We start from the raw sequence: 283531 nt of genomic DNA on the forward strand, positions 1-283531 counted from the left end.
TGCCCTCAGGGACTAGAGTTCTAGTTAGCTTTTACTCAAGAAAAGGAACAAGGTGACTTCAGCCAGTGCTAGGAGGGCCATGCAGCAGAGGGAGGCTGAGGTGGGGAGGCGTGTGGAAGGGGCCTCTCTGGAGATGCCATCTGTGCTGAACCCTGAATGCAGAGAGGAACCTAGCCCCCGGGGGGAGTGCATCCAGGTGGAGGGGACAGTGAGTGCAAAGGCAGGAGTAAGTGTGAGTGTTTGAAGAGCAGGCAGAGTGTGGTGCGCGAGGTGGGCAGCGGGCTGCCGTAAGGAAGGGTTTGGGAGCTGGGGTCAGAAGCTGGGTTTTATTTAAACTGTAATGGACAGCCACTGGGGGGGGGGGGCATTAAGCAGGGTAAAGACATGGTTTGATACAAGTTTTTAAAGATTTTTTGGATTGCTTTGGGGCAAGTTGGGCTCCTTACCTTGCGGGGTCCTCCTGCCTGGGAAGCCGCACAATTACTGAGTGAACTGCATGTGTGGTGGTAAAATGTAACTAGTGATCCTGGAGCTGGTGTTCCTCGCACCCTGGGAGGCCTTGGGTTGTCTTCTCAGGAACATGGGACCCTTCCCACCAAATGTTCCCACCCTTACTGCTACTTCCCTCTCCGTGACTTTGATATTTCTGTATGCTGACAGCAAAGCCACCACCCGCAGGTCCAGTCAATCATATTCTACCCTACCCACAAAGCCATTGAGGGTTATTCCTGACGAATGGGCAGCCTTGGACCCATGAATCCTTCAGCCAGCCCCGGCCTGAGCGCTCAATCTCTCATAACTCTGTGTTAAGGATGCAGAGTGACACCCGAGACAGCCAGATAAAGGATAAAATAAGACACCTAGTAAGTGGGATTGATGGCTGTCCTTGTCCAGACTGGGCTGGGGGGAGGGCAGAAGAGGACCCTGGAGGCTACAAGGTGCAAAAAGGGAGGCCTGTGGGAGGTGGGGAGGCAGGAAATGAGTCCCATTGGAGGCAGAGAAGACTCTTTAAACACCACAGAAAACTGAACCAAACTGGTGTCAGCCCCAAAGTGTACACTGAACTGAAACCAGTCCACGGCAGCTGCTGCTCTCTGGACAGGACCATGAAGGAATTCATAAGGATTGCGGGGGGGGGGGGGGTGGGGGGGGGCAGGAGGTGGTTGGAAAGAGTGTCTGTTCCCTGCAGGCCAGTCTGGTGTTCAGAAAATTTAGACCAGTGGTTCTCAACCTTCCTAATGCTTCGACCCTTTAATACAGTTCCTCATGTTGTGGTGACCCCCAATTTCATTGTTACAAATTGAACATAATTAAAGCATGGTGATTAATCACAAAAACAATATGTAATTATATATGTGTTTTCTGATGGTCTTAGGCGACCCCTGTGAAAGGGTCATTTGACCCCCAAAAGGGTTGCGACCCATGGGTTGAGAACTGCTGCTTTAGACTCATTGTAAGTCGCCAAGGCCAATACAAGCACAAAGCCTGTGATGTGTTCATGTGCAGCGGGACCTCATTCCAAACTGGTGCCAGCCTCAAGTCTAGCATAGCCTCGGAAGCTTGGGGCCAACCCTCAGACCCTCAGTGAGCCTAGCCCCAAAGAGCCCAATCTCATCGCTGAGGGCCTAGCCCAGTCCTGAAGGGCAGAGCCCCACAGACCCCAACCTGGTCCCCAAGGGTTGAGCCTACCTCCTAAGAGCCAAGCCTAGGCCCAAAGAGCCAAGCCGAGCTCAAAGAGCCAAAGCTAGCCCTGAAAGTGCTCCCTCTGGTTCAGAAGAGTTGTGCCTCGCCCCAAAGGGCTGAACTTAGTGCTGACAGCCAGTCCCGAAGGGTGGAGCCAAATTCGGAGGAGCGGAGTCCCCAGTAGCTGAGCCAAGCCCTATGAGCCAAGCCTAGCTCCTAATAGCCAAACAGCCCTAAGAGCCAAGCCCTAGTTCAGTGATGTCGAACCTTTTGAGCTCGGCGTGTCAGCATTTTGAAAAACCCTAACTTAACTCTGGTGCCGTGTCACATATAGAAATTTTTTGATATTTGCAACCATAGTAAAACAAAGATTTATATTTTTGCTATTTATTTTATATATTTAAATGCCATTTAACAAAGAAAAATCAACCAAAAAAATGAGTTCACGTGTCACCTCTGACACGCATGTCATAGGTTCGTCATCACTGCCCTAGTTCCTAATAGCCAAACAGCTCTAAGAGCCCAGCAGTAGCCCCGAAGCAATGCCTGTCCTTCCAGCAGGACTGCCGGAGCCTCTTCAGTGCGTGCGGGGTATTTGCACAGCAACTTCTCCCGAGAGTCAGCAGGGTGGCCCCAGCAGTCCAGTCCCTCATCCCACTGGTTGGCCCAGTGGTCAGCTAAAGTCCTGCAGCGACTCTCATTGACCCATCCCTGACCAATCACTGAGGTGTGGTGGGGCTGGCACCAGTGAATGCCCAGGCCTGGGTCCCTGTGCCCCTGCAGCTAGGGGAGGGAAGCCCCACCAGATCCGCAGGGACTGATGGGAGGTCCCACTGCTATTTCCAGAAGAGGAGGCCTAGAAGCGGAGCAGGCAAGGCAGCATCCTGCAGTGGCCCTGCAGTGACTCTGCCGGCTCTGCATTGCTCGGCATTGCTTTCCAGATACACCTCTCCCTCTGTGCGCAGAGGTTCCCTTCTGTGGTTAGCAGGTGCTTTATAAACCCTGCAGAACAAGTGTGGCTTGAAATTCGATGTCACCTCCTCTGACATGTATCCCCATTGCTGCGAGGAGGCCCTGGCTTCCTTGTTAGAGGCCCTGGTCTTTGCACTTGCTGTTCCCTCTGCCTGAAGCACTCCTCCTGCAAGTCTCTCAGCTCCTCTGAGGGGCCGCCCGTAAGTAGTCCCACCACAAACATCGCCATGTGTTCATTAACAGGAGCTCACCATGCTCCCATCACTTCCTTTGCTTCTCCTGATGTCACCCCTTTAGAATGGTAAGTTCCAGGGGAAGAGGCCCTTTGTCCGTCTTGCTCCTGGATGTGGGACCCTCAGGGCCTAGAAGGGTCTCCAGCACAGAGCAGGTGCTCAGGAAAGGCGCTGACAACGGCAACAGTGAGTGAATGGCCTCACGGAGTTCGCCTGCCCTGCTCTGGTTCCTCAGTTCAGCAAGTCCTTCTCGGTGTGTCCCACCCTCTGTGTCGGGACCTCCGCTTGGCAATCTGACTTGCTTGCAGGCCACCAGCCTTTAAGTTGAGCTGCTGGGACTCCAACCACAGCAGGAGGCTTTTTTGCAAGCAGGTGTGACCTGCCTGCTGGGAGGGCTCATCTACTGACTTGCAGGAGAAATGTGCCAAGAGCTCATCGGTGTCACCAGTGTGGCCCGCAAGGCGGCTTGTGATGGGTTTGGTGGTGGCTGCACACTGCTGCTCTCCTAGGGTCCCTGCGGCAGGAGGGGGTGGGATGAGGGCTTGGCACCTGCCTCTCTAGCATTCAGGTGTCTTAATCTGTGGCTCTGGGGCCCCTCAACTCTCTCTGCTGGTGCTGGAAGAAAGGGAGGTGCCTAAATCTCTCCTGAATTACTCCTCGGCCCTGCCCGTGGCCCCACTTCCACCGCCACGGATTGCTTTTCTTGGGCCCTCCTAGCCTTTCCTTCGGAAATTACTACTTTCCTCACCTCACACTCATTTCCCTATTCTTAGGAATTTCTCCTTCTCCCCTCTCTGCCATCCTAGACCCGAGGAGAGAAATGATCAGTCAATTCATTTCGGCTCAGGATCAAACCTGGAAACCCCTGAAAGACAGGGCCTGAGTTAAGAGATGCTCCCTGCCCTTTGCCCAGGGAAGAGGTGGAAGGTGAAGTCTAGGGCGTTTATACCACACAGGCGAGGTCAGGAGGAAGGGGTGAGGACAGTGGCACACCCAGAACAGAATACAAATGCCTTACAAAGGCCTTTGGCGCCCCTGCTAGCTGCCCCCACGTCACCCCCGTACCATGGGCCCCAGCTCGCTGACCCCCTGGCTCTGCTATCCCTCTGACAGGCCCTCTTCCTGGTACCCCAGGCTCATCACTTTGGGTCATTCAAGCCTCAGCTTACACACCCCTCATCACTTCACGATCCCAGGAGGGCTTGCTGAGCCCTGATCACTGGGCGCCCCCAAAAGTCCCTGGCCCAGCTGGTCTGGGCGGGGTGTGGGAACTGCATTCCTAACAGGGTTGCAGGGACGTTGAAGCTGCTGGTTCACATGGCCTTTGACAGTGTGAGGCCCTCCAGTTAAAGTCGCCCGCTGTCCCCCACCCTGCCTTTCTCCATGACAACCCTCTGCTTAGCTTCCTTTCTTTTTTCCCCGGTAGCACTTATCTGTGATTATCTTTTGGGTTTTGTTTGTTTGCTCGTCCATCTGAACAGCAGACTAAATAAACCCCATCAAGGCAGGGGCAGGCCGTTTTTCCCAGCTCCCGAGTATCATAGCGTTGGGAACAGTGCCTGACATAGTAGTAGCTCGATCAATGTGCGTCGGATAAAGAAATAGTGAGCTTCCCCCACACTGTGATGGCCAGGGCTCCCTCTGTGCTTAGGAAAAAGGTCTTAGGAAACCGGCCTGAATTCAGCACCGCTGCCAGGATAAAAATTCCTGAGTTGAATGAACGTTCCCTGCCCTCGGGCACACGCCCCACTAATGAGCCAAATGAGGCTATTTTCAAGCAGCCAAATGTTGCTTTTTCACCAACCAGCCTATAATTGTGCTTCTGACGCTTCCTTAGACAATGCGGAAGGTGTAGGCAAACTTGTTGTTGCTGTTGTTGTTGTCTAATATTTATTGTACACATTGTGCAGGATGAGCCATTTCACGCCTGGTTTCTATCCGTTTCCCATTCCCTGAAGATAACCTTGTGAGCAGCCCGAACGAACCCACAGAGCTGGAGCCTTTCAGCACATCTGCCGGGAGATTGAGAGTCGAGGTGGTTTCCAGGCCCTGGGCTGGCCAGCCAGGGGCCCTGGAGGCCTGGGAAGGAGCAGAGGCCAAGAGCGCCCACAGTATATATTCCTCACCCAAGGATATTTTTCCCATTGATTTTTAGAGAGAGTGAAGGGGAGGGAAGGTAAAGGGGGAGAGAGAAACATCGATGTGAGAGAGACACCTTGATTGGCTGCCTCCTGCATGCACCCTGACCGGGTTTGGGGATCAAACCTGCAACCTAGATACGTGCCTTTGACCGGGAATTGAGCCTGTGACCCTTCGGTGTGCAGGCCGACACTCTGACCCTTGGGCCACACAGCCAGGACACAGGCTGTTAGAAAAGCTCATCAAATTATAGAATGTGGAAGAATTGGACTTTAAGTAAATGATTTCTGGCTCTCACTGCTTTACAAACACCCGTGCCCTAAAGTCTTCTTTAAAACCCAGTAGCAAATCCCACACACAGACCTACGGCAGAGGCCGGACCACAAACCCTCGGGGAAATGATGGCATCTGTGTGTGCCCTTCCAGCAGGGGGTGGCAGGGGGGAATGGAGGATGAGGGTGCAGAACAGGAACCTGCAGCCTCCATGACACGCCCACACTCTTCACCCCACCCAGGAGTGAGAAGGGATGACCTGGGGTCTGGGGGAGCTTCCACAGGAGACACACATTTCCTGCCTAATGGGTGGCGGTTGGGTTGGTAATTAACATTCCTGCTAATTTGGAGAAATGATTTCACACCAGGAGGAGCTGGGGAAACATCTGAATAGAGGTGGCGGGCCAACCTCCCCCCCACCTCCCCCGCCAAGCAGCAGCTCAGAGAGCCTTCTACTGTTTGGGAATTTGGATCCATCACTCAGGGAGGGACCAGGACACTGGGCGCTGTCTCCTTTGGAAGGAAGGCAGGGAAGCAGCCACCAGCCCAGTGTCAGGAGCTCAAGGGAGGGAAGCCACAAAACACAGGTTCACCCTGCCCTCCAGGCTGGTGTGGTAGATGTATGAACCTCCGAGCCTCGGTGAGAACTCTGTGAGGGTCACAGCCCAGCCACCTGGCCAGCTGGACACTCACCTCTGGCCTCAGTGTCTTCCTGAGTCACAAGGATTAAACAGAACAGTGAGTGGGCAAGTGCTGCACACATTTGCTCCCCATTCAACAAATATAGTAGATATGAAGCACCTACTATGTGCCAAGTATCACTAGGGCACTGGGGGGGTGGTGTCTGGTGGACATGCCCACTAAGGTCCCTGTTCACATGGGAAAGAGAGAGGACAATAGACAGGTAAGCAAATACAGGAACAGGATAGCACCAGGTACTGTGGTATAGAATATAAAGCAGGGAGATGTGTGGAAAACGCCTGGGGCAACAGAGTGGGGGGTGACACTTAAGTTGTGACCTGAGAGATGATGAGAATCTGGGGGAAGACCGTGCCAGCCAGAGGGAACAGCAGGGCCAGGGCGAGGTGGGAACCAGCATAGAATGTTCTGGGGATGAAAAGAAATGACTGAAGCAGAGGGAGCAAGGGTGTGAGGGGGAATAGGGAATTCCACGTTCTGATGACAGAATCCCACCCAGGTGCTCTTTGGGATTGGAGAGGATGGGTAGGAAGTGATAGGAAACTCAGAAGACTGAGAAGGGCGGGGGCCAGGGCCAGGGGTGGCCATGGGGGAGGGAACTGGACAGGCGAGGGGATGGTTCCTGGGTGGGTGGGTGGAGCCAGCAGCAGCTACAGATGGATTGGTGCAGGCAGGGGCTGAGGTGGAGGATCTGGAGCCCGAGCCAGTCTGGGAGGCAGGGAAATGTGGGGGAGGAAAGCAAGGAGGCTGCTGGACTCCGGAGTCAGAGGAGTGGGCCTGGGAATCGGTTTTTATCATGAGCCGACCCCCCAGGTGATTCTGGGGAGACTGAGCTCAAATTCCAACTCTGGAGGCTGAGTTCTATGTGTATAAAAACAGAGCCGGAGGCTTTTGTTGTCAAGTAAGGGATCAGAATACAAAGGCTTAAACATTGAAAACACACACATGACTACTCTCTCCCCACGAAGGCAGGAAAGGGAAGACCCCACCCAGAGTTCCCTCCCTTAGCAAGCATGTGGGTGCCCTGTCCCGGGAGCCCTTCCCTCCCCAGAGGCCCTGTCCTTTCTTAACCCGAGATTCGGAAGATTTGGGGATCTTTAAGGTGCCTGCTGCCTGAGTGTGAATGGAGGACACTCTCGGACAAGAGGCCAGCACCTCCAAAGTACCCATGATTCCAAGGGTCCGTGCAAGAGCTCAGCTCTACCCACAGCGACGTAGGAATGGTGGTGAGCTGAAAGATGGTGGCCTGCCCTCGCAACGTTCATTTTCTCACATAAAACAAGTCTGGGGGTTGGCATTCTAAGCCTGATAAATGCACCTGTGGTTATCGGAGACCCAGTTCCTTCTAATTGTCTGATGCCGCTTTCTAGCATGTGGCTTCTATCCTAAGGTCACTTCATGGTGAAATATGGCTGCTGGGTCTCAATGGTCACGTCAGGTTGGAAGGAGACATAGTTTAGAGCTCACATTTCATTAAATTTCAGACCTAGTGCTTATCATACCTACCTGCAGAGTAGGCTGGGAAATGTAGTTTTTAAGGCTAAGTCCTTTGCCCAGGACTCTGTAGTGAGATAGAAAGGGGAATGGATGTTTGAAGGCAGTTAGCCACTTCCATCCTAGGATATTAATAGTACATAGGACACCATGTAAGTAAAGTCAAGGCATCCCCCTGCTTAAAACTCTCCCTGAGTCTCCAGTTACCTATAGCCCGTCCACCCAGGCCACCACAGCCCTACTGGATCAGGCCCCTGTGCTTCCCCTCCTAACACCTCTCCTACTGCTCTCCTACTCCCTGTCTACTCACGACTTCAACACGTCAAGTTCATTTCCACCACAGGGCCTTTGCACTTGCTGCTCCCTCTGCCTATGTCTTTCCCTCAAGATCTTCGCACAACCAGTTCACCACATCTGGCTCAAATGTCCCCTCCTCAGAGAGGCCTGCCCCCACCTCCCCTGCAAGGGCACTCTCAATCCCATTAGCCTGGTTTATTTTTTCCAAAACACTTAGAACGATCTGCTCATCTCATATGTTTTATGCTTGCGCTCCACGCGGGGAGGGAAACTCACTTTTGCTCACTGCGCTGCACACTGCTTGTTCATTGATGGGTGTGTATGAAGATGAAGGATAAACCTCAATTTGCATTTTCTTCTGTGGGGCGGCCTATGGGATCAGATGTCAGAAGGTGCTTGCCAAGAGGCCCAGCTTCAGTGGCCGTTCTCGTTGGGACCAGACTTGGTCACCACCTCACTCTGAGGCAGACACACCAGCTTCCTTGCAGAGGGCTGGCTCCTCTGACTTTCACGGTACCTGCCTGTGCATCTGGGAGGAAGGGGTTATGTCTATGGAACCCTGGGCTGTGGGCGGCCACAGGTGCTCAAGCTGTCTCCCACCTCTGTCTGGGGCTCAACAGATCTTTGGGGGTCCCTTGTCTCTGTCATCTAGGGATTCCTTGGCCCTCTCCCTGGGCCAGATCTCCTGATCCCATGCCTCAGGTTATTTTCTTTCTTTCTTTTTTAAAAAAAATATATTTTTTATTGATTTCAGAGAGAGAGAGAGAGAGAGAGAAACATCAATGATGAAAGAAAATCATGGATCGGCTGCCTCCTGCAAGCCCCACACTGGCGATCAAGCCCTCAACCTGGGCATGTGCCCTGACTGGGAATCAAACCCTGACCTCCTGGATCAAAGATCGATGCTCAACAACCACTGAGCCATGCCGGCTGGGCCAGGCTATTTTCTTTCTTGCTCTGTCTACCCCTGCACCCCCTCCCTACCCTGCTGTCACGCAGTACAGGCTCTGGGGGCTTCTTGAGAAGGAGCGGAAGAGAGTTCAATTTTCTAAATCTTGTGTGCCTGCAGATGTCTTTTTCTCTCCTCTCAGTTGATAAATAGTTTACCTGGGCATAGAATCTAGTTTGGAAATAATTTCCTTTCAGAATTTTGAGAGCTTTACTCCATGCCTCCTAGTGTCTCTGGGAACTTGTAGACTCCTTTGTCCCCAGGCTTCTGAAATTTTGCAGCAATGTGCTTTGGTGTGGCTCCCTTCATCCATCATGGTCCACAGTTTGGGTCATTCCAGTCAAAAATTGTTTGTCCTTCATTCTTGAGAATTTTTCTTGAAGTGTTTCATTACTTCTATCCTCTTTCTCTAACTCCTATTATTCAAACATTGAATCTCTTGAACGGATCTTTCAGTGTTCTTATCTTTCCTCTCCTCTTTCCATTTCTTTGTTTTTTTGCTCTATTTTCTGGGAAATTTCCTCACATTTGGCTTCTAATCCATCTATTCTTTTCTTTAATTACTTCTTTCTGCTTTTAATTTCCAAGAACTCTCTTTTAATTCTCTATTCTCCAAATGTTCTTGCTATTGGAGCTTAATGGAGTAATCTCTTATCTTCCTGAGGGTATTAATAATAATCTTTAAAAGTTTTATTCACCTGCATGGTCTCTGTTTCTTGCACAGTTTTCCTGCTTGTCTGCTTTGCTGTCTTTATTTATTGAGAGGAGTGTCCCTCAGATGTCTGGTGATCTGTGTGGTTCACCAGATCACGGTTGAGTACCACATGGCTGGTTAGAAACTCTGAGATCTCCATGGACCCGTGGTTGGGGAATCCAGTGTCGGTACCTTGAGGTCTTTCCTTTGGGGTTGGACAGATTTCCTAGGGAAACTTCTTCAGTCTCCTGCCTGACCGAGATGTCTGGCCTGATGGCTTCTGGAGCTGAGTAAGGGAAGGGACCTCGTTGGGGGCCCCAGCATTCTGTACCCCTCTTTTCAGAATAGTGGCTAAGCTCTTAGCTGTGCCTTACCTCCTCCAACCCAGAGAATAAGCCCTGGACTTGTGGTCGGGAAGGGAGAGGCGTTACCCAGCAACCTAGATTCTCCCAGGTTGTCAAAGACTGCTCTGCTGTCTCTTGATTTAACGTTCACCCATCCCCATTTCCAAGTGCTCCTGGGGCTGCGAGTTCCGGAGGCTTTGTGGGCTCTGGGCTAAGAACAGACTGGAGTCCCTTCTACAGGATCAGACAGACTACTGCTCTCTACTACCCGGGGCCTCTCAGTCAGGTATCGCTCCTCCCTGCCTTCCAGCTTCCAGAATCGCGTTGCTGCCATCTTTCCCCTTTTATCCTTCCTGTTGAGTGACATCTTTTTAAAAAAATCATCTTTTCGTGGGGGCCAGAGGGCGTGCAATGAGGGATGGTGTTCGGTCTGCATCTGGTCTCCCCCTCCTCATCTTACGCACGAGAGGAGGTGGGCTTCCCCTGGAGACGAACAGTAGCGGCCACCGGAACCCTGTCCTGTGTTCATGGAGACCCTTACTTCAGAGGCGCACCTCCCCGTGGAGACTGAAAGTGCCAGACGCTCCGTCCTGTTGTCCCCAGCAGCCAGGCTGAGTCTGTGCCCAAGCTCAGCCCAGGAGAGGCTCCTCACCCCAGAGCTGGCTCAGGAGCTGGTGAGCAAAGAAGCAGGGCTGGGGGAGAACCTTCTGGACGGGCTGGTAGCCGGAGCTGTGCTGTGTCCTGTGCAAGCTGTGGTGGCCAAATCAGGGTGCCGGCAGCGGCGTTCTCACTGGCCTGGTTCTTAGCAGGATTTAGACCCTGATCAGCTAAGAACCCCGAGTGGGGCACACACTGGCCAGTGGTAGGCGTGGAGCAGGGCCGAAGGCTCTGACATGACACGTGTCCTCCCCACGTGTCAGTCTACTCAGCCCCTTTGAAGCTGCATCTGAAGCCTCCCCAGAGGGGACCTTCCCTGCCTGCAAATGTTTCACAGCCTCAGTCTCTGGACTGACCCTCTTCTGACCTTCCCAGTTCTTGACCCTTGGCCTCTTGTTCCTTATGCAAAGGTGAGCCCCACTCTGTGGCTGTCAGCATCTCTGCACCCAAAATCAGACTGTCTGGTTGCACACCTCCACCTGCTCTGGCCATGCCCGCTGCTCCTGCTTCAGCCAGGTCCACACTCCTGATGCCCACAGAGCAGTGCCCCAGCCCTTGGCCGCCAAAGTCATCTCACGCCATTATTTAAATATTTAAAATATGTGCTATTTCATATGTTTATACCTTGTTCTTCCCACTAGAGGTATGTCTCATCCCTTCACTGCAGAGCACAGGGCCAGGCACATGCAAAACGCTGAATAAAGATTTTCCCACTTCCCTCCTTTGTAGAGGAAATAAAGTACTTATGAACTCATGCATGATTTACAGACACGAATATTGGCAGTGAAAATTATTTTCTCTTATCTGAGCTTAGTTTTCTCCTGGCTTTTATTGTAAAAACAAAATAACGTGAAGGAAATTTTGGAAAAAGGAGGTGGGAAATCACCCATACTTCTGCCTGGCACAACTACTAGTATTTTCATTGTGTGTGTGCTGCCTTCAAGCCCTTTTCTCTACGTGTCCTTCCAGTCCTAACATCACTGCCTGTAAATCCAGCTAAAAGAGCACTTCCCAGACAGCCTTCTCAGACCCAGAGTAATTCCTTCCCCTTCGGCCATTGTCTTTCTCACCCCGAGGGTTATTACTTGTTTTCAGGACTCTCCCAGTGATCGGACCAGGAGTGTGTGTGTGTGTTGGGGGGCGGGAGGGGGGGGGGGGGTGGTTAGACAGGGGGGAAGGTCAGGAATTGCCTTCTATGAGTCTGTGTCCCAACCACAGGGCAGGGCGCTCCGTGGGTGTTTGTCACGGTCACAGTTTTGTATTCTGTGCTGTCACTCATTGTGCATAGGAACAGATGCCTTTCCCCCTGTTGCTCTGTAGTTTTCAGAACGATAATTTTTAACAGCTCTAGAATATTTCATCAAGCGGATGTTTTATAACTTAGTTAACCAGTTCCCTATTGGAGAACATTTGGGTTGTTTCCAGTTTTTCCCCCCATTCCTGTCACAAAACAAAACAAAACAAAAAACAACAAAAGAACATGCTGCAAACAACTGTCCTTGCGCAATATAGTTTTTTTCTCCTTTAAGTTAATTCAGAGAATCTCTGGGTCAAGCATGTCCCCAACCTTTAAGCCCATTTCAACCTCTCAACAACGGACTCAGGGGGTCCCAGCTCACAGGAGGGACACAGGTGCCCCACACCTCCCTGCGTAAACACTTCCTAGGACCACAGGATCTGTGTCCCCTTCCCCCATCAGTTCCCTGCCCCCTGTCTCCCCTTCCATGGACTTGCTCTCTTTCAGTAAATGGTTACTAAAGTGCTATTCATCTTGGACTCTTTGGAGCCTGATATAAAATCTGGCATGTCTGAAGTGCTTGCAGCCTGAGGTGCGTGCCTGCCCACGTCTGTGCCCCTTCCTCTGGCATCAGCTCCCTGGTTTCCCCTAGGGAACCACCCGCCTCCTGTGCCCTGTTCCTCACTGATGCCATTGCCTTCAAAGCCAGTCCTGTACCTGGGCTTCAGGCCTGGCCAATCAGAGCACTGCATCCCTGCTCACGGGGATTGGCTCAGGGAAGGTCACATGACCCAGTCAACGCCAATGAGCTGCAATATTGGGTCATCTGAGAAGCCCTTTCTTCCCATTGAACAAGGAGCTGAGAGGAGATGCAGCATTGATGATGTCATATTGTAAGATGTACTATTGACCATGAGGTAATATTGATGGTGGGACACTGGAGCTGCCTGTAGGCATTTTGCCACTGTATAGGGAGACCCCCACCTGAGAATGGTGCCAGCACAAGGAGAGTAGGATTAAGAGAAGCAAAGAGGGCTTGCCTTCATTTATTCCCTCTACATTTTTTTGTTCAGTTGTACTCTGTGCTAGGCCTGGCCCTGGCCCTCGGGAAAGAGCTGTGAACAGGACAAAGTCTCCATTCTCACCCAGCTCCTGGACATTAGCAGGGAGAAGCAGTCTCTACAACATCAAGCATGTAAACAGACCAGTGAATAAACAGGACACTTTCTGGAAGTGGCAAGTGCTTTGAAGGGTGAGAGCGAGTGGTCCAAGGAGGGTGGTTGCTTTGGACTGGCCTCAGGGGTGCCTGAGGAGTTGCTGTTGGAGCAGAGACTGGAAGGTGTGAGGGATGGCAGTCCAGGTGAAGCAGCCGCCTACAGGCTCCACCCAAGGTGGGACGGGGCATAGTGCACAGCCCTTTTTTTAATCTTTAAAAAACTGTGGTAAAATAGCCATAACATAAAATTCACCATCTCAACCATTTTGATGTGTACAGATGAATAGATGCACAGGCGTTGAAGACATTTTTGACCCCCTGGATCCTGGAGTAACTGAAACAGCTACTCCCCCCTGATTTTTCAGTTACAGGAGCCAATAGTTGCCCATCTAGACCAAGTTCGAGCTGGATTCTCTACCCCTGGCTCCCTGAGGCCTCAACAGTCATTGTTGTGGAGTGATCAAGTAGCTAAATGAAAAAACAGGAGCCGGAAGTCCCTAGAAACATATGCCACCCCCAGCAATGCCTCGGTAGCTGTGTCCCTGCAGCCTTGTCAGCACCGGGCATTATCACCAACCAGCTTTCAAGCCTGAAATATGAAAGCTGGGGAGGACAACTGGGACCAGCCTCACCTCTCTTCCCGTGAGTTCTCGGCACTCATCCACGCACAACCGGACTGGGCCGCTTCACTCTCTGCCCTGAGCTGTTGTCGCGTGGTGGGTCGTGACCTTTCCACCTGGAGGTGTCTCACTTATTGCTCTGGGGACGTATTTATTTGTTTGTTTAAAGAGAATTTTCTTGGCAGTCTGTGTCACCAAGGCCTTCGGGAGCCCCCGGCAATATGATTCTGTCTGAAGAACAAAGAGGCAAATTTGCAGCAGATCAAATGCAAAGCCATCTCGAGAGAAGGAGAGGCTGGGAGTTACAGATGAAACGGTGCCGGGCCCAGCCCAGATCTGTGTGTTTTGCCAAGATCTGAGAGCCCTGAATAATGGAGAATTTACACACAGCTCGGGGTACATGACTGCTGGGGGTGTGGGAGGACAGGGGGCTCCCCCACCTTGTGGAAGACACCGCCTTGCATGAGGAAGAAGGTGTGGCACCACCCTCCAGGCAGGGTCAGCAAAAGAACTGGGAAGAGAGAGCATGGAGCTGAGGGACCGAGTGCCCTCAGCTACGGGGACTCTGTGTTGCAGCTATTGCTGCATGGGTGTGATGGAAGCTCAAGTGCAGGGAAAATGCAATTCCAGTTTCCCAAAGTGGGGTCCGGTAGCCCTGGGAATTTAGGGAAAATGCAGAGGTCTTTTGTTGGACCTTACTGGCCTGTGGGCCTTTTCTACTGAACTCAGGAAGGCGCCCCTGCAGCCTAGTTTTGGGGGCACACACTCTGCTCCTTCTCCTGGGTATCTCCCTGTGACCTCCTCATCCTCCACACCTTTCCTTAAGGCTTAGCATCTCTTCCTACACTTCCTTTTCCTACTGTCAGGTCCCAGACCCAGCCTCTACCCTCCTCATATTCCTCCCAGCCTCCCCATTCTGTTCCCCCACCTCAGACCCTCTTCCTGACCCTCTGCCTAGTCTTCCCTCCCACTCTTGGAGCTCGCAGGCCTCTGGGTTGGCTTCCCCTCACATTCCCATAGTCTGCCTGCCCACCGGGTCCTCCATGGGATCACAGCTCTAGACCCTTCTCTCTGTGCAGCTTTGTCACCTCTGCCTCTCCCCCCTCCGCCCCCCCACCTTTGGGTAGTACTGTCTCTCTGGGGATGTGGTCCATCCTCCTGTGAGTGGACTCTCATGCTTTCTGGCCACCCAGTACTAGAAGCTTCTTCCTGTTAAGGAAGAGCCAGCCTTCCTCTGTATAAGTTGAAATGCTGGACATTTGCTCTGCAGGCCTCACTGACTGTGAGGGTCCCCCAACCAGCCAGGGTCGCAAAGTGGCAGAGCACCCAGAATCCCAGAACCTGTCTGTCCCTGGGCGATGGTGGTGGCAGCCTCCTCTGGCTCCAGAGGGAGGGGGAAAGGAGCCAGGGCCGGCCGGGCAGGTTGGGGTGTCAAAACCAAGGGAAAGGGCAGTGGTGGCTTCTTCCTGAATCCTCAGCCTCTAAGCATGCTCAGTCCCCCCAGCGAGGGTCTGGGATCCAAACACCCCTTACAAGTGCCCTTTCTGCTTACATCAGCCTAAAACATTCCTACTGCTTTGAATTATTTCTGTTCTATTGTATTGGAAGGCCCTGACTTGTCCATTACTTTTCTCAATTTCTTTTCTTCGTTATTCTAGTAACATCCAGATATGACTAATAACTAATATCTATTTTTAAAAAGACATCTATGAAATTTAAAAAACAAATTGCTGTAAGGTAAGATATTAAGTAAATGAAAAGGTCTTTCAAATTGTGACTTAACAGTCCAGAAGCCACAAAAGACTGGACAATAGTTATTACAATTGCAAATGCATGTATCCTTCAGCCCAACAACCCCACTTTTGAGAATTGATCCTACACCTATCCTAATCAATTCTATAGCCTAGAGCAGGGGTTCTCAACCTGTGGGTCGCGACCCCTTTGGCTGTGGAATGACCCTTTCACAGGGTCACCTAAGACCATCCTGCATATCAGATATTTACATTACGATTCATAACAGTAGCAACATTACAGTTATGAAGTAGCAACGAAAATAATTTTATGGTTGAGAACCACTGGCCTAGAGAGAGCTTCCTCATCTCCCGGCTCCTCCTATTTTTTCTTTTTTTCACGGCGGAATATTCCATGGCATAGAAAGGCCCTGGTTCAGTGAGCTGGCCCCCTCCTGGTGGGCACCTGTGCTGCCTTCGTTCTCCCGCTGTCATAGTTCAGTGAATGCTGCTGCACACGCACGTCTCTCAGGTACAAAGTGGAACACCTGTGCAATATGTCAAGCGGGAAAATAAGATACAGAACAGCCTATTGGACATGTTGTGATTTGCACAGAAAGAGGGAAAATAAGAATCTGTCTTTATATTTGTTGTACTTCCATACAGATACGCCGGAAGGACAGACAGAAAATGGGACTGGGGGGGGGGGGGGGGCGGCGTGGGGAGCAGGATGACGGGGCAGAGGCAGGAGAGACGCCCCCTAGCCTCTTAGCCTTGCTTTGCTTTTGGAACCACATGACTGAATTAACAGTTTGTTTTTTTAAACATAAATGAGTGCAGAGGTGACACACAGGTGTGACCCAAATCCTGAAGGTGGCCATGGATGGCTGAGTTTGGGAACTCTTCATGTTGTGGCTTGGGGCTGTCTCTTACAGCCAGACTATTCCTTCAGCCACAGGAGTGGACAGGGGGCTGGGGACAGCGTGGGGTGGCCCCTGCAAGTGCAGCCCCTGCCGGCTGTGCCCAGGACTGCCTGTCGCCGGCATCCCCCACGGCGTCCTGTTTCTCCTCCACCAAGTCTGGGGGTGTTGATGTGTGGACCTCTCTCTAAAACTGGACACCTCAAATCCTGCTGCTCTCCCAACTGAGAAGACCCTAGAGGGCCTGCGGGGTGAAGGGACTGCCCTGCGACCGGCCATGTTGGCCCGGTTCCCATACTGATAGAGCCACCTGTTCCCGCCGTGCAGCCACACGGGAACCCAGACAGCAGCCCACAGCTTTGTCCCTGGGCCTGGCACCTTGTAGAGGCTGCAGCCAGATGAGGGCCTGGGATCTGGGGAGAGAGCCAAGGCGGGCGCTGGGGGAGGGCCGTGCACCTCCGCTGTCTCCAACTGCCTTTGTTTGCGAATAAACACACCGTGGCCTCCTCCCCCACCTGAAAGCCGCTCCTGCCAGAGAGAAATCGTGTACAATCTCTGCTTTAGATGCACAGAAAGTCTGAAATTGCTTGGAGACCAGGCGGGAGGGAGCTGGGCGAGGCTGGGGGATCCGGGCGTGTAATTGCGGGTCATCTATCTGTTTCTGTCAGTGCACAGCGACTGCAGAAAGACTCCTCCAATGTGTTGCTTCCCATCTTGCATTACTTACTCTTTCCTCGGCAGCTGTAAAACCTTTTCCCTAAAAGTGCCCTTAAGTGTAATGAACAGCAGACTTTCAGAACCGGGAAGAAAGACACCCCTGAATGCTGTACTTGGCCTTTCTCAGGGTCCCCGAGACGAATGCACAGCCGCTGGGATCCGCTGTGGGTCAGTGGGGGGCTTCCGGCTGACCTGAGCGCTGCAGAGAGGACACCAGCATCGGGGTCTCAGTCACTCCGGCCTCCATCCCGCTGGCTGGTGTCCCCAGGGGAGAGGTGCAAGCCTCCTCCAAGTGGGCCGAGGGGTTGCCAATGCACCTACCTGTGTTCCTCTGGTAACCCCACAGTGCCCGCAGGAGGCAGGGGTAGGGGGTGATGCTGTAGCAGGTGAGACACTGGGGTGAGCAGCCCAGCTCCTGGGGCGGGACAGGACCACTGAGCAGCCCAAATGTGGCTAATGAAACCAGAGTTCCTCTCCTTGGGGGCAGGGTGGGAGCTGTGGCAGGGGGAGGCGGGTGTGCCCAATCCTGGGGGCGTGACATGGAAGCAGTGGAGCTCTGGTCCTGTCACTTGCTCATTGAGCGACTAGGCCACGGAGGGCACACTCTGGGGATCCCCACAGGCAGTGTGGGGGCCCCTGAGTCTGTGGCTCCGTCCCAGAACCTCTCTAGGACTTGGTTTGCTCGTCTGCACAGTGGGAGCGGTACTGCCCTCATCGCCACAGGAAGTAGTTACTGCTCACACAAGGCATGTTAGCATGGCCTGAGCGCTTTATGCCGAGGGGTCCCCTCCTCCTCCGGCCCAGCTGGCCGTGTCGCCAGGCTGTGCAGTGCCCAGCTGAGCAGCGCCCAGTGTATGGGGCTGTTTATAAATGACAAGCATTGCAAGTCTATACAGGTTCTTATTGGAGATGGAGATGGAGACTTGCAGATTCAAACGGGTTCGGTGAGACCATCAAGGCCCCGCCCTCTTTCTCATCACCCCAAGCTGATGCCCAGCAGGTGCAGGTCCTCTCCTGGCGTCACACAGAGGTGGGGTGACCCTGGGTGGGGATGCAGGTCTTTGGGCTGGCTGCCTGACTGCCCTCGTCTTCCCTTTCTTCCCAGGCCCCAGAGTGGGGCTGGCCGTGGGCACAGGCCCTGCACCCTGGGTCTGGGAGGTGCGGTCAGTGGGGGGAGCTTCTGACTGTGTGGTTGTTCCCCTCCGCCCTTGACCCTGGTGGACATTCAGTCCTTGGCTCCTCCTGGCACGGAGCCCTGGGCCGTGCGCATCTGTAAGCCCCTGCTCTCCCCCTGAGAATACTGGAACCATCCAGTGGCTGCCTCTCCCCCTCAGCCACTCAGCCCAGAAGGGCAGAATGGCATGGTAGGTGGGGTGAACCCCAGATGTGCCAGCTGGCTCATCCCATCCATCCCAGTGACCGGTGGAGGATGGAGAGGTAGCTCACGCCGCTTGCCCATGGGGATAGTCATGTCACAGTATGAGTGACCCTGTTCCTGGGACCTCACCCATTAGTTCTAGAGGTGACAGGGGTGAGGCCCTGCTGTGACCCTCTGTCACATTAGAGGAGGGCTTACGAACTCCACGGCCACAGCCAAGCCAGCGGAGAGGGAGGCGGCAGGGCTGACCCCGTGGGTTCTGCCTGAGGGTGGTATGTGCAAGGCAGGCCCAGAGTGGTGGCCACACTAAGCTTGGGAGAGGAACTGGAAATCTGGACTTTTAGGATCGAACTACCCTGCCTTTTAGGGACTGTGTTGGTCACGCGTGGCCCTGGAGCCACCAGGAGTCTTCGTGGAGCAGGTCAGAGGTGTGGTCAGAGCTCGGAGGCCCCAGGCCCTGTCGGGGGGTGGTGCTGTGGCTCGGGCAGGGGAGGCACTCGCTTTACCCACACACGGAAGGCTCCTGTGAGGAGGCTCTGTGGAGGTCAGGGGTGCGCTGAGGCCACAGGCTGACGAGGCTCATTTCCCTCTGGAGCGTTGGCCCCAGGAGCTCCCCCTGAAACCACTGACTGACCTCCTGGATGGGCTCGCCCCTGCCCCTCAGCCCCTCTCTGCCCCAGATGGAGCGGAGGGGCAAGAACCCCAGACGTGGCCAGCACACGCCAGCCCCCCTCCTCAGTGGACCAGCTTCCTGTGGGTCTTTTGTCTTCCCATCATGCCTTGGGCATCAGCCTGCTTTGCCCTGGCAGTTGCTGGGCAGGATCCAGAGCAGAGCACACTCTCCTCCGGAGCCCAGGGGTCTGGCTGGTCTCTGAGGGCCCCGTCCCTCATCAAGGCTCCCGTCTCCTGGCCTGTAAAAACCGGGCCAACCACCTATGTGTTGCAGGTCGCCCCCGGGAATACAGAGGGCTCTGCAGGGACCAGCGTCTTCTGACAGGAAGGGAATAGGGTCCAGGCAGGCCCACTGGCCTGGGCCTCGAGTTAACAAGCCTCAGATTCAGACCCCAGATGAGATGATATGTAGACTCAGAGACACTCTGTCAGCATGGAGAAGAGAAGACATTCATCACTCATGTTAACTGTTGTCATCCTCGCCTGCTCTCTCCGAGCCCTACCGAGGGCTCTCAGCAGTCCCTGTTAGCTCTGTCCTCAGGATCTGTCGGCACCCACCCCTGCGCCCCTCCGCTGGGACCCCATAGGGGAGCGGGGGAGCACCAAGTCTCAGCTTCGCCCTCCCTGCACTGCTCTGCTCCAGCCACGGCCCCCTTGCAGGCACCGGCCACTTAGAGCCTCTGCCTTCACTGTTCTCTTTATCTGGAAGTTTCTCCTCACAGATCTCCATACACCTGACTCCCTCTCCTCCTGGGATCTCTGCTCAAATGTTGCCTTATCAAGTGTCACCTTCCTGAACCAACCGTAGAAAAAGGGCGGCCCTCCTTCCCAACCTCTGCACCCCTCACAGTCTTGGTGTGGTAGAACAGTGTTCACCAATAGACTTGGGAAACGAGTGTTCGCAGAAGACTGTACCTCCCAACCTCCTGGGAATGTGATGGGCCACATCACTACATCCCGTCAATGACAAGTGACCAGAAGCCAGATGTGTGTCACAGGCTGAGGCTCTGCAACATCCACGTGCTCTTCTCCGGCCTCCTCTTCCCCTGAAGCAGCAGCTGACAAGGCCATGCGTCTCACATGCCGCTAAAGGGTGGCGACCCCTCCATCTGCCTGGGTCCCTGAGTGACTGTGTGGAGCAGAGCCCCCAGCTGCTTGCACTGGACATGTGGTGTGAGAAAGAAGTTAACATCTGTGTGGGAAGCCCCTGGGAACGGAGGCGTTAGTTACTGCGGCAGAGCTCAGCCCGTCCTAACCTACACAGAAGGCAAAACACTGCCCTGACTTCCGAATGGGAAGAGAAGTCTCCTGATGTTATGTGTTGGGCACCAATTAAAAATAATACCCAATATAGTGCAGGCCACGCCAAACCCCTCTGCAGACCAGGCGTGGCCTGCTGGCACTGGTTTGCAACCCCCATCTCTGGCTCTGCTGTAGGGCCGTAGAGACCTGTACATAGAACATGAGCGCTTTTTTTTTTTTTTTTTTTTGCACTTTTCTAGGCAATCTCATATGCTCGTGGGCGTAACAGGACAGAATGAGACTCTCTGGTCTATGATTAATGGAAAGAGAATGCCAGGTTACAAACACAGAGAAAGAAGGCAATACTATGGCTCTTTTAAAAGCTGCAGCATTAAGGCATTTAAATGCCCGTGACAGCAGGTGCGTGACACTGACTGAGTCAGCCTTGAGCAAGGCAGGAAACGGTGATTAAGAGCACAGCTCTGCTACTTGGTGTGCCACCTTGGCCAAGTCACCCACCTCTCTGAGCCTCTGCTTCTCTGTGGGGAAGTTAGGGTTTGTCGTAGAAGCTGCCTCGCAGGGAGGAAGTGAGGTGTGTGGTACAGCGCTTGGCTCTCAGGAAGGGTGCGCTAATGCCAGCTCTTGTGGTTCTTATTCTCTTTCTGTCATGGCAATCAATGGCACAGCGCTGGCTCCCCTGGCATGGCCCCTCCCTGCCACTGGAGGAGGCGCACCAAGGAAGGAGCCGGGATTGGCCTTCCTGAGCCGTCATGAGCTCAGCACGCTGGGCCTGGCCAGCTGCACGCTGTCTGTATTTGTGGCCTGTGGCTGCTGTAACAAATGATCGCAAGCTGGGTGACGTTTCCTCCTCGTCATTTTCATTGTGGTAGAGAAAACAACACAGCAGCTAAAATTTACCATCTTAACCATTTTAAAGTGTATAGTTCGGTGTCAAAAAAATATATTAACATGGCTGTGAAACAGGTTTCCAGATGTTTTTCATCTGGCGACACTGAAACTATATCTTGGTAACTTAAAAAAGAAACAACAACACAAATTTATTCTCTCACAGTTCTGGAGGCCAGAAGTCCAAAGTCAGTCCCACTGGGCTAACGTCAAGGTGTGGGCAGGGCTGGCTTCTTCTGGAGTCTTAGGAAGGAATCTGTTTCCCTGCCTCTTCTGGTTCCTGGGGCGCCTGCCCACGGTGGCTTGCACCCCTTCCTCACATCGGGCCGACCTCTGGGGCAGCTGCTCCATCTCCTACATCTGTATCCAATCCCCCTCTGCTGCCCTCTTATGAGCACACTGTGATTGCATAGGGTCACCTCCCATGTCAACACCCATAACTTAATCACAGCTGCAAAGTCTCTTTTGCTATGGAAGGTCACATTTTCACTGGTTCCAGGGATTAGGATGGGGGTGTCTTTGAAGGCCACTACTCAGCTACCACACTGGTCATTGCAATGAGCTCAGGGCCTGCGTGCTTTCCCCGGCAGCCAGGGGAACAGGATCGGGGAAAGTGCCTCAGATGGGGAGCTTGTGGACTTGGAGCAGGAAGTCTGGCTCTGGCCCTGCTCTGGCCCCGACTCTCTCTGAGGTCATGGCAGGTCCCTTCCTCCCACTCTCAGCTTCCTTGGGGACCATATCTACCCCAGCACCAGTCATTGAACCAAAAAGCATTGGGGATTCAGACCAAAGTTGCTTCTCTCATGATGCCTCTGTTCTTGTTGGGAGATGGAGAATGAAGGAGACAGATATGTAGAAAGAGAGAAAACAGGACGTGCTAAGGAGAAAAAGTGAGCAGGGACAGGGAGAGGAGGATCAGACAGGTCTCCTCTCTGGGCTCCACACAAATTTCTCAGGCATCTATATTATATGCCAGGCGCTGTTCTAGGATGTGGCATCCTGGAGGACCTCCTGTTTTAGCAGCGGACAACCCAGGAAGTAAACGGGCGGGATAAATTTAGATGGCAATAAGGTTATGACAAATCTAAATGGCGCCCTGAGTGAGAGAGTGTTGGGGCAGCTTCAGATGGGGTAGTCAGGGAAGGCCTCTGGGAGGAGGTGACCACTGAAGAATGGTCAGTGTGTGGAGACCTGGGGGGAGAGGGCTCCAGGTTGAGGGGACAGCAAAGGTACCATGGAGGTGATGCACCTAGAATGCCCAGTATACAGTGTCTGGGTGGCAGCTGCTCAACAAACAGTGTTGTCAGTGATGAGGAGTTTGATGAGGGAGGGATGGGGTTTTGCTGGGACAGGACACCAGGTCAAGGGCTTCATGGTCCACCTGCTGTGGCCAGGGATTCTAAGCTGTTGGTCCCAGCGCTGCCTGCACCCGGTGGCCCCCTTACACAGAATGAGTGAGGGACCCAAGCCCCATCTGGAACCACCCAGGCCTGGAGGAGCCCTGCCAGGAAGGAGCCTGCCTTGGTCCCCCCACTCCCACATGGAGGCCTGTTCCCGAATTCGGGCTGGGTTCCTTAATGAGACCATCTGTCTGGCTTTCCTCACTCGGCTGGGCCTGGTGAGGCCATCCATCTCCCCTGTCCGCATCCTTGTCTGTCTGTCACCGCCTGCCTGGCCCAGCCACCAGGCCTGCTGGCTCTGAGGGGGGCCATGGCAGGTTTGGCCTCTGGCTTTCATGTTTATTCTTCTCATCTGGTCACAGCTGGTCTCCGTGCTGAGTCACTTGTTCCATCTGCCCATCCTCGCTATGGGATGGCGGCTGTCTCTTCCTGGCTCTCCTGGTGCTATGTGGCAGCCCACGCGTGCAGTGGGTGCCAGGGCCTGCACACACGTGGAGATGGGACTGTGTGCAGCTCCCGTGCCAGCCTGCACGCCGAGAGTGGAGGGCGGGGGGGGGGGGGGGGGGACGACCCACTTCAGGGCCAGCCTTCCTTTGAGGGTCCCCGCAGCCCAGAGGGTCACCTGGTTCATTTGCTGAGTCTCAAAGAGGGTGGCCCTGCCCAAGGCCACAGCCGGGACCAGGCTTTGCTCATACCAGAGCCTTTCCATTTTGCATCGGAGCATGGAAGTGAGGGAGCGTGGGCATCTCCACTCAGAATTCAAATCCTGGCAGGGCAGTTCCCAGGACTAAAGCTCTGAATTTGGTTCGGTCATTTAGTCTTTCCAAGCCTGACTTGCTTCATATTTTTTGAAAAACAAACAAGTTGCCCTGACTGGTTTGGCTCAGTGGATGGAGCGTTGGCCTGCGGACTGAAGGGTCCCAGGTTCGATTCCGGTCAAGGGCATGTACCTTGGTTGCGGGCACATCCCCAGTAGGGGGTGTGCAGGAGGCAGCTGATCAATGTTTCTCATTGATGTTTCTAATTCTCTATCCCTCTCCCTTCCTTTCTGTAAAAATTAATAAAATATATTTTAAAAAAAGAAAAGAAAAGAAAAACAAACAAGTTGAGCTGAGGTAGTATAATGCCATCATGCATCCCATGGGCCTAGCACCTAGTCTCCCTCTTGCTAACAATGGCATCTTAAATTTTCCCTATGTCCCCGACCCCAATTCCTGTGATTTAGCAGGGCTGACATCAAGCTGGACTCCAGGAGAGGGTACATGACCAAGAATTAATCAGAGCATAGCAACACCCTTCTCCCCGCCCCCCAGTATCCCCATCCTTGATTGGGCTGGGGTCAGGTGGGCATCAAACCGGGCCCATCAGGGGCAGAACCTTTGCCGAAACTTTTCTAAAGAAAGGGGTGCTCCTTTCTCCTGGGTCTGTGAGCAAGCAGGATTCGAGGCCAGAGCTACTGGCAGCTGCCAAGTGGAGAGAGCCAGCCAGTGAGGGAAACCAGAGGCGAGCAGAGCCAAAACATGAGAACGAGAGCGGGCCTAACAAGCCCCTAGATTCAGCTGGGCCTGAGCCAGCCCCACCTCTGGACTTTCCCATGACCAATGCCAATACATTCCCTTCGACAATACAGTTTGAGGTGGTTCTGCCACGTGCAACCAGAGAGTCTTATGTGATAGATTCCTGAAAGGGGCTCCCAGCTGCCTGATATGTGGTAGATACTCAATAGCTATTTATTCTAAAATAAACACTTTGTGAGTGAAGAAAGCCATTCTCAAGAGCTCACGTATCATAAGATTCCATTTACATCCCATTCTCGACATGCAGCTAGAGAGATGGCAAACAGGTTAGTGGTTGCCAGGGGACGCTGAGGAGGATGGAGGTGGCGGCAAAGGAGCAGCACGAGGGACATCTTTGTGTTGAGGGGACACGTGTGTATCTTGATTGCTGTGGTGACTTCGCAAATCCCCACAGTTGATAAAACGGCAGAACGATACGCACACAGTGTACCAGTGCCCGCTTCCTGGTCGTGGCCTTGCACCAGAGTTATGCCGGATGTCACCGCGGAGGGCGGGGAGAGGGGGGAAGGAACCTCTGGGTGCTGTTTACCTTGGCAGCTTCTTTTGCAAAGTTCTTTGTAGGCTGCCACAACCAACAGCACTTGGATCCTAAAGGGCAGAGAGCATGGATGTTGGGATCAGAAGGACCTGAGTTCAAATCCTGGCATGGCCATTCACAAGTTGAGTGACTGGAGGTCCCTCACGTCTGTTCTCTCACCCTCAGTGTCCCCGCCTGTGAAACGGGGCTTAGCTTGCAGGGTGGTTATGGAGAGAAAATGGACACCGTGATCTGCCTAGCTCAGGGCCTGGCATATGGCAGGCACTAATCAATGGCATAGATGCAGAAGCCGTTTTTATATCGGCTTTCCAGGGAGAGCCGGCAGTGCAGGAGTGAGGCTCTGGGCTCTGCAACCAGCTTCCCGGGGCTTGAATCCCAGCGCTGTGGCTTCTGACTGGGGGACCTTGGCCAGGCAACTTGACCTCTCTGCACCCCACTTTCCCCATCTGTAAGTGGAGAGAAAAGAGTTTCTACTTCATAGTCTAGTTTTGAGGATTAAGAGAGATCATGCACCTGAGGCCCTTAGGGAGTGCCTGGCACTTGGCAAGGACGGTAAACAAACCCAGGTGGGGAGCCTGGCTCCTGAGGTGGGGTGGGGGTGCCTGGCCAGGCAGCGGGGTCTGTAGCAACTTCGCCCTTGGGAAGCCCCGACTTCCTTGGTGTCAGCCCTCGGAGGTCCCCAATGATGATCTCACCCCTGGGCAAGCAGGGAACCTGGCCCTGGGGAAAGCAGGGGGCATCCCTCCTTCCCTCTCTGACCTCCCTGAGGAGGGTGAACTGGACTCCGCACAGAATGGACTTTGAGGTACAGCCTCCCAGGAGGAAGGGGGATGTAGGGTTTGTGGGCAGTGAAATTATGGGGATACTGGGGCCTGGGTGGTGTGGCTTGAGCGGGGGTGGAGAAGTTCCCTTGTCCCTAGTCATATATTTCGTGGTTTTATTGTGGCTTTAAAATGCCTAAAATTCCATCATCACCAAGCCTGTCCTTTAGCTTAAATGTTGACCACTCTTACGTTCTGTTCCTCTCTTAAATCTAAGTCATTACTGTCTGAATTAATTTATGACAGGGTTTGGGGTAAGGTGAGCTAAAAGTAGTCGGGGGGAGGGGTACACGTGAACGAGGGAGAGAATAATGCTGAAGGCAAACTTCGCCTGCCCTAGCTGGCGCTTGGAGATAATCTATTTAAAGGCATCCCCTTGCTGTCCTCGTTGATGTAGATCCATTTGAACAGTTTCAGGGCTGTAGTCTTTATTTAATGCAGCTCTGAGCCTGGCTGCACAGGGGCCCAGGGCGGAGAGGAGGCCGGCTCCTGGCAATGCTTAATAGCAAGGTGAGCGTGTGGCGCTCCGAGTCGGAGGAGCAGCTGGGCCAGGCGGCAATGGCCACGGTGGATGGCCCAGTGCTGGCTGTTGTGGGCATGCTGGAGGCGACAGTTCCCACCCTGGAGCCCGGCAGGGGCACTTTTGAGAGGGGATGCGATTTCAAATGAGCTGGTGATTTGTTTCGATGGAAGAGGCTTCATTAAGTCGTGGCTGAGAATAAGGCAGGACCCAAGCTGCTTCAGCAAACAAGGGCCTATGCTGGCTCATGTGGCAGTCTGTCTTCAGATCTGGCTGGATCCAGGATCCCCGGTGAGAACATTCAGCAGCTCTGAAAACCACATGCTCCCTGTTTAACCTGGGAAAAGGGCTTATTAGGGGCCAGGCATTTCCTGAGATTCTCCCTGATTGGTCTGGCTTAGGTCACATGCCCACTTCCCAAACCAATCCCTGTGGCCGGAGGATGAGATAGATTGATTGCCTTAGCCGGCTACAAGGGGCCTGAGAGGAAGGGAAGGTGCCAGTTCTATCGAACCCTTACAGAGGGCACAGGGGGCCCAGAATAGGGCCGACCTGGCTAGGAACCAAGCACACGTTAGCTCGTAACCATGGCCCAGCCTGTGTTCACAGGCTTCCTCCAACTTACCTTTCTCAACGGCCTCTGCAGAGACTCTTCTTCCCATTTGACAGATGAGAAGACTGAGGCTGAGGAACTTGCCCAAGGCCCCATACCCAGAGAGGGATTCCAGCCTCCTTCTATTTTATTCCAAGTTCCTTCCAACCCCCCTCGTGTAGCCTTTCCCTTCCCCCCACCCTCCTATTCCAGAGTGCCTAGACTGCTGGATGTGGGAGCTGGGAAGGATCTTAGAGCTCATTGCTTCAAATCTCCTTCAATGACATGCTCAAGAGCACACAGCCAGTAAGTGCAGAACAGAAACGAGAACCCAGGTCTGATGGTCACTACCTCCCACCTGTCCTGCTGCTTGGGAGCCGGGTGTTCCCTGCGTGGCCCTGGTCTGCGCTGGTTTGCAGCCTCGGTTCCCGCCTCTCCTTTCGTTTCCCTCGTGCAGTTCCCTGCAGCTCTGGCGCATTGACTGAGGGGCTGTGCTTTCGTGGGTCTCAGTGCCACAGCTATTTGCACATCTTCCTCTTCCTCTAGACCAATTTTTTTTCCCCTTTTTTACTAATTGCTTTGCACCAATTGGGCAGAGGTAATTTTCTTTTTTTACTTTATTTCTACAGTTAACACTTTCCAATTAATTTCTTAGCTCTTGAAAGTTCTCACATAAGTTGCTCTAAACGCCCTTTTCTTCAACTGTTGTGTGTGTAACCACGGCTCCGGCGGCCCAGTCACCTGATCAGGGCTGCCGCGTTTGAGACTCTTGGCACATTGGTGGCACTAGACCAGTGATGGCGAACCTTTTGAGCTCGGCGTGTCAGCATTTTGAAAATCCCTAACTTAACTCTGGAGCCGTGTCACATATAGAAATTTTTTGATATTCGCAACCATACTAAAACAAAGACATATTTTTGATATTTATTTTATATATTTAAATGCCATTTAACAAAGAAAAATCAACCAAAAGAATGAGTTCGCGTGTCACCTCTGACACGCGTGTCATAGGTTCGCCGTCACTGGACTAGATGCTCATAACAGACTTTTGAGAGTAGCCCCATTTCACAGAGACGGGGAAACTGAGTTTCTAGGGGCCCTGCTGTGAGCAGCGCTGGGATGTGAGCCGCCACCCCCTCCGCCATCCTGAGCTTCTGGTGCAGGGGGAGCGGGCAGTGGGTCCCAGTGCCCAGGTGCACTTCTGACCTTGCAGGTGGCCTTGGTGGCCATGCTGGCCCCACCCCTGGTGATTCCCGGCCCATCCTGGGATCCTTCGGGGAGAAACTGCCCAGCGGGTGGGGGGACGTGAAACCCAGGGGAACACAGGGTCTCAGCATCGGTGCACAGACAGGAAAAGACAGTGGCTCCTCTCCCAGGGAGAGGAGGGGAAAATGCAACAGCAACTACATTTGCAGAGAAATAAAAAATGATTTCAAATTCTATTTTCCCGTCTCTCAGCACATCCCCTGGCGCTATTTTATCTAGTAAATAGGAGGCCTAGCTGTTATTCTCAATTATGATATTAATTCTCCCGGTGACCCTGGGCTACTTACCTCCCTGCTCCGAGCTGGTTTCTCTATCTATCACCACCTGCTCAAGGACAAAAAGATGTTCTCGCAGGAAGGGAGCTCCTGTGTCTGGAACAGACCTGGGCCCTCCTTACCCAGCAGGCCCTGCAGGAGGGGCCGCGGGTGGCAGGCAAGGCGTGGACAGCATCTTTGCTCCAGGGGCCTGCTCTCAGTCTCTCTCTCTTTCCTAACCACAGACCCCTCCCTCTTAACTAGATTGTACTTGTTAGCTTTGCAGACCCTTCTGCCAACCTCCCTATCCTGTTTGATTCTGGAATTTTCTGTGGCCTCCCCACCCCATGGAGTTGGGGGAGAGATGGTAGCAACTTCCACCATCCTGTGGTTAGTTCCATATTATTTTCATATTTTTTCCAGCCATCTCCCTTCCTGGTGATGGGGGCGGGGGGGGGGCAAGGTTGCTACGGTAATTGGACTCGAATTTGTTTACCTCAGCGCTCCACACTCCCCCTCCCTCACATCTCTCCCTCTGTCTCCTCCATCCCGTGGCGGCTCCCTAAGCCATCTGGAATCTCAGCTCCCTCTCCCCTCCATGGGAGCCAGAGCCGGCCAGTTTGAGCACCGTGTGGGAGGCCGCACTTCCCTGGAACATGGGCAACTGGATTTTGAAAGCAGCTCGTCAGTGACAAACGAAAAATACAAATGACGAACAACAGAGACCCCAGGCTGGGGTTTGGCAAATACAAATGAAAGCAAGCCTGGGATGGAAAATTCTAATGATTTTTGCTCTTGTTCAGAACTGAAGGCTAATTCTGCAGTATTGGTTGTCAGGGAAAACGGGGTTTGGGTGGGGCTGGGGGCTGAGCCGCCTCTAAAGGAGCCGGAGAATTCCGTGGCCTGGGAGGCTCTGAGCGCTCACGGCAAAGCCCGCAGGTTGCCAGCGAAGTTACCTGGAGGAGCGTCTGTGAGGGAGACAGGAAGCGTTAGCCTTTGCGGTTGGTTCTGATCGAGAAGGAAGCTGAGGCGTAGAAAGGATTGTTTCCAGGCAGATGCAGGTCCAGATATATGACGGGCTGAGGCTCCCATCCGGGTCTTTCTGCCGAGCAGCCTCCGGGGGACAGAGATTTTCGTAGCTTACGGAGGACTTCAGGTCAGATCTGTGCCAAATCCTCTCCTGAAACTCCGGTGACAGTCAGAATAATTGGCAACTGGATGGGCCAGACGCTGATCCATCAGAGCTGTGTCCAGCCATGAATTGGGGCAGGTCCGGAGGGCCCCGGAGGCCCCCGAAGTCAGAGCGGCCAGGACAGAGGAGCTGGGGGCCCCCGGGAGCTGGAGGCAGAAACTGCTCAGTATTTCAGCCACCGGCTCACATAGCACGTGGCCAGGTGAGCCTTGGCGCCTGTCCAGCTGTACGCGGACACATATCCCACAGACGCTCCCTGTCCTCATTGCTGCAGGCCTGGGAGGAGGCCTGGAGGAAGGTGGCCTCTCTGGCCTCAGTTTCCCTATCCATGGGTTGGGGGCAACTTCAGCACCTGGTGCTCCAGAGCTTCGGGCAGAGATGACGACCCTTGTCCACCACTTGGCCTGCAGCCTGGCCTGAGGCTGTGCTCGGTGATGCTTGCTGAACTTCCGATGTCCAAACCCGCTCTTGCGTCCACCCAGCTCCAGTCTTGTGAGAAGTGTGGCCACAGGCGGTGAGAGGAGCCACGGCAACCAACAGAGGAGCATCTGCACATCTGGACAGAGCAGGGCGGTCGCAGCCACACCTGCCCTCTCTGTCCCAGGCCCTTCTTCACAAACAGCCAGCTTATGCAGCACCACACAGAGCGCAGCATCCTTTTTGGGGGTTTCCAGCCAGGTGTGGGGGTGACGGGAGAGTTTGACCAGATGCCTTCCCTTCCTCCATTCCCTCCACCCCATCACCCCGCAGGGAGCTGCCCAAGGACTTTCAGGTTCATCCACTGACAGTGCAAGCTCGCCATGGCAGCAGGGTGGGAAGTGGGGTGGAGGTGGAGGTGGAGGAGGATGGTGGCTTTGGAGGGACCGTGGCAGTGGCAGTGGTGGCTCCTCTGGTCTCTGGCCAGGACACCCCCGCCCCCATCAAACTGTGGGGCTCCCTGTAGCTCCCTGTCACTTAAGCGATCCTGCAGAGCGAGAACCACTGAGGCAGGGCTGTGAAACCGACCTTTCAAAGGACATTCCAGAGATTCTCTTGCTTCGAAGTGTTTGAGACCCTCTACTGTAGACTAGCATGTCACAATCCTGAGAACACAATAGCCCCTTCACTTCCTCCTCCCCTGCCCAGACTGCCTGGGTCTGAGCCCCATCTTTGCCACTTAGAAGCTGGGGAGTTTGACTGGGCCCTTTATCTCCCTGCCTCACCTGCCTCGCCTGCCTCCTCTGTGAAATGGGAGAGAAGCAGAACCCACCTGCTCTGTTCAGCTTCTCTGAGCCCTGCTTGCACGGGGGCGGGAGGCATCCTGTCTTCGAGCTTCCTGAGAGCAGTTCCCACAGGACCTGTCGCAGATGTGAGCCTGTCCCTGACCCGGCCCATCCCCATCGGGTACCAGGTGGTGGGGGCTCTGTCAGGGGTGGGAGCGGCTCTGAGCCAGACACAGCATTCACCGCTTCCCGCCCGCATGATCTCGGGCAAGTCCCTTCTCGGGGCTGGAACGCAGCTCTCTCTGATGGGCAAGGCCCCTGCTTGCACAGGGTGAGGACAGGCAGTCCACTCACACACACATCAATGAAACAAAATGACTGAAAAGAGTGATACTGTGGTGAAGGCAAGAAAGAGGAGCTGGTAGAGAGTGACAGCTGGAAGGTGGGGGACCGCCTCTCTGGGGACCTGAATGCCAAGTGACTGGCCTGCTGTACATAGTGGAGCTTCCCAGGCAGAGAGAACAGCAAGTGCAAAGGCCTGGGGGCAGGAATGGCATAGCTGCAAGGGGAGCAGAAAGATGGCTGACGTGGCAGGAGCACCGAGAGGGAAGTGGGGGGGACGATGGGGTCAGAGAGGTCAGCAGTGGGCAGATCTTTCAGGGTCTGTGACATAAGGTCGCATGATGACTTGGAGCCCCAGGTCCTCTAAGGAACTAAGATTGTTTCCGAGTCTGGGCATTGGGATCCCCTTTGAGCCCATGTGGATGTGCTCACTTAGATCACTGGCTTCTCTCTGCCTCTCGGCCAGGGTGTGACAGCAAAGAGTATTCCTTCTCTCTTTTGTTTCCTCAAACCTGAAACCCAGCCAGAGCTTTTTAGAGCTCTTTTCAGGTCCTTGAATGTGGTGCCCCGGGGCCTGGTCATTCTGGGGTGCCGGCCCTGGTGGAGCTGGGTGTCTGTGAGGATGGACAGACTGGCCTCCTGCCGGAGGGTGCGCCTCCCTGGAGGCCTGGCTCTGAGGACAGGAGTGGGCTGCAGGGAGAAGGAGCAGCAAGGAAGGAGGCTGAGGCTTGCGGGGAGGGAGGGCGACTGTTGCCATGGAAGGAGCTGCAAGGTATTCTGGGATCAGAATTCTCACTGCAGGGGACTCGTGTGTGTGTGTGTGTGTGTGTGTGTGTGTGTAGGGGGGTGCTTAGGGAAGGTGATAGGAAAGCCAGTATCTTTCTTTTGTCCTTGGTGTTTTCCTGCATCCCCAAAGATAGTGGGTGGTCCCCCTACGCCCCCTGAGCTGCCCCATTTGCAGCCGACCCCCAGCAGTCCCCTCCCTGTCCTGCCCATCCGCCTCATGTACAGAAGGCAGCGAGTGGCCCCTTTCCAGGAGGCCTGCTTACCAGCACAACAATGGCAAATGAGTGCTCTTAAAAGGCAGTCGGCATTTATCCTGGCAAGCAACTCGCTGCAACGGGGGCCTGCGACGCCTTCACCCCAGAATTTGCTGAAACGGGGTTTGCTGTGCATCTTAATCAACTTCTTTCCACCCACCACACTAAACACATTTAATCTACTCTTGCAAATGGCTAATTTTGAAAATCCGCTTATCAGAATTAGGTCCTCAACATCCATATTTATTTACTTTTCATTTTCATAATCTTTCCCCCCATGTGTATGACTGAATCCCATTTCCCATTGTCTGGCTCTGTCACGGGTCCCGGGGGCTGGGAGGGGGACCAGGGTCAGGTAAGGCGCAGATTGGAAAGGGAACATGGCAGGGATGAAAGGAGTGGGCTTAGGAATTCACTTCAAGGGTCGGGAAACGGGTCTCTCCCTGGTGGGAACCATCTCTGGGAAATTACAAAAAGCTGAGACTTGAGCAGAACCAGGTTAAGAAGACGAGACCATCTCTACAGGTGTGGGGCTCCGGGGCATGCCTCTGTTTTACGCAGAGGCATGCAGAAATGTGCAAGAAAGGGGCTGAGACCAGCTGCTATTCCCGGTGCCTCCTGGCTCCCAGGCTCATGCTAAGTGTCTTGTGTACATCATCCCCAGCGCTCATGTCAACGTGCCAGGTGAGCAGGGCACCGGCTCACAGATAAGAGAACTTGTGTTCGTGTCCAGGCTGCATTCCCTTCCGCTTTGTGTCATAGGGGCAAGTGTGCAAGGAATGCCTTATCCATGAAGTGTGTAATAATGAGCACAAGTGTGCTGGTGCAGGACCCCGGCCTGTGAGAGATACACTTGGGCGGGGAGCGGGGGGAGGTGGTTCAGAATCTGGAAAGTGGCTCATCAGGTTGCAGACGGTGCAACCAGGAGCGTGGGTTTTGCATGTGGCCTTTCTAACCAGATTAGAGACTCTGAAAGTTGGGTAAGTCATTAAAGAGCTGTGAGGAGTGGCCAGGCCATTTGACCCCTGAGGAATTATTCATTCAGTGTGATTTTTGTCATTGACCATCTCCCCTTCCCCCTTATTTATGAGCTTATCTGGGACAGCGTTTAGAGCAAAACCCTGTGTTCTATTTTATTTATTATTATTATTACTTTCTCTTACCTGGATTTTATTTTACTTCATTTCCTTTGGACATCGACTGGGCACTTCACATGTGCCAAGTAATGTTGTGCAGAGCACCGAGAAAGAAGGATGATTCAAATATATTTCTAGCCACGGGAAGCTCACATTTAGTGAATTTTAAAAGAAAGGCTCAGAACAACAAATTATTAACACGTACACACGAGATAATTTTATTCTCGCAGAGAACAGCTCAGTTATTTTGTAGCCACCTGCTCTGGCAAAATAAGTGGAGATTTTCAGATCTAATGGAAATTTCAAAAGCGTCAGGCATTACAGCTTGGTGGTTATGATTAGGACTGAATTGCAGTTCAAGCTGCAATTTTGCCACATTCACTGTGTGACCTTGGGCAAGTCAGAGCCTCGGTATTCTCATATGCAAAATGGGGTCATAGTAATGTCTACCCAGCCTGGGGTGCGTTAGTGTAGCATCTGACCAGGACGTGCACCCAACAACTAAGCAGTAAACATGGATCAGTGGTTTTCCAGCATTGAAATCCTGTTTGTAAAGCACCTGGGAAGCAAATCAAACTGTCAGTGGGGTCTCCAGGTCCTGATGCCAGGTACTGGGTGAATGGGAAGGTGGGCCAACGATTTACCCACGATCAGGACCCCTCTCTCACTTCTCCACCCCCTCCTTCTCCTCTCTCGACTTCCTGCCCCTCTCTGGGATGATGGCTGTAGGATAAACCAAAGTGAGTTCCTCCAGACTCCAAGGAGCCTGTATTTTATCCCCCCACCCAAGCCCCCTGAGAATAAAAACTTGCAGAAATTTCCTCCCCTTCCATGTTAGGGGTGTGTGGGCACACACCTGCAGGGAGGGAAGCAGTGGAAGTGTGTGTGTGTGCCGAGGCAGGGGGTGTGGGCAGGTGTGTGCACAAGGAGACACCTGTGGGCGTGGGTGTTTGTGAATGAAAGAGCGTGTGCATGTGTGTGCACCGGGCGGGGCGTGTGGAAGGCATGGTGACTAGAGGGGAGTGCGATGCTCAGGATAACCATTCTTCCAACATCCTCCTGCCCTGGTGGAAGTGAGCGCGTGTGAAGGGCGAATGCTCTGTACAGTGAGGCCGGCAGAGAGCAACTGCAGCTCCCAGGGCTGGATGCCTGCACAGGCGGGAATGAAGGGTGTTCTGGGAGGATGGGCGTAGCTGGGGACAGAGGAGAAGCTGGTAGTGGGGTGTGAGAGTTGAGCAAGGTGGAAGGTGGGGGCAGAGGGCTGTGTGAACACCAGGGGAGATGACCCAGCTCAGGGGTCGCTGTGGCTCCCACAGACCAGAATGAGTGGACAGTGGATGGCGGCCACAGAGGGCGGGGGAGCCACCCACACAGTGGCTCTGCTCTGGCACTGAGGGAGGCGGCGAAGGGGAGGGTGGAGGAAGGAAGAGGATCCTCAGTGACAGAGCTGCACAAATACTAGGTATTTATAGTATTATCTGTTGACTCCGAGAGCTGAGTCAAGCTGCATTTAAAATATGAGATTACATATCGGAGGAAGAATCAGGTCCCTTATTAAAAGAAAACAGGGAAGCTGCAGAAGGAGGGCCTCCCGGGGTGGGGGTGGGGTGGCTGAGCACAGGCAGGAGGCTCTGGCGGGGGCTGCCCCTCCTGTATTCACACTCCCCTTGAGTCCGTTCTGTTCCTCCTGCCATGGGAGCTTCCTAAGATGTGGCTTTCTTGCTCTAAAACTCTGGCTTAAGCAGAATTAACAACCTCCCCTAGCTTCATTTAGCTGAGTAGGGCTGAAATTTAAAAAAAAAAAATGTTTTGCACTCATGCATGCACGCACACAACCCTGCTCTCACTTGAGCCTTCGGGAGCACAGGGCGTCTCTCCATCTCACTGTGTTTACTGCCAGGCCATGTGTGCATGTGAGTGACAGAACACCCACCCCAACCGGCTCATGCAAAAGAGGAAATGCATCAGCTCTCATAGCTGAAGGCTGGAGAGTGGTCTTCAGGCACAGCTGGATCCAGGGCTCAAATGGGGTCTTGGGGACCCAGTTTCTCTCTCTCATTCTCTCTCCTCCCTCTCTTTGGGATCTGCCTTCCACTGGGCTGGCTTCAATCTCAAGCTCTGTGTGTGGGGGGGGGGGGGGGGGGGGGGGGGGGGGGGGGGGGCGGGCTCAGAGGCTCTGGGAGTTCCTTTGTGGTGGCAAAAGGGCTGCTGCGCCCTCATGCTCCCTTCCTCTTGGAGTCACTTCAGAAGGAAGATCTGGCTGATCCTGAATGTCATTGGCTGAAATTGGACCAGACACCCCTTTGCAGGCCAATCTCTGTGCCTGGGAATGGAGTGACCTGACTGGCTGGGGTCCCGGTCACTGCCCACCCCCAAAGCCCAGAGGGGAACAGGAGAGGGAGTGAATAGCTGCTGTCCAGCCACACCTCAGGCGTCCATGACTGCCATGGAGGAGGCTCTCCAGGACACCAAACAAGGTGGGCCCCCCGCTCCACAGTTCTCCTCTCCTCATCCTCTCCTCATTCTCTCCTCTCCTCATCCTCTCCTCATTCTCTCCTCCCCTCTCCTCTCCTCTCCTCATCCTCTCCTCTCCTCATCCTCTTCTCTCCTCATCCTCTCCTCATCCTCTCCTCTCCTCTCCCCTCCTCATCCTCTCCTCTCCTCTCCTCATCCTCTCCTCTCCTCTCCCTCTCCTCTCCTCTCCTTCCTCTCCTCTCCTCTCCTCATCCTCTCCTCGTCCTTTCCTCATCCTCTCCTCTCCTCTCCTCATTCTCTCCTCTCCTCATCCTCTCCTCTCCTCATTCTCTCCTCTCCTCATCCTCTCCTCTCCTCATCCTCTCCTCTCCTCTCCTCTCCTCTCTCCTCATCCTCTCCTCTCCTCATCCTCTCCTCATTCTCTCCTCTCCTCATCCTCTCCTCATTCTCTCCTCTCCTCTCCTCTCCTCTCCTCATCCTCTCCTCTCCTCATCCTCTCCTCTCCTCATCCTCTCCTCATCCTCTCCTCTCCTCTCCCCTCCCATCCTCTCCTCTCCTCTCCTCATCCTCTCCTCTCCTCTCCTCTCCTCTCCTCTCCTCTCCTCTCCTCATCCTCTCCTCGTCCTTTCCTCATCCTCTCCTCTCCTCTCCTCATTCTCTCCTCTCCTCATCCTCTCCTCTCCTCATTCTCTCCTCTCCTCATCCTCTCCTCTCCTCTCCTCTCCTCTCCTCATCCTCTCCTCTCCTCATTCTCTCCTCTCCTCATCCTCTCCTCTACTCTCCTCTCCTCATCCTCTCCTCTCCTCTCCTCTCCTCTCCTCTCCTCATCCTCTCCTCTCCTCATCCTCTCTTCTCCTCTCCTCTCCTCTCCTCTCCTCATCCTCTCCTCTCCTCTCCTCTCCTCTCCTCATCCTCTCCTCTCCTCTCCTCTCCTCTCCTCTCCTCTCCTCATCCTCTCTCCTCTCCTCTCCTCTCCTCTCCCTCATCCTCATCCTCGTCCTCATCCTCATCCTCTCCTCTCCTCATCCTCTCCTCATCCTCTCCTCTCCTCATCCTCTCCTCTCCTTTCCTCTCCTCATCCTCTCCTCTCCTCTCCTCATCCTCTCCTCTCCTCATACTCTCCTCTCCTCTCCTCATCCTCCTCCTCTCCTCATCCTCTCCTCTCCTCATCCTCTCAACTCCTCTCCTCTCCTCATCCTCTCCTCTCCTCATCCTCTCCTCTCCTCTCCTCTCCTCGTCCTCTCCTCTCCTCGTCCTCTCCTCTCCTCATCCTCTCCTCTCCTCTCCTTATCCTCTCCTCATCCTCTCCTCTCCTCATCCTCTCCTCTCCTCTCCTCTCCTCATCCTCTCCTCTCCTCATCCTCTCCTCTCCTCTCCTCATCCTCTCTTCTCCTCTCCTCATCCTCTCCTCATCCTCTCCTCTCCTCTCCTCTCATCCTCTCCTCATCCTCTCCTCTCCTCATCCTCTCCTCTCCTCTCCTCTCCTCTCCTCTCCTCTCCTCATCCTCTCCTCTCCTCATCCTCTCAACTCCTCTCCTCTCCTCATCCTCTCCTCTCCTCATCCTCTCCTCTCCTCTCCTCGTCCTCTCCTCTCCTCGTCCTCTCCTCTCCTCATCCTCTCCTCTCCTCTCCTTATCCTCTCCTCATCCTCTCCTCTCCTCATCCTCTCCTCTCCTCTCCTCTCCTCATCCTCTCCTCTCCTCATCCTCTCCTCTCCTCTCCTCATCCTCTCCTCTCCTCATCCTCTCCTCTCCTCATCCTCTCTCTCTCCTCTCCTCATCCTCTCCTCATCCTCTCCTCTCCTCTCCTCTCATCCTCTCCTCATCCTCTCCTCTCCTCATCCTCTCCTCTCCTCTCCTCTCCTCTCCTCTCCTCATCCTCTCCTCTCCTCTCCTCTCCTCTCCTCTCCTCTCCTCTCCTCATCCTCTCCTCTCCTCATCCTCTCCTCATCCTCTCCTCTCCTCTCCTCATCCTCTCCTCTCCTCTCCTCTCCTCATCCTCTCCTCTCCTCTCCTCATCCTCTCCTCTCCTCATCCTCTCCTCATCCTCTCCTCTCCTCTCCTCATCCTCTCCTCATCCTCTCCTCTCCTCTCCTCTCCTCTCCTCATCCTCTCCTCTCCTCTCCTCATCCTCTCCTCTCCTCTCCTCTCCTCACCCTCTCCTCTCCTCTCCTCATCCTCTCCTCTCCTCATCCTCTCCTCATCCTCTCCTCTCCTCTCCTCATCCTCTCCTCTCCTCATCCTCTCCTCATCCTCTCCTCTCCTCTCCTCATCCTCTCCTCATCCTCTCCTCTCCTCTCCTCTCCTCTCCTCTCCTCTCCTCTCCTCTCCTCATCCTCTCCTCTCCTCTCCTCTCCTCTCCTCTCCTCTCCTCTCCTCATCCTCTCCTCTCCTCTCCTCTCCTCACCCTCTCCTCTCCTCTCCTCATCCTCTCCTCTCCTCATCCTCTCCTCTCCTCTCCTCTCCTCTCCTCATCCTCTCCTCTCCTCATCCTCTCCTCTCCTCTCCTCATCCTCTCCTCTCCTCTCCTCTCCTCTCCTCTCCTCTCCTCTCCTCATCCTCTCCTCTCCTCTCCTCTCCTCACCCTCTCCTCTCCTCTCCTCATCCTCTCCTCTCCTCATCCTCTCCTCTCCTCTCCTCTCCTCTCCTCATCCTCTCCTCTCCTCTCCTCTCCTCTCCTCTCCTCATCCTCTCCTCATCCTCTCCTCTCCTCTCCTCTCCTCATCCTCTCCTCTCCTCTCCTCATCCTCTCCTCTCCTCTCCTCTCCTCATCATCTCCTCTCCTCATCCTCTCCTCTCCTCATCCTCTCCTCTCCTCTCCTCATCCTCTCCTCATCCTCTCCTCTCCTCTCCTCTCCTCTCCTCTCCTCATCCTCTCCTCTCCTCTCCTCTCCTCTCCTCTCCTCTCCTCTCCTCATCCTCTCCTCTCCTCTCCTCTCCTCATCCTCTCCTCTCCTCTCCTCTCCTCATCCTCTCCTCTCCTCATCCTCTCCTCATCCTCTCCTCTCCTCATCCTCTCCTCTCCTCTCCTCTCCTCTCCTCTCCTCTCCTCATCCTCTCCTCTCCAGTGCAGCTGACGAGGCAGGCGGGGCCTCACTGAGAAGCCAGCTTCATGCTACCACACACATGTGCTAAGTGGAAAGTGGAAGCAGAGAAAAGGGAAGGGAGGAAACAGGAAAGCAGCGCTGCTGACTGTGGTGGCCATGTGTCATGTTCTGGCCGCTCAGAACCCATCTTCTTTATGGGTATCACCCAAGTTTCCCCTCTGAATCTGGGTGACTCAGGCAGGGCAGAAGCAAAGGAACCAGGTTTCCCCTCCCCCACCCCTGAGGCAGCCAGGGTGCAGGTCTAGGGCCTGTGGTCCCATCAGCTGCCCTTTCCCGGGACCCTGACCCTTGATCAGGTGTCTTAGGGGACAGTGGGGACAACAGGAGGGCCCATCCCACCTCCCCAAGGCTCTGGCACTTTGGTGGCTCCAGCGCCACTATGACAAGGCTTTGAATCATCTTCTAGGCTTCCTGCCTCTTCCTGCTCACCCCCGGCCTGGCCCCCCCAGCCTCCTTCTGATTTCGGGAGGCCCTGACAGCCATCCAGTGATTCCCTTTTACTTGCATTAGCCTCAGATCCCTCATGACACACTCACAATGTTCGGGTTTCTGTTGAGCCAGGGCTCCACTCCAGACCTGGTCTAAAGGGAGGCTGCCCCAGACCTGGAAGGGAGAGACTTTCACAAGCTCCTGGCCTGGCCTCTTGCTGGCGGCTCCCAGCCAGACCCGGTTGGATGGCCCTCATGGCCAAGGTCAAGCCTTCCAAGGGGCTTCCCCTCTCTGGAACTTCCCAGCAGCCCTTGTTGCTCATCTGAGCGACCAGCTCCTCCCTGGCTCACTGGTGGCCAGCAGCTCTGTGACTGAGCTCACACATTGCAGTTTTCACCAGTGTGTTCAGCTCCCACTCACCTACCTCTGCAGCCACCGAATTTCTTCCCCTGCCCTGAGGGTGTCTTTCCTCTCCCAGCCTCCACAGCCCAGCATGAGTCACTTGCTGTGGAACCTGACTTCCAGGCTGCAAAGGCTCAAGAGCCACTGGCCCAGCATGAGAGGAAGATGCTGATGGACGAGGGGTTTCGTGTTCCTGGAGATAAGATGCTGGGCTGAGGCTGGGGGCAAGGGCGGTGGGAGGGGCTGAGATCCTGCGCTGGAGGGCATCACGTGCCTCCCTATCACCCCAGCACCCCTTCCTTGTTTCCTCCTGGAGGACCGCTAGGTCACGTGGAGGCTGAGGCGCCCTGAGTGGTCTTGGTCATCACCAGTGACCATGCGTGGTCAGCGGTCAGCTGGCTCCCCATCGGGGCTCTGGATAGGAGTGACGCTGGTTTGAGCCCCAGGAATCATGGCCAACCCTTCAGCTCCAGCCCTCCTCCAGAACGGAGCGAGGGGCACATTGAAGGGGACAGAGGCATAAAGAGGAAGAAGTGTCCTGCCCCAGCCATGTGGGAACAAGTTTGACATCTCCCACAGAGCCGGCACGACTGGACACAACACCCCGTCGCGGGCTAAGAGCTTGCCCTGTGCAGCTAGGGAGCTAGGTGGGCTCCCTGTGGGAAAACCCTTGATTCTCAACTCTGGCATCTGTACCAGACTTACACGTCCAGAAAAGGAGGGACGGCCCTGGCCGGTTTGGCTCAGTGGATGGAGCGTCGGCCTGCGGACTGAGGGGTCCCAGGTTCGATTCCGGTCGGGGGCATGTGCCTTGGTTGCGCGCACATCCCCAGTGGGAGGTGTGCAGGAGGCAGCTGATCGATGTTTCTCTCTCATCGATGTTTCTAATTCTATATCCTTTTCCCTTCCTCTCTGTAAAAAACCAATTATATATATATATATATATATATATTTAAAAAAAAAAAAAAAGGAGGGATGGTGCAGTCACACGTGGAACCCAGCGAATTCACATTTATGTTCCTCATCAGCCCCGTGCCCGGTGGTGAGGCTGTGCCTGTCACTCGCATGGTTCCACAGCAGGCAGTGTGAGGCCGGGTGCTGACCAGGGTGGGAAAGTTTCTGAAAGGACAGCCCAGAGCACTGAGTCTTGTGGCCCAGCAAACCTTTCCTGGAAACTCCAGAGCCAGAGGTCTTCAAATCTGCCCCTCAGGTGTCTCAAAGGCTGTGCCAGAAGTTCCCCGGGATGGCTTTCCCTCGGACCCTGAGCTCTCTGCAGATGGTGTGACTCGCCACCAGAAACCCAGTGCCGGGCAGTAAGCCAGTGCTGCGCTTCTGCCATCTCTGCACCAGTTATGGTCCAAGGCCCCAGGGGCTGCCTGGTACCATGGGTGGTACCGAACCTGGTATATACTGTACCTTTTCCTACACTGACATGTCTTCTCACTTAAAGGCAGCACTTTCTAGCTTCTCCTGAGCTTATCTGAATGGTCAGCATCAGTACTCTGCACTTGGAAGCCATTGTGAAGTAAAGGAAGGGTGACTTGAACACAACACAGGAACTGTGGTACCACGACATTCGATCTGCTAACTGAGAAGGCTACTAAGTGACTAGCGGGCGGGGAGCTAGTCTACAGTGGACAGACACTGGCCAAAGGGATGAGCCATGTCCTGGGTGGCACAGCGTAGGATGGGTGAGATTTCATCATGCTACTCAGATGGCATGCAATTTAAAACTTATGAATTAATTCCTTTTTAATCCTCACCTGAGGAGTATGTTTTCCCATTGATTTTTTTAGAGAGAGTGGAAGGGTGAGAAAGAGAGAAGAGAGAGATAAACATTGATGTGACAAGACACCTCAATTGGTTGCCTCCCACACACACCCTGACCAGGGGCAGGGATTGGACTCGCAACCCAGGGACATGCCTTGACCCTCCCGTGCCCAGGCCGACACTCTAACCACTGAGAAACACCGGCCAGGGCTATTCCTAGATTTTCCATTTAATATTTTTAAATCATAATTGCCTGGGGGTAAAGAACCATGGAAGCAAAACCGTGGATAAGGGGTCTTTGTTAATATTTGCACAAGAAATGAAATGTATTCCTAAAGAGACAAGAAGGGGTAAGTTAATTACTGTCCGGCACAGAGATGACACACCTCCTCAAACATATGAGTTGCACTGGTCACGTAAAAAAAAAAGAAAATCAGAATTAAATCTATCCAGTTGGCACAGTTTAAAAGATCCAGTGATATATTGGGCTGGTGGTTTCTTTTATGAAACAGCTCTAAAGCGTTACCTATTTTTCACTCGGAGCTCACTTTAAGTGCGTTCCATTTTGGACTTTATAATTTATTTTATGGCTCCTGCTGTATCTTTGCTCTCTGAGTCTGGTGATGGCTCTGGGCTAAAAGCAATAACCAACCACAGAAGAAGAAAGAGAGAGGCTCTGCATCGCAAGAGCACAGCCTCTGAAAAAAACACAACATTTTCGGGACCTCAGGTGGCATCTGCAGCAAGTTGCCTCTGTCTGGGGGGTCGGCTTAGGCCACCTCTCACCAAAGGCTGCAGGCACTTCAGCACAAAATCAACCCTCAGCCACAAAGCGGGAGGGTTCTGCTTCTGCGTGGGGACCCGTTGGCAGTGGCCCACGATAATGAGTAACGGCTGAATAATGCCGGGGCCAAGCTTCCCAGCCAGTGCGTGGAGGCTCGGGTGTTCTGCCTGCACCTGGTAGGCTTGGCCGCAGGACCAGAGAGCCTAGGCTGGGGGCTGCTCACAAAGGATCCAGGGGGTCCACACACACAATAAGCATTTAAAATTATAATTGTTATTTGTGTGACTTTATATCTAAAAAAATGTCCTAGCGCAGCACACCTGTGGCTTCACACACAGTATTTTTAGGGTGAGGCTAAAGGTATGTAGATTAAGAACAAGTGAGTCAACTCACTGGAAGCATGTAAGGCAGTAATAGTGCAAAGCTCACGTGGGTGACGGAAGCTTGGGGAGGGTGGCCGTGGCTGCGTGGCTGCGTGGCTGCTGTCGGGGAGGCCTAAAGGCACAGACCCCGAGCTCCCTGCTTCCACCTCCTGTCGCAGGGACCAATGCTTCTGAAGCCAGGGAGCAGCGCTCCATACGCATTTACAGTGGGATGTGGAGGCAGGAAGCTGGGAGGACTTTTTTGGTCTCAATAACCTCCCCCCCCCCCCCCACACACATACACACATTGTTTGGTTTCATGTACATAGAAGGGGATAATAGAGCCATGGATGACAGATCAAAAGGAAATTAAGACCACATGGTGAAGATCAACCCTCTCACCCATTTCGCAGATGAAGAAACCAAGTCCCAGAGGTAAAAGTGACTTGATTCCATGGTAAGTTGGAACTGGCCTCAGAAAGCTCTTCTAAGGCAAAGACAAAAGCCCAAATCCCCAGACATGTAACAGATGTCTACAAATCAAGAAGAAGAAAGACCCAGTAGAAAAATGGGAAAGGATTTCAAAGAAAATACAAACGACATTTAAATATCAGGAAAGATGCTTAACCTCATGCATAACAAGAGAGATGCAAATTAAAATTATATGGACACATCTGCTTCTAGCTATGATGGATTAGCTTGTATCAGACCAACCATTCTATCGGGAATAATTAGCAAAACTGGATGAAATTTTACAAAAACCACCTGTTTGAAGCTATTGGAGAGCTATCAAGGCTCCAAGTCCCAGAGAGAAGGGAAGCTCTGAGAGGGGAGCCTGGTTTCTGGCAGTGTCCACCTCTGGAGGCGAATTCTATTCTAAAGCAGGGACTGAGAGGCTGAGAAGAGCCTGGCAATTTCAAGGACTGGGGAGACAACAGCTGGAGTTCAGAGTCTCTTAAGAAGTAAGGGTACTATTTGTATAGCCATGTTCATTGCCCAAAGGTAGAAACAATCCAAGTGTCCAGCAGACGAGTGAATAAACAAAATGTGGTGCGTACACACAATAAAATATTATTCATCCTTAAAAAGGAAGGAAATTTTGACACATGACACAACATGGATACACCTCGAGGACATTATGCTAAGTGAGATAAAGCAGTCACAAGAAGACAAGTAGTGTATGATTCCATTTATGTGAGATACCTAGAGTGGGTGAATTCACAGAGATAGAAAGGAGAATGGTGGTTGCCAGGGGCTGAGGGGAGGGGGGAATGGGGAGTCATTTAATGGTACAGACTTTCAGTTTTGCAAGATGGAAAAAGTTCTGTGGATGGGTGGAGGGGATAGTTGCATATAACATTAATGGACTTAATGCCACTGAACTGTACATTTTTAAAATGGTTAAGATGGCCCTAACCGGTTTGGCTCAGTGGATAGAGCGTCGATCTGTGGACTGAAGGGTCAAGGACATGTACCTTGGTTGCGGGCACATCCCCAGTGGGGGGTGTGCAGGAGGCAGCTGATTGATGTTTCTCTCTCATCGATGTTTCTAACTCTCTATCCCTCTCCCTTCCCCTCTATAAAAAAATCAATAAAATATATTTAAAAAATAAATAAAATGGTTAAGATGAAACATTTTGTTATATATATATATATATATTTCACCACAGTTTTAAATATATATATTTAAAATATATATATATTTCACCACAGTTTTAAAAATTGAAGAACCCAGTAAACAACCTAGGCTTTCATTTCAGACCCCGAAGGACTATACACTAGGAGTAAGTGACCCAGAACTAAACTGGCCCTCTCTCAGGGACAGCAGGCCCATTTCAAATCATCTCAATTCCTGATTGGATAAATGCAACCTGAGATGGATGGTGCTCCAGGCTTAGGCAGAAGTAAAACTCTCCTGGAGGAAAATAACAACACCCAGAGTCTCAAATTATCTTTCATGTTCCCCTCTTATGTCTGATAGTCAATGAAAAACAGAAATACAGAAAGAATGGGACGAAAGTAAAGAGAAAACACACACATTAGCAACATATCCATGGGCATCCAGATATATGAGTTATCAAGATTGGACTTTGAAATAACTAATTAATATAATCAACAAATTAGACGACAAGGTGGAGAATTTCAACAGAGAACTGTTGAAATATCAAAAATAATCAAATGAAAGTTCTAAAAATGATAAAAGAGGATGATAAATTTGACAAAAGATATGCAAGACCTGCACATTGCTGAGAGATTAAAGGAGCTATAAATAAACAGAGGAATATATTGTGTTCATGGATCAGAAGACTCAGTGTGGTTAAGATGTCAATTCTCCCCAAATTGATCAATAAATTTAATGCAATATTTTTTGTAGAACTTGAAAAGTTGATTCTAAAATTTACATAGAAGTACAAAGGACATAGAACAGCAAAACATTTTGAGAAGGAATTTAGGGAATCTTACACTACCTTACTTTAAGACTCATAAAGACTGTGTAGTATTGATGTAAAGATAGATATAGAAGTCAATGGTGCAGAAGACTGAGTCCAGCAGGAGACCATATAAGTTGATTTTTGACAAAGATACTAAGGGAATTAATGACTAAAGGATACCATTTTCAACAAATTGTGCTGGAACACTTGGATAACCATATGAAAAAAAAGGAAACTTCACTTTAACCTCACACTGTAGACAAAAATTAACTTGAAATTCCTTATAGATTTAAATGGAAAGACTAAAACTATGAAACTTCTAGAAGAAAATATTGGTGGTCTTGAGGTTGGTAAAGATTTCTAAAGATGTTACAAAAACATGAACTATAAAGAAAAAAATCTAGAAGTTGGATTTCATCAAGATTAAAAATGTTTACTCTTCAAAAGACACTATTCTGTCTGGCATTGTCTTAAAAAGTTCAATATACACTTACGACATGACCCAGAATTCTACTCCTAAAAGAAAGTCTACTTGAAGAATTGCATGTGAATAATCATAATAGCATTATTTATAATATTTCTAACAATTGGCAAGGACTCAAATGTCCATCAAATGGTGAATCCATACATGGGCATACTATTCAGCAATCAAAAAGAAACGAGTTATTGATAAATGCAATGTGATACATTCACTTCAACAGCATTTTACCAAGTGAAAGAAGCCAGGTGGAAAAGAATATACGTTGTGTGTTTTTATTTACATAAGATTTTTAGAAATGGCAAAAATGCAGATACAATAAACATATCAGTGATTGTCTGAGGTCCATGTTGGGGTGAGGAGTGACTATAAACAGGCATAAGGGAACTTTGGGGGTGATGCAAGTGTTCTAAACTGGATTGTGGTGATATTTACTAGAAATCATTGACTTGTACACTTACAAGGGGTGAATTGCACAATATGTAAATTATATTTTAATAAAACTGTTCTTTGTGGGAGGAAAAGACAGTGTTAAGAACACTAAAAGGCAAGCCACAGACCAGGAGAAAATTTGCAAAGCATATATATAAATACAAAAAGACTTGTATCTAGAATATATTAAAAACTATTACCAAGTAATATTAAGAGAAGCAACTGAATTTTAAGAATGGGCAAAGTATTTATTTGGACACTTCACTATAGCAGATATATGGTGGTCAGCCCTAGCCGGTTCGGCTGAGTGGATAGATTGTCCGCCTGCAGACTGAAGGGTCCCAGGTTGAATTCCGGTCAAGGCCACATACCTCTGTTGCAGGCTCCTCCCTGGTCCAGGCCCTGGTTGGGGCACGTACAAGAGGCAACCAATCAATGTGTTTCTCTCACATTGACATTTCTCTCTGCCTTTCCCTCTCTTCCACTCTCTCTAAAAATCAATGGAAAAATATCCTCAGGTGAGAATTAAAAAAAAAAAAAAAGATATATAGTAGTCAAATAAGCACTAAATGCTCAACATTAGTCATTAGGGAAATGCAAATTAAAACCACAACGAGATTTCACCATATATCCCTTAGAATGACTAATATTAAAAATACTGATCATACCAAGTGTTTGTGATGGTGTGGAGCAGCTGGAACGTTCATACACAGTTGGTGGGCATGTAAATTGGTACACTTATTTTTGACAGTGATTTGCCAGTTTCTTAAATACGGAAACACCCAACTACCATAGAATCCAGCCATTCTACTGCAAGGGATTTATCAAGAGAAATGAAAGCATGTGTCTACACAAAGACTTGTACGTGAATGTTCATATTAACTTTATTTGTAATAGCTAACAACTGTAAAAATCTCAAGGCCAGCAATGAATAAGCCCATTGTAGCATATCCAGGCAATAGAATACTTTTCAGCACTAAAAAGACGTAAACTATTGATACAAGAGGAATGATGCATATTAACATAACATGTATGAATATAAGAAATAACCATGCTGAGTTAAAAACAAGCCAGACCAACAATAAATACATATTGTATGATTCCATGTATATAAAATTCTAGAAAATGCAAATAAATCTATAATGATAAGAAACAAACCAGTTATTGCCTAGGAAAGGGGATAGGGAGGGTGCAGATGAGTGCACGAGAAAATTGTGGAGAGATGGCTAGAAACGTGTGGGGTAGGCAAAAGTAGATGTGTAGTTGTGAGTACTCAAAACACAGAGTTTATTCTTGTATTATTTATTTATTATTATTATTAACCTACTTTTGTCCACCCCTGTATTCATTGTGGTGATGGTTTCACAGGTGTATACCTAGGTCAGGCCTGATCAAAGTGCACACATTAAATATGTGCAGTTCTTTATATATCAACTATGATCCAACAAAGCTGTGTAAAGTGGAAAAAATAATTTAAAACACAATAACTAAAATCAATAACTAAATAATTGGGTTTAGAAACAGCCAAAGGGAAGATTGTAGAACTGTAAGATAGACCAGAATGATATCGCAGACTGAAGAATAAAAAGTGCAGAAAAGAACATAAGAGACATGTGAGTCATGGGGAAAGGGCCAGTGTAATAAGTATTTGGAATCCAGGAAGAAGAGCAAAGAACATAGAGAGAAGAAGAGCAGGCAGAAACAATATTTGAAAATATAATGGCTTGGAATTTTCAGAAAACCGTACAGAAGATACTTGTCATAGATTCAAACAGAGCTAGGAAAACCACACTTAGGTGTATCAGTGTAAAACCACTGAAACCAGAGACAAAGCAAAATCTTATAAGCAGCCAGAGATAAAATGCCAACTGCTTTCAAAGGACAGAAATAAGACTGATAACTGACTTCTCAACAGAAACTTTGAAATCAAGAAGATTTTATTTCAAATCTTGGAAAGTGCTGGGAGAAAATAACCCCAACCTCAACTTCCACTCATTACCAGCAGGTCACTAGGAGTGTTTTCAGGCAGGAGGAGAATGACGCCGGTTGGGAACATTGGGATACAGGAAGGAAAGAAGAGCAACAGAAAACGTAATATTAAGGAAAATTGAATTATTATTGACTCTATAAAACAACAAAAATGTCTTTTAGGGTTTAAAACAGATGATCAAAATAAAAATGACAAGAACATAAAGGTGGGAGGAGAGCACTTAAAATTGAGTGCCCTAAGGTCCTTGTATATTTGGGAAGTGACAAAATTATTAATTTACATTAGACTTCATTAAGTCAAGGATGAGATTTTAAGCTGTTTGCTAAAGTTAACAAGCTAATAGAGAAAGGAAAGAAAATGAAACAAAATAAATATTTAATTAATACAAAAGAAGGGATAAGTAACAAAAACCATAAGATGGTAGATTTAGACCCAATTGCATAAATAATTACATTAAATGTAAATGAACCAAATATTCCAATGAAAGTGAAATGTTTTAATTATTCCAATTAAAATCCAACAAATATTGTCAGATTATATATTTTTTTGAAAAAACATGCTATTTACAAGAAATAAACCTCAAATATAAAAAAGGGAAGAACAAAAGAATATACCAGAAAATGCTGCCAACAAAAATATGTTGAGGTAGTTACATTAGGATCAGATAAGGTAAGCTTTAAAGCAAAATATTTCACTAAGTATAATGAGGTACATTTCTTAATGATTCAGGTTAAAGTATAATAATTATATATTCATATGCACCTAGTTATATAGTCTTGAACTACACAAGGCAAAAACAAAGAGCACCAAATGGGGAAATGGATGAATTCACAATCATCATTGGAAGATTTTAACATACTATTCTTACTAATGCTGAAAACAAGCAGACCAAAATATCAGTGAAAATATAAAAGATTTGATCAACAAATTTAACAAGTTTGACCTAACTGACATATATTATACACTGAGCCCCACAACTTCCGAATGCACCTTCTTTTTATTATGCATCTGGAATATTTATCAAAATTAACCATATGGTATGCTTTAAAGCAAGTCTCAACAAAATTCATAAAATTCCTGACTATACTGGATTTTATATACAAAAAAACAATAAAAGTATTTGTTCAAGAAAATTTCCAAATTTTGAAAATTATAAAGTAATCTAAATATCCTTGGCTCAAAATTAAAATAATTATGAACATTTAAAAACATGCTCAGCATAATGATAATGAAAACAATATATCACCTGGCCGGCGTGGCTCAGTGGTTGAACGTCAACCTATGAACCAGGAGATTGTGGCTCAATTTCTGGTCAGGGCACATGTCTGGGTTGCAGGCTTGAGCCCCAGTGTGGGGCATGCAGGGGATAGATGATCAATGACTCTCTCTCATCATTGATGTTTCTATCTCTCTCTCTCCCTCCCCCTTCCTCTCTGAAATCAATAGAAATATATATGTTTTAAAAAGAAGATATAAAATATCAAAACCTGTGTGGGTATAACCATGCTTAGAGGAAATGTACAGCCTTGAACAAGGAAAAGTTTAAAAGGAAAAAAGATTGAAAATATTAATTTAAGATGAAAAAGAACAGCTTATTTATCTTTTTTAAAAATATATTTTTAATTTCATAGAGGAAGGGAGAGGAAGGGAGAAGAGAGAGAGACAGAAACATCAGTGATGACAGAGAATCATTGATCTGCCTCCTGCACACCCACTACTGGGGCTCGAGCCCGCAACCTGGATTTGTGCCCAGGAATTGAAGCATGACCTCCTGGTTCATAGGTCAATGCTCAACCACTGAGCCATGCTGGCCAGGCCATATTTATCTTTTAAAGAAATTTAAAAGAAAAGAAATAAAAGCATAATTAATGAAAATTGAAAACAAATTTAGATAGAGAGGACCAGTAAGTCAATTTTTTAAAGGACTAATAAAAGTTACACCCTTAGGAAGCCTGATTTTTTTTAAAAAAAGAGCAAGATAAGATACAAATAACTAATATCAGAAATAGGAAGGGGATGTCATTACAGATCCTACAGATAATAAAAGATCAAAGATATTGTGAACAACTCTATGCTGATAGATTTAAAAAATTTAGATGAAATGGAAAATTGGTATGTAAACACGACTTACCAAAATGGACACAAGAAGAGACAGAAAACTCTGGAAATGCCTACACCTGTTAATAACACCCACAACTAAAATCCTTCCCAGAAAGAAAACTCCTGGCCGGTATGTATTCATTGAATAATTCTTCCAAATATGTAAGGGAGAAATAGCACCAATCCTACACAAAGTCTTCCAGAGAATAGAAGCCAGCATAATCTTCATACCAAAACTTGATTAGGAAAAGCATAAGAAAGGAAAATCTCCCGTATAAACACACCAATTTCTTTCCTGGACATATACTACTAAATCAGTTAGTAGTCAACCAAATCCAGAAATACAGAATAATACATGACCACCAAGTTAGATTATTCAGGGAAGGCAAGGTCGGCTTTAAAAAAAAAATAAATGTAATTTCACACACTAACATAATAAAGGACAAATCATCTTAATAAATGCAGAAAAAGTAACTGATAAAATTCAACATTCACTTAAAATTTTAAAAAGCTCTTAGCAAACCAGGAAAAGATGGAAACTTCCTTAATATGATAAAGCGAATATACAAGGAAGATTCAGGAAGCACCATACTTAACGATGAATGTTAAGCATGCCTGAGATTAGCTGAGACAAGAGTATCCTCTATCTCCACTTCCCTTCCACATTGTACTGGTGGTACCAGTTAGTTCAGTGAGGCCAGTTAATGAAATAAAAAATAGAAGAATTGAAAAGAAAGGAATACACCTATTATCATTCATGGATAATATGATTTTCTGTGGAGAAAATCCACAGGAATCTATAGACGAGACATAGGAATTAATAATTGAATTTAGCAAGGTCACTTGGTACAAGGTCAATATTTTTATATACCAGTAAAACTTTCATTTATTCATTTATTTATTTATTTGTTAATCCTCACCTGATGATATTTTCCCATTGATTTTTAGAGACGGTGGAAGGGAGGGAGGAAGGGGAGGGAGGGAGAGACAGAGACAGAGAGACACAGAGAGAGAAACACCAATGTGAGAGACACATCATTGGTTGCCTCTTGCATGTGCACCAACCTGGTGCCGACACTCTAACCACTGAGCACACTGGCCAGGACTGTTTGTTTGCGTTTTAATTTGGGAAGTTTCTGTTGCCATGTCTTCAAGCTCATTGATTCTTTTTTAAAAATATATATTTTATTGATTTTTTTACAGAGAGGAAGGGAGAGAGATAGAGAGTTAGAAACATCAGTGAGAGAGAAACATCGATCAGCTGCCTCCTGCACACTCTCCACTGGGGATGTGCCCACAACCAAGGTACATGCCCTTGACCGGAATCGAACCTGGGACCCTTGAGTCTGCAGGCCGATGCTCTATCCACTGAGCTAAACCGGTTAGGGCAAAGCTCATTGATTCTTTCCTCTGCTGGGTCCACTCTACTGATAGCCCATCAAAAGCATTCTTCATTTCTGTTACAGTATTTTCAATTGATAGCATTTATTTTTATTCTTTCTTAGAATCCCCATCTCTGGTTATATTACCCATCTGTTCTTTTCCCCCATCGCCTTTTATCCCCTCTATGCCCTCTTCCACCTCTACCCATCATCTTCCCTCCCCACAATCACCACACTGTGGTTACCCATCTGTTCTTGAATGCTATCTACTTTTTCTGTTACAACCCTTAGCATATTGGCCACAATTAGTTTAATCTGATAATTCCAACATCTCTGCCATGTCTGAGTTTGGTTGGATGCTTGTTCTGTCTCTTGTGTTCTTTACCATTTAGTTTGCCTTGTGTTTTTTGTTGAAAGCTGGATATGATGTACTGAATAAAAGAAACTGTGGTCAACAGAACGTTAGTTACGTGGTGGTAAGGTGTGGGGTGAAGAGAAGCATCCTGTAATCTTGTTATTAGTCCTGTCTTTTTGGAACATTAAGAAATTGGAAACAAAATGAATATCCATCAAGAGGGAACTGATTAAATACACTGTGGAACATTCATGCAATGGAGACCTATCCAGATGCAGAAATGCACCAATATGAAATATTCTCCAAAACATATTGCTAAATGGGGAAACACCCACCAAAATAAAACAAAACAAAGGGAAAGGATGCATCTAGTACACTGCCCTTGTAACAAAAAGGAGAGGGCTGATATGAACATATTTTTTCATGGTGCATAAACTACCTCTAGAAAGATAAACAAGACACAGATAACACTGGCTGCCTTTGCAGATAGGAGCCAGGGTTCTGGAAACAGTGGTGTTAGGGAGATTCTCGCTATATATCATTTTCTGCTTATTTATTTATTTATTATTTTTAAAAATTTTTATTGATTTTAGAGAGAGAGGAAAAAATAGGGAGAGAGAGAAAAAAAAAACTTGATGTGAGAGAAACATCGATTGCTTGCCTCCAGCACACACCCTAATCTGGGCATGTGCCCTGACTGGGTATTGAACCAGTGACCCTTTGGTGCATGGGACAACACCCAACCAACTGAGCCACACCGGCCAGGGCAACTTTTTTATTTTTAAATTGTGGAAATACATTACCTGGGTGAGTGAATGAATGAATGAAAAATCTAAAGAAAGGAAGGAAAGAAACCTCTTCTGCAACTTGGAGGATAAGGAGGTTGTGAATGGAGAGATCCACACGTTATGGAATACCTAAACTACTTATATGATGCTCCCAACACCCCCGGAAGGTAGGTGGTTTACACCCATTTCACAGATGAGGAAGCTGGGGCTCAGGGAGGAAGAAGCTTGCCGGAGACAAGCTGCTACCAGTAAATTGCAGGGCCCAGCTGGTGCCCAGGTCTGACTCTGGCTGATCCAGCTCATTTCCCCACGGGGAGTAGACAAGGCAGCTTGACTCCCTACATTACAGTGACAAAAGCAGATCAGAACTGTTGGGTCTCCAGGGCGGACTCAGGTTGCTCCCAGGGAGCCCAGTCCATGGTGTGGGCAGAGCACCAGTACCTTCATGTTCACCTACTCCCCAGGCAGAATCCTCTGGTTCCTTCCCCAGGGATTTTAGCTGCTGGATAAATCCCAGGGTTCTTACTTTCTCCACCTCTGAAAACAAGATCCAATTTAATTCAGGGAGAAAAAAATTTCACAAAAGCCATAACACTTAGTTTATCCCTTGAAATGCAATCAGCTGAAGGAAAGAATTAATTTTTAATTCCATCTTAATTACTCAGAGAAATAATTTATTGGCACAGCCTGGCCCTGGGATGCCCTGCCTGAGCTCTGCCTGCTGCCGTGGCACCTGAGCTCCCTCCAGGCACTGACCGGAAGGGCCGGAGTGGGGGCCAGGGCTGGTGCTTCTGCACAGGTAGCTCTTGCTGAAAGAAATGTGAACTGAAGAAATTCATGCATGATCTTTCCTTCTGCCACCTCTCGGATTCCTTTAATAAAGCCATGAGAAGTATTTCTCGGAAATGCACCAAGGAAGAGTCTACAGAGTGTGCCAGGTCATTGCGACCCTGGACTGAGGGGATGGGGGCTGTGTCTTCCTCATTATTTCCCTTTTGTTAAGCAAATAGTAATGGAATACCTACTTTGTGCCAGGCATCTTGTGGGAGCTAGGGACCCAACACAACAGGTCCCTGCCCTCATGGAGCTGACATTCTTGGGAGAGGGGACACAGACAGTAAACCACAAGCAAATAAATAGGATCGTCTCAACTGGTAAAAAGTCCTGCGTGGAAAATCAAATAGAGCAGTGGGTTGGAGAGTGATGGGCGAGGGTTTGCAACCGCAGACAAGGAGTCAGAAAATCTCCAGAAAGGGGATATTTGGAGCCAAGGGCGAGGTAGAGCATGCCAAGCAGGGGACAGAGCAAGTGAAAAGGCCCGGAGGCAGGGACAAGACCACGTGTGCAGAGTAGAAAGGCTGGTGTAGCTGGGGTGGTTGAGCTGGGGACGAGAGTGCAAGTTGATGACTTGTCCCAAGGAAAGCCACTGCGTGCCAATACACACACATAGTAGGTGCTCAATAAGTGCTTGCTGCGGAAACCGCACCTCTGAACTGACAGCGTTTTGGAATCCATTTGTTGACATTTTGTCCCTGCTGCCAAAGAAATCCAGATAACTGCTAAGGTCCAGGAAGCCGCCCTCCGCCAGCCCTCACCAGCACTGTTTTGATGTGCTAACAACTCTTAATGAGGATCCTAATGAGTCACTAAAAATGGTATCATTAGGTTGAGAACAGAACAGTCTACACAGGCAATGTCCAGAACAACCAGGCCATTAGCCAGAGAGCAGGCACTGCCCCATCCTGCCCATGGGGGCAGCCGCCCCCTCCCGGGAGCCCTGGTTCTGCTTGGCTCTCCCTCGGCTGAGTCTGCGCCCAGCACGCTATCACGGACCATTTTGTCCCTACCACGTGAAGCTGCTCGTCTAAGAACAGAGAAAATGCAAAAAAAAAAAAAAAAAAAAATGGTGCAAGGGCTTGCTCGAATGTATAAGTGGATGTGAAGACGTGGCTTGAGGCTGGTCAGGACTTAAAGTGCTAATGCATCAGGACAGAGGTTCTCCGCGAGGGCTGCAGGCGAAGTCTGACTGTTTTATTTGGCCTACACAGCAGTTACGAAAAATTTACATCACTTTCCTACTTTAAATTATTGGGAGAGTTTACATTAAAATGTGATGTTCGGCTTCTCCTGAAAAGCCGGAAGCTCTGGCGGCCTGGCCTCGGGGCTGGGCTGGGTAACACCGTCCCTCGGAGATCTGTCCTCTTTGTCACAGTCCCAACCAGCCCTGGATCTCCCCACCCGCAGGCCAGGTGTCAGTTGCCATTTATCATTATGTTTTCCCAGTTGATGTTCTCTGTGGAGATTTAAGAAGAAAAGGAATACATTTTTCAAAGCTCCTTTTATCAAAAACAGGCAAACAAAACACAGATCAAGAGAGAAAAGACGGAGAGACGACTTTTTGAGGAAATAGAGACAATTCTTACATGTTTAATATGCAAACAGAGAATCCAGGGAGAGGCATGGGAATCCAGCCCCAGCAGACCCCCCCACATCCCAAGCTGGCCCCCCGAAGGACCCAGGGGCTGTTGCTACTGCGTGGGCAACCCTGAGAACTAAGTTTTCAGTATCGGGACTTGAAGTATGTGACTTGCTGTGAGTCCGCTGAAATATTATGAATATTGTGAGTTGCATTCTTAGTGAACCTGAAAGTTACCATTTTTCATTTGAATATGGATTTCAAACCCCATCAGCAGGTCCTTCTTGACACCTGCTATGGCTCTAGCTGTGGAACCCACTAAACTTTAGTGACTAAAGACACAGCCAAACTCTGCCCTGGGGAGCCGCCGCTCTGACCAGGACCTCGGCTAAGGGCAGTCAGTGAGATGACGTGTGCAAACAACCTCTTGAAGGTGCCCAGACAATTGGTGTGTTGGATTACTTATTGCTTGAAGCTTGTCAAAATAGTAAGTTGTGTTCTTGGGAAAGAAGTCAAACAATACAGAAAGGGTTATCATGAAAAGCAAGTCTTCACTGACCTCGACCGCTGGTCTCTTGGCTTCTCTTCCCAGTGGCCTCTGCTCTCCCATGGAGCTGGAATCTGATGTGAGAATTGATCTCATTTTACTATTGACTATGTTCTGCTAGAAAAGATTTTGGTTAAAGGGTAGAATCGAGTCAGACTTAAGAATTCTACGAAAATATTATTTTTATAATGAGAAAAAAGAGATGTTCCCTAAAAAGATGTGCCCGTACTCTAATCCCTGGTACCTGTGTAGGTGATCTTATTTGGAAAAAAAGGTCTTTGCAGATGTAATTAATTAAGGATCTGGAGATGAGGAAATTATCCTGGATAATTTAGGTTGGAGCTTAAATCTAATAGAAATATCCTTATAAAATAGACACAGGGACAAGGAGGAGGCAATGTGACCCTGGAGGCAGATACTTGAAGGATGTAGCCACGCTGAGGAATGCTGGCAGCCACCAGAAACTGCGAGGCAAGGAATGGATTCACGTGGATTTCAGACTTGGAGCTGCCAGAACAGTGAGAATGAAGTCCTGCTGTTTTCAGGCACCCAGTGTGTGGAGATTTGCTATGGTGGGCATAGGAAATGAAGGCAGAGTTTCTGCCCATCTCTGTATCCCCCACCCTCATTTTCACGTCAGTTACTTCCTCTCGCTCTTCTCATTTAAGTGGGGCTTGAAAATCTTTCTCACGGAGAGCTACTGTGGTCTTCTTTAAGCTTGCATGGTATTCCACCATATGGATGTACCATTGCTTGGCCTATCCCTTCCCTTACTGATGACACAGATTGTTCCCAGTCTATTACCACCACCAATAGTGCTGCGACTGGCGTCTTTTCCCACTCAGGTGTGTGTGTGTGTGTGTGTGTGTGTGTGTGTCCCCGCGAGCACAAGACCCACAAGACCAATTCCTACAAGTGGAATTGCATCCTAGAGCATGTGCTTTTCCTATTTTCATAGGTGTCACCAAATTGCCATCCAAGGAGGCTCTGTTGCAGATTCCTTTTTAAAAGTACATTTTTCTCATTATAAAAGTAATCTTTTCGTGGAATTCTTAAGTGTGATTTGATTACACCCTGTAACCGAAATCCTTTCTAGCAGAACGTAGTCAATGGGAAAATAACATCAATTCCCTGACGTTTCCTTGCCAGCCTGGCTGGGTTGGCTCCCTCCTGTTAAATGGGGATGCTTGGGCTATGTGTCTGTCTGCTACACGGCCTCTGTCTGGACTCTGAGGCGGGGTGCAAGGACGTGGCTCTTTGAGCCTGGACAGCGGTCTGAAAGGGCCCTTCCCTCTGGTCATCAACTAATCCCAACCTCCCATCTCCCAATCCCATGGTCCTTCTGTGAGAAGAGGAGGAAGGGAAACAGACCTGGATGCTCCTATACTGAGTGTTGAATGTCCGGCTTGTCCATGTTTCTCATATCCCTTGACAGGCCTTTGGCTCAGGGGGCCAAGGCCGGGAGGAGGAGGGCCTGGTTCCCTGAATTGCCACTCAAACGCCATTCTACAGGCAGAGGGGCAGGCCCCTCTCTCCTCAGCTCTTGTCCTGGACCAGCCACCAGGACAGATGGCCTCCTCTGGGGCGTGCCCACCCCCATAGCTCCCCACAATGGCTTTAGAGCTGGAGTGTGCCATCTGCAAGAAGGCCTGGGGCCACTAGAACGGAGGAGAAAGGCACGGAACAGATTCTCCCTCACAGCCCTCAGCAGGAACCAACCCTGCTGACATCTTGAATTTGGACTTCTGGCCTCCAGAGCTGTGAGACAATAAATATGTGGTGGTCAAGCCACTCGGTTTGTGGTACTTTGCAACTAAGCAGCCCTAGGAAACTAAGACAGCAGGGGGACAAAACCCCCAAAATATTAGCGTCGCCGGAGGCAAACGATAACTGGGAGGCAACAAGGTCCTTAAATAGGGAGAAAGGCAGGAGCATCAGAAGCAGAGAGATGGCAATGGGAGGCTGCCCTTGAGGCTGGAGGAAGGGACCACAAGCCAAGGAGTGCGGGCAGCCTCTGGAAGCTGGAAAAAGCAGGGAAAGAGATCCCCCCTGAGAGCTTCCGAAAGGAATGCAGCCCAGGCAACACCTCGATGTCAGCCAGGGAGACTCACCTTGGACTTCTGCCGTCCAGAACTGTAAGAGAAGAATAGGTGTGTTCCAAGACACCAAGTTGGTGCTAATTTATTACAGCAGCAACCAGAAGCCGGTAGAGCACCCTTTCCCACCCCACACCTTCCCATCCACACCCACTCTCCACTCTGCCCCTCCTCTCAGCGCTGATGCTCATGCCCGCACACCCAGGCCGCACCCGTGGGAGCACTGGGACCAGAGCTGGGAAGCAGGGCCCGCTCAATAGGCGCCCATCAGATGTGCTCAGGGAGCAACAGCAGACAAGGTGCCTGGTATTGTGAAGTTCTGGGGAGCATGGCCCAGAGGAACTCAAAATCGGGGCAAAAAGTTTGGATTGAACTCAATAGGCTGCTGTGAGGGGTTTTGAGCAGAGGCGGCTGGCGGGGGGGGGGGGGGGGGGGTCGTGGAGAAAGAGAGAAGAGGGGGGATTTAGAAGGTTAAGGATTCCTGGCAACTTCCTTTGGAGAATTTTTCAAAGCCATCTGTGCCGTTTTTTTTCTTCTTTGTGCAAAAAGGGGAAATAGAGGTAAATAGAACTCCAGAAGCAATTTATTGACAACTTGGGTCCTGAGAGCAATTCTTTCCTGGATAATGTGTCTTTCAGGTAGACCTCTTTGACAACCGGGGGTTCAGCAGTGGACTGGGAACAGGCAGGTCACCTTGCTGATGCTCTGGGGAGGGCACCCCCACCCAATGTGGTCCTCGGATGGGGCTCCCTGCCGCTGTGCAGGGCACAGCTTGTACAGTTGTATTGGGAGAGCCAGGAGGAGGGCATATGGGGGACCTGACTTACAGCGAGAGCTCCCTACTTCTTCCCCTCCGGGCATGGAGATGTGTGGGCAGCCTGCCTTCAGGCTCCTGCTCACTAATGGTGTCTCATCCGTTCCCTTCTGACAGGAAAGGCAGGAAAAACCTGAGCCAGTCAACAAAGCTGCACAAAGCCACCTGGGAAACAAGGTGGCGGAAGCCATGCCATCACTTCAGTCAGAGTGTAAGCACGTTCTGCTCCCCTGGCTCAGGGTCTGGCTTGCACAGAGGCGCCAGTCTCCTCTCGACCTATTAATCCTGCTATTTATCTTGTCTGAAATACCAGCATATCTATGACTTTGGCCTCTTGTAAACTATTGTCACTGTTATTTCCTTAAAATTACTTATTTGGAATACTTTTCTGTATTAATCAGTACTTTTTTGTTCATCAGAGTCAGTACCTCAACTCAGATAGGCTCAAGAAAACAAGGGAACTGAGAAGTCAAAAGGTATGAGTGCAGCTTCAGGCATGGCTGGATCCAGGTGTAAAAACACTTCATCAGGACTCTGCTCCCTCCCCCGACATAGGTCAGCTTCCTCTGCATTGGCTCTAATCTTTGGCAGCATCTTTCTCCACGGTGTCCCCAGTACCTCGAGGCTTATATTCTACAGGCCAAGTATGCCAGGAAAAAAGAGAGGGCTTCGTCTCTAATGCATGTGACAAATGTCCCAGAATGAAATTCTTTTGGCTTGTTCAGGGTCATGTGTTCACCTTAACATCACTGTGTCGGGGATCACAGGCTCCGGGTTGGCAAGCCTCGGCCAGGTGCCTGTCCCAGGTGCCCACCTCCTGAGAGGGGTGGTTCCCGAGGGAAAGTATTGGGGCACAGAGAATGAGGAGAAGGGGTGATGCTGGGCTGGGTGGTAGCGAAGGAGCTGCTATGTTCACTCCTAATTTCCTCTTCAATTGCCCAATGTGCCTGCTAATACAAGAAAGTCTGTACTAACAGATCTCATGTAAATGATTCACCAGAGAAAATATCAAACTTCAGGCCTGGCTAAATTGGCTGAATTCTTTCTCACCTTCCTGGCAGCCAGGGCCTGGGAAAAGTCACGATATGGACTTTAAGAAGCAGGGCAGAAACAGCAGGACTCTTCTGCTCAAGGCAGTTGTGTCCAGAGTGACAGACAGCAGACTCTCTGAAAACACCTCAAAGACCCAGCCTTTCACTTGTAGAGGCTGTAAAAAGACAGAGCTGAAAGCTCAGGTTCAGGCAGGGCCTAGGCGGCTCCATGGAAGGAACGGGGGAAAGACCATTACCCTTTCAGCTGGTTCCCTAACCTGCCATATTATTCAGAATCTTTTGGCTGCAAGTGAGAGAAACTAAATTCAGACTGACTGAAGCAAAATAATAATAGTGAAATTACTATTCACAATATGTAAATCATAATCTATAATGATAAAAGAGTAATATGCTAATTAGACCAGACGTCTTCTGGACATCATTCCGGACATCATTCCTGATGAAGTCAGGGCCAAGGGAAGCCAGCCCGGTCCCAGGTGCCTGCGGGCGGCCGGAGGAGGGAAGCCCGGGTCCAGGTTGCCAGAGGGAAGCCGGTGCCGGCAGCTGGGAGAAGGAAGGCCTACCCTTGCACGAATTTTCATGCATCAGGCCTCTAGCAATTATATAATAAATAACATAATTATATAGAATATAATTTGTATAATAATATACTAATAATTATTATTATAAACAATGTTATTTCTTGGCTCATGTAACTTCAGGCATGGCATCCAGGTGCTCAAAAAATCCTCAGGAAGCTGTGAGTCCCCACCAGGTCACTTTCCTGTGTGTTGGCTTCATTTGCAAGTGCTCTGCAGCATCGGGCTTGCACCCTCAGCTCAGCAGTCCGAGCAGAAAGAGAGGACCCCTCCCACAACCCCACAAATAGGATTTGGGTTCCCTGTCCATCTCCAAACTCTTCTCTGTGATGAGATATGCTGATTGGCCAGGCCTGGGGTATGTGCCACCCCTCTCCTCCTTGAGTGACCAGCTTCTTCCAAACCTTGAGAACTGAGCAAGGGGTGGGGGGGTCCCACAGAAAAGGACTGCTGGCTGCAGAAAAAACAGCAGCTGTCCCTCACGCTGCGAGGGAGGGGGAGTGTTTGAAGTACGGAAGGCAGGCTGCCAAGCCAGAGAGGAAAACTGTTTCTGGGAGAGGAGTCCGAGTGAGGAATGGCGGTGAGGGGGGTAGAGAGGCTGGGGAGCAGGTGTGGGGCGCAGATGGCAGGGGTCCTCCACAGCAGAGCTGATGGGCAGCCTTGAAGGCAGGACAGAGACCGAAGCTGGGGTCGCAGGCCGAGAGGAGAAGCCCTGCCATCTAAGGCTCGCAGTCTGACACCCGACCCTGTTGGCAGGCACGCCCTTGGCTCCCAAGGCTCTTCACTGCTGGGAAGCTCCTAGTGGGCTACGGGTCCTCCTGGGGTTGCCCCCTGGGCAGGGGTGAGGGCAGAGCCCCTCTCGGGGGTTCAGGGCTGCTGCTGGGAACAGATGTGGTCCCAGCCCTCAGGAGCTCACTTTCTAATTGGGGCCAAGGACAGGCCGTGCTCTTTTGACTGGGCTCCGGCACAGGGTCTGGCTCACAGAGGGGCCTCGGGAAATGTTTGTGGAATTAGGGCAGCAACTCTCACTGCCACGGGAGAGAAGCCGCTTTTAGTCGTCCTAACTATAACTGCCTGGGTGACCTTCACTTAGTCCAAACCCTCTTTGGGCCTCCAGGTCTCTCATCTGTCAAATGAGAGGGTTGGAATAGTCGGTCCCGAAGTCCCCATCCAGCGCTAACATTCCCTGGCTCTCTGGCCAGCCCCCACGCAGAGAGGACCCTGCTCTGGCCTCCACACTCTCTCCATTCCTTCTCCTGAGCCCCAGCTCCTGCCCTTCACCACCCCGACGGGGGGAGAGGCATTCAAGGCCCTGTAATTATTGTAAAGAGGAGAGTTTAAATGTTTAGTTTTATGAGGTAGCCGGCCCTCTCTGTCAGCAGAAAGCCGCGCGGCTCCCTGGGTGTGAGTTAATTTCCTCCGTGGCTCGTTTCCTCGGCCGCTGTCATTTTTCCTTGGCTGCTTTATGGCTTTCAGGGCCTTTGGAGCCGTGTGTGGTGGCGGTGGCTCTGCACACTGGAGCCAGAAGCCTCCCGGGTCACCCCCCATCCTGAGCCCATGGGCCACTGGGCCTCGCAGTGGACAGTGGGGCCGGTGACCTCTGTGCTGGATGAGACTCGGAGGCAGCAGGCTGGGAGGGAGGGAGGAGAATGAGGCTGGCCAGGCTGGCCCCAACCAGGCCACGGCCCCTGGCACCTCCTTGTCAAGCTTGCAAGGAACAAGTCTAAATTAAATTACAGCCAGGCCAGCCTTGCCGCCGTCCCAAGTGCCTCAATTAAACAGCAGAAGACTTTGCCCTCTGGCTCACAGTGAGCCAAGGAGGCGGGAATGTGTCAGCTTTGGCCTCAGACAGACCTGGGTTCAAATCTTGACTCCACCAATGCCCTGTCACCTGGACCAGGTGACTTCACCCCTGAGCCTCCCTTTCCCGGCCTGCAGGATGGGGATGTCCACGGCACCTGTCTGGAGCTAAGGGGATGAAGGACAGTCATACATGCAAAGCACCTGACTGTGAGCGGGCTGTCTGAGCCATGCTGTCACTTGGGATGATTCTCCCCTCCTCTGCAGGCCCAGGGGAAGTCATCCCTATGCCAGGAAGAAGCCAGGTCCTGGTGAGCAGCCAGATGACCCCTAAAAGACGCTATGGGTCTACCGAGACCAAGAGCAGCCTCTCACTTGCATTAGGCCAGGCCACACACACGGAATTGCCACAACAAGGAGCCGTGGAGACCCGCTAAACAGCCTTGCAAAGGAAGGATTATGGGTTGTTAGTCCCATTTCAGGTTGAGGACCGAAGCCCTGGGAGGTGACATCGAGCGCTGAGAATCACTGGGCTCATAGGAAGCCAAGCCGGGTGCCTGGCAGTCCCCAGGATTGTGTCCTTCTAAGGCCCAGCAAAAACCGGCTCCCTTTCAGAGGCCTTAGACGGGCAGTTCTGTGACCCCGTCAGCTGGCTGTAAGGAATGATGGCAATAGAATAAAGGAAGCAGCTCCGTGTGCTGCAAAGAAGGGCTTAAACCCGCTGTGCCACTTTCGACCTCGAGCAAATCATGGATTCTCTCATCTGCCAGATGGGGATGGCAGCTTCATCCCAGGTACACGGGAGGATGTAATTAAACGAGATGAGCATGTGGACTGGCTTGCACACAATGAGAACGTGGGTGGTGACACGGGGGCGGGGGAGTTGGGAGACCAGGTTCTCTTCTGGATTTTGCTTCCAGCACTTGTTCAACCTCAAGCACATAGCTACCCCTCTCAGGGAACCCTGTAGGCTGCAGACCCCTGGGAGACTCATTAAGCTGTGGGTACTTTGCCCAAACAAGTGCACACACAGGAGCCCACGGATTTGACAGATTCCTTAAATCTGTCCAAGGATCCTTGCTAAGGATGCTAAGGATCCTTGGTTAAGGCCCCTGAGCTGATGGCTCCTTCAGTCCTAACCGTCTATGTCTTTGAGGGAGGGCGACCTGGAGGTGGTCTCATGCGGTTAATCGTGTCCTTTCCGGGCCCAGCATCGCGTCACTCACAGGTTGGCCCCAGCTTATACCAGCACTCAACGGCATCCTGGGAGGAAAAGAAGCTGTCATAAAAGTCCAATGAGTCTCACAGTGGCCCGCTTGCCGGACATACCTCTCCCATGTTCAGGATATCTGTGGCTTCCCCCAGTATCCTTCCCTTCTTTCTCTGGAACAGTCCTCCCCAGAACTCCCCTTAGGAACAGCCTGTGACTGGTGAGCTGATTCCACACCCACCCAGGGGCAAACCCCGATTGGCTGCTCAGCATTTCCTCCCCCCCCCCGACTGTGGCTATTGGTTTAGAGACGGTCAGGTAACCCAATCAGAGCCAATGGGGCATGACAATATTCCCAATGTTTCTGGGAAAGCAAGGTCTTCCTTTGTCTTAGGTGGATGTCTGAACGAGCTCTTCATTGTTCTCTTAAATGATGCAGTATAAGATAGGAAGGTGAGCAGTCATTTTGCTACCAGGAAGCAATAACCTGGAGATGCTTAAGGTGGGGGTCAGGGTAGGCTCTGTGAGGAGCCTGAAGTGAAACTCACAACATGGAAGTCAGACCACAGAGATGGCGAGAAGCAAGATCTGGTGACAGCTTTGGAGCTGCTGGACCAAGCCTCACTCGATGCTAACACTGCTTGCAGACTAAAACTATATAGCTCAATAAACTCCCCGTGATGTAAACAAGTGGACCTGCATTTCCTGTCACTTGCAACATAAAGCATTCTAACTAAAATTCCCTGCGGGCTGGACCAGACAGAGAAAAGATCGGGACAGTGAGCTCAGGAGTCAGGAGGACAGAATTCTTCCAAAGGATGTGGGAGATGAGAGTATCCAGCCACCCCCCTGGTGCTGGGAAAACTTCAGGCAAAAGCCCCGGCTGAGGGGGCGGATGGAGTTTTTGGTATTATTAGTCTGGACAGCAGCAAATGTTGGCTACTTGGAGTTTGATTAATCACCAACTCCATTCAACTCCACAAATGTTTCCTGAAAACCAGTCATATTGGGACACTCTGCTGAGTGATGGAAGACACGTGTACAATCGAGACAGTCCCCACAGCGGGGAGCTCCTAGTCAGGTGAGGAAGACCGGCTCAGACAAAACTCACAGTGATGCAAACAGGATCAGTGCTGAGACTGAGACGTGACCCCCAGGCCCTGCGAGCCTGGGGGCAGGATGATGCAGGAAGGCAGGCTCCAGGGGACAGGGTGTCTCCTCCACCCAGAGAGAGCGCCTTTTCCCAATTGGCACAAAGACACGTTAGGCACTAGAGCGGCCATCGGGGGAGCAGTTTCTCCACACCCAACCCCACCGAGTTCTCTAGATGGACGTTCCCCAAAGTGTGGGACGAGGACTAGGGCAGGGTTGGCTTTTAGGAGCTAAGAATGGAGTTGAGTCTCACTCGGATGGTGACACAGTTACTCCCTATGCAGTTCCCTCTGAAACCTTCTGCCAAGGACAAAGTCTCGGTTTGGTGCCTCTCGTGCGCTGGCTGACCGCTCCTCCCAGCAGAGAGAGAGAGCAGGCCTCAGCCTTCCACAGGCAAGAGGCTCTTGCTCACATTTCCTCACACTGTTTTATTTTTGTGGCATTTATTTTAACAGTTGTCTTCTATTTATGGCAAGTAATATTGGCTTTCCCTCTATGACAGTGATAAAAAGCTTCCTTTCACATTTCATTTCTTAAGTTTTTAAAAGGTGCCTGGTTGAAAGACGAATATTACATAGGACAAGTGGGACAGAGATATAACCACAACTGCGAAGGCGGGCTGTGAATGACCCACGGCCGGGGAATACTCACTGCACAAACACTGGTTGCCTGCTGGGTGCAGATGCAGGGAATACAGCCAAGAACCAAGTAGGCAAAACCCTGCCCTCATTGAGCTTACAGTCTAACGGGGACAGGAAGCAGGGAAGACGTTACCAAAGTAAATAAAATGCACGGTGTGTTCGATGGCGGTCAGCGATCTGTATGCACGTGAATCCGGGAAGGGGGTGCAAACCCGCTAGGTCAGTCTTCCCCGAAACCTGGCAGCGAGTGCAGCTTGCCTGTGAGGCGGTGGCCTCGCAGACGAGCCAAGAAGGATGACAGCAGCTGAAGGAACAGAGGAGCCCAGTGAGCTGCCGTCCCTCCTGGTTGAGGCTGGTTTTGGAGACTCCTGCTGGTCCTGACGAGGCACCATAGGAAACCCCACATCAGGGCGCTGTCCCCTTTTCTTGAGAAAGAAGAAGGAAAGCAGGATCTGCAGGGAGGAGAGGTGTAGCTTAGAAGGCAGCCCCAGGGCACAGCAGAGTCACGGTAGCTTTCTCCTGGCCCCACACTGTGCACAGGAGTGGCCCCACGCGTGGGATCAGGACCCAGCACGGAAGGACCCCATGAGGCTCTGAAATCATCGCCTTCTGAGTCATCAAAGTGCCATTGACTTGCAGTCAGTAACAGTATGGAGTACTAAGTGCACTTATTATTCCACTTGTTTGAAAATTGGTCATCTGTCTGTGGTCCATCTGCAGCGTGGTGGGCAGAAAAGCTGGGAATCTGAACCGTGGCTCCCGTGCTGGTGAGCTGTGTGCTTCTGGGCGGGTCTCTTTATTCATCTGAGCATCCATTTTTCTCGCATATAAAGTAGGGTCACGCATTAAATGAGGTCACTTGTCCTGCTCTTGGCACGGGTGGCCAGTCACTAGTTGTCCTGTTCTCCCATAGACCTAACCCTGGGTTACCGGGACATCCCAAATCCCTTCCACAAACGGGAGCTGGCAGGCGGAGGAGATGGGCAGGAAGCCGTTCATCCATTCAACAAGTATCTATTAGTCCCACTCACTGGAAGTAAAGCAGCAAAAAGCTAAGACGGATCATTTCCTGCTCCTGTGGGAACATGTCATCAAAGCAACACATGAGATGTTAGCTCATCACAAGGAGCCAGATCAGTTCAGGCATCCCGGAGGTGTTTGCAGGAGAGGTGACACTGGGACAAAAAGTGGTGACCTTTGTAAGGGTTTTCGAGAAGAGAGACCTCCAGGCAGAGGGCAGAGAAAAATTTCCTGGGACTTGTCTTCGGGACAGAAAGGAAGTCTGTTGCTGGAAGAAGTGGGTGCTGGGAGTTTAGTCTGAGAAGAGGGGGTGTCCGCGCCTGTGGGAGAGGCCTGGGGGATGGCTGTGTGGGCTGGGGGGGGCGGCGGGGGTCAGGAAGGCAGCAGTTCCCACTGGGCCCTGGAGCCCCTTTGACAGCATCTTTAGAAACCCCCCATTTGAGCTAGACCCTGGGCTCCCACCTGCCAGGCCGGGTCCTGCCTGCTGTCCCCACTGCCTCTGGGGCCTGTGCCACCTTTGACCAGACCCCCAGGGCACCTGCCTGCTGGCTGAATCTCCCTCCCTGATTTCCAGCTCTCCTGTGGGTTGGAAGAATCTCTGTGGTTTGGATAAAGGGAGGGCTGAGGAGGGGGAGAGAGCAAAGTGTGTCTGCTGGCATCAGAATCGCAGCAGAAGCCAATGCTGGAAACCATCCCAAGTAGTTAGAAATTAAAATAATAAAAGAAAACTGAGCATATGGAGTTTGTAAAGTGCCGTCCATCTTCAAGAAGGGATGTGACTTGCTCAGAACTCATGGGGGAGCTGGGATCTGGGAGGATGTGTCCGTGGGGTAAGGATGGACATTTGCCTCCCAGGTGGGGACATGTGGCAGGGCACGCACTGCTCTGGGCCACGCGGAGTGTGGGAATCCCCTTTGGTTGTACTTTCGGAGGAGAAGAAAGAATGTTCTCTATGTCCCCTTCCTAACCTCACGGGAGTCCCCAGTCCTCCCCCAGCTCAACTCCAAACTTATCTTCAATTCTTCCTCTTCTGTGTCCAACACCAGAGCAGTCCTGTACACTCAACCTCCAAAACACCCAAACCCAGCTGCTTCTCACCTCACCACCTCCACTCCAGTCCAGCGGCCTCTGCCTGGTCTCCCGATGCCTCTTCTCCCCACCTGGTCCAGCGTGTGCTCCCACAGCCACCAGATGGACCTCTTCTTAAAAGGCTTTTTATCCCACTTAGGGTAAAACACGGCTCTTCCCCAGGCCTTCAGGTCATGCAAGATCCAGGCCCTAGCTGCTCCCAACGTCATTGCTCTTCCTTCTGTTTCTCAAACAGGCCACGGTCATTCTGCCTCAGGGCCTTTGCACATGCAGCTCCCGCTGCTGGGAACACTCTTCTCCCGCCCTTTTGATGACCAGCTCCTCATGCAGGTGTCATCCCAAATGCCATCTCCTCAGAGAAGCCCTCCCTGGCCACCTCATGTAGAAAGTCACCTCTCTTGCTCCTTTTTCTTTCTTTTTAATCCTCACCTGAGGATATTTTTCCATTGTTTTTTAGAGAGAGTGGGAGAGGGAAAGACAGAGAGAAACATCGATGTGAGAGAAACACATCGATTGATTGCCTCCTGCACATGCCCGGACCAGGGCCTGGGCCGGGGAGGAACCTGCAATCGAGGTACATGCCCTTGACTGGAATCGAACCTAGGACCCTTAGGTCCGCAGGCTGATGCTCTATCCACTGAGCCAAACCGGCTAGGGCTCCTGCTCCTTTTGATATCACTCTATTTCTACAAAATCATTCACTATCTAAAACTCTCTTGTTTGTTTGTTTGTTTGACTTTTCCCTCTACCATGTAAGCACCTTTCCTCTTTCCTGCCGTGTCCTCCATGGGAACTGTGCTTGGCCCAGGGTAGACCCTTCACAGACATCTACCAAATGGGAACTGAGTGAAGCCAGGCCACCTGGTTTATTTGTCTATCAACTGGGTGTTTAGGTAGCACCACACGCAGCCTTGCAATTGCTGAGGGGCAACCATCACCTCACTCGGGCAGAACTCATGAGGTTCTGGTGGAGCCCAGGTGGTCGTGAGCCAGGGCACTGCGGTGCGAGCCAATTCCCAGCCAAATCACAGGACACCCAGCATGTGCTGAGCGCTCCCATCCAGACAGAGCGAGAAAACCTGGCCTGCCACTCCCGCAGCTGGGAGCCCACCTGGGAGGCCCAGGTGCCTCCCTTCACCCCAGGTGCTCTGGTGTCCCCTGTGCCAGGCAGCCCAGTGGTGCAATCCAGAGAGGTGAGCTGGCCAGAAGATATGGGCAGCAGGGTGAAGGGGAAGGCAGGTGTCCTGTGAGCGCCTTTAGGGTAGGAGGCCTGCCAGCCTGTGGGCCCTGAGGGTCTCTGAAGGCTCTTGAGTGCCTGGTACAGAGGGAGCCGTGTGGACACATGAGATGCCTGTGGGGAAGAAGCAGAGAAGACCTGTCCTAGGGGTGGCTGGGCCTGGGGATCCGAGTGGAGGGTCCCCTCCCCGAAGCCCCTCCTCTTCTGTCCTTCTCCTTCCTCCCCCTTCGCCTGGCTGCTCCTCTCCCGTTCTGTTGCATGCTGGCCTCAACAGGATGAGCTTTCCTGGCTGTGCCAATCTTGCTGCCACCTGTTCGCTGTGCTGGAGCCAGCAAAGTGGCACAGCTTCAAACCCAGAGCAGCTGGGAGAGCGAGTGCCAAGCCTCGTCATTTCCCTTGCTCCCCTCCTTTGTTGCGACACAGCAGCTTCGGCTCCTGTCACCTGCTGTCAGCTGGGCAGCCCCTTCTCTTCCCCCACCGTGCCCCGCCAGACTCCTCCAGGCCTCCTAGGCCTCAGCCTCTCCGGGTGAGGCTGCAGAGCCGGGCGCAGGCTGGGCATTCACTATCGCCCTCACCACCCTGCCTGGCCCCCCACCCAGCCCCGGCTCGCAGTCCCCTTTCCTTCCCCCACTTCCTGTGGGGTCCCTTAACTTCCTGCTCCCAGGAGCCTCCAACAGAAGGACTGAAGCTCGGGTCAGGGTCTGAGAGAGCCAGGAGGTGTCCTGTTTTACCCGCCGCGCCCATGACAGAGCACGTGGCCAGGGACACCTGCAGGCAGAGCAAGTTCTAAACCTCCAGGAGAGGGAGAGCTCCGGAAACTTCCTGCAACAGCAATCCCACCCACGCCAGCGGCTGAGTCCCAGCCCGGCCCCTAAAGCTCACTCGCTGGCTGCATGACCATGGCAAAGCCCCTCTGAACCTCAGTGCCCTTGGATGCCAATGGGCAAGGCCACTGCCTGCCCACCCAGTGCCACTGCGAAGAACACACAGAGGACTGGTGCCTTGAACTCCTTCGGAAACAAGGTAGGGATATAATTAAACATGCGTGGGACGGAGAAATGCAAACTGGGGAGGACTGTGCTGCTGCGGAGCTGATTCTGCTTTCTCAGGGGGTGTGGATGGGCTCCCAGAGAGGAAGCAGGCCCTGTGGCCAGAGCATGTGTATGCCAGCCTCTGGGAGGAAGATGCGGGCTGTATCTGTCTGCAGAAATACTGGCTCCAGCTGAGGGGGCATCTGATGGCTCAGAGAAAGACACATCAGAAGATAGAGCAAGACACGGGCAGACAGACAAATAAACACAGATGAAATAGCCGGTGAGGCCGATGGCTCTCCTGATGGGAACAGACAGGCTGTGGCTGGGTTCCCATGGCCTGGGGCCTTTCTCTGCTCCACCAGGGCCCTTCCCTGCCTCCTGCCTTGGGATAGTAGCTCTCACACACAAGGACCTGTGGGCATATGGGCACAATGTCCCCACGTCCTGCAGCCATGGAGGACGGGGGTGGGGGAGGGGGAGGGGGGATGGTAAAGGGAGACCAGGATCCTCCAAGTCCTGAGATGCTACTGAGAAGGGAAGTCGTCTCTGGCATTTGGGGGAAGAGATCTTCACTTGGCACAAATGATTTGGGGTCTGAGGAAGTGTACCCTTGTCGGTGATAGTAACAGGAACGGAAGACCATTTCCACGGGGGTCAGGGGGCAGTTATCTGGGGCTGAGTCATCGAGGAGAAGCTGAGGAGGCTGGTGGAGAAACCATAGTGACTGCTCAAGGTTGTCAAAGGGCATCTCCCACCCCCCACCCCCCATCCCGATGCCCAGAGCTGGGGGCTGCCGTACTCTCGCATTGGTGGGGGTCAGCTAAGTTGGGCTGGGGGGTGCCAGTTCCAGCAGGATGTAGGCAAGGCAGGGGCTCAGGCTGGTGACCCTGCTTCCCCTGTGCCCCTGCCCTGCATCCTCCCACAACTGCCGGACTGCTCTTTCGAGAATGGTTATCAGATCTGTCTCTTCCCTGCTTACTGCCCCTTCCCATGACTTCCCATTGCACACATAGTGAAGCTCAAATTCGACCACGGCTTACAAGGCCCAGGATCTGCCCTGCCTGCCTCTCCAACCTCATGTCCCAGCGCGTCCTCACTCACTGCCCTCCACCCATGCTGGCCTTATTGTTTCTTCAGCCTGGTCCCCCCGCAGGGCCTTTGCGCTTGCTGTGCTCTCTGACCGGGACACTCAAACCATCAGTTCTTGCCTTCGTTGCTTTCCTCTCTTCATTTAGGTTTCAGTGGAGAGGGCTTCCCACACCCTGCCTGGTTAGTGCTCCCTCCGTCCTCGAGGCCCTATCGCATCTCCCTGGCTTTTGCTCATCTCTGTTCTGCGTAGCACATACCCCATGTGAAAATATTTCTTCTGCATGTTTTCAGTCTGTCTTTTCCCTCTAAAATGCAAGCTCCTGTCTTGTTCACTGCTCTTTCCCATTGTCTGTAGCAGAGCCTGGAACACAATAGGCAGTTAATAAATTCCTCCATGAATGAGTGAGTCACAGAGGAAGAGGCCAAGTGGCCCTGGACAGGGAGCACTTGCCCAAGAAACTGAACAGGACCGAAGGCAAAGCAGCTGGAGGAGGGGCCAGGGCCAGCCAGACCTCCGGGGGCTTATGATGCCAAGGCCCATGCTACCACCTGCTTCCTTGGTATACCTCATTTATGTTCATCACCTGAAGATGGTATATTATTAGCCCCATTTTACAGATGAGGCAGCTGAGGCTGCACGTGTCCAAAGGCACACCACTTATAAAAAAAAGAGTGGGGTTGTGACTCCACATCACACACTTTCTCCTCCGTGGCACTTGGCCTACCTGCTGGTTAAGAAAGGTCTTAGGGCTGAGTCCCTCTGACTCCCTGGAATCACTCACAGTCACCTTCCTTAAGGAGGTTAGCCTGCTGGGGAGGGCAGCAGAGAGAAGTTGCGGACAGAAGCTTACAAGGACCCCAGGCTGAAGGGGGCAGTGGCCAGGAAAGAGAGGCCAGGAGGGTGGTGGGCAAAGGAAGGGTGGACGGAGGTCTGGCTTTGACTGGAAAGAAGGCCCTGAAGGAGACCTCCAGGATGGAAATGACCACAGGCTTGGATGCGAGTCCTAGCCCTGCTTCTGGCCACACATCTCACCCCTGGCTTCACATCCTCCTTTGTGGAATGGAGATAATATGTCTATCCCCCCCCCCCCCCCCCACCCTCACAGAGTTGCTCTAAGAATGAGCCAAGCCCTATGCATGAGAATGTTTTCATAACCCTTCAAGAGTTGTACAAATGTGTGCCGAAGCCGGTTTGGCTCAGTGGATAGAGCGTCGGCCTGCGGACTGAAAGGTCCCAGGTTCGATTCCGGTCAAGGGCATGTACCTTGGTTGCGGGCACATCCCCAGTAGGAGATGTGCAGGAGGCAGCTGATCGATGTTTCTCTCTCATCGATGTTTCTAACTCTCTATCTCTCTCCGTTCCTCTCTGTAGGAAATCAATAAAATATATTTAAAAAAAAAAAAAAAAAAAAAAAAAAAGAGTTGTACAAATGTGAATTGATGAGGACTCATTGGCTTCAAGGGTCAGAAATCCACCTCAATCTGGCTCACACTCCAAGAGGTATTCATTGGCTCTTACAACTAAAAGTCCTCAAGGCAGGGGAGGTTTGGCTTCAGGCATAGCTGAATCAGGGTGCTCCAGCAGAGCAAGTCTCTCTCCTCTGGGGGGCTCCCGTGCTAGTAGGCTTTCACCAATGGGTGGCCGTTAGCCTCTCCAGGTCCCCGCTGACAGCTGACCAATCCCACCTGAAAGGGAGCATCGCCTGTATAAGCCCCAGCGTCAGTCCCAAGATCGGTTCTCATCGGTACGAACTGGGGGCCCAACCTGGACCAACACTGTGGTGGCTAGGATACTGGGAAACTCTGATTGGCCACCCCTGGAGCTAAGGGTAGAACTGGCTCCACTTGAACCATAAAGACACTGAGTGATGGTGGCGAAGGCTCTCCAAAGGAAAATGGGGTTCTGCTACCAGAAGAGAGGGCCTGGGAGCCCGGCTGGCAAACAACAGACCTTCATGACAAGACCGTGGTGGCATCGTCCGCCTTCCAGCTGGCACTGCAGAGCAGCACTCTTTAAGGCCCCAGGTCCCAGGGGGCTCCACTCCGCGGCTGCCTGAGGAGGCCACTTCCTTGGGAGCGTATTGACTAGAGCGGCTGTGAGAGTTAAACAGAATTGTTCTGCGAATGTGATTTGTAAACAGTGAAAACACCCTCCAAATGTTCGAGATTGTTCTTAACGTTGTTTTAAAATAGGAGCAGGGCGGGAAACCGCAGGATTCTGGAGCTGAAAGGCGCTTAGAATCGTTGGCCGTCCCACACCCGCCTGTATAGTCATCACCTCAAGGCAGCCGGGAGAATGAATTTCAGATAAAGATCACGCCCTGTCACTCCCCTGCCTGCACCCTCCACTGGCTTCCTTTGCTCTTGGAATAGTTGCCATTCCCCTCCCGTCTCAAGGGCCCTCGCCCACCATTCGGACTCCAGCCGCCTTATCCCCTCCTGCCATCCCCATGTGCCCCACTGTGCTGCCTTTCCTTTGGTCACACAAATACACTGAGCTAATGTCTTGGATGCTTTGCACTTGCTGTTCCCTTTGCCCAAAACACTTCCCCCCCACCCCCATCTTCAAATAGCTGCTACTTTCTCGTTACTGTTCGTCTCCACTGAAACATCACCTTCTCAGAGACTCACTCCCCTGGTCACGTTTGGATTGGACACCCCCACACCTCCCGCCACTCTCTCTCGCTTTACCCATTTGACAGTCTTCTCCGGCTGCAGTTATCTCATTGGTTTCTATGTTCGCTTATTTGTTGTTCGTTCTTATCTTGCCTGTCACCCGCCCCCGCCCCCCCCCCACCCCCCCCCCCCCGAGGATAATCAGGTCCAAGAAAACAAGATCTACACAGAGGACAAGGGCCTGGCATATAGTAGAGGATCGAGAAATACTTGTTGGCCCTGGCTGGGTCTCAGTTGGTGGGAGCATCATCCTGTTCACCAAAAGGTTGCAGGTTCGATTCCCAGTCAGGACACATACCTAGGTTGCAGGTTCAATTCCTGGTCAGGCCCCATACATGAAGCAATCAATCGATGTTTCTCTCTCATATCAATGCTCTCTCTCTCTCTCTCTCCCCCTCTCTCCAATAAATATATCTTCAGGTGAGGATAAAAACAGAGAAGAAATACTTGTTGAATGAATGAGTGTATGGATGGTAGGTGGGTAGATGATTGAGTGGATAGCTGGATGGATGGATGGATGGATGGATGGATGGATGAGTGAATGGGTCAGTGGGGAGATAGATGAGTGAATGAGTGAGTGGATGGGTGGATGGGTAGATGGTGGGTGGACGGGGGCATGGCTGGGTGGATGGATGGGGGGAGATGGGTGGATAGGTGAGTTATTGAGTAAATAGGTGGATAGATGGCTGCACTAAGCTCATGTCTTATGTTTCTTGCCCTTTAAAAAAGTGTGCCCTGCCCTAACCCGTTTGGCTCATAGGATAGAGCGTCAGCCTGCGGACTCAAAGGTCTCAGGTTCGATTCCAGTCAAGGGCATGTACCTTGGTTGCGGGCACATACCCAGTGGGGAGTGTGCAGGAGGCAGCTGATCGATGTTTCTCTCTCATCGATGTTTCTAATTCTCTATCCCTATCCCTTCCTCTCTGTAAAAAAAAAAAAAAAAAAAAAAAAAAAAAAAAAAAAAAAAAAAGTGTGCCCTGTTTCCCCCTTTAGACCAGGAATTTACTTGGAGCTCTGGTAGCTAGAGACCCTCCAGACCCCCAGCTCACACACTGTGGCCTTCGTGCCACCTGCTCCATTCTCTGAATTCAGCTGACTTCAATGCCCATTAAACTGATCATTAGGAGGTTAATAAAACCCCTTTCCCTGCTTGGGCACACTCTGCCTTCACCTGCTGCCCACTGCCCATCAGCTGGGCCTGCTCCACTGTTGCCAGGAGCTGGGAGAGAGCTTGTCTGCGCCACCCCCCCTCCACCACCACCACCTGCCTGGCAGCCATGCAGGTAAGCGTGGTCCTCACAGCAGCCTGCAGGGAGATGTGTCACTCAGCCCTGTCGCTCCAGGACTGTTTGGGGAGGTGAGAAGTGGAAGGTGGCCTGTCTCTTTGAGGACTCCACACCTGAGCTGGGGGGACTGCGAGGTTGGCAGGGGGTGGCTGCTGAGGGGGCCTGTGGCAGCCTCACATGCAGGCAGCCTTCTGTGAGCTGCCCTGGTGCTGGTGTCTTGGCGACAGAGGCTGGAGGGGGAGGGGCCTGCTGTGACCTTGGCTCACTCTGATCTGAGAACAGGGTCCAGGGGACATTTGGGCCGGCAGGACGCGGGCGAGGACCCTGTCGGGAGCAGGATGACCCACTGGGCTGAGACCATATGCAGAGGATGCCTCGATGCACGTCCCAGGCCATGCTTAGCACGAGGTCCCGAGGGCCAGGGAGGCTCCTCTTCCTCTCTGGGAAATGCCACCTCCGTGATGTCTGATTGAAGAAAACAACTCCCCATGTCATTGTTTTTTGTTGTTTTTTTAATGTGTGGTTTTTGTTCTGTGTGTGTGTGTGTGTGTGTGTGTGTGTGTTTGGGGGGGTGGGGGTGGGACAGAGCACACTGCATAAAGACACATACAGTAAGAGGCCATGTTGTAAAAAAAATCTAAAACCAAACAAAGCAGTGTCTCGTTATATCCACATATACACCTGTGTGCATTCAGCGAAAGGCCCAGAAGGCTACACACCAGACTTTCACCAGCGGTTCCCCCCCTGGAAAAAACTGAGATTTGAAGCTGAGTTATTTGTAGCGCCACCCCCCCCCCACCCCCCGCTTTTTTTTTTTTTTTTTTTACAAAAATAAGGAGTCATATTTTATATGTAAAATTTTAAATTAATTTTAAAAGATATTCATCAAGGTTGTCATTTAGAGTGTGAGGGTCAGACCTAACCCTGAAGGAAGTAGCAAGAAGGGTCATGAGAGGGTTCCCACTGGCGTAGCAGCCCCTCTGCCCCACCTCCAGTTGGGCCTTACTGTAGACACACCCTGGAACTTCCCTGGGGCAGAGCACCTCTGGCTGCCTTCCCAGACCTGACCCTCCTTGCAGCTTCCCCGCCTCCTCCATACTCCCCCCCACCCCCACCCCAGGTGGCTGATGCAGAGCCAGGAATCAGTTCCAGGACTACGGGAGCAGGGAGAGTGGGGAGCCAGGCCGAGGAAGCCGGAGCGTTCTGCTCCACTGACCCCATCGCGCCAGGGCTGCAGCATCTCTGCTTCCTCCGGCCCGCCCGGCGGAGTGACAGCATCCGCGTGCTCATGGAAGGGGGTTATTTTATTAACCAGATAGATTAAGCATCTCTCCTTCTAATTACCAGTTTAATTAACCTTGGCACACAGTATGTACCAACCCCCGAGGGACTGAGTCAGAATTGCCACGCTGGCTGAGCACCACCCATCTGCCGTTCGCTGCCCTCAGCTGGCCCTCAACGGGCCTGGGCAGTGGGCTCTGAGGACCAGGGGGGAGCAGAGAGAAATGTGGGTAGGGGTTGTCAGGAACCTCTTAGGAGGGTCTTGCTGTGGGTTCCGGATTTCAACATGGCTGCCTTTTCAGCAACCCTTCTGCAAGTGACCCTGAACAAGGTGGCTACAGAGAACTCAGCCTGGGCCACCCCGCTGAGGTCTCCCAAGTGCCCGTTGGGTAGCAATGTGCCCTGGGCAAAGCCTGGAACTGATTAGAAGACTTCATTCAACTGTCACTTACTGGACGGTGATGCTGCAGGTGCTGCCTTAAATGCCCCGAGCCTCAGTGTTCTCATCTGTAAAATGAGCACAATAATATGGTAATAGGTAGGACATGGGACAACTTATGAGGTTTAATTAGAGAAAAGAGCTCAAGATGCCTTGTAAACGATACCCATCCATCCATCCACCCGTCCATTCAGCCAGCACATATTTTTGCAGCGTGCACAATGTGTTAGCAAACGTAAGCGATGATGAACAAGGAGAATTTAGAGACCAAGTACCTGGCTGCGAACCCAAGAGTCACCCCTATGTGCACACACACCCCTTCCTGACCAGTCGCCCACCCCCCATTCAGCACCCTCTTCGCACACTTGCACACCACACACGGGGCACACGCATTCTTCTTCACAACCATGAACAGAACACACAGCATCTCAGAAACCGCCCACGTGCATGAAGACGACTGCCTGGCTTCTCTGTTCTCAGGAAGTGAGGAGGCCCCGGGAAAGGGTTTTCTATATTTATTTATTTGAAAGCTTATTAAAATCCTCACCTAGTCTCCTTCACTAGTGCAGTGTTATTGGAGCCTCCCAGTGTCTGTGTGGGAGGGTGAGGACGGGAGCATGTATATCTGCATATACGTGAGAGAGAAGCCTTTCCATGTAAGGTGCACTGGCCTGTGTGCATCTGTGTGTGCATGTGTGTGTCCGGGTGTGGAGTGAGGGGTGTATGTTATGCTCATGCTTCTTAGGAAAACCTATTGTGTTTTCCAACCTATTTTTCACTATTGCCCATAAGTAGCCCAGAAAACATGTTTTTTTCCTAATCGCCCCCTCTCTGAGATTGTAATGGCACAGACACCCTGTATATCTGTTCATGTAGATCTGTGCGTTATATGAAGAAAGTCAGATTTTTTCCACCCACCTCCACCTTCAAAGAACCAATTTCTGTCCCCCTTGGGGGGAAATATTGCCCCTTTTGAGAATTCTTGATGTAGAGCAAGAGTGTCTGGTTGTAAGGGCCTGTGATTCTGGCATTATATGCCATGATTCCCAGTCTTAGGGGCCCAAGTGAAACCCCATGAAAATGCAGGTTCCTGGGCCCCACCTGGAGATCCCAGAGTAGGCCTGGGAAGGAGTCCAGAATCTGGGTTTAACAAGCTCCGAAGGGATTCTGACACCCTGGCTGAGGGAGGACTCTGGGGCAGAAGAGGGTTTAGAACAGTCCGGGGCCATCTAGTCTGAGAGGAGAGTGCCTGTCTGGAGCCCTCCCAGTCCCAGAGAACTTGGGATAACCCACAAAGGCTGTGGGCCTGGCCATCAGAGACCCCTGTATCAGAGCTGCCCCAGGGCTCCCCAAAAGGAGATTTGGTGGCTGGCCCAGGGCCCATCATGCTGACCAGGACTTAGAGGACACATGATGAAGAGTATGTCCCCAAGACCAGGACCATGTGGCTTGAGTCTAGAGCACTGACCCTGTGCCTGTACCCCATTTCCATCTGTTTGATAGAGCCACAGATTCCCCTCTCCACAGACTGGAGCCTCCCTTCCGGAAGCCCCAACCTCCCCCCTTTCCTGGGGATTCAATGTGCCGGGCACTGGGAGAAGAGGCAGTTTTTCGCGCCCTGCCCACCAGACCAGCCCTGGAATTGGAACTGGAGCTCCAAGCTGTCAAGGGTTGGAACCCCGTCTGGGAGTTGCCAAGGAACTGGTAACAAATTCAGTTAAAAACAGAGACCTCCTACCTGGCCCGCCCTTTGTGGGTGCCAAAGAAAGGCTCTGCCTCTTTGGAGGACTGGACTGGTACCAAGCCCAGCCCTGGGTGTCTGAATGATCAGGACAGAGGGGACCGATTGACTCGCTGTGGGTATCGGCTCAGTAAGGGGTCACCACGGGGCAGACGGGAGCCTGGAGGAGGGAGGGAGGGGCCATGTGGTGGCTGAGGAGGGAGGTGGGCTGGGGGCAGGAGTCAAGGCATGATGGCAGGAGAGGGGAAAGTGAGATGAGAGTGGATGGGAGATGGAGATGGAGGAACCTGGAGAAAGAGCAGGCAGAGGGGGACACTGCAGTCTGGTGGGGAAGCCAGGAAGGCATCCTTCTTCCTCTCTTAAGCTTTTAGAGGCACCAGAGCATCTTGCTAATTGTTCATCTCCCAGAGACGCTAATGAAATTAACTCTGCAAAATGCTCATCAGGTCATCTGCAGAGGGCACGGTGCCAGATTTCCATTTGGTCCAATCCCGTCCTCCTCCTCCTCAACAACTCCTGCCCCTTCCTGATAATTTCCCGCCCCCTCCTTTTCACAAGGCCCCTCAGCAGGAAACACCTCACCTCCAAACCTGCCCGCGAGTGCCCACTAGAAATGGGGGCCGCGTAGCCAGGGAAACCTGAGTCTGAGATGCCACAGAGCTCAGGGAGCTGGAAAGGTTGTCTCTGGGTGTGAGCATTTCTCTCTCTGTGTGTGTGTGTGTGTGTGTGTGTGTGTGTGTGATAGCATATATATCATAGGAGCATGCATCTCCAATAAAACCATTTGTTACACTGAATATTCCTGCAATCACTCAGCAAGCATTTCTAGAGCAGCATTTAGATTTAAATCCTTGTTCTGTCCCTGACCAGCTGAGTGGCTTTAGGCAAGTTACATCCCCTCTCTGTGCCTCGGTTTTTGTATCAATACAATGGGGACAATAATCACATCTACTTCATAAGGGGCTGTGAGGATTGAAAGAGATAAATCAGGTAAGGAGCTTAGTCCTGTGCTGGGCACTGGGTAAGGGCTCAAGAAATGCCTGGCACTGTCCTTGGTCCTGAAGGCTACAAGCCACAATCTCAGGTGCTGTTCTGAGGCAGAGGCCCAAGCATGGATGTGAATAATCTGTGCAGGAAAGAAGTAGGGGCATGCGGAAATGTTTTTACATGTATGTAAATATATACAGGGAAGTTATGCATTTTTAGTGATTGTGTTCAGTTGCAGGTATATCATACACATGTGTGAGTTGGGTGTGGGAAATGCGTTTATGTTAGGAGCAGAGACTTGGTGTTGGCATGCTGTGTGTGTGTGAGCGTGTGTTTGATTCAGGGTATTGGAGTTGGGTGTTGGGGTTCTGTGTACAAAAGGGACTGGTCCAGATGTTGCTGGAGGTCCTCTGAAAGGGTTTGTTTCTAGTTCTCTTTTCCCTCTCAGTCCTCAAACATTCTTCACTTGCCAGGTCATCAGGCAAGTGAAGAATGTGTGGGCGTTACACCCTAACTTACAACTGGGAGGATACCTGTGTCCTCTCCCACAGGCTTCAGCTTCCCCCACCGGGTAGCATTGAGCCTTGTAAACAATATGCACTAATAAATGCCTGCCTTCGCCCGGGAAAGGCCCTAGAACAGGCATCTAGAAAGGATAGCTCTGTATCATTCTCTCAGGTGCAAATAAAAGAAACTCAATGGGCTTAAACAATAAAAAAAGAAATATACTGACTCATGTAACTAGAAAAGCAGGGACATATCTGACAGCTTCAGGAGCAGCTGGATCCTGAGTGATAAACCAGGGCTCAGAATCTGCTCTTCTCCTCCCATAACGGCAGCTCCAGAACCTCCTTTTCCCTGCTCCAAGTCCAGCAAGAGAAAAAATTCTTTCTCTCCTTAGTTCCAACAGAAGTCTTAGAGATGGGCCTCCATGGCTTGGCTTGAGTCATGTGTGCATCCCCGAAAGAATCCCTGTGGTTCAGGGATGTGAATGCTGAGTGGCCAGGACTGAAGCACGCGCCATCCTCTGGAACGGGGGTGGGGTAACACCACATGAATCTCGAGCACTGACAGCGGGGAGGGAACACAGGGGGATGCTGCTTCCAGAAGACAGAAGCTGGATGCTGAGCATTGGGTAGGTTTGAATGTTGGGATCAGGGCAAGGGCCATCAAGAACCAATGTGGGCTTGCCAAAAGCAAGTCCTGCCTGATGAACTACCTTCCTGCTGGGCTGGGTTATTGGCCTGGTGGATCAGGGCAATGCTGGAAGCTCCTGGTCTGGGGCCCTGCAGGGCATCTCCATTTATTTTGTGGGTGCAGCAATGAGATGTGAGTTGAGCGATGGTGTGGGTAGAGGTTTCCCAAGTGGATGAAAAGAGCAGCTGACTTACTGCCCTGGAGCAATTTGCAAGGTAGGCTCTGTCCTTGGTCCTGCCCTCAGCCACCTGTTTAGTAAGGCCTTGGTGGAAGATATGTATGACTCCTAATCTTGTCTGAGGGTGACAGGAGGCTGAAGAAAATAACAAGGACCCTGCCTGCAGCCTCCACGCTCTGAAAGAGCTCCATATGGAGAAGAGGAATTAGTCGTATTACAATGGAATAGAAACGTGATGAAATGAAGTCTCTGCATTTAAATTCAGAAAGCCAGCAACTCAACAGCAGACGGGGAGCACCCAGTTGTTGGCAGCACCTATGGCAAAGACCTAGGGCAGTGTGCCTCAAAGTGCGGTCTTCAGATCACTGGCAGCAGTAGAAATAGCCGGGGGAGGGGGAGGACTTGATAAAAGTACAGATTGCTAGATGCCTCCCAGGCATCATCTTGGGATAGGGAGTGGCCTGGAGATTTGCATGGTAACTAGCATCACGGGACCTTCTGGCACACCTCTAAGTCAGTGATGCCTCGCCACAGGCTCTGAGGTCCCTCAGTCCAGTGGGCATTAACAGTGCGATGGCATGGCCAACAGCTGACTGGGACACTGCTTGCGCATCAGCCACGTGGGCAGGAGATGTGCCAACCCCCTCCAAGAAGTGCCTTATGAGGAGCAGCCTTGCTGTAGAGCACCTCAGTGCTCCAGGGTGTCCAAGCCAGGGCCCCAGAACCCAGCTGCATTGCCAGTGGCAGAAGCAGAACTATTTGGCCCAGAGGAAGAAAATTCATGATAGACCCTGACTTTGTGTTCTGAAGTAAAAGAAGAAAAGGTCTGAAATAACAGAAGCAAAAGAGGTAGCAGACATGCTTGATGGGGTTCCAGAAAGTGAACCCAATGAGAAGCAGTTTCTTGTTCCCTAGAGAGAAGAAACTCCTGGCCAGCAGAAGGGTCAGGTGAAACCTGTGCCCTGTCACTGGGATTTTGCAAGAGGGCTACAGACACTTGTTGGCAGGTACCACTTAGATGGGGTTTGGCCCCTCCCTCTCTTCAAGTCGGTGGCTCAAGGGAAAAGGAGGTGGTTGGAGATGCCAGGAGCCTTCCTTCCATTTGGCCACCTACCTTCAGGTCTGAGACAAGTCCTTCCTGACAGCCCTCCTGATTCTTAAGCAGAATTCAAGTGAGAGATGTGTACTCCCCATCTCTGCAAGGACATCCTGCCCCCTTTCCTGACACTCCGTGAGTACCACTTGGGAGGGGACAGCTGAGCTGAGATCTGCACGACTAAAAGGGACCAACATGTGACAATCTGGAGACAGAGTGTTCCAGGAAGTAAAGCAAACGGGAGGTACAAAGGTGGAGATGAGCTTGGTTGCTGGAGGAACACAAGGAAGGCCACAGGCCAGGGCAGAGCTGGCAGGGCACAGGTCGTGCTGGGCTTGAAGCCTGTGGTCATCATGAGCACCACTCTCCATGCATTTCAGGTGCTGCCTTCCAGGCAAATGGCAGGATTGCACTTTCTGACCTTTTGGGGGTCAGGCCGGGGGCCAGTTCTGGCCAATGGATTGTGATTGGAAGTGACATGTGTCATTTCTGGGCTGAGCCATTGATTGCTGGTGGGTGTACTTCTAGAGCTCCCTTTTCCTGTTCTTCACTGACCAACAGGGTTCCAGAGAGTGGCTGCTTCGTCAGCCTGGGCCGGTGAGTGAGGGTGATCTGGAGCAGCAGCCCCATAACGGACAAGTGAGAAATAAACCTTTGTTGATTTAAGCCACTGATATTTGAGGACTGTTTGTTACCACAACATAACTGCTACATAGCGAAAGAGAGAAACAGAGAAGTGAACAGACCAACCAAACTTAACAGAAAAGGAGAATCTTTGCTCTCCTGTACCTAATACCTTACTCCCAAATTTTAATCCTAGAGCAGAAATTGCAGGAGGAAATGTAAGGAGGGTGGACATTGAAATCAAGCCTCCCAGGGACCAATCTCAGCTAGCCCTGGAGTCATGGAATAAGGTTGGCCTTAGGCATAAGGCACTTTCCTTCCCTCAAGCCCAAGTTACCTCATCTGTATAATCGGAAGAGAATGTTTATTTATCAGGATTGTATGTAAGGAACAAACCAAATTATAAATGCAGGAAAGAACATAGCGGAGTCCAGCACACACCATTATGATATCATCTCATATTCCAGCCCCCAATCTCAGTCCTTCAGCCTCAACCACCCCCTACCAGTGCTCAAATCCTGGTTACTAATCATTTCCCCGCCTAGGAGCCCAAATGCAGGTTCTGCTACTGTTTCACCTCTCCTACCCACCTCTTCCCTGGGAGCATGGTGGGGCCCAGGCAAACACTGCTCCCCCCCCCCCCCCACACACACACACTCACCAGTGGGCTAGATCAAGCCCTCCTGACATGGAGTACAAACAAGCAACCCCCAAAGCAGAGTGCAAAAACCAGAGGCTGGTGCATATTTATGGACATTTTCATCTGGGCTCACATGAAGTTTAAATATTTTTATTTTTCAGTTAAAGATTTTAGGTCAGAAGATTTCACATGCAATGGCTTCTATTGAAGTCTATGGGAAAATTGGAAGATGTGGCCAGTGCTGAGCCATATTACACACACACACACACACACCCCACAAACGGCACCTGGAGCAGAAGAGCCAGCTGTCTCTAAATTTAGCTGGGATCCTGTGCCCAGTTCCCAGTGCTGGTGTTCCTCCCTGGCACTGAAGCCGAGTGCCTGCAAATGTGTATCTGGACACTGGCTGGTGGTTTTTATATAGAGTTAAGAGAAAAGCAAAAACATTTCTCATAACTCTTTTCTATCAATACTGGGAAACAAAAGACAGACCGAGAGAGGGCCTCGTGTTTCAAGAAATATAGTAGACCTCATATCTCTTTGTGGAAGCCAAGACCATTCTTATACCGCCCAGCGTGCAGTACCAATATGTATTATCTTCTGGCCGCTGTAGGCGTTTTAGTTTGCGACTCTGCCCTCTCCTTTCTCAACCCCCTCCCGACCCAGCGTAGGGCCTCTTTTTCTGACCACTCGCCCCATGCACATGGTGCGCGTTTTTTTTTTCTTTCAAGGCAACCCTCTGTTTATTTTAACCCGAATAGGGAAGGGGGTGGGGGACAGGAGCCTCCAGCAGCGGTCATTAATGGAAGGCTTCAGGAGACAACGTGACTTGCCCAAGGTCAAAGAGCTAGAAGGCGGAAGCGCCTAAGCCGTACCCCAGGTCTCTCTAGCTCCCAAAGCCCACCTGGTTTCTTTACGCCCACATCTCCAGCGCTGTGCGCGCTCAGGGCGCAAACACCGCGCGCCCAGTCAGCTATGCTGCGCCCTGCTGTTGTTTTCCTTAGGCGAACGGCACCGTGGCTTAGGGAAACCTTGGGGAACGCTGAGGTCCACCAGCCTACGTGCTTGGGACTGCGGGTGGCTCCGACTCTGGCCAGCCAGGGCACCTCTGCGGGCTGGCCGGGAATCCGGGCGCTCTCCCGCAGTCCCCTATCCAAGCCGCGGGCTGGTGGCATACCGCGGCGCGCTGGCGGCCTCGGAGCGCGGCTGGGAGGCGGGAATGGGGTATGATGGAGGAAGAGGACTGCAGTGGAATCTGCCCCGGGCACCCCTGCCCCGGGCCGCTCTCTGCAGGCTGGGGCTACTTCTCGGTCGCCGCAGTCTTGGGCCCCTCCCGAGCCACCTGTGCGCAGGCTGGCGGGCCCGGGAGAGGCCGGATCCGAGAACCGATCCACTCCGGGTTTCAGACTTCTGTCCTTGTCCCTGGAGATCGCGCAGGGCGGTGGGGGACCTTCTCGCCCACTACCCCAACCCGTCCCCCGGGAGAGCCTAGGGCACCGCCAGGAGGGACCCCCGGAACTGGCGGTGGCCCGCGCGCACAGCGCCAGGCGGCCCGGCCCCTCCTTTCTTTCCCCGCCCCGCCCTGCTACCTCCCGCTCCGATATTCCAGTCCGGGTTTTGAGGCGCGCGCCGGCCCGCTCCCGGGCTGCGGGCTCCGCACGGCGGCTGGCTGGGTGCGCGGCGAGGCTGTCGCTGCGCTCCGCCCTGGCTGCATTGCTGCGCTCCGGGTGCCCAGGGGAGCCACGCGCCGCGTGCGCCCCGTAACCGGCCGCCCGTGGGAGCGCAGTCCGCTGGCATGGGCCCCGAGGGCGCCCCGGGCAGGGGCTCTGGGCTGAGGCGCTGAAAGTCGCCCTCCCGCCCGCGGGGCCCCGCGCCCGGCTTGCCCGCCAGCGGCCATGGCCGTCCGGCCCGGCCTGTGGCCAGCGCTCCTGGGCATAGTCCTCGCTGCCTGGCTCCGCGGTTCCGGTGAGTCACATGCATGCTCGGGGGAGGTTTGCGGGGGACAGTGTGCGCGAACGCTCGCTGCTCTGGAATTGGGGAGGGGGGTGTCCCTGACCCGCATTGCCGGACCCAGTTGGGAGCCCCCCGAGGCCAAACTTTGCGAGGCGGGACGCGGGGGCCGCCTCTTATTGTTGCGCAGCTTCCCCGCGCGCTTCCCCGGAAGCCTGGGTTCTGCCAAGTCCAGGAGCAGCTGCTAGCGCGCGGGGCTGGCGAGTGTAGACGCCCCACGCCTCAGGGCGAGGGAAGTTTGCTGGTTGCCGGCCCCAGAGCAGGGTCAGGGGTTTGAATCAACGCCCCCGGGGGAGCCTGACTCTGAGGGTTTTGACCACCCCCCCGGTCCCCAGGAAATCAAGAAGGGCGGTTAAGATACCTCTCCTGGTAGCATCTGCCTCAAACAGCTACTCACAGTTCCTAGCTTGGGCACCTGGCCTCTGCCCACGTCCAGAACACAGTGTCCTCCTCTGTCTCCGCCACACACGCTCGCACACGTACACACTCAGGCGTGGAGGCGCATACACCAGCCCCCAGCCCTTGCAGCCTGCACAGAGCACTGCGGGTCCCCCACTGGGGCTGTGGCTCCTGGGCCCCCTGGTTTGTGGGGGCCACAGTTGTGTATGGTGGATTCACTGCCGCTTCCCCCATCTCCCGTTTACTACACAGCCCTTCCTCCTCCCTTTATGTCCCATTGGCCACCCTAACCTGCTTGGTAACTCAGCCCTCAACCCACCTCCTTTGGGGGGGCGGGTCCCCTGCATCCTTTGTCTGCTCTCCCTGAGCTTCCATTCGGGCTGAGCTGTTGAGTCCTCCTGATCTCTGCCCCCCACTCATGCACTTAGCAGAGCTGAACTTATTTATGAGTGTAGGGGGAGGGGGTCATATATGTGATCATGGGGCTTGCCCTAGCAATTCTTGATTCTTGCTGCCCCAGGAACCTGTGAGGTGCCCCCTCTGCTTGGCCAGGCCATTTTTAATCCCAGGGGTGTCAGGAGGGAGTGTTGGGCTTCCTGAGATTCAAAGCCAGACTGATCGAAGATCAATGCGTGATTGCTCAGAGACCAGTCAGATGATTGAGGCTGATAGCTGTTTCCTTAAAGGGACTCTGTGTAGCACATCCTGCACCCACCGCTGTCTGGCCACCCTACTATGCTGCCCCTCAGTCCTCCATCTAAAACATCCCATCCACTCTATATCCCTTCTCTATCATCCCATCATCCCCCCTCACCCCCCCCCACCCCCCGCTGCAAATCCTCACTTTAACAAACCCTTCTGCACCGTGACCTCCCCTTCTAATCCTGACCTAGCTGGGAGACTGCACTGCCTCTGGGTGTGTGTTCATATTGCACACATGTGCATGTTAGGAGTATATGTGCCACACTCAGGGTGCAGCTGCACCACTAACCATCATGAGCTGCAAGCGTTCATGTTCCCCACTCAGGGAAGGTGTCGCCAGATAACGAGTAGGTGCCCAGGGGAAGGTTACGAGTCAGACGTGCGAGAGGGCTGTGTGGTCATATCTGCATATTGCCCATGTAAGCATGTGTGAGGGCTGTGAGTCGGCATGTGTGTCCTGGTGATGACAGGGCATGGCAGTGTATGCAGCACTGGTCTGTGTATGGCCTGCCGCACATGTGTGATTGTTGTAAATAGTTGCACAGGTGAGCATATGTAGGTAAGGGGGTGATGGGTGCTGGTGAAACAGAGAACCATAGCCTTGGGGGTGGGGGGTGCCACATGGATTCCTCAGGAGGCTGCAGAGTAGGGGGACTGCATCCCTGGTTGGTGGGACACCTGTTGAGGCCTGGCTCACGGTTGTCCAGGGAGCTGGCTGGTGGGCCCCTGTGCCATAGGACTGCCCTGGAGCAGAGCCTCCGGGCATCCACTCACAGGCCTGTGGGAGGAGCTGCTGAAGGGCACAGAGGGCCTCTCCTTCTCGCCTGGGCCCCTTACTATTGTCCTACTATTGTCCTCCACAGGCTCCAGTCACTTGTACCCAGACAGGCTGGCCCTACCATGACCCCTGCTCCTCCTGCACCACCCATCAGCTCCTCAGCAACATCAGCCAGGGTGAAAAAAAAAAAAAAAAAAATGTGTGTGAGTGGCCAGCAGGGGGCGCCGGGGGGCCAGCACAATGGCAGCTTCCTGCTCCCCAGGCTGAGCGTCCACCTTGGGTCACACAAAAGCCTTCCCTTCAGCACATGCACCCAGTAGGCCCTTCTCTGTGCCTTTGAACACAGACCCATCTGTCTTACAGGGTTTTCTCATTCATATCCAGTCACACAGCTGGCACCTGCTTCCCTGCCCCTGTGGGCCATGCACACCTGTAGGCTTCTCTTCACACAGATCTCTGCAGTCCTGGGGAAGGGGCTCCATGGGGACTTGACCCCAATAATTTGTCCTGGTGGCCTGGCCGCAGTGGCTCAATGGTTGAGCGTTGACCTATGAACCAGGAGGTCACGGTTCAATTCCTAGTCAGGGCACATGCCCGGGTTACAGGCTCAATCCCCAGTGTACAGAAGGCAGCCAATCAATGATTCTCTCTTATCACTGATGTTTCTATCTCTCTCTTCCTTTCCCTTCCTCTCTGAAATCAATAAAGATATATTTTTTAAAAATAATTTGTCCTGGTGGCTTCTTCCTCAGGCCCCACCCCTATTTTCCAGGCTGGTCCTGGACCCCTCTGTTCACCTCTCACCCCCCAGAATGGAACAGTTGGTTGGGGGGATGGTGTCTTAATTCTTTAGGGCTAAGAAATACCCTGCTCTCACTCACTCTGCCTTGGGGATGGGGTAGGCTAGGCTTTGGGGCCCCCCAGGTATCCCCAGAAGAGGTCTGGTCTTCTGACCCCCTTTGCCTGTGTTGGGAGGGGCTTCCCTTAGGAGCCCAGGGATTGGCATTGGTTCAGGTACCAACCCCTGCACCCCCACCACCACCACCACCACCAACCAAGAGGCATGGCCTGGTTCCTGGGAGCAGCCAACTTTGGCCTTAGGCAGGAGCCAGCCGCCCCAAACTCCTAGGGCCCCCACCGTCTTCCATCTGGTGCTGCTCTGGGCCACAGATCTGCAGACTCAAATCATTCAACCTATAAGATGGGGGACCCCTTCTCCAGGTGAAGGCCCTGTGCTGGCCTGGGCTGCGGCCTGGGAACACATGTCCACACACATACAAGCTTGGGCCTGCTCATTCCAGGCCAAACATCTCCTGCTGCCCCTCCCTCCATGGGCCCTGTCCTCCCCCTCTCCCTAGTCCCCAAGCCCAGGGCTGAAACCTTAGCATCTCCCTCAGCTCTCCCTTCTCCTTCACGCTTCATTTCTAATTTGTCACCAAGTCCTCCAGCTCAGTCCTACTTGTGACATTGCTTGTGTCCCTCTCCTCCTTTGTCACCCCCCCCCCCCCCCCCCCGGCTCCTTCCTTCCTCACCCTCTTACCTAGACCAGTGCCATAGCCACCCCAACTCATCCCCCTCCTGAGCCTCCTCCAATTAGACTAATGCACCCGGTGCCCAGGCTGGAACCTGTGCCTCCCCAGTGCCTGCCTCCAGTACCAAGCCGGGAAGGAGTCCATAGGGAAGCTCCGAGTAACCACGCTTCACTGGGCTGATCCACTGGGAGGGAGGTGTCCTCTCTGGCTCTGCTGCTGGTGGGCTCTTCCAGACAAGCTCCAGTTTCCTCACTGTAGCTCCCTTGCCTTAAAGAACCTTGTGCCCTCAACCCTGCCAGCCACACCCCTCACCCCCCACCCCAACATCCTCAGCTCTATCTGTACTGTTCTGCTTATCTCAGCCCCCAGCTTTAATCCAGCCCCCTCCAAAAGCCTCCTCAACTCCTTCCAGGGCCCATGCAGGGGCCAAGGCATAGTGAGGAGCTCTGAGTGGGCTACAGGACAGAGGTACTGGTTCCTCGGCCCTGGAGAAGCACACAGCCTGGGGCAGCTGCCGGAAGCCTCTGGCCTGAGCCACCTTGTTCACTCCAGTCCCTGCAGGGGATGGTGAGTGTGCAATTATTGCCATTGTCTATGGCACTGGGACCCTGCTCTCAGCCCCCAACATGCTCCCGGTCATGGCTAGTCACGTGCTTCTTTTTTCTCTTTATTTCCTTTTACTTGAGTTTGGGTTTTCTGGCTAGGCAGGGCGGGCTGCTGCAGCTGGGGAGGGGGAGAGAAGTTTGCCCTCCCCCAGCAGTCCTCCCTATCCCTGGCCCCGAACACAGACTGCCCTGCTCCAGGGTGACTGGAAATGGCACCTGTCCAGGGCAGGGATGAGCAAGGTGAGACCCCCACCATGGAGTAGCTGTGCTCCGGCCCCTCACACTGACGGCAAGCCAGCTCTCATGAGTGTCCATGTCTGTGGGTTCTTCACACAGGTTCTATGTCTGTGTCTGTTGACTAGGAACCTCCCTGCTCATCCCACCCCTCCCAGGTGTAGACATTCCCAGATGGGTGTCTTCTTGTGCAAATTAAGCCATTCTGGGCCCAAGAGCTGCAGACTCAACCCCCTGAAAGGTGGAGCTGAGGGGCACTGAGCAATGGTCTTACTCATCCTGAAGGGACACTCTGTCCCACCCCCATCCTCAGGGCTGGAGTTGACACCAGACTTGGTCTGCTCTGTGCAGCACTTACTTGGGGCTCCTGGTTTAGGCTGAGCCCCAGGAGAGCCTGTCCCCAACCATCCTTTCCACCGTTGAGTGCTCAGCTTCCTGTGACCAATTGTACCAGCCCACCCCTTTGTTCTTCTTGTCTGCTCCATGGGAGTGGCATTGGAGGATCCTCCGGCCTTTTGGGGAGCCCCAGCCCCCTCTTCGTATCAGATAGAGTAGAAAGGGCAGGGGTTTTGGAGGCAGATGGGCCCTGGTTTCAGTCTAAGCCACCTGACAAATAACTTCTACTCCCCAGCCTGTTTCAGATCTGTTGAATGGGATCACCTCTGCTTCCTGGGGTTATAGTAATAAGCTGATGGGCAACATAGAGAGAGCCCCCCAAGGTGGGCCCTGACTTGGAGCAAGCACCTATGGCTTATTTGTCTCCTTCCTCCATTTTCCTGGCATTTGAAGAGGCACAATTTAAGACTGGTGGGGTCCAAAGCTGTGTCGGGGCCCAAGCTCAGAGATAGGAGAGAAGGTCCCTCTTGTGAACTGCTTCACTTCTTACTGCTCCAGCCCCAGGCAGGAGCCCTAGGCTGGAGTCATTGCCTCCACCCCCAATCTGCACACTCACCATCCCCTGCAGGGACTCAGGCCTGATTCAGACACAAAATCCTCCAATGTGTACAGAGCTTTGTTAGGGGGTTCTGTGAAGATGATGATTTGGGCTCAGCTTGTCCTGGAACTGTGTGCTGGTGATCATCTTTGACACACAGAACATGGCAGCAAAGGGAGGGTGGGAGCCCTGGATGAAACTCAATTCTAGTCTTGACTCCACCATTTTATTACTTTGTGATTTTGGACAAATCACTTGACCTCTCTGGGCTGTTTGCTTCTTTGTATACTAAAGGATTGGACTTGATGACTCTATTGGGGCAGAGGCTGGTGCCCAGCGAGGTTGCCTTGGGAGCCTGGGGTAGGGTGGACTGTGCACTCAACAGCAGGTTCCCCCAGAAACTGCTCACACCTGCCCAGCACCTGCTAAAGCCACCAACCACCCTGGCAGCAGCTGCCTGCATTGCCTTAGAGCCAGCTGTCTGCTACTGTGGGACTGAAGGTGGCTGAGGGGTAGAAGTAGGAATTTTGAGTCCCTGCATCCAAGCCAGGAAACAAGGTCCTGCTTTGGCTGATGAACACCTCCCAGTGGCAAAAACAGCCCTTCTTAGGGCCCCCAGAAGGTCAGAGTGCCAGTGCCTGAGGCCCACCCCTTCCCCGGCACTAATGTCAGATGTAGCAAGCAGCCTTTGGCCTCCGGAGCCAGAACCCAGGCATGTGGAGGAGGTGGTGGGCTGAGTTGGCAGGCTCTAAGGTCTTAGTCTGGACCAAGGCTGGGACCAGGGCGAGGCAAGCGAGGTGCCTCAGGTGCAAACTTTAAGCCATGCAAGTGCAGGGTCGGCGCCTGAGAGTAAGTGCCCTTGGCAACCGCTATGCCTCACCCTAGTCCTGGCTGTGGATCCACGCCTCCTTATACGTCTTCAGTTTCCCCGCCGCTCAAGTGGAGTCATTAAAAGGTAGTTGTGCAGATTACACAGCCTGATGCATGTCAGTCCTAGCATACAGCAGGAACTCAATAAATGTTTGCAGTTGATGATAATACGGCAGAGGGCACTGTTCTGTCCCTTCCTTGGAGGAGTGGGATGGTCCTTGGTGTCCTCTTTGTGGGAGAGGGTGCAGCTAGGGGTTCAGGAGGGAGGACAGAGGCCTTAGGGAAGGCCTCCATTTTGGGATGAGGACAAGCCTGGTGTCTTTTCTCTGCCCCTTTGACATCCAGGGGTGGGGCATGTAGAAGCCCTAAGTGTACCCCCAAGTGTGGTTATTGGCTGGCCCACCCAACCCTGTTTGAAATGGGGAAAGGGGAAGACTGTAGAGATCAGGAAAGGCCTGAGTGGCAGCTGCTTATCCGTAGAGTGGGTCACAAAGGAGCAAGTTTTAGGTCCCATTCAGGTGGGGGAGGGCCCCTGAAATCCCTGCCTAGGAGTGGGGCCATGGTAAGAACCTGGGGTGCCAGCATCCTGATGGGTGAGTCCCCAACCCTCCCCAGCCCCTCCCAGGCCTGGATGTCCAGAGCTGTGTCTGTCTGGAAGGCTCAGGGTCACCTTGAGCTCCAGGCAAGTATGTGGCTGGGATTTGGGGAGGGCAAGGCAGTCTATGGACTGAGCCTGAAGGACAGCTGCAGGGTTCCTGGGGAGGGCTTGGACGCTGTGGCCCACCTGTGCCCTACACCTCTCCAGCCAGCTGGCAGCCTGCAGGAAGGTACACCCCGAATTAGACCCTACCCCTCCTCACTGAGGCAGAGACCAAATGGAATTGAGGGGCTGCTCGTTTTTCCCCAGGTCTGCATCTTTCCAGCCCCCCGACCCTCCAAAAGAAAGGGGTGGCGCCTTTTTTTGGAGTCCTAACTTAGCGCCCGTGCTAGCCCAGAGCCAACCTCCTCCCTAAAACTGCCCCACCCCGCTGTCCTTGTACTTGGCGGGCGGGGTCCGGGGCTAGAGGGAGGCCTCCGGCCAGGTGGATTGCGGGATGCGAGAGCCGCGGTGGGGCGTCCGCGCTTGAGCCAATGGGAGCCGGAGTCGGGTGGGGGCCAGCGCGCCTGCCCCGCAGCCCCCGCCCTGGGAAAGCGCGGTGAATTCGGCAGCGGTGCGGAGAAGGGGCGGGGTCCCTCCGCCCGCCAGCCCGCCCGGGGCCGCCCGCCGGATTAGCGGCTCTTTGTTCGGGGCCTGTTAACAAGTTCCTGGCTGAGCGCTCGGCTGCTACCCCGGGAGCAGGCGTCCAGCCTCCAGGCAGACGGCTGTCGGCCTCTGCCGTTCCCGGTTCCCGCGCCAGCTGCAGCCCCCGCCCCCTCCCCCGCCGCCTTCCCAGGCCCGGCGACGTGGCTGGGCAGTGGGCCCCCTGGCAGCCTGGGGCGTGTAGGATTTACCGAGCCCCGACTGACCTCGCCACAGGAAGGGAAGAGAACGCCCCATCCTCGGAGCATCTCCTATATCAGGGGCTCTAGTGCACCGAAATGAGGGAGGGCAGGCGTCCCAAACTCGTGGCCATCCTGGGGTTCCAACCCAGGTCCTTGAAACCCAAACGCATTCTCCTGCCCAGAGGGGAGAAGCCTGGCGCAGGAAGAGCAGGAGCCTTCCGTGGCTGTCACTTTTTATTATTATTATTATTATTATTATTATTATTATTAATTGTCTTGGTGGTAACCCTGGCGTGCTAGGTGAGGGTAGTCCCATTTATCAGATGAGGACACTGAGGCTCAGAGGTAGCAGGGCTTGTTACTGCTTGGCCTGACCCCTCCCCCACTCTGACCCCTCCCCCGTGGCTATTTACTCTCAGGGCCTTGTTTGGTGCCGGACAGACTTGGAAGACCTTAACTCTGGAGCTAATCCCTCACCTCCAGAGTCTATTCCCCCTCTACATCCTGCCTTCTGAACCCCACCCCTCATTTCCTAAACCTGGGCAGGGTTGTTGTCCAGATCACAGGAATTTTTATTACAAAACCCCTGGGGGTTATCTTTCTGACTTAAAGCCACAGGTCAAGTTCCAAGCCACTTTCTTATAATGAGGGGGAATCCTTCCCCATAAGCTCTCCCAAATGGCTCTTGGCTCATCCTTCTGGGGCCACCCAGGATGGCTTCCCCCTTCTTATTTGTTTAAGACAGAGTTCCTGCCTGGCACTCCAGTCTCTCAGCTGTTCCTGGTGTAGCATGGTTCTAATCCAGCTGTGGGCAAACTACGGCCCGCGGGCCGAATCCGGCCCGTTTGAAATGAATAAAACTAAAAAAAAAAAGACCGTACCCTTTTATGTAATGATGTTTACTTTGAATTTATATTAGTTCACACAAACACTCCATCCATGCTTTTGTTCCGGCCCTCCGGTCCAGTTTAAGAACCCATTGTGGCCCTCGAGTCAAAAAGTTTGCCCACCCCTGTTCTAATCCCACCCCCTGCCCACCCCCCCACTCCCACCTCTACCCCTCACATCCTTGTTACCTGCCTCTGGATGTCAATCCTAGGAGCTCATCCCACTGTGACACAATGGTCCAACATGGACTACTAGACTAGTATAGGATATTAAGTATGTCTGTTGCAAGTATTAGAAATCCCAACTCCAATTAGCTTAAGGCAAAAAAAAAAAAAAAGACAGACAGAGAGAGAGAGATTTATTGGTGCATGTAACTGAAAAGCCGTGGGTAGCAACTGTGACTTCAGGCTGGTGCCATTCTCCAGCAGCCTCTCTCCTCAAAGTCCCAAGGTGATTGCCAGGAGTTACCAGAGCCACATCCTTGCAGGCCCAATCTGGGGGGCGTGGGGAGTGAGGAGATGGCACATCGCTTCCCTGGGCCATCCAACAGATGTCCAGGTCTTTCCTCATTGGTCCAGCTCAAGTGCTGTGCCATGTGTGAGCCAGTCCGCACAGCCCGGGGTTATGGTTATGTAGTTGAGCCTGGGCCCAAGCCACCAATGCCACTGCCCTGTTATTCAAGCTGTTGGCCACCACTCACAGCTTCCTGTCCACTGAATGGGGATGGGCACATTGTCCTCAGATTTAACCAGTATGTCATCAATACATTTTGGCCAAGTATTTAATAAAAATGTTGAATAGCACCCGGGACACAGCCTGAGGCTCAACGATGAAGACCAGAGTCTGGATCCACATGGGCTATGCTAGAAAACAATGCCGGGCACTCAACAGGTTTTGCATTCCCTTAAACGTGCTGTCATCTGGTTCATGCATCTCCATTTGCTGATCCTGAGATATGTTATCAGGTGCCTGGCTGAGGTCCAGACACACTGTTCTGGCCATGTTCTGCCAGATCAGTAACCTGTAAGAAGGGAAGCTGGTCTGGTGTGTGGGTCCATGGAGGCCCTAGCGTGACTTCAGTGTCCCTGCTTCCCTTGGTCATCTGCCGCTGACCAGGAAGCCCTACCGGAATCGTGCCTGAGGTTTGTATCAGGGTCACCAGGCTATGGCTATTCCAGTTGTTGGGTTTTATATCTACTCAGCATTCATTCCCAGTCCTGCCAGAATGCCGCTTAGTGGGTATTTGGGGGCCCCTTCATCTCAGCTGCAGGCACCATGCAAGACAAGTCAGTCATTTCCCCTGTCCTAGCTTCTTTTCTGCTTCAGAGCCCCCTTTTAAGCCTCTTTTTCCTTCTCTTAACAACCCAATTTCTCGCCAGTACTTTCCCCTTTTTGCTTAAATTTATGAGAATTGGTTTGTGTTGCTTGCACTCAATGAATCTAAATGATGCCGTCACCAAATCCAACTCTCTTTTTTGAAAACTAGACCGAAGCTCACGCATCTCCTGCTCCATGACGCCTCCCACCCCGCTTCTCAGAGGTCAGCAGTGGGTTCTACAGGCTCCCAGCCAGGACCTGGTGATTGACCAGGACCAAGAGGCCTGACCTCATTCAGGACAACCACTCGCCCGTGCTGCCCTCGCCTTCTGGTCTTGAGTGCTTTCTTACTAGAGTTTGTCCTCACTCTCCACTTCAGTGTCCTCAGGTGCAAAATGGCGGAGTGGTGAGGCGAGCTTCCCAGTGCCCCCGACCCCCGCCCCAGTCCGCAGGCCCACCCTTTCCTGGTCCCCTTCCTCCAAGCCCCCTCCGCTCCCACGCAGCTTTTGCATTTCCAAGCCTCAACCTTGCTTGATCAGTTCTCTAGTCCCTGCCTCTCACTGGTGACTGTGTGCTTGGTTTCGGACCATCTATCCATGTTGAGCATGTCTGGCTGGACTCTGAGCCCACCTAGAAGTCTTGTAGCTGCCCTGACACTTTTCTAGACTCCTTCCTCCAGATCCTTTGGGATCACAGAGCCAGAGGTTCAACTTTGAGACCTACTGGTCCTCTCAAGTCCCTTTCATGACCCTGGCTCCACTGGGGGCTTGTCTTTGGTGTGAATTGCCTGAAGCCCACCTCCCATTGGTCAGAACACCCTTCTGAGGGTGGTCAGCATTCCTTCCCAGCCAAGACATGCAAGAGATTTTACCAGTGGCTCTCTGGGAGGACCGGGGGACCAATTTTCATGGTGTAAATTCTGCCGCCGTGGCCTATTTCAAATTACCAATGTAATGTCGACCGCTTGCAAAGTTCCAGAAATTTTAATGATGGGCTTTCCTGAGCCAGGCTGAGCTGGTTCCAGCACATTGCTGTTCTCTGGTCATAGGAAGAGTGATAAAGGCTCCTTAAACTTCTACCTACATGACCCATTGGCCTCCTCAGGCTTGGAGGGGATGCTCCCTCCAGGCACCAGGCTTTTTGCTGGGCTGAGGTGTGGGGAGTCGGTTAAGGAACAAAGATTTGTGGTTGAGAAGCAGAGCTCTAGAGCTGATGGTATAGGTTAGAATCCTAAAGTGGGAGACCTTAGGCAGGTAATTTCTGCTCTCAGTGCCTTGGTTTCCTCATCCAGAAAACATGGGAAAAGAAAGGCTCCTACTTCAGAGGGTTTCCAGGATGAAATGGGTTATTCCATGCCAGGCCCATAGGGGTGGTCTCCATGCTGTGTGGGTAGCAGCAGCTGTGCTCACTTTTGTCCTCCCTCTGTGACACACCCCTGAAGGGAGGGAGGGAGGGAGAGAGGGAGGGAGGGAGGGAGGAAGGGAGGGAGGGAGGGGGAGGAAGAGAGGGAAAAGAGGAGAGAGAGAGATCAGAGAGTCTGTGTGGGTGTGTCTGTGTGGGTGTTGGGGGGTGTGTGTTGGAGGGGTGCAGGGTCCTTGGTTGACAGCACTGGCAGAGAGCGTCAAGGGTAGGGCCTGAAGGTCTGGAATCTTGGGAAGTGCTCATTTTGGGGTGATGAGCTTTCATAAGAGGGCTTGAAAGGAAGGTTGACTTGGTAAAGGATGACTCACCCAGAGTGACTTGTTCAGGTATGACTCCTGACAGCCTGGAGCCAGGTGAGTCCCCAGGACTTGCAGGGGCTACAGTGACATTGAAGAGCCCAGACAGGCCAGCAAGGACAGCCTACATGCTGGCCTGCAGGGTGACCTGTAGCTTCAGGACTAGTCCCTGGCCAGCCTCCCTGTCCTCTAATCCCAGGTCGTGGGGGCTAAAGGCCAGAGGAGGATAAGGACTCTGCCTAGGCCTTGGCATGTGGTGGGATTGGGCCAGAAATTGAAGGGAGGGGGAGGAGCACACAGGCATTCGGTGGACAGCGTGTGTACGGGGAGCTGGGAGGCACGGCCCAGTGGGGGCAGATAGAGCCTGTGGGGGACCAGCATTGACAGGGCTGGCTAGGTCGTTGAGCTAGGGGGTGACAGGCAGTGAGCAGTGTTTAAGGAAGATTTATCTGGCAGCGCATGGAGGATAGATGGGAGCAGGGAGAGGCTGGAGGCAAGGAGACCAGCCAGGAGGCTGCGGCAGTCATCCAGGCAAGAAATGACGAGGGCTCCCTTTCCAGCAAGCGGGCAGCAGGGATGGGCTAGGAGAGATGGATGTGGGAGACTCTGGAAAGGAGGAGCCTCTGGATGTTGCCTGTGGGGGACGAGGGACGGGGGAGAGACAAACATGATTCAGAGATTTTGAGCCTTGGGAAGCGATGTCAGAAACAGGAAATGATCAGGGAGCCTCGATGAGGGAAAAGCGGAAAGAGCAAGAGGGCTCTACAGGGGGGTGGGGGGCTCCACTGAACTCCCCCTGCCAGGCCCTACCAGAGCATGTCCATCAGGCAGGGCACTTTGGCCATAAGCAACAGAAAGTGGTTCTGGCCAGGTTAGGTCAAGGGAATGTAATGGTGGGGAGAGCTTGCAGATGCACCGGGTAATGGAGGGACAGATGTAAAGTCATGTCCTAGGAGAGAGGTCCTCAAAGGTCAGGGTGGCAGTGGGCTGTCACCCTGCCTTCAGGGCACCGAAGGCAGGAGGGACATGGATTTGCTTTGTTCTGTGTAGCCCTAGGGGGCAGGGCCAGGGCCAGCAGATAAGACAGGGGGCTAAGGAAGACCTTCCTACAAGCAGAGAGCAGTGGGAGTCGGGGAGGAAGGGGAGGCAGCTGTGAGGAAGGCTGTGGGGAAAGGCCACACAGCTGAGACCTGGAGGATACCTGCGCCCATCGGAGGCAGGAGGAGCCGCCTGAGGGTCAGTGCTCAGAAGCCTAGAGCCAGCGTTTGGGGAACTGGGGAAGAGGTGGGTGGGCAGGATGCAGAGGCCACTCGGAATTTGTAGAGCTGGGATGGAAGGCTCTCAGAGCCACAAGAGGCTGGGTCCCTGAAGGCTCCAGGGGAGAAGGAGCAGGAGAAGTATGAGTGCTTAGCGTGTGCAAAGCACTTGCACATGAGCTCCCCGTAGGTAGGCTTGGAGGGGGAGTGACTTTCTCACATCGCACGGCAGCAGCCACCTTAGAGCCCGGTCCCAGCCCCAACCTCTCTGGGCATCCATCTGTGCAAGGGGCTGGGGTGGAAGGCCCTGGGCCCCCTGAGCTTTTGAGGGAAATGGAGAGGATGGGCTGGGGGACAGGGCTAGGTGAGATGGGGCACCTCAGTCAGGAAGTAAGCACTGATGGAACCCCTATTGTGTGCCGGGCCTGTGTTAGGCACTGTGGATACGCAACAAGGCGGGCACCATCCCCACCCTTAAGGAACTCGTATTCTAGTGGGAAGAATAAACAGTTGTCAGAGTCAGAGAATGAGTACTGCTCTTCAGGAGTTGGAAGGCAAACAGAGAGGGCCACGTGACCATGTGGCCACATGTGAACTAGATGTGGGCATGGTGGGTGGCGAGTTAAGCAAGATAGACTGCATGGTCAGGCCTCTCCGAGGAGGTGGCATGTGAGTTGAGACCCAAGTGACTGGAAGGAGCCACTGTGGGTACAGCTGCCTGGTTACTGGAGGGTCCACATGGTCTGGGCAGGGGAGGTGCGGAGTTGGGTGAAGGGAAAGTACTAGTATAATGACTTATCGCTGTGCTCATTTATACTAATGCCCCCTCAACTTCCAGAAGGGTACAGAGTTGCTGAGGCAGGTCTGGTAAGGCCAGTGGGTGTAAGGAAGATGACTCAGAGGTGGGGGTGCTAGGTGAGAGGGCCCAGGTCTGGGATGGCAAGACACAGCCCTGGACAGGGATTCAGGAGTCCCGGTCCCAGATCTGCTCTGTGTTCAGAGTCTAAGCAAGCCCCGGACCAGACACAGTCTCGGACTCATTTGTGAAATGGGGAGAATGATCTAAAATGACTGCGTCTGAGCTGTCATGGAGCAGATCCTGAGGCAGGGGCAGGGGTGAGGCAGGGACGGGGGAGGGTGTGGGGAGAAGGCAGGACTGGCCATTTCTGTGCCATCCTGCAGTCTCAGTGCCTCTGTCCCCACCACCTCCCAGTATCAACTACTGGCCTGTATAATGAGCTGATGTGCAATGGTGTCTCACCTTCCTCTCAAGCACTTGATGCATTAAGTTAAATTTATATAACATAAAATTAACCATCTTAAAGCCTACAATTTAGTGGCATTTAGTACATTCACAGTGTTGTGCAACCATCATTTCTATCTAGTTCCAAAACATTTTCATCAACCCAAAGGAGACCCAATCACTCCCCATTCCCCCCTCTCCCCAGCCCTTGGCAAACACCAACCTGCTTTCTGTTGCTATAGATTTGCCTCTTCTGGGTATTTCATGTAAATGGAATCAAACAATATGTGGCCTTTTGTGACTGTCTTCTTTCACTTAGCATGATGTTCACACATACTGTTGCCCCACAGGGTGGCATGTGTCAGTACTGCATTCCTTTTCTTGGCTGAGTAATATTCCATTGTGTGGAGAGACCACATCTGGTTTATCCATCATCTTCCACTTGGGTTGTTTCCATTTTTTTGGCTATCGTGAATAATGCTGCTTTGAACACTCACGTCCAAGTATTTGTTTAAACACCTATTTTCAGTTCTCTTGGGCACATAAAGTGGAATTGCTGGGTCCATGTGGTAATTCTAGGTTTAATTTTTTGAGGAACTGCCAAACTGTTTTCCTCAGGAACTGCACCCTTTTATGTTTCCATCAGCAAAGCACAAGGTTCCCATTTCTCCACATGCTTATTTCTGATACTAAATTCTTGTGAAAATTATTTTTATCCTCTCTTGGTGCTCATGCTTTATAAGTGCTTGGGTCTGGGGGGAGCCTGCCACCAGGCCACCCAGCCCCGCCTGGTATGGGTCTCATTGTCCAGGATTGGCATCAAAGGGCAGGTTGGGGGACTGGGGCACCTGGGGGCATGAGAGTCTACTCACTCTCCCTGGCCCTCTAACCTCAAGCAGTGGGTCAGGCTGGCTGTCAGGGGACGGCTGGGCCTCTCCTCTCCTCTGGGACCCTTGCTCCCTTCCCCCTTCCCTCTTCCTCCAAATGCTCCCAGCCTGGAACTGCCCTCACTGCCCCCCTGCTCCGTCTTGTGTGTGTGTCTCGTCACCAGGATAAATGTAGCTACAAACAATGCGGCGGGCTGGGTGCTAATTTGTCAGACGCAGTGCACGGCTGTGATTCCGAATACATTAACATTTTCACATGAAATCATTTCAATTTTTAGTGATTAAGAAGTATTTGTTTTAAAGCATCAGGGTGATTTACTGCAGGCCTGGGGGGCAGTGGGGGCAGGGAAGCCCCAAGTGTGATGTCATTCATGGGCACCAGCGCAAGCAGAGCTCACGCCAGTCACTCCCCTGTGCCCGCTGTGGGCTTCCTGGGTATGGGGCTGGAGGTGACAAGGAGTGGGCAAGTCACAGGACCTGGGGTGGGAGGAGAGTGTATGGTCTAAGGGTCTCTGGAGGGCACTGGGTCCCAGATGCCTCAGCCCCCACGCCCCATCTTCTTCCCTCTTCTCCACATCACTCAAGCCTCACTCTAAGTCACTTCCCCAGAGAGGCTCCCCCTGGCCCTCTAACCTCAGGTAGCAGCCTGACACTCTCTGTTTTAGCTTCTTCATGGCACTTTCCAACATTAGGAATGATCATTATTGACTTATTTACATCTTTATTTTCTACACACCCCCCCCCCCATTAGAACATAAGCTTCTTGAGGGACTGTGGCCTGCTCACTGTTGGGTCCCCGTGACTAGAACAATGCCTGGCACTAGAAGCTCAGTATTTGTTGGCTGGACAGACAGATGGATGGATGGGTGGGTGGGTGGGTGGAGAGATGGGTAGGTAGGTGGACAGATGATTGGGAGGGAGGGAAGGTAGATGATTATTCAGGAGACACAGAAGAACCTCACCATACCACGTGTCCTATCATCTTTGAGTCCAGCGCCCTCTGGGACTTGAGGAACCCCAGCCCTACGCAGGCAAGCGACCTCTGGCATGCCAGGCTTCCAGGCACCTGGGAAGTACAAGTGCATTCGCAGCAGGGCTGGTACTCACAAGCTTCCACCCCTCACTCCTCCTCATCACCCCCACTCTTCAGATCCTGTCTGTGCCTCCCTCTCTGGGTGGAGGGGAGTTACTGAGGGGTTCCCTAGGACTCTGGACAAACCAACTCCTCCAGGTCCCAACTGCTGCCAGCCTTCCTGGCCAGGAACCCCCTCCGTCTCTCCTGGGAGCTCCCAAGCAGGGTGGCCCTCTCCAGAGCAGCTCACAGGACAGCTAAGGTCTGGGCATAAAGGACATACCGCAGGGGCACATGTGTGGCGTGTACCTGCCTGTGTGCTGGTGCGACAGGATGTGCTCAGAGCTTTGCCGCAGGACAGGCTCCTGCAGGCCTCTCTGTCGTGGCCACACAGAAGGCCCTTCTTCACCCTCTGGGCCTCCCCAACTTCTGTGGCCCTGCACCCCACCCACAGATCAGACCCCTCCCGCCACCGACCCCAGTGAAAGGAAAATAACTAGAAGCTTTTATCGTTCAGCAGAAGCAACATCAGAAAACAATTATTGTTTTAATTACCTGCTGTCACATACAAGACAGCAAGGCTGTAAAGTACGATAAAACCTTTCACGTTAATGGACTGCCAGTCTGGCCCAGGGTGCGATTTAGGGGACTGCAGCTGGCAACTCCAGTCAGCTGGTATGGAGTCCCTGGGCCCCTTTTCCCTGTTCCAGGGGCCAGGTCTTTAATACCAGGAGCCAGGGCACCCTTTTTGTCCACACTTCTACCGACACAGGGATACTGGCCTTCTCGGCCCAGAAGTGCTCAAGACGGCTTATACACAGGAGTGTTCTGGAGGCTCCATCCCCTGCAGGTGAACTTGGATCGGCCCCTCTTTCTGCTTCTTGGAAGACATGCCAGTGTTGGGGTTGGGGCTGGCACATGGGCCTGTCTTCCTAGTTAGGCCCTTTCTTCACAACTCTGCTCTGCTGTGCCCACCCCCAATCCTCCAGCCACTCAGAACCAAGGCCCTGGCACCATCCTGGACTCCTGGTCCTTCCCATAAACCTGGTAACCTTGAACTTGTCTCCTCCTCCCTTATCCCCCCGTTACCGCTTAGAGCAGCGGTTCTCAACCTGTGGGTCGCGACACCTTTGGGGCTCAAACGACCCTTTCACAGGGGTCGCCTAAGACCATCGGAAAACACATATAATTACATATTGTTTTTGTGATTAATCACTATGCTTTAATTATGTTCAATTTGTAACAATGGGGGTCACCACAACATGAGGAACTGTATTAAAGGGTGTAGCTTTAGGAAGGTTGAGAACCACTGTCTTAGAGCCTGACCCCTGGCCACAGCCTTCTGGGGGAGCTCCTCATCTGTCATCCTGTCCCCAAGCAACCCGGCCCACGCTGTGCCTGCATCTTTCTAAAGCCCACCGTGGACACCCTTGCTCAGGAGCCAGCCCTGTTTTGTCCTAAGCACTTTCACATGCAGTCTCATTGAGGCCTTACAACAGAGCTTTGAGGAGTGCTGTCATCATGCTCCCATTTTACAGGTGTGGAAACTGAGGTGTGGAAAAGGCAAATATTTGGCTGGTAGTCTGACTTCAGGGGGCTGGTCTGAAGACTAAATGAGATAACAGTTGTGAAACCCCTGGAACAGTGCCAGGACTAGAGTTCATGCCCAGTGCATTTCAGCTCTAATAATAATTCTCATGGTTGCTGTTGTGTTCAGCCTGCAGCAAATCACTTAATTTCTCTACTTACCTCGCTTTCTACATCTGTAAAATGGGACAGTGCTTGCCTGTACCATGGGATGAGAGGATCAAATTAGCCAGTGTCAGTGTGTGTGGCTGAGGCCAGGGTGTGTGGTAGGAATTCTAGACCTGTTAGCTGCTGTCCTTGCTGTTGCCATGGAAATGGTGGCCTGAAGTTGATGCTGTGAAGATAAGTTGAGCCCACATTATGCAACGCTCTTAACGCCACACCAAAGAGTTTTGAGCCATTCCAGGGACAGTGGGAAGCTGCTGCAGATTTAAAATCAGGAAAGCCACGTGATCAGATCTAGGTTTTAGAAGGATCTTGGTGGCAGATCAATGAGTGAGAGAGCAAAGCTTAGTCCTAGAATGATCCAGATGAGGGCTGGCATGGTAGGGACTATACCAGCCAGGGTGAAGGTGGACAGGCAGGGCTTGGTCACCCCTCAAGCAGAAAAGAAGCAAGAAGACAGTTTGTGGTTTGCAAGGGGATGGCCTCTGCCTAGATTCATACCTTTTTATATCCTCTCTTCCCTGTCCAGTGCCCAGCACGGGATGGGCACGCATGTGGCCACTCTTGCCTCCAGGACATGGGTAATTGGCTAAGGCCCAGGGCCCAGCAGGGACATCTGGAGCTGAGGCCAAGTCGGAATAGGGAGGAACTCAGCTCAAGAGAATCATTGCCTGGGATTGAGGTGTGGCTTCTCTGAGCAACCGCAGGAGCCTGGCTTTGTCTCCTGGACCAGCAGGCTAGATAGCTAAGGTCTGCCAGGACGGCTTCACTCATTAATTCATTCATCACCCACCCATTTGTTTATTCCTCAACGCATGTCTTCAACAAATGTGTGTTGAGCACCATCTCTGAGCCAGACCTGGAGAGGCTGGGGAGAATGGGGGAACTGCACGCATGCCCTCTCACAGCCGACGTTCTGCCGGAGGACATGGGCAACGAGCCAGAGAACAAATGAAGAAATGAAATCATTGCAGGCTGTCGGGAGTGCAGAAGAGAACACAGAAGGGGCTGAGACGGGGCGCCCCTCCCCTCTCCTCCTCTCAGTCGCTGTCCTGTCTGCCTGTGAGAAGTGGCTCATGCTCCCCAGCCCCACCGAGATGCATGGTTGGCACTAGCGACCCAGCCTGCCCCATATGTCTCCCTGTCTTCCCTGGATTACTCCCCCATTCTGGCCATCACTTCAGAGCTCTAATATATTCCCTGGGGCCCAGGAGGGGCCATTCATTTAAAGATCTTTCTGTGGAGCCTTTTCCTCTGAGGACCCTGAGAGGAAGAAAAATGCCAGGAGAGGACGAAAAAGAGAGCGGAAAGGATCTGATTTCAGAACTCCCAAGCAGCAGGACAGATGCAGAAGGGAGCAGGGCCCTGCTTGCTCGGAGGCGCATCTATCTAGAGGTGTAAGTGCCTCCCACCCTCCATCTCGCCCTCTGCCTGTCCCTGCAGGAGTGTGAGGCCCTCATCCTGCCTCCCAGGGAGAAGCTCTCCTCAGGTGCTGGAAGATGGTGTCCCTGATTAGAGTTCAATTTGCCAGTGTCCCTCCCTCATCCCTCCCAGCTCTCTGAGGAACCACATGTGTGCTGTGAGGGTTCCTGTGGGGACCAGCCTCAGTGTGCTCCATCCTCTATAGCTGGGCAAAGTGGCTGGCAGGCTAGGCCCACCCTGTGCCAAGTGGCTAAGCAAGACATGTGCCAATATGCCTGCCCCAGAGCAGAAAGGAGTGTGAGAGGTTGACAGGGATGCCCTCGACACTGGTTGCTGTTATCGTGACCCTCTAGGCTGGGAGTCATCACCCCTTTGGGATTTCTGGAGGCAACTGCTTCTCATGGAAGCATTTGGAAATTCTAGGCCCCTGCCTCACCCCATGAGCAACCCCTGTACTCTGCAGGCAGTGTGAACAGGGAGAGAGGTGGTCTCAGGGTGGCCTGGTGGAGTGACAAGTGTTCTCACACACTACGTGGCCTGGGCCCGGCTTGTACACCTGCAGGGGGACATTGGCATTGCTGTGACTGAGGAAGTGTGTACCCATGGGTGACCTCACTGCAGGCTTGAAAAGCAGGAATGCCTGCCCCTGGCCCCTGGGAGCTCAGGACCACCTGCCAGGCCTGTCTCTCTTCTAAGTATGAGCAGAGGCTGCCCTCCTGGTCAGATGTGAGTTTCACATAAATGTTCCAGGTGGGGGCAGCTGGGCAACTAACTGGGCACCCTGCCCATGGCTGAGAGAGGTCTTCACCCAGGATCCTCTAACAGCCCAGTCCAAATGTCAGGGAATTCCCTGATCCTCTCCCAATAGTTCCAGATGCTCCAGAGCCTCTGATCCATTTCTCCCATGTGCTGGCATTTCCCTGCCTGGCTCCATCCCTTTCCCTCCTGACAAACATAGGAAATCACTGGGCTCATCAAAGGGCAGCATGAGTCCCCCCTCAACGTGCAGGTGTGTGAGTGAGGGGGGAGTGGGTGTGGGGTGAACAGTGTGTGCCTGAGCGTGGGTGTCCAGGCACCAGCATCAGTATCAGTGGATGATTTGATAAAGGGTGTGTGTGTGTGTGTGTGTGTCCTCCGACTGCATTTATCTGAAGTGTTCTGGGGTATGGGTTCCATGTGTAAGTGTGTCTTAAAAATGGATTCTCTGGAATTCAAAGCAACTGTTTCATCATTGATAAGGAGCTGACAAAGAAAGGAAACAAAAGGTCTGAATGAATAAACAGTCTTCAGGATAGAGAAGTGTAAGATGTGAGCTCAGCCAAGAATTGGAGCTCATCTCTTTTTTAACATTTAAATAAAAGATCTGGAAAAGGTTGTGTACAGTGAAATCACCAAGTTTGCAGTGAAATCTAAACTCTCCTGGGTGATAGTAAAATGCCAAGCTGGTGAGGAATAAGCTTTAGGAAAATCTTATCTTGAGAGGCAGTAGACTGGGCAAAGCATGGCTGATGAGTTTTAGTTTGGGGAAAATTATGTGGATGGTGTCCGGAGGAGGGTATTTGGCGCTTCTTTCCTAAAGAGGGACCCAGATGGGCAATAGAAGGCTGCACATGGCTGGGGAGGGAGTTTGGAACAAACCATAAATGTTCCATTCTCCCAACACATGAGTGAGGGGTACCTGCATTCAGCAATCTGGTGAGCTTGTGGTCATTGCTTTTTAAGGGAGCACCAGCCAGAGATCAGGGGGAACTAGGGTCTTAATACAGACTTACATGATCTAAGTAATTAATTCCCTCCCTTGACCCTCAGTTTATGTATCTGTGAAATGGAGGTAAAGATCCCCAAGGGCCTGCTTCACAGAGTGGGAGGGAGATAGATCTCACACAGATGACAGTGTGTTGGTAACTATAAAGTTCAGTACAACTGAGTGGTTATCAAGAGAGTTGTGATGAGAAGGGAACTGTCATATAAAATCACTAGCCCGTCTGGGACAACGTCAGTGTACAGAGAGAGGATAAGAAGGAATCTGGTAGAAGTCTATAAAATCAGAAAGGGCACAGAGAAGGAAATATGGGCTCCTTCACTAGCCTAGCAGAATGAATGCCTCCCCACTCCTACCCTCCTCCCCCATCCAAAGCTCAGGAGAGGTAAGTGTTTTAAAACCTGTAACATGAAATTTCCTACAGCACTCAGCAGGGAATAAACTTTGAAAATCATTTCCCTGGAGGTGATACAGGTTGGAAATATAAATTGCTTCAGAAAGGTTTAGATAAGTTCATGGATAGGAGAGTCAGAGTAGTTCTTGGCCAAAATTAGAATATTTGGAGGCTCTGCCCTGTGAGGATGATGTCATGGAGAAAGTCCCTAGCAGAGCCAAATGCCCAGGCCAGACCTAGCAACCTGTAACCTTATCATCTGTATGTATCGTGTGAGAGCATCTGTATTGAGGACCAGCTTGTCCCTACCTGATGAGGATGGCTTCCTTGCCTCTCACCACTCCCTTTACCTCCTCCCCAGTCCCTCACCCCCTTTTTCACTCCCACATCCTTGTTAAACTCCATTCTACAGAGTTCCCTAGCCCCACTCCTCGATTCCCGCTCTCACAGTGCTGACCTGTAATCCAGCTCACCTGTCATCACAGAGCAGCCAGCCCTTCCCTCTGTGTACTGTCTTCTAGTGAAGGCACCTTGCCTGGTGGTGCCTGTAGGCCAGTGAGGACTAGAAGCTCCTGCGAGGCCCTACAGTTAATGCTATTGGCATGCAGCCTCTCTCTCCGGCTGCCTGCCTAGAGCTTGTGTATGACTGACTGCCTCTCCCAGGGACCCCAACAGAGGCTAGCTGAATGGAGACTGACATTCAAGCCCCTCAGAGTCCCACAACCCTGGAGAGCTTGGGCACCTAAGCATGGACTTGTATTCACACTGGAGACAGAGTCACCAACAGGTAACAGGCTTGCTTGGGCCTGTGCCAGGTTATCTGTCTCGTGCAGAAGGTCTTGGGGGACTGGTATGAGCAGGTGAAGCAAGCTTATGAAGTCTGCTTCTCCACTGTAGTTCCTAAGATGCTTTGAGCTCTTTCCAAGTTGCCACGGATGGGCTGTGTACTGGCTTGCTGTGAGCTCTGTTTTAGCACCACGGATAGCGGTCTTGGACACAGCGCACGCTTTCAGCACCGTGGACAGCTCCGCGCAGCACCGCTGCCAGTTCTTGGGGCTGCTTCTCTCCGGGATTCACTACCTACCTCTGCCAGCTCCCCTGGGGAGATAGCCACCACCACCCCGCAGAATTCATTTATCCACTTACCAAGATTTACTGAGAACCTGCCTACTATGTGCCAGTCACTGTTGTAGACGCTGGGCGCACCTTAGTGAACGAAACTCGAACTTGCCCTGTGAAGCCTCCATTCTCCGGGATGCGAACTCCCATCCTACAGGCTTCCCCTGCCGTCCCTGGGGCTTGTTCCAGGCAAGGTGGCCCACAAGGCCCATGGAGGGTGAACAGATTGTGCTTTTTTGTAAACCTGCTTCTGCTGCTCAACTCGTGTGAGGGAGCAGGAGAGGTAGGGAATAGGGATGGGGAGGCCCAATTCAGATGGTATTTTAGGATTCTAGGATTCTAGTGTGATCCAGCCATGACCCTGATGAAAAGCCTTCCGTGGTTCCCAAGTGCCTATGGAAATAAAGAGCAATGCCCGTCCTTCAAGCCATTTGATAAAATGTTCCTGCTCAGTCTTGCCAGTTCTAGTTTCTTACCTCTCTTCTCTGTTTCTTACACTCCAGCCAAACTGGATTCTCAGTTAAGAATATTTTGGTTCCAATATGACAGAAAACTCAACTCAAACAGACTTAAATAGTAAGTGGATGTTATTGACTCTTGTAACTGGAAAGCCCAAAGGTATGGCTGACTTCGGGCGAGGCTTGATCCACCAGCTGAAGCAGTATTGCTCTGGAACTGCTGCTCTCTCTGTGTCTCTGCTCTACCTTCCCTGGTGTTGGCCACACCCTTGGCCTCCTCGTGGCAGCCCCTGGCAACTCCATACCCTCCCTGCCTTGGAAATGAAATGACTAAAGCAGCCAAGCCCCTACACCCTCACCCCTCCCCTTCATTTAGGGGAGCAAATGTCCTCATTGACTGGTTCCCATGTCTCTCCCAAATCAATCACCACAGTCAGGACAGGAAATACGATTGCTTTAAGCCAATCAGGGTCCACTCTTGGCACTGGTCGGGGCATCATTTCCATCTAACCACACAACTAAATATGGAACAATAGGGGATCCCTAAAGAAATGGGGCTGCTGTTTGGGGAAGTGGCGGGGGGGATGGGAGCTGGGGAGAAGTCAACAGGTTTCCAATCATTGAGTGTGCTGTTTCAGTTTCTGCTTCTGAGAATTTGCACCTGCTGGTCCCCTGTCATCCCACCTACTGATAACCCTGTGCCACCTTCAAAGGCCTTCTCAAATGCTACTGACTTCCCAACACCACTCCTGTCACTCCCTTCATGTCTGTTGCTCTGATCCCTGCCTCACTTCTCCCTCCTGTCTTCTCACCATTCCCTGATCGCAGGCAGTGAGAGGAGTGGACATGCATCCCAGGGCACATGTGCGGGAGCTGGGTGATGGATGGGCGCTGTCACGTTGGCTCAGTGGTGTGGGATAACCACATCGCTTAGCCACAGGCCAGCCAGGAGGGCCAGCTGACTGGGCAGACTCAGAGCTGTCCCTGATGCTCAGGTCCTTGGCTGTCCCCGCCATCCCCCCAGGGAAGTTCGGACCTGCCCAGTCTGTGGGCAGGGCCAGTCTAAATGTGACAGGAAGACAGAGGATGTGCATGGGGGAGGTGGCCTAACCTAAGAATGGGGAGACTTGAGGGAGTGTCTCTGGGGATCTGAGAGCAGACCCTATGATGCAGGACTTGTAAGGAACCTGCTGAGTACTAGAAGGAGGGAAGAAACTCAGAGACGCTGGGAGTGGCAGGTGTGAGAGGGTGCCGTGACAGGGGCTGGGCTGTGAGTCTGGGGAGGGCCAGTACCATTATTCATTCCTACCACCAAGCCTTGCAGCTTCCCTCAATAGGTAACACTCACATCAGCAGAACCTCACTCATTGTTAAAACAAAAGCACGGAAGGGAAAGTGCTGATGTGAGTGTTACCTATTGAGGAAAGCTGTAAGGCTTGGTGGTAGGAATGAATAATGGTTCTGGCCCTCCCCAGACTCAGCAGGTTCCTTACAAGTCCTTCCTCTCCCACCAACTCCCCCACCCCTGGCCAATCCCAGAGAGGCCTGGAGACCCTCACCCAGTCCACCAGTCGCTAGTCTGGAGCAGAGTTCATGGTGGCCAAGGGCTCATGTGAGGGGCAAGTGAAGGTTCTCTGTCCCTAGTGAGCCCTTTGAGCACTTCCTGAAGGGAGCTAGTGGGCAGGACAAGAGGGAGGCTTCTTCCCACCCTGGCCCCAAGCCCCCCTGATGACCGTCTTCTAAATCACTATCCAAGCAGCATTAGTTTGTCCAGACCAACTTCAGGGAAATCTCATCCTGCAGTGGGACAAGCAGGACCAGATGACAGGTGACCACACATTAATGTCCTCGAAAAGGTGGGGGTGGAGCTAGGGAGAACAGGTGACCACACATTAATGTCCTCGAAAAGGTGGGGGTGGAGCTAGGGAGAACAGGTGACCACACATTAATGTCCTCGAAAAGGTGGGGGTGGAACTAGGGAGAACAGGTGACCACACATTAATGTCCTCGAAAAGGTGGGGGTGGAGCTAGGGAGAACATCCCACTCATGCCCTCCTCATGGATGTGCCAACTGTCCTTGAGCAGCCATGGTAGGGAGGGCTGTGCCCTCTAATCCCCTCACTCTTAGTGTCTGGGCAGGTTTCCTCACTGGAAACGTCTTGCTCCAGACAGGGGGTGTCTCCGTCCATTTGGACTTCTATAACAAAATGCACAGACTAGGTGGCTTATAAACAGACATTTATTTCTCACAGTTCTGGAGGCTGGGAAGCCAAGGCAACTGCAGATTGGGTGTCTGACGAGAGCTAGCTTCCTGCTTCATCGATGGCCATCTTTTCCCTCTGTCCTCAATGGTGATAGGGGCGAGGCAGCTCTCTAGGACCTCGTTATAAGGGCACTAATCCCATTCGTGAGGGCTTCACCCTCATGTCCTAATCACCTCCAAAAGGCCCTACCTCCTAATACCATCATCTTGGGGGTTAGGATTTCAATATATAGGAATTGGGAGGGGACACAAACATTCAGTCTGTAGCAGAGGGGGATGAATGACTATGCATTGAATGGATGCAGTGTGGCTTGGTCGTGCATTGAAAGCCATAGCAGGCATGGGAATATCAGGAACCATTCTTGTCTCTTTTGCTAAACTTAGAAGCCCTTGGGGTCAGGACAGCATGGTAATGACCTCAAAGCTAAAGTTGCAGGGAGCACCAAATGTCTGCTCTCATTTCTTTCCTTTCCGCCATAGAGCTGCTCAGTGATGCAGGCAACTGTGGGTGCTGCTTTGGGACAGGGATGCACCAGAGTCTGAGGCACTCGTGTGGGCACACTGCTCTCCAGAGATGGAGCTGGAACTCAGACTCAGGCCTACGGCGCCCAGGTCAGAGCTCTGCCCACCACCCCGAGCCTCACCCAGGGTTGAGTGGCAGCATAGCTGGAGCCTTAGAACACAGACCCAGGAGCCAGGGTGCTGGCTCTGCCAGGTCTAGTAATGTGACCTTGGGCAAGTTACTGCCCCCCTCTGAGACTCAGTTTGTCACCTGTAAAATGGGAACAATGAGAGTAGCTAACTCAAGAAGTTGAGAGATTAAGTGAGATGTTATGTACAAATATATGTCGTGTATGAAACAAAGACAGAATATCTAATCAAACTAAACACATGCTTGCCTTGTGCCCTCGAAAGCCCCCTCTTAAGAGAAATGAAGACGTGTCCACCCAAGGCTTGTATGTGGAAGTTTACGGCACCTTTGTAATTACCAGGATCCACAAAAGCATTGGTGATTGGATAAACGAGCTGCGGCACATGCCTACAGTGGAATACTGTTCAGCAATAAAAAGGGCCCAACTCAAGCAGCGACTTCGATGACCCTCGGAGCATGGTGCTAAGTGAAAGAAGCCAGGCACAAGACTGGATACTGTGCAATTTCATTTCTGTGACATTCTAGAAAAGGCAAAACTACAGCCACAGAAAGCAGATTAATGGTTGTTGGGGTTGGGAGAAAGGGTTGATGGCAAAGGGGCTCAGGGGGATATTTTTGGGGGGATAGAACTTCTCTATCTTGATTGTGGTCATGGATATATTTGACAAAACTCATCAAACTATAGATTTAAAGGGAGTAAGTTTTAATTAATTTGTCAAAAAAAGACAATCCTGATTTTGAAAAGGCAGAGCTGGACATGGTAGGCACTGTGTGCTAGCTGTTGTGATTCTTACTGTTATGATTATGATCACCCACAGAAGAGTCTCTGGGCTTGTCATGTGCATCCCTGGCCCTGCCCTGGCACCCACCCTCCCCCCAGTTGCCAGAGGGGGACATGAAGGGTCTTCTTGGTCCACACAGCTCCCGTGGGTGCGGACAGGAGCATTCAGGGAGAGCGCTCAGCTGTTTCCTGAGTCTGGTTTCCCTCCTGCTGATCCTGCGAGGCGCCCAGCAACATGTTATCAAGGAAGATGCCACGAGAAATAAAGTTTGTTATGAATTATACTACTTAGAGCTAATTATAGGCACAGAGGACAGGATTATTTACAAGCAGGAGGCAGCAGGGAGGCAGAGGGGCCCAGAGGCATGGAAACCAGGTGGAAAGCTGGAGAGAGTTAAGCAAATGAGGCTGTTTGGAGGAGGAAAGCGCTTTTAAAATAAAAGCTGTCACTGAACTCAGGTCTAAGCTAATGGAAGTGTCTCGACAGAGGCCAGGCCTTGTCATGTCCTCGAGATGGACTGGGACCCCATGGGCACCAGGGGGCACCCTACTCTTGAAGGGTGTGGGGCACATATGGGACCCCCCCTCCCCTGGAATCCCAGGGATGCAGGCGCATGTCTGCACCAAGACCCAGCTTCTCTGTCTCCTTGGGTTTTCCTTGTTCCTGTCCAGGGAGGTTTATTTCCACCCATGGAGGTGGGAGTAGAGGCCAGCCTGAGCCCAGCGTGGGTGGCTACTGGTTCTAGCAGGCTGGTGAGGGAAGAGCAGAGGGAACCTGGGTGAGCTGTGCCACACCTGAAGAGTGTAGCCAGGATGTGAGGGCGATCTGGCTGCCACCTCTGTCACCCCATTGATCGCCAGGGTTGATTCAGCTGATCCGACTGGCTAGGCAGGTGTCCCCCTCCTCCCTCACCGATCCATGTGCGTCCCTCCCAAAGCTGTGGTCCAAGGGGTGAAGAGGACGACCTTCCCCCCAGAGAAGAGGACTGGTCTTAGGTCGAGGGAGGGTATACAGTAGCTGTGCTCCCCTGCTAGAACCTCCAAACAAGCTCTCAAGAGTACAGCCAGCTGTGGCTCAGGGGAGCCTGGGCCTGGTGTGGCCCCAACCTCCATTTCTTCAACAGCAGGTGGAAACCACTGTTTCTGTAAACTTCCTGGTCTTTAAATGTTGGTTTAAAGCTGTGGGCCAGCAGTTTGCAGCCTCTGAAAGCCAGCCTGGTCTCCTGTTGTCCCAGCTGGAAGACAGAGGCCCAAGTAGGGCTGAGGCTCAGCGATTTGCCCAAGACCCGCCCTGTGCACCGTGAGGCACAGTGGTCAGAGCTGTGGACTCCCAGCCCAGTGCTCTCGACACACAGCGGTCATTACACACTAAGCTTGTGGCAGGCTGGGTTGATGGCTCTCTCAGCTCGCCAGAGGGCACCGGTCTGGCCTCCCCTGAGCACCAGCAGAGGGCCAAGGCTTTTCCAGTTACTTGCCTGGCTACTGCACCATCTACCCACTCAACCGGCAGGAAACGAAAGAGTCATCTTCTGCTGCCCCCTGCCTGCCTCCCAGCAGGATGGTCACTCTCCTCACCTGCCCCCAGATGCTTTTCACATCTGCTCCTCTTCTCCAACCATCCGCTCAGGTCTGGCAGCCCCTGTGTGCTGTGCCAGTGGCCTTCACTCTCCTCTCCCCAGCTCTCTGACCCCATAGGCCCTGCTCCAGAACCTTCCCTGCTTCCCATGCTCAGTGTCCTGGCACAGATTCAAACTCTTCCTAACCCAACCCATGCTGCCACCGGCTATGTCCTGCTTCTCCCATTCCCCCAGCCGAGAATGCCTTTCCCTACTGACCCGTTGGGACCCTCGCCTTTTCCCAAGGCAGCCGCATCTCCTCCCTGCCCTGCTGTCCCCGTGCTGGGCATGCGTACTGCATACAAACATGCTGATTTCCCTGGGACAGTGAGTATCCCCAAAGCCCACAGGACTCATCCTCCAGAAACATCCTCATTCCCTCACTCAGAAATATGTAGTGAGGCCTCTGGTGTGCAACGCCCTGTTCCAGGTAAATGAGACAGGTAGGCCATCCACTCCCGGAGCTTCCCGCCCTGTGCCAGGCAGATGGACAACAAAGAAACAGGGAACCTTTCAGAGGTGGCGGGCACTAGAGGGTGCTGGAGGGACTGTTTTAGATGGGGCGCTCAGGGAAAGCCTTTCTCAGGAGGTGCCATGAGCTGAGATCTGAACCATGAGGAGTGAGCTATAGCATCAGTGGGAACAGCATCCTGGGCCGAGGGAACAGCAGGTACAATAGCTCCAAGGCAGGACTGAACTTAGAACGCTCGGAGAACAGATGAAAAGCTAGATGCTAGACGCAGGGGTGGGCAAACTTTTTGACTCGAGGGCCACAATGGGTTCTTAAACTGGACCGGAGGGCCGGAACAAAAGCATGGATGGAGGGTTTGTGTGAACTAATATAAATTCAAAGTAAACATCATTACATAAAAGGGTACGGTCTTTTTTTTTTTTTTTTTTTTTTTTTTAGTTTTATTCATTTCAAACGGCAGGATCTGGCCCGCGGGCCGTAGTTTGCCCACGGCTGTGCTAGAGGGTGAGTTGAGAGAACAGTGGCCTGTGACACCTGAAGGGAGAGGAGAAAATAGGACAGAAGAGGCAGATCCAGCAGGTTTCCAGCTGGGGCAGTGATGGTGCTGTTTGCACGGGGAGCTGACCATTGCGGGTGACCACATGGCAGAGCTGAGAGGAAACGTCCTATGAGGATAGGCCCCAAAGTCCTGCAGTGGGGATTTTGGAACCTTCTGCCCTGAGGTTCTTGGGGCAGAAGCCTGCCCTTCTCCAGGAGCCAGGAGAAAGCAGACGAAAGGGACGGTGGGCAGGGAGAAGCTCAACAGAGTCCTGAAGGCAAGGGATCTTGAATCAGATGGACATGTGTCCTTGGCAAATGGGAGAAAGGGTTGCATTGAAGAGGGGGAGGTGAAAGCCAGGCTGTCAGGGCTGAGCAGGAGCAGGGTGACGGAGCCAGAGAGTTAAACAGGTGTTTTCTAATCCTTGGTGGAGGAGAGCTGAGCATCCTTGGAGACCCCTGGGCCATCGAGGCATTTTATACAGCTTGGTAACTCCACCTCCTGTGTGCCTCAGATCAGGCCCTAGTTGTGTGTTCCCATTGCCACCAGGGTTTCTCTGACAGAACTGCCTGAGTTGTAACCTTGAACTCACTGCTCTGACCCCTAGCCTATGTCTGTCTCTTACCGGTGGGTGAGCTCCTGAGAGAGGGGCCTGGGTTTTCCCTCCTTAACAAATCCAGGCCACAGCCCAGGGCCTGTCAGGAGAGGCTGAGGACACCAGGTTGAAGGGACACAGTCCTGGTGACAGACCCCAGAGGGAGCCGAGGCTGCTGGGGGGTGAACTGGCCCAGAAGGAGGCTGTGCTGTCCTGGAAGTGAGCTGGCTTGTGGGCCGAGTGTGCATCTCAGCAGGGGTGGGTGTGGCCCGCTGCACAAATGTCCTGCCCGCCCCACGCTTCCACTGGGGCACCTGACCCCCACTCCCACCCCACCCAGCGGCACACCCCTCTCGACCTCCCACTCCATTTGTGCTGCTCTAATGGCAGCGCCCATGTTCTGGCTTGAGGGCAATGAAGGTCTGCCTGGTCCATGTCCAGCTAGAGCAGTGGTTCTCAACCTTCTGGCCCTTTAAATACAGTTCCTCATGTTGTGACCCAACCATAAAATTATTTTCGTTGCTACTTCATAACTGTAATGTTGCTACTGTTATGAATCGTAATGTAAATATCTGATATGCAGGATGGTCTTAGGCGACCCCTGTGAAAGGGTCGTTCAACCGCCAAAGGGGTCGCAACCCACAGGCTGAGAACCGCTGAGCTAGAGTCAGGCTCCAGCTGATTCTCCACACAGCAGCCGGGGTGCCCATCCCCACCCAGTGCCCCTCTCTGCGATGGAGGTTCAGAGAGGGTCAGGGCTAGCCCCAGGAGCTGACCGTTGTCCCCACTGGACCAAGCAGGACAGCTGGTGTGTGTGGCCCCCACACTGACCGGTGAGCCCTCCTCCAGGGCCTCCCTTGGGTGGGGGCCCTCGGCAGCCTTAGCTTCCTTCAATTCATTAAGACCTGTAAACTTCTCATTAATATACTTAAAGTTCGTTTTAAAACACAGAGATAATTGATAATAAACCCCCAGTTAATGTCCTTGGTTTACTGTATATAATTTATATCCACTGATAGCGTCTCTCACTCCCAATTACCCATTTAGCTGTGGTGATAGCAGCAGTTCAATCAGACCGATACCAACTTCTATCCATTCCAGCCCAATAGCAATAAATACCCACACAGAGACTCACGGGGCCCTTTTTTATTAAGATTTAAATATTCATGCAATATTAGTGATTTATTAAGAGCTAATGACACCTTCAAGAGGCTCTAAATCTTCACCCAAAGAGACGCTGGCCCTTCCCTCTCCCTTTGCCCCCATCTCTCCTTACTGTCCCCCTGCATGTCAGAGAAATGAGCTGCTCTTCCACAGCCCCGATGACATCACAGCATCACCCACGTTTCCATGGCGATGGCAGGCAGGTGAGGCAGAGGCCAAGGATGAAGGTCAGGCCCAGGGAGGGGCTGGGCTTTATGAGGGCGGAGGCTCCTGCTCCCTCCCCATCAGACCTGGGGACATGGGGACAGGGAGGCTTCAGCCAAGTGGCGGCCTCCACACTGCAGCCTTTTCTGAGGGGTGTCCAGGAGCATCCCTCCCTTCCTCATTCTGGCATTAGTGTTGCCGCAGCGCCCCGCCCTTCCCCCATATCCCTTCTACCCTCAGCCTTGCCTTAGTCTGCCCATCCCTGTAGGGGCCCTTGGGAAGGGTACATCAGTTTCTCTCTCCTCTGCTGCCCTTTTCCCATTTTATTTTTTATTTTATTTTTTTTAAAATATATTTTATTGATTTTCCACAGAGAGGAAGGGAGAGAGATAGAGAGTTAGAAACATCGATGAGAGAGAAACATCGATCAGCTGCCTCCTGCACATCCCCTACTGGGGACGTGCCTGCAACCCAGGTACATGCCCTTGACCGGAATTGAACCTGGGACCTTTCAGTCCGCAGGCCGACACTCTATCCACTGAGCCAAACCGGTTTCGGCCCTTTTCCCATTTTAAAACGTCCCACCCATTGCATCAAGAACAAGAGGGTATAGAGGGATCTGGGGTTCTGGGATTCAAGAACCAGAGAGGGCAGTGGCTTGCCTCAGGCTGCACAGCAAGGCCAAAGCCACCTCTTTTCTCTCTTTGCTCCGTGTGTTCCCTCTCATCCCTCCTGCCTCCCCCCGGCCCCCACTTCCTCCAGCCCCCTCTCATCTACCTGCAAGACCTCAGAGCCCATTAAGGGCAGGAAAGATAATGAACAAACCGGGAAAACATGAAATCAATATCAGGAGAAAAATATGGCTGCCATTAAGTGAAATAAACAAGCTGGTAATTATTTGGACAGCAGGTAATTAAAATGGGGTGAGGGCTCATTACTGTCTTGTCCCAGGTATGATGGGCGTGGCCAAGCACCCTCTTCCCAACTACAAGGCCTCAGCCAGCTCTGGGCTCCTGCCCACCCAGATTTGTGGGGGTCATTGCAGGGGTCTCCCCTGTGGTGTGCCTCCCCCCACCCCCACACACACCTACCTACCTACCTGTGTCTCTGTCTCCAGCAGCCTTCTCCTGGTCAGGATCTGAGGCCCACCCAAAGCCAGGCAAGGCAGGACAGCCCACAGCCTGTCCCCTTCTCCTGACCCCACCACTTTCTCAAGCAGGAACAGCTGTTTCTACGACCCTCAGGTCTCAGCCCAGGCTGTGGCTTGTGCTGACGATGAAGTCCCAACCACCTGGGGTGATGGACAGATGACCCCTCCAACCTCTGCCCAGATGCCAGGGGACTTCCTTCTGGAGGCCGTGATGAAGAGGGGCCCTGGGGAGGAGAAAGGGTGATGGGATGCTGGCAAGGATGGCGGAGTGGGGAAGGAGGAGGAGACCAGAGTCGTGTTGGAGGGGGACTCCCCGCTTCGCCCTGCTGTGTAGGACCCTGATTTGTAGTCAGAGGAGACCTTGGACATTGTCCAGCCTGGCGTTGGCTTGCCAACTTGTTTGGCCCACACACTGTTTAAATGTTTAAGTTAGTTGACATCATTTTAAACAGGAAGTTTCACATAAAAATGGATTTCCAGCTCCTCCTGAAAGGAAAGTATGTGGCACCTCTTGGCTGGCCCGCCTCTGGTGGCAGCGGTTGGCTGAGCTGACCCTTCGGACAGCCCCTTTACTCTCCACTGTCCCAGCCCCTAAGGCAGCTGAGTTTGCCACCCTGACTTTTCTGAGGCCCAGAGAGGACAGTGTCTTGCCCAAGGCCACACATCCAGGTAGAGGCAGAGTGGGTAAGGACTGGAGACCCAGTCCCCTGATGCCCAACTGGAGCCTCTGCCCCCATCCCTCAGGGAGTATGTGCCGTGGGTCGGTTGCTGACAGGGCAGAAAGGACACAATGCCCACTCCAGGGCTTGCAAAGACTGGGGGGAGCACTTCAACTCAACCATAGTCACTGACCCCCAACTTACCAGTCCCTGAGTTGGACACTGCTGAGAAGAGGTGGCTGGAGCCTAGTGCATGCACTTGAGGGTGCACAGTCTGATGGAGGAGGCAGCCCTTTCCCCCGCCCCCCCCAACCAGCCTACATCTGTCAGATAATGGTCTCTCAGCCACAGAGCCAGAGGAGCATGTGTAGAGGAACCAGGGAGGGCATCTGGAGGAGGTGACACCTTGAATTATGAATTAACAGGACTGGGGGCCATTGGGAGTGGGAAGGGTACCCAGCAGGTGCAGGGAAAAGTTAGGGTGAGGGGCCCATTGTGCAGGAAGAGGGGATTAGTGGATGCACTGAGCTGGCTGCACGGTGTGGGTAGGTGCCCAGGGATGAGGCTACTGAGTTGAGTTTGGGGGTGTGGGGGTGTGGGGAGCTGACCTTTACCCTGCAGTCATTGGAAACCCTTGCAGGGGTTTGAAGCGTGGGATCCGATTTTCTTTCTAGAAATAGCGCTGTGGTGGCATAGTTGACAATGGCACTGGAGCCAGCAGGTGGTCACAGGAAGGCACGTTGGGGTGGGTGGGAGGATTGAGTGAGGGGGGCTGAGTGACTTGGGTAGCCATGAAATGAGAGAGGAGGGAGTGGGTAGGAGAGGCCTGGGGGCGCTGGGCCGCAGCAGTGGGTGGCTGGGGAGCACGGAGGCTGTGAGATTCCCCTTGAGGCTCCTTGGGGGCATGGCCCTGCTGACAGAGCAAACAGGTTTGGTGGAGCTGCTGAGCCCAAGTTGGGATGGCAGCTGTGAGGTTCTAGGGAACGTCCAGAGACAGGGAAAGTGTCAGGATGGTGCTCAGCAGAGAGGAGAGCTGAGGCCCTGGTTGGGGAGCCATGGGCAGGAGCTAGCATGGGGGAGGGGTAGGGGGCAAGGAAGCAAGGTTCCCAGGAGAGGGAAGAGCACAGCCAGGTGGCTGCCTGGATGAGGAGCTGCTGCCTGCGGTGCTGGGTCTGCGACTGGGTTTCCTGTGGTCCCTGAAAGAGAAGGGGTCCAGGAGGGGCCGGCTGCTGAGAATCGGGTCACAGGATGACTGGTGACCAGGAGCTGCTGGGTCGCCATCCTGGTAAGGGCATCAGCCGTCCCAGCCAAATTTAGCCTGGGGGATAGTGGGCAGTGGTGGCACGCACAGTGTGTGTGTAAGGGGCTTGATGTGTGTGCCCAGAAATGGTGAGCGTGATTCTGGGGTGCTGTGTGCCCAGGACTGGCCGGGTGGGGCTGTGGCCACTGGACACTCCATGGGGTGGAGACTGGAGTCCATCTCGAGCACAGTTGTGTGGCTGTGGCTCGCACAGCATCTGGCTCGTTGTGTCCATCACATGTTGGCTGACGGCCTGTGCCCTGGTTAGGAGCATGGGGCTCCTGTAGCCAGTCTGCCCGGGTAGGAATCCATCCCTCACTGCTTACTCCACCTCGCCATGCCTCCGCTTCATTTCCCAGAAGTTGGAAATTTAAAATAGTTCTTTGGCTCCTAGAATTGTCGCGAGAGTGAAATAAAACAATCCATGTAACGTTAGTTGTAATGGTATGACTGTGCGTGCGTGTGTAAGCATGTGTACACACACATATGTGTGAGAACCCCTGTGGGCGTGCATGTGTGGGCAGTGTCTCCAAATGGCAGGTCACTGTGTGGCCTCCCTCCTGTCTCTGGCTTCGCCCCAGGGCCACAACTGCCCTGCTTTGTGCCTGCCAGGTTGAGCCAGGTCGGGGACCAGTGCAGCCGCTCCTGGACCACACCCGGCTCCGGCTCTGGCTCCGGCCAGGCTCCCATTAAACCAGTGAGATATGAAATGCCGCCATATCTGGGACAGGGTCTTTAATTAAATTAATTGCCAGCAACATAGTAAAAATGCTGATGGGTCATAAACGGCAAGTTGGCAATGCCATTCATCATCCCCGAGGACTTGCTGGGGGCCGGGGTGGGGGTGGGGGTCGGCATGCTGCCCTGAGGCCACCGGGAGCTCTGCAGCCACCAGGGCCTCGGTGGGTGGGCCAGCCTTGGAGAGGGAAATGGAGATGGGGCAGGAGCACTTTGTCTGAAGGGTGCGTGTGTGGAAGTCATACTGTCCTTCTTTAGCTTATATGTTTACCTGGTGAAGGACATGAATGGAAATGGGGGGGTGGTGCCTGGGGACCTGGTAGGGTGGGGGGTGCAGCCTCCAGCTTGCTGGCCAGTCTGAATTACCTTTGATCCATTGGCAAGCTGAGAAATCTGGCCCCGCCTGGCCACTGGTTGCTGTATGACCTTGAGCAAGTCTTCCCCTCTCTGAGCCCAGTTTTCTCATTAGGAAGACAGGAGGTCCACCCTCCTGCAGGGAACTGTGCCAGGGGCCCTCTATGTCTCTTTCAGCCGGGGCTGCCACAGACTCAGACCTAGTGGTGGTGAAGGGGCTGGGCCTGGCCCACCTGGCTACCTCTGCCAGGTGAGAGGTGGAAGAGGCCTGTCGTTCTCTCTCTCTCTCTCTCTCTCTCTCTCTCTCTCTCTCAGACACACACACAAACACACACACACACACACACACACACACACACACACACACCAGAACCAGAAACATCCACAGCAGCACACACTGCACCAGCAGAAGAGTCCAAAGCCGGAGAAAGCCTTCCTTCCCCAGTTCTCTGTGGGCTGTGCGACCACATAATTACCTTGGATTCCATTCTATTTAATTGCAGCTTATTAAATTCTAACCAGCCAATTATCAGCCACAATTATAGCTTAATTCGGGGACACAATAGCTATTTTATCGTTTGTTAATCAAATGCTTATTTAGGCCTCAGCTTTATTAACTATTTCTCTGGCCTGAAGTAAGGCCCTGGGGCAGGAAGGGGCCCTGGGAGGGCGTTCCGGGGCCTGTCCCATCGCAGCGCTCACCCCCGGGCATCCCAGTAATTTTGAAGTCTCCTGCGCGGGTGGGCGTGGGGCTCTGAGCGGCAGAGGTGCGACCCCTGGTGTGGGCTCTGGGCGCAGAGCGGGGAGACCCATGTTTGTTCATTCGTGCTTTCAGCGCATGTGTATCAAACACCTGCTCTGTGCCAGCCCCTGTGCCAGGTTCTGGGCCACAGCAGTGAGGAAGACAAGTGTGGTCCCCATTGCTGTGCCCCTTTCGGGGGGGGGGGGACACAGACGGTAACAGGTGACTTCAGGTGGTGGGAGTGCTCTGAGGAAAACAGGCGGGGGAAGGGGTCTGGGCACGGCAGTCAGGGGAGCCTGCCTGGAGACAGCGTTGGAGCGGAGCCGAGAGCTGAGGGATTAGAAGGGATTCGAATCCCTGAAGAGCAAGGGGCAGTGGGAAGAGCAAGTGCAAAGGCCCAGGACTGGGATCAGCTGTGGGGGTTGAGAAACGGGGTCAGGGAGTAAGTGGAGTGAGCAGAGGGCGGTGGGTGGGCAGGCCAGACGCTTGTCTAGGAGACACCCAGACCCCTGCCCACCCTGCCCTCTGTGACTGTGTGACCTTGGGCAAGTCCTGAGCTTCACGGTCCTCGTCTGCAGCATGAGGGCTGGTCAAAGGCTCCTGCGTGCAGTGCCGGTCTGTGCGCTGGTGGCAGGCAGTCGCCCAGCCATGCACCCCACTCAGTGTGACTGTCTTCTGAGCTGGGGAGATGGTGCCTTCTCCACACACACCCCGCCCTCTTTGTCCTTTGCGGTTTAGCCTGTACACATGTCTTCCTCGTGATGCCTGTGTCTGTCCTTGTGACAGGGTGGACCCCTGAAGCCCGCTGGGGAGGAGGGTGACTTAGGGAGGTGGCTGCTGCTTCTGACACTTTCACACACATGTTACCATGGAAACCAGAGCGCTGCACACGCATGTGTGTGAGCACGGGTCAGGAGAGCAGTCCTCCCTTCATAGGGACACCATGAGGGGCTGCACCCCCACCCGGTCACCTCCACCCCCTGCACACCCCTAGGCAGGAGAGACTGCAGGCATCCTCTCCCTCTGGCACTGAACACCCCCTGGGGCAAAAGAGCCTGGACCCAGACCTGCCCTGCCTCCAGGAAGCCCTGGCCGTTGGGAACAACAGGCAGGCAGGGCGACAGATGACAAAGGGATAGACCAAAGGGGAAGAAGAAGGGGGCCAGGGCGGGCAGACACCTCGAGACCCTGGGCAGGGAGCAGTCCTGACCCACCTGGTCCTGGTGCAAGGTGCGCCCACATGAGGAAACAGGCCTGAGAAACCGTCCTGCATGGGGCTGGACAGTGAGTGAGCCCAGCGAGAGCTGGCGGGCAGGGCACAGGGCTTTGTGTTGGATCTGGGAGAATTCTGGGACGCACACCCAGCTGCCTCCGGCCCCATGGCATCCTGCTGTCACCTCGGGCAGGTCCATGAGTTGACTCCTGGAACCTCAGGGTTCTTTGCGTGGCCCCCAAATCTGTCATCTCAGGGCCTCCCACCCCACCATTCCTTCACTCCCCAGACCCCCACAGCTGTCTGTCTGTCTGACAGCAAGCATGGATTCCGTCTCTGCTCCTCAGAGCCCCTGAGTGCCGCTAGACTGTCCTGAGTTTAAAAAATAACCCATGAAGCCATCTCAGACCACCGTGCAGGAGAACGTGAATCCCCATCCCCTCACCTGTCTGGTCCCTGCAGCCCCCACAGGGCGGGGCCAGGAGCTCCACCGGACCCTGCACATCAGTTTCTGCTTCCCCTGAGTCCAGCACTGGTTTCTGGAATTGACTGATTGACTGGTTGGTTGATTGATTGATTGATTGATTGGAAGATGAGCAGAGCTAGCTTCCAGCCAAATCTGAATGTGTGTCCTCCACTTCCATCCTCCCTTCTGGGCTCTGGTCTTGGATGAGGTAATGCTGTTCAACATTCATTCAACAAACCTTCGCTAGCCACTCACTGTGTCAGACCCTGGCCAGTCTATAGGGATGCATGAAGGGTGGGGGGATGTCACCATTCAGTCCCTGCCCTCAAGGTGCTGACAGATTCAGAAATAGTGACCATATGATGTGTGAGGTGCTGAAGCAAGTTCCATCCGGGCTTGTGAGAGCTCAGGGGAGGTGTGGCCGGCTTTATCTGGGGGTCAGGAAGGCTTCCAGGGAGCGGGTGTTTGAGCAGGACTTGAAGGGCGAGTAGAAGTCACCCAGGCAGATATGGCCTGAATGAGATGGGAGTGGTCACTTTCTGCAGAAAAGCCAGTGCTGTTAGCTGAAGGGGCTGGGGGGGGGGGGGGGGGGGGGGCGGGGTCAGAGCTGGGAACAGAATGTCCACAAGCCCTTGAGGAATTGCAGACAGTCAAGAGGCCTCCCCACAGTGCACACATGGAGGGAAGTCCTAGAGGCAAGGCCGGTGGCAGCTCAGGCCCAGGCCAACAGGGCTTCCAGCACCAGGTGAAGGGCACAGTGTGTTGGCCTTTGGCATTCTGCTCTCCCTGCCTGGGCCTAGGAGCGCAACACCCAGGCCCCACGCGGACCAAATGCACACCTGCATGGCCGGCGGGAGCACAGGCGTCCGGGATGAGGGCTTCAGTGCTGCACGAGCAGCCAGGAAAGGGTCAGGCTGTTCTGGTCAGGAAGACGGAGGCTGCTGGGCCTCCAGCCCCCTCCCCCACCTCATTTCAAATCCAGAACATTCTCAGGGAAGTGGAATAAGTGGGGGCTTGCCGCCCCACCCCCCTGCTGTGTCCCTCAACATGGGCTGTTAGGAGGATGAAAGGAGCAGATGACAGGCAGGGGCTGGGCAAGGCTGCTCCGAGAAGCAGTGGTATGACACCCTGCCCCCAGCCTGCCTACCCCGCTCCCAGGGACTGAGTCCTCACTCAGTAAATACAAGTTCATTAATAGCTGGATTAATCACACCTCATATTTTCATGGTGCCTTTAAAAATAAAACATTCAAAAGCACTTTCACACCCACCCTGGGCCTCAGAGTTACTCGGGGAGGTCTTCTCATCCCAGGCTGCAGGTGAGAAAGGGGGGCTCAGCAGTGGCATGTCGGGGTGTGGCGGGGCAGCCTGGCGTGCAGAGCCCTCTCCCTGCCCGTGACTCTGCCTGTGGGCAGCTCTGCACCCCCTCTGGGTCTCCCTATAGAACAAGAGTAAAAAGGGCCACTCGTAGGCAGATCTTCTGAAGTTCAAGGGAGAAGAAGGGGTGGTCATTCAGTCACTCGGCAAATACTCCATCAGTATCCAGGCCAGACCTGGGTTCCCACTCTGAGCGGAGGCAATGTGCAAGTAAATCCGCCCTAGTCCTGAACGGGTGTGTACCCTGGAGGGAGGCTCAGGGGACAGGGTGGGCACTTGGGCAGGTAACAAAGAGTGTAGGTCCAGGAAAGCCTCCTGGAGGAGGTGACACATTTGCCGAAACTTGAAGGCAGGTGGAGGTTCCCAGATGAATCATGTGAGGCAGGCCCACATGGTCCACCCCACTGGTCTCTTATTTCTCTCTTGGCCCCAGCCTCCCTACATACATGGACACACACACATACACACACAGACGTGGTCTTCCCAGGGCCAACAACGGATCCCAGGATCCTGGCTAGGATCGTTGCTCCCACCCTGAATAGAGCAGCCAGAGCAGGGGTGCCAGTGCCCTCCTGAGACAGGTGGGGGCCGTCAGATTAGCCCCAGGGCTCACTAGAAGTGGGGTTCCCCCTTCAGGGCCCGAGCCATCCGCACAGCCCCGTCTGCAATTCCTGGTGACCAAGAGCCCATCAGGACCGCTAGTAAGTGAAGGAGATCTTCCATCTGAAACCCAGGGGGCCGCTGGGCCATCCGTGAGGGTGGGAAAGCCTTGGCCGGGTGTGGTGGCCGGAGCCTCCAGGGAGAGGGGTGGGCTCGGGAAGCGGCAGGGCCTGAAGAGCCAGCGGGCCTTGCACCTGCCCTCCTGCAGCCCTGGTGCATCCGCCCTGGCAGAGCATTTCTTCCACGTTTGTCACCCCAGGAGCAGCGACAGGCACCCCACTCCAAGTCTCCAGTCACTAACGTGGGCCCAGGCATCCTTGAATCGGGTGGCAAGGACCAGGGGTGGACAGTGTGGTGGTGGGGATGGAGGCCTCAGCCACTCAGCGCTTCTCCTGTGGTGGGAGCTACTGCACCAGTGAGGACAGGCCCAGGCGCAGAGAGGCTAAACAGTATGTGTGGTTTCCTGGGAGAGTGAGGGGGGGACCCCTCTCTCCAGAGTAGTGACCGTGGAGTTGGGCCCTGAGGAGAAGGGAGGAAGGTGCCGGCAGAGGAGGAAGGAAGGGCATGGCAGACAGAGGACCATGGGCAGAGACCTGGAGGAGGGAGGCATGCCTAGGAGGGATCAGAGGGTGTTTCTGCACAGGAGATTAGACCGAGCCAGGACAGAGGGCTCAGGGATACCGGCCAAAGGCCCTGGCACCATTCTGAAATGCCCGTGGAAGCCAAGCAGATGGCAGACATAGAAGCAAGGTCAGGGTGGGACAACAGAGAACGGCGGGGACTGAGGTGACCTGGAGCTTTTGCCTGTTGAAAGGATCACAGGGCACTTGGCAGTGAGCATGCACTGCTTTGTGTTGTCTCTGATAGACAAGCTCAGGATTCCTGTCAAAGAGAAATGCTCACCCTAGTGGCCTGCATGTGGCAGGGAGAGACCTCAGGGTCACACCGGGCCTTCGTTCCGACGAGAGGCCAAACCGGACAGTGAGGCATCAGGCGTTTGCAGGAGCTGACCACACGGGTGAAGGTCACATAGCCGGCTCAGGGGCCAGAGGGGAAGGCAGTTCTGCCGCCCAGGCAGCTTTTGTAGTCCCTAGAGGACACCCAGTGGGGCCTGAATTTACCCCCACCCGTGGCGGGAGTGTCCTTGCTGGAGGGCATAGCTGTAACCTAGAAGGTGCCCCTTGGGTTCTACCCAATAAAGGTCCCCCCACCGGGGTGGGGAGGGGCGGTCACACCAGTGTGGCATGACGGAGGCCCTGGAGAAGTGAGCTATGTCCCTTATTGGTCACAGTACATTTATTTTTCATTAGCAGTTAAATGTAGACATGAGGGATTGTGCTGGGTTCAGCAGGCGGCTGACGTGAGCAGTGCTTGGCGCCGTGATCGATAGGGAGGCCGGAGGACCACGCACCCACTCCCTGCCCACACCCCCAGCCAGGACCCCTGCCCACCCAGCCCCTAGCCAGGAGACAAGCACAGGCCATCACGTTGAGTCTCCGCAAGGGGAGGTCCCAGGCAGGCCCTGCCACTGGGGGCTCCCACCCGCTCTAGAGCCTGTACCCCTGTCCCTGAGCCCCCTGCAGGCCCTGCTAGGGAGTCAAGTTGGCTGAGGTCCTGTGGCTTCCCCAATAAATGTACAGAGAGGCCACTGGGCCTCTCCCCACTCCAAGTCCATATCAGAAGCTCACCATCCAATTCATTCTCTAGACCTTGCAGCCGGAGCCGGATGCAGCCCTACGCTGGCTGAGCCCACTGCCTGGGTCAGGGATTTGCAAGTGGCTCCTGGGTGACAGTGAAAAGCAGATGGAATAACAAAAGGGGCATGAGGCTGCTCCAAGGCATTTTTTGAGTCCAAGGCCGGAGCTGGGGTGTCTGGGGACTCCCCTCGGGCCTCAGAGTCCCCATTTGTAAGATATCTAAGTGACTTCTCCTCTCTGCCTGCATCTCCACCGGCCCCATCTTGAGGGCAGGGCACCTGCCAGCTCCTGCCTCAGTTTCCTCATCAGCCCGTACCCTGAAGAGCTTGCTGTGAGGGTTCCTGAGCTGAGGGAGCTGAACTTGGCCATCATCAGCGCAAAACCCCTGTGTTGGCAGCAGCCAACACTTACTGAGCATGCGCCGAGTGCTTTTTTTTCATTTCACCCTCAGAACCTAAGAACTGGGTACTATCTCCCTGTCCTTCAGCGAGGAAAGAGGCTAGAGGGTTGGGGGCTTCCCTGAAGTCACACCAGGTTTCCCAGCCTCTCGGGAGGCATTCTCAGCTCCCCTGCCTGGCCCAGGACGCCTATAGGACCAGGCGCAGATCCCCTCCCCCAGATCACAGTCTGGGAGGGAGGGGGCCAACTCCCACCTTAGAAAGAGAGGGTCCCTGTGCAGGTAGGAGAGAAGGGCCACACAGATGCTCCCTGGAAGGTGGGCCCAGGCACTAGGCGGCAGGCCTCCGTGGTAGAAGCCCGCTGTGAGTTTGAGCTGCCTGTGGAAAGGGTAGTGGAGCCAGGAGGCCGACCTGGTGAGGCTCCAGGCTCCACCACGGGCAGACGGGCCTCCATCGCACAGATGGCAAAACAGCAACTCGCCCAAGGCCACCACAGCAGGGAGCAGAGTGGGTAGAGGCCCATGTGGACCGTGAGTGTGTGCTGGTGGGGACATCACTGCAGCCCTGAGGGGGCCAGGCCGGCAGGGGTGTGTGGTGGGCAGCGGTGTGTGGAGGCTGAGGGTGCCCTCACTGCCTCCTCCCACTCCCCCCAACCCCCACCCTCTCAGGGGTCCTGCTGGTTTAGCAGCCTGTCACACTGCTGTGGGGTTTACCTCTGCCAAAGCCTCAGAGCCAATTACCTGTGTAATTAGCAACAAATGACTTGTGGGATGGTTGTGGTTTTCAGTTAAAATTAGAAGGAAACCCATACTCAGGTCTCCTTGAAGGGTGGGACTCGGCCCAGGTCCCTCAGCTCCCAGACACACTCTCCTGGCTCCCATCCTGTCCCGGGCCACCCGCAGCCCAGGCCACCGCACCTGCCCTCCCCCGGGCCTCTCCTGTAAGCTGTGCCACCTCCCCTCCTTCACCCACTTGGTATGTTCTGAGCACCTACTCTGTGAGGGGTAGGAATGGGGATCAACCCTGAAGCAACCGGAGGCAGCCAGGGCGGCAGAGAAAGGGACTCCTACCCTGCTGGGGTCCCCGCCCTCCCTCCCTCCAGCTCTCCCCTGGGTCCCCCTCTCCCCAGGGCAGGGGGTTGCCTCGCCAGATCCCAGAACTCCTACCCGGTGGTAACAAGCCTGACTGCTGCCGCCCTTGTCTCATTCGTTTCTCCGCTGTCTTCAGCTGGGGTGGGTGGGCTGTTCTTCCCCCATGTTACAGAGGGGACACTGAGGCCGGCGGGGGCGGGGGGGGCGGACATTTAGCATCTGCCTTACTCCTCCCTCAGCCCGGCAGCTGGCTTCCCATGGCCTGGCCCTGCCCCTGAACGGGCAGGGAACCCCCGGAGGACCCCAAAAGCCCAGCAGACGCCTGGTTCACCTTCCGCCTTTGCCCTGCTGCAGGTGCCCAGCAGAATGCCACGGTGGCCAACCCGGTGCCCGGCGCCAACCCAGACCTGCTTCCCAACTTCCTGGTGGAGCCTGAGGACGTGTACATCGTCAAGAACAAGCCGGTGCTGCTGGTGTGCAAGGCCGTGCCCGCCACGCAGATCTTCTTCAAGTGCAACGGGGAGTGGGTGCGCCAGGTGGACCACGTGATTGAGCGCAGCACGGACGGGAGCAGCGGTGAGGCGGGCTGGGCGGCGGGCGGACCGTGGGAAGGGGAGGCCCCGCTGCAGCCTGCGAGCAGGAGGCCAGGATGTAAACGGGCTCCACACCGAGGGCTCCTGCACATACGCCAGCGCCTGTCCTGGGGCTTCCCCACCAGACCTCACAGCTTGGAGGGGGAGTAACAGGGAAGACCCTGAAAATGCCCTGGGAGCCATGGAGGAGCGGGTCCCCACCGCTGTGTCAGCCAGGCCCTGCCTGGGTAGCTGTGCCAGCAAAGAAAGGGGGTTTGGAAGGGATGGATCCCAAATTATTGAAGAACTCAGGGACCTAACACTCTGAGTATTTAATGTTTGCATTCATTTGTTTATCCATCCATTTACACATTCTCTGCGCTGGGGACACGGCCCCACAGGGAGGTAGGTGGGCAGCATGGTGACCTCGCAGCGAGGCCTGGGGGCTGTGGCAGCCAGAGAGCAGGATGGAGGCTGCCTGGGGAGGTGACATGGAAAAGGAGGGGATAGCAACGGGTCAGGGAGAGGAAAGGGAAGGGTGTCCCAGGCAAGGGACACAGCACAACAAAGGCTTGGAGGCAGATGGGTGCAAGTCGGGGGTCACAGGAAAAGTGTGGGGTGCACACAGGGGCAGTGATGTCATCCAGTAGCCTCACCTATTTGGCTCTGGCATGAGGTCACAGTCCCATGGGATTTCCAGCTGCCATTAACATGGACAGAGCTATGGGTGACACTTGGGGGCCAGTGGGGGGGCGGTGCTGGAGGGAGGGGCAGATCCAGAGATGCTGAGGAGAGAGAACCAGTGGACTTGGCTGGGCCTGGAGACGGGGGTTCCAGGGCCGGAAGCAGACCGGAGAAGTGCCCCTCTGTAGGAGACCTCAGCCTGGCCTGAGGCTGCCGGTGGGCCCCGAGCAGCTGGCGAAGCTGACAACAGCCTCTCCTCCTCACTGACTTACCCAGTGAAGCTCCTAGCCTCTCCCTTTGCCCTGGTGCTTTGTGGAGCCCTCAGGTTGAGTCCTGAGCCCCTTCCCCAGAGGCCTCAGCCAGCTGAGACAGCACACTTTCCCTGTGGGGCATGGCCACCAGTGTGAGGTCAGAGTGGCAGTGCAGCTGGGACAGGGGGCTGTGCCCAGGGTGATTCACGCTGATGCCCAGCCAGGCAGGGGACTGCAGGCCCATAGAGGTGGCCCCTGCTCCAGGCAGGAGCCGCTGGGTGACCCAGGAAGGGTCCCAGAAAAGAGTACCATCCAAGTTCATCTTAGGACCAACCTGAAGCCAGCATTCCCCAGGCCAAGGACCAGAAGTGCTGGTGTAAGAATGGCGGGCCGGCGGTGGGGCCAGATTGGGGCGGGAGAAGTGGGCTATGGCCAGACTCGCACTGTGGGAAGTTGGTGCCGGGCGGAGGCGGCTGGAGGAGGGCGATTCCTGCCCAGAGGACAGGAAGCTCTCACAATACTCTGCCCGGGTTTAGGCTGAGTGTGATCCAGTCCTCAGAACCAGCCTGTCGGATAGAGACGGGATGGAGGCCTTGGCTCTGACTCCCATAGGACCCCAAAAGGCTCTAACCAGGCATCCGGCCCACAGAACTCGCACCCCATTCTCCCAGGGTCAGCAAGGGCTGGCCTTCCCTGCAAGCACCAGCACCCCCACCCCCAGCGATTCCTGCCCAGGCCTTTGAGCCGGCAGTGCCCTGGCCTGTGGGCGCCTGGTGCTGGCAGCTTCCTTCGGTCCTCGGGTGTTAACTGCGCCTGCTCTGTGCCGGGCCTGGATTAGGTGCAGGAAGTCGGCCTCCATGGGAGGGGATGGAGAAGGGCGGTGATCTCTGTGGCCCAAGAGAGTCCCTGGCGCCATCAGCACCTCCCAGAGCCAGAGCCTCTGCTCACATTACCCTCCTGCCCACGTGGCAGCTTTGGGGCTCACATTGTCCCAGTGGGAGAGTCTGCCTTCCTCAGGGCAAGTCCCCTCCCTCCCGAGCCTCAGTTTCCTCCTCTGTGAATGGGGATGGGGAGGGCCCCTTGCACGTTGGAGGGGGAAGCCATGAGATCTTGTACACCCAGTCAGAGCCCAGCTCCAGGCCTTTCCTCCCCACCCCACGCCCAGGGCCTCTGCAGCTTTTTGCGTGAGTCCTCCCACTGCTGTGACAGGTCCCCTGGGGAAAGGACAGGTGAGGAGGAGGAAGCCACAGCCAGAGACCTGCCTTTCCTCAGCCTTGAGGGTCTGTCCTAGAACCCCTGGAAGGCCCCAGGCCAGCCCTGCTCCTTGTCTCCTGCTATCACAAGGTCTGGAACCCATGGCTTTAGCTGAGACCCAGGCCCAGCACACATGCTGAGGGCCCCCAGCCCACAGTCCCCAACAGACTCTGCTGGCCTTGCCCCTTCCAGCCAGCCAGAGCAGCAGAGCTCATGGGGACATGTCCCCCCCCACACACACTCCCCCAGGACCCTCACCTGCCCTGAGCACCTGACCTCAGGTCTTCCATGGCCAGCACATCTGATTTTCATTGATCTTGTTGATTTCTCAACGCAGAGCCATTGAGTGCTTTGAAGCTCAGATAGGCTTCCCTTCCTTGCCCACAAGCACAGGCCATGGCACCGTGCAGGCCCAGAGCAGACCCTGACCCAGAACCCCCTGTGCTCAGGCAGGTGTGGCAGTGATCAGAGGTCAGCCCAGACCTGCAACCACACCCATTCCTGTGTGGGATTGAGGGTGGCTGGGCGGAAGCCCCGGGAGAGAGCGCCCTGTTCCCCCTCACTTGCCCCCATTCCCAATCAGAAGACCAGGGTTAGGGACCAAAGCCTGAAAACCCTCAACCCAAACCTGCTGATGCTGGAACAGCCTGAAATTTTTGAAGCCAAGCGTTGGAGTCCAGTCTGGGGGTGTAATTTATTGTTACATAAACTGATTGGTTATTAGACACAGATTGGTGAGAACCTGAGCTCAAACTTGGCCTCAGAGTCCCCACCCTGCTAATCCTCTCCTTCCCACAAATACTCAGCCCACACTCCCCGGGCCTCCCCACGTGCCCCCTGCTCGCACCCCACACGCTCCTGGGCCCCGTCCCTCCCCCAGGCTGGCACCTGCTCACATTTACCAGGCAGGTGCAGACAGCCATGCCCAGAAGCCGCTCCCAGGATCCAGGCTGCTCCGTGACCTGCAGGGAAACGGGCACAGCCCCTCGCCTCATGGGCTGACAGGGCAGAGCCTGATCTCCCCTGGGGCCCACCGCCCTCCTGGAGCTTGTGGGGTTCAAGGGCGCTGCCTGGAAGTGGGACATGGAGGATAAACTTGGCCCTCGTTTATGGCAGCAGGAAGGAGCCGAGGAGGTGGCAGGACGGGAGTGGGAGAGGCGGGGAGAAAGAAATAGGCACGCTTAAATTTAGTGCTGTTCTCCCAGGCTGATTGCCGGGCGGGGCGTGAGCTCCCCCACCCCATACGGGATGGATGGCCCACCCATAGACCTGTCTGCCCAGAGAGAAAAACTCCCCAGTTCGGAATGTTCTGGAGGTCTGCACCCCTGGGTGTGTGCATGGCTTCCACTGAGGTGCTTCAAGACTCAGTGTGCTTGGCAGGCGGCTGGTGCCCAGGGCCCCCTGTACACAGACCCTGTGAGAGCCCCTCTGCTCTCAGCCCTCACCACACCCCCCAGAGAACCTCAGAGAATGACCTCAGGCAGAGGTGACACCGTCCCCCAATCTCCTGTGAGAACCAGCCAGAGGCAGGGGCGAGTGATAGGGACCGAGGCAGGAGCTGGGGGTTCGTGAGGAGGGGGTGGGCAGGGGTCAGGGGAGACACGGTTAGAGAAATTAAGAGAGAAAACAGCCTCCCTGCTCAGCTGGACTGCTGCTCCTCCTGCAATGCAGCCCTAATTGAATTTCTCTGTTAACAATGGAAACACATTGCTGCCCGGCCTCTCTCCCTCTTTCTGATAAGCCACTGACCCGAGGGAAATTGGGGTCAGAAGGAGGAGAAATTGGAAACAAACGGTCTTTTCTCACTCCTGGGACATTGGTTCTGGCCCAGGGCCAGGAGGCTGCTGTCCCCTCTTCTGGGTCCTCAGAAGGTCTGGGTCCTCCTCGTACCCCCACTCCCTGGGTCCCAATGTGGCCAAGGGCAGGGGCCTGCGTCCATTCTTGAGCGAGGTCCTCTAGCTCAGCTGGTGCAGAGCAGGTCCCGACACCCACCCCAGGCAGCCTGCCCCTGTGGGCCACCCCCTCACCTTGCAGACACTTCTCCCTAATGGCCTGGGTCCTCCCAGCCCACCCAGGTGACTACAGGACACCCTCAACATGCTTTGGGTTCAGATCGCCGTGGGAGGAGGACCTACGGCAGTGATGGCGAACCTATGACACGCGTGTCAGTGACACGCGAACTCATTTTTTTGGTTGATTTTTCTTTGTTAAATGGCATTTAAATATATAAAATAAATATCAAAAATATAAGTCTTTGTTTTACTATGGTTGCAGATATCAAAAAATTGCTATATGTGACACGGCACCAGAGTTAAGTTAGGGTTTTTCAAAATGCTGACATGCCGAGCTCAAAAGGTTCGCCATCACTGACCTACGGCAAGCCCTCGTCCTGTGAGCATGTTCCGTCACCCGTAGTGGGAGCAGTACGGCCCAGGGCTCGGGCGGGGTGGATGGGGTGTGCAGAGACAACAGCCAGCATGTGGGGATTGCTTGCTAAGCCCAGGGGTCTATTATCACACTAGGCAATGGGTGCAATTATCCTGTTAATAGCTGCTATTATGTTATCACGTGTCAGGGTCCACCTGCTAACCCCCAGGGAGCTGAGCCAGATCCTTCCTCACCCTTTTACCCACAAAGCCCTCAGGCTGGCCAGTCTGCCACACCCCTTCTTCCTGGGGTCCTGGGAGGCCAGCCCCTGCTGCCCGAAGCCCTGTTAGGGGCATTTCTGTAAGTGACTCCGGAGACAGGCCCCTGGGTAACGGAGCACAAAGAATGGAAGGACTAAGAACCCGCCCCTAGCTTCCAGGGCAGACCCACCGAGCTCCCGTGGATCCCCCAGAGTGCCCTCCAGGTTGAGAGTTGCCCCGGTGTCTGCTCTGGCCTGGAACAGGGAGGCTCAGTGTGGCCTGGGCCCTAGCAACCCACCCCTCCCGCCCCCAGGCCTGCCTGCCATGGAGGTCTGCATCAATGTCTCGAGGCAGCAGGTGGAGAAGGTGTTTGGGCTGGAGGAGTACTGGTGCCAGTGCGTGGCCTGGAGCTCCTCAGGCACCACCAAGAGCCAGAAGGCCTACATCCGAATAGCCTGTGAGTCCGGGGCCTGCCCTCAGGTGGGGGTTCCAAGGGTGTCACTGGGTGGCGGGGGGGGGGGGGGGGGGATCCTGTCAGAAAGCCTGGGTCCTGCCTTGATGGGAGGAAGAGCCACCCATAGCCACTGGGCACTTGGCACCTCCTTCTGCCATGTGCCGTGGCTCCTGTGGGACCGGGGAAGCAGGCCAGCTGACAGGCACGAGGCGCCCAGCTGGAGGACACTCTTGTTCTTCCAGATTTGCGCAAGAACTTCGAGCAGGAGCCGCTGGCCAAGGAGGTGTCCCTGGAGCAGGGTATCGTGTTGCCCTGCCGCCCGCCGGAGGGCATCCCCCCGGCAGAGGTGAGGGGACTCCCAAGCTCGGGTCCTGCCTGCCCAGCCCCCAGGCTGACCCCCGGGGACTGCTCTCACCCGGGGCTGTGCAGAGGTGTGGCTCCTTCCCCAGGTGGAGTGGCTCCGGAATGAGGACCTGGTGGACCCGTTCCTGGACCCCAACGTGTACATCACCCGGGAGCACAGCCTGGTGGTGCGACAGGCGCGCCTGGCCGACACGGCCAACTACACCTGCGTGGCCAAGAACATCGTCGCCCGCCGCCGCAGCGCCTCCGCCGCCGTCATCGTCTACGGTGGGCCCCGGCACTGGCGGGGGAGGGAGAGCTCGGAAGTCCTCGGGGTGGCACTGTGACTGGCTCCCCAGGGAGGCAGGGCCAGGTGTCCTCCAGCTGTGGGCTGACTGGGAAGGGCGGGGCCTTTCTGGGCCTATCAGGGAGCCAGAGGGTGTGTCGGCGAAGGTGCGGGGTGGGCTGGTCATCTGTAGCCACACCATCCCTGGCTGACTGTGGGCAGGGAGCATTGTGCAGGAGATGAGGGTTCAGAGGGAGACTAGGAAGTGACCTTGGGCGGGAAGTAGTGTTCTGGGCGCCCCCAGGAGCAGGCAGAGGGAGCGGGTGCAGAAGTTGCCCCTCTGAAGGCTGGAGTCTGAGCTGGAGGGGCCTGGGAGCTACAAGTCTGGGCTGGCTGCCCTAGTGCCCACAGCACCTGCTGGTGGAAGGAAGGGGCAGTTGGCACAGTGTGGCCTGCCCTCCAGGGCTTCCCCTCCAGCCCCCTGCCCTGGTCCCTGGGCCAGCATGTCTGAGGAAGCCCCCGCTCCCTGACCCCAGTCCTTCTCTGTCCGGCCAGTGAACGGTGGGTGGTCGACGTGGACCGAGTGGTCCGTCTGCAGCGCCAGCTGTGGGCGCGGCTGGCAGAAACGGAGCCGGAGCTGCACCAACCCGGCGCCTCTCAACGGGGGCGCCTTCTGTGAGGGGCAGAATGTCCAGAAAACAGCCTGCGCCACCCTGTGCCCAGGTACCAGCAGCTGCCGCCTCCTGCATCGCTCCTCACCTCGCCATCTCCGTGCCCTGGCTCCATCACACCCGCCAGCCTGCCCCCCATGGCTCCATCCCACCCGCCCGCCCGCACGCAGGGCCAGGCTCAGTCCAAGGCCAGGATGGGGTTCAGTGTGATGGAGGCAGGGCTCGGTCCATGTCCGGCTCCGTCTCGGCAGAGGGTCTGAGCCCCAGAGTTTCAGGTACAGTCAGGACAGGGGCAGCCAGTGGGGCAAGGGCAGGGCTTAGCCTGGGGTGCCCACACGGCCCCGGGGCCGCGGCAGCCCCCTGGTGTGGGTAGAGCCAAACAGGCAGGTGTCATTGCGCCTCCCATCATTAGCATGTGTCATCCAGGCCAGCTGGACACCAGAGGGTGTGCAGGGTAGGCCTCCCTGGCCCTGGCCTTGCACCCAGAGCCTGAGTTGGCTCCCCAGGCTGACAGCGTCATCTCCTCTCTCTGTGTCTGTCTCCCCTAGTGGACGGCAGCTGGAGCCCGTGGAGCAAGTGGTCGGCCTGTGGGCTTGACTGCACCCACTGGCGGAGCCGCGAGTGCTCTGACCCAGCACCCCGCAACGGAGGCGAGGAGTGCCAGGGTGCCGACCTGGACACCCGAAACTGCACCAGCGACCTCTGTGTGCACAGTGAGTCCTCTGCCCTGGGAGTCCTCTTGAGTTGGCCAGGACTGGCCCTGCCCAGCTCCAGGGAGGTGGTGGCTCAGGCATTTAGTCCCCTGCCACAGGCTGCACCCCCTCTCCAAAGCTCAGGACCCTCGGGAACCCCCATCATAAACACCCACATGCGTGCCCTTGCACACCCCAATACACCCCTTGTCTCCCCCAAAACATGCAAACTTTTGAGCTTTTACTGTGCACATGCCCCCCTCCCCGGGCCTCTCCTGAAGCGTCACCTCCTCCCTGTCCCCCAGTGCACAGGCAAGTCCTGTGGGGACACCAGGCCTGTGAGGCCTGTTAATTACAAGGCCATAACTAACAATTAAAGATCTCTGTTGGATTTTTTCTCTAGAACACACCCTCCCCCATTCTTTCAATTAAAAACCTAATTATCTGTGTCAATTCCTTTCTGATGGACATTTCTTCCATTATGCAAAGCCCTTCTAAAATCAATACGGCTTCCTCTGGGCAGTCAATCACCCTCCCCAGCCGCGCCCCCGGCCTGGAGAGGCAGGCGAGGGGACGAGCCCTGCCAGGGACCAGGGACCAGGTGGGCAGACCCCCCAGGAAGCGGATCCCATGCTCTGGGGGTCCCAGGAGCTCCCCGTGGCTTCAGCTGCCTGGGCCCCAGAAGCGGGGGTTCAGTCTAGCAGCCCCATCCAAGGCCGTCTGGGGAAGTGTCTCTTCCCCGCCCTCCTGGAGATCAGCAGCCTCCGCCTGAATCGAGCCTGTGAGGGATGTGATTGGCTCCGTGACACAGGAGGTGGTGGCAGATGCAGGGCGGGGATGCTCGCATGCTGACTCCCTGCTCCCGCGCCAGCGTCCACTTCCCAATAGTGCTGATGCCCAAGGAGTGGGAACCGCTGACCTCTCCCCACCCCCTTACCCCCTGCAGCTGCTTCTGGGCCAGAGGACGTGGCGCTCTACGTGGGCCTCGTGGCCGTGGCCGTGTGTCTCCTACTGCTGCTGCTCGTCCTCATCCTCGTTTATTGCCGTAAGAAGGAGGGACTGGACTCAGATGTGGCCGACTCCTCCATCCTCACCTCCGGCTTCCAGCCCGTCAGCATCAAGCCCAGCAAAGCAGGTGTGGTGCCTCTGCCCCCAGCTCCCACCCTGGCCCCCATGCCAGGGGCCCCCCGGGCCAGGCCGCCCTCAGTGCCACTCCCTGAGTCTGCCTTTATCCTGCAGACAATCCCCATCTGCTCACCATCCAGCCAGACCTCAGCACCACCACCACCACCTACCAGGGCAGCCTGTGTCCCCGGCAGGACGGGCCCAGCCCCAAGTTCCAGCTAACCAATGGGCACCTGCTCAGCCCGCTGAGTGGCGGCCGCCACACGCTGCACCACAGCTCGCCCACCTCTGAGGCCGAGGACTTTGTCTCCCGCCTGTCCGCCCAGACCTACTTCCGCTCCCTGCCGCGAGGCATCAGCAACATGGCCTATGGGACTTTCAACTTCCTCGGGGGCCGGCTGATGGTCCCTCATACAGGTGGGCAGGGCCCCGAAGTGCTCGGGGAGCTCTCAGAGTCAAGACTAGCATCCGTGCCCCTCCTCTGCCACTCAGCCTCCCCCCAAACGCGGAGCTAGGCCAGCAGGGAAAGGAGGTCGAGTCTGGGAGACGACCCAGTTGTGGCTGACAGTGGGGCTGGCACTGAGGCCGCGGCCAGAGCTGTCTCCCTTCTGTGGCCTGGGGCACAGGACTTCTGTCCATTCATGTACATGTGCCGGCTCCAGGAGGGCCCTGGGCTCCCAGGTGGGACAGGTGAAGAAACAGCAAAAGACAAGCACCTAGACAGGGGCTCTTCCACCCACCACCTCACACAACCCCTCTGCCGGGGTCTCTGAGACACCTCGATAAAAAATCCACAGACCTCCATGGGCATCTTTCAAAGAAGCTGCGTACCTCTGGTGTGGCTGGCCACTGCCGCCTGAAATTCTCTCTTCCCTCGGCTTAGAGGACCTCACACAGCCCTGGGTTTCTGGTCCCTTTTCAGCTGCTCCGGGTGCCTGTTCCCAAATGTAGGTGTTCATCAGAGCTCCCTCCTGGCACCCTCTCCCACTCCATGGCTCTAATCGCCATGTCTGTGCGGATCACTCCCACTCCTAATCCCCAGCCTCAGTTCTCCTGGGCGACAGAATCCTACACCCAGCTGCCTCCTGGGCAGCTCCATCTGGAAGTCTCACATTCCTTGTGCCCAAAACGGCACCGTCTCCCACCCTCCCCCACAACCTCCTGCTTCCCGGCTTTCCCCGCCTGAGGGACAGCACAGTCGAGTCAGAAACTGGAGGTCACCTTGACCTCCTGCTCTTCTTCACTTGCCCCTCACCTCTACGTCAGTCACACACCCATCCCATCATTCCTCCTCCTCGAATGTTCCTGCGCCCCACTGCTCCTCGTCTTCCCGCTGCCTCTCCCGGCCCTGACCACCACGCCTGCCTGTCATCGGTCACAGCGCCAGGCATTCGCCGGGTGCAGCCACACTTTGTCATGTCCCTCTCCTTTCCGGGGCTTCCCAATGCCCCCTGCAAAGCCCACGTGACAAGGCCACAGTGGCCCCTTCCCTGCTGGCCAACTGTGGTGGCCTCTTTCCTCCTGAGGAAGATTCTGCACATGGCAGCCACGGTGGGCTCCCAGCACCCCACCACACACGATCCCTCTCCCCTCCCACCAGGTCTTGGCCTGGCAGCTCTCCCTCTCTGTGCTTCATGCCTCTGCCATAGGGATGAGGTGAGATGGTCCATGCCTGAGGAAGGGGCAGGCACACACGGGTGGTCAGTGACGATTGTGGGGTGTCTGCCCCCGCGCCCAGGACTCTTTACTGCCATCCATCTTGTTCTCCCCACTGGGCTGGGTGCTTCTTGAGAGCAGGGCCCGTGGTTTTGCCTCACCTTCCTGAGTGCCTGCCCTCGGCGTGAGCGTTCATTGACTGGGAATGCAGGTGTGTTCACACTCAGTCTCTGGGACTGTCACCAACCCCGGCAGCCGGTACCAGGAGGCAGCGCGGGTTGAAGGGAGCAGTAGCTGTAAGCACTCCATCACTGGCTCCCCTCTCCTGGGCTCCAGTCCCTGGGAAGTGGTGACCGTCCAGCCAGCCCAGCCAGCCGCCCACTCTGGAGAGCATGCCTGTGCCTTCAGATTTGATGGGACAGAGTCATAGAATTGTTCTCCCTCTTCTAATGTAGAGGTTCCCTGTCCTGAAAGGGCAGGAAGGTGGGGCACAACCACCCCTCGCCATCCCCAGAGCAACTTCCCAGCCCCTACTGCCTCCCCTGGAACCTCTCCTCCCTCGGCAGGCGCTTTCTGATGCTGCCCCTGCGAGAGGCTGGGGCAGGGGTGACTCAGCCAGACAGCAGGACACATGCACAGTGGCTCCCAGACCCAGGAGGGCTATCAAAGCGGCGAGGTTGTTCAAGGCCCCGGCCCCACCTATAGTGGGCCACTGCCCATGTCATGCATGGTAGCAGAGAGCTGCCATCCCCAGAGGCGGCCAGGGCGTGTGGAGGTGGCGGGGTCGTGAGCAGGGGAGGAGGGCAGGGCACCCAGACAGAGGCAGCTCTGGGCGGTGGTTCCAGAACAGCGAGTAGGCAGCTCAGACTGGGCTGGAGATGCTGCTGGGAAAGCAGTTGGGGCCAGAGGCGAAAGACCTTAAATTCCAGGCCAGGGAGCTAGACTTCATCTAGTAGGAGTAAGGGAAGGCTTTAAGCAGGGCAAGGGGAGGTAGGTCCAGCATCCCTGGCACCTTTTGTCTCGGTGTTTTCTGTGCCCAGGCTCACTGGGCATGCTTTGCCCACCCAAGTGTCTTTGCGCTCTCTTGGGGTCACTGTGATTCGCTTCCTGCCGTGTGGATAGTTGAGCAGTCCCTGTGGCACCACTGTCCACAGGCCAGGCTAGCACCAATCCGTCCTCAAAGGGAGGCTCACAGAGGGGCTGGCAGTGTTTGGTGTCTTTGCAGCCTGGTAAGCCCGGCCCTCCTCCCGCTCTATCACAGGGGTCAGCCTCCTCATCCCCCCAGATGCCATACCTCGCGGGAAGATCTACGAGATCTACCTCACGCTGCACAAGCCGGAGGACGTGAGGTGTGGGCTTGGGCCCTGCAGCTGAGGCTGGGTGGGCCCCCTGCCTGCAGTCACCAGGAAGCCACCTGCCCAACCACTGCTGGGCCTTGTCTGGTCTGGCCTGAGGGGGATCCGGGGAAGAGCTGCCCCTAAGCTCAACCCAGCTCTGCTCCTGACCCCAGGGGCCGCTGCCCTGCCCTATCCTACCCAGTCCAGTGTGGTCCATTGATGCCTTTCCCTCCCCACCTGTACTTCCCCACTTGAGGTTGCCCCTAGCCGGCTGTCAGACCCTGCTGAGTCCCATCGTTAGCTGCGGGCCCCCCGGAGTGCTGCTCACCCGGCCTGTCATCCTGGCTATGGACCATTGCGGGGAGCCTAGCCCTGAGAGCTGGAGCCTGCGCCTCAAGAAGCAGTCCTGCGAGGGCAGCTGGGAGGTGAGCCCCACTGCCCACCCAAGGGAGCCAACACCGGCCTCCGAGTGGAGCCTGGCTTCCCACCTGGCCCTTGAGCCAGGTCCCTGTCCCCAGTCTCTGGCCACCCCTCAGAGCCGCACTTGGCCATGAGTTGACCCATCGGGCCCTACCCGCAGGACGTGCTGCACCTGGGTGAGGAGGCGCCCTCCCACCTGTACTACTGCCAGCTGGAGGCCAGCACCTGCTACATCTTCACCGAGCAGCTGGGCCGCTTTGCCCTCGTGGGAGAGGCCCTCAGTGTGGCCGCTGCCAAGCGCCTCAAGCTACTTCTGTTTGCCCCCGTGGCCTGCACCTCCCTAGAGTACAACATCCGAGTCTACTGCCTACAGGACACCCGAGATGCACTCAAGGTACTGCCCAGCCCCACCCTCTGTGCGCCTGGCCCTGAGGGCTGAGGTGCAGGGGCTCTCCCAGCCCCCGGGCTCAGCTGACCACCTGTGGCCCTGCAGGAGGTGGTGCAGCTGGAGAAGCAGCTGGGAGGACAGCTGATCCAGGAACCTCGTGTCCTGCACTTGAAGGACAGTTACCACAACCTGCGCCTGTCTATCCACGACGTGCCCAGCTCCCTGTGGAAGAGCAAACTCCTCGTCAGCTACCAGGTGAGGGTGCTCAAGGTGCCTGGAGCCGGGCCCACCAGCCACGGGCACCCTTGACGCTGCCCTTCTGCCTCCCCCCCCCCCCCCCCCCAGGAGATCCCCTTTTATCACATCTGGAATGGCACACAGCAGTACCTGCACTGCACCTTCACCTTGGAGCGTGTCAGCCCCAGCACCAGTGACCTGGCCTGCAAGGTGTGGGTGTGGCAGGTGGAGGGTGACGGGCAGAGCTTCAACATCAACTTCAACATCACCAAGGTGGGCAGGAAGGGCATCAGCACTGTCATAATGTGTGCCACACCCCAGGCCCGCCCTGACACCTCCTCCTCGAAACCAGAAGCCGCTTGTCCTCTTCCTCCGAGTCTCCAGGGAGAGGTGCAGGTGCAAGTAGACAGATGCACACAGATGCAGTGGGACTGACTTGGAAGGGACTGAAGAGGATGTGGGAGCAGCAGGAAGGAGAGGTGGAGTGTCCTGGGCTTCCCTGAGGAGGACTCTGTCCTGGGCCTCAGAGGATCAGTAAGAGTGAGACAGGCAGCAGCGAGGGAAGGGCGGCGTTTCTGGCAGTGTCTGAGTTCAAGGACACAGGCAGTGAGAGGAACACGGTGAATCCCGGGTGTTCAGCAGAGGCTGAGCAGGGCGGGTAGGGTCAGGGCTGGTGGGGGAGGAGGGAAGGAGGCCAGATAGCTCCTGTGCTCACTGGCTGTGTGACTTTGGCAGGTCATTAACCTGAGCCCCAGTGGGGGTGTCAGGTGGTGCTATGCTCTAAGGTGGTTTGGGCGCTCCCCCAGGAGGTTGCCGTGGGCTTGGGCCAGGGCAAGTTCTAACAGTCATCTTCACCCCTTTGCTGTCCCCTCTCCTCCCCAGGACACAAGATTCACAGAGCTGCTGGCTCTGGAGAACGAAGGGGGGGTCCCAGCCCTAGTGGGCCCCAGTGCCTTCAAGATCCCCTTCCTCATTCGGCAGAAGATCATTACCAGCCTGGACCCACCCTGTAGCCGAGGTGCCGACTGGCGGACTCTGGCCCAGAAACTCCACCTGGACAGGTGCCTGGGAGATGGGCAGGGGGGATTGCAAAGGCCACCTGCAGTCCAGCCTGGCGGGGTAGGATGGGTGGGGTGGACAGGACAGTCTGTGGGGCCTGTGGCCCATCCATCAGCAGCCAGGGCATCCAGTATGGTTGACAGAGGGGTGGGCTGGGGGGCAGGAGGCAGTAGCCTGGGGTGAGGCCAGGCCACTAATGGGCTCCCTTCCTCCCCTTCTCTCCACAGCCATCTCAGCTTCTTTGCCTCCAAGCCCAGCCCCACAGCCATGATCCTCAACCTGTGGGAGGCAAGGCACTTCCCCAATGGCAACCTCAGCCAGCTGGCTGCAGCAGTGGCCGGACTGGGCCAGCCAGACGGCGGCCTCTTCACAGTGTCGGAGGCTGAATGCTGAGGCCAGCCAGGCCCCCACACCTACACTCTCACCAGCTTTGGGACCTTCCAGGGACAGGCAGAGCCGGACGGGGCCTCCCCACACCGGGGAGCTGTGTGGACAGGCCCCTCCTGGTGAACGCTGTCTCTCCACACTGGCCCTTCAGACCCTGCCCATGCTCCCGCCCCTCCAGGGCCTGCCAGGCCAGGCTGGCACTGCCACCTGCCCCCAGGGCCCAGGCTGGACAGTGCCAAAAGCCAGCCCAGGCCCAGCCCCTGTGTGTGTGTGTGTATGTGTGTGGTGCTACCTCTCCCCCCGCCCCTGGCCGGGGACCGCACACGCACAGCATGTGTGCACACACTGGGCTCGGGACGCACCCTGGAGCTCCTGCCTGAGCTGGACCTTATGCAAACATTTCTGTGCCTGCTGGGTAGGGGCACATCTGAGGGGCCCGGCTCCAAGCCTGTGGGACTGAGGGCCACAGCCGGATGGGGGGCGGCCCCTGGATTCAGGCACACGACCCCTACACGGGCATGTGCCCACGCATGTCTCGTGTGTCATCTCACCGGCTTCCCCCTCCCCCGCACACACGTCATGCTGTACACCTGGAGGCCACTCACATCTCTCACGCCCGGTATCAGTCCACATCTGCCTCTCACATGCTGCCCTTCTCCCACCCACCCAGGGACACCCAAGGCTCCTCCATGATCCTCCCCCTTCCCCACCAAGAGGAGCCCTGCCCGACGGGGCGTGTGAATATGCAACGGGAGTCCTGGGCTGGACAATGGCGAGTGTGCGTGCCGTGGCGTGCCCGCTCCTGGGGCCTGTCGTGTGAAGCTCGTGCCCTGACTCTGTCTTAAGTGCATTCACGCACTTACACTTGGCCTTATGTACACAGCCTTGCCCGGCCGCCGGGGCGCGTAGGGATTTTAGCGGACGTGAATGTAAATAAATTATATATATATTGCTAACCCAAGTGCTGCTTCTCTCGGGGAAGCCAGAACTTGAGGTCAGTGGCCACAGAGGGGTCACACATGGGCTGTTCTGGGAGTCCTGGGTGGCTGAGCCTGGCTGGGGCACAGGTGGAGCCCAGCCCTGGTCCAGCACAGCTGGTTCCTAGAGACTTCTTCAGACATGGGCCTGCTTGGCCAGGCGACAGGCAACGGCAGTGACCAGGGCTGCACCTTTGCCCGACCCATCCTCCGACTGCAGAAAGGTGACTGCACAGCAAGGGGCCAGCTCCCGCACAGTGGCCGCCACCAGGCGAGAGAAGCTGTGAGGGGAGGGGCTGAGGTGAGCCCAGGACAGCCAGGCCCTACCCAGGCATGCCTCCCACCCGGCCTGGCATCCAGACTCACTGGGGGTGCAGCTTGTAGAGGGTCCCATCCACTCCCACGGACACAGTCAGCTCTTCCAGGCCCCGGTTCTCACGGATCTTCTCCACCACGGCAGCCACACCTGCCCCACAGAGCTGGGCTGCCCGCTGGGACACAGCCTGGCACACCTCCAGGACCATCAGGGTATCATCCGAGGTCAGGGGCAGCCCCAGATCCTCAAGGATGGCTCGGACCTGCCTCAGGGCCAGGCTGTCACTGGGGACAGGAAGGAATAGAACACAGAGGTAGGGTCTGGCATTAGCTCCCCTCGTGGCTTCTGTCCTGGGTGGGCCTCCCTCCAACCAGCCTTCCACACAAAGTGAACAGAAAGGCCCCTTTGGGAGGTGGGAGGCGGTAACGCACAGCTCAGCACCTTTCAATCTCAGACAGAAACTTGGTCTTGAAAATGTCCCTGGTCTGAAGGCTCTGGGTCTGCTGACCCCGGAAGAGAACTCCAAGGCTGGTCAAATGCAAGAGGATGTGGCGGACGATCTCCCCCAGGTACATGCCACTGATCATCTTCTCAAACCTGCATGGAAGTGTGTGTGCCCACAGGGTAGGAGACCCCATCCACTACCATCACCAGCGGAAGCCACCACCAGCCACCCCTGCCCGGCCCGGCCCACACCTCTGTTTGCCAGGGTTGATAGATGCTTGGTCCACACTTGCATCGAAGCAGGTGCTGAGCGTGTCCAGAGAGCCGTCATCCCCAAAGGCGCCCCACTCCATGTTGATGCACATGTGGCCGAGGTCCCCAGCCACTCCTGCCACATTCCGGAGCTCCTCCATGTAGCAGGCATTGGTGCCAGTTCCTGCAGGAAGGCCAGGCGGAGTAGGAGCCATTTACTGAATCAGACAGGACCCCCTCTGATCCCTTCCTGCACTGAGACAGCAAAATGTGGGCTCATTTTTTACATCTCCATCTCCCCACACTCATGCCCTGCCCCCGGTCCTGATCTTCTTTCCTTCCTGACATTCTTGTGCAGCCCCTGCCAGCACCAAGCCCCTGGGCCTCCACTGCTTCCCCTACCAGCTCCACCATCGGTGCATCTCCCGTGCTTCCCCCGGGCACTCCTAGAAATGCCACCAGCCATGCCATTCCCCTGGGAGATGTGTGATAGCCCTCCACTGTCTGCAGGTGAGACGCCTAAGCTCCCTGAACTGGTCTTCAGTTCTTTAGTCAAACTAGCAGGTGCTGGGCCAAGAGCCAAGGACGGAGACAGGAGTCAGACCAGAGGAGCCCCGCAGTGGCCAGAGGTGGGGCAATGAGCAGACAACTCAGAGACTGCCCGTATGTGCCTAAATGAAGGTGCAAAGAAGAGCATCCTGGGAGTGCCGATGAATCATCCTGCCTAGAGGGTCAGGAAAAGCTACAGAGAGGAAGTAAGTTGGGGTTTAGCCTTGAAGCCAAGAAGCACAGAAAGGAACGGCATTCCAGGCAGAGGGCAAAGGCATCCCTTTCCTATCCCAACACCCGGTCAGCTCTAGGCAGGTGGACTCCTTGCAACCCCACCTTGACTTCCTCCATCCAGTGGTTTGTTCCCATGGCAATTTGGCCACACCCCTCCGAGTGCCTGCCCATGCCCGGCTCTATGTTCAAGAAGCTCCCGGTCCCACGAGTGGCTATCACCCACCCTGTGCTCTGAGAGATGGATGCCTGAGGACCTGTGGGAGCCCTCCTTCCCTGCCCAGCCAGATCCCTTCTTTCAAGGCTTTCTTTGCAAGTCCCACTCATCGTGGGACCCCTTCCTTTCTGAGCTCAGCCTGTCACCCTGGCACAGAGTCAGGTTCAGCTCTCTCTGACTGCCACATGCTATTCTAGGCTCAAGCCCTGCTAAATGGTCAGTTCTGAAAAGGCAGGTGTCTTCTCCCTTTATGTGTCCTCCTATCCCTTCATCCATCCCTCAGCTGGCCACAGGATAGGTGCTTAATAAAGACTTAGAATCTTGGATGACCTAAAGGACCCTCATAGCTCATTCTCTGTCAATCCCTGGCACCCTCCCCCCCAAGCCCCTCCACCCCAGCTCCAAGCACTGAGTGTCCCATGAATTAGCATCAAGCAGTAGGGACACAAAAGAGCAGGGCCCTCCTCACCAACAATAAGGCCGACCTCACAACGGGGGTCCTCATAGCCACAGGACATCATGGTTCCCACTGTGTCATTGACAATGGCAACGACAGTCAGCTTCATTGCCTGCACACAAAAGGATGAGGCTAGTTGCTGGGCAACATGGTCGTCACGGCAACTGGTGCTGGACCCAGAGGTCTCTACTGCAGAGGGTCCCCCTCTTAGGAAGCGAGAGACCCTTTGCTCGCCTCAAGGCCTGCCACAGTCCCAAAGCACCCCTGGAGGCAGACTCCCTACCTGTCTGCGCTCAAGGGCTTCCCGCAGCAGACGCACGACATCTTGGCCCTCACAGTTTGATGCATTGAAACCCTTCGTCCAGTTCAGGAGGATCCCCTGGGGTGGGACCAAGGCAGGGGACCCCTTGGAATCCCACTTGGCCTCCCCAAAGCCTGCATCTCCTCCAGCATACCATGTTCCCCAGGTCCACTCTGCCCATACAGCAGAGGGCCTTGCCCTCTACCCCCTGCCAAGTCCTCAGAAGCCTTCCAGTGTGAAGAAACCTATTAATAAACATTCAACCTATGTTAGTACCAGAATGCTCAGATGCTCTCAGGGTTTGGCCATTTTAAGACTGTTGCCCAGAAGGAATGGCCCTTCGTGATTGGGTGAGGAAGGGATGGAGCTTGTCAAATGAGTGCTGTGTGTGAGAAAGGGGAGGCTCGGGGTCCACATGGCAGCAGATTCTGCTCTTCTGAAAAGAACTAGCCAGAGTCGCTTGAGAGAAGGAATTCTTGGAGCTGGGACAGAGCTGTGTCATTGGGAGATTCACACGTGTGTTCCAGATGTAAGTGAAGGACGAATAGAAAAGCCAGAACCCAGACATGTGGGCAGGATGGAAGGGGACAAGACAGCTAAGCCTTTACTGTGAGAAATTGGCCTTAAATTGTGAACTTAGTGACGGGGACTTGGCTGTGCGTTTCTTGGTGTGCTTCTCTAAGTGCGGGGGGGCGGGGGGGGGGCGGAGAAAATGACTGCTCTGCCCACGGGGAAGCGTGGAGAGCAGATCTGAAAATCTTTAGAGCAGGAGATTAGGAATACTAACCAACATTTCCCCCAGTAATATTGTTGTATCACTTTCCCTATATGACTACATCTAGGGTTTCTGTGCTCATTGTCCCCAAACCAGAAACCAACAAGAGTGAATGAGAGGGAGGCCAGTTTGTGGGAGACCAGATCATGAGAATGAGCAAAGCTTCCCTGCTCCCAGACAAGACAAAGAACCCCTGGCCTGGGAAGGGGAGGTGGGGCCGGCAGAGCCAGCTTTCGGATGGCTTCCTGAGAGAGGTGCTCTGCGCCCTCCACGCTGGGCCCACCCTTGGGCGGGAGGGAAGGAGACACAGGATTTGGGTGGTCTGAGAGGAGAAGAGGCCTCTGCCCTCCTTCCCCAGGGAGGTGTGAGGACCCAAGAGAGGAAGTAGTAGCCCCCTACTACTTCCCAGTGGGGGCCTGGTGTCTCCCCAGGAGTTTCCCTTTTGTGTCTGCACATTCATTACAGCGAAGGATGATCACTGTGCAGCCAAGAGGGGCCCCTAGGGGCGAGGGGGTCTCCAAATTGATCAACATTAAGTTTTCACCCTCCAAAGATTGTGGGTTCAACACAGAAATTTAGTTCAGTGATAGATCAATAGGATCATGTTTCCTGCATGCCTTCTTTTGCATCTTGAGTCCCACCTGCTTCTCACACTTTATAAGAAATAATCAAAAGGCGCCAGCCGCTCAGCCCGGAGCGAGAGGACCAGCGGAGAGATGCAGTGGCCGTGCGGGTGGGGGAAGGCAGAGTACGGAGGCACGCATCTGGGAGGGCAGGGCTGGAGCAGAGGGCGACAGCCACACAAGGGCTGGTTGGAGCCAAGGAGGCAGAGCTGCTCAGAGACGCAAGTAGGGCAGGACGCAGTGGGCACCTTCGGGGACAGTGTACCCCTCATCATAGCAATTTTTCGCACAAGTTGGGATGTTGAGGAGGGGACTCCTGAGAACCTGGACTAGAGTTCCAGGAGGACCTGTTTGCATGACAGGCCTCAGTGTGTGCACGAAAAGTCTAGCGTTCTTGTTGAAGGGTGCGTGGAGGTGTGTGCTGAGAGCCTGCTGCTCTGCCACCCCAGTTAGGCACCCACCCCAGCCAGGCACTGAGAGGGACGCTGGCAAGGCCAGGAAGGGGAGAGAGGGCAAAGGACCCGTGTGAGCACAGCCCTTCGAGCGCCTGGAGCCAACGCTGCTCCCTGCAGGCCCTGGGCCAGACACCAGTGTGTGGTCAGCCTGGATCTGGGCCTGCACTACTCCCAAGTGCCCACGCCTACCCCTGGCTCCACTCTGCTGCTTATTGGCAGGCCCCAGGGATACCTGTGTCCTTCTCCATCCCAGGCCTCTTCGTGACTAGATTCCAGGCCACTTTACCACTTCCACCCATTTGGGCACACTACATTAGGGAAACTGAGGCCGAGTGAAGGCTCAGCCCAGTGGTGCCTCTGCCTGCCCCTCCCCCCAGTCCTCTCCCCAGCCTCCTGCGAGGCCATGAAGGGCATGTGGGTGGGAAGCCCTGGGAATGCCTTCCTCCAGCCCTCCCCCCTCACCTGGTCCAGGCCAAGCTGCCTGCACGGGAAGGAGAAGGTGAAACCCAGGGGGAGGCTCTGCCCGCTCAGGCCCTGCTTCTGCTGGAAGTCCAGGATGCAGTCCACGATGTGGTCAAAGAGCTGAGGGGCGGCACAAGTCAGCGTCGGGGAGAGGGGCACCGCCCTTCCCTGTCCCTGCTTCAGCCCCAGGCTGTGAGTACCTGCTGCCCAGAGCCCTGAGCCACACACTCAGGGATGGAATAGACCTGGTTGGTGATCTGCACGCCTTCTGTGGCCACATGTACCAGGAGGACTCGGAAGTTGGTGCCTCCAAGGTCCAGCGCCAGGAAGTCCCCCCGCTCTGTGGGACGGAGACAGGACAGAGTGGGTGGCTTCACTCAGCACACACTGACCCCCAGGAGCCCATGTCCCAGTCACACATTCAGGCCAGGTCCTCACCGCTGCCATCAGGAGTGGCCCGGACATAAGTGGGCAGCATTCGGAGGGAGGAGGCCTCCCCTTGGAGCCCCTTGACCATGGCCTCCCGCATCTGTGCCTGCACCACTGCCAGCTGCTCGCGGTTCAACCGGAACGGTGCCAGGGTCTCCTCCAATAGGCGCCGGTGGGCAGCCAGGCGGGCAGCCACCGCGGTCACCATTGCCACACCCCGGCCGCCCCCGTCCACAGAAGGGATAAAGGAGACATCACATTCAGGGGCCAGGAGCGTCACCGTCTCCTGCAGGACACTGAGGAACCTGCACAAACACATGCGAGGCCCATGCTGGCTTGGTACCAAGCCCTGACCCCCAGAGCTTCCTGAAGCCTGGACCCCATCATTTCAAATCAGTTCAATTCTAAGTTTATCTGTGCACCAACGCCATGCCCAGTGCCCCCAGGGACCCCTCCCTTGCACACCCAAGGAGAAGCATCTTTTCTCTCCTCTGACGTCTTTTGACCCCCAGCCCCCATCTGGCCTCACCCTGCCCTGCAGCCATGGTACTGGAGTGCCCTTGGGTGCTTGTCACACACACACACACACACACACACACACACACACACGTTTTCCTGCTACCTGCTCACACAGGATCTGTGTTTTCCGAATACCTGGGGTGGTGCTCAAATACTCGGCCTCCAGTGGCCACAGCGATCTGAAGCGTCTGCTGCTCCCGGCTGTGCTGGAGGCGGGTGAGGACGGCAGCCAGGGCAGCGGCGCAGAGCTGGGCGGCTCGCGTGCACACGGCCGCGCACACATGCCGCACCAGCTCGGCGTCCGAGGCCCCCGGGTTCAGTCCCAAGTCCCGCAGGATAGCGTGCACACGGGCTGTCCCAGCCGAGGCGCTGGGGGGACAGGGTGCTACTTTGAGGGTCAAATATCCCAGATGCTCCCTGTCCCTCTTCCCCCAAAGCCCCGTGGCTACCTGGGGGGCAGAGCACCCTCCCTCTCCCAAGCAGAGAAGCCCATTGTCCACCCCACTGGCTTCCCACACTCACTCCTCCATCTCGGCCACGTGCTCCAGGAGGATGCCCCCTCGGCTCAGCAGGGCACGGGAGGTGCAGCCACCAAAGAGGACCCCGTGCTGGGCCAGGTGAGCCAGGACCTGCCGCACCAGCTCACCCAGGTACAGGCCGCCAATCATCTTCTCAAACCTGCCGGCCGGAAGGGTGGCTGGAGAGGTTTTCCTAAGGCTCGGCCCACATGGGCCCACATGGGCCCACCTGTGAGAGCCCTCAAGGAGGTGTTATTTTCTTTAGGGTCCCCAGGCTGGAGGTTCCAGAAGCAAATGACTTCCCAGGAGACAGGTGGATGATTACCCAGACCCCACTGCCCCCTCCAGTTTGGGTTAGGGTTAGGGGGCTTCTTGGAGGGTGGCAGGACCCAAAGGGGAGGGTGGGACACTTGACTCAGCTACCCGCAATCTCCAACTCCTGTCAGGGCTAGCCAGAGCCAGGAATAAGGGAGGGCCAAGGTGTGAGAACTCTGAGTTCTAGAACCTGGAGCCCTTCCTTCTATGAGCCTGGCCAGGGCCCCTGAGGGGCAGCCTGGAGCTCCTGGGAGGGAGAGGCTGGCCCTCAGGGCTGGCGCACAGGGCAGTGGGGGGGATGGGGAGCAGAGCAGAGAAGGGCCTAGAGTAGAAAGTCAGGCCACCTCTGGGCACCGGGATTCAGGGACTCCTGGTCCAGGATGCGGTCGAATGTGGTCAGCACTGACCCCAGGGCCCCATCATCACCGAAGGAGCCCCACTCGATGCTGACGCAGACGCGGCCGCGGTCCTCATCCAGCACCGCCACGTGCCGCGCCTCCTCCATGTAACACGCGTTGGTGCCAGTGTCTGACAGACGACGACCTCATCAGGGCCTGCCCACCAGGCAACCGTGCCCCCCACCCACTGCCACAAATGGCCCATGGCTCACCTACAACAAGCCCAACCTCGCATGGCACAGTCCCCAGCTCGCAGCCCATCATGGTGCCCACCGTGTCGTTCACCACGGCAACCACATCGATGCTGCAGGCCTGGACAGCGGGAGGGCAGAGCAGGGGAACCTGGGGTTGGGCAGGGCTGGGGCCCTGTCTGTGATGGAGACTCCCAGGCCAGGATGAGGCCCCTTGCTGGCTCACCCTCATCCTGGCCTGGCTCCCCAAGCCCTTCCCGTCCAGCACTGACTTCCAGCCATGCACACAGTATAGCGGCCATTAGTTCCAACAGCCTGGCCTCCTCAGGCAACAAGACGTTAGCATATGCCCTTCTCTGAAACTACATCTTCCCCAGCCCCAGCTTATGCACCTGGCAGTCTCCTCCTCCAAGTCCTTGCTTGAGGCACAATGGGCCCTCCCCAGGGCTCCCAGGGCCATGGATCCCCCTCAACAGGGACAGTCTTTTATTGAATGCTTTCCCCACTGGACCAAGAGGCCTTGAGGACAGGGTCAAGCCTTTTCATCTTTGTTTCCCCCATGGCCCTAAGCATTGGTTTGACCTTTCTTAGCCTCAGTCTCTTTACCTAGAAAATGGGAGTGGCAGCAGCATTTACCCCAAGGTTAAACTGGATAAAGGGCCCTGACTGGTTTGGCTCAGTGGATAGAGTGCTGGCCTGCGGACTGAAAGGTGCCAGGTTCAATTCTGGTCAAGGGCATGTACCTTGGTTGTGGGCACATCCCCAATAGGGGGTGTGCAGGAGGCAGCTGATCGATGTTTCTCTCTCATTGATGCTTCTAACTCTCTATCCCTCTCCCTTCCTCTCTGTAAAAAATCAATAAAATATATTTTTTAAAAAATAAAAAATAAACTGGATAAAGGATATAAGCAGGAAAGAAAAGCAGGCCCTCCCAGAAGCACAGGGCAGGCCACATGGTTGTCCCATGGCCCCTGCCCCCACTCACCCCCTGCCTCTCAATGGCATCTCGAAGCAACTGGACCACATCCTGGCCTTCCACACCACTGCACCTAAAACCTTTGGTCCAGGAAATGAGGGTACTCTGGGGGGAGAAAAGTGGGGTCACTCCAACAGCCTTCATTGGGCTGTGGCCCCTCCCCACCGTCCCCATTCCCACTCCGCCTCACCTTGTCCAGGCCTGTCTGGTGACAAGGGAAGGAGAAGTTGAACCCAAGCTGCAGGCCCTGTCTGTCCACAGGGTGCGCATCCAGGAATTCAGACAGGCAGCGAGCCGCAAAGTCGAAGAGCTGGGGGACACGGGAGAGGCTCAGCTCTGCCCAGCGGAGCCCCAGCCACCCTGTGGTCCCACTGCCTGGGCAGGGAGCCCTCACCTGCTGACCAGGACCCAGCATCACCTCTTGGGGGATCAAAAACTCCTGGCTCCGGGGCTCAATCCGGTGCCCCTCAGTGCCCGTCAGGGTCACCCACAGAACACGCAGTGAAGCCCCCGTGGCTCCCAGCTCCAGCACCACAAAGTCTCCTTGCTCTGAGGACAAGTGGTCAAGAGAGGCAAGCAGCTGTTGATACCAAGCTCTCTGCCTCCCAGAAACATTCCCAAGGCCTGCAGAGTCTTGGTCAAGGGAACTTAGAGATGGGAACCTTAGAGATAGGAACAGGGATAAGAAACTACCCCCTCCCCCAGATGACAGCCCTCTCCCCAGGCCTGGTCACCTGTCTTAGTCTATGTCACCCACCAGTGCCATGTGGGGTGGACTCCACATATGTGGGCAGCATCCGGACAGCAGGAGCAGGGCTGGCCTGGCCCGTCAGTGCCTGCTCCATGGAGCGCAGGAGGCTGGCTTGGATCTGCCGCAACTGTGTGCTCGTCACCTTGAATTGATTCAGGCATTCCTGCGCCTGGAGGAAAACAGGCTAACATCTGGGCAGGAGCCCTTTTGGCCTAGCCAAGTACCCCAACCCCAACCAGGACAAGCCAGCCCTGTCCTGCTCATACCTCTTCTCACCTGTCCAGACCAGCCCCTCCCTCAGCTTCCCCAGGGCTGGCCTGAGCCCTTTCTGAGCCTGGTCTCCCAGCACCACCCAGCGCCACACCTCACCTCTTCCCACATTCTGGCCCTCTGGCTTCTTAGGGCCTGCACCACCTCCAACACCCTCAGAAGGCTCCTTTCTGGAGGAAAGACCCACCCACTTCCTCCTGCTCCATCCCCTCGTGTCTCCTCAGATCACTATACTCCTAGCTCCTCCTATTTCATTGAACTCAGGGTTTGACAAGGCCTTTCTCCTGTCACACCAGGACTGACCTGCTCTGGGTTCCCAGTACCCAGAGCCAAGCTTCTCAGTGAGTTGTCATTGAAGAAGCAAGTGAATGAACACATGTGTGAACAAACTTCAAGTTCAGGTGCTTCCTTCTCCAGATCCACTTGATTCTGGAGCCTGAGCAAGCCCAACCTTCACTTTTTTTTTTTTTAAGACACCACCAATACTTATAGTTCGACTCTCTCCCATAGACCAGTGCTGACACTGGCAAGGACTGGGCCTCCCATAAGGAGAGATCCACCTGGGGGCCCAGTGTGTCCACCCAGGTGTGCTCTGGGCTTGGTGGTGGCCTGAGGACCTAAGTCCTTCCCCAGGGTTCCCCCATCCCAGAATCCTTGTGGGCCTGGGAGTGGGTCACCCCCGGGAAAGCTCCCTGGGTAGAGGAACAGGTCATGTGGGAAGAGGTCACATGATGCCTCAAAACCTGCCACGCCAAACATCAGCATGAGACAGGAGGGAAACGAGGTCAGAGGGTAGAATCAGGAAAGCACGGCAGGGGGTCTGAAGGTGAGGCACTGAGGAGAGTCTGGAGGTGACCCCGCAGAGGACGCCCTCCCCTCCGTTGCCGTCCCTCCCACAGGCATCGGGGGAGGCCCACCCACGCACCCAGTGCCATTCCCAGCACCAAGTGCTGCTCCACCAGCTGAGGCCTGCCCTGTGCAGCTCAGGCTGCAGTGTAGGGACAGAAAATAAGCAAATAAGCAGATAAGATGGTCTGGTAGTAATGGCAGCTTAAAAAAAAACAAGCAGGAATAGAAGTCGAGAGTGAGCAGGGAGGTAGAGATATTTTTGGACATTGGTCAGGAAAGGTCTTCCTATGGAGGTGACCTAAAGGAAGGAAGGGAATGAGCCATGTGAAAATCTGGGGAAAGTGCCCTAGCCAGTTTGGCTCAGTGGATAGAGCGTCGGCCTGTGGACTGAAGTCCCGAGTTTGATTCCGGTCAAGGGCACAATGCCCAGGTTGAGGGCTAGATCCCCAGTAGGGGGCGTGCAAGAGGCAGCCAATCAATGATTTTCATCATTGGTGTTTCTGTCTCTCTCTCCCTCTTCCTTCCTCTCTGAAATCAATAAAAATATATTTTAAAAAAGAAAAAAATCTGGGGAAAGAGCATAAAGGGACTTTCTTCAGTGCAAGGGGATGAATTTGGGGGAAGACTGGAGCAGGAATAGATTAGCATGAAGGGAGGGGCGAGGAAAGCAGAGGACAGGACACTGAGTTCTTCTCCACCAGAAGCCCTCTGTGGGGAGCTTAAAAAGCACCCTGCTATCTCCCCTCTATAGGGAAACCTCCTCCGGGCAACCTCTGGGCCAGCTTCAAAGAGGCCCAGCAGCCTTCCTGGGTTCATTGGAGAGCCCCAGCCGGTGACTCCATTCTCCTGGGCTTAGCCTTTCCCAGGCCTCCTCCTCTGGTTGCACAGGAACTCCGTTCCTGCAACCTGCCACCCTAAGCTGGACCCGTGTTTATAAAGAACCACTGGGATCTGGATGAGGAGGCTGGGGAGACTGGGAGGAGAAGCTGCCCATTGAGGAAGATGGGAGGGCTCTCTCCCACCCCTGCTTTAGGAAGAGATGGGAAACAGAAGCCTAAGGCGCAAACGACCCTAACAGGAGTGCCAGAAGTTCAGCCCGTGTTTACGTTACAGCAGATGCTTACAGCAGCCAGGAATGCTCAGAGGGGCTATTCCCAGCACAAATGAGGACACTGGGGCTCAGACGGGGACAGTCATCTGCCTAAGCCAAGCAGCTATCAAGGCACAGGGTGGGATTTGAACCTGACCTGTTGGACTACAGAGATGTTTCTACATAAACGTGAAAGCTTTATAAAAACTAGCAATTTCTGAAAAGCCCCCAAAGCTGATAAAGGTTGCAGCGAGGAAACCACATAGGACCTGGCATGAGATAACTTACATCTGAGTGTTGCCCTGCCACTTTCTGAATGTGTGGCCCTGGGCAAGTCAAACGTCCCTCTGAGAGAACAAGTCGCCTCTTATGCAAAACCCAGAGAATAATGTTATTCAGAGGCCCCCAAGCCCCCAGTGCCAGGGCCACGTCTTACTCACAGTGTATCTCGGAGCCGAGTGGTGGCTGCTCAAGGCTGGCGGCACTCAGGACAGATTTGCTGATTGAGTGGTTGTGGGGGCATAAGAATTAAAGGGGATCGTGCACATGAAAGTGTAAAGTACTGTTCAGGGTGAGGGCTATGTTTTTATTGCTTAATGATAACAGCAGAATGATGGAGTTGATGGCTTAGGCAGATGGATGTTTTTCCTTCCTTTTCCTCCCGGGTCCAGCGGAAGGTGCAAGAGGAGTGACAAGAAGATGGCAGAAGCCACAAGAAAAACAGGACTTCCCTGGCCGACTCTGGTGGGTGCATAGTAGCCAGGAGAAGCTACTGGGTCGTTCCCCTCTATTTCCCCTGAGAAGACTGGGGAAAGACCTCAGCCAGGAGAGCGAGAAGCAAAGCCTTAGAAAGAGGCTGATCCAATATGGCTTCAAAGCTGGCTCCTTCGAGCAGCTTGCATGTCGGTCAGTCTGGGCTCATTGCCCCACCTCTCTGAGTGGTTTCCTTCTCCATCCAGCAGGAGGTAAAATAGCACCCCCCTTTTCTGTGAGGACTGAGAAGGGGTGGGACAGTGGCTGGCCTATAGGACATGCTCACTGAAACGTGGGTTTCCTTTCCTCAGAGCATGAGGTACAACTGCCTGGAAAGCCTGATTTATTGCCCCTCTGTTGGCAACAAGAGACCTGGGAGGAGAGGTGGGGAAGGGACTCTAAGAAGGGGCTGCGCTCTGACCACGCATGGGAAGGGGGCCGAGGGGAAGCCTGTGGTGCTGAGGTGGGGCCAAGGCCAAGGAGAACATGGCATCCCTGTGAAGTCTCCCAAAGCCTAAGGGAATGTCTTTAAACTGCAGGTGCATGTAATGAAGTCAGCAGGGCAGATGTAGGACCGACACGGGAGCAAGGGCATAAAGTGAGTGGGAGATGGCGGCAGGCCAGGCATTGCTCACTCCTGTGGCCAGCGGTGGGTGGTGGGTGGTGGGTGGAGCACAGAGGAAATGTTTACAGCAGGGTCTGGGGCAGAGATTGGATGAGGGTGAAGTGGAAGCATGAAATGCAGTGAGGGGTAATGCCCCCACAGTTTGGGCAATGAACCAAGTCCAGCAGATGTCAGGACAAGCTGGAAAACTAAAGAAGCTGCAGGGAACAGTTGAAGAACCCTCTCTCGATGCCTCTGTCCTTTATTATGTCCTGTAACTCACTTAACCCTCCAGGGGGTGGGTGGACTCCATTTTCTTTTCTTCCATTTTACTGATGAGGAAACAGAGACTAAGGGATATGAAATGACTTACACAAGTGTTTCCGGCTCAAGGATGTGGTATGCAAGGGCTCTACATCTTGGTCAAGAGGACAAAAGAGACTCACTTCTGAGCTAATCGGAAGCTTGTAGAGTAAGCCGCACTGTAACCTCGGCTCAGTGTGCCTGACTGCATGGCGTGGAGGGGAGGGAGAGCTGCAGGAGTGACTAGAGAAGTGGGGGAAGGAGGGTCCTTAAGAACACAGCTTTCTAGACTGGGTCAGCCCATTTGGGGCAGAGGAGGTGCCTGTGCGGCAATGTGGCCAAAGCAATATATGTGGGGCTGAAAGATCTCAGCCCAGCTCAGACTCCTGTCATGCCTTAGTCAAAGGCACACCATTTCTCTGAGCCTCCTCTTCCTGGGCTGTAAAGTGAAGAGCTAGTCCCTGCCTTGCAGTTGTGTGGAGCGTTGTAGGAGACACTGACCAGATCAGATATGAAAGGCTCTGAAAACTGGAAGGTGCTACAAAGGTGTGATCACATGGCCCCACATCATCGTTAGCCAATCCTGCTCTTGACAGCTCTCAATAAGCACCTTTACAGGAACCCAGTGCTGAACTTACCAGCTCAGAGCTCTCCGGAGAGCAGGGCAAGCCCTCCTGGGGGCAACCGGGGGCTCCTTCCTCTTGCCACAACCCTACAGGCCCAATGGAGTCCATGTGGTTCCACAATTGGGGGTAGCCACCTATGGGAGGAAAGAGGCAGCCTGGGTGAACCCCTTACTCTACTGGCCCTAGGGGGCTGTGACTCAGACTCTTTCTTCCTTCTGAAGGGGACAGGAAGGAAGCTATGGGCAGAGCTCAGAACCTCAGTCAGTTTCCAGAAGCATGTGTCATAAGAGAGGACCAGGAAGGCTGGTTTCTATTCCTAATGCCTTTCGTTCATTCTGTCCTGTAACTCACTTAACCCTCCAGGGGGTGGGAAGGTTCATTCACATTTACCAGTTCCTTTGCCTACTCCGCTGCCAACCAGGGCCCCACCTTCAGGGACCTCACAGCCCTACAGCAATCCCAGCAGGGTTGACACAGGCATCAACTGAGATGGACAAGCTGCTGTGCTTAGGAGTTCAGGAATGTGCTAGAGCTTTTGGAAGTGTGTGATGGGCTGGAGCAACAAGCAGGCTGGACCACAGATGTTTCTATGCCAAGCTGAGGTGCATGGATTTCTTCCTGAAGATAGATGGAGAAGAAGTGAGGGGTGGACCTGTGCTTCAGTAAGGGCTCCTACTCATGACACAAACTTTGGGCAAGTCATTTATGATACCTGTACAAGGTTGGTGAGAATTACATGGAATAACACCTGGAGAAATGTTTTGGAATATTTAATTTAAACCTCAGCTCCTGGGTGGGTTTGGGGAGGAGCAAAAGAGATAATAAGAGCAAAAGAACCTTGCTCAATGTCTTCAGATTTATTTGCATGAAAACTCTATGAACCTCAATTTCCTCTTCTAGGACAGGAAAAAAATTAAGTTCTTGTGAGGATTAAAGGAATTAATGATTCTGAAAGTCCTTTGCACACTCTAAAGGACTGTTGGAATGTCAGGTGTGCTCACTCAAGCTAGAGGTGGCACTGATGTTCCAGGAGGATCCTGAGGGAGCCTCAGTGATCCAGGTGCCCTTCAGGGGAGAAGGAAATGAGAAATGCAGTGGAGGGTCCAACAAATCACTCCACCTCTCCTCCTGGAAAGGCAACTTCAGGAAAGACACCTTCTACCCCTCAACCCCTCCCAACTTCTACTCCCATCACTCCCTGTGGTCACCTATAATCTGACCGCCCAACCCCAGCCTTTGGCTGAGGCCCCACTAGTACTGTCCTCTCTCAGGCATGCAGTCATGAGCATTCTCTTCACTACAAAATACTCTTGTCCCTTGGCTTCAACTGCCAGTTTCTCCTGGGCCTCCTTCCTAAATCTCTCATCATCTTCATTAACTCCTTCTCTCCTCTCCCCTTAAACAATGGGGCTCCCAGGTTTCTGATAGCTCTCCTTTCCACACTCACTCATCCCCAAGAATTGATTAAAACTTCTGTGTGAGGGCTCCTAAATATCCCTCTCCTGAGCCAAATCCTGAATTCTAATGACCTATTAGATATCATGATCCAAACTTGGAGAGGCTCCTCACACTCAACACATTCATTTTCTCCTTCACTTTTGCCCAAGATTCTTCTCCTATGCTCCACCTTCTCCTACTCTAATCTGTCCACCACCAGCCTGCCCTGCCACCAACAACTGTGCTAAAATAGATTTTATCATGTCATTCCCCAGATCTATCCCCCTAAGAAAGGAACTGTCACATTCTGATGGCTCCCACTGCAGAAAAAAAGTCTAAAACTCTTTACTATGGCATTCCAGGCCCCTAATCCTGTCCTCCAACCAAGCTTCCTCCCACTACTGCCCTTCATATGCTATACACTGACTACAAGCTTCATTCTGTCTCTTGATGTCTAGCCTTTGTTCCGTGTTCCCTGAGCCTGGAACCACCGTGTCTGGATCATCTCTGCATCTTCAACGCCCAACACAGGGTTCAGCATAGGTAGGTGCTAAACAGCTTTGTGAATTTGGGGGTGGGAAGGTAGTCTTATTCAGAGAACCAAGAAATCCATTTCTAACAAATATTCCCAGAGTCATATAATCTTACACTCAGTTTCTAAGTCTCTCAAATGGGAATGTTAGTTCCACATACATTATAGGTCAGTTTCAAAGATAAAATGGGGTAACTGAGGCAATTACCTTTGGAAAGGGCCAAGGGCTACACACAGTGGTGAGCTTTCATTCTCCTTTCAAGGCCCAGCTGGCTCAGCCATTCATCCATTCACTCTTTTTCATTCCCTCTTCTATTTCACATTTGTTCAGCACCTCTCCATGCCAGGGACTGTGAATCTTCCTCCAAGAAACCCCAGCATTTACCCTCTCAGTAAATATATCCATGTCTGTCTCTTCCAGCTGAGAGTCCTTGTAGAGATGGACATGTCTCCCATATCACTAGATCCCCAGACCCCAGCCCAGGTCGCACACATTTAAAGAACTGTGGGGCTCTTGGCTTCCCTCAGCTGAGCCAGCTACATGGAATGAACCTTCTTTTAGAAACACATACCACAGATGTTTGCTGGGGAGGGAGCCACAACTGAGGACCAAAGGCTTAGTCTTTCCAGCCTTCACTCCTCCAGTATGGGCCAAGCAGCAGAGATAAGGGTGAGGGTTGGGGTTGAGGCAGGTAGAAACTAAACAGAGGAGGAGGCTCTTACCTGGGGAAAACAGCAGTTGGTCAGTCTCCTCAGGCCTGGGCGCTTGTCCCTCAATATGAGGCATCCCACGGGCCTGGTTTGCACCCAAAGTGAAACGCACAAGTGACCTGATAATGTCCCCAAGCCCCACCCTTTTATTAGACAACAGCTAAGTCACTTCCTTTTGAGTCTGCCCTAAGAGGAGCCGAGGGTAGGCAAGGCCCTGGTGCAAACTTAAGCAAGATGACCACAGGAAGTTGGAGAGGTAAAATGGGTCAAGGGCTCTAGGACATGCTCTCTGCAAGGATGGGAGTTCTGTCCATTTTACAAAAACTCAGAGTCTGAGCTCTGAGGTGGTGGCTCACCCCTGGAAAGAAAATGGAGAGGCCTAGTCTGGGAAATATGCAATCCAATGGACAATTCAGCAAAATGTGGAAATACTAGTGAGTGAGAGGTCATGTGAGCACAGAGACTTGCCTTGGAGTGGGCAGGGCAAGCTGAGGAAGCTGAGCCTTGAAGGAATGGTAGTATTCTGACAGGTTGTCCATGGAAAAGAGAGGAGCATGTACAACATGATGGAGAATCAGACATCTTCATGGAATGGAGTATAGCTCCAAGGTTCTGAAGAGGATGCATGGAGATGGGGCTGCGTGGTGGAGTGGTGGAGCGGTGGAGCTAGACTGAAATCTAGCCGTTAGTCTATAGGCCGAGGGGGACAGTAGGTTCACAACATAGGTCTTCTCTACTGAAAGGGGAGGGGAGTCTCAGGCTGTAGTCAATCTGTTGGCCACCAAGTTGGTTTTCCCCTGTACTAGTCTTTTTTTTTTTCTTAATATATTTTTATTGATTTCAGGGAGGGAGGGAGAGGGAGAAACATCAATGATGAGAGAATCATTGATCGGCTGCCTCCTGCAAGTGACACACCGGGGATTGAGCCCGCAACCCAGGCCTGTGCCCTGACCGGGAATCAAACTCTGACCTCCTGGTTCATAGGTTAACGCTCAACCACTGAGCCACGTCAGCCGGCTGAACTAGTCTTCTTGAATGCACAGAACCTTGAAGCATCACTGTGCTCACTGCTATGGTATGAAATATGTGTTCCTCCAAAAATTCATGTTGAAAACCTAATGCCCAAAGTGATGGTATTAGGTGGGGCCTTTGGAAAATGATTAGGTCATGAGGATGGAGCCCTCATGAATGGGATCAGTCTCCTCATAAGAGAGGCTCCAGAAAATCCCTCACTCCTTCCACCATGTGGAGGACACCAGAAATCTGCAACCAGAAGAGGACCCTCACCTGACCACACTCGCTCCCTGATCTCAGCCTTCCAGGCTCCAGAATTGTAATAAACTCCTATCATTTATAAGCTACCCAGACAGTGGCATTTTGTTATAGCAGCCCACATGAACCAAGATACCCACCATGGTAGGAGACAACATACTGCACCAATTTTCATTTCAGGGAAACTGGTGAGCAGATACGTTAAAGCTTTAGGTTACCTCATCAGCAGTAACCCTACCATTATCCAGACAGTACATGACCTCCACCAGGATGATGAAGGCCCGGGACAGTAGCTCTTGGATTCGTTTTGGCATTGACTGGGCCTGGGAACACCCGACATCAGCCCTGCTGCACAGTTCTCTGGGTACCAATACGGCATATAGGCCCTGACGGGCAGGGAGCTCGGGATGGGAGTGAACAGGACAGTCACCCATGACGTAGTGTCCTGCCTAACCTGGATTTCCAGTCTCTCTCAACCTTGTTCAGTTGAGAGATGAGAATATGGAACTGAGTGTGAAAGGCCCAGCTGTGATTCATGCTGGCAGCCAGTCTGCAGTCTCCTGAGCCAGAGCTACTCGTCTGTTTCTGGAAATGTGTGTCCATCTCCACAGAAGCAGAGGTCCCAGAACCCCAGGCTGAGTGTCAGGGCCTTTGGAGGGAGGAGGCAACCTGGACTTAAGGTCTGTGAACAGCTGACAGGCCTTGAGGTAGCCTAGGCACAGTAGTAGCCAGCAGTTCTCCTCAGACACCAGATGACCTCTGACCAAAAGGGGAAGGACAAATCCTGACTAATTTCTCCATAGGTATGATTTGCCTTAGTTTGGGTTCCCCAGAATTAGATCAAATTTGAGCTGTCCAGAAGGAACTGAGAAATGGGGAGAGGTCAGCAGGAGGAAAGGTGGGGCGCAGCCAGAGTTCTGCTGGGCTAGGAACCAGACCCTCCCTGCTCTGAGTTGCTCCCAGGCTTGCTTCTCACAAGCAGACAGTGCCCCACAACAAGGCAAACAGGCCCTCGATAAGCTCCCCACAGTTCCCTCCATGCCCTTTCACTAGGCTATGCCTTGCAGTTCTCTTCTACCCATCAAGCTGCTTTACTGTTCATGCGGATCTGTCTGAAATGACTCCTTCTTTGCCCTTTCCAGCCTTTCCACCTTTAAATTACACCTCAGTCATCACCAAGGCTTGGGGAGCCTTCCTGGGTAATTCCTCCCGGCCCTAACCCCAGCTGGGTGTGGCCTATGGGTCCCATAGTGTCAGGTATTTTCTCCCATCTTTGCATTGATAACTGTGGACTCCAAGCACATGCTTCCTACTCATCTTTAGAACTCCAGAGCCCACTTCGAGGCCTGACAAGGAATAGGATGTTAATTTTTGTTAAACTGAAGAGCCCTCCCACAACCTCAGTAGTCCAGGGCTTTTGAAACTGAGAGGAAATCAGTAACCTCTTCCTGCCTTCCTAGTGCATATGGCTTCAGCCTTTCCACTAGGTTTACACATGCCTCCATCTTCCCACTGATTCTTCTATCCACTTAGTACTACCCACCTTCCCTTCACCCTGCTAAGTCAATTTAGGGCCAAGACTGCCCTCCCCGGCGAGAAAGAGCCCATCCAAACCTGAAATCTCCACTGAGATTTTGTCACTCAAGGGAGAGGTGGGGGGTAGGATAGTGAAGTACAGAGCATGAGCTCTGCTGTCAGACAGACCTGAGTTCAAATACCATCCCATTTACTAGCTGTAGGACCTTAGTTTCTTCACTTCTCTGAGCCTGTCTGTCCACGTGTAAAAGATGGAGACTAATTTCTACATAGGATTTGCCTTAGTTTGGGTTCCCCAGAATTAGATCAAATTTGAGTGTAAATAGTTTAATTGGAAAGCGATCCAGGCCAGGGCTGGGATTAGAATGATGCATGTGAGGTGCCCTGATACAAAATGTAAAAAGGCCCTCAAAGTTCACGGACGTGTCAACCCCGCCCTTACATGAACCCAAGAGTGAGTACCCTTCACCCTGGTCTCAGCCCTGATCCAGTAAGCACTGAAAGGGGAGTGAGCGGTGAGGCAGGAAGGGAAGGAAGCCAATGAGAGTATGTAATCAAGTTGCTGCTGGGAGCTAAGCCCTATAGAACTGTTTAAAATGAACCCACCTGAGAGGTGAGGAAGCTGTGGTATTTATCCTTCAACTTCCATCTTTCACTGGCTGAGGGCTGCTTCAGGGCCCTAATTACTTGTCACAACCTCAATAGTCCAGGGCCTTTGAAACTGAGAGGGAATCAGAGCCTGTGCCACACAAGCCTAGAGAAGTGCTACGGCAGAGTCACAGGTTCTTGCAATAGGACCATGTGGGGTATGTACTAGAATGGTGAGTACCCAGGAGAAACGGGTAAGGCACTGATTCTGTTAGAGCAGTGGTTCTCAACCTTCTGGCCCTTTAAATACAGTTCCTCATGTTGTGACCCAACCATAAAATTATTTTCGTTGCTACTTCATAACTGTAATGTTGCTACTGTTATGAATCATAATGTAAATATCTGATATGCAGCATAGTCTTAGGCGACCCCTGTGAAAGGGTCGTTCGACCACCAAAGGGGTCGCGACCCACAGGTTGAGAACCGCTGTGCTAGAGGGCTAGTGGAAGGATGAAAGGGAAAAATCATAAAGCCTAACACAGAGAAGTCCCCTTTTCTTTCCCAGTTTATGGCAACCACTTGTGAAGTTCATGGAGCCTCCTAGATCTCCATCAGTCCACAACACTTGCAGTCTAGGGCCTTCCCATCTTGGAAGAAGCAAAAAGCCCATCAAGACCCCAAGGAGAGCTCTAATTGCCCAGGGTTCAAAGGTGCTATGGAAGGCTGGCGGTTGATGGAGCTAAGGTGGAGGGCTTGCTCCTCTAAGAACTGTCTTCCTGCATCTGCACCCCACCTCTCTCTCTGGCTTTTCCACCTCACACTGTAACACTACTTATGACATACAAAACTAGCACCTTGTTTAATAGCAACTACTGTCACTTCCTCACCATCCTCTATGTGATTGATACTATGCCTTTATACACATTATCTTAACTCTGAGAACCCTGTAAGATTTTTTCCCCCGTTTTATGGACAAGGAAACTAGATCTCAGAGAGGTTAACTTTTATCAGAAGCAGGGGTTCAGACTCAGGTTGATGTGATACTCTCCAATGACTATCTCTTCACTGTCTCAACAATGCCCTCCCACAGGACCATTGGAGTAATAAGACAAATCAGCAGCCTGTACCAAAAACAGTGGGGGGTGGGGAGGGGACACTGGGGAGTTGCTGTTTCCCCTTGACTCCCCATTGGCTAACAAAAAGCCTATTGTTCCTGGTCCTGCTTATTCCACACCCCCCTCCAATAATTTGCCACTGACCCATGTTCTAGTAGATTGCTCAATTTTAAGCTAAATAATTCACTTTGTAGAACCAGCCTTTCTCTTTTCTTATCTTTAGGCAAGAGATAACATACTATCCCCTATTTATAGAACTCTACCTCCAATAAAGTTCTATTTAATGAGAAGACTAGTGAGAGTTAAGCTAATGGGACATAATTGATAAACTAATTTTCATTAGAAGGCAAACAGGAAAATAATCAATACTAGAATCAAAATATGACATTTTCTTTAGGAGTGAAGAGGAGGGGCACTGTAGTGTCACTGCCATGGACCAAAAGTGGCTTTATTTGTTCTCAGCCTTTGTTTCCTCATTTGAAAATTGGGAAGGATAATACCACCTCACAGGATTGTTGTGAGGATTAAATGAAGGCACATGCATTGCCTGAACCATAGTAGTTGCTCAAGAAATAACTGCTATTATGTGATGCTGGCCTCAATGTCAGGGCACCAAGACATGGAAGGAATAGAGAGTGAACCTACCATCCTGCCTTCTAACTCAAAGATCTTGCATGCAAGGCACCCAGACAGGAAACAGTGCCTTCCCTAAAGGCCTGTGCTGGCCTTCCATCCTAGCTATCTCTCAACTCCCCAGTCTAACACACACCTCATTTTCATTTTAAATAAAGGAAAAGGTAACTTTGGACTTGATAAATCAGAAGTTAGAAAAGTCTGTGTCCCTGTTCGTCCTGTCCCAGGATCCTTTCCTGTTCAGCAACCATCTCCCACAGTCTTTCATTACATCTTCAATTCTGTTTGGGCCAAAGCTAGCTTTTCTAACATCTTCCTCAGGTAGTTGCTTCTACCATCCAACACGCTCCACAACAGCCTATGCACTGAGAACAGACCAATCTCTGTTCTGCTCTGAAAGCTCCTGGGCAATGTGACTGAGAATGTGTACTTTCTACTAATGTACTTAAAACAGAACCTATTTCCTGTTACTTCTATGACCTCTGACAGTGGTTTTAACAAATGAATATCCACTGGTTAATCTACAAAGGAAAATTATTGCATAGGAAGTAACTAAAAATAGTGTTCACTTACAAATTCCTGGGAAGAATGGCAGGAGAGATCCCTCAAAGGTCCTATGCTGTGGGAGTTCTCTTTTTTTAATTCTCACTCAGGGATATGTTTAGAGAGAGGAAGAGAGAGAGAGAAACATCGATGTGACAGAGAAACATCAATTGTTTGCCTAACCATCCATGCCCCAAACTGGGGATCAAACTTGCAACCTAGGTATGTACCCTGACTGGGAATCAAATCTGCAACCTTTTGGTGCATGGGGGTGATGCTCCAATCAACTGAGCCACCCAGCCAGGGCTGGCTGAGAATTCTTAACTGGATGAGGCAATGAGATGAAGTAACAGGTCATTGAATGACAGGGATAGCAGAATAAGGAGTAGGATTCAATGAACTGGCACCTTACAGAATGATGTCAGAAAAGGTCAAGGGGCCAGTGTGGCTCAGTAGTTGAGCATCGAGCTATGAACCAGGACGTCACAGTTTGATCCCCGGTCAGGGCACATGCCTGGGTTTTGGGCTCCATTCCCAGTGGGGAACATGCAGGAGGCAGCCGATCCATGATTCTCTCTCATCACTGATGTCTCTCGGTCTCTGTCTCTCTCTTTCTCTCTCCCTTCTGCTCTGAAATCAATAAAAATAGATTAAAAAGAAAAGGTCAAGGGAATAATCACACAGTGTTCTGGAACTGCACACTATACATTCAGTGAATATAGGTAGGATATCAAAGACTAGTAAAATATTTCATTCAGAAACATGTAATTTATGAGTCTGAGAACAAGCCCCACAATTAAAATATCTGTACCCAAAACCTTATAACACAGCGAGGGGAAAGGAAGATCTCCCTCTCATTGAAATAAGATTTCATACAAACATATATAAATATATTTAAATTTTCTTTTAACTATAAGTGAATTCAAACAGGCTGTTATAAAACCGAACACTATGTACAATTGTCTGTATAGATCATAGAAAACACAAAAACCAGAATGCTGAGTGGGTGCTCGTGGTGGAAAATGCCCATCAAAACTCGCTCAACAATGAACTGGGAGCCATTAAAGCTTAATGACCATGGTCCATCCTTATTGCTAATGGTTTTGTCAACCTTCGGACCCTAGAAATTCAGGATTTTCTCCTCCTTCCTCTGCCTGCTTTGGACCGTGTCCGGCTACCTGGCAGGACAGTAAACTGCTTTTTAAAGTCCACTAAGCAATCTGTGGCTTCTGAAATGGAAACAAAAGACTTGATGGGAGACTCATTTAAGTCAAGATGTGCAAGGGAACTCTGCATCTCTCTGCTGCAGCCTGCCTCTTCCATCCCTGGTGAGGGTACCCTAGAGAGAAAGGAAAAATTTCAGAATTCAATATCACCTACTAATAAGCACTAAGCATGCATCATGCATTGTAGCAGGGGTTTTTACATATATTATTAATTCACATAATCTTTGTAATCATCCAACCAAATAAGTAATATCATTCCCCTTTTACAGATGAGGACATTGGGTAAATCATATACCTTTAAAGCCACACAGTTATGCAGTGAGAGAATGAGGATTCAGATTCAAATTCCCAAGCTGCTTGAAATCCAAGTCAGAAGAGCAGGGTTGAGTGGGGATAGAGAGGTAGAAAGGAGTAAGAAATAGCTTTTGCTCTATTTGTTTTAACACCATTAGTGAACTGAGCTACTATTCCATTCTTAGCCAAGATATAGGGGGTCACAGAGGCAGAGAGAGAGAGATCTACAGTGGTTTCTACCTTCTACATTTTGACTATCACACTATACACAGAACCCAGGACTAGGCCTCTACTTCTCTAGAACTGCTGACAGCTGCACTTCAATGCACACCCCAATTCACCTGAAGGCCACTGTTTCTGAAGACTTGGTCTTTATCTCTGCATCTGTGATAGGAGAGAAAAAGTAATAATGTTGTTAGTAGTGTTGTAGTCATAACACTTCTCATTGATCATGTGCTTCTTGTATTCTGGGCACTGCTTTTCATCAGGCTTATCCATGTGGCTACAGACTAATCCCCAATCCCCAGTCTAATGGAATGTGAGCATTTAGGATCCAACACTCCGCTGCAGAAGTACTGAGGCGAACACTTTTAAATGAACAACCTCTGAATAAATCTACTTCAAATCTGGACTTGAGGAACTAGGAGTTGCCAAGGGAAATCTGCCTCCTACAGAGAATCACAACCTGCTGATCTGGAGACAGCAGGACATGGAACTCAGAGAGGCTGCCTTTTTTAGAGTCATCAGAAAGGCTTAAGCAACAGTTCCTCTTCCATCTGCATCTGGTGAATTTTAACAACAGCAACTAATAACAACCACAGTAATGATAGAAGCTAACATTTATCCAGGGCCTACTTATGCCAGGGAATATGTTTGGAGTTTTACTAGACATAATCCTTACAATCTGTTGGTATTACTAACTCTGCAATGCTTGTAACCAATCTACTCTACTGATCCCTAAATACTAGGCACCAAGAAACAGAATTACTTCCTACAATCTCTCAGGAGCATAGGTTGGAACACTAAGCTAAAGGTAACATATGAATGGAGCATATACTGGTACATTAGAAGGAGGCAGTAACATCGGTATGTCTGATTTCCCATGCCTGTCCCTTTAACAGGAGTGGGGAATGTCCGGCCTATGGGTCATATCATTTGGTCTGGCTCTGCCAAGGCAACCACAGGCAGGACTTGAAATTCAATAACTCTAGGCACTTTTTTCATAGTAACATAATTTTTAAGTTGATAATTTTGTATGGCCTGTGAATGATGTTGTAAATAGCCAAATGGTCCTTGGCAGAAAAAAGGTTCCCCACCTCTGCTTTAGAAGGTACTTGGGGCTTGTGTCATTGCCCTGTCATCTGGAAATGTTTTTTCCCAGTTCAACAGACAGTCCTGGAAGTTTAGGCTTCATAAAACATGAAATGAAATGCATGATGAATAAGACAGGCTATCTCCCCATCTTTCTTAGGGAGAGATGACCTAGACCGAGTCTCAAAGGCTTGCTACTTAGGTGAAATGTGTACCCACACAACTCTAACAAATAGGGAGTTGGCAGTGGTTCTTTTCACTAGAAGGCCTTGGCCAAAAGCCCAGAAAACTGGTCCCGGGGTCCTCACCTGCAGTCTTGTGCTCAGACTGCTCCAAGAGACTGAGGAGTCGGCCTTCACTCCGGCCTTTTTCCTGTGGCAGAGATAAATAGATGAAAGGGAAGGGTTACCTCATAGCAGAGAATCTAAAATACAACTTCCTTAGCCCAGATCACACCTGTCTCCTAAGGAAAGAGGTGTGGAGGTGCACCTCTAAGAAAGTCTTTTGCTTTCTAATAAATGAGGGTACACAAGTTAAAAAGCAAACCGTGATGAAGAGAATACATCTTTATGCCAATATTATCTAAGAACGAATTCGAGCGAAGGCAAATTATTCCACCAAGATCATATTAAACACAAGTAGCCTTTGACCTATGATAGATTTCGAGAGATTTAAAACAGAAAATGACAATTTTTAGGTAAATTCTAGGGGCAGTGATAAGAATAATAAATTGGCTCTATGGTATAAGCACATACCTATAAAACCCAACTCCAAATCACCACCACAAAGCACCCCATTCATACAGGGGTTGCTTTCTTCTGTCATGATGGATAATGGCTTCTTCATCTTAGCATACAGTGATTGCTATGTAAGCCTATAACATGGAGCTGCTGTTTTATCTTTCTCTCTAAGCCAAGACTTGCTCTTCCTAATCTTTAATCACAAAGCCCAGAAAGCACATCCATCTTCCCAGAAACCAGAGGCCAGAGCCACACCTCCCTAGGGCCAGGCACACACAGCGTTCAAGAGCGCTGATCTCACATATCAACACTGGGGGTATGATTGGATAACCTTTCTGGAAAGCAATTTGACAGTATGTTTCACGAGATTTTTAAATGTTTATATGCATTGCTCTAAGAATTCCACTTCAGGAAATCTATTTTAAGAAAATAACCAGTGGTACAATGACTAATTAATGTTTTAAACAGTCTTCTAATACAGAAGAACTGGAAAGAATCTGAATGTTCAATAATGAAAATGATTACTAGTAAGTGACTGTGTGATACAAATATTAAGAGTAATTTTTAAAAACAGTTTAAAAATAAACCAAAAAAGGTGTTTATGCTACAATGTTAAGTGTACACACACACACACACACACACACACACACACACACAGTATGGTGCCAACTACATTAAAAATGCATAGAAAAAAAGACTGGAAAAATTATAGTTGATAATGTCCCCTGATTCCTCATACTTTTCAATTTATTTTAATTTTTTATTATAGTTTACATTCAGTATCTTCATACTTATAAAAAAAACTACTTCCTGTATTTCCTACAATGAACACATATTATTTTTAATTAAAAGAAAAAAAATTTTTAAAGCAGAAATCTTGTTTCAAGATAAACAGAAGAAAAGGAGGGAAAAAAAGAGAGGAGAAAAACCCCAGAACAGAACTGTGGAAGGTTTGGTAGCCTTTCCTGTTAAAACACTCCACATACCTTTGGGTTCCTCAGCCATTGCCTCTGCTTCCCCTCCTCAGCTGAATGTACTCTCACACTTTCTGCAGGCCCATCTACTTGGTCATCCCTTGCAAGCCGGAGACAGGACTCTACATGACTTTGGTACTCTTTAAATGGGACCAGGGATTTACATAGATAACACTTCTCATGCCTAGCCAATCAGAAGAAAGAGAGAAAAAGCAGTTTTAAGGTTTGCTTTTGCCACTGGGCTCCTGGATATGTCTCAAATCATGTTTTTATGTCTCAAAGTTATTCTGTGGAGAAGACATGTCAACCAATGCAGATTTGCTCAGCAGGGCCTCCAATAAAACTAACCCAATGACAATCAAAAGGACTGAGTGATTAGTGGGTTTCCCTGGCTGTTTCTCTGTACCCTGCTGTTGCAGCCGTGGGATGGTAATAAAATCAGCACTTCTAACTATCTCAATGTTGATTGCTCTTCAGACATAAAATATTCTGTCAAACTCTTCTGAAATTAAGTGTAATCGTTTTTTCAAAGGGAAGTTAAAATTTAGACAGAAAAGGGAGCACACAGAGCATTAAACCAAGATGACAACTTTACCAGGGTAGATGAACTTGTCTGACTAGTAAATCAAGTCTGTCCATATGCTGACTTCCTTAATTCTATAACCTGCAACATCAACTAGGAAGTTACCAAAACCATGTGGTTCTACCAAAGGCTTCTGCATAATTTCATACACAGTTATTTTTATTGTTTTGTAACAGTTGAGTTTGTGGAAAGAGATGAAATTGTATCCTTGAGTAAGGCTATTTGGACATTGGTGAAAATGGAATCATTGAGAACAAAGGAAAAAAATGAACAATTATTAAGTATTTAATAATGGTGGAAGGTGCTTTAAACACAATTTCTCAATCTCCAGCCCTACTAAGAAGGTACTTTTCTCCCCAAGATTGTATAGCTAATAATTGTCAGAAGCCAGGTCTGCCTGACTCAAGATCATCTCAGTTTTAAGAAGCTAAGGAAAACTTTTCAAAGTTTGCTATCTTAGACTTCTCTTTCTGGCCGTTACAACTCAATTACTACAGCCAGGGAAATGTGGATTGGCTCTAAGGAAGAATTTCTCTAGAGGTTTTTAAAATAGAAGAAATAAGTCTCAAGTATTTAATCATCTCGGAGAATGCAAGTAAAACTCTTCCTTATGAGAAAAGCAGACCAGTGTACCTTACACAGTTTATCAGGTAATGCAAAAAGCATTTATTAATCTCCTACTATGTGAAAGATGGCATCACTGAGGAAGGAGCATGTCAAGTAGGCTTTGTCAGTTCTGCCCTCATGATCACAACCAGTTACTTACAATTTCTCTTCAGTCTCTTTATTAAAAAAAGAAAAAAGGATAACTGCCTTAAAAGCTATTGTAAGAGTTATATAGTAAATAAAGCACCTAGCACAATGACTGGTACACAGTATTAGGTGCTCAACAAATAGGTTTTATTGTTGTTGCTGTCTCAGACAAATTTTATTAGATGCTGAAGAATAGAGTATGAATGAAGACAAGCATCTGCCTTCAGATAACTAACAGCCTAGCCAGGGAAACAGAAATGTCAAAAATGAACAAAAGAAAATTACTGCAATACAATGTGATGAAGACAGTCCTAGAAGAATGTCCACATGACAGTGATTCCAAAAGGAGCAAGGGATGAACTCTGCTCAACTGGATTAGGGAAGGAAACTCTAAAATGTAGGGTCTAAATCTGTGTTTCTAAGGTAAACGTTTCTGCCTAATGACTAACTGCTCTAATGTACTTTGGTAATATCTTTACTGTTGGGAGAAAGCACTCAAACCCAACCCCTTAAAATGTGCTTTCTTGTCAAGTTGCAACCCACAACCCAAGGAAGTCTTCTATATTGCCCAACCTTTTGCAACTCAACTTCTGTTATCATTATATCACAAAATAGCTCACTGCTTCCCCAAAACACCAAGATGCAAATTCAAAGAAAAAAATTAATTTTAAAATTAGTTTAATGAAGCCAAAATGGTGGGGGGTTAACTGTACATAATAAACGAATACACAGACATGCACACATTGCAGACATTAGTAACATAACTCAACATCCTTAATTTGGTATAAGTGTGACACATTTTCTTGCTTTCTTTTATTCTACTAAAGCACCATACCTAAACTGTTTTATAAAACTAATATATTGAAATTTAGCTTTACTGTTTTCACTTATGCTCTGATTCTAAAGTAAGAGCAATGTGGAAGTGGAGTGGGTAGCAGGATTTTTTTAGGGTAATAAAAAGGGATATACAGAGGCCACATACACTGACATAAAATGGGAATAATAAAAAGAAATTCAGGCATCCAAGCAACATAGTGATTGGCAGGCCAAAGAAACCCAGGGTAAGAGAAAAATTGGTCTTTTTATTTGACCCAAGCAGCAGTATGTTAAACAAGAGCTCCCTAAAAAAAGCATACATACTTACTTCTCAATGTCCAGGGAAGTCTGGGCCACTATCCCACAGTCCCTCTTGCTCTGGGCCTCTATTTGTCTGCAAGTCAACACTTTCAACAAAAAATGAAGAAAAACTATCAGTTAGCAGTAGACTCTGAATATAAAAGATAAAATGTGTACGAAGAAGCAAAGTTTAAAATCCTGCTCCACTGGGAGACATGCACTAAGAAACTTCTTTTTAGTACAGAGAATAATACCTGTAACATATGTACTGAAACTGCCAGCTACAAGATATGTCCGTATTTGCTAATGAGATCTATTTATCCCTTATTTGCCATGAGACCTAAAAACCTAGTTCACACCAAAACAGGTTTTTGTGTACTACCCAACCTGCAGTATCTGAGGGAGAGATTTATACTTTTCCAACCAAAATTCTCACTGGCTTAAATTGAACTTACGGCAATTAAGGTCCATCCCCTACCCTCCCCAATCATCTTCAAATAAAATGTTATCAAGACCAATCTCCTAACTCTATACTTGGGTAACTACGCTATTGTGTATTCCATCCCCCCCCCAACCCCCCCCCGCCCCCGCCTAAACACAGAACTTTACATTTGTCCCTGTTTGTTTGGTTTTGGTGTGTGTTTTTTTTTTTTGGGGGGGGGGGGGATTGGTAATAGTTTACTGATTTTTAGAGAGAGAGGAAAGGAGAGGGAGATAGAAAGAGAAACATCGAAAATGTGAGAGTATACTAGGAACATTTATGGACAGTCTCCTGAATGCCCCCTAACTGGGCAGGTGCCCTTGACTAGGAATTGAACCGGCAACCTTCTAGTGCATGGGACAATGCCTGAACAACTGAGCCACACCAGCCAGGAATGTCTATGTTCTTTTCAGGCGAACATTGCAGTCTGTCAAGTTCATCTGCAATATTGATCCTGTCATCTAATGTTATTAGCTCTCTTTTCCAGTTTTGTGTCATCTGCATATATGAAAGCATCTTCATCCATATTTACAGAGAATCTTCAATATGTGAGTAATTTGGGAAGATATAAGAAATTTTGAGATGGGGTTCTTGCCCTAAGGAGCTTACAATGTATTAAGGGAGACAACATATACACTCAAATAACTATAACACCAAGTATAAAGAGATACGAATAAAACAAGATGATACACACAAGTAACTATTAATAGTGTTTGTCTCTGGGGAGGATGACAGTGACACTTGAGGACTGAATTAGGAAGATGGTATGTTTTTTTACCATATACTTTCTGTACTGTTGAATTAAAAATTAAAAGGGAGAAAAAGAGAGCAGAGTACAGAGAAAGTAGGTAATCTATTTCTAAGGTTCCTTCTAACCCAGAGATTGGAAGTACTGCAGGAGAAAAATATCCTGGACATAGCTGTATAGCCTTCAAATCCTCCTACTACTCTATCAGCCAGCCCACATTTCTCCATCTTATATACAAGGGCTTCATGAGAGATTTTATCAAGAGCACTGCTAAAATCAAATCTTAAAAGGTTGGCACCTCACAGATTACAGAAACTTTTAAGGGTTGTTTTTTCTCTCTCTCTTTCCATTTGTTCCCCCATCTTGACTACCAAGTATTTTTTCCAAAAGAAATACTTGGAAACCACTCCACAGACAGGGCTGGAAAAAAAATTAATTGCTTCTAGCACTTTATAGATACCACTATTGCACTTAGCACATTTCTGTTGTTATTTGTTTGTATGTCAGTCTCCTTTCTACATCATGCAACTTTCTCAATTTAGAGATTCTGAGTTTTGCTTTGATCTCTTCAGCATCCTCAGCAAAATCTAGCACATATTAGACACTAATAAATATTTGCCAATTAAATCATAGCAATGGATTCAAGGGGGGAAAAAGAGCTCTTGTTTTTGAGGACCTGCTCTGTACCAGAGACTTTATAAAACTAATCTCAATCCTTAGAACAAAATCCTACAAGGCATATGTCATTATCTGTATTTTATAGATGATGAAATATTAAATACCTGATCAAGATCACAAAGCCAAAACAACAACAACAAACCCCAATACAAATCTGACTTAAAAGAAGCATATGTTCTTCTATAAGAGCAGGCTGCCTCTCCTGGGAAATAAAAGGGTAAAGGATGGGAAGAGAAAAAGTGGTAAGTAGTAAGTGAGTAGGCAGGTAGAAAAGAATCTGAGGGGAGAGACTTGGCAGATTGCTGGGAACCACATGCTAATTCTATTATTTAATGTTAGAATAAGGACGGACCAGTATAAGTTTACAAAGGAACGGAAAAGTTGCTCTTAAAGGAGCTTCCAACTCCAGTTTATGAGGGTTGGGACAGTCACTTCAACTAGTGGCAGGCAGAGAATTCAATATGAAACTGAAATCCAAAACCCTTGCTGCTGATGACAACAGCCAAAGATTTCAAAAGGGAACAATGGAGTCTGAGAACAACTACCAGAAAGACAACCACCAGGCAAGGTAAGCAAAATGGAGGAGAGGAAGGATGTCACTAAGACCTGAGAGATGGAAACACCCTAAGGAGCTGCGCTATGGACTTGCCTTGGCACGGTTAAGACAAAAGGAAGCAGTAATGCCTGGTGGAATAAAGTACACTAACTTTAGAGTTGGACAAAATGGTGTCCAAATTGGGACTCTACTAGCTATTCACCATAGGCAAATAACTTAACCTGAGTATTAGTTTGACTTATCTACAAAATGAGATGATACAGCATCTACTCTCATGAGTTTTGGTAAGAATCACATCAGATAATCCAAATAAGTTGTAAGAGTTTCCAGCCCACAGAAAGCACTCAGCAAACATAGGTTGTTAATTGTAATTATCATTATTATTCCTCCAGTCTTATTTTTTAGCCTTAGCCAAATATTTAAACCCATCCTTAGGTTATCAGCCTGACTAAAATTTGGGTTAGGTCTTACTTTTAAATGGTTCCCATACTGATTTGTACAAACAGAATGAACAGCAAATAATCAAAGAATTATAGAACAATTATTAATACTATGTAAATATCAGCACATTTGTTTCCAAAAATCCAAAGACAGGCAATCACAAATAAAACATATGGCCTACAACTATAACAGTGAAACAAATGGCTCCTTGAGGAGTAGAAATTATATATACAAAGAAGAGAGATTTGTCATCTTCAATTTATCTCCCTCAACCTCAAAACCACCTCAGCAGAAAATAACAGGAGGCCACAGACTTGTGTATGTTCCTATTAAAAGTGCCCCTCCCCCAGCCAGGCACTTCCTCAGTGGGCTGTAAGAGGAAGAAGGAAAGGTGCACTTCACCTGCATGCTGCCTGCCTCAATGCTGCTGACCTCCCCTAAGAAACTAGCCTAATAGCAATGTGGCTATTTAAATTTAAATCTTAATTAGAATCTATACTAATAAAAGCATAACATGCTAATTAGACCAGCGGCCGAATGACCTTCTGGACATCCTTTCCAACAACTTTCTGGACGAAGCCGCAGCGGCAAGGCCGAAGCAGAGGCTGAGGCAGAAGTGGTTAGCGGTGATCAGGCAGGCAGACAGAGTGGTTAGGAGCGATCAGGCAGGCAGGCGAGCAGTTAGGGGCGATCAGGCAGGCAGGCGAGCGGTTGGGGGCGATCAGGCAGGCAGGCGAGTGGTTGGGGCAATCAGGCAGGCAGGCAGAGTGGTTAGGAGCGATCAGGCAGGCAGGCGAGTGGTTAGGAGAGATCAGACAGGCAGGCAGAGGCGGTCAGGGGTGATCAGGCAGGCAGGCAAAGTGGTTAGGGGCAATCAGGCAGAGGGGTTAGGGGTGATCAGGCATGCAGGCGAGTGGTTAGTGGTGATCAGGCAGGAAGGCGAGGGTTAGGGGCAATCAGGCAGGCAGGCAAGTGATTAGGGGCAATTAGGCAGGCAGGCAGAGGGGTTAGGGGTGATCAGACAGGCAGGCAGGCGAGCGGTTAGGAGCCAGCGGTCCCGGATTGCAAGAGGGATGTCTGACTGCCAGTTCAGGCCTAAACCAGCAGTTGGATATCCCCCGAGGGGTCCCAGATTGCGAGAGGGTGCAGGCCGGGCTGAGGGACTCCCCTCCCCCCTGCCGTGCATGAATGAATTTCGTGCACCGGGCCTCTAGTTAAATATAATTTAAAATTCAGCTCAGTCCCATGAGCCATATTTCATATGCTCAATAGCCATGTGACTACTGGCTTTCATATTTGACCCCACAAATATAGAACATTTCTGTCATTACAGACAGTTCTATTGGCTAGCACTGCTCCTTTAAGAGATAACTAGGATAAAACTTGCCTTAAGTTTGTTTACCTTGACACCACAAGAAATCCAAGCCTCCCTGGCATCTCTCATCCCCACATAACTCTAATCTGTCATCTGGGAGGGCTTTTCTAATCTGACCCAATCATCCACTCCTACTCTCGAAATGACTCTGCCTTCTGGAATTCCTGTCAGTGATCAACAAACCTGCCCGCCCCCTCCCACCCCACCTCCCCCCATATTCTCAACCTCCTCTGAACATTCTCTTCATCTTCTTGCTCTCACTGAAAGATGGCTGTCCTCTGAGGATACTTCTTTGCCTTGTACCTTCTCAAATACTGGTTTGTTTCTTCTTCCTTACACCACAGTACTACTGACCTGGAGTTGGGGTAGATATCCTCTTCCTCCTCCTTGTTGCTTCCAGCCTACTGGAAAAACCTAGTTTGAAGCACAAATCAGGTGTTACCTCTGCTACCCAACCCTAAAGTAATCATAACCTATTCTCCTGGTCACCTGCCCTCCACCAGCCACCGACACTTCCTGACCATTCACTGAAAATTTTAATATATCACTGTCTTTCTCTTCACCACTCCTGCCATCATTCTTGGTGATTCAATATCTATATATTGTATTACACTGAAGCATATCAAGTTGTAGATTTTATAGGTTTCAACCTAAAGTATGATGCATCGAATGCTCTTGCCTCTCAGTTCCTTGATGACCATCCCAGCCTTTCTCAAGGGGGGTTCTGAGAGAGAAGTAAGCCTAATGCCCTAAGGCATACACTGTATGTGATGAGTTAATCTCTGTCTGCTACATTTAGAATGATTGGTACCAGTTTTGTACCATCATTGAGAGAAGTAGGATAACAATCTGTTCATTATGTTTCGTGATTCCAATGAGAAACCCTGGTTGAGCTTGTCAATAATAATAGTGCCACTTGCAAGCTGACAATTTCAGATGTCCCATTTTCTGATAACCACCACTGTTCTTTTCTGACTCCCTCTAAATATCCTAACTCCAATAATTTCTCAGCCTCTCTAGGATATCTAATTCCAAACTATCACCTTTTTCAGTGTTCTTTACGCTCTTATGTTCTCAATTTCCTTCTTCCCTAAGTTAGATTTCACAGTTATCTAACCATTCCCTTGAGTATTCCCTCAACTTATTTCTAATTTCTTTTGTACTCCCTGGCAAAACCCAATTTTGGTTAAATCCAGCACTCCACCTATTATTTGTTCCTACCTAAGCAGCACAACAGTGCCAACTGGACTCACATTATATTTTAAGTCCACAAACCTCAAGAGGCCCCTCAAGTACTGCCTACCAATCTTACTATGTTTCCATAGTCAGTAAATTCTTGTACTCTCCCATCTTTTCCACTATCCTCATACCTCCAATACCATCCTGACTCTGCTGTCATCATTCTTTTTTGTTTCAATATAAAACTTTATTGAGCTATAATTCACATATATTCAATAGTTTTGAGTATATCCACAGAGTTGTACATCCATCACCACATCAATTTTAGAACATTTTGTTAACTGAAAAAGAAATCTGTTCTTATTAACATTCATTCTCAATTTTCCCCCAAACTCTCAGCTCTAGGCAATCACTAAGCTGTGGATTTGCCTATTCTGGCCATATCCTATAAATGGAATCATACAATATATGGGCTTTTGTAACTGGCTTCCTTCATTTAACGTGTTTTCATGTTATAGCATGTGTCAGTACTTCATTATGTTTTTCTCCACTGTGGTTGCATGTCACATTCCCACCAACAATATACTGGGGTTCCAATTTCTCCATAGTTTTGCCAACATTTGTTATTTTCAGGTTTGTTAATAGCCATCCTACTGGGTATAAGGTATTATTTCATAGCGTTTTTTAACTTTTCATTCTTTAATGACTAATGCTGTTGATCATCTTTTTATGTGCATATCTTCTTTGAAAAAAGTATATTCAACTCCTTTGGTCTAATTGGGTTGTTTTTGTTTTCTCAGTCCATGAGGTATTGAATAATTTAGAGGTCTTAGAAAAACAGCCACTTATCTAATTCCTACTAGTACTTGTGTATAAAATATATAGCTCAATCTTTTCTTTAACAGCTGAAATTTTTACTTAAGCAATATGACAATATATATCAAGAATTTTAAAATAACTCATATCTTCTGACCCGTGAATTATACTTTCGGAATCTACTCTGAGGAATCATGTGAATTTAGATGAGACTGTAAAATAAAGATATTTTATCAAAGCATTATTTATAACAATAAAAAAATTAAATAACCTAATGCTCAAATACAGGATAAAATACTAAGCAGGAATTCAAAATAAAGACTAAAAGGAAATATACTAAAATATCAACTAACTCAGTGGGTAGGAAAGGGGGGGGGGGTGTTGGGTGATGATTTCAGATGATTATTTTTCTATGTTGCCAATTTTCTTCAGGGAGCATATACAACTTCTCATTTAAAAATTTGTTTAAATATTGACACCGCAATATTTAAAAAACAAGTCTAGGCAAGGATCAACAGTGACCTTTATCAAGGTTCCTATGAAAGTGAAATGAATGACAACAGGACATAATACAAATATGTGAGCTTTTAAAAATGTTTTATAATATGTACAAAAGAATATATATGCAAACCAATATGCAAACCAACTTAAGAACTAGACATTACCAAAACCAATTAGCTGTGTGCTTCTTCCTGATTCCATCCTTTATCTCCACACAAGCAGCCTTTATTCTCAAAACTGTTATTACTTTGCTCTTATACCACACAGTTTTACCATAAATTCTTAAAACAATATATTGACTATCATATTGGATTTAGTATTCTCAAACTTTTTTTAATCTGAACTTTCATGGATGACTCTTTGGAGCATAAGCTTTTGAATTAAAGCTGACTGTATATCCCAACTCTAGCTGCTTTCTAAGTACTGTATGTGATCTTGGGAAATTATTTTCCTGTCAAGCCTCAGTTTCCTCTTTTATAAAAGTGGAATAATATCTGCTTCAAAAGGTTGTTCTGAGAATTAAAACAGAATGTACAAAAAGCATAGTTCCTAGTATATAATCGGTGCTCATAACTGGTAGCTATTGTTGGTTACAATTAGGTATGATTTACAAAGATTTGGCAAATTAAGTCCTTTTGCTTAATGGAAAAATAACATCTTGCTATTAAGAGTTTCCTTTATATTAGGCCCTTAGAAAATTCCTTATTAGCAAGTCAGTCTATGAATGGTCAATCTCCACAGCCACCACAGAAGTAATTCTAATCGTTTGTTTGATCCTTTGACTTTGCACATATGCTTTTACAGAGGTGACTTATGTCACATTGACCCAGTTTACTAGGAAATAGTCTGAATCCATCATACTGTTTCTTCCAGGTAATTGAAAAGCTGACAAGATCAAGTCTGATGAGATAAGATTCCATGTTTCCATTCAGGGGTGTCCTCAGACTTTGCCCTGACTATGTATATCCCCGTCTCCACATATGGAAAGGCAGATAGAACATAATAATGAAGAACGCTAGCTCTGGAGTCAGGGAGACCTGGGCACGGGCCCCAGCTCTGCTTATTAACTGACTAGAGGCCTGTTGCACGAAAAGATTCGTGCAATAGGCCTTCCCTTCCCCTGGCTGCCGGCACCGGTTTTCCTCCGGCACCCGGGACCCAGGCCTTCACTCCGGCCGGAGCCGCCGTCAAGCCTTCGCTGCTTCGGCCAGAGTCACTGCTGCAGCCGGAGCCACCTTCAAGCCTTCGCTGCTCCGGCCGGAGCCACCTTCAAGCCTTCGCTCCGCCAGAGCCATCTTCAGTCTTTGCTCCGCCGCTTTGTGCCTTCGTATGCAAATTAACTGCCATTTTTGTTGGCGGTTAATTTGCACATCTCGCTGATTAGCCAATGGGAGGCGTAGCGAAGGTATGGTCAATTACCATGTTTGTCTATTATTAGATAGGATGCTGGACAAGTACTGAACTTCTCTGATACCAGTTTCCTCACAGGTAAATTGGAGATAACAATAACACCTGTAAGGTAATTATAGTCCTGACAGTTCTAAAGGAGATGACTGATCTAATATTAATTCCTTGAACTTTCTTTCTTAACATGCTCTAAATCAGCAATTTTCAACCCTTTTCATCTCATGGCACACATAAACTAATTATTAGAATTCTGCAGCACACCAAAAATATATTTTTTGTCGATCTGACAGAAAAATAGGTATAATTTTTATTCATTCACACATGACGGCTACTGTTGTGTTGGCTGTTGTCATTTTTTATTTGACAATCTAAGAGAAAAGAGGTCAGTGCCTCTGACTAAATAGTCAGGTATTGATGATTTTTAAATTCTTGCAGCACACCAGTTGAAAATCATTGTTCTAGGTGTCTAAATTAAAAGGTATGACTAGATCATAAAGTAAAGAGAACTTCTTTAAAGTGGTTTTTAGCTGTTAATATTCTTTTAACACATAATACTTTGGGTATTAACTCAGGTGTTAATAAGAGCTATTTTATTTTTCAAGGAAGGAATACACACACTTAGCAGAAAAAAAATTGCTAAAAGAAATCCTGAGGCCTGGCTCTTCAACAGCAAGGCACAGTGAGTAGAAGTAAGCAAAGACAGTCAATATTGAGGAACAAGATGGGAACAGCAAAGGCACTGAGGACTCAAGAAGACACAGATTACATTCAGACTGCCGTTTCACATACATCATACAGCAACTTTATTGATGCACCACAGTGGAGCTGCTTATGAGGAAATGTTCCACAGAGAGGTTGAACAAAAGTTTTCAGAAGACAACTAAGATGACCCCTATATCAGGCCACCACTTCCTATCTCTTAGCTTCCTCCTTCCATCATCAATGGCAATGAATTCTTTACTCTTTCTCCTTGCTGCTCACTCCCCTTCTTAATTCTGGATGGATTCTAATACTCTTTTTCTCGTATCAGTGCCACTTCTATTCACACCGATTAGATCTTTCTGCAGGATCAGCACCACTTCTGCTTCAAGAAATAAAAGCTTTGACAGCATTCACACAAGTAGGGGGTTGCTGCCCCAGCTGCATAAATCTGGAAACTTGGTAAAAACTGATAGGTGGGTGGGAAAATTTTGGAAAGCACCTTCAAAGCAAAAGGCAATTGCCTTATAAAGAACTCATATAAACTGATAATAAAAATACTAAGAAACTGCCCTAGCCCGTTTGGCTTAGTGCAGCAGTTCTCAACCTGTGGGTCGCGACCCCTTTGGTGGTCGAACGACCCTTTCACAGGGGTTGCCTAAGACCATCCTGCATATCAGATATTTACATTACGATTCATAACAGTAGCAACATTACAGTTATGAAGTAGCAACGAAAATAATTTTATGGTTGTGTCACAACATGAGGAACTGTATTTTTTTTTTCAGTTTAAGTTTTTAATGAAAGTTGTATATAATATTACTTTATTCCTGCATCTTCTCAATTGTTTCTTCCTTGTATTTTCCCTTTTCCTTTCCTACTTGGCGAGATTTGGCTTTACGTTTGAGAATCTTTTTGCGGTCTTTGTCCAGCTTTAGTCTAGTGATAACCACCTTGCTGGGGTGAATGCCCACATGAACAGTTGTCCCATTAGCTTTCTCCCGTTGCACTTGTTCAATGTAGATGACGTATTTCTTCCTGTAAACCTGGACTACTTTGCCAATTTGCTGCCCTTTGTAATGTCCTCAAACAACCTGAACCTCGTCATCTTTTCGGATGGGCATGGACCGAACATTGTACTTCTGTCTCAGCTCTTTGGAAAGAGGAGATGACATGATCTTCCTTCGAATCTGGGAAGGTGCATTGAAATGCCTTTTACGGTTCTTGCTCCGGTCAGAAGTCACAAAGAAGTTGAACTTCATTTTGACCGCTGGCGCTCCTACGATGGCCGCAAGAGGGAAGAGCCATGAAGGGCCAGAAGGTTGAGAACCACTGGCTTAGTGGATAGAGCATCGGCCTGCGGATTGAAGGGTCCCGGGTTTGATTTGGGTTTGATTCCGATCAGGGGCACATGCCCGGTTTTGGGCTTGATCCTGAGTAGGTGGCGTGCAGGAGGAAGCTGATCAATGATTATCTCTCATCACTGATGTTCTCTCTCTCTCCCCCTCTCCCTATCTGAAATCAATAAAAACATATTTTTTAAAAATAAAAAATACTAAGAAACCAAGTTCAGAGAACACAAAGAGGATTTCAACTTTACTACTAACTTTACTACAAAGAAATATAAAGTATAATGAAATTTCATCGATTATCAGAAATATGCCATGCTTTTTAAAAAAATAATATTTCTCAGTATTTGGAATGGTATGGTAAGAGGAACACTTATTTGCTACTAGTGAGAATTTAAATGAGTAATACCTTCCAATAAAGCAATCTAAAAACTTTATATATATAATCCAGTAATTCCACTTTTAGTAAGCCCGTTTAAAGAAATAACTCTTATCAGAAATTCAGACAATTTATACATTTCAAGGCTCATTGCTATTGTAGATCCAAACTTTTAATAGAAATAAAAATGTAAAAACCCATGCTTGATATTAGGGAACACTGAAGTAAGAATCTGTCCTTTTTCTTACCACAGCCCTGTGAATCAGAAGTAATCCCTTCCTCCTCTGTGAGTGGTTCGGGCCTCTGTTTTAGCACTTCAACTGATTTGTATCGTACTAAGTTGTGCCCAAGTCTGTTTGCCTCACTGAATTGTGAATTCCCTGAATACAAATTTGAGGTCCCATCCAGCTTTATACCATATCCCTAATCACCTCTCAAGCACCTCCTGTCCCCCAGTACTAATAGCAGGACACAAACATTTTTGTTAAGTTGAATCACTGTACAAAGCAAATTAATCAATGGCTTCAGAGATAGTATAATTTTATACACATAAAGAGATCTTGCCCTAAAAGGTTTTGCTCAGTGGTTGAGTGTAGGACTGCTGACCGAAGGGTCTGAGGTTCAATTCTAGGTCAAGGCCTCATATCTGGATTGTAGGTTCCCGCCCCGCCCCCCCCACAACTTTCCACTACCTCTTAAAAAACAAACAAACAAACAAACAAACAAAACCCTCAACTTTCAGGCAGCAACCCCAGGTCACATCCCTGATTCTAAAAGACTCCAGCCTAGCAATTGCTCAATAAAGCTGTGTATAGAAACATTTTTTTAAAAAGACAAGGCAAACACAATATTCATTACTAACCTAATTTTACCATAATTTGGAATAAACTCAATTCCAAGAGATTATAGGAATGAGGATTAACAGAAAAAAAGAAAAAGCCTATCTGTTGAATAGAGACAAGTAAAGTCAAAAGATGGAGAAAGACATCAGCTCTGCCTGAAGCCTATACCAGACTTCTCAATTACTATGCAAACTTTCTCTTTTTTGCTTAAGGTTACTTAATTATATCTCCAACATTTGCATCTGAAAGAGTCCTACATACTACAGTGGGGTAAGCATACAAAGTTATTTTACAGGTGGAAAAAACTTTGCCCCATATTAACTCATAAAACTCAAGTTACATTTGTTGTTCTCCAACTGCCTACCATTCCATTTCATACTGCCCCGCACTATAACCACATTAAATTGCTTGCTTTTTCCTGTACACCCTTCACATTCTTTTATTTATGTGATTTTTGTCTACTGTTCTTTTACATTAATGCCCTTCCCTCTTAATCTCTAATCACATTTCCTCTGAAACAGCAAGGATTTTATCTGTATGTCCCTTAGTAGATTTGACCTTGTATTACAGTTATTTATGTGCATATCTTATCTACCCAACTGCTCTGTGTTTGGACTTGTGTATCTCCCCACAGGTCAGTCTGTCTCCCAAATCCATGTTATTTCTATTAAACCTATGCTATTTCCCAAGAGCACTGAGTTAACACCTCTTTAGTTAGGTATCAATAGCAATACATTTAACCTAATTGTCCTGGGTACCACAAAAGCCATATTAATATAAGTGAGAGACTGAATGGGGTACAAATTACATTCAGGTAGGCAAATACAGGTATATATTAAAGAAAAAAATCAATTTTGTCCAATTAAAGAAATGATTTTTGCTGAGTCACCCAAGTCAAGCCTATTTTAGGCCTGAGTCCTTTTCTGTTAGCTCCACCCACCCACTTACAGACCATTATTTTCCCAGGAGATATCCATGAAGAGATAATCACTCCTGGCAGTATCCTGACTCTAAGCCACACCCCTGTGAATTAGCCTGGAGGTGTACACAGTTAATGCCTTCAGCTTCCCTAACTCTCCAATGATCTATTTCTCACTAGTTTATTCTTACCACTTTGACAATCAGATTGCTTTTCCCTGCCTTACATCTTTCCCTTAACTCTATCTGGCTGACATCTTAACACAGACCTCACCGAGACTACACAGGCAAAAATAATATTCAATAATAAAAGCAGCTATCATTTATTGAATACCTATTACAAGCTAGACACAGTACTAGGTACTTTATAAAGTGTCTCTGAGTCTCATGACAATCCTAATGATATCAAACTAATTTTACAAGCCAGGCACCTGATCCCCAAAGAGGTAAGGCAATTTCTCAAATATTACCCAGATGACAAGTATTACAGCTCCACCTAGTTCCACAGCCCATGTTTCTCTCACTCTATCATACTGCCAAAAATAAAATAGTGGCTGTTCTCCAGCTTCCACCCTTGTCCCCAATCCCAACAATCTATTCCACAGCAGCCTGAGTGATTCTTTGCTCAAATATTAATTCATTATTTGCTCAAATCCTTCCAATGGTTCCTCCTTTGCTCAGAGTAGAAACTGAAGTCCTTACTATGGCCTAAGAGCCCTGTTCACTTGTCTCCTCCCCAATTACCTATCTGGTCTCGTTGTTTATCTCTCCTTTAGTTATTCCACTACAGCCACACTGGCTTCTTTGTCATTCCTCATACATACCAAGCCTGCTCACACCTTAGGGTCTTTGCACTTACTATTCCATCTGCCTGTAACACCCTCTCCCTTCCACCTCGAAATCCTCTTAGCTTATTCCCTCACTTCTTTTCTCTTGCTCAAATGTCACCACCTATTTTTTTATTATTAACTAGATGTCCGGCACACAAAATTCATGCGCGGGTATGGTCCCTAGGCCTTGCCTGCGATCAGAGCCATCCTCCCCAGCTGCCCACAGCCAGCCCCGCCCCCACCCCTAGTTCCCCATTTGCCATCGGGGAATAGGTGCCTGTCAGCTAGGGGAAGGGACCAAGAGGTTGGCTGTTCCTGCCCGCTCACCGGCTTTGCCTCTGCAGCGGGTGGCCATTAGGCAATCGGAGCCTGCCAGCCCGGAAAAGGGACCAAGAGGTGAGGTGGTCAGTGCACCTCATAGTGACTGGTCCAGTGGTTTTTCTGGTCATACTGCCTTTAGGGTCAATTTACATATTATCCTTTTATTAATAGGACTGAATTTACTGGGATGACATTGGTTAACAGAGCCATATAGGTTTCAAGTGTACAATTCAATAAAACATCATCTACACACTGCATCATGCGCCCACCACCCCAAGCAAAGTCCCTTTCGGTCCCCATTTTTCCCCCTTTGCCAACCTCCACCTAGCCCCCATCCCTTTTCCCTCTCTCACCACATCGTTGTCTGGGTCTATGTGTTATCCTATATAATAAATAGGTAATATGCAAATTGACCCTCACGCCCTCACGCCACAAGATGGCCACCCCCAAGTCATCACAAGATGGACGCCCCCACGTCGTCACAAGATGACTGCCACAAGATGGCCACCCCACGTCATCACAAGATGGCCATCCCCACATCGTCACAAGATGGCCACCATAAAATCGCTGCCCCCACATTGTCACAAGATGGCTGGCAGGGGAGGGCAGTTGGGGGTAATCAGGCTGGCAGGGGAGGGCAGTTGGGAGCGATCGGGCCAGCAGGGGAGTGGCTAGGGGGCTATCAGGCAGGTAGGCAGAGTGGTTAGGAGCCAGCAGTCCCAGATTGTGAGAGTGATGTCCGAGGGGTCCCAGATTGGAGAGGGTGCAGGCTGGGCTGAGAGACACCCCCCCCCCCCCCCCCCCCCCCCGCTGAGTGCACTAATTTCATGCACCGGGCCTCTAGGGTATTTATGTTTTTAGGCTAATTCCTTTACCTTCTTTCATCCAGTGCCCCCAACCCCTTCTCCTCTGACCGCTGTCAATTCCATGTATCCATGCCTGTTTCTATTTGTTCATCATTTGTTTTGTTCATTAGATTCCACATATAAGTGAGATCATATGGTATTTGTTTTTCTCTGACTGACTTATTTCACCAAGCATAATAATCTCTAGGTCCATCATGCTATCCCAAAAGGTATGATTTCCTTTCTTTTTTTACAGCTGCATAGTATTCCATTGTGTAAATGTACCATAGCTTTTTTTTATCTGCTCATCTATTGATCTTGTCTATTATAAGTAATACGGTAATGAACACAGGAGTACATATATTCTTTCAAATTCGTATTTTGGGATTCTTGGGATACATTCCCAGAAGTGTGATTGCTAGGTCAAAGGCAGTTCCATTGTTTTAGGAAACTCCATACTATTTTCCACAGTGGCTACACCAGTCTGCATTCTCACCAACAGTAAACAAGGGTTACCTTTTTCCAATCCTTGCCAGCACTTGTTATTTGTTGATTTGTTGATAATAGCCATTCTAGCAGATGTGAGGTGATATCTCACTATGGTTTTAATTTGCATCTCTCTGATGATTAGTGACTTTGAGCATTTTTTCATATGTCTGCTGGCCATCTTTATGTCCTCTCTGGAGAAGTGTCTTTTCAAGTTTAAATTGCTACCTCCTGACCTCAGACTTCCTATCCACCCTTCCTTTCTCTGCTTTCTTTTTTCCTCCAAAATACTTATCATCAGTTGACATATGTTTATTGTCAGTATCCCACTACTAGAATATAAGCCCTTTGGGACTCTGTATATTCTGTTTACGGTATCTGTTATACAGTAGGTTGAGTAAATGAAGAGCCTTAGTCTTCCTAGGTGTTTAAATAAAAAAATAGCAGGATACAAAATCAACACCCAAAAATCAATGGTTTTTTTATATAACAATACAGACAGTCCTCGGGTTATGTTGGACTCGAAGTACACCGTTTCGTGGTTACATCGCCATCTCCCATTTATTTATAAAAAAAAGAAGTTCCGTCATTTCGACATATGTACTTATGTGCTTTATGTTCTGTTTTGTTTTTATTTACCGCAAGTAAAGGTCGGGAATTGTTATCTTTCTTTTAAATTTTTACTGTTTCACTTCATTACTGTGTGTATGTGCTCCATGTGACTGAAGTAGGTGCTTATGTAGGTGGGTTCCGACTTATGGCGAAAATCACGTTACATTGCGCAGCAGGGATCTCCGATGTAACCCGAGGATCTACTGTAATAAATTCTCAGAAAGAGAAACTAAACAAACAATCCCATTTACCACTGAAATAAAAAAATTAAGATACTTAAGAATAAATTTAACAAATAAGGCAAAAGACCTATTCTCAGAAAACCATAGGATGTTGAAAAAAGAGACAGAAGAAGATATAAACAAGTGGGAGAATATACCGTGTTCATGGATTGGTATAATCAACATCATTAAAATGTCCATACTACCCAAGGCAATTTACAGATTTAATGCAATCCCTATTAAAATACCGCATACTTCACAGAGCTAGAACAAACAACCCAAAAATTTATATGGAATCAAAAAAGACCCCGAATAGCAGCAGCAATCTTGAAAAAGAAAAACAAAGTTGGAGGAATCACAATGCCAGATTTCAAGTTATACTACAAAGCCACTCTAATCAAAACAACCTGGCACTGGCACAAGAACAGGCATATAAACCAATGAAACAGAACAGAGACCCCAGAAATCAACCCAAGCCATTACACTCAATTAATATTTGACAAAGGAGGCAATAGTGTACAATGGAGTCAAACAGTCTCTTCAATAAATGGTGTTGGGAAAATTGGACAGGTACATACAAAAAAATGAAACTAGACCACTAACACACCATACACAAGAATAAACTCAAAATGGATAAAAGAATTAAATGTAAGTTGTAAAACCATAAAAATCCTAGAAGAAGCTATAGGCAGCAAAACCTCAGACATCTCTCATAGCAATATGTTTACGGGTACAGCTTCTAGGGCAGGGGTGGGCAACCCCTGGCACGTGTGCCAAACATGGCACGCCAGTAACTTTTGCTGGCACGCGAAACCCTCTCTTATAATCTTCCATTTACAATTTTATTCTTAATATCGACTTTTTTATTTTTCAGATAAATTCAGTGTAGGTGCATCTTAGATAAATAAATAATTTTACATAACAAGTTATCTTAAAGACCATAGACATGGATTGACGAGAGAGGGGAAGAGCAATTTCTATGCCTCTGCCTTAACTCTCCCTGCCTTCCTAGATCCAACCAGTGTTTTGGTTTCATCCACATACGCTTGTGAATCTTTGTTCTCAGTGATGAATTTTGTTAAGTCTCGTAATAGGAGTAGCCTGACGCATGAAAGTAGTAGCTCGTGCATATCTCTGAAGGTCACGAAATATAAACATGATGTAAAATCTCTGTCATCAGTGATGCAGCAGCAAAAGTCCCACTGATAATATCAAACGGAGTCATAAAGTTTTCTGTCAGACTATCAGTGTACCTGTATACATTAAAAAATAAATGTATTTTTCATCATCATATACTGTGTTTTTGTCGCTCGAATGAATTTTATTTCTTCTTCAAGGTTCTTCACATACATACACCTTAAGAGATATCAAGTAGGCGTAACATGTTCTCAAAAAATTAGGGTTGGCATGCGGAAGAATTTTGAGTCAGAGATTTTGCTGATTTTGGCACGCACTCACAAAAAGGTTGCTCACCCCTGTCCTAGGGCAAAAAACACTAAGGAGAAAATAAATAAATGGGACTACATCAAAATAAAAAGCTTCTGCACCGCAAAAGAAACCATCAATAAAACAAAAAGAAAACCCACTGTGTGGGAGAACATATTTGTCAATGATACATCTGATAAAGGGTTAATATCCAAAATATATAAGGAACTTATACAACTTAACAAAAGGAAGGCAAACAATCCAATTAAAAAATGGGCAAAGGACCTAAATAGACACTTCTCTAAAGAGGACATACAGATGGCCAAGAGACATATAGAAAAATGTTCAAAGTCACTGATCATCAGAGAAATGCAAATTAAAACAACGAGGTATCACCTCACACCTGTCAGAATGGCTACCATCAATAAATCAACAAATGACAAGTGCTGGCGAGGATGTGGAAAAACGGGAACCCTAGTACACTGCTGGTGGGAATTATGGCTGGTATAAACATTATGAAAAACAGTATGGAGTTTCCTCGCAAAATTAAATATGGAACTGCCATTTGACCCAGCAATCCCACTTCTAGGAATATCCTAAGAATCCTGAAACAGCAATCAGAAAGAACGTATGTACCCCTATCTTCATAGCAGCACAATTTGCAATAGCTAAGAGCTGGAAACAGCCCAAGTGCCCATCAGCAAATGAGTGGATTAAAAAGCTGTGGTACATTTATAACATGGAATACTATGCAGCAGTTAAAAAAAGGAATCGCTTACCCTTTGAGACAGCATGGAAGGACCTGGAGAATATCATGCTGAGTGAAATAAGTCAGTCAGAAAAAGATAAGTATCACATGATCTCACTCATATGTGGAATCTAAGTAACAAAATAAACTGATGAACGGAGTGGATCCAGAGACATGGAAGCATGGAACAGAGTGCAGACTCTCAGAGGGAAAGCCGGGGAGGGTGGGAAGGTGGGAGGTAATCAATCAAAGACCTTGTATGCATATATGCATAACCCATAGACACAGACAATAGGATGCTGAAGACCCGGGTGGAGGACAGGGGCAGGCTGCAGGGGGTCCATGGGAGGGAAAGTGGGGACATACGTAATACTTTCAACAATAAAGATTTATTTAAAAATAAAATGATCTCAAAGACATTTTCCAGAAAGCAAAGGCAAGCTGCCTTTGTCCTAGTCTAGATTAATTTAGCAAATCCTCTTCCCTTAAACAGTGCCTTTAAAGATCGCTCTAATTTTTCCATAGTTGTGAATAGATAGTAATGCCATTGAGCAATGAGTGAACAGCTGAGCCAATGTAACCAGTGTAGTACATATTATAAAAACATAAAACTTACAGCAAAGTTAATCAGACACATATTTAATGATATGCATAATTGTTATTGTGCTGCACAGTAACTAGGCATAAATGGTAGACACTTCATGTAAATGACTCTAATTACTTTTTTTTTTAACACAGGCAAACCAAGCATGTCTAGGATCAGATTCAGAGGAAAACAGGAAGGAGGGTAAAGCTGGATATTTAACTCTGGGAGGTCTCTCTCTTATTCCATATCCTTAGGCACTAGGCTACTGGTCTCCCAACCTGGGTCATGTATTTTCAAGAGTAACTTTTTCCACTCCATATTAAGAGAAGCATCCTTTTACCAAAGGTAAAAAAAAAAATTAGGCTGAAGGCTTGGCCTCTGTCTTCAGATATAAAGCTGAGAGGAACCAGAACAATCACTACTTCTGGCAAGGATGACAGGGGCAGGCAAGCTGGTAGAGAAACCAAATACACAGCAAACTTACTGAGGACCTATGCCAGGCACACTAGTAGGTATTTTACATAATTCCTCTAACTTCCCCACCCTACCTACAGCCCCAAATTCTGTTCCTAGAGAATGGGATAGGTCTAGTGAGGACTCCCTCCTCCAAATTCTCTCATAAGGCCTAAAATGTCACCAGAGAGGGTAATTTAGGTTATTAGCAAGCTAACACCACTAGGAAGATTAAGAGGAAGCTATTGTTTAATGCTGTTTCCCTTGCTTCCTATCTTATCTAACCCACAAGAAGATATAGGGACCCCTACTTTCTTATGGGTTTATCCAAATCTATCCAGCCTTTACAGCCCAGGCTAAGCCTAGCTTCTCAAACTCATTTATTTCTGGACCTCAATGCTGAGTAGGTTGTTGACACAGACAATACCAATTGGGTAAGCATGTTTGGTGAGATACACATGACAGTATCTTCTTTCTCTGGTCACCAAATGCCTAGCCCCAGAATTCTTTCAGCCATTGGAACTCTCTGCTAAAAATCAGACTAAAGAGCTATGTCAAATTAAACTGCATCTAGAATCCTAGGCCTTCAATGCTCTTCTATTAAAAGATGTTGATGACCAGATTTAGGTCTTCACCTTTCATTGTATTTAAGACTACAATGCTATTCATAAAGAACCTTAAACATTATGACAAAATATTTGACCTAGTAATTCTCTATTGTGAGTAGTAACAGCACCTGAAAGTTCTTAAGTACTTACTGTATGCTAGGCACTGTGCTAGGCATTTCCTTAAAATACTCAATCTCACAAAAAACAAATAAGGTCATTACTACTATTACTTGACAGATGAATAAAGGAAAGCTTGGAAACTAGTTAGGGTCACATACTCTAGTGACAGAGGTGGGACTCAACCTCAGATGAATTGAACTCCAGAGCCCCCCTTTTTTACTACCACCCAAACTAGAAATATATCCTTGGAAAATGACCCCAAAATATAGCAACAACTTTAAGCATAGGAAGCTCAGTGCCATGTACATGGCAACTTGAAGCATTCTAAACACAGTTAAGAAAATGGAGGCAATTTGGATTACAAAATATTACATAGGCATTAAAATGTTTTTACATCTAACTTTTAGTGACTCATGAAGGAAATGTTATGCTATAAGTAGAAAAAGCAAAATATAAAACTTTACATTAGTCAAATCTCAACTATATAAAAACTGTCTGCACATGGAAAGACCTAAATTTACTGTTAAATTAAAAAAGACAAGTTACAGAATAATATAGGACTTAGGCCAGTGTTTTCAGTGGGTAGAGCATCAGCCCCGTGCACTGAAGGTCATGGGTTTGATTGTCGGTCAAGGGCACATACCTAGGTTGCAGGTTCAACCCCTGGCCTGATCAGGGCATATGCAGGAGGCAACCAATCAATGTGTCTCTCTCACATTAATGTTTCTCCCCACCCCACCCCCAGCCCTGCCTCTTTCCCTCCCTTCCACTCTCTCTAAAAATCAATGGAAAAAATTACCCTCGGGTGAGGATTAACACACACTCAAAAAAAGGTAACCAATAGCTTCAGGGGGATACAGTAGAGACATGTAGCACATGAATGGAAATTAGAAATATTTTTCAGCTGCTGTCTTTAGGTAAGAGTTTAGTTACACACACACACACACACACACACACACACACGCACACGGCACTTATTTTGAATTGAAAATGGGCAACTCCAGATCTTAGTTCCTCAAGCTCTACAGGAGTCTCAATATTTGAATACATGAATACATAAGTTGAAATGCAAAGTCCATGGCATCGCACTGCATTTTGGCCTACTATGGCAAAGAACAAGTTGAAACATTAAAAAGACAGAAGATTTCCCCCTTCCCCTTCTCCTCAGGTATGTGCCACAAAATAACATACCTGCCAAAATAATAAAGGACATGAAAAGTACTAAAAACTAATTAGACAGAAATCAAAACAAAAAACAACTATAACTTTGAAGAATTGTCTCTTTTTTCTGCACTGTATTGTATAGAATTACAAAACTATCACACAGACAGATAAGTCCTTACCTATATCTTGCCCCACCAGCCCATTACAGTACATGGCATGTCGCTCAATCTTTGTGGGTGGGAAGCCTTTGTCACATAGTGGGCAGGATACCTTGGTACTGGATGAGAAAGTAGAAGGTATTTCCTTCTCAGCATCTTCCCTGTTACCAACCTAAAGAATATGACAAACAGCAATTGTAACAGCTTTACTTTATAAAATAATTTTTCTTTGGGAGAACTGCAAAAACTCCACCCATACTTCATTTACTTTCAGAGACAATACCAATTAGTTTGCAAATTCAAGACTGAGGATTGAGAGATAACAGTCAATAGTTATTCAGTGCCTGCTCCCTATGTACTAAGTACTCTGCATGTAATATTCATTTAATCCTCATAGTGATCTAACAAAGGTATTAACATACCCTTTTTACACATGAGATAAGCATTGTCCAAAATAGTAAAACAAATTGCCCAAAGTTACGGAACAAATAAGTGGCAGAGCTAAAATTTAAACCAAGGACTATCTGGCTCAAAAAACTGAGGGCATTCCTCTCTATCACGCTGCAAGGCACTGTTCTCCTGGGTCAGTATACTGTGTATGCAGTGTTTCAACAGTCTGTATACCAACAGCACCTTAAAGACACTTTTTCAATCTCACAAAAGAACTGTGATATTTTACATGAGACATATATAAGTAGTTAGAAAACAAAAGAACTCTAAGCAAAAGAAGCACAATTAAAATTTAAGAACCTAGGTCTCTGCTTACACCAACAAGACATACCATCTCTCGTGTTTTATGACTTTTGGACTGTTTTAATACAACTAAGACCCAATATTTAAGAAGGCCAAATAAAAATCATTAAGACATTTCTGCTGAAGCCATTTTTTAAAATATGTTTTTTATTGATTTCAAAAAGGAAGGGAGAGAGAAAGATAGAAACATCAATGATGAGAGAGAATCATCAATAGGCTTCCTCTTGCACACTCCCTACTGGGGGTCGAGTCTACAACCGGGCATGTGCCCTGACCAGGAATGAAACCTGGTTCATGGGTCAACGCTCAACCACTGAGCCACACCAGTCAGGCCTGCTGAAGCCATTCTTATATCTTATCTCTCTTGCTCCTCTCCTTGTGCTATTAATAGTCATCATTTTTTTCAATAGTTGCCAGTGTCTCTCAGAGGAAGTTTTATGTTACCTTACAGATCAGAACTGAGAACTCTGCAGTGATTAATTCACCAGTATGCATTAAGCACTGCAGTACTACTGCCTAACACTTGCTTCAAAGGACAGCATGTCCTGTCCAATCAATGTGAAACTGTCCTGCGTAGCCAGTGTTTCCATTTAAAAGCAAAGGCTGTCATTATGCCTTACTACAGGAAAAAAATAAACCATCTTCTAGTACAAGAACAAAACAGGACCAAAATTGCAATGGGTAGATAATTTGAGCTCTGAAACAACTGGGTTTTGGGGTGTGGGGGTTGTCTCTAAGTTTAGGCCATCCTGAAATCTACTGCAGTGAATGTGATCCATCAGAGAGGGAAACAGGTCATCTAAATACCAAATCAAACAGTTTCTACAATTGCCAAAATATGTTGTTTTCAACACATGTTTTATACTTAAAAAGACATATTCTGAAAGGGAAAAAAAGGAAAGATGAAAAAGGAACTAACAATGGTTGAGTTCCTATACTATGCCAGGTTTGACCAAACATTTTCCATAATCATCCCTCACAACAACCCAACTGACAAAGGTGTCTCGAGCTCCAGTATTACAAAAGAGGAAATTGAGGCTTAGAAAGACAAAGTAACCTACTGATCACAAAGTTACTAAGTAGGCAATCTAGACTCAAACCCAGGCCTGTATGATAACAAACCTTCAGTATTTCCATTTTACCATGGTGTGGCAAAAGCAAAAGTCACCCTCATCCACTTTGTTTCTGAAAGCTGACTCTGTCAGGTACTGGGAGACTATATGATCCTGTTATTCTCCTAGAGGAGGTGGGTCTAGAAGTTCTAGGTGTTGTTTATTCCAAGCTTAGTCACTGAGCTTCTTATAAATACAGGTTATTCTGTTCATAAATTTTATAATGAAAAGTCATCTTGTACATGCAAAGCCATTTGAGCAGAGGGGAGAAAATCAAAGATACCAATAATTTGCAAGTAGTCTTGAGGTGTTGAAAGTTAGTGTCGCCTGCGCAGTTACTTGGCCTTCTAAAGTTCACCAAGCACAGAAATATTATATGACATGAATGTCACAGTGTTCACACCCAGTACTATCCTCCTTTGCATTCATCACCAGCTCTATAAAATGTAGATAATGTACCTTCAACTCTTAATGTATTCAAGAGGGAGTAGTCTATTACTCTTATTGTGAAGATAAGACCACTTCCAATCACACTCATAGGCAACCCAGAAGGTTTCTGAACATTTTTATATTAAAATAAGATTTTTCTAGCACAATTAAAATGGTCTATTTATATATTAACTATGGGGGGGGGGGGGTGAGTGGGGAGTGATAAACTGGGGAACTTATATTCAGATATGGGCACAGACAATAGAGTGATGACGGTCTGGGAAGAGTGGGTGTGAAGAGGAGGGGGTCATTGGGAAGAAAAAAAACACACACAAGGGATATCTGTAATACGTTTCAACAATAAAGAAAAGAAATTGAAAACTGTATATATTAACTATAATGGAGGAGCTCCAAGCCAAAAAACAAAAATAAAAAAAATAAAGCAAAGAAACTTTTATCAGGACTATGCCATCAGGGATTAAGTCTCTGCAGAAATACTTCTATTTGTTTTACTACTGTAAAATACTATACAGCCATTTCTCAAAAGAGGCAGCTGGATTCCAAATCTTGATCTCTTACCTTTTAGCCTCAAAAGAAACTTCACTTCAAGAAATGAACTGCCCAACTGATGTGGTTGCGTGTCGACCTATGAACCAGAAGGCCATGGTTTGATTTCTGGTCAGGGCATATGCCCGGGTTGCGGGCTCGATCCCCAGTAAGGGGCATGCAGGAGGCAGAGGGCTACCAACAGAAAGAAAACACTGAGAAAAATTAGAGAGAATATTCACCTCCTTATCTGCCATTATTATTGTTACTTCATCCCGGGTTTCTCTGCTACCTGGAGAGACTTCTCTTTCAACATCAAAAGTTTCTGGGGAACTTAGCTGTGTCTCTGTAATTGAAAAAATATAAATCTCATTAATTTTCATTTTGTACTTTTAGTTAAAAAAACAAACATCTATTTCCCCTAAAGAGTATGATAAAACTGAGGTGGGCAATTTGCTTGATTCTTCATAAAGCTTTACTGAGGCATAATATACATACAATAGAATTCAGCAATTTTCTGTACAGTAAAACCTCAATATAACTGGCTAATTAGGGAGAGGAGGTGTCCATTAAAGCTGAAAGTCCATTATATAATAAAGCAGGTTTTCCAAAAGCATATGTTAAAAAAATTGACAAATTAGTTTACCTGTTTATATTTATGTAGACATGTTTGTGTAATTAAAATTAAGTATGCATAAAAACTTAATTTCATTGAAAAGTTTTCTATATGTATTACTGAAATTTTATATTTATAGGTATAGTAGGTACAGTAAATGTGTGCATTCACCAGTCACCGCAAGTAAACAAATGCACACGACTGGGGCATGGTTTAGCGCACATCAGAACATCGGCATACATTAAAACTGTTGCAGAAAGTCACGCCATTCGACAACAGAACCAATTACCACTGGCAATGCTGTGTGATCACACCCTAATCATTTACCAAACATTGTTTACAATTGGTGACTCTTGGATTTAAATATATAGACTATAGTTGTAAATATGTAATATTTAACTATGTCAGCGAGAAGTTACTAGTTTTTTTTCCAACATATGGCCTATTTGCTATAATTTGTTAAAAAATAAAAATGAATTAACAACAAAAAAAATAACCTGTTAATTTAATTACAAGCAAATTTTGGTTAAAAGCATTTTAAAATTAACAGGGTGTTAATTTTCACATATGACATATGGACCAGAAAATTTGTCCATTAAATCCAAAGTCTGGTAAATCAAGGTCCAAAAAATGGTTTACTGTATATAATTTGATGAGTTTTGACAAATATATACAATTTATACATATACCAGTTATACCATGTAATTACTACCACAATCAAGAGATATAAAACCTGCTCTGGCCCAGCCAGCATGGCCCAGTTGAGCATTGACCTGTGAACCAGGAGATCACGGTTTGATTCCCAGTCAGGACACATGCCAGGGTTTCAGGCTCAATCCCCAGCGTGGGGCCTGTGGGAGGCAACCAATCAATGATTCTCTCTCATCATTAAAGTTTCTGTCCCTCTCTCCCTCTCCCTTTCTCTATGAAATCAATAAAAATATATATTTAAATAAATAAATAAAATAAAACCTGCCCTGGATGTTTTTGCTCAATGGTTAGAGCATCAGTCCAGTACAGAAGGGTCTCAGGTTCGATTCCTGATCAAGGCATGTACCTCGTTTGCAGGTCCAATTCCTGGCCCCCATTTGGGAGGCAACCAATCAATGTTTCCCTCTTACATCCATGTTTTTCTCTCTTTCTCTCTCTTTCTCTCCCCCCGTCCACTCTCTCCAAAAAAATAAATGGAAAAAATGTCCTTGGGAGAGGATTAAAATATATATTAAAAAATCTTTCTAACACCCCAAAAAGTTCTCCCTTTGTACTCAATCCCCTCCTACTTGGCTCCTTGCAATGACCAGTCTACTTTGTGTCGCTATAGTTTTGCTTCTTCTAGAATGTTATACGGTGTGGTCGTCTTTGTGTCTGACCTCTTTCATTTAGTATAGTATTCCACTGTATGGATATTCCAGTTTGTTTATCCATTCATCAATTAATACACTTGTCTTCTTTCCAGCATAGTTGTGCTTTTAAAGTATATTTATTTTGACAAAAAACAAAAACCTGCCAATATAAGTTCTGAAGTAAAAGGAATTATCAGAGATGACAAAAATTAGGGAACAGAAATAGAAAATACATTCTCAAGAAAGATATGCCTTTCTTTTTTTACTTTTTCTTTATTTTTTCAATTTCAATTGACACACAATATTATGTTTCAGATATACCCTCCAGTGATTAGACATTATAAAACCATCCAGAAAAATCTCATGCCCACCTAACACCATACATAGTTAATAGAATATTATTTACTAGGTGTATCAGTTAATAATGAGGATTTTTTTCAATAGGTGGAGTTACACATATGTTGATATATATGCAATTTGATATGTATGCTATTTTGTTGTATTGACAACTAGCTTCAAAACTTCATATGTCGTTTGCCAGTCTGTTCGATGCTTCTCTGCCTCTGTATCTATTTTTGTTCATCAGTTTATAATGTTCTTTATTATCCATAAATGAGTGACAGTGGGAAGGCTGGGGAGGGTTGGGGGGCAGGGGGAGGTAAGAGATCAACCGAAGGACTTGTATGCATGCATATAAGCATAACCAATGGACGCAAGACACTGGGAGTGGGGTGAGGGCATGTGCCCGGGGGGTAGTGGAGGCTGGGGGAAGGTCAACTGGGAAAAAAAGGAGACATATGTACTACTATTTGTAATACTTTAAACAATAAAAAAAAGAAAAGAAACTTCATATGTCAAATTTTCTGAAGGTGTTAACATTATAGATATTTTTACACTTAAAAATATCTAATTTCGTGCCAAAAAAGGAGCATTTGTGGGAAGTTTTAATTCATTACTTTATTTTGAAGAAAAGTGCTGCTGAATACTTCGGGAACCTTATAGTGAACATGCTCAATCTCAAGATACTTGTGAACACTGGTTTAAATGCTTTAAAAGTGATGATTTCGATGTGAAAGACAAAGAACATCCAGGTCAACCGAAAAAGTTTGAAGACCAACAATTACAAGCATTATTGGATGAAGATGTGTATCAAACTCAAAAACAACTTGCAGAAAGATTAAACATTGCTCAGCAAACAATTTCCGATCATTTACAAGCAATGGGAAAGATTTTAAAGGAAGAAAAGTGGGTGCCACATCAACTGAACGAAAGACAAATGGAAAACCAAAAAGTCATCAGTAAAATGTTGCTTCAACGGCATAAAAGAAAGTCTTTTTTGCATCGAATTGTGACTGGCGATGAAAAGTGGATTTATTTTGAGAATCCCAAATGCACAAAATCATGGGTTGATCCAGGTCAACCATCAACATCGACTGCAAGGCCAAATCGCTTCGGAAAGAAGACAATGCTCTGCGTTTGGTGGGATCAGGAAGGTGTGGTGTGTTATGAGCTTCTAAAACCAGGTGAAACTATTAATACTGATTGCTACCGACAACAAATAAATCAATTTGAACCACACTTTGATTGTAAAACAACCACAATGGGCCAGAGGACATGGCAAAGTAATTTTGCTTCATGATAACGCACCATCACACACTTCAAAACCAGTTAAAGACACGTTAAAAGATCTTGCCTGGGAAGTATTAACCCACCCTCTATATTCACCAGACCTGCTCTTTTAGATTACCACTTATTCCAATCGATGGCACATGCACTTTCTGAGCAGCACTTCAAAACATACAAAGTAGTAGAAAATTGGGTCTCTGAATGGTTTCCTCAAAACAAGAAAAGTTCTATTGGGACGGTATCCACAAATTACCGGAAAGATGGGATAAATGTGTAGCTAGCGATGGACATTACTGTGAATAAAGCACTTCTGATGTTTCTCTTGAAATTATCGTGTTTTCTTTGATTACAAAATCCGCATTATTAACCGGTACACCTAGTACTATATTCCCTATGTTGTACAGCTTTTAAAGTATATTCCCAGTCACAGTACATGCCCATGACTACACTATAACTACTAATTTGTACTTCTAAATCCCTTCACCTTTTTCACCCATCCCCATAGACCCTCTTCCATCTGGCAATCATCAAAATGTTCTCTGTATGTATGAGTCTGTTTCTGTTCTTCTTGTTTATTTACTTTGTTTATTAGATTCAATTGTTGATAGACATGTATTCGTTGCCATTTTATTGTTCATATTTTTAATCTTTTTTTCTTCTTCTTCTTCTTAAAGAAGACTCTTTAACATTTCATGTAATACTGGTTTGGTGGTGATGAAATCCTTTAGCTTTTTCTTGTCTGGGAAGCTCTTTATCTGACCTTCAATTCTAAATGATAGCTTTGCTGGGTAAGGTAATATTGGTTGCAAGTCCATGCTATTCATCACTTTTGAGTATTTCTTGCCACTCCCTTCTGGCTTGCAGTTTCTGTTGAGAAATCAACTGACAGTCATATGGGCACTCCCTTGTAGATAACTTTTTTTTCCTCTTTCTCCTTTTATGATTCTTTGTCTTTAACCTTTGGCATTTTAATTAGGATGTGTCTTGGTGTGGGCCTCTTTGGGTTCATCTTGTTTGGACCACTCTGTGCTTCCGGACTTGCATGTCTATTTCTTTCACCAGGTGAGGGAAGTTTTCTGTCATTTTTTTCAAATATGTTTTCAATTCCTTGCTCCCTCTCTTCTTCTGGCACTCCATGATGCAAATGTTGGTAAGCTTGAAATTTTCCCAGAGGTTCCTTACACTATCTTCATATTTTTGGATCCCTTTTTCTTTCTGCTCTTCTGATTGGGTGTTTTTTGCTTCCTTATATTCCAAATTCTTTATTTTATGCTTCGCTTCATCTACTCTACTGTTGTTCCCCTGTAAATTATTATTTCAGTCAGTATATGCTTAATTTTTTTTCTTTTAATCTTTATTATTGATATTACATAGGTCCTCCTTTTCCCCCCCCATTAACCTGTTCCAGCCCACTCCCATCCTCCCCCGGCCCCCCCGCAGGCCCTCACCACCCCATTGTCTGAGTCCATGGGTTATGCATATATGCATACAAGTTCATTGGTTGATCTCTTCCCACCCACCCTCCCCTGACTTCCCTGAGGTTCAACAGTCTGTTCATCCTTCAATGACTCTGGGTCTATTTTTGATCATCAGTTTATTTGATTCATTAGATTCCACATATGAACATATGAGTGAGATCATGTGATACTTATCTTTCTCTGACTGGCTTATTTCGCTCAGCATAATACTCTCCAGATCCATCCATGCTGTTGTAAATGGTAAGAGTTCTTTCTCTTTTACTGCCATATAGTATCCCATTGTGTAAATGTACCATAGTTTTTTTTATCCACTCATCTGCTGATGGGCACTTAGGCTGTTTCCAAGTCTTAGCTATTATAAATTGTGCTGCTATGAACATAGGGGTACATATATTCTTTCTGATGAGTGTTTCAGGTTTCTTAGGATATATTCCTAGAAGTAGGATGACTGGGTCAAATGGGAGTTCCATTTTTAATTTCTTGAGGAAACTCCATACTGTGTATGCTTAATTTCTAACTGGTGTTTTTTTATGTTGTTGATGTTCTCACTAAGTTCGTTGAGTATCCTTATAACCATTGTTTTGAACTCTGTATCTGGTAGTTTTCTTGTTTCCATTTCATTTAAGGTCTTTTTCTGGATATTTCTACTGTTCTTTCATTTGAGACAGGTTTCTTTGTCTCTGCATATTGGCTGCTTCCCTATATTTGTTTCTATGTATTCAGTAGATCTATTACATCTCCCAGGCTGGTAGAATGGCCTTGTGTAGTAGGTGTCCTGTAGGGCCCAATGGCTCAGCATTCCCAGTCACTTGAGCTGGGCACTCCAGGTGCAACCGTGTGAACTGTGTGCACTGTCCTATTGTAGTTGAGCCTTGATTTATGTTGGCATCACTGGGTAGGATTGACCCCCAGGCCAATCAGTTGAGAGGCTCGGCTGAGACTACAACAGAAGAACTACTGTACAGGAGCCGACCCTACAGAGCAAGACTAGCTTCAGTGGGGCTTTGGTGCTCACCAAGTACACCCCTTGAGTGTGTCGCTCATGGAGGTAGTAGGGTTGTAATCTAGCATGGTTGAAGCTGACCACTAGGTTCACTGGCTATGTGGCCTCTCAGGAGGTGAAAAGTCAGCCACTGCCTGTGCCCTGCCCAGGGCTACCCAGCATGAGCTACAAAACAACCTGCAGATGGCTGCTACTTGTGTTGGGCTTGAAGGTGCCCAAGACAGGCCAAACTATAAACCAAGGGGGGCTGCTGCTAATGCTGGGCCTGGGGGCACTTATTGAGAGGTCAGGGCACACTGAGACCAGCTGCTGCTTGTTTGAGAGATTTTACGTAAGTCCAAAGCATGAGACAAGAGAGGCCAGTTGTATGGAAAAGCCACTGGAAATGGCTTGGATGAGCCTGGAAATAGGGAGGGGCGGGGTCTCAGGAAATCACCATGGCAGGGTGAAAAGTGTGAGCCAGATTGATAGAGATTCAGATATGGTGCCTGCCTGTAGGCTCTGTGGCAAGGAGTACTAAGCAAAGGAAGACTGGCCTCTGCCAGCACTTGTGTCTGGGAAAAAGTTGCCCCTCCCGCTCTCACCCTGATTCCAGACAAGTTGGTTCCTCCCTAAATGTTCCAGGTTCCTTTCAAGCTGCTGCCCCAGTGCTGGAACTCAGAGAGTGTGAGTCCAAGTAAATCCATGGGCAGGCCCTTTAAGAGGAACTGCCTGGGTCTCCTGCAGCCTCCGTGTTACTCAGCCACAATCCCTGCTGCTTTTTACAACCAGAAGTTATGGGGACTTCACTTCCCAGCACTGGAACCCTGGACTTGGGGGCCTGTTGTGGGGCTAGGAAACCTCCACAGCCAAGATATTCTTCCTGATTTTAAACTGCCACATGTGGTGTGAGACCAGCCGGTTCCTTGATTGGCCCTGTGTCTCTGCCCCTCCTCCCAGTCTCCGTGCCTTCTTAACTCCCTAGCTGTACGGACTTCCGTTCAGCTAGATTTCATGTGGTTCTGAATGATGGTTGTTCTGTATTTTTGTTTTAATTTTGATGTGGTTGTGGGAAATGGTGAGTACCACATTTACCTATGCCACCATCTTGACTGGAACACTCACATATGCCTTTCTTTAATATATTCTTAAACAGCATCTATTCATTCACACTAATTCAACAAATATTTATTCAACAAAAAGTTCCAGGCACTATATGGGCTACTGGAAATGTGGAAATAAAAGATGAGGTCCCTCATAGTGTCATAATTCAAAGGTCAGCATACTACATAGCTCATTGGCCAAATCCAGCCAGCTGCCTGGTTTTGTTAATAAATATTTATTTCAACACAGCCATGCTCATTCTTTTTTGTATTGTCTATAGTTGCTTTTTGCTAAAGTGGCAGAGGTGAGTAGTTTCAACAGAAACTGTATGGCCCACAAAGCCTAAATATTTACTATCTAGTCTTTTATAGAAAAAGTTTGCCAACCTCTGGTATAGACCCCTATCTCTTAATATAACAAAAGAAACATAACTACATTTCAAAGAAGAACAATAAATCTGGAAAAGAAATTGATCTCAGAACACAAATCCAGTAAGTTCTCTATTATGTACACTGTACACACTATACATCTAACTGATATTTCTGTGCTTCTTAAATACAATGAACGGCCAATATTGGGCAAATAAAGTACCTGAAAGATACTGAGGCATTTTCTCAAACATCAAAGAAGGATTAAGTACATTTCTAGTGTTAAATATATTTTAATAAATTATAATTTTTAAAAATTGGACACACACAATTTTACCATCTTGTTGGAAAAAAGATTACAGTACTTAAACTTCAAATTTTTTGTCACGTTTCCCTGAGAGATATTACCAAAAGAGACATTCAGTCTATCAGAAAAGAGTAACTGTTTACTGCTTGCACTACAGTAACAATAAAATGTCTTTAAGCTTTCTGTAAATGGCTGAAATGTTCAACTGTAAAGACAATGTAAGAGGTCATTAGCTTTAGAAATAAACAATGCTAGTGTCATGCACATTGTGTACATAAAGCTCTAAATTTGCTTCTTCAACAAAGTGAGTAACTCTAAAAGGATGTCATAATTTTCAATATCAACACTAATAGAAATTTATAAAATGAAATAGATAAGATGGATTACCATACCCAAACTGTGTTTCACTCATTTAGAACAAAGTTTTCAGACAATTTAAATGCACAGCTTTTAGAAAACATCGAGAGGAGGGAAGATGGCGGCATAGGTAAACACCAGAGATTGCCGCCGTAAACAACCACTTCAAAAATACAACTAAAACTCGGAACGGACATCAATCAGAACCACAGGAAGGCTGGCTGAGGAGAGACTCTTCAACTAGAAGCAAAAACAACAGCATTCCGACGCTCAGAGGAGGCGTAGTGTGGAAAATTTAAAGGTACGGTGGTGCGGTGGTGAGGTGGTGCGCGCGCAAAGCGGGCTGGCGGCTGAGGGCGCGGTTGTCGTTTTCAATCAGGAGTGAGTCTCAGACTCTGGGCTACAGATCCGGGCGAGTCTCTAGGGACCCAGACTCAAACGGGAGAAGCGGGGCTGTCTGGCTACGGCCCCTCCGAGGTTTGCAGCGGTTGCTGGGACAGAGAGGCAGAGCCCCTGGGGACGGACTGAGAGTGGCCATAGCGGCTCCCTCCCCCCGCCCTGTTGAGCCCGCCCGCCCGCCCAAGCCCTGCGCACAGCCATTTGCCGATTGCCTCAGGCAAAGGCTGGATTAGCGCCTCCCCAGAAGACAGACGTTTTCCGCACAGCTGATTCCTACAGCCAGTCGGCCTGGTGGTCAAATCCCCCTAGTGTTAACTACAACAATTAAGGCTTGGCTAGAACAAGACTGCGCACAGAGACCACAAGGGGGTGCACCAAGAAAGCATAAAAGATGCGGAGACAAAAAAACATGACAGAAATGGAGGATATGGAGCTAAGAATCGCAATTTTGGGGGCTTGCCATAAATTTGTGCAGAGCCTCACGAAAACTAATGAGACCCTCGATGCTACGATAAAGAAATTAGAAAGTAAGCATACACGGACTGAAATAAAGAATATTATACCCAATAGCAGACCAGAGGAGCTCAAGAATCAAACCAAAGATTCGACAAAAAACACCCAATTGGAAAAGCAAAATGAAAAAAGAATCCGAAAGTGTGAAGATAGTGTAAGGAGCCTCTGGGACAGCTTTAAGCGGACTAATATCAGAATTATTGGAGTGCCAGAAGATGAGAGACAGCAAGATATTGAAAACCTATTTCAAGAAATAATGGCAGAAAACTTCCCCCACCTGGAGAAAGAAATGGACTTACAGGTTCAAGAAGCGCAGAGAACCCCAAACAAAAGGAATCCAAAGAGGACCACACCAAGACACATCATCATTAAAATGCCAAGAGCAAAAGACAAAGAGAAAATCTTAAAAGCAGCAAGAGAAAGAGGCTCAATTACCTACAAGGGAATACCCATACGAGTGTCAGCTGATTTCTCAACAGAAACTTTGCAGGCCAGAAGGGAATGGCAAGAAATATTCAAAGTGCTGAATACCAAGAACCTACAACCAAGATTACTTTATCCAGCAAAGCTATCATTCAGAATTGAAGGTCAGATAAAGAGCTTCACAGATAAGGAAAAGCTAAAGGAGTTCACCACCGCCAAACCAGTATTATATGAAATGCTGAAAGGTATCCTTTAAGAAGAGGAAGAAGAAGAAAAAGGTAAAGATACAAATTATGAACAACAAATATGCATCTATCAACAAATGAATCTAAGAATCAAGTGAATAAATAACCTGATGTACAGAATGAACTGGTGATTATAATAGAATCAGGGACATAGAAAGGGAATGGACTGACTATTCTTGGGGGGAAAAGGGGTGTGGGAGATGCGGGAAGTGACTGGACAAAAATCATGCACCTATGGATGAACACAGTGGGTGGGGAGTGAGGGTGGAGGGTGGGGTGGGAGCTGGAAGGAGGGGAGTTATGGGGGGAAAAAAGAGGAACAAATGTAATAATCTGAACAATAAAGATTTAAAAAAATAAATAAATAAATAAATGCACAGCTTTTAAATTATATATTTAGAATTGTGTGTGTGTGTGTATGTGTGTGTGTGTTCAGAGACTCCAGAGTCCAGTTCCAAGAAGGAATTAATACTTTCTTAGCAAAAGGAACGGGTTATGAAAACCTTTTGTGATCTACTTTAGAAGAAGTTGTGTCAGCAAAAAGCTGGATTTAATTAGCAGACTAGTGATAACAGTCATGATCTAAAAATTATCTACCCTCAGTCATAAAGGGCTTGATTTTTCCTCTCTTATTAACTAGGGCTTTCAAGATTATTGTATTAGGCTCTGGCCGGTTTGGCTCAGTGGTTGAGCATCAACCCATAAACCAGGAGGTCAGGGTTTGATTCCAGGTCAAGGCACATGCCCAGATTGCAGGCTCAATCCCCAGTAGGGGGTGTACAGGAGGCAGCTGATTGATGATTCTCTCTCATCACTGATGTTTCTATCTCTCCCTCCCCCTTCCTCTCTCTAAAATGAAAAAAAAACAAAACATTTTTTTTTTAAAGATTATTGTATTTGCAGGTTCCTCCTTCAAGATTCCAGGGTGGCATCACATGCCATCATCCTAAACAGACAGACTCTGAGCAGAATGGTGTAAGTTAGAAGTCCCAGACAGAGAGGGGGATAAAGCTTTCTTTTCACAAAGGTAACACAGCATTTCTAAGTGCTCTTGCCAAAACTGGAGCACTTGATAGTGGACTTTCTTAGTAGGCAGTAATCCAACTACATTTCAAACAAACTAAGAAACCACTTTCAATAAAAACCAACATAGAGCTTAGCCAGTGTTGCTAAGTGGTTAGCATCGCCCCATGCACCAAGAAGTCCCCCATTCAATTCCTGGTCAGGGCACATGCCTGGGTTACAGGCTCAATCCCCAGTAGGGGCATGCAGGAGGCAGTCGATTGATGTTTCTATTCCACTCCCTCTCCCTTCCTCTCTATAAAATCAATAAAAATATATTTTTAAAAAACCTAACAGTTAAACTTTAAAATAAGTAAAGAAAGTCCTTAATGATATGCTGCTAAATGTTTAAAAATATTTACTTAACAGTTTTCTTATTTTGATTTCTTTCAAGTTTTTCCCCATAAAAACTCAAACTTAGTTTATATTAGCCTTTTTTACCTTAACAGGTTAAATCAGCCGTGGGCAAACTACGGCCCGCGGGCCGGATCCGGCCCGTTTGAAATGAATAAAACTAAAAAAAAAAAAGACCGTACCCTTTTATGTAATGATGTTTACTTTAAATTTATATTAGTTCACACAAACACTCCATCCATGCTTTTGTTCCGGCCCTCCAGTCCAGTTTAAGAACCCATTGTGGCCCTCGAGTCAAAAAGTTTGTCCACCCCTGGGTTAAATAAAACCTCGGAGAAAACTAGATATAATTTATGATAATATTTGTATAATACTTGCTGCTCAAAAGTTTAAAGATTAATAGGAAGTAACTCAATCTCACATGAATAAGGTTACTGATAAAAATAATGGACCCCACATTTAAGAAAAGCCAAAAATAATAATAATAATGATACAAGATAAAACAAATTGCTTAGAAAAGTGGTTCATATCACAAAATAATTCTTCACAGTACATACTGTTCAACCCAAGAGTTCTCTTAGACCATGGGGTACCTTAGTTCCTCTAAAATTATTTATATATCAAATTTATGCTGTGCATTTTTTAATGAACAGCTTTTGTATCTAAAGCAAGGTACACATGTCTTTTCATCTCTACAATTAACAAAACCAAAGTACAGAACTTAACCAGGTTAAGTATCTTGTCTGAAATTAAAATATAAGTCAGTGACAGAACTATGCACAAAAATTCAATTTCTTGATTCCCTATGCAATAATATCCTGTGAGTGGCAATGTAAAACTAACTAGTAAAGGCCTCTGAGAAAAATCTGCTCAATGACAGGCAGATTTAAGGACAGCCCAACTTTGAGAATCCATAAACCAAAACATAAAGTCCTCTAAGCTCTGAATGTACAATTAAGTGCCATTCCTGATGCTTTGCTGCCATCTCTGATGAGGCTAGTCAGCAAATAAGACAAACAAGTCATGCTAATTTCAAAACTCAAATATCTTTGGGAAAAGGTTGAGAATCAGAGCCAAAGTCCATGAAAAAAAAACACATCAGTATGTATTTGTGTATGGTGATATACACACACATCAATCACACATAAACCTCCTGGGAGTGGGATGGAAAAGTCAGACAAATTAATAGGCACAAAGATAGCTAGGGATCAGAAAGTCAGTAAAGTCACAGTGGGATGCTTACCAGGACACACAGTAATTTCCTCTGCAGAACTCTCTGGCATAAGGACTAAGCTTCTCTTACTGGTCAAAGCAGCAATGCTGAAAAAGAAACAAACCCCAAGTGAATTCCCAATAAAATAAATCAGAACACAGCTCCTAAAGCAATCGTGAGTCACTCACAAAGCCGCCAGTAACCTGATACCTGCTGTCCAATGCCAAAAAAGCACAACAGGGACACAAGGAATCAGTAGATCAGTAGTGAAAACTCCAGGCCATTAATAGGGGAAATAAACATGCTTACAACTTTGGTTCCAGTGAAATCTCTATATGAAAAGAACACCCTTTTGGAGTCTTCACAAAGAAAGGTTGAAGAGTAAGGACTATCTATGAAGATCACAGAAGACAAAAACTACATTCCAATAAAAGGATGTCAAAGGTGTTTCAGGGTCTCCATCTCAGCCTTCTGAAGGCTAGAGATTTGTAAGCTCATAAGAGAAAATATGAAGATTCTCCTGACAACACACTTGCAGTTAAATTTCCACTCTATCTCAAGATGTGGCTTTGTAGGCAACAAAAATAAGATACAATTCCATACTGCCACAGAAGTTGAAAATCTCTTCTGAGAAAAACATAATTATGAATGGCTCCCCTCATCTGACCTTCTGGTTTACCCTGCCTGTTCATGGAGTGCAATCTCTTCCTGCACAGGAACACATGGCTAAGAGATCTGAGCTAGCCCCCTCATGCTCATAGAGCTTTACCATTAGTTTGATCAAGTATACAAGAGGACACAAATCCTCACATCAACCACAGAGAAGAGAAAATAACCACCACTGATTTGTGATAAATAACTAAATCCTGATAGAAAACCACAAGTGATTTCTTTCTCTAAATAAAACATTTCATACCATTTGTTATAAACCCAAACCAGATACAGTTTACTCTGCATATAACATTAGGACTCTATTCAAAGGGTCCATCACAAAACAATTTGCTGACATTTATAAAATGGACTAATCAATTTGAAGTCAAACCACATTGCCTGCAGTTCCAACTCTCTCCTGGTGACAAAGCGTATAATCATTTATTAAAACCTACATCTGCTCGGCACAAGGCTCACTACAACAAAGCAGAGAGGCCTCTAGGAAGCAGAACTTCAGTTAAAACCACTTCCAAAACTGTCTTAGCAGGAGAATCAAATCAAAGCCATATTCTTCAGCTTAAGAAGAAATACCTAGTACTATTAACCAAAAACCTAAGAACACCAACTAAATTACAGCAAATGGCCTTAATTAATTGGGCCTCAACTTTCACATGAGAGATGGAGTAATCCCCAAAGGCCAACAACCAGATAAAGGGAAAAGTAATTGGAAGCCTGATCCAGTTCATAACCAATCCATTACTATATATTAAAATGAGAAGACCTAAGAAAGTAACCCTATCAATCAACCAGTGAGAATAATTAAGGAGGTAATACTACCATTTAAGAGAAAGATGATATATAATCAATGAAAAGTGGCATAAGATAGGGAGTGAGAGAGATACAGGTTCTGTGTGGCCTGAATAATATGAAGGGTTCAAAAAGGGGGTAAGTTATAAGAGCAGACTTAAAAGATATATACAGCCCAGTCAATGCGGCTCAGTGGTTGAGGGTCGACTTTTGAACCAGGAGGTCACAGTTCTATTCCTGATCAGGGCACATGCCTGGGTTGCGGGCTTGATCCCCAATAGGGGGCATGCAGGAGGCAGCCTATCAATGAACCTCTCTCATCATTGATGTTTCTCTCTCTACCTCTCCCTTCCTCTCAGAAATCAATAAAAAAAAATATTTTTCAAAGATGTATACGGTTTAGATATGCAGATAAAGTAAACATACTAGTAAGCAGAGGAAACAATGGGGAAAGGAGGACTAGAAGGAACATAAAGAAATCAGTTTAGAGCAGTGGTTCTCAACCTGTGGGTCGCGACCCCTTTGGCAGTCGAACAACCCTTTCACAGGGGTCGCCTAAGACCATCCTGCATATCAGATATTTACATTATGATTCATAACAGTAGCAACATTACAGTTATGAAGTAGCAACGAAAATAATTTTATGGTTGGGTCACAACATGAGGAACTGTATTTAAAGGGCTAGAAGGTTGAGAACCACTGGTTTAGAGCCTTCACATTGGCTTAGGAAGTTAGTGTAGCTAGTTAAGAGAGTAGCAGGATGTAATCATTTTTCAGAAACAGTGTAAATGGGATTTGTACTAGATGGCTGGATTGGACAAGAAAACCAACAACAAAACACCCCCAAGATTTCTTCCAACCAAATATTCTAGGCTTCTATGAGATGCATATAGGCAACAATTATTTCTCCTAGTCTATGCTTATTAAAGAGCCAAAAGATCTCTGGTAAGCTGTCCCCCAAGTCTTACTCATGTGGTTCAGCTCTCTTATTCTGGGATCAACAGAGGAAAATTCAAACCCATAACATATAATCTTACCTTTGTGACGCAGGGTCAGAGTTTCCTTCTTCAGAAGTTTCCTCAGCAAATAGACCTTGGGAAGACTGCAAAGAAATACATAACATGCTAAATATACAGGCACAGATGAACTAGTTTCTCTTCCTATAAAAAAACAACAACTCATTGTTCAACATTATCACTCAGCAGTTAACAGTAACATATTACATTATCAGTAAGTTTCAGTAAAAAGAGCATTATCTTGTGGAGACAAAAGACTGAGATTTAAATTATGGGTGAATCACCTGTTAACTTTGTAATCTTGAGTAAGTCACATCTGACTTTGTTTCTTCACCTTTTATATATATATACTAGTGTCCCGGTGCACAGATTCATGCACATTGAAAGGAAATCAATTAGAAGAAATATTTTAATATTGCTATTTGCCCTTTCTGTATAATAGAAGAGTCAACCAAATTCACGATCAACAATGACAGATTGAAACACACATGTGAGATTGGCAGGAGAGCTTTATTGGTACCGTGCATGCGTGAGTCAACTTACCCACATATATATAGAATAAACGTGCTTAATTAGACCTGCTTTCTGGTTTAGCTAAACTTTTTCCAGCCCAGTGAAGCACCCCAACTTCTCTTTCAGGTAATTGTCAGCAACACAGCAGTAAATACCAATACGAAGCAGATTATTATCGTAGATCACGCAGGGAGAACAAAGGGTAAAATATGTAACTGTAGCAGCATTTGACTATATTCTGCGCAGTGAGAAAACCTGAAGTAATTTTCGAGTTCCACCATTTCTTACTCTTTTCAGTCGGGTCAAGTTTCTAAACTTTCTAAATCTCTGTTCTGACATGAAAAGAAAATAAGATTCTACCAAGTCTCCTACCTACTCCAAGACTTCTGTGAGGATCAAATGAGATGAGGCACAGGAAAATCCTTCACAAACATTTGGTTAAAGTGTAAAATGTTTCCACGTGGCTATAAAGCAAGTCATGTTCCTGGGCTGAAGAAACTCCAGAAATGCTAGTCGCTAGGAAGAGGAAGCCAGGTGTTGCTACATGACATCATTACCCAGAGCCTACGGCCACTGTTTCTGGGCTGGGCTGGGCTGGGCTGTGGACCACATTTTGCACCATGGCGTCTCGGCAGCATCGGCTGTGATTTGGTGGGGTGTCTCTCCTGGGTGGTGGTGGGGCCTGTGTCCCACTTGGGGGAAGCTGAGTATTGGTTTGTCAGCACTAGATCCACGGTGCCGTTTCTTTTTAAATGGCCAGTGTGCGTCATGGCAGCTCCTGCATTGAGCGTCTGCCTCCTGGTGGTCAGTGCACGTCATAGCTACCGGTCGGATGGTCGAAGGGATACTTATCCTTTTATATAGAGAGATTTTTTTAAATTGATTTCAGAGAGGAAGGGAGAAGAGGTAGAAACATCAATGATGAGAGAATTATTGATCAGCTGCCTCCTGCACACCCCCTTCTGTGGACTGAGACTGCAACTTGGGCAAGTACCCTGACTGGAAATTGAATCAAACTATGACCTCCTGATTCATAGGTTGATGCTCAATCACTGAGCAACACCGGCCTGGCTGTTTCCTCATCTTAAAATGAGTATTAACAATTGCTTAGCTAGCCCTAGCCGGTTTTGGCTCAGTGGATAGAGTGTCAGCCTGCGGACTAGGGAATCCCAGGTTCGATTCTGGCCAAGGGCACATGCCCAGGTTGCAGCTCGATCCCCACTAGGGGGTGTATAGGAGACAGCCGATCAATTATTCTCTCTAATCATTGATGTTTCTATCTCTCCCTCTCCCTTCCTCTCTAAAACCAATAAAGATATATATATTTTTTTAAATTGCCTGGTCATAGCTGGTTTGGCTCAGTGGACAGAGCATTGGCCTGCAGACTGAAGGGTCCCAGGCTCGATTCCAGTCAAGGGCACATGCCTGGGTTGCAGGTTTGATCCCCAGTAGGGAGCGTGCAAGAGGCAGCCGATCAATAATTCCTTCTCATCATTGATGTTTCTATCTGTCTTTCCCTCTCCCTTCCTCTCTGAAATCAATAACAATATATTTAAAAAACAACAACTGCCTCACAGAGTGCTATGAGAATTAAACAAGAGGAGAAACCAAGATGGCAGCATAGGTAAACACCGGAAATTGCTGCCTCGCACAACCACTTCAAAAGTACAACTAAAAGACAAAACGGACATCGTCCAGAACCACAGGAAGGCTGGCTGAGTGGAAATTCTACAACTAGAAGGAAAGAGAAAAGCACACTGAGACTCAAAGGAGGTGCAGAAGTGCAGAGGTACGGAGGCACACGTGGAAAGGGCTGGCAACTGAGGACGTGGTTGTTTTTTTCAATCGGGAGGGAGACACAAGCTCCCGACTGCTCTGAACTCCAGTTTCGGGCGAGTCTCTGGGGACCCAGACTCATACGGGGAGAAACTGGACTGTCTGGCAGTGGGCGGAACTCGAGGGCGGCTTTCTCTCAGAGGTGCTTGCAGCAATTACTGGGACACTGAGACTCGGGGCCTCTTAGGGCAGGGCTGAGGACCAGCCATAGCTGTTTTTTCTACCCTGTTGATTCCCTGAGACCCCGCCCCACCCAAGCTGCATGCAGAGGCTTTTGCATATGAATGCCCTGGCCCTTTGCAATCTGAAATTACCTAACGAACTGTAGCTGGGTCAGAGAGACCCAAAACAACCAAAAGAAGGCCCAAGGCCCCACAGAAGCTTGCATTGCTTCACAGCTGGGCCTCATCTAGGCACCTCCAAACCCCAAACAAAGAAGAGGAATCTGCCAAAACCGGTTTGGCTCAGTGGATAGAGCGTCGGCCTGTGGACTGAAAGGTCCCGGGTTCGATTCCGGTCAAGGGCATGTACCTGGGTTGCGGGCACATCCCCCGTGGGAGATGTGCAGGAGGCAGCTGGTCGATGTTTCTCCTCCATCGATGTTTCTAACTATCTATCTCTCTCCCTTCCTCTCTGTAAAAAATCAATAAAATATATTAAAAAAAAAAAAAAGAAGAGAAATCTGCAGATCTCTCCGTAGCTCCTGCTGGGTAGCCTCAGGCAGAGGCTAAATTAGCACCTCCTTAGAGATCCAAGTGCCAGTGTACCCAGTGGTCAGAGTGGGACCATCCAGATTACAACGCCTCAGATCCATAAGGGACACACTCAGGGGGCAGACTCAGTGAGCACCAAAGCCCCATTGAAGCAAGTCTTGCCCCAGAAGGGTGTCTCCAGCACAGAAGTTCTCCCACTGCAGACACAGCTGATTCTCACAGCCAATTGGCCTGGAGGTCAATTCCTCCCAGTGATCCCTACAACAATCAAGGCTTAACTACAACAAGACTGTGCACAAAGCCCACAAAGGGGTGCACCAAGAGTGTCCACCTCAGGTAATTGGGGAGGCTGAGCCACTGGGCCCAATAAGATACCTAGCACAGAAAGCCACTCTATCAACACAGGGAAGCAGCCAAAATGCGGAGACAAAGACACAGGTCACAAATGACAGAAATGGAGGAAAGCAAACTACTGGATATAGAGTTCAAAACCACGGTTATAAGGTTTTTTCAAGAATTTTCTAGAAACCACCGATAAATTTAGTGAGACCCTCAATAAATCTAGTGAGACCGTTGAGGTTATGAAAAAGGACCAACTAGAAACTAAGCATACACTGACTGAAATAAAGAATATTATACAGAGTTCCAACAGCAGACTAGAGGATCGCAAGAATCAAGTCAAAAATTTGAAATACGAAGAAGCAAAAAACACCCAACTGGAAAAACAAAAAGAAAAAAGAATCCAAAAATATGAAGATAGTGTAAGGAGCCTCTGGGACAACTTCAAGCATACCAACATCTGAATTATGGGGGTGCCAGAAGAAGAGAGAGAGCAAAATATTGAAAACCTATTTGAAGAAATAATGACAGAAAACTTCCCCTACCTGGTGAAAGAAACAGACTTACAAGTCCAGGAAACGCAAAGAACCCCAAACAAAAGGAATCCAAAGAGGACCACACCAAGACACATCATAATTAAAATGCCAAGAACAAAAGACAAAGAGAGAATCTTAAAAGCAGTAAGAGAAACACAGTCAGTTACCTACAAGGGAGTACCCATACGACTGTCAGCTGATTTCTCAACAGAAACTATGCAGGCCAGAAGGGAGTGGCAAGAAATATTCAAAGTGATGAATACCAAGAACCTACAACCAAGATTACTTTACACAGCAAAGCTATCATTCAGAATTGAAGGTCGGATAAAGAGCTTCACAGATAAGAAAAAGTTAAAGGAGTTCATCACCACCAAACCAGTATTATATGAAATGCTGAAAGGTATCCTTTAAGAAGAGGAAGAAGAAGAAAAAGGTAAAGATACAAATTATGAACAACAAATACACATCTATCAACAAGTGAATCTAAAAATCAAGTGAATAGCCGAAACCGGTTTGGCTCAGTGGATAGAGCGTTGGCCTGTGGACTGAAAGGTCCCAGGTTCGATTCTGGTCAACGGCAGCTGATCGATGTTTCTCTCTCATCGATGTTTCTAACTCTCTATCTCTCTCCCTTCCTCTCTGTAAAAAATCAATAAAATATATTTTAAAAATAATAATAATAATAAATAAAAAATAAAAATCAAGTGAATAATCTGATGAACAGAATCAACTGGTGAATATAATAGAATCAGGGGCATAGAAAGGGAGTGGACTGACTATTCTCGGGGGGGAAAGGGGTGTTGGGGGTGCGTACACCTATGGATGAGGACAGTGGGCGGGAGGGAGGTAAGGGCAGAGGGTGGGGTGGGAACCAGGTGGAGGGGAGCTATGGGGGGAAAAAAGAAGAACAACTGTAATAATCTGAACAATAAAGATTTAATTTTAAAAAATAAATAAAAAGGACAAAAGGAAAACAAAAAAGAGAGAGAATTAAACAAGATATGTGATGCACTTTGTAAATACAAGACATAAATATTAATTGGTGAGTCAAATTATGATTTCAGTAAAGCAATAATAAAGCTTTTGTTGTGGTAGAAGGAGATATAGAGAAAGGTTCAGTTTTCAGTGGAAATACTGAGTTGGGAAAAACACTGCAATCCATGAAAGACGTCTCTCCGGGCACAACAGACTTATAACATAGAACATTCCAAAAGGAAGGTTATAAAGATTCCTTTTACTATAAATCTGCCACTATAGTTTTGGTATCTGGCTACAGGGATATCTTTTAAGAAATATAACAGCCCTAGCCAATTTGGCTCAGTGGATAGAGCGTTGGCCTGTGGACCAAAGGGCCCTGGGTTCAATTCCAGTCAAGGGCATGGACCTTGGCTGCAGGCTCATCTCCAGCCCAGGCCCTGGTCTGAGCTCGTGTGGGAAGCAACCAATCGAAGTGTTTCTCTAACATCAATGTTTCTCTGTCTCTCCCTTTCTCTTCACTTTCTCTAAAAATTAATGGAAAAAAATCCTCGGGTGAGGACTAACAAAATAAATAAAAATAAAAGATCTGGTTTTTTTTTAATGAAATATAACAGATAGGGACTGGATAAGAAAAAGACTATTCTTTGATTAATGGTAGTTGTCACAAATGTCTACTCATTAAATATAGATGCACAGAAGAGCACAGAAAAAGCAGCTACTGTTAACTTAGGTGGGCTTCTGAGGAAGTGTCCCTAACTGTAAGGCTTCTTCCAATAGATGTAAAACTATTGGCTGAAGTTTAGAGGGTCTCCTAGAGGGAATAAATAACCTAAACAAGTTAGCCATCTCTCTACTACTCAGGAAAATGATGAAATATACTAAAAAACAGGAATCCCTTCAGTCAAAGGGAAGATAAAGCTGTGATCAGCAATGTAGCCATTATGAAAAATAAAGGTTGAACAAAGCTGTCAGAAGTACTAAAATACAACAGCAATAAATATGTCACCTATTTGTTTGAGCTCAGTAGAGAAAAACCAGTTTCATTCCTGAAATCTCAAAAAAGGTAAATATTGCCGAAACCGGTTTGGCTCAGTGGATAGAGCGTCGGCCTGCGGACTGAAAGGTCCCAGGTTTGATTCCGGTCAAGGGCATGTACCTGGGTTGCGGGCACATCCCCAGTAGGAGATGTGCAGGAGGCAGCTGATCGATGTTTCTCTCTCATCGATGTTTCTAACTCTCTATCTCTCTCCCTTCCTCTCTGTAAAAAATCAATAAAATATATTTAAAAAAAAAAAAAAAAAAGGTAAATACTGCCCTAGCCCATTTTGCTCAGTGGATAGAACGTTGGCCTGTAGACCTAAGGGTCCCAGGTTCAATTCCCGTCAAGGGCACATGCCTGGTCAAGGGCACATACCTGGGTTGTGGGCTTGATCCTCAGTATGGGACGTGCAAGAGGCAGCCAATCAATGGTTCTCTCTCAACATTGATGTCTCTCTCTCTCTCTCTCTCTCTCTCTCTCCCCTCTCTCTCTCCCTCTCTCTCCCCCTCTCTGAAAGCAATTTTTAAAAAATGCTTTTTTAAAAGGTAAATACTGACACCTAGTGTACATTTAATAGAATTTTACCTTCTTAGAATGATTTGTTGACTAAGCCTTAGGCTTCAGAAGCAATCAAAGCACTAAGAAGTTATAAGATACCTCCACTTCTGCCTTAGGCTAAAGCATCTCTACCTTTCCCAGAGTAAGTTTAAAAAAAAAAAATGTTGTGCACCTATTTATGCCAGGCCTATGGTAATCACTTACATGCATTATCTCCTTTAGTTCTAACAAGAAACTTTTGAGGAAATAATTAAGATTATTTTTGAAGTGAGGAAAATGCAACTTTGACAGGTTAAATAATTTGCCCAAATTCACAGACTTGGTCAAAAATGGAACTTGGGTTAAGCTTGCCGAAACCGGTTTGGCTGAGTGGATAGAGCGTCGGCCTGCGGACTGAAGGGTCCCGGGTTCGATTCCGGTCAAGGGCATGTACCTGGGTTGCGGGCACATCCCCAGTAGGAGATGTGCAGGAGGCAGCTGATCGATGTTTCTCTCTCATCGATGTTTCTAACTCTCTATCTCTCTCCCTTCCTCTCTGTGAAAAATCAATAAAATATATTTAAAAAAAAAAAAATGGAACTTGGACCTGTTTAACTCCAAAATACATGTCTAACCAGTACTGTTATATTATTTACTCCAATGATCTTCTTCCCAACCATTTCAACATATCCCAAGAATGTCTTCATTTCAATAAATCATTTTTAATTTCTAAACTTATACCTCAATAGCAGTAATTTGAAGAATATTTCATATTTCCAGAATATGAAAACAACACAGTAAAACAAGCAAACAAAATACCCCAATTTCATCAAGGTAAATTTCAACAGGGAAGCATGATAGCAATGTAACTTTAACTAAGGAAACTGTGGCCTAATCAAGACATAGCTCTCTGCCTAAAGAAATACATTAATGGGAAAAGGATAGTTTACAAAAAAAATCTACAAAAGAAAATTCAAAGATCCAGATTCAAGCAGTGTCATCAACATCATGGCCTGAGAAGTGAAAGTGAATAGACATATCATCTGGTCACCATAGAAATATCCTCTGTTGTCAGGCACTGGTAGTATATCAAATCTTTCCATAGACTAGTTGAATCATCTCTTAAAATTTCCATTTTCTGATTACTATTTCAGCTTTCCATATACCTCATCCTAGAAGGAGATACAGTAGATGATGGACCTGAGTATTCCAATCACTAAAAATGTCTCTCTTCCATAATAAATTAACAAACTGTCATTTGGTGCTCATGTCAGCTTGAAGTTTGGTTAGTCAAGTCAGTTCTCATACCCACATACAATGTGATCATTTCTGGGAAACAAATTCCAGTATCTGAACTGAAAAATTAAAGATCAGACATTGAAAAATAGTGATCACATTAATATACTACCCCCCACTTCCCTGCTGAACGGTCATCAAGATAATCACTCCATCTTCATTAACAATTTCCCCATTATCTCAGTGATGCCAGAAACCAGTTAACATCTGACTTTAAAGCTTTTATAGCCTTCATATAAAGTAAGCAATCTGCCTCAGCGTGAATATTTTTCTGAATCCCTATTTCTGGGACTACCTTGCTATCTCTATCAACCAAGTAGTCTCAAATGTGGGCAACTCAAGCGAAACCAAAATCAATAGAAAATATTTAACAAAAATATAAATTCGTTTAACCCACAATTCCTAAAAGCCAAAGACCAAGACAAGAGGTGAAATTACAATCTTAACACTTTCATTATTTGCCTATATAATTAGTAAGTTTATTGCTGTTTTTTTTTTTTTTTTTTTTTTTTTTTTTTTTTTTTTTTTTAAATATATTTTATTGATTTTTTACAGAGAGGAAGGGAGAGAGATAGAGAGTTAGAAACATCGATGAGAGAGAAACATCGACCAGCTGCCTCCTGCACATCTCCCACTGGGGATGTGCCTGCAACCCAGGTACATGCCCTTGACCGGAATCGAACCTGGGACCTTTCAGTCCGCAGGCCGACGCTCTATCTACTGAGCCAAACCGGTTTCGGCTATTGCTGTTTTTTAAAGATACTATTCTATGTTGGCAAGGCTGCAGTGATGTAGGTATTCTGATACACAGCTGGAAGGAAGGAGTATAAATTTGAGCAGCCTTTCTGAAAAGCAATCTGGCAACAAATAGCAAACCTTTATGTTCATAACTCTTTTTTTTTTTTTTAATATTTTATTGATTTTTTACAGAGAGGAAGGGAGAGAGATAGAGAGTTAGAAACATCGATGAGAGAGAAACATCGATCAGCTGCCTCCTGCACATCTCCCACCGGGGATGTGCCCGCAACCCAGGTACATGCCCTTGACCGGAATCGAACCTGGGACCCTTGAGTCCACAGGCCGATGCTCTATCCACTGAGCCAAACCGGTTTTGGCTGTTCATAACTCTTTAATCCAACATTTTTCTGGCTCCCTATCCCTAAGGATACTAATTTTAAATAAAGAAAATTTTTTTTAATATATTTTATTGATTTTTTTCAGAGAGGAAGGGAGAGAGATAGAGAGTTAGAAACATCGATGAGAGAGAAACATCGATCAGCTGCCTCCCGCACACCTCCTACTGGGGATGTGCCCGCAACCCAGGTACATGCCCTTGACCGGTTTCGGCTAAATAAAGAAAATTTTTATTCAAAAAGATTTTATCACAATCAAAATATCCAGCAATAGAAAAATAGTTTAAAAATTCATAAGCCAGAATATTAATCATTAAAAATGAAATCTATAATTTTAACATAAGAAAATGTTTACATGTTAACTTTAAAATACAAAAATATTATCTTAACCATACAAAAAACAGGTACAGAAAAAAAGAAGGAATACATCACTAGATGGTAGGATTGTGGAGGCTTTCAACCTTATTCTAAAAATTTTTGAACATTTTTCAATAGTTCTAAGTGATCTCTAAAATTAATGTTAATGACTGCGCTGGGTACTCACTAGATTGTCTGCCTGGTTTCTTTTCACTGAAAACTGCCCCTCACCCCAATCACTGCATTATAGTATCATAGCCATTTGTACAATGTGACTCATACCCACTTCAGGCCACAGCCAACTGTTCTGGTGAGAGCTATTAACATCAAATGGGCCATAAGTTCCTTTCCTAGAAATTTGAAATTGAACTGAAAGAAAGTAAATCTCCTGTAATCTGTATTTAAGTTTGAGAACTGTACAGGATCAGTATTTTCCACCTACCATGTGAAAGACAGAAGCAAAGGAAGACAGTCTGCAGGGAGGAAATGAAGTAGATACAATATAGCACTGAGATACAGAAAAATTACCAATGATTTTCTAGACTCAGTGTCTTCTCCAGGCTTGGTTACCATCCTGTTTTAAAATTTATGAGGCACCATGTGTCCTTATGATAAAGTCTTTTTTTTAATTAAGATAGCTTGATTTTATTTGTTATAACCAAATAGTACCAGTTAATAATATGTGTAGTATTTTATGGCCTGTTCATGAAGTAAAAGAACTTCACTCTATTAAAGCTAGCCACTAAGGTCTGACCACGTCCATACTATTCCCAAGACACTGTTTCAAACCTCAGAACTTGACAAGTCTAACAACTTGAGTTACAATAAATCATTGCATAGTTTATTATTTTAAGGGGAAGCATCTCTAAACTGCAAAAAACTAGGAAACGAAACATGTTATTATAAACATAACCTTTCATTTGAAAAAGAGTCAAGTCACTAAAAGTACTTTTAGGAAAAATGCTTTCTCTTCACATACAGCAATTTTTCCATAATGTGGATGAAGAAAATGCTAGGCAAGAATGATTCCCAAAAGGTACTCTCAGTGAATGACCTTCCAGTCCCTTAGAACTACCATTTACCAAATGTCCTAAGCATTATACTAGGCACTTTACACAATTCACTTTAATCATTAAACTAATGACTTGCTATTCCCATGTTACAGATGTAAAAAACAGATTCAGAGGGTTAAATGGTTTGCTCAAAGGTACAGTTACTAAAACAAAAATGTCAAAATTCAAACTTCAAATCCATACTCTGTGCACTATGCTTGCTATGAAATTTCTCATAGCTACCATTTCTAGAACCCTTATCATAAGAGACAGAACAAATAGGGTAACAGCAAAACAAAACTGAAAACAGAAATAGCAACAAGGAACAGTATAGTCATAAAAAAGAATACTCTTTCTATTTATAGTGTATAAAGAGTTTAAAATCATATAACTGCTTTTATAATATTCAGAGAACAAAACTGAATATAAGCTTTCATATATAATACAATCTAGGTATGTCAGAAAAAAAAACTAAAAAGGCAACCTAAATGTCCCCAAAAAAGGGACTGTTTTCAGTAAATTATAGAAAATTACCACAAGCAAAATTGGAAATAGACCATTATGTATTATGTGTGTGTGAGGGGGCGCGGGGGGGGGGGGGGGGGAATAAACTGGAAAACTACATGTGTTTCATATCACCCTAATACATAAAGAATGCCTATAAACCACTAAGAAAAAGATGGTCAAAAAGAAAAATGCCTGTAAGATCTAAACACAGAAAAGGAAATACAAATGAGTCTCAACTATACACATAGTAAGAAAAATGAAAATTACTATTACATTGAGGTAATATTTTTCATCTCTCAGATTAACAAAGATCAAGAGGTCCTAATAACAATGTATTGGTATGGGTATGGGGAAGCTTGTACTCATACATTGCAATGAGTGTAAATTTATACAACCCCTATCAATAAGCAATTTGACAATAGCTAACAAAACTGTACATGCATACATATTTTGACCCACCAATTGTATCTACAATAAATTATTGTACAAATATCTTCCATGTGAATGAAACATCTTCTGTACAACAGAAATCACTGCAGTAGTAGTAAATACTGGTAACAACCTAAATGTCCACCAACAGCAGCATTGGATAAAATAAAACTCATCTATACATGGTGTATTACACATCCAAAAAAGAGAGAAACTCTCATATGTACTGTTATGGAATGATCTCATAGAGATATTAAATGAAAGAAGCACAATGCAGAATAATGTGTAGAGTATACCGTGACCTGGGTAAAGGAAGGTGCTTTACTAGTACTACATAAAATCTCTTGAAAAGACACACTAGAAAACTAGTCATAAAGGTTGACTCCAGGGAGGAAACTGGTTGGCTGGGGATAGGGACAGAGGACAGATAGTTCATTTATATCTTTTTAAATTTTGAGCCATGTGAACACTGTTACCCATTCAAAAACTAAACTTTTTAAAACTAATGTAAATTTTAAAACACACAAAAAATAAATTATGGTACATTCATATTATAAAATGTTTTCCAGTATAGTTAATAAATAAAAAAAGATCTAAGGTAAACTATTAAGTGGGGAAAAGGAACAAAGCTTATACAAAAGAGTTTCCATTTTGTTGAAAAAGTAAACAAAAAAAAATATTTTTATATGCACAGAAATATGCCTCTCTAGGTGCTGGGATTATGGGTAACTTTTTCTTCTTTACACTCTTTTGTCCTTTCCTAATTTTCTATAATGGGCATGTGTTTCATTAAAAATAAAGGGGGGGGGGAGGGAATATAGGGGGAAAAACACAAAAAGCATAGCTAAAATCTTTATTTAATCTGTGAATAAATCATCCTTAATCACAGTATCACTGACCCTTACCTGACCATGACTGGTTGCTGGTTCTTCTTTCAACAAAAGTTTCTCTTTCAAGCTTTTAATTGGACTTTCTTGGAAATCCTTGGTTTCTGAGTGCCAGACAGATGCCCTAGACTCTTGCCTCTCCTCCTCTTTGTCTTCATCTGCCATATCTTCTGAGATGCCTTCATTTTTTTCACTAGCCTGATTTCCTTGGCCACATTCATTCTGGATCAGAGAAGGAGGTCTAGGTAACACTGGTTCCCCAAATCCTTTTTTTTTAAAGAGCTGCCTCTGAGCCATTTTCAGGCTCTTTTGATAAACCTCCAACTGGCAGAGAATGACCTTGGTATACTGGTTAGGGTCTATTCCAGCTGGGCAAAATGGAATACCCCAGAAGTAGTGCACAGTGCCCCCACTGTTCTGGATACCTTTGGCATCTGCTGAGGCAGGCAGAAAGTGCCTAGATGTGTCCCCCCTACCCTGGGCAGCTTCATGAAAATCACATCCTCTCCCAGTACTTTCCTGTGGCTTCCCACACTGTGTGTGCTCAGCCAAGTGACCAGTGCATCTGTCAAAACATTTAACGTTCTCATTCTCAACCACTGGCTGGCTTGACTGGTCCCAGCTTCCTGAGCTGCCAGAGACCGGCTCCTCTTCAGTGTTTTCAGTGTGGTCCCAAGGCTCCTCTCTTTTCTCAGCCTCGTTTCCCTGACTGATATGTGAGCCTTTAAACAGTGATGGAGGTGCCAGCTGCCATATGCCTGTAGGTATTTGAGAAAAAGTAGGGCTAAGGACAAACTTTTTTATTAAGAGGGCTTGGTAAGTTCTCACTTACCAAGAACTACATAATGTGGGTAAAAAGGCTCTTCTTTGGGTTTAACCAACTGTTGGCTTTTCCTTGGAGATAAAGTATGCTGGATATTAGTGATATCTCAACTACTTTCTGATTTAACCTCTTTAATACCACCAAAGAAATTTAGGGAATTTCTGTATATCTACTGTCAGTATGAGATCCCTGTGATATGGTTATATTTGATGAGTGCAGGGAGTCAGAACAGGGAGACATGCCTTCAGTGGTCCCAGAGTCTGTGGTTTTCTCTTGCTGGGATTGTGAAGATGGTCCAATGGCCAGAGCTCGAGATCTGGTAGCAGAAGCATCAGAAAGCCGGCAACTCTGAAACAAGTAATCCAAACAAGATCAGGTTTATTATTAAAATAGCTACACATGAAGGGTCACAGGAACGACAAAAAGGGGAGGCCACTGTCCCTAAGAGATGCTCCTCTTTAAAATGTAGATGCACAATTCAAATGAATTCCACAATGCATACTGAATGCTTACTACGTGCAAATAACTATCCTAGGTTCTATACTAAACCCTTTTCTAATATAGGGAAGTAGATGGCTTAAATGGCTCAGGACCTGTCACTGGCAAATATCCTTCATATTTAAAATAATTTCAATTACACTTATTCAAATCATAATTTAACAATATTTGAAACATTTTAAAACTGCCCATTCTTTCTCTCTGTAACCCACCTCTAGCTCTCATTCTCTTTGTTCTCTCTACAAAATAGGGGAGGTAAGTACTTTATCTTGCCCCTTTTGGTTTCTTGTTAATAGGTCATTCTTTTCAGAAGCTGCCAACTACTATGGTTCTCTTAAGCCATGGACTGAAAATCTGTGAGATGGAAGAAAACTCTTTCATACAGAATTAGCAAAACACTTCAAATTAGGTTTATCAACAATTCAACATGGGCTTTAAAAATTGTGGGAATATTTATTAGTTGAAAATCCTACGAACTACTACAGCATTAGTTTCTAATGCAACCATAACACTGTAAAAGAAAAAGAATTTTACTTATCAATCCTCACAAACTTTTTCTGCATAGCATGCTTACATTTAGGCTTTCTGCAATGGCTTTCCTCAAGAGCTCCTCTTCTTCCTCCTCCTGGCTGTTCACTTCTCTAGCTTCCTGCTCACTCATTTTGAGAGCTAGAGCAAACTGTTCTTCTTCTGTCATTTCTGTAGAAGAGCAGGGAAAGAGAGGGGAGGGATAGCACAAACAATGAATAAGCATGGAGGCAAGGAATAGAATTATTAAACTTTTCAAGTGAAGATACTACAGACCATGTAATACAATTTTATAATCTTATAAATGAGGAAAGTCCCAAAAAGTAAGGTATTGGCCAAGATCGGCAGCAGAAGTTACAAGAATCCTGGATTAACTAGACTGTGAGCTCCTATGAAGGCAGTTTGTGCCTATTTTGTTCACTGTTGTATCTTCAGCATACAGGGGTAGGCAAAAGTAGGTTTACAGTTGTGAGTACGTGAAACAGTTTATTCTTGTATTATTTCTTATTTACTAATTACTGTATTATTTATTATCATTAATCTACTTTTGTCCACCTCTATATAAAAAAGAATACCTAGCAACTGGTAGATACTCAAATATTTGGTGAATGAATAAACAGGAACCAGCTTTCAGGGCTTTTTGCTACATACCAATCACACTACTTTATGCTCGACATTTAACCAGAATAATTTACTCGATCAGAATCCTCTTGATGGGACCGTTTACACAGTAGAAAAGACCTTCCCTAGTGACCAGAATGTGATCTCCAAACATCATTTCCTATTAAAAGCAACTGGCATACCTAGGAGAAATGGCTGATTCAAAGTCTGTAATAGAAATGTAGAAGATGAGCTAGAGTACCTGTCATATTTGTGAGCAAGGAAGCTCTAAGACATTACCAGGGTCATATCAAAAAAATTTAAGAGCCAAAGTAAAAAGGTTCTCCCTGGCCAAAACTAGAACTAGAATATCGATAGAAATAATGAATTAAAACACATTAAATATGTTTGAATCCCAGAGTTCATAATGATACTTAAAAAAAAACACAGCCAACTGATCACTGTTAAAGAATGTTAGTGAATCAATTATTTTTGCAACTGGTAAAGGATAAATAATGTCACTGTCAGGCGCATACAGTGGTGGTATGGTTTGCTATTAAAGTTCAGGAGAGCCCATCCGGTGTGGCTCAGTGGTTGAGCATCAATCTATGAACCAGGAGGGCAAGGTTTGAATCCCGGTGAGGGCACATGCCCGGGGTGCGGGCTTGGTCCCCAGTCGGGGGCGTGCAGGAGGCAGCCAATCAATGATTCTCTCTCATCATTGATATTTCTCTTTCTCTCCCTTTCTCTCTGAAATCAATAAAAATATATTTAAAATAATCATAGTCAAATTATGTGTTATTATATATTATTTAAAGAAACACAAAACTTCAATTTCAATTATCAAACTCAATCATTTGATGTATATTTTACTGACAACACAGAGCCACATAACTTGACAAAACCACCATTAAAATTTTTTTTAACCACTCAGAATTAAAAGGACACTCTCATTCACTAGTTACTTTCTCTTATTTTCACATATCAACATGTTCTAAGACTAAAGTTCAATTAACACTGCTGTTGACTAAAACATTTTACCTTACCTCTCTACTAGATAAAAATTCAACCAGAAGAAAAAATAGAAAAAAAATTAGAATCACACCTGGGAGCATGCTCCCTTAAGGAAAATGTCAGCAAGTTTCAACCTTGTCAGCATTAAATATTACCTTATCAAATGATTCTGCTAAGCTAAACAAGAGAAGTACAAAATTTGTGTGAAGCTGATTATGCTGGTTATAATTTACAATAAATAACATCTCCCAACATTCAGGTTAACCTCCCACTAAGACATGCAAACAGACTGTTGACTGTTAATAATCCAGAACACAAAACTAGATAGTATATATCTAGAAAACTTGTATAATTTGTGAGTACTTAAAAAGGCTAAAAGAGAACATTTCATATAACAATGGAAAAAATAAAGACTTTCTCCTTTTTTTGGTACAACACTATGACTTATAATTTCTAATCAATTCTGAAAACAAAAACATACGTGCAATTTTTCTTTTAGCCAAACACTTTGCTCTATTCAACTGTTTTGTCTTCATCTTCTCCAATCCATTTTCCTCCTGTGGTTCCTGTTTCAAAACAAAGAAATATGATCAGGAGAGCTACCATTAAAAGTAATACTCTTTCCATCTCCTCTACAGCCAGGAGGCTGCTGAGGCTCTGAAGAATCAGCAGTTGTAAACATTCACAGAAAACATCAGTAAAAGATCCTTTACAGTACTGCCCTGGCCAGGTGGCTCAGTTGGTTGGAGCGTTGTCTCACACACAAAAAGGTTTCAGGTTTGATTCCAGTCAGGACACATACCTAGGTTTTGGGTACAATCCCTGGGTGAGGTGCATTCAGGAGGCAACCAATCAAAGTTTCTCTTTCATATCAATGCTTTTCTCTCCCTTCCTCTCTCTCTAAAATCAGTTTTTAAAAAAAAAAAAAAAAGATCCTTTACAGTACCAAAAAAAATGTAGATCTAGAACCAATAAATATCACAAAAATAAAAAATATTTAACATACTGACATTATCTGTCATACACATGCTCATGTAAAAAGTGGACTATCTGCAAAATAGTAGTAAGCATGCTACCCAAGTTCAGAAAAGGCTTGAAAGTTTAAAAATCACCCTGGCTGGTATTGCTCAATGGCTAGAGCATCGGCCCACGCACCAATAGGTTGTGGGTTCAATTCCCAACCAAGGGCACATAGCTGGGTTGCAGGTTCAATCGCCGATTATGCCTATGCAAAAGACAACCAATCCATATGTTTCTCTCACATCAATGTTTCTCTCTCTCTCTCTCTGCCCCTCCCTCCCTCTCTCTTTAAAAATCAATAGAAAAAATATCCTTGGATGAGGATTAACCAAAAAAAGAAAAGTTTAAAAAATAATGTTTTAACTCAGTGCAAATTTTTTTAATCAGTACATCAAAAAGCAAGAGAACAACTTGAAGAAAGTATGCAACACATTTGTCAGACAAAGGGCTAATTTTCCTCTTATAGTCATACACTGCATAATCATTTCACTCAACAACATACTGCATATATTACAGTGGTCTCATAAGATTATAATGGAGCTGAAAAATTCCTATCACTGAGTGACATCATAGCCAATGCAACATCGTACACAACATATTACATGTTTTGATGATGCTGGTGTAAACAAATCTACACTGCTGCCAGTCATATAAAAGCATAGTACATACTACCTTCTATCTACATATATAAAAGGCTAAGTGACCAACCGTACGTCCATCTGACCGGTACATATGATGTGCACTGGCAATTTAAAAATAAACATTAACTCGCACATGCGCGATACATATAAAGCTCTCACTGGCGCGTTTAAAAGGCTAAGTGACCAACCTGACACTTCCATTATAGATCAAGGGTGAATAGCGATACTAAAATATTTCTTCTAATTAATTGTCTTTCACTGTGCACGAATCTGTGCACCGGGCCACAAGTTGTATATAGTACATAATACTTGATAATGGTAATAAACGACTATGTTACTGGTTTATGTATTTACTATAATTTTTGTTGTTATTTTAGAGCAGGGGTCCTCAAACTTTTTAAACAGGGGGCCAGTTCACTGTCCCTCAGACCATTGGAGGGCCGGACTATAGTTTAAAAAAAAACTATGAACAAATTCTTATGCACACTGCATATATCTTATTTTGAAATAAAAAAACAAAACAGGAACAAATACTATTTGTATTTGCATGTGGCCTGCGGGCCTTAGTTTGAGGACCCGTTTTAGAGTATATTCCTTCTACTTACCAAAAAAGTTTGCTGTAAAACAGTATGCCATGTTACACCAGCAGTAACCTCATACATCTTGTGCTTACCATATATCTTGATTGCATCATTTTCTCTTGTTCTTGATTAATCTTGTGCTGTTTTATATAGTAACATGCTGTACAAGTTTGTAGCCCATGAGCAATAGGCTATACCAGTGGTCAGCAAACTCAGTAGTCAACAGAGCCAAATATCAACAGTACAACGATTGAAATTTCTTTTGAGAGCCAAATTTTTTAAACTTAAACTATATAGGTAGGTACATTGTTATTAACTTAATTAGGGTACTCCTAAGGCTTAGGAAGAGCCACACTCAAGGGGCCAAAGAGCCACATGTGGCTCACGAGCCGCAGTTTGCCGACCACGGGACTATACCATATAGCCTAAGGTGTGTAAGATTAGGTTTGTGTAAATCTAGGTTTGTGTAAGTACACTCTATGATATTCACAGAATGAGATCTCCTACAATGCGTTTCTCAGAATGTGATGTTAAGTGGTACATGACTATATATAAAGACCTCTTACAAATCAATTAACAAAACAATATTTAGCCTCTTCCCATAGGAAAAGACATGTTAAGACACTTCCTATGCCGAAACGGGTTTGGCTCAGTGGATAGAGCATCGGCCTGCAGACTGAAAGGTCCCAGGTTCGATTCCAGTCAAGGGCATGTACCTGGGTTGCGGGCACATCCCCGGTGGGAGATGTGCAGGAGGCGGCTGATCGATGTTTCTCATCGATGTTTCTAACTCTCTATCTCTCTCCCTTCCTCTCTGTAAAAAGTCAATAAAATATATTTTAAAAAAAAAAAAAAAGACACTTCCTAGAAAAACATACACAAGGGACTCACCCTATATAATAAAGAGGTAATATGCAAATTGACCATCACTTCAACACACTAGATGGCCGCCCCCATGTGGACACAAAATGGCCAGCAGGGGAGGGCAGTTGTGGGCAATCAGGCCTTCAGGGGAGGGCAGTTGTGGGTGATCAGGCCAGCAGGGGAAGGCAGTTGGGGGCAATCAGGCCTGCAGGGGAGGGCAGTTAGGAGTGACCGGGCCAGCAGAGGAGGGCAGTTGGGGGCAACCAGCCCTGCAGGGGCGGGCAGTTGGGGGGGACCAGGTCTGCAGGGGAGGGCAGTTAGAGGTGACCAGGCTGGCAGGGGAGGGAAGTTAGGGACAACTGGGCCAGCAGGGGAGCAGTTAGGCATCAATCAGGCTGGCAGGGGAGTGGTTAGGGAGTGATCAGGCTGGCAGGCAGAAGAGGTTAGGGGCAACCAGGCAGGCAAGCAGGTGAGTGGTTGGGAGCCAACAGTCCTGGAATGTGAGTTAGGCCCATCAGGATCGGGCCTAAACAGGCAGTCGGACATCCCTCGAGGGGTCCCAGATTGGAGAGGGTGCAGGCTGGGCTGAGGGACACACACACACCCCCTGCACGAATTTCATGCACCGGGCCTGTAGTAAGTATATGAAAAGATGCTCAATTTCACTTTGGAAATGCAAATCAAAACAATTATATAGATACTATATTTCTTTTACCAATACTAGGTGAAAATTAAAATGTTTTATAAAACTCTTACTGTGGGGAAACAGGTACTCTCATACCACTGATGGGATATAATGGATACAATATTCTAGTTTAGAGAACAAATTGGAAATAACCTCAAAAATCATAAATATACACCACACTCTTTGTCCAGCAATATACTTCTAGGAATTTATTCTACAGATATTTAACCTCTTTGTGAATAATTATGTTCACAGTGGAAAGTTTTGTCATTGTAAAAGACTGTAAACAACCTCAATCAATGCTGCTAAAAGTATGATCTATAGGTGAAAATCAGCACACTGATTGTTGCTAGTCTGCAACAAAATAAGCACAGAAATTGAGAATAAGCATTTAGAAACTTTTACAGCAATATGACATTGCTACAACATCCATGCAGGATAAGAGAATTTACACAGTGAAAGCTGCAGACTAAGGCATTTGCAAAAACACCAATTTATAATATATGCTGTTTTAAAGTTAGTTATTTATTAAAATTCAAAGTCTATAAATATCTGAGAAAATATAGATTTATTTATAATTTATATTAACTATATTTTTAATCAAGCCCATTTTTAAAGTTATACTTTAATACTACTAGCTAAACAAAAAAAAGTAAACTTTATATTATTTATTTTAAATCCTAATTTATAGATTCCAAACAAGCTTCACTGGACTTTCATCATCAAGAAAAAAACAAATCTTTCTGAAATAGCAGTAGCAGTAAAAAAAAAAAAATAATAATAATGATCCAAGTAATTGTGAAGACATAAAGGGCAAAAGTTTACTTCTAGTTTTACTCAGAAGTATAATCCTTCACATACTGAGTTCAGTTTTGAACCCACAATTGATGGTGTATATAACAATCAGAGTGTCTTATTTCTAAATACATACTAACTAAAAAACTATGAAAACTTAAACATTTATATAGAAAACAAAGTTCAAAATAAATTTTAAAATCTGAGTATTAAATTAATAAGCTCACACAGATGCTTAATACTTCATATATAAACATTAGTACTTTATGGATTTCTTATAAATACTATATTTACTAAGACAAAAAAACTATATACAAAGAAATTAAAGATGGCAAAGTTGTCTACTTGGAAATAATGGGTGAGTCTGAGGCAAAGAAGGTAGCTCAAGTACCATATTCCAATGGCAACATAGCTTAATATATTCAGAAGGCAGATCATGATATGGAAGACCAATTAATAAAATAAATAAAGCTAGCAACATATTTTCATTGCAACCCCATGAGTGCACAGATATTGGCAACTCAGCAGTACTTTTAGGAAATGTGTGATGAGCTTGACGGTAGAAAAATTCTTTCAGCTTTATTTTTGACAAACATTAAGTTCTGAACTGTTAAAAACCATAAAGGGTTAAACTTTTACTTTTTATGAAGCCAGGAGTAACAACAGGAAAATTTCCGAGATTAAGGAACTTGTGCCAGAATGTTAATCAACATTCCATTACTGAAAAATACCAGCCAAACTACTGTGCATAGTAGAAATTATAAATTACATAAAGACTAAGGCTAATGCCCTCAATTCAATAATATTTTCTTCATTGTGTGATATGTAAATGGATCATAAACAACTGTTATTACTTGCTAAGATATGATGTAAGATTAAAGGGAAAAATTCTGTGGAGAATTCTGAACTACAAAATGAATGCTGTTTCTGCAACTTTTTAACCTACAAAAAGTGAACAATTTCAAGTATTACCACATTAACTTTAGATTAAAATCTTTAATGTTAATATCTATAAAAGAATCTGCTAAGATATAGGACATATTCACTGAATAAGCTCTCTTTTCATACAAAAAACATTGCAGCAGTGCCTAAGCAAAGGACTGGAGAAAAATGCTTCTGGGTATAGTACAGCTGATTTTAATTTGAAGTGCACATACCCCAATTTAGTTAACATTCTTAAAAGGGTAAACAGATACTAAAAGCAAAACAAATGCTGTAAGATTCAAGAAACTATTCTCTAAAAGAGGGTGAGAGGGGGCAAGAAGGGGTTGTAGCCAGGAGTGTATCTTCCTACTTCCAGGAAACCAAAGACTTTTATCCGACCGAAACACTTAAAAGTGACAACTGAGAATCTTGAAAATGGGGAATTGAAGATTGAAAAAAACAAGAATAAACAAATCCAATTCATCAACTGGTCCCACAGACTGTTTTGGCACTGACAAAATCCAACTGGTTACTGACCCTTGTGGGCATCTTCTTTCAGGCAGTCAGGTAGATGCTCCAACTAGTATGTATCAAAGAAGTGATTTTATGACACAGCAGACTTTTTGTAGTCTCTTATATAAATGTGCTTCTTATAATGTAAGTCTACAAGCTTTAGAGAGGAATGGTTTGAGATGAGTGAATTTCTTATTTTATTACCATACTATATTAAGTACTTTTCATCTAGAGACATTGTATAAATGTTAAAAGATTAGCTGGTGTCCAACTGATGTAGCTCAATGAATGACCATCGACCTATGAACCAGGAGATCACAGTTCAATTCCCAGTCACAGCACATGCCTGGGTTGTGGGGCTTTGATCCCCAGTAGGGGGCATGCAGGAGGCAGCCAATCAATGATTCTCTCTCATCATTGATGGGTTTTTTTTCTCTCTCTCTCTGTCTCTCTCCCCCTCACCCTTCTTCTCTGAAATCAATTTTTTAAAAAATTTTAAATATTAGCTAGTAATTAATACACAACATTTTTGTCACAAAATAGAAGCTTTTTAAAGTAAGAGTAATAATAATATAGTTACCATATATTGCATATCATTATGTGCCAAGCCCTCTATATACATTACCTCATTTAATTCCTCTCAAAATTCCTGTGTGAAGAATATCACTGAGGCTCAGTAAGTGTAAGGTCAGGAAAAACTAGCTCTACCCAACCATAAAACTCCAAATATTTTCTTTTCCTTTGGATTTTTTAGTGTTATTTTGTTAACATGAGAAAAATGTAAGAGAAGAAGACAATAGGGTTATCAACATAAGTCCGTTAGCTTTACTCTTCTGCCATCCTGAACATTTACAATGTCAGTTATCATTTACTGAAGTACCACGCTAGAAAATTTTACTTACTTTATTCATAGTCCTCACAACAATCCTACCGAGTATTACTAGTCATATATATAATAAAAAGTCCAGAAAGGTCACATAGTTAGTAAATGGCAATTCAAACACAATGGCAAGGTTTTCAAAAGCTCATCTTTGATCTCTTAAATTAGAACCTTGATGAGAGTAAGAATGAAATTGATCAGAGCAAGTAACTACACAGCAAAAGCAAGCTATGATGAAGCCCCAGTGATGTTGGCTTTGTGCCATTATCTTTATGTTTAAAAACAACAAGATAGTTCCTGGCTTCTTTTGCACCAGGAACTAGAACATTTTCTTAAAGAAATATTCAAATAAAACAGCACCAACAAGTAAAACCTGATACAGATATTTTTTGAGAATGCCTACTGGTATAGGCCAAGCATTATTGTTAAGTGTTACAGATAAATGTTAAATGTTACAGATAAAGAATTCCTGCCCTCTAGGAAATCATGGTCCAGTGATCAAGGCAGAAAAGCACAATGGCAATTTCAAAACAGTATAACAACTAATACTACAGAAGTAAGCATAGGTTCTATGGAAGCACAATAGATGGCCAATTGACCCAGTCTTGGAAAATCTGCAAGGATCCCCAAAGGAATTAATATCTAAACTGAAGAACAAATTGGAATTAGCACTGTCAGTAGTACAAAGAGCAAAAGAAGTATCAAATAATTAATTCAATTTTCAACTTTCAAGACCAAATAAGTGTGTTCCTGGATGACTATACCATTTACTCATTTATATTCTAAAACAAAACAAAAAAGTCTTTAAAAAATGCACAAAAATACCAAGACATGAAAAGAACATGAAGAGTATATTAAATATGAGTTGGTAGGACAGTTTTATGAGCAAGTGCTAGTAAATCTTAAAGAACAGATCATTCCTTTATTATCTAAACTGCGGTAGGACATAAAAAAACAATAAAAAGCTTCCTTTCTATATTATAGCAGAAATCTGAAACTAATATCTGATATAGTAAAAAAAAAAAAAAGACAATTATATAAAAATCAATGCCACTAGGAATACAAATGCAAAACTCATAAATGATATGAAAAAGTAAATTCTATATTATGTTAATGTAATACATCATGACTAAGTAAAATTTTCTCCAGAAAAAAAAAAAAAAATTTTCTCCAGAAATGCAAAAATGTTCCAACATTAGACAATGTATTAATGAACTATATATTAATTGATTAAAGGAGGAAAACTATGCCATCATCTTGCTAAATAATGAAAAGTTATTTGATTAAACATCCATTCCTAAAAATACTAATAGAAAATAAGCAATTAAAGGATATTTCTATAATCTACACTAATAAAAGAGAAACATGGTAATTAGCGTACGACCGCTACCCTTCCCATTGGCTAATCAGCATATCCTTATGCAAATTAACTGTCAGCCAAGATGGCGGCCAGCAGCCAGGCAGCTGGAAGCTAACAGGAGGCTTGCTTGCTGTGGACTCCAACATTCCCGCCGGCCTCTGAGCTTCAGTCGGAAACATAGTAACATTTATAGAAGATAAACAAAACTCCAGAAACCTCCTGTCAGTCAGCGGGATCTCAGAGCTGGAGTCGCAACATTGTTTCGAATACAGAAAACCAAGGCCAGAAACCTGCTTTCAGCCGAGCCTGAGAGAGAAAGCCGGCTCTCAGCTCCAGTGACAGCCATAGAAGGTAAATAAATGCCAGAATAAAAAAAAAGAAAAAAAGGAGAGGTTTGGAGCTTCAGTCGCCCGCCAGCCTGAAAACAGCCCTCAGCCCCTCACCCAGACTGTCCAGGCACCCCAGTGGGGACCCCCACCCTGAAGCAACAAGATGGCGGCTAATTTGCATACTGAAGGCGGGCGGCAGCAGGCAAGGCTGTCTGCGGTCTGGGACCCGGATCTGTGACCCTGCCGGGCGGGATCAGCGGAGCCGCGAGGCCTCCCGGCACCGGGATCAGCGTGGCAAGGGGCAACGCCCAAACGCCCTGAATGCCTTGCGGCTCTGTGTGTGACAGGGGGCAGTGCCCCAACCCCCTGATCAGCCCTGCTCTGTGGGTGATAGAGGGCGGCGCCCCAACCCCCTGATTGCCCTGCGGCTCTGTGTGTGACAGGGGGCAGCGCCCAAACCCCCTGATTGCCCTGCTGCTCTGTGTGTGACAGGGGGCAGCGCCCCAACCCCCTGATCAGCCCTGCTCTGTGGGTGATTGAGGGCGGCGCCCCAACTCCCTGATTGCCCTGCGGCTCTGTGTGTGACAGTGGCGGCGCCCCAACCCCCCCACGGGCCCTGCTCTATATGAGACGGGGTAGAGCCATACCTCCCCATCGGCCCTGCCCTGAGTGTGACAGGGTGTGGCGCCTCAACTACCCCCCCCCCCCACACGGGCCCTGCTCTGTATGTGACAGGGGGGAGCTCCTCAACCCCCTGATTGGCCCTGCTCTGTGTGTGACAGGGGGCAGCTCCCAACCCCCTGATCGGCCCTGCTCTGTGCATGACACGGGGAGCTCCCAAAACCCCCGATTGACCCTGCTCTGTGTGTGACAGAGTACGGAGCCTCAACCCCTCTGATGGTCCCTGCTCTGTGTGTGACAGGGGGCAGCACCCCAACCCCCTGATCGGCCCTGCTCTGTGCATGACAGGGGGGAGCTCCCAAAACCCCTGATTGGCCCTGTTCTGTGTGTGACAGGGGGCAGCTCCCCAACCCCCTGATGGGCCCTGCTCTGTGTGTGACAGAGTACGGAGCCTCAACCCCCCTGATGGTCCCTGCTCTGTGTGTGACAGCGGGCAGCGCCCCAACCCCCTGATCGGCCCTGCTCTGTGCATGGCAGGGGGCAGCGCCCCAACCCCCTGATCGGCCCTGCTCTGTGCGTGGCAGGGGGTGGCGCCCCAACCTCCCCATCCGCCCTGCTCTGTGCATGACAGGGGGCAGCACCCCAACTCCCCAATCGGCCCTGCTCTGAGCCCGACCAGGGGCTGCACCTAGGGATTGGGCCTGCCCTCTGCCACCCAGGAGCAGGCCTAAGCCAGCAGGTTGTTATCTACTGAGGGGTCCCAGACTGCGAGAGGGCACAGGCAGGGCTGAGGGACCCCCTCCCCCCCCCCCCCCCCAGTGCACAAATTTTTGTGCACCGGGCCTCTAGTAAATATAATATAGAAATAAGAAACAAATAACAAAACATCAGAATACTTCCACAATTAAATTCAAAACAAAGATGTACTCTATCACTGATAACAATTAACATTATTTTGGAGGCTATAGTCAATGCAATGAAACAAAAAAATTAGCTGTAAGTACTAGAAAGGAAGAAAGAAAATGATCATTATTAGCAGATACAAGTGCCTACCTAAATAACCCAAGATAATGACTGAACAATTATTCCAAAAATATGTGACAGATCAATGGAACAAAATTTTAAAATCTAAAAAAAAAAAAATGTATAGGCAAGATTTTAATTTATAATAAAGATAAAATTTCAAATCTTTGGGAAAAGGTAGATTATAGAAAAATGTTGGCAGAAGTGCCTAACCACTAAGACTCAGTTTTGCAACATATATATGTATACTGTTTAGACATAAATATAACTATGGTAGAATCGTAAGGGAAAGCATGGAAAGATAAAACAAATACAGTGGTTACCTTTACAAGGGTAAAAAGGGATGCAATTGGGGAGGGTCACACTAAATCAAGAGGGCTTCTAAGATGGTGAATACAGGTGCTCAGATTATTTTTTTAACTATGCATTTACATTTTATGCCACTCTCCTACATGTGTGACATATCTGACAATTTTTAAAAATTTTAATGAGATAGAGCTACACATGCTGTTACAGAAAGATCTCCAAGAAATGTTAAGTGGAAAAAGCAAAACAGTCTGTGTAGCACGATTTCTATTCTATAAAAGTTTTTATTGATGGTATATGCGTGAAGTTTTTTTTTTCCTGGAAGAATACAAGAAACATACACTGACTAAGGTATACATCTTCATTTCATACCTTTCTATAATGTTTTGTTTTCAAACAGTTTTTATTCTGTTTTGATTTAGCATTATATAACTTTTTAGAAATTTTATATCTGTGTGTGGTAGAATTGATGGGTTGCTTTGTTTTCTTCTTTATACTTTTACATCTTTAAAAAATAACTATTTGACAAAACCCTAATTAAAAACTGTACCATGAGGAAATTTTAAAAATATATATCCAATAGAGTTAGGAAAAAAATTCTCAATCTTTCTGATTATTAAAAATATTTAACTTTTTGATCATCAAATAGGGAAAATTTTAATAGTGACAATAGTCTTAGCAAGGGGACAAGAAATGAACGGCTGATAAGAATATAAGTAAGACTAGACTGTGAAGGTTCTGATAGAGTAAACCATATTAAAGTTCTAAACTGATCTTGTAGGTATTACAGTCACAAATTTTTAAGCAATCAAGTACAAAAATATAAAATCTGAAATCTTAAAGTTGGAGTAAGCTAAGTGAAATGTAGAGAGAAAAAGCTGAAGGCACAGAAGCAAGTTCAGAGTCTACTGCAAGAACTCAAATAACAGATGATCAAAATGAAACAGAGTAAAAATTGCAAGGTCTGGCAAGCTGGCATTAAGGTTTAGTCACAACACAAACCAGTCTTGGGTAAGAAGGCCTAGTTTGAGACCTAGAGCTTCACACTTCAAAATACTAACCTCTCCATCACTATCAGATATCACAATGAATGCATCCTCCAGTTTACGCTTCCTCCTCACATTGACAGGACTGGAAGTTTCTGCATCTTTCTTCTCCAAGTTCTGAGCTTCAGACGCTTCTTTAACTTTTTTCTTTCTCCGTGGCATCCTTCTGTCTGAAATACACCGTCAAATAATTCATTCAAAGTATAAGTTTTCTAGCCCTAGCCGGTTTGGCTCAGTGGACAGAGTGTCGGCCTGTGGACTGAAAGGTCCCGGGTTCAATTCTGGTCAAGGGCACATGCCCAGGATGTGGGCTCCATCCCCAGTAGGGGGTGTGCAGAAGGCAGCTGATCAATGATTCTCTGTCATCATTGATGTTTCTATCTCTCCCTCTCCCTTCCTCTCTGAAATCCATAAAAATATATATATTTTTAAAAGTATGTTTTCTAGATGCTATTTGTAATTTAATCATATAAAAGAAAAAGATGCTCATCTAATAGAAATAAAACTGGGTATCTAAACTTTTCCACTCCTCTTTAATGAAATTTTAATAGGAATAATACGACAAATTATCCTAGTTCCTTAAACATTGACTTAGATCACTGGTTTTCTTGACTGCATATTATAATTTATCTAAAAAGATTTTTAATATCAATGCCTCAACCTGATAAAAATATCATACTTAAAGATAAAAGACTGAATGTTTTCTCCTTAAGATAGGAATAAGACAAGAATGTCTGTTTTCATCCTTTCTATTGAACTTTATACTGAAAATTCTAGGCAGATCAATTATTCAAGAAGAAATAAAACACACCCAAGCTGAAAAGGACATAATCTTATAATTTTTTAAAAATCCACAAAATACTATAATGAACAAGTTCAGCAAGATTATACAATACAAGGTCAATATACAAAAAACATTAGCAATGAACAATCCAAAAATGAAATTTGAAAAATTCAAATTCTAACAGCTTAGGAATAAATTTAATGAAGTAAGTAGATGATTTGCAAATGGAAACTTTAAAATCCCTGATGGCTTTTTTGGGGAAATAAACAAGCTGATCCTAAAATTCACACGGAAACAGAGGGTCCCAGAATAGGCAAAACAATCTTGAAAAAAGTGAAATAATTTTAAGGAATCACATCTCAATTTCAAAATTTACCACAGCCCTAGCTGGTTTGGCTCAGTGGATAGAGTGTCAGCCTATGGACTGAAGGGTCCCGGGTTCAATTCCAGTCAAGGGCACGTGCCGGGCTGTGGGCTCGATCCCCAGTAGGGGGTGTGCAGGAAGCAGCCGATCAATGACTCTCTCTCATTATTACTGTTTCTCTCTCTCCCTCTCCCTTTCTCTCTAAAATCAATTTTTAAAAATATTTTTTTTTAAATCTTACCACAAAGGTAGTTAACAAGACACTGGCACACTGACACAAGGATAGACAAAAATTGATGGTAAGACAAAAATTGATGGTACAGAACTGAGAATCCAGAAAACACCCACAGATTGTCAATTTTCAACAAGGATGCCAAAATACTTGAATGGAGAAAGTATAGTCTTTTCAACAAATGTAGATATCCACATACAAAAGAATGAAACAGGACCTCTACCTATCATATACAAAAAATTGCAAGAAATGGAATTAGGTTCTTAAGAGAAACATAGGCATAAATTTTTGAGATCTTGACTAGGAAATGGTTTGTTAATTATGACATCAAAAGCATAAGCAACAACAACAAAAATAAAGAAACTGGGCTTGGAATAGACCAAGATGGCGGCATAGGTAAACACCGGAGACTGCTGCCGCAAACAACCACTTCAAAAATACAACTAAAAGACGGAACAGACATCACTCAGAACCACAGGAAGGCTGGCTGAGGAGAGACTCTTCAACTAGAAGGAAAGACAATAGCATACCGAGGCTCAGAGGAGGCGCAGTGTGGAAAATTTAAAGGTACGGAGGTGCACGTGGAGCCGGCTGGTGGCTGAGGGCGCAGTTGTCGTTTTTAATCAGGAGGGAGTCTCAGACTCTGAGCTCCAGATCCGGGCGAGTCTCTAGGGACTCAGACTCAAATGGGAGAAGCGGGATTGTCTGGCATCAGTTGGAACATGAGGGCAGCTTTCTCTCTGAGGTTTGCAGTGGTTGCTGGGGTTCTGAGAAGCAGAGCCTCTGAGAATGGGACTGAGAGCAGCCATAACCGCTCCCTCCGCCCGCCCTGTTGATCCCCTGCGACCCGACCCGCCCAAGCCCTGCGCAGAGCCATTTGCCGGATAGCCTCAGGCAAAGGCTAGATTAGCACTTCTCCAGAGGACAGAAGTTTTCCCGCGGCAGACACAGCTGATTCTCACAGCCAGTCGGCCTGGTGGTCAAATCCCTCTAGTATTAACTACAACAATCAACGCTTAACTAGAACAAGACTGCGCACAAAGACCACAAGGGGTGCACCAAGAAAGCATAAAAAATGCGGAGACAAAAAAACATGACAGAAATGGAGGATATAGAGCTAAAAAACGCAATTTTGAGGGCTTGCAATAATGTGCTAGAAGCTGCCAATAAACTTGATGAGAGCCTCACGAAAACTAATGAGACCCTCAATGCTATGATAAAGAACCAACTAGAAATTAAGCATACACAGACTGAAATAAAGAATATTATACAGACACCCAATAGCAGACCAGAGGAGCGCAAGAATCAAGTCAAAGATTTAAAATGCGAAGAAGCAAAAAACACCCAACCGGAAAGGCAAAATGAAAAAAGAATCCGAAAATATGAAGATAGTGTAAGGAGCCTCTGGGACAGCTTCAAGCGCACCAATATCAGAATCATAGGGGTGCCAGAAGATGAGAGACAGCAAGATATTGAAAACCTATTTGAAGAAATAATGGCAGAAAACTTCCCCCACCTGGTGAAAGAAATGGACTTACAGGTCCAAGAAGCGCAGAGAACCCCAAACAAAAGGAATCCAAAGAGGACCACACCAAGACACATCATCATTAAAATGCCAAGAGCAAAAGACAAAGAGAGAATCTTAAAAGCAGCAAGAGAAAGAGACTCAATTACCTACAAGGCAATACCCATACGACTGTCAGCTGATTTCTCAACAGAAACTTTGCAGGCCAGAAGGGAATGGCAAGAAATATTCAAAGTACTGAATACCAAGAACCTACAACCAAGATTACTTTATCCAGCAAAGCTATCATTCAGAATTGAAGGTCAGATAAAGAGCTTCACAGATAAGGAAAAGCTAAAGGAGTTCATCACCACTAAACCAGTACTATACGAAATGCTGAACGGTATCCTTTAAGAAGAGGAAGAAGAAAAAGGTAAAGATACAAATTGTGAACAACAAACATCCATCTATCAACAAGTGAATCTAAGAATCAAGTGAATAAATAATCTGATGTACAGAATGAACTGGTGATTGTAATGAATCAGGGACACAGAAAGGGAATGGACTGACTATTCTTGGGGGGGAAAGGGGAATGGGAGATGCGGGAAGAGACTGGACAAAAATTGTGCACCTATGGATGAGGACAGTGGGTGGGGAGTGAGGGCGGGGGGTGGGGCGGGAACTGGGAGGAGGGGAGTTATGGGGGGAAAAAAAAGAGGAACAAATGTAATCTGAACAATAAAGATTTAAGAAAGAAAGAAAGGAAGAAAGGAAGAAAGGAAGAAAGGAAGAAAGGAAGAAAGGAAGAAAGGAAGAAAGGAAGAAAGGAAGAAAGGAAGAAAGGAAGAAAGGAAGAAAGGAAGAAAGAAAGAAAGAAAGAAAGAAAGAAAGAAAGAAAGAAAGAAAGAAAGAAACAAACTGGGCTTTGTTTAAATCAAAAACCTTGCCCGGCCAATGTGGCTCAGTAGTTGAGCGTCAACCTATGTATGAACCGGGAGGTCACAGTTCGATTCCCGGTCACATGTGCCTGGGTTGTGGGATCAATCCCCAGTATGGGGCATTCAGGAGGCAGCCAATCAATGATTCTCTCTCATCACTGATGTTTCTCTCTCTCTCTCTCCCTTCCTCTCTGAAATTAATTTAAAATATATATTTTAAAAAACAACCACCTTTGTGCTTCAAACCATTATATCAAGAAATTGAGCCCTGGCTAAGTGGTGCAGTCAAGTAGGTTGGAGCATCATCCTGTACACCAAAAGGTTGCTAGTTTGGTTCCAGGTCAGGGCACATACCTAGGTCATGGTTCAATCCCCGGTTGGGGCCCATTTGGGATCACTGTTTCTCTCTCATATTGATGTTTTTCACTCTCTCTCCACCTTCCTCTCTCTAAAATCAATAAAAGGATCCTCGGGTAAGGATTTTTTTTAATTTTTATTGTTGAGAGTATTATAAATGTCCACCTTACTCCCCCCCCCCCCCCATTGCCCCCTCCACCTGGTTCCCACCCTGCCCCAGGTCTTCACCACCCTCCTGTGTCCATAGGTAAGATCTTTGGTTAATCTCTTCCCACTCCCCCACCCCCTTTCCTCTGAGATTCATGTCTGTTCCATGTTTCCATGCCTGATTCTACTTTATTCACCAGTTTATTTTGTTCATTAGATTTCTTGTTTATTTTGATTTTTAGATTCAATTGTTGATATTTACGTATTTATTGCCATTTTATTGTTCATATTTTTTATCTTTTTTCTCTACTTCTTCCTCTTCTTAAAGAATACCCTTCACTAGTTCATGTAATACTGGTTTGGTGGTGATGAACTCCTTTAGCTTATTCTTGCCTGGGAAGCTCTTTATCTGACCCCCAATTAGTGACCCCCAATAAATGATAGCTTTGCTGGGTAACCTTGGTTGTAGGTCGTTGCTACTCATCACTTTGAATATTTTTGGCCACTCCCTTCTGGCCTGCAAAGTGTCTGTTGAGAAATCAGCTGACAATAGTAGTAGTAGCTAATTAAACTGCTTTTCTCTTGCTGCTTTTAAGATCCTCTCGTCTTTAACCCTTTTGCATTTTTATTATGATGTGTCTTGGTGTGGGCCTCTTTGGTTTCATCTTGTTTGGGACTCTGTGCTTTCTTAACTTTTATGTCTACTTCCTTCACCAGGTAGAGGAACTTTTCTGTCATTATTATTATTATTAAACATGCTTTTATTGATTTTTATAAGCTGTTTTTATCACTATTTTACACGTTAGGAAACTTATTCAAAACCAAACAGTTGTTAACTTGGTAACTGACTATGTTGCGCATTGAAGCCCCATGTGTCTGATTCCAAACAGACCCTCTCTGATTGAATGACACAGCAATGCCTCCTCCCTGACGGGAAGAAATAAAGACGGAAGCATAAAGCTCCACCTCTGCTGGGTGTCGCCGACACCTCAGGAAGACCTGGCTACTACCGGACACGGAGTCCAGCTGCCGGACTCCAAGCCAGCTCTCCTCTGAGCCGGGTCCCTGACCGTCTGTAAACTGCCGGTTCCGCGAAGATGAACTAAACGCGCTTGTGGGAAAGGATGGTGCACAGAGAGGCAACAGTTCCGCTCAGGGGGCCTGGTAAATGACGACAAGGATGTCCAAGGGAAATCTTAGTTTTCCTGGCAAAATAGTGAATGCAAGGATCGCTCCCCGACAAAGCAGGAGCCCACGCGGGAGGGGCGAGAGCCGGCGGCCGTTACCCCGGCTCCGGGAGGGGCGGGACGCTGCCGCCTCCGGCTTCCGCGCGAGGACGACGCCCCCGGGAGGCGGGCGGGCGGGGAGCAAGAAATGCGAAGGGGACGCCGTGCAGGACGCAGGACGCACCCCCGGGGTGAGGGGGCGGGCCCGGCCCCGGGCGGAAGCCCACTGGCGGCCGAAGGGCCCACCCCGCGTGGGGAGGCGCCTGCCGGCGTCCCAAAGGGCCATCTCGGGAGTCCCGAGCGGCCCGACGGCGCGTCGCGCGGGCCCTACCCGTTTGTCAGAGGCGCCGCCGCGGGAGGAGCGGGCCGCGGACCCCGTGCGGGAGAGGCGGCGGGAAGGGGGCGGACTGGGTCGTGCGGAGGCGGCAGGTACTCACCGACCGGCCCTCGCGGCGGGGCCGAGCCCCTCCTCCCGGTGCGGGGGTCACGAGCGGCCGCACCACGTCAGGAGCTGGGGGCGGGCGAGCGGAGGTGCGCGCGAAGTTGGGCACTGCCCGGCGGACAGTGACGAAACCAACGAACACCGCGCGGGGGAAGCCACCGCCAGGACGTACCAACTGCGGGGGGGGGGGGAGCGCCGCCACCGGGTGCGCCCAGCCTCCGCCCTGCCGAGCTCTCGCCGTGTGCCGGTTCGCTGTGTTACCTCCTAGCCCTTGGCAGGAAACCTGAGTAGCACCGAGCCCGCAAAACACTCCCGTTAACCCTTCACAGTTCTCTCTGACAATCAAACCTCTTCCGGCCCTTTTGCGTGAACCTAGTTACACGGAAATTATCTGCTCACGTGACCGCTTGAAAACTCAGGGTAAATGTTACAATCTGGTCATTTCAGGGAGGGGGAAATCTGGGAAACTCTTAGGGATGTCAGGTGAAGTGTAACATCAGAACAGCCACTTCGGTGAAAATTTTTTTTTTTATGATAATCTTTTAAGTAGGTTTACTTTTTTGGGGGGTGAAATTTAAAATGTGCATGACCCAGCAATTTCATGTCTAAAACAATACAGAAACTGCTACAAGTGTACACAAAAAGACATGCTTATATTCAAGCCTGCTCCCTTCTAAAAAAATAAATAAAAATAACAGAAATGTCCAATACGACATGGATGATGTGATGTTTTCAAGATAAAATATTACAATGAAACTAATAAGTAGCAACATTTGATAGCTCATAGCATGAGTTACAGAAATGGCGACATGCCAACAAACTACACTGTAAAATATACGTACATTTAAAAGTACATAGAATAACAGTATATCCTGATTATGGAAAACCTATGTATAGAAAATGAACTACATGAATAGATGGACACACAATGTGATTATGAGGGCAGGAGGCAGGAGGGGTGGGAGCCAGGATGGATGGGGAGAGCGGATAAACAGGACTTCAGATCTGTCATGATGTTACCGGAAAGGGGACCTGGCCCTTAGTGGGTCTGCCGCAAGCTGGCCCAAAATGTGTGGGTCCTTGACTTCGTGCAAAAAAAACTTCATAACATTAATCCAGGTGATTTTGAGAGTATGTTTATTAAAGCTGAGGACCGTGAAACAAGGGCTTATGACAGAAAAAGCAACAGGAAAGCATAGGTAGGGCTGCTTTGGCTCTCTGGAAATACCATAAGAAATGAGCCTAGGTGGAGCTGCTTTAGCTCACTGGGAAGTCAGAGAAAAGGGGCTTTGGAGGCAGGTTCAGGGGTTTAGCCTGGGAGGAGCTGCTGCTGCCCATTGCTCCCCTGCTTGCAAGGCTCATGGGGACCCCTGGAGTTTAGGAGATGCACCCTTGTGGGGGAAGAAGAGCGGGGAGGGAAAGACAGAGGCATGCTCCAGGGAGGGGGAACTCATTCATTTTGGGATCTTCGTTTTGAGGTTTTTTAAAGACTGGGAGTTGAGGAGCAGTCTTAAGGAAGGATCTCAACAGAATATTCATCAGCTTTTCCAAGTGTACCCTTTCAGGCTCGGGGTCTCCACTGATTGGTTGGCACCAGGGGGGTCATTAGTCACTACAGCTGATCCTGGCGATGCCCACCTGGTTTTGCTGCTTTTCTGGGCCTGGTGTTTAAATACAACTTAGTCCTAGATGTTATCTCTAGGGAGATGACCTGTAGCTGGGGGTAAATTGCTCAGCCAGTTTGTTCAGCTGTCTCAGTTTCCCCATTCCACTTGCCAAGGAATTTTCCTAGGTTCTTACTATCCTGCCTCAATGATTTCTTTTTTAAAAAAGAAGAAACCTAAAAATAAACATAGCAAAGTGTTAACACTTGGGTAGTGGAACTATACATTAGTCTCAGTACTTTTTTGTAACATTTAATCAAGTCACCTACCTCCAAATGATCCTCCCAAATCTAGCTAAACCACTTTTTCATCTACCTCTTGTAACTCCAGTTCATTTCTCTTGCTTGGTTCCTCAGCTCCTGGGACTTTCAATCACCCATTATATAGTGCAGTTATCTGCTGCATATATCTATCTATAAGATTTGTTAGCTTTCTGAAGACATGATCCATTACATGGATTCCATGTAACCCTAGCAAGTAGCAAAGAGCCTGGCCAAAAGCAAACACTCAATACATGCTAATTGAACTGAAGTGTGAAGAAGGGAACCAAAAAAGTTTTCAATGCAGGGCCAGAAAGGTCTTTTTGGGGCATCCTATCTCAGAGAAGATTGGTGATGCAGTTGTTAGCAGCCATCTTGCAACCCTAAGGAGAGCCAGCCAATGGTAGGCAGCCTCTAAGACAGTGATTCTCAACCTTGGCTGCACATTAGAATCACCTGGGAATCTTTTTGAAATCCTGATTTCTTGGCCTCATCCTCCGGAAATTCTGTTTCTTTGTTATGGGGTGGGGCCACAACATTAGTAACAAAGAAACAGAATTTCCGGAGGATGAGGCCAAGAAATCAGAATTTTAAAAAGATTCCCAGGTGATTCTAATGTGCAGCCAAGGTTGAGAACCACTGCTCTAAGATGACCTCCACTTGTAATGGAGTGAAAAGCTATCTCTGTGACTCTATCTAAATTCTAGCTTGCATTTTTCCCATGGCCTTCAGGCAAATAGCTCCTGCAATAGATATGCTAACCATTATAGGAATTCTGCTGGAGGCTTGAGTGTTTGGAATAACAGGAATTCACCTTCAATTCCCAGTCAGAGCACATGCCCAGGTTGCAGTTCGATCTCCAATGCAGGACATGTGGGAGGCAGCCAATCAATGATTCTCTCTCATCATTGATGTTTTTCTCTCTCTCTCCCTTCCTCTCTGAAATCAATAAAAATCCTACATAATAGCCGAAACCGGTTTGGCTCAGTGGATAGAGCGTCGGCCTGCGGACTGAAAGGTCCCAGGTTCGATTCCGGTCAAGGGCATGTACCTGGGTTGCGGGCACATCCCCAGTGGGAGATGTGCAGGAGGCAGCTGACAGCTGATCGATGTTTCTCTCTCATTGATGTTTCTAACTCTCTATCCCTCTCCCTTCCTCTCTGTAAAAAATCAATAAAATATATTTTTTAAAAAATCCTACATAATAAAAGCCTAATATGCTAAGTATCCAGTCATCCATTCAACCAATCAAAGCATAATATGCTAATGATATGCTAAAGCCACTCAACCACTCACTATGACGTGCACTGACCACCAGGGGGCAGTGAACTGGTCAACCAGTCGCTATGATGTGCACTGACCACCAGGGGGCAGACGCTCCAACCAGTAGGCTAGCTTGCTGCTGGGGTCTGGCTGATTGGGACTGGGCAAGATGGGCCAGACACGACCTGGAGCCCTCCTACGGTCCCTCCCGGCTAGCCAACCTCCTGTGTCCCTCCCCAGCCCCGATCGTGCACCGGTGGGGTCCCAAGGCCTGACCTGCAACCTCTCACAATCCAGGACCCCTGGAGAGCCGGTTTTGGCCCGATCCCGCAGGCATAAAAAGCTAATATGCAAATCGACGGAACAGCAGAACAACTGATTGCTATTACATGCACTGACCATCAGGGGGCAGACGCTCAACATAGGAGCTGGCCCCTAGTGGTCAGTGCACTCCCACAGGGTGAGTGCTGCTCAGCCAGAAGCTGGGCTCATGGCTTGCGAGCGCAGTGGGGGTGGGGGTGGGGGGTGGCAGGAGCCTCTCCCGCCTCCAGGGCAGCACTAAGGATGTCTGACTGCCCAGGGAGCAGGCCTAAACCATCAGTCAGACATCCCCCAAGGGCTCCCAGACTGCGAGAGGGTTCAGCCTGGGCAGGGCCCTCCCACCCAGTGCACAAATTTCATGCACCACGCCTCTAGTAGAAAAAAATAAAAAGACCTAGAAACAAACTTACTGAGAGGCTTCCTGGAAGTGAGGCACCAAGGCCAGCCAGGCGATTTTAGCTTTTTGAAGAGATAAAAAGGTGATAGGAGAGCCCTAGACGGTTTGGCTCAGTGGATAGAGCATTGGCCTGCAGACCAAAGGGTCCCTGGTTCGATTCCAGTTAGGGGCAAGTACCTTGGTTGCAGGCTCCTTCCAGGACCAAGCCCTGGTTGGGGCTCATGCAGGAGACAACCAATGATGTGTTTCTCTCACATCAGTATCTCTCTCTGTCTTTCCCTCTCTCTCTTCCACTCTCTCTAAAAATCAATGGAAAAGTATCCTTGGGTGAGGATTAAAAAAAAAAAAAAATGGTGTTGGAGAATTGGAGCACCTGGGTGTCATGATATGGCTTGTTTCAAGAGGATCACTGGGGCCGCTGTGCTTAGAATACCTGAAGAGCAAAGGAAGGGACTAGAGAACTCCACAGCGGTAACCTTGGCCAGAGATGGTGGCTCCCACACAATTACGAGTTTGACAGGAAAGGAGTTTAAGGGGAGGTCTGGGCTGGGGGCTAACAGTTGGAACTCAAAAGGTATCTAATCACGGAGATGGCGTTTCCTCTATCACTAACTTACTAGTCGTGAACTCGAGTAAACTACTTCTAGGTTCTGAGCCTCAGTTTCCCTACCAGCGAAATGGGGAACATCGCAGGGCCTTCATGAGAACGAAATGGTAAGTGTCCAAGGCTGACCGTGTGCAGAGTGAGACCCCTGCGCCAAGGCCTGCGCGAGGCGTCCGGAAAGGAGGGAGCCGCCGCACACTTGTTGACCGACTTCCGCGTCAGCAGCGGAGGATCCGAGAGCCCAAGCAGTTACCAGGCAAAAGAACCGCCAGGGCGGGAACCGCAGCGCGGTTCGCGGCTCCCAACCTCGCGAGATTTGTTAGCCGGGCAAAGTCACCCGTCCGGCCACATCTCGCGAGGCCGAGGTTCTATCGGTGGATTTGGGTTTGCGGGGAAGATGGAGTATCCCGCGTTGGGCACGGTGCAGGCCACGGACAGCGGAGGGCTCCAGCCATACCTCAGCTCCGAGGAGCCGGAGGGCCGGGAACCGGACGGGCTGCGCTTCGACCGCGAGAGGGCGTGCCGCCTGTGGGAGGCAGTGTCCGGGGCCCAACCAGTGGGGAGGGAGGAAGGTGAGTAGGAGGAAGGGTGGGGGCCTCGGGAAGGAATCCCCTCGCCCGCCCGCTCCTTTCGCGAGAGTGGCGGAAGCGCGAGGCTGGAATGCGGATCAGCCCCCGACTCTATGGTCCCACCCCCTGGCTCCCGGCCCGCCCCCTTGCGTGACGCAGCCCGGGACTCCCGAACTCGTGCACCCCACCGGCCCGGGCGCCGGGTATCCAGGCCTGCACCCCACCGGCCCGGGCGCCGGCCATCCAGGCCAGCTCCTGAAAATCAAGGCTCCTGCGCGCATGTGGTCAAGGGCCTTCTCGCGCTCAGGCCGCGGGTGTTCCTGCCCCGCCTTCCTCACCCGCCGCAGCGCAGCTCTTCCCTGGCTCGTGGACTGCAGTCCCTCTCCACACCCTCTGTGAGACCTACAGAACCATCCCGCCAGACTTCTAGCTTCCTCGCCATTTCTCCCTGATTCTCCATCGCCCCGGTCTCCAGGCTCCCCCACCCGTAATGTCTCTAGCCTCCTTTCTCTCATGCCCCAATTTCCAAGGGGTCTAGAAGACCTTCTTCATACCCCCATGTTCCTGCTGGCTTTGGTGATGGATGGAGCCCTGGCTTAACCCCCCTTTGTAGTTGTCTGGTCTCTACCCTTTTCTGAGATGGGGGCCAGGAATCTGAGAAAGAAGCTTTGCAGCTTGCTCTGCCTGTTACTTAGCGGCGAGTAAGATGGAGATAGAGGAGATGGAAAAAGCTGGCCTGACCTGGTTGTGTGACCCTCTTAACAGTCCTTGGAAAAGCTATCTGCTTAACTACCCAAAAGAACACCAGCTCTCAGGGCTTCTGTGCTAATCCTGTCAAGTAATCTGCAGGGCAATCAGACTGCTCTAATGGTTTGTGCTCGCTGCACAGACAGATCTTGAAAAGTTTAATATGTTTACCTGTGAACTGATGCCCCCTGGAATAAAATGGAGTTTGTTACCACAGCCAAGGACTATATGTTTCAGTTTGGGGTGGCACACAGACCTATACCCTCGTAAATACATACTTCTCCAGTTTAAAAACTAGTCTAGCCTGATTCCTAAATTATTATGTACAAATTTGTGCCCTCCCTCCCCCACAATTTTTCTCTTATTTCACAAACATTCACTGATGCCTGCTCTATTTCAAGACTGTTTGGGTGTCAGAGGTGAGGAAAAAACTGTTCTTGCCCTGAAGGGGCTTGCAGTCTGGTCCAGGAAGCAGACACCACAGCAGTTTTATTATAATGTGGTGGGTATAGTGAAGAGGAATGCCTAAGAGTTGGGTGCACACAAGCAGAGGAAGTGACCTTTGTCCTCAGAGGACATAGAACACAGTGACTTCGTTGAAAAGTGAACTGTCTCTATGTGTGTATGAATGTACAGTGTCACACCAGTTCATTTCCCTAGCTGCCACACTTATACAATATTTATATGAGATCTAGGTAGATACCTATAGCACCAGTTTCTACTCACATTGTTTTTTTCTCTTTGCACTTTCATTGAGTTATAATTTACATATCATAAAATTCACCCATTGTAACTGTACCGGGAATTGAACTGTGACCACCTGGTTTGTAGGTTGACACTCAACCATTGAGCCACGCCAGCCGGGCCATTTTTAATTTTTTGAGGACCCTCCATATTGTTTTCCATGGTTTTCCAATCTGCATTCCTACCAACAGTACACGAGGGTTCCCTTTTCTCCACATCTTCGCCAACACTTGTTTGTTGATTTATTAATGATAGCCATTCTGACAAGTGTGAGGAAGAATGTTCTAGCCCTGCTGGTGTGGCTCAGAGGTTGAGCCACACCTATGAACCAGGAGGTCACAGTTTGATTCCAGTTAAGGCACATTACTGGGTTGCAGGCTCGATCCCCAGTGTGGGGCATGCAGGAGGCAACCGAACGATTCTCATCATTGATGTTTCTATCTCTCTTTACCTCTCCCTCTCTGAAATCAATACAAATATATATATTTTTTAAATGTTCTAGCCATGGCTGGTGTGGCTCAGTCAGTTAAACATCCTCCCACGCACTAAAAGGTCACTTGTTCAATTCCTGGTCGGGGTGTTTACGGGAAGCAACCGATCCATGTTTCTCTCTAACATCTATGTTTCTTTCTCTCTCCCTCTCTCTTCCTCTCTGAAATCAATAAAAAGATATATTTTTTAAAAGAATGTTCTAGTCTTTTAATAATTAAACCCCAATACAGTTTTCTACCCAATTCTGTGTGTCCCATTATACCAATGTAAATTTAATAATTAGAAAATGCACCTGGTGGGTATAGATCAGTTGAGCATCAACTTAAGAACCAGGAGGTTCGATTCCTGGTCAGGTTACATGCTCGGTAGGGGGCATGCAAGAGGCAGTGGGTCAATGATTCTCTCATAACTGATGTTTCTATCTCTCCCGCTCCCTTTCTCTCTGAAATCAATCAATAAATTTAAAAAATGCTATTGATCTTTTAGTGGAGCAATTTTGAAGGTTGCTTTATTTTTTTTCTAATCTTTATTGTTGAAAGTATTACATAGGTTCTCCTTTTTCCCCGTTAACCTCTTTCAGCCCGATCCTGTCCCTCCTGCCCCCCAGGAAGGTTACTTCATTTTTAACTCCACAGAAAATGTTCCACAAATAATAAAAAGATACAAAATGTATGGTTATAATAAAATTTTTAAAAGAACAGTGAGAAAATGATTCCCTTGTCAAGTCTTTCAATCCTTCCAGTTCTTTCAGGGAAGAAGTCTCAGTTGGGTGCTACCTTGTCATAACACCTCTCTTCCCAGTTGCTGCTCTCTTATTGTTCTTTTTAGAGAGAGCTCCAAGCCACTGTGCCAGTATCTGGCTAAAATTGTTTCATTTTTATTGCTACCCATTAAGTTTGTGATCTAAAGATTTCTTTTTAAAAGAATTTACTTGTACAGCATGGTGACTGTAGTTAATAACTGTATATTTGAAAGTTGCTAAGAGAGTGGATCTGAAAAGTTTTCATAAAAAGAAAAAAAATTGTAACTGAGTGGTGATGGGTGTTAACTAGGCTACACCTGAAATTAATATAATGTTATATGTCAATTATATCTCAGCTTAAAAAAATATTAAACAATTTATTTAGAAAGTGAAGTTGGTTTACATAAAATTATAAAGTAAGTAATAGTATACACGGTGCGAGAACATAGCATGAGTCATGAAAGCAGAAGGGAAAGAGTGACTGAGGTTTGTCAAGATATAATAGTATGGCATTCCATTACTCAGTGCCTGCATTTGAGGCACGGTTCAAAGACAATGCTATTGAAGCAGATTTTTAACTCACAGATTTTATTTTCCTCTCTATAGTGGAGCATATGATCCAGAAGAATCAGTGTCTCTTCACCAACACCCAGTGTAAGGTTTGCTGCGCCTTGCTCATTTCAGAATCTCAGAAGCTGGCACACTACCAGGTATGCCATAGTACCTTTAGAACTGCTTTACTTTCCAGACCTAGTTCCAAGCCCCCACTTCTCCCAACTTGCACTGTGAAGTGTAATTCCTTCTTAGCTACCCAGATGTTGCCTCCATGCATGTTGACTGTAACTTGAAGACTAACTTAATTTTTCCCAAGTCCCATTTCTCTCATCTAAGTCAGAATCATTATACTTATATCTTCCCTTGTAGCTTATACAGTAGAAAGTATGAGCTTTGGCTTTAAATAGACCAGAGTTTGAATCACAGCTCTGCTACTCATCTTGGGCAAAAATCCTCAGCATCTTCAGCCCCTGTTTTCTCCATCTATAAGATAGAGATGATGCCCTAGCTGGTTTGCCTCAGTGGATAGAGCATCAGCCCACAGACCAAAGGGTCCCAGGTTCGATTCCGGTCAAGGGCATATACCTCGGTTGCAGGCTCAATCCCCATGGGGAAGGCAACCAATCAATGTGTCACTCTCACATCAATGTTTCTGTCTCTTTGTCTCTCCCCCTCCCTTCCACTCTGTCTAAAAATCAATGGACAAAATATCCTCAGGTGAGGATTAAACAAAACAAAAACAAGATAGAGATGATGATAATTTTCTCATAGCTTGTAAAGATTAGATTTGACAGCATGTAAAGTGCCTTGAGCAGTGTGGGAACTCCATAGACTAGGTTTCTTCCCACTCCCTCTCCTGCTTAAAAGTTTTATGAGGATGAATCAGGTGAAAATCTAGTAAGTGTTTTTGAGTTCCTTAGATATGAATTGGCATTTGGCTATCTTTTATCTTTTTCCTGGGTTCTTACAGAGCAAAAAACATGCCAACAAGGTGAAGAGATACCTAGCAATCCATGGAATGGAGACATTAAAGGGGGAAATGAAGAAGCTAGACTCAGATCAGGTAATCCAGCTGCCATGTTGATACTGCTTGCTTCCTGATGAAGCCAGCAGACAGGTTGGTGTGGTAAAAAGAGCATGGGCTTTGAGTCTGACTTGGCTTCAAATTCCAGCCCTGTCGTGTGACTTGAGCAAGTCTTATTACTTCTCTGAGCCTTGATTTCTTCCTTTATCAAAAAGAGGATGCTAATATCAACTATGTTTTAGGATTTTTCCAAACTAAAATGAGGGAAAGAAAAAGACCCCACACAGAGCCTGGCACATAGCAGGAGCTTAGTAAATGGAGCCATTGCTATGTATTACCACCCAGTGGTTTGATGGAGTAGAACAAGAAGCTGCCCATTCACTGCTTAAGGAAACAAAGTGGAAGGAGGCCAGGCTGCTTTCTTGAGATCAGGGAAAAGAGCTGAGCTCAGCACTTGAATGTTTTGAGATAAGTGGTAGGAACACTTTATCAGATGCCTGCTCTGATAGAGATGTAAACACATTTGCTTTTTGGCTTAGAAATAATGTGGGAATTATGCTGAAACAACCCAGAATCCATAGGGATACTATAATTTTTATTCCATAGGAGGCTGTGCAAACATCATGGGATAAGAAACTAGCACTGGCTCTACAACTTACTGGTTAGATGACTTGAGGTAAATTACTTAACCTTTGTGTACTTTACCCATAAAATGGCGATAGTAATTTCGACCTCTTAAGGGTATCATAAGGTAATTTCAATTCCTAGTATATACTCAGTGAATATACAAACTGTGCCTCCTATTATAGGTTTGAAGGGCCATGCTCTTCCCTTCTCCAATTCACTAGACTGATCCCCTACTTGCCCTTCTTATAATTTAGAATTCCAAAAGTCAGGATCTAACCAATGCTACCCCAATAAGTTCAATAAAAATTAAAAATAGCTCAGTCGGCATGGCTCAGTGGTTGCACATCAACCTATGAACCAGGAGGTCAAGGTTCGATTCCTGATCAGGGCGCATGCCTGGGTTGCAGGCTGGAACCCCAGTGTGGGACATGCGGGAGGCAGCTGAGCAATGGTTCTCTCTCAAGGTTGATGTTTCTATCTCCTCCCTTCCTCTCTAAAATCAATAAAAATAATACTTTTTAAAATAATAATAATAAATAGCCCTGGCTGATGTGACTTAGTTGGTTGGGTGTCATCTCATGCCCTGAAGGGTTTCTGGTTCAATTCTCAGAGCACATGCCCAGGTTGCAGGCTCCATCCCCAGTAGGGAGCATACAGGAGATACCCAAAAGATGTTCCCTCTCACATTGATATTTCTCTCTCCCTCTCCCTTCCTCTCTCTCTAAAAATCAATAAACATTTTTTCTTTAAAAAAAAAAAAGGAGCCTTACCAATATGGCTCAGTGGTTGAGCATGGACCCATGAACCTGTAGGTTATGGTTCGATTCCTGGTCGGGGCACAAGCCTGGATTGCAGGTTCGATCCCCAGTAGGGGTCATGTAGGAAGCAGCTGATCAGTGGTTCTCTCTCATCATATCTCTCTCTCCTTCTCACTTCTTCTCTCTGAAATCAATAAGAACATATTTTAAAAAGAAAAAAAAGAAAAAGAAAATCAGGATCAACTCTGTGACCCTGAGCAAGTCACTTCATCTCTTTGTATTTCAGTTCCTTCAACTCGGGTGGTCCAGTAGTTCAAACAAGGTCACAGGCTCCTCCCCCTCCCCCAATTAAAGAATTTTCCAGCCCAAAATGTTGATAGTGCCAAGGTTTAAAATGTTGTCTTGCCCTAACCGGTTTTGCTCATTGGATAGAGTGTCAGCCAACGGACCGAAGGGTCCCAGGTTCAATTCTGGTCAAGGATACATACCTTGGTTGCAGGCTCATCCCCAGCCCCAGCCCTGGTTGGGCTCATGCAGGAGGCAACCAATCGATGTGTTTCTCTCACATCGATGTTTCTCTGTCTTTCCCTCTCTCACTCTCCCTAAAAAGCGATGGAAAAATATCCTTGGTTAAGATTAAACAACTAATAATAATCCTATATAATAAAAGGCTAATATGCAAATCAACTGAACGGTGGAACGACTGGTTGCTATGATGCATACTGACCACCAGAGGGCAGACACTCAACACAGGAGCTGCCCCCTGGTGGTCAGTGCACTCCCACAGAGGGAGCGCTGCTCAACCAGAAGCCCTGAGCCGGGCTCGAGGCTGGCAAGCACAGCGGCGGTGGCGGGAGCCTCTCCTGCCTCCACGGCAGCACTAAAGATGTCCAACTGCCGGCTTAGGGGACCAGGCCTAAGCCGGCAGTTGGACATCCCCCGAGGGCTCCCAGACTGCAAGAGGGTGCAAGCCGGGCTGAGGGACCCCACCCCCCAGAGTGCACAAATTTCATGCACCGGGCCTCTAGTAATAAAAATAAAATAAAATGTTGTCTTGCCCTGACCAGTGTTGCTTGATGGTTAGAGCATCAGCCCAAGCACCAGAGGGTCATGGGTTTGATTCCCAGTCAAGGGCAGGTACCTGGGTTGTAGGTTGAGTCCCTGACCCCAATGTTTGGGAGGCAACCAATTAATATGTCTCTTTCACATCTATGTTTCTCTTCCCTCCCCACCTCCTCCCTTCCACTCTCTCTAAAAAGCAATGGGAAAATATCCTCAGGTGAGGATAACAAAAATAAATTAATTAATTATATGCTGTATTGCCCTGACCTGGTAGTTCAGTTGGTCAGAGTGTAGTCCCGATACACCAAGGTTGCGGGTTTGATCTCTAGTCAGGGCGCATACAAGAAGCAATCAATGAATGCATAGATAGGTGGAATAGCAAATTGATATCTCTTTCTCTCCCTCTCTCTCTCTCAAATCAATAAGTAAAAATTTAAACGCAATGATCTACTTGTTTGATAAACCCTGAGCCTCTGCTGTGTGCCAGACTCCAGCAGGTTGCTAAGGATAGGAAACAAAGTCAAACAGTCCATGCCGTCCATGTTGAAGTTTAGTTCACAGAAAAGTCTCCCAAGCTATTACACTGTCAGTTTAGGGTTACAAGTGGTATGCTAGAGAGGTCTGTTTCATGCACTCTGGGAGTATGGGGGAGGAACAAAATTAATTTTTCCTGGAATAGTCACACAAAGTAGCTTGATAATTGTTTATTGAATAATTTTCTTGAATAAAAGTCTCCCAGAAGATGTTATATTTAATCTGGGCCTTAAAGGGTAAGTGGACATATGCCAGGCAGAAAAGAAGGAAAGATCATTCTAGGTAGCAAGAATGGCCCACACAAAAAGTAAAGTAACAGAGCATAAAGTGGGGAATGGTGAGTAGAGCCTGGGATGAGTTAGCTGGAGAAGAATCCAGAAAGGTAGGTTGGGGTAGTGTGTGAACGGGGCCTTGAATACCCATTCTCCTGTGGGCAATGGGGAACCATTTAAGATTTTCTGGCCGGGCAGTGACATGTTCAGACCTGTGTTCTTTCTCCCAACCAGAAGAGCAGCAGAAGCAAAGACAAGAACCAGTGCTGCCCCATCTGTAACATGACCTTTTCCTCCCCTGTCGTGGCCCAGTCGCACTACCTGGGGAAGACCCACGCAAAGAACTTAAAGCTGAAGCAGCAATCCACTAAGGTGGAAGGTACTGGTTTTCCTGAGTAGTGCTATATCGGGGACCCCCCTAACCCCATCCTTAGGGCACTAATGCCAGGTGCTCCCAGAAATTATCACTGGGGCCACAGACTTGAAGAGGTTGAACTGCTTTTGGGTACCCTTAAAAATATTAAAGTGGACCCAGCTTCATTGAAATGCTGTCTCAGAGTTGTACTCACCTAACCTCTCTTTATTTGGTTACATCAGTTTTTCTCTGTAGAAGCGTCTTAGCCCTGAGCTTTTGTTCTAATAATTCGGGAGTGTCAAAGTCTTTCAGGCCATGCACACCGTGAGAGCATTCTACTTCCAACCTCTCCCACTTAGATTTTTTCCTCCCAGCATCCACCTGCACTTATTATCATATGTTCCAAGTTGAAAGCTAAAACCTAGTCTTTTTTGTGTGCTCAGGTTATGCCCTGCTCACTTTAATCTTCAAAGGTGCCTCTTCTCAAGACAGGGACTTGCCTTTCAAAGCTGAATACTTCAGTACTATCACTATTGCCCCATAAGCTGTGTTTGCAACTGCTATGAATTCATTCCCAGTGTAGTGACTTCTAAAGTAACCCCCTTTATCTTGTCACCACTGGGGCTCTTGATTTCATCTCATTAACTCCTGACTTTCTGGGATTTTTTAACCTCTGCTAACTGCAGTTAGTCAAGAGTGAAAATTCTTTGATCTTTATTTTATTTTTTCTTGGCAACTTTTGCTTCTCTCTTCATTTTGGACCAAGAAGTAGATTATACTATCTATAATACTTACTATCCTTTTTTATATTACTGTATTATGAAAACAAGACAACAATGTTTTGGAAGGCTTTGAAGATAGAGTAAAAAAATTCACTTATAATTATACCTTCTTATCACACCCAAATCTAGTTATTCATGCTATGAAGCTGGGCTTTGAACTCACAGATGCCCAGGTTTAAATCTCAGGGCTGTTATTTACCGTTTATATGACTTCATGCCTGAGTTTCCTCACCTTCACAGGTTGTGAGGATGAAATAATATATATAGAACCTAGGACATAACAGATGCCCAGTAAATGACAGCTGCTATTGTTAGTATTATCACCATCATTAAGATAGCCAGTGAGTGGCATTCCCCACATCTAATGCAGTAGTTGGGCAGGCATCTACCACCTGAGCCTATTACTAACAATAATTGCTTTCGTTAAAGTCAGTGTTGGTACCATTCATGGCACCAAAAAAACTAAATATTAGGCCAAGAGAAACCAGCTTAGGAACAGAACTTTGTAAGGTCACTCACTTATCTTTACATGGACTTATCTCTCCATAAATAGGAAAATCCCCTGGAATATGCTTAGTCCCAAGGATTCCATATTCTGAAAGTTATTTTCCATATCCACTTTTGGCCTTTGCCACATGCATATATGTTTTTTTATATAGTTGTAATTGTCATGCATGTATCCTGCTTTTACTTTTAGTTTAAGCACATTTTCCTGTTATCACATGAGTTTATTAGTATGTTTCTGAAATTAAACATTTTAAATGTAAAAGTGATATAAGCATGTAAAAAATACGGAAAATATTGATAAGTGGAAAGAAAAAATGCCCATAATTTTACCATTCAGAGGTAACCATTGTTAACATTTTATAGTACTGTTTCTACTTTAATCCTTTGCTGTGTGTGTGCGTGTATGTGTGTGTCTGTATCTGTTTTATGTATATCTAGATTGAATCCATGTATATGAACATATAAACATACAATACTTTAAATAATCTTGTTTTTATAAAAATGATGCATACTCATTATGAATAATTCTAGTTCAAACAATGCAAAAAGTACAAAGAAAAAAGTAAACTTTCACCCAAATCCTACCACCAAGAGAAAAACACTGTTAATATGTTGGTGACTTTCAAAATACCAGAACACACATATAAACTGTGTATGTGTCTTTTCACAATAACATAATTATATTGTGCGTGCAGTTTTCTTTTATACTCTTTTCATTTTAATTTAACATTTGCATTTCCTCATGTTATTAAGAACTTTTTTATAAACATTTTTAATGACTAGAAAGCATCTCATCATACCACATTCAACCATTCCTCTAATGTTTTTCCCTCTCTCCTTCTTGGTATTTATAAATAACTCAATAATAAACATCCATATAGAATACTCTTTCCATATTTCAAGCTGTTTCTTGAGGGAAGACTCCCAGAGGTCTCATTTTTATTGGATGTCCATTAAGTAGTTCCTTTAACTTTACTTAAGCATTTGCCTCTGATGCTTCTCTTCAGTATCTTTTAAAAAATGACCTTTATATCAACCATTATCTCTTTTCTGATGTCAAAAATCTACATTCATTGTAGAAAAGTTGAAAAATACTGAAAAGCCCCTTTACTTTATGCTTTTGGTCTTTTTCCATACATCACCAGTATGTTTTTGTTGCTTTACAGAATTGAGAACATAAGAAACACGTTTCTGTATAACCTTTTCTTTTTAACTCAGTACCACATGCTGAATATTCTCTCATATTATTAAATATTCTGCAACACATAAATTACTTTTCAAGTGACTTGCTGAAACAATGACCAAGGAAAATCAATGGCCAGAGAAATTGAGATTCCCTATACTGGAAAATCACTGTGGGAAAAGCCAGCAAGTTTCTTCTGGCTTGCTAAAAATTCTCAAAACTTCCCGCATTAAAGTGGTACCAAGATAAAAGAGCACCTCAGACATCTGTGAGTGCTGCTGAGCCCCCCACCCCTCCTCCACCATTGGTGGAGGTTCTAGCTCACATTTTTAAAGCAGTGGTTACTAGATCCACACCATTCCAGCCATGTGGCCTCATTAGTGAGTTATGGCATCCACTCTATATGGCAGCAGCATGACCTGCAGTCAGCATTCGGACATCTCTTGATCCACAGGAGGTTTACACATATGCCCATAGCAGGCTCTGATTAACAGAATTCACTAACCAACACCAGGGATTTTTCTGAAGGTGAAAGCATGAACTGTAGCCTTCAGGTCCCCTCACCACACTCTGGCAGCCTGGCAGAGCAAAGAGGGCATGGTCTCTAGGATCACACAGACTTTGGTTCCACTCACCAGCTGGGTGGTCTTGGGCAAGTCATTTGTCCTGTGAGCCCTGGTTTTTCTCTGTAGTGTAGCAAAATGATATACTCGTATACCTCATGGAGCAGTTCTGAGGACCAAGGGAGAAAATACATGTACAAAGCACAAAAATAAATGTCAGTGTCATCCTCTTCTCTCCCCACCTTAGCCCAGAAAGCAGTGTTGCCCAAAAAGCCTCCCAGTATAGTTGCCTTTTCTAAATGACCCTGCAAGCCCTCAGTCCCTCAGTTTCTACATTTGCCCATTGCCTCCCAGCTCTGTGGTACTGGGGTACTGTGAGGATGGGAATAAAACACCCAAACTTTTTATCCCACTTACTGTGAAGTTCTGGGGAATTCTGAAGGATAAAAAGACTGCAAGCATGTACATCTCTGGTCTGTTGTCATTTACAACTTGATAGTAGAAGTGCAGAACCTCCTCAGAACGTGAGGAAATCAGGAATCATGTTCCTAAAGTAGTTAACGCTATTGAACAGATTAGCTCCCCCAAATCTTTGCAGTTTTCTTACTCAGAGAAGGCTTTCACTGTGTGATTCACCCTGGCAGGGCCCCATGTGCAAGTGTGATTAACTAGTTACCAGTCTTCATTTGCATTCAGTATACTCGAAAAGCCTGGCACCTTCTGGGTTTTTTCATTGTTTCTGTTTGAACTCTCTCACTGCAGCTCTGTCGAAACGCCTTACAAACCCTTTCCTTGTGGCCTCCACCTTGGCCTTACACCAGAATAGAGAGATGATAGACCCAGACAAGTTCTGCAGCCTCTGCCACGCGACTTTCAATGACCCTGTCATGGCTCACCAACATTATGTGGGCAAGAAACACAGGAAACAGGAGACCAAGCTCAAACTCATGGCACACTATGGGCGGCTGGCAGACCCTGCTGTCACCGACTCAGGTAAGGGAGCCCAGCTCACACCCATAGTTGAATCAGAGCTGGACCACCAAGGCTATGCTTTTCCTCCTTAGGTCTCTTAGGGCAGACATGGCAAGCTCAAATGCCTGCAGAAGCCAGATAGGAAATTTAAATAAGGGAAAGAGCCTGGAGGTGATAGGTCAGCTAAAAAGTGCATGCCTGACTGAGCCAGCTCTAGCCAATTATTTGCAGTTTTTCACAAGAATCTAGAAGCCAGATTTGAATAAGAATTCTTATTTTTAAATGTGCAACTAAATTTTTAAAATGTTAAGTCCTGTGAGATTTGGGCCAAGGGCCACCAGTTTGCAACCTCCGATTTAAACTCTCTGTCCACATTTTTTGTGTGAAGGCCTCAGCTGCTTCTGCCAGATTTTAGAGTGTCCTCAGGGCCCCTCCTTTCCCAGCAGTTGAGGCCTGCCTGTATTCCTAGGATAACATGGTGAAGACCATTCTGACTGAGAATATTAGCTGCTCCCCTCACCTCAAGATGCTCGCTCATCAGCATCACAGGAGTGAGCATTCACAAAAAATTGGAAGCCCTTCCCATCACAGTAACTACCCACTGCCTATAGTGAGGGAGGGGAAGAGAAGAGAGATTATTTTTTTATTCGGTCAGTCATTATTTATTGAGCACCCACTGTGTTTCTTCATTGAGGTATAGTAATGACCAGCACTGGCACAATTCCTGTCTCATGGAGCCGATATGAACTTTTGTGTTGGTCCTCAGGGTTTCCTCCCTAGGCCATGGAGATCCAGCACCAGATAGTCAATACTTGAGGCCCCATGGCATCCAGGTACTAACATCTTGGCCTTGGGGAAACTGATTCTCAGAATCATCTGGGTTCTTCCCACAGTGCTGAAGAGGTGAACATACAGTTGTCTTAGATATTCTAGATCACATATGGGCAAGGGGAGTGATCATGGCTCTCTAACAACTCTCCAAACCTGAAAGCAGCCATACAGCCCAGGTTGTCCTTGGGCAATACTGACACAAATGAGAAGGTGCGAAGCAGTGGCTATGAAGCAAAGTGGGCAGCTCTTGAGCAGAGTGCCAAGGATTGCTCCACCAATGCCATGGAAAGACCCTGCTTTTTAAACCTGTTCAAAATTGGAGCCCTGGCCCATGTGGGTCAGTTGGTTGGGCATTGTGCCCATGCACCAAAAGGTTGCTGGTTCGATTCCCCAGTCAGGGTTCATGCCTGGGTTGTGGGCTCAATCCCCAGTAGTGGGTGTATAGGAGACAGCCAATCAATGTTCTGCCCTCACATTAATGTTCCTCTTTCTCCCTCTCCTTTCCTCTCTCACTAAAAATCAATTTAAAAAAAAATTTTAAGACTTAATTTGAAAGGGATCACTGGTATCTACTTACCATTCCCACATACAGGCAGTGCCTTCCCCTTTAATAGGATTAGTATCATGCTGAGGAATCTGGAAACCTAGATCCAAGTTCCTTAGAACCCCACTTCATGACATACCAGGCTAGATTTGAATATTTTGGCCTGTAACTGATAGGAACATAGCATCCAGCTGGCATGACCCAGGAGTCTCTTGCAGCTGACCCTTCTTTGCTCTAGCTCCTGCTTCTCCTTTACTAGGCCCTGCCCTTCCTTATTATCTCTTCTCTACTGACAAGACACAGGCACTGCAATGTTTTTGGGCTGCTTATCTTAACTTGTAGCCATTCTGTTCTTTTATCTCAAGCCAAAGCCTCCCTTCTATATCTACACTCCTCCATCTATCTAAATTACATACGTAATCCTAGAACTATAGCCTTGATCTTTTTTTTTGCTTAAGGCATTTGCTTTAAAGGTCAGCCAAAGTCTTTAATGAAAACCTGGGCAGAGGAGTAAAGGGCATCATGTGCCCCTTTATTTAACACTAGAGGCCCGGTGCATGGATTCGTGCACCGCTGGGGTCTCTTGGCCTGGCCTGCGGGGAATCGGGCTGAAACCGGCTCTCCGACATCCCCTGAGGGTTCCCATATTGCAAGAGGGCGGTTCTCTGGTGACACAACCGGAATTAGGCTCCCTCCTCCCTGGTTTTAGGTGCATCGCTCAAGAACCACCACTGCCAAGTGACTGCAGCTCGGCAGCTCCTGCATTGAGCGTCTGCCCCCTGGTGGTCAGTGCACGTCATAGCTACTGGCTGGTCAGCTGGTCACTTAAGCTTTTAGATAGATAGATAGATAAATAGATAGATAGATAGACAGATAGACAGACAGACAGACAGACAAACAGACATTATAATTTAATCCCATGGCATTTCTATAAATAGGCATGGTTTTCCTACTTCACAAATAAAAAGATGAGACTCAGAGTGATTTACTCAAGGACATATAGCTGATATACCTGATGTTAATCAGTGTCTGGTCTCTAGCTCTGTCTGGTTTCAAACCTTCTTCCTTCTGCCTCCAGCTCTGAATGTACTTAGCAGAAGGCTTTTTGGGTACAGGTTAGCCACAGATGTACTGAGCCCACCCTGACCCTTCTTACTCTTAGTATTGAACTAAGGTATGCAGGCAGTGACTTCAACTTTCTGCCTTAGCAAAAGATTGTTGACTTCTTTTCCCTGCTGGCTTCAATTCAGTCGAAGCTTGTTCATGCATTCCTTCCTTCATTCCGTCAGCTATCCTATATTTACAGATGGCTCTGGTCATCCAGGCCTTAGGCTAGATGCTCTCACATGTAATTACCTGATTTAATCCTCGCAACAACTTTGTTGTGCAGGTTTTATTATCCCCATTTTGCAAATGAAGACATTAGAATCAGAAAGATGAAGTGATTTGTCCTAGGCCCTACACTAGGCAATAGCAGAGCCAGCACTGAAACAGGTCAAGTTCTATGTTAGGTCCAGAGAATAGTTTCCATGGGGCTCCTGGCAAGTGTCTCATGACAATTTGGGTCAAATGTGAGATGTCCAGGGGTAGATGCGCATCTACTAAGCAAATCAAACAAGGCTTGGTTTGCTTTATACTCCAGGCTCACATTCCTTTCATTTACCCAATAACTAAAACTAAAACCTGCATATCATTAAGGCAGCCAAATCCTTCCAGCCTCCAGAGCACTCAGCACCTCCTCCAGGTTACTGAAATCCTCTGCTTCACCTCATCACTTTCTTTCCCTACTTCTGACCTTGTCTCCTACACAAAACAGGTCCGCTTTCTCTGCCCCATGCTGAACCCTCAGTTTCTTCAATCCCTATACATAGGATGGTTCTCAGGTCTTATAAAAGTTATATGTAGTCAAGACATATTTCTTGATCTCTTAATATATGCCAGCCATTGTATATATGGTAGTAAATAAGGGGTATTGTCCAAGTTCTCATGGAACTTGGAGACTACAGAGAAGATAGGCATTGAGCAAATAACAAGTGTGACAAGCTTTACAACAGGAAATAAATGGGATACTATGGAGTTAACCTAATATGAGGGAGCAGGGGTCAAGGAAGGCTTCCCAGAGGGCAAGGGGGATACATGGGGCAAAATGATGCTGGGGAGATGAGCAAGTGTCCATTCATGGCATTGTGTGTTATATTAAGGATTTGGATTTTTATCATAAGAGCACTGAGAAAACATTGACAGTGTAAGCATTATTCAATCATTGTTACAAAGTGGAGAATGGTTTAGAATAGGGGGGAAGAGTAGTGGGGAAAGAACAGCAGTGAGGCAATTGTAGTAATTCATAGAGGAGACGACAGGAATTTGGACTAAGATAGCAGTGGGGGAGGTAGAATAAATGGATTTGAGATGTATTTAGGAAGTAGAATTGTCGGACTTAGCCACTGAATGAGAGAGATGAAAGAAAAGGAACAGTCAAGGATGGTGCCCAGATTTAGTCTTAAGCATTTTGGTGGGTAACCAGGTTTTGTCAGCTTGAATTTAAACTGCCCATGAGAAGATGATGTTGATGAGGCAGTTGGATATATAGGTAGAGACCTCAAACAAGAGGTCTGAGTTAGAGACATTGTCATTTTAGTGGTTAGAAACTTAAATATTGGTAATCCCATATATTTTAACCTAAGAAGTGGCAATTGAAGTCTGGGGAATGAATATGATCCCTTAAAGACTTTAGAGAGAGCCCTAGCCAGTTTGGCTCAGTTGAGGAGTGTCAGCCCAAGGACTTGAAGGGTCCCGAGTTCAATTCCGGTCAAGGCCATGTATCTCGGTTGCAGGCTCAGTCCCCGGCTCTGGTTGGGCAGTGTGCTGGAGGCAGCCAGTCGATGTTTCTCTCTTTTTGTCTCCCCCCATCCCTTCCACTCTCTCTAAAAATCAATGGAAAAAGATCCTCGGGTGAGGATTAACAAAAAATAAATAAAATACATTTTTTTAAAAAGTTTAGAGAGAGAAGAGCTAAGGATCTGAGATTGAGCCCTCTGGACATTCTGTCACATGCTACAACATGGATGAGCCTTAAGGACATTATACTAAGTGAAATAAGTACAGACAACCAATCTTGTCTGATTTTACTTGTATGAGATATCTAGAGTAATCAAATTCATTGATACAAAAAGTAGAATGGTGGTTGGTTGCCATGGTTCGGGGTTTGGGGAGTTCTTTAATGAGTGTGACTTTTCAGTTTTGCAAGATGAAAAAGTTCTGGAAATAGGTTGCACAGCAATGTGAATATACTTAAATATGATGAAAACACAAATTTCTCTAACCAGACCTATCTTTTGATATTACTGAATTGTGCACTTAAAATGGTTTAGATGGTAAATTTTCTATTGTATTTTACCACAATTAAAAATAAAATAATAGCCGTAGCTGGTTTGGCTCAATGGATAGGGTCCTGAGTTCAATTTCGGTCAAGGGTACATGCCCGGGTTGCGAGTTCGACCCCCCCAGTAGGGGCATGCAAGAGGCAGCCAATCAATGCTTCTCTCTCATCATTAATGTTTGTATCTCTCTCTCCCTCTTCCTTCCTCTCTGAAATCAATAAAAAATATTTTTTTAAATAAAATAATAAGGAAATAAAAAGAAAGAAAAAGTTGCACCCTCTGGAATGCCACTATTAATGGTGGAAGTCAAACAGGAGTTAGCAAGAGAAGGAGCCACCAGAAGACAGAAAACAAGAGTGTGCATGCTGAAAGCCATGGGCGGGAGATGTTGAAAAAGGGAGGAGTCACCAGTTTTCTCGGGAGCTGTTGAAAGCTCAAATAGGATGAGGCCTCATAAGCATCCATTTTGTCCTTAAATTTAGATATAAGGAAGCCACCATTGGCCTTGGAAAGGGTGTGCACACGCACGTGTGATTATGTATGTGTGTGTGTGTGTGTGTGTGTGTGTGTGTGTGATGGGATAGGTTGCAAAGAAATTGAAAGGCAAGGAAATGGAGAAACAAGTGTAGACAGGTCTTTCAGAAGGCTTAGCAGTAAAAGGAAAGATATATATGTGCTTTTCCAAATAAGCCAGATGTTCAAAAACCAGCTCTAGTGACTTATACTCTATGAAATCACATGGGTAAACAAAAATATCAAACATGTAAAATGAAAAGCAGATGATAATTGATAAGTACTGGACAAATGTTTTTTTTTAGAGCATTGATCAATTCCTCTGAAGACATGCTTATTGATTTTTTTTTTTTTTTTTTTTTTTGAGAGAGAGAGGGGAATGTGGAAGGGAGAGAGAGAGGGAGAAACATCGATGTGAGAAAGAAACATTGATCACTTGCCTCCCTTACACACCTTGACTAGGGTCTGAACCCACAACCTAGGCATGTATTCTGACCTTGAATTGAACCCACAACCTTTTGGTGTACGCTCCAACCAAATGAGTCACGCAGACAGGGCTCAAATGACCATTTTGAATCTAGTTTACGGATGAGTAGATAGTATGTTGAGATCTTGTACCTCACAAAGGAGATAGAAGAGTTTAGAGACATATGAAGAATGGTGGCGTCATGACCAGAGGGAAAATCCCAACTCTGACCCCAGGTCAACCACTTAACTTTTCTGGGCCTGATTCCTGATTTGAAAAATGGAGATAACCACCTATCTTACATGATTATTGTAAGAATCTAAGGACATATACTGTATATCCAAAATTCTGGTGTGGTGCCTAGTGCCTAATAGATAATAAGACTAGGCTATTGTAATCTGGGTATCAGTGACTCTTAGCCACACCAACCCCAGGTCCCATTCTTGGCTTGGGGGCAGGGTTGTTCTAGTCCATTATGCATCTTTTCCATGTTAGTGTTGAACCATGAATTCTGGCCTTAAATGTCTAAAAAGGACCTGAATTCTGATTGCAGGAAGTTTCTCCATAAGGGAAGAAACAAGGAAAACAAACAGAACTGGAATATTGGCTAGCTTATTTGAGTAGAAGAGATTGTTGGTATTCTCAGAAGCTGCAGTTGCCATGAAAGGCTGCTTAAAAGACATTCGCTACCTCTACCAACATGATTCATATAACCCATAAGAGTGAAATAATCTATATATATATATATAAAAGGCTAATATGCTAAGTGTCCCTCCTACCGTCCGACTGGTCTCTATGACATGCACTGACCACCAGGGGCCAGACGCTCAACGCAGGAGCTGCCGAACTGCAGTGACTTGGCAGCTGCAGTTCTTGGCTGATACACCCTGAAACCAGAGAGGAGGGAGTCCAATTCCTTGTGGGGCTGTGCTATCCCACCTTCAGCCGTGGGTTATGTTGTTGCTGGGGCACTTTCGGCCCCGAATCTGGTTTACTGCACACTTGTGTTTGCGTTCCACACTATATAACAGTAACTTTGCAAAGTGCTCTCTCGCACTCTGGGACCCCTTGGGGAATGTTGGAGAGCCGGTTTCGGCCAATCCCCGAAGGCCAGGCCAAGGGACCCCACCTAGCAGAAGGACCCCCCGCTCACTCAGCAGATGCCTTTCAAGCCACAGCACCACCCCAGGTGCAGCTGCCGAGGAGGGACCATGGGAAGTTGGCTCCAGGGCGTGTTTGGCTCCAGAACGTGTCTGGCCTGCCTCGCCCAGTCCTGCCCCGCCGGCCACCCTCTAATTAATTTCCTTTCAATGTGCACGAATCCGTGCACCGGGTCACTAGTCATAGTGATAAAAGCGTACGTTTGTTGAACACTTACTTTGTGCCAAATGCTTTTATTTGAGTAATTCCAATAACCTTATGAGGTTGATACCAATATTGACCTCATTTTATAGATAAGGAACCTGTTTCAGAGAAGCCTCACTTTTGCAAATGAGAAAACCAAATCTTAAAGAGATTAAGTAATTGGCTATGGTCCTAAAGGTAAGAAATGATAGAGACTTTTCATTATAAGTATTATGGTTATGAGTTGTAATATAATTGGTTTACAATTGAGAAAAGCTGAGGATCAGAAAGGGGAAGGGAGTCAGCCAAGGTCATATGAAGGCAGAGCCAGGATTCCAGCCCCATATTTTGGCTCCTGGCCACATTTCTCTACTAGACAATGTGGAGAAAGACCACTTCATCATTGGAGCAGCCCTGGTAGTGAGACAAGGTGTCTGAGAGCCCGAAGGTAGAAAAACAGATCGATTTTCACAACAGGCATTTTCATTAATTACTGTTATTGCAAGCCCAAGGAGAGTGGCACCTTCCCAGAGACCCCTGGGCAATGGGCATTCTTAGTGAGCCACTTAGCACAGTCAAGGTGGAAAAGACACTTACATCAAATGTCACCTCTTTGTTCTGTCAATCTTTTATTTACTCAACAGACACCTACTCTGGACCAGGTGAAACACTGGGACTGGGTGGCCCAAAGGGGAAAGAAGAGGTTTACATCTTCAGGGTGCACTTAGGCACATAGCATATGCCTCCTGAGCACTGAGGCCTTCGGGATTCTCATCATGGCCAATCACCTGACCTCATCCCACCCCTCTGTCCTCAGAAGTACATTTGCATGCACTGTCAAAGCAGGTCCCTTCTTATTGGATAACTAAGCATCTTGGCTTTTATGTGTGTTTCAGCCGGGAAGGGCTACCCATGCAAGACATGTAAGATAGTGCTGAACTCCATAGAACAGTACCAAGCTCATGTCAGCGGCTTCAAACACAAGAACCAGTGAGTAATCATTCTTTGAAGTTCAAGGTCTGCAGTAGGAGCTCTGGGCTTCTGAATCAGAATAAAGCCAAATACTCCTTGCCTAAAAGGGAATCCTGACAGCTTTTTCTCAGCCAATAGATCAGTTAATAGAAAGAAATATCTCCTCTGCAAGTTTTTCTCCCATCAGGTTCACCCTAGCTTTCTCCCCTCCTGGGCTGAAAGTTTTGGTAAAGAAGCATAGACAATTTCCTTGGTGGTCTCCTAAGAAAGAGTACTTGAGGGGAAAAAAGAGTACTTGGATTTCCTGGCCTGTAACAGTTGGACTAGGGAAGTCTTTTTTCACTGGTCTGAAGACCCTGTTCTTCACTACCATCAATTCTGTGACAAGAGCTCCCTCTACAGGTTATTACAAAGTATTACCAGGTTCTGTCATTCATTAATTAAAGATTTATTGAACACCTTGAGTAGTTAGTAGCCCCAACAGATCCAACCCCTGCTCTCAAGACCTTACATTCTGATAGGAGACAAAACATAAGTAAATAACCAATAATTACAAATTATGTTAAGTTATTTTTAAAATTTTTTTTTTTTATTGTTGATAGTATTATAGATATCTCCCATTCCCACTCCCCCTCCTCCCAGCCCCTACCTGGCCTCCCAGGTCTTCACTACCCTATTACCAGTGTCCATGAGCTATCATATAAGTATATAAGTTCTTTGGTTTATCTCTTCTCATCCTGTGATAAGTTCTTTGAAGGAAGAGATGAACAGAGAGTTGGCTATTCATGGTAATCTTGAAAATGACTAACATTCTTTGAGCACCTGTTCTGTTACAGGCCATATGCCAAGCAGTTTCTCAGGTAATTCTTAAGCAACCCTTGGAGGAAGGGATTATTATTCTGATTTTACAGAGATAGGCAACCACCACTAAAAGTGAACCTATTCCCTGCCGGCATGGCTCAGTGGTTGAGGTTCGACCTATGAACCAGGAAGTCACGGTTCAATTCCTGGTCAGGGCACATGCCCAGGTTGTGGGCTCGATACCCAGTATGGGGCATGCAAGAGACAGCCAATCAATGATTCTCTCTCATCATTGATATTTCTGTCTCTCCCTCTCCCTTCCTCTCTAAAATCAACAAAAATATATATTTTTAAAAATCGAACCTATTGAGGCAGAGCCATAATTCAAACTGAGGCTTATCTGGCTTACAGCATGCTCCTTCAGGGCATCATGCTGACAGGGAGGTTGTAGCACCACGCGAGATTGAAGAGGCTAGGGTTCGGCCAGGGAGGGCCCTCAGAGTTATGCCTCACCTCTCAGAAAGGAACTGTGTAGTATGGACAGTGTGCCACAACATAACCTTCTGAGGTAGAAATTATCCCCATTTTACAGATGAGGAAACGGAATTTCAGGCAGGCAAGCCTGCTGAAATGATAACTTTGACTTCAGTATTTGGTTCTGCATTACTCACCGAGCCAAATGAATTAAAGGTGGTAGAAACAGAATGTTGGAGTCAAAATGTCCTTGGTCCTCTCTACTCTGCCTTAAGTCTCCTCTCCCACACTGCAGAAGGTCTTTCTCTTTATTTGTAGATATGTCTTTAACTGGGAGGACTCTTGAGATTTCTCTTAGATATGGACTTAAAACAAGCTCCAGCAACCCCGCTTCAGGCTCTCTCCTGTTTCAGCATGTCTGCAGCTTGTGACACCTTGACTGGTGGCAATTTCACAGACATTCTGGAGCCAGCCAGAGCCCTGTCCTGAGGCTACCCATACTTGAAAATGCTAGTGTTGTTTACTATTTTATTCCTATTCTTTCCAGCTGTGTCACCTTAGGCAAGTCAGTAAACCACTCTGAGCCTCCAGTTCCTCTTCTGTAAGATTATAGCTATAATCTCATCTAATTCAAAACAGCAGCTCTGAATTAGGACCACCCTTTTACAACCCAAGGAAACCTAATGTCAGGTAGGTTAGGTGACTTGCCTAGGATACTTGGAGTTAAAACCAGGTTTCAAACCTCTTTGATTCCAAAGCCCATTCATTTTGCTCTGCCACTTCCAAATGGAGCTCATTACCCCCACCTTCTGGGATGCTGTGAGGGTTAGAGACAATGTAGTTCAAGTACCAATAAGGGGAGCTATTGGAGATGAGCTTGTATCCACTCAGCAGATACTTACTGACACCTAGTGTGCCAGGCCTTTCGATTTGGACACTGGGGCTACTGTAGGAATCAAGACCAGTGCTGTTCCCGGATCCTTTGGATTCCCCTCTGGTGGTAGAAGCAAATCCATAAACAAATAAGTCATCAGGTGGTACTAGGTGACCAGGTGGGATGGAGAGTGACAGGAGAGCCACTGTAGATTCTGTGTGAGGGGGAGAATGGTCATTCTGTACCATTCAGGTCCTGTGGGCCCTTCAGGCAGAATAAATGGTGTGCTATAGTGGGAAGACATGGACTGGTCTGCAATCCTGAATCTACCAAACTTAAAAGCTTTCTGTGGGCAGGTCACTTACACTTTCTGAACTTTAGTTTTCTCATATGTAAAATGGAGGTGCTATTCCCCACCCCTCCTTGCAAAATTGCCATGAGGACGAAATAGGATGCTGTAAGCAAAGCATCCATTATCGTGCGTAGTATATTGTGGCTCTCCGTAAAAGGGAGCTGTCCTGTTTGTCAGTCCAAGGCCCAGAAGAGCTGTCTACCGTTAGAATAAGCTACCTGGGGCACCATTACAACCACCAGAAACTGACCCTGTGCCTTTGTTCCTTCTCATATTACAGGTCACCAAAAACAATGGTATCATCTCTGGGCCAGATTCCAATGTAAAGACAACCCATTCGAAAAGACTCAACTACTTTGGAAGACTAGAGGTGTTTCTGTCCAGCACCCCAGGTTGAATCAGCCATGAGCCAGCCTCCTCCTGACCATGACCATGGTCAGCCCTTGGCTCCCTCTTCCTCCTTTCTTACATAGACCTGAGGAACAGGCCACAGGCAGCCTCTGATTGGTCCAGGCAAATCCACCCGTGTTCCTCTCCTTTGGAATGGGCCCTGAAAGTCAGGACAAAGGGGGATTTTTAGAGGACTTGGGTTCTCACAGGGTAGTAGTTTAGAGGATGGCCTTTACCCTTCCCTGGCTCTTCTAGGCCACATGTCATGAGGCTCCAGTCCTGTATTTCCTCTGCAAGTCAGTTTTGGACCACTCCTTGCAGCTAAACAACTGAGTTCTCCTGGGCTCTAGGCGTCTTCAATGAAATTTGGCACTTTCATGCCATACCTTGGCCTAGGCAGGAAAGGGCAGATGAAAATAGCCGCCACACGGAAGCTTAGAGATAATGTGACACTCACCCTCCCCCAAAAATGTGCAGACTTTCCTAAGCCTGGGACCAGATGCTGGCCAGTTGTATAGGTTTCTGCCCACTGTGAAGTCTCCTCCTGGAGCAATGCTACAGTCCTGGCAGTGTTGCTGTCCCTCCTGCCCCTTCTCCACAGTTCCTGAATGGTGCTAAGGACCTGCAGCAGATGGAGGCAAGCTAGAGCTGGAGGCAAGCTAGAGCTGGAGAAGGCCTCAGTACCTAGTGGGATCATGGAAAGGCTCCAGTGGGGCCTTTCCTCTGTGTCAGAGGTGCTCTGACCCAGTTCACATGGGAAAGTCCCCATATGCAAGTTTGCTTGATGGTTCTTGAGCCAGCCAGCTCAGAGATTCATTGCTGCCCATTGGCCTCCACTAGCTCTTTCCTTCCCCATGTGCAGCAGACCACCTGCCCAGGTTGCTGTGGTGCTACCCCTCCCCCATCACCCGCCAGGAGATTCCTGGGTACCAGGTAAAGAAAGGAGGGCTGGCACAAGTTTCCATGGTGAGGAATCAGATGTTCCCCAGGCCCCAAACCTAGATTTCTCCAGCTCTGCCATGCTTTATGGCCTTGAACTTCACTGGGAGTATATTTTTCCTTATATCTTTCAAGCAGGAATTCTAGGGAGTGGTACCATCAGAGGCCCTCCTTCATTGGGCCAAAGAAGCCCCTATTCTGCTCTCATCACCTCTGCCTCCCACTCCCTATCCCTTGCCTGTGAAATGCCTTTAGTATTGTGTGTGGGTATGTGCTTTTGCTCTGTCTCTTGGTCACTGAAGCATCTAAATAAAGAATTTATCCCATGAGCCAGACTGCAACTTAACAGAACTAGGACTTGGGGCTATATTGCCATTGGGTCTAATATGTATATCTTGATCCCTCACCCTTATCCCATTCATACTCCACGGTCCTAAATACTGGTCTTAGGAATTGGGACAGAGAGGCATCCAAATTGTTTGGCAACCCTGAGGAAGTCTTCACACGTGCCCTAAATTCAATAGAACCTCATCTGTTCATTCACCTTCCCCGTAATGGAGAGCCTCATGGGAGTCTCTAGAAAATGTAAACTAGTAACCTGCTTTGCTTGAGAGGATTATTCTGGCTGCTATGTACAGAAGGGATGTAGGAGAGCAGGAAAGGACACAGACAGAGGTCAATGGAGGCTGTGTCCAATATGGCTCTTTCCAGGCTAACCCCTTCAGGGCAGAGACCTAGCCTTGTTCATCTCCACTTCCCTGATATACAGAGTGGTGTGTCATGAAGTGTTTCTTGAATGAACGAGTGAATGAATGAATATGCATAAGGAGAAATGGCCCTGGTAATTCTTGGAAGAACCTTTTCCATGACCCAGAAATGAGCTGAGAAAGGAGTATGATGGCTTCAGGAGTCCTTTGTCCAACCTTTGTTTCAGACGGTCAGATGTGAGGAAGGTGCTCACACAGCTTTAGCTCCCATTCTTCACTCAGCAAACTGTTCTTGAGCACCTGCTCCAGGCCAGCTGGCAAAGACCCTACAAAGCCCCAAGTGTGGATTCTCAGCTCTCAGCTTCCAAAGCCCAGACTGCCTCAGCATTCTCCCCAGAATCCTTCTCTCCCACCCAGGATGTCAGAATTGGGCCCATCTACCAAGCAAGGAAGTGAAGTGAAGGGCAGAGGAATGGTGGGCTGCCATACCATGCCATACTCTTGGCCTGCAGGACCGCTTTGGATTCAGGAGTCCCTGCCAGCCGTGTTCCCAGCCCCGTTGGCATGGGGATACAGAAATGAACACTTCTTTGGAGAGCTTACCACTGTTAAAGACCATTATGGCAGTGGTCAGAGGTTCATACTGGGTGCTGTGGGAATGCGCAGGATGCAGGCACTAACTCAAGCCAAGGGTATGAAAAGCTGGAGAAGTTGGGAAACCAGCATTTGATTTGCATAACAATCTTTTGAACTAGGTGATGGTATTCTATTTTCTAGAAAAGGAACAAGACTTAGAGAGGTGAGTGATTTGCCCAAGGCCTTGCCACTAAAACGGCAAAATGGGGAGTGGAATCGGTTGTCTAGATTCCTATTCCAGAACCCTTTCAAACAAGGACCAGAGTCCTTTCCACATGACCCCCTGGCCTGCCTCACTTATCTGGCTGGGTCATGGTCTCAGAGCGAGCAGCCACTCAGGGCAGGGTAGCAGCAGCACCCACAAAACAGGTCACACAAGGTTCATTGATTATTTTATATTCCAAGCCCCCTCATACTTCTCATAATTTTACCCAAGATTCTCAGTGTATTCGGCTCTAATTGTAACTGTGAGAAACTTGCAATGGCTAGCTAAAAAGGAAATTTACTGATTTACCTAATGAAAAAACTTGGTACAGGGATGGCTAGACCCAGGTTCTGACAGTGTCATTAGTAAGAATTCAATCTCGCCATGCTTTCCTCTGTGTGGCCTCCCTTGGGCAGACTGCAGAAAGTGGCAAGATGCCACTGGCAGCTCTAAGCTTATATCCTGATAGATTAGCAAATGCAGTGGGAAGAACATCTTTTTCTATTAGTTCCAAAAAAAATTCTGGGACTGACTCATTAGCCAGCTTGGTCCAGTTCCCATCCCTAACCATTCACTGTAGGTAGGAGAAATGGTGCTTTGATTTGGGGCCTGCAAAGGAATGAGCTCCACCTAAAACTGATTGACTGAAAGGGAGAGATGTGTCCCTAAGAGAAGAAAGTGTAGGGCTCTCTCCAGGCTAAGGGAGAAGATTGGGTGTAGATGGGCAAAAATAACTTGTCGGCCACACCAGAAAGTGTCTTTATTTAACCATTTCTTTTTTATTTTTACCCAGACGTTTTGAGATACAGGATACATTTAGTAATGTGCGCCAATTTTTAGAGTACAGTTTGCTGAGTCCTCCTCACATATGTGTATTCATCTGGGCATTCACCCTCCAGATCAAAATACAGAACATTGCCAGCTCCCCAGAAGGTTCCCTTGTTTCTCTTTCTAGTTAGTATCCCCCAGAGGTAAACACTATTTTGATCTCTATCACCATAACTTAGTTCTGCTTGCTCTTGAATTTTATAAAAATGGAGTCATACATCCATTTTTGCTCAATATTATGTCTGTGATTTCATCCATGTTATTGTGTATATCAGAAGTTCATTTTTTTCATGCTGTGTGGTAACTCATTATATGAATACACCACAAGTTAGCCATTCTGTTGATGGACAATTGGGTTGTTTCTAGTTTTGAACTATTATAAATAAAGCTGCTGTGAATCATTTTGTCTGTGTTGTTTGTTGTACATGTGCACGAATATACCCAGGAGTGAAATTGCTACATCATAGGTAGGTACATTTAGCCTGTCTAAATACTGCCAAATGGTTTTCCAGAGTGTTTCTACCAACCTACATACCCACTTGCATTGTGGGAGAGTTCCACTTATTCCATATCCTTGCCAGCACTTGCTAGTTTTTGTCTCTAATTTTGGCCAGTCTGGTGATACCTAGGAATTTGAACCCAAGGATCCTGACTTCATACCAAAGCCACTCTTACTCTGTTCACCCCCAAGATCAGGTTTGAATTTTTCTAGCCTAGAATGATTTCTGATGTCAGTGCCCAGAACCCACAATACAATACAATCCAGCAGGTAAACATCAGAGAGAACTGTCCATGGCTCTGATGGTCAAGAAAGGTCTCACAGAGGAAGAGGAATCAGCCATGGAGAGGCAGTCTGGTGTAATAGCAAAGAACTCAGGCTCTGGAATCCAGCAGCCAGGGTTCAGATCCCAGCTCTGCCACTGTGGGGCTATGTGATCTTGGTTAGTTGACCTATATCTCAAGGTGAAACAGTACCTACCTTATAGGGTTATTGTAGGAATAAAAAGAAAAGTTATATATGAAACAATTGCACGATAGATGCTGTGTAAGTCTACTGCCATTTTTCTATTATTGGCCTACAGTAAACTCTGGGCCTCCCTGGGAAGGAAGGTGAGTCCACAGGTAGATTGCATTTGGCACAGTCCTGTGTTAAGACTTAATGATTGCGAAGGGATTCACCAAAAATAGAAAACCTCCTAGGCCAGTGATGGTGAACCTATGACACGCGTGTTAGAGGTGACACGCGAACTCATTTTTTTGGTTGATTTTTCTTTGTTAAATGGCATTTAAATATCCTATCTAATAATAGACAAACATGGTAATTGACCATACCTTCGGTACGCCTCCCATTGGCTAATCAGCACGATATGCAAATTAACCGCCAACAAAGATGGCAGTTAATTTGCATACGTAGGCTCCAAGCGGTGGAGCGAAGCCTGACGGCCCCGGGGTCGGCAGAGCAGCGAGGCCTCATGGCTCCAGGCCGGCAGAGCCGTGAGGCCTGATGTTTCTGGGCCGGCGGATCAGCAAAGGCTGATGTTTCCGGAGCCGGCTCCGGCCGGAACTCGGCCAGAGCGAAGGCCTGGGCCCCGGGTGCCAGAGGCAAACTGGTGCCAGCAGCCAGGGGAAAGGAAGGCCTATTGCATGAATCTCATGAATTGGCAGAACTTAAACCTCAACTGGAAGAGAAATGGGGGGAGAAGCTAGCGTTTTGAGCTTCTATCATGAGAGTGAACTGTGCCACATAAAATGGAGGTATTTCTCAAACCTAGCAAACAGTTCAGATGTCAAACACCAGAATAAGATCTAATCTTGTGGTGGTTCTAAAATGTATCCACAGCCCTAGCCGGTTTGGCTCAGTGGACAGAGCGTCAGCCTGCGGACTGAAGGGCCCAGGGTTTGATTCCAGTCAAGAGCACATACCTTGGTTGCAGGTTCCCCAGCCCGGGTCGGGGTGTGTGCAGGAGGCAACCAATCAATGTGTCTCTCTTACATTGCTGTTTCTCTCTGTCTCTCCCTCTCCCTTCCACTCTTGAAAAAAATAAAAATCAATGGAAAATCCTCAGGTAAGGATTAACAAAAAATAAAATATATCCACAAATTTCTTTATATTGTTCTCTTCAAGAGGTCAAATTTAATCTCCTTCTATCCCACTCCCCATCCCCATGTGGGCTATACTTAATGTGGATAAAAAAGGGATTCTATAGAAAGTAACTTCACAGGGTGATCTGGTCATAAATTCCTAACTGGGCAGAACATGCTGGGTAGCCTTGCCCCAGGCATGTGATTTATTTGGTAAAAGGTTTACCTTTGCCTTAAAACAGCCCTGTGCATCTAGGTTAACACACCCTTGAAATGCCCCCCTTCAGACTCCTACTTCTGAACCATGACCATCCTCAAGAGAGCACATAGTCTTTTCTTTTTTTAATATAGACTATGCTATATGTTTATTTTTTTTTATATTTTATTGATTTTTTTACAGAGAGGAAGGGAGAGAGATAGAGAGTTAGAAACATCGATGAGAGAGAAACACCGATCAGCCGCCTCCTGCACATCTCCTACTGGGGATGTGCCTGCAACCCAGTACATGCCCTTGACCGGAATCGAACCTGGGACCTTTCAGTCCGCAGGCCGACGCTCTATCCACTGAGCCAAACCGGTTTCGGCGATATATGTTTATTTTTTAAGTTGATTTTTTAGAAAGAGAGGAAGGAAGAGGGAGAGAGAGCGAAACATCAATGGGTTGCCTCCTGCACACACACCCTCCCCCCAGCCAGGGATCAAGCCCACAACTCAAGCATGTGCCCAAACCAACAACCTCTTTTTTTTTTTGGAGGCACTGCTGGGATTCGAACCCACCAACAACCTCTTGGTGCATGGGACAATGCCCAAGCAAATGAGCCACACCAACCAGGGCTTTTTTCCCAGCTAATATGTTTTTATTGATTTTAGAGGGAGAGGGAGAGAAAAATCAATGTGCAAGAGAAACATCCATCAGTTGCCTCCTGTACGCACCCCAGCCAGGGCCTGAACTCGCTACCTGGGTATGTGCACTAACTGGGAGTTGAACCGGCAACCTTTCAGTGCACAGGACAACGCTCAACCAACTGAGCCACATGGGCTAGGGCCAAGACCACATAATCTTTCTTTTTTTTCATTGATTTGAGAGAGAGAAACTTATTTATGCATTCATTGGTTGATTCTTGTATGTGCCCTGACCCTAGATCAAACCCACAACCTTGGTGTATTAGGACAACACTCTAACCAACTTAGCACCTGCCAGGGCCGAGACCATGTAGTCTTAACTACCCTGTAGTTGGGTCCCCACCTTGCTTTTTCCCACCTGTGTAATCTTCATTAAGTTCCCTCCTTAATCTCAAATGCATAAATAACACTGCAAACTATTATTCTCTACTGCATTGATCTCAGTCTGTTGAGATCTTACTTCCAGGTGTATTTTTTATTTGGCTTAAATAAATTTTGGTAAAAATTTTATACAGGCTTGGATGTTCTTACTTCAATATTAGTGATTCACTCTGACAATTAGAATAAGGCAGAAGTGTTGAAGTGTGACTTTTGAGAGTAAGTCATAAAAGGACAGTGTCAGTCTCTCTTGGATCATCAGCTCAGAAGGAAACCAGCTGACAGGTTATGAGGTTACTCAAGCAGTCCGTGGAGAGGCTCGCATAGAAAGAAATGGAGGTCTTCGGCCAGCAACTAGCCAGATGTTTATTTTAAGTTTGGGGGTAATTTTTATGCAGTAATAGATCTCTAATACAGGTCTTTATTCTAAGCGAAATGGGAAGACATGAAAGGTTTTAAACAAATAGGACCAAGAACATGATGAATTTGCTGACTTATAAACAATGAGTACCACGGCCTAGGAGCCAAAAGAGGATAGTGGAGACACAAAGGAGGGAGAGTAGTTTCTACCCAGAGGTCAATTATTAGGAGTCTTTTATTTATGAGTAAAACAAGAAGCCAAATTAGCTTAAGAAAAAACGTATTTGGCCCTAACCGGTTTGGCTCAGTGGATAGAGCGTCGGCCTGCAGACTTGAAGGGTCCCTGTTTGATTGTGGTCAAGGGCATGTACCTTGGTTGCAGGCACATCCCCAGTAGGGGGTGTGCAAGAGGCAGCTGATCGATATTTCTCTCTCAGCGATGTTTCTAACTATCCCTCTCCCTTCCTCTCTATAAAAAAATCAATAAAATATATATATTTTTAAAAACTTATTTGGCTCACATAAGTGAAATGTTCAAAGAGGTAATTTTGGCTTCAGGCATGGCTCCATCCAGGCACTGCTCCATCTTTTGGCCCTCCTATTTCCTGTGTTGGCTTCATTCACAGGCAGGCTCTCTTAAGCAGCTCTGGGTTTACATCTTCATATCTCAGTAACCTCTGAGAGTTAGCTTCCTATTAGTTCCAATGAACAACTCAGATTGGCCCTCATTGGCCCTGCTTCAGTCACATGCTCATCATTGACCCAATCACAATAGCCTGAGGGGGGTGGGGGTGAAATAGTCACATTAGCCAGGTTCAGGGCACAGACCCACCAGGAGAGCATAGGAAAAGTGTTGGTTCCATCCAAACCCCTGTGGACAAAAAAGGGGTGCTGCAATAAATCATGAACTCCTAAATGGGCAGATCACACCCCAGGCCTATAACTTCTTTAGTGAAAGGTTTTTAAGCCAGTCTTGTCTATTGCCCTTGTGCATCTAGATTAATACACCTTTGAAATGCCAGAAGTAATATCCCTAGAAGGCATAACCACCCTTAAGAGAGCACATAATTTTGTAATCCAATCCTCACCTTCCTTTCTCCTACCCTCATGGATCCTTCCTTACTTCCCTCCTTAATTTCAAATGCATAAAAGAAACTGCAAAACTGTCTTTCTTCGAGATCATACTCCCTTATACATTGTCAGTTTGGCTCAAACAAACTCATAAATATTCTCTGTAGGTTTGGACTAGAAATAGGAGAAGGCCGGGACCTGAAAGAAAAATGAGGAGCTGGGGGGGGGGCGGGGGGAGAGAGAGAGAGAGAGAGAGAGAGAGATCAAGAAAGAAAGAAAGGCCGAAACCGGTTTGGCTCAGTGGATAGAGCGTCGGCCTGGGGACTGAAAGGTCCCGGGTTCGATTCCGGTCAAGGGCATGTACCTGGGTTGCGGGCACATCCCCAGTAGGAGATGTGCAGGAGGCAGCTGGTCGATGTTTCTCTCTCATCGATGTTTCTAACTCTCTATCTCTCTCCCTTCCTCTCTGTGAAAAATCAATAAAATATATTTAAAAAAAAAAAGAAAGAAAGAAAGAGAGAGAGAGAGAGAGAGAGAGAGAGAGAGAGAGAGAAAGAAAGAAAGAAAGAAAGAAAGAAAGAAAGAAAGAAAGAAAGAAAGAAAGAAAGAAAGAAAGAAAGAAAGAAAGAAAGAAAGAAAGAAAGAAGGAAGGAAGGAAGGAAGGAAGGAAGGAAGGAAGGAAGGAAGGAAGGAAGGAAGGAAGGAGAGAAAGGGTTTAGGTGTCCAGTTTGGGGTAGTCAGGAAGGGTCTCTGAGAACAAGAAATACCTGAAAGGAGCCCAGAAAGCTGAATGGCAGACATCTGGTGGAATGGCTGGAGGGAGGAGGGGATGGGCAGGCAGAACCAAGGAAGGACCCTCTCAGCAACAGGGCAGCAAGTGCAAAGGCACCAAGGTGAGAACAATCAGACACATTCAGGAGGACCTGCCTGGGCTCAGTACAGCGGGAACACAGAGCAGGTCTCTGGGGAGATAGGAGAAGGGACAGTAGAGAGCAGCAGAGGCCTGTCTTGAAGGGTCCTGACTGCCAGGCTGAGTTGCTGGAGAAGCCATAGGGTAGTGGGAAGAAAGCAGTTAAAGTTGAGGAATTGTTAATGGTGGGGAGAGGTCCTCATCTCCCCCTGGTGTCCATGGGAGTGTAATGCTTATGATATCCTGAGAAAAAGAATTTTCTGAGACTTACATAGAAGAATGAGTGATTTTTATTTGCGTGGAATTATATCCCTGAGTGTCCAAGGTCCCATTTCCCCTTGACCCACCAAGGAAGAAGCATAACTTCAGCTTCAGAAGAGCTAAAATCAGAGTCAATGTCCAAAGTTTCTGTTCCGTGTCTGCACAGTCCAATACAGCATCAGGCTAGCTTAATTTGTGTTTTCCCACTGCAGTCCATCAGTCCATTGCATGTGGGATGTGCATGGCCATGAGCCAAAAGCAACAAGAGCCAAGACCAACGAAAGAGAGAACTCATATGTCTAAAGGATTCTGTATTCCCAAATTTTCTCAGGTTTACAGTGGGCACACCCATTCTAGCCAACGATATCTGTTCCCAGGTGTGACTGACAACACCTTTCTTGGCCCCCCAACTTCACTCACATGCATCTATCTCCCTCTTTTTTGGACCCCTTCCCCAGAAATCTGCAGGGAATGGGCTGGTGGTTCCCTGGGGAGAGTGAAATTGCATCTTCCTGGTGAAGCTGCCCAAATGACATGCCTATAATGCCTGGCTTCCCCCTTTGTTCCTTTCTTCTTATTATTTTTTAAATATATATATTGTTATTGATTTCAGAGAGGAAGGGAGAGGGAGAGAGAGATAGAAACATCAATGATGAGAGGGAATCATTGATTGGCTGCCTCCTGCATACCCCCTATGGGGGATTGAGCCCACAACTTTGGCATGTGTCCTTGACTGGAATTGAACCTGGAACCCTTCAGTCCACAGGCCAACATTCTATCCGCTGAGCCAAACCAACTAGGGTCTCCTTTCTTATTATTACCGTGAGGCCCCTGGTCTGGCCTGTGCCCTCTCACAATCCGAGACCCCTTGGGGGATGTTGGACTACTGGTTTCCACCTGGTCCCCGCAGGCCAGGCTGAAGGACCCCACTGGTGCACGAATCCGTGCACCGGGCCTCTAGTATGCATATAAGATCTTTGCTTAATCTCTTCCTGACCTCCCCTCTCCCTCCTTCCCTCTGAGATTCATCAGTCTGTTCCATGTTTTCATGCCTGTACATTGAGTGTCTGCCCCCTGGTGGTTAGAGCACATCATAGCTACCAGTCAACTGGTCACTTAGGTTTTTATATATATAGATAACTAGCTAATTACAATGGTTTCAGAATGACTTGGTTAAGTCTGTGTTTTAAAGAAGATATTTGGGGCTGATAAAGAGATCAGTGATGCAGAGATTAAGTGCTTGCTCAATGCTCAGGCAGCACTTCTTTTCAACAGACCCTTGTTTTGTTAGGGCAGACAATATGTCCAGCAGAATGAATATACTTCCCAACCTACTTTGAGGACAGGGGGGCCATGTGTCACAGTGTGGCCAAAAAGATGAAAATCAGAAGTTACTGAGTGTAACGACTCTTTGTGGCTTCTTCCTTCCTCCTGTCTGAGCACAATGTGATGGCAGGAGTTGAAGCTACCATCTTGCAACCATGAGGAAAAAGTCTAGAGAGTTGAAGAGACCACAACCCTGACTTCAAACCCACCTTCGCCCACCTCCAGATTTGAAGCTAAGTGAGGAATGAATAAACCCCTGTTTTGTTTAAGTCCTTGTCACTTAGTAGGCATCAGGCAAGGTAAAGAAGGGTGAGGGCCCCTCTGGGGCTTCTTTCCTGATTCCCTTCAGACCACAGATCCTCTATCCTTCTTGTCTAGCATCTCACTTCCCAGCTACCTAGGCCCCCTCTCTCCTCCAAACAAATGTGCAAGCTAAGACCCAGGGGTGTGAGGAGGACACAGACCCACAGTGTCTGGGACAAGAGGACAAGCAGACTGGGATGCTGCTAAGAAGCCATAGGACTGGCCCAGAGAGAGCCTCGGATCCTTCCTAGCCCATTCTTCTCCATGTGACTTGGTCTAAGGGGCTTCCCCACAAGCTTTCCCAGGCTTCCAATATCAGTGCCAGGCTCTTTGACAACAGCACAAGGCCCTGGGCAGCCTGCAGTTCCTGGCATTGTATCTACAGGGTAGAAATTGGACATATGTGTCCAATGGGTGGGAAATGAGGAAATACAAAGGCTGGAGGAGGGGTGACCCTCACAGTCCCTCCCTCTTGGTCATAGGCGTATGTTCCCCATACCTTGGGGTAGGTCCCATGTAGGCCCGTAGTTGCTAATATTAATATTGGCCTTCTTACCCCCTGGCAATGGGAAGAAGACACCCGATTGGTGGTGTTGGTCTTATATCAATCAGGGGCAAAGCAGACATGCAGTCCTTAGTTCATCCTAGCTTGATGCCTGTCTTGTGGCCCGAGCTGTTTCATGCCTGAGGCACATTAAAATATATATATACCCTCTTTACTGAAATGGACTGTGTGCGTTGGGCTTTATATCATCATCACACTGAGTCCTCGCAGAAGAGCTACTATTTACATTTTGCAGAACACAAAACTGAGGCTTAACATTAAATGACTTGTCTAAGGTCACAACATTTTCAGGATTCAAATCCACAGCTCTCTGGCTCTGACACCCAACCTTTCACCACTTAGTTCCTGTCAATGTCACCTCCATTTTGAAGAGCCAGGCCAGACCTTCACGAAACCTGTAGGAGATGCCAGGTTAGAAAAGGGTTGGAAAAAATGGTAAGAACAATTGTCAGTTCTGAGCAGCAACTGTACATTTCCCTGTGTACTTTTCCTATATTTTAAAACTTTCTCAAAACAAAAATTGTTTTTAAAAAATGAAAGAAAGAAGACAAGAAAACACAGGACTGGGTCAGAGGAAGGGACCAGGCCTGGGCTGGAATGGGGCCTGGGCAGGAGCTCAGGGTAACCCTTCCGCATAAGAGCCCCAGTGTTCCTGAGGCCGGCTGCCATCCAAGAGCAACATGGTGGGCACCAGG

The 283531-nt window shown here is 48.6% G+C and overlaps 4 protein-coding genes and 2 pseudogenes across 8 annotated transcripts; 3 read left to right on the forward strand and 3 right to left on the reverse strand.

The window, feature by feature from the left end:
* Positions 1 to 83896: 83896 nt before the first annotated feature.
* On the forward strand, positions 83897 to 142574 carry UNC5A (unc-5 netrin receptor A). Of its 2 annotated transcripts, XM_070415091.1 has the most exons (16): positions 83897 to 84122; positions 127475 to 127696; positions 132822 to 132965; positions 133205 to 133308; positions 133412 to 133592; positions 134146 to 134313; positions 134810 to 134974; positions 135900 to 136088; positions 136193 to 136495; positions 138996 to 139083; positions 139328 to 139496; positions 139652 to 139885; positions 139985 to 140134; positions 140225 to 140389; positions 140999 to 141177; positions 141403 to 142574. In XM_070415091.1, exons 1-16 carry the CDS (start codon positions 84053 to 84055, stop codon positions 141566 to 141568), a joined length of 2697 nt encoding a protein of 898 aa, XP_070271192.1. In that variant the 5' UTR covers positions 83897 to 84052; the 3' UTR covers positions 141569 to 142574. The 2 variants fall into 2 exon arrangements, with proteins under 2 accessions (XP_070271192.1, XP_070271193.1); XM_070415092.1 differs by lacking the exon at positions 134146 to 134313 and having other exon boundaries at positions 141403 to 142573.
* HK3 (hexokinase 3) lies at positions 142567 to 158981 on the reverse strand. Its single transcript, XM_070415090.1, has 19 exons — positions 158906 to 158981; positions 156226 to 156347; positions 151725 to 151887; positions 151362 to 151516; positions 151158 to 151277; positions 150977 to 151072; positions 150013 to 150112; positions 149747 to 149930; positions 149092 to 149247; positions 148705 to 148938; positions 148060 to 148355; positions 147822 to 147961; positions 147622 to 147741; positions 145289 to 145384; positions 145018 to 145117; positions 143552 to 143735; positions 143297 to 143452; positions 142906 to 143139; positions 142567 to 142820 (listed from the first exon to the last, which is right to left on the reverse strand). The coding sequence occupies exons 1-19, from the start codon at positions 158967 to 158969 to the stop codon at positions 142676 to 142678; spliced, it is 2865 nt and encodes a 954-aa protein (XP_070271191.1). The 5' UTR covers positions 158970 to 158981; the 3' UTR covers positions 142567 to 142675.
* A 6353-nt stretch (positions 158982 to 165334) lies between these two features.
* On the reverse strand, positions 165335 to 243568 carry UIMC1 (ubiquitin interaction motif containing 1). The gene is made up of 15 exons (XM_070415093.1): positions 243420 to 243568; positions 237446 to 237600; positions 226324 to 226408; positions 224275 to 224399; positions 223445 to 223550; positions 222398 to 223137; positions 210249 to 210313; positions 207784 to 207860; positions 195606 to 195709; positions 192545 to 192695; positions 171606 to 171684; positions 169138 to 169309; positions 167720 to 167783; positions 166442 to 166484; positions 165335 to 165919 (listed from the first exon to the last, which is right to left on the reverse strand). Exons 2-15 carry the CDS (start codon positions 237590 to 237592, stop codon positions 165709 to 165711), a joined length of 2169 nt encoding a protein of 722 aa, XP_070271194.1. The 5' UTR covers positions 237593 to 237600; positions 243420 to 243568; the 3' UTR covers positions 165335 to 165708.
* Positions 181253 to 182039, reverse strand: LOC139010532 (large ribosomal subunit protein uL24-like; annotated as a pseudogene).
* A 4731-nt stretch (positions 243569 to 248299) lies between the features above and the next one.
* ZNF346 (zinc finger protein 346) lies at positions 248300 to 275078 on the forward strand. Of its 4 annotated transcripts, XM_070415095.1 has the most exons (7): positions 248300 to 248505; positions 251834 to 251937; positions 252753 to 252845; positions 256294 to 256438; positions 260212 to 260442; positions 268396 to 268489; positions 271253 to 271388. In XM_070415095.1, the coding sequence occupies exons 1-7, from the start codon at positions 248331 to 248333 to the stop codon at positions 271296 to 271298; spliced, it is 888 nt and encodes a 295-aa protein (XP_070271196.1). In that variant the 5' UTR covers positions 248300 to 248330; the 3' UTR covers positions 271299 to 271388. The 4 variants fall into 4 exon arrangements, with proteins under 4 accessions (XP_070271196.1, XP_070271197.1, XP_070271199.1 ...); XM_070415096.1 differs by lacking the exon at positions 268396 to 268489 and having other exon boundaries at positions 271253 to 275078; XM_070415098.1 differs by lacking the exon at positions 260212 to 260442.
* Positions 275079 to 282825: 7747 nt separating this feature from the next.
* Positions 282826 to 282968, forward strand: LOC139011934 (small nucleolar RNA SNORA48; annotated as a pseudogene).
* Positions 282969 to 283531: the final 563 nt, after the last annotated feature.

This window comes from Myotis yumanensis, unplaced genomic scaffold (assembly GCF_028538775.1).
Source record: "Myotis yumanensis isolate MYYU_CA2020_CCGP unplaced genomic scaffold, mMyoYum1.0.hap1 SCAF_5, whole genome shotgun sequence".
In the NCBI taxonomy this organism is placed as follows: domain Eukaryota; kingdom Metazoa; phylum Chordata; class Mammalia; order Chiroptera; family Vespertilionidae; genus Myotis; species Myotis yumanensis.

Coding starts and splice junctions, on each gene's coding strand:
- UIMC1 (XM_070415093.1), bottom strand. CDS start 237,592: ATGCCACGGAGAAAGAAAAAAGTTAAAGAAGCGTCTGAAGCTCAGAAC. Junction 207,861..210,248: donor TCTGACCCTGCGTCACAAAG/GTAAGATTATAT, acceptor TTTCTTTTTCAG/CATTGCTGCTTTGACCAGTA. Junction 166,485..167,719: donor GTCTGAGCACAAGACTGCAG/GTGAGGACCCCG, acceptor CTCCTATCACAG/ATGCAGAGATAAAGACCAAG.
- UNC5A (XM_070415091.1), top strand. CDS start 84,053: ATGGCCGTCCGGCCCGGCCTGTGGCCAGCGCTCCTGGGCATAGTCCTC. Junction 127,697..132,821: donor CAGCACGGACGGGAGCAGCG/GTGAGGCGGGCT, acceptor TCCCGCCCCCAG/GCCTGCCTGCCATGGAGGTC. Junction 139,886..139,984: donor ACACCCGAGATGCACTCAAG/GTACTGCCCAGC, acceptor GTGGCCCTGCAG/GAGGTGGTGCAGCTGGAGAA.
- HK3 (XM_070415090.1), bottom strand. CDS start 158,969: ATGCCTCATATTGAGGGACAAGCGCCCAGGCCTGAGGAGACTGACCAA. Junction 149,248..149,746: donor CTGAATCCCGGTGCCCAGAG/GTGGCCTGACTT, acceptor TCCGGCCGGCAG/GTTTGAGAAGATGATTGGCG. Junction 143,140..143,296: donor TTTCTGTCTGAGATTGAAAG/GTGCTGAGCTGT, acceptor TCCTGTCCCCAG/TGACAGCCTGGCCCTGAGGC.
- ZNF346 (XM_070415095.1), top strand. CDS start 248,331: ATGGAGTATCCCGCGTTGGGCACGGTGCAGGCCACGGACAGCGGAGGG. Junction 251,938..252,752: donor AGAAGCTGGCACACTACCAG/GTATGCCATAGT, acceptor GGGTTCTTACAG/AGCAAAAAACATGCCAACAA. Junction 252,846..256,293: donor AGAAGCTAGACTCAGATCAG/GTAATCCAGCTG, acceptor TCTCCCAACCAG/AAGAGCAGCAGAAGCAAAGA.